This window comes from Lytechinus pictus, chromosome 3 (assembly GCF_037042905.1).
Source record: "Lytechinus pictus isolate F3 Inbred chromosome 3, Lp3.0, whole genome shotgun sequence".
NCBI lineage: Eukaryota > Metazoa > Echinodermata > Echinoidea > Temnopleuroida > Toxopneustidae > Lytechinus > Lytechinus pictus.
This window is the reverse complement of record NC_087247.1, coordinates 16911455-17144848: the sequence shown is the minus strand read 5'-3', so window position 1 is coordinate 17144848 and position 233394 is coordinate 16911455. Positions and strand designations below refer to the sequence as shown.

General features: G+C 35.4%; 5 protein-coding genes and 1 long non-coding RNA gene across 11 annotated transcripts; 3 read left to right on the top strand and 3 right to left on the bottom strand.

Annotated features, from left to right (window-relative positions):
* Nucleotides 1–5296: 5296 nt before the first annotated feature.
* On the top strand, nt 5297–15397 carry LOC135153543 (uncharacterized). Its single transcript, XR_010292966.1, has 3 exons — nt 5297–6171; nt 7853–7925; nt 11140–15397. It is a non-coding gene; the product is annotated as an uncharacterized LOC135153543 (long non-coding RNA).
* Nucleotides 15398–15648: 251 nt separating this feature from the next.
* Nucleotides 15649–52597, top strand: LOC129255835 (uncharacterized). 4 transcript variants are annotated; one of them, XM_064096518.1, is made up of 8 exons: nt 18205–18292; nt 22382–22445; nt 23059–23094; nt 27041–27071; nt 32100–32126; nt 39412–39491; nt 40594–40712; nt 44360–52597. In XM_064096518.1, the coding sequence occupies exons 7-8, from the start codon at nt 40675–40677 to the stop codon at nt 49908–49910; spliced, it is 5589 nt and encodes a 1862-aa protein (XP_063952588.1). In that variant the 5' UTR covers nt 18205–18292; nt 22382–22445; nt 23059–23094; nt 27041–27071; nt 32100–32126; nt 39412–39491; nt 40594–40674; the 3' UTR covers nt 49911–52597. The 4 variants fall into 4 exon arrangements, with proteins under 4 accessions (XP_063952590.1, XP_063952588.1, XP_063952589.1 ...); XM_064096520.1 differs by lacking the exons at nt 18205–18292; nt 32100–32126 and adding an exon at nt 15649–15839; XM_064096517.1 differs by lacking the exon at nt 18205–18292 and having other exon boundaries at nt 21786–22445.
* A 1456-nt stretch (nt 52598–54053) lies between these two features.
* LOC129257716 (transcription factor CP2-like) lies at nt 54054–81984 on the bottom strand. Its single transcript, XM_054896107.2, has 15 exons — nt 81700–81984; nt 72922–72966; nt 71544–71639; nt 71078–71219; nt 70242–70454; nt 68947–69096; nt 67479–67583; nt 65879–66057; nt 65008–65071; nt 64389–64482; nt 63592–63682; nt 62758–62807; nt 61677–61819; nt 59001–59052; nt 54054–57036 (listed from the first exon to the last, which is right to left on the bottom strand). Exons 1-15 carry the CDS (start codon nt 81810–81812, stop codon nt 56999–57001), a joined length of 1575 nt encoding a protein of 524 aa, XP_054752082.1. The 5' UTR covers nt 81813–81984; the 3' UTR covers nt 54054–56998.
* Nucleotides 81985–85542: 3558 nt separating this feature from the next.
* LOC129257717 (tropomodulin-1-like) lies at nt 85543–118683 on the bottom strand. Of its 2 annotated transcripts, none has more exons than XM_054896109.2 (10): nt 118447–118683; nt 112763–112946; nt 110053–110212; nt 104612–104737; nt 103952–104065; nt 103045–103175; nt 100197–100304; nt 96977–97120; nt 95478–95625; nt 85543–91819 (listed from the first exon to the last, which is right to left on the bottom strand). In XM_054896109.2, exons 2-10 carry the CDS (start codon nt 112874–112876, stop codon nt 91791–91793), a joined length of 1074 nt encoding a protein of 357 aa, XP_054752084.2. In that variant the 5' UTR covers nt 112877–112946; nt 118447–118683; the 3' UTR covers nt 85543–91790. The 2 variants fall into 2 exon arrangements, 1 of the variants encoding a protein (XP_054752084.2); XR_010292965.1 differs by lacking the exon at nt 85543–91819 and adding an exon at nt 93351–94280 and having other exon boundaries at nt 94739–95625; nt 118447–118659.
* A 3544-nt stretch (nt 118684–122227) lies between these two features.
* Nucleotides 122228–166019, bottom strand: LOC129257718 (dolichyl-diphosphooligosaccharide--protein glycosyltransferase subunit STT3B-like). Of its 2 annotated transcripts, none has more exons than XM_064096515.1 (18): nt 165451–166019; nt 163171–163279; nt 160586–160695; nt 150993–151081; nt 144574–144662; nt 144216–144281; nt 143100–143199; nt 142159–142257; nt 140612–140758; nt 138616–138664; nt 137176–137330; nt 136548–136768; nt 134933–135120; nt 131784–131955; nt 129815–129988; nt 129038–129151; nt 127334–127540; nt 122228–126765 (listed from the first exon to the last, which is right to left on the bottom strand). In XM_064096515.1, exons 1-18 carry the CDS (start codon nt 165753–165755, stop codon nt 126670–126672), a joined length of 2490 nt encoding a protein of 829 aa, XP_063952585.1. In that variant the 5' UTR covers nt 165756–166019; the 3' UTR covers nt 122228–126669. The 2 variants fall into 2 exon arrangements, with proteins under 2 accessions (XP_063952585.1, XP_063952586.1); XM_064096516.1 differs by lacking the exon at nt 165451–166019 and adding an exon at nt 165190–165271.
* A 17519-nt stretch (nt 166020–183538) lies between these two features.
* On the top strand, nt 183539–198320 carry LOC129257719 (uncharacterized). Its single transcript, XM_064097956.1, has 7 exons — nt 183539–184039; nt 188062–188189; nt 188977–189133; nt 189881–189982; nt 193517–193675; nt 194321–194416; nt 194784–198320. Exons 1-7 carry the CDS (start codon nt 183749–183751, stop codon nt 194886–194888), a joined length of 1038 nt encoding a protein of 345 aa, XP_063954026.1. The 5' UTR covers nt 183539–183748; the 3' UTR covers nt 194889–198320.
* Nucleotides 198321–233394: the final 35074 nt, after the last annotated feature.

The window sequence follows — 233394 nt, the reverse complement described above, 5'->3', positions numbered from 1 at the left end:
GTTAATTCCAAGGTCAGTGCAACCTAACAATCCAAGGATAGCTGAAACCTTGACATCTGTTACATAGAATGTCTATGTTGACCATTTTGGACTGTAACATTTTATGTCAAATTAGTGCACCTATACATTTAATTGGAATCTCACCATAAGCTTCAAGTTTTACTGGTGTTTGTTTCACTAATGATTCCCACTTTGAACTTTATATTTCCTTGGCGTACGGACTATGATAGTGTTAGTACTTGCACTTGAGTCAACTCTTAGGTAGAGCTTATGTTGACCGGCTCTGTGGGCATATGTAAATGTTAGCAAATGCTACTGTGCCTTCTGAATTTACAACTGTGTGTGGTCCATTGGTATGTACCATGTCAGATTATGCAAAGTTGGATAGACTGCCTTTAGACTGATAATGATCAGGATCTGTGATAGTATCGTGTGCTGTGTCCATTTCGCTGATTGGTTAGTTCTTTCGACGTTTTGATTTTAATCGTGATTTCTTTTGTTTTGGTAAACGACCATCACATACCATGTCAGATCTTCGGTCATCTGAACTACGTTATGGTTTTCAACTATGATCACTTTTTGACTGACGACAGAATTACCCCCAATGATTTTTACTGTGGAGAGCAAATTCCATTAATATTGACCCCCAAATGGTTCCTAGTTGTCTGAGAATGATATTTGAGGTTTTTTCCTTCATTATGAAAGCAAACGGAACAGAGTTGTAAACATAAGAGATATACAATAAACAGAATATTGGCTCTTCATAAATTAAGAAAAGAGTTAGAACGTGTTGGAAAATAAACCTGATTTTGGAATACAGGCCATAGATTCAAAATACAGATAAGGTGGGGGTAGCTTTGACATGTTCCTTTCAGTTGTATTGATATGTCAGAACTTCATCTCTATTACCTGCAGTGCTATCTTATAAATGTTTCCAAAAGACTTCAATAACTAAATTTCTTGATGATGTAACAGAAACACCTTTTTTCCCTTTACATCCTTCTGAATCAGATACATTTCTATTACCATGTACATTCTATACTGTACATTACGGTGTGTTAGTCATACCAACACGATCGATGCGAAAGGCTGATCAGAGCTATTGTATTATTTGAATGGCATACCATTCATCACTTTGCAATCGTTTTCATAGGTGTGACTGCCACACCGAGGTTGCTTTTTGGCCTCACTTTAGCGCAAAATCGCTTAATACATTCAGCATATTTTCCTTCTATCTGAAGCAAATGAAGATACTCATGGTGGCATGAAGCCTGCCAATATTCTCGTTGATAAATCATCTTTCATATCGAATGTTGAGATTGTGCATTTATTACTGATATTCATAATAAATCTGATCAATAACAGTGCATGTGCAATTTTTTTGACCAAAAACATACAAATTTTGGCCAAAAGTCTTAATTCTTTTAAAAACTATATCAACCGACTTGAAATCGAAGAATAAAGGGATTGTAGTAAATTCTACCAACAAAATAATAGATAATTTCGCATTTTATGAAGGCCTTTTTCCATTTTCTGGGTTGAAAATGTGACAATATACATTAATATATCCAAGTCTCCGATATGCAGTAAAAAAAAGCTAAATTTCTGAAAATTGAATTTTCAAGTTTGAGACATAATAAGTTTGTGACTAATAATGATATCAATTTGGAATTTCGTCCACTTAATAATTGTATATAAGGAAAATTTTCTAGAAATTTTCGAGGCGATTTCTTCATTTTCCTTAGATTTATGGTAAATCATGTATTTCACAAATTTTCAATTTTTTGGAAAAAAATCTCAAAATTGTACTTTTCTCATTAAAATCTCAGCCGAATTACCATTTCATCACCCATGAATAGTATCAACTTGTAGAAAATTTATTTATCTTTTATATGACACTAATTTTGTGGCAAGTGAATGTTTTTGTCGGAATCTATGTACGAAAATCCAAATCCCATGAAAATGGCGGCCATTTTGGACGCCATCTTGAATTTGAACCCCATGGGACAATATTTCGTTTTGGGAACATCAAAATTCATTCAGTAAACATCTTAAGGATTACAAAAATGTAGGTTAAAAAAATATATCATTCGGGTGCATGGGAACCCTACCTCCCTACCAGACTAATATGAGATTAGGAAATTAATTAAAGAGCATATTGACCATATATTTTGTCATGATGTTCAAGATAAAAATCATAAAAAAGAAAAGAAATACAACTACAAGGTACATCAGTAGTCATGTTGAAAAATGTATTTTTAAAGCCGTCAATGGTATGGTATGTACCATAAGGCTATAACTTGTTTTGAAGAAATAAAACTTTGTTTTGAAGGATTTTTTCGGGCAAGTGAAATCTATATTCGGCCAAGTATTTTCCAACTATTTGAAAATTTACTTGCCCAACTGTGCAAGTGCTTCAAAAAAGTTATTTAGCACCCTGCTATACAGTATAAAATTTTCGCTCGCGCTTTGCGCTTGCATTGCCTTCTAGTTGATTTATATATCTTGCTCAATATGGAGCTTAAATATCATATTTTGAAGTCAATATACAAAGCATATTTCAGCTTGGATATCGAACTTTCGTTATTTTGTTTGATTTACAAATTGATTTTTAAAAAGCGCTCCGTAAAAATTTGTTTTATCCTCTGAATATTAACATTTTCTGCTCGCGCTGCGTGCTCGCAAAATTTGATTTGTCAGGTACCAATTATTTTTCTGTATTTCATAAAGTTCTTAAATATCCCTATTCAGGTCAAATTGTCAAAACGTAACAGCTAGCGCTGCACGCTGGCATTTTGATTGGTGAGTTATGTATATCAATATTCTATAACAAACTACTTAAAATCCCCATTTCATGACATTTTATCAAAAATTTCGGCTTGCGATTTGCTCTCGCATTGATTGTTGAAAATATATTAACTCATGCATCTTCTTCATAATTACAAAAGTGCTTTAAATGTCCAGTTTTCAGGCCATAATAAATTAATATATTTGCACTCTCATTAGGCGTATTAGATAGATAAATAAAATATTGATTTAATAAACAAATTGTCCCTTTTTTCAGAATGAAATATCAACAAATTTCATCTCGTGCTTAAGGAAGAGAAATAGGAAGATAGTCAGCATTTTTATATGATAACATAATGTTTTTGAGAATCACCCTGTCCTATGTCAAACTCAAAGTAATCATAATGAAACATATCAGATCTTTTTTTAACTGATTCATATACACCTCACAATTTTCCTACAAATTGCTTGAAATACAGAGCTTAAATTGACCCTTTTTCAGATCGAAATATCAAATATTTTAAGCTCGCGCTGCGCGCTCGCTTTATTGATTTTCATGATGAACTAAGGTATTTAGAATGCCCAGATTCTCGGTCGAGAGCTTGTTCTCTATTTAAATCATTATGAGCCTATATGCAGTTTCAGATCGCAATATCAATTAATTGTGTGTTCGCGCTTTGGGCTCGCATTATTTATGTAGGAAGATTTCCAATTACTAATCCTTTTCATGATTTACAAAACAAGGATAAAGTGTTCCATTTTTAGGTGTAATTCTAAATTTTTTCCGCTCGCGCGAAATTGTTTAGTTATATACTTATCCTTTACACGATTACAAAGAGTGCTTAAAATTTCCATTCTTCAGGTAGAAATGTCAAAATTTTCAGTTCGCGCTCGCATTATTTGATTGTTGAAATATATAACCCATCTTCAAGGCCAACTGCAAGCAGCCGTTAACGGATCCTTGTTTGATCAGATCAAAACGTATATTAAAAATTTCTGCTCTCGCAGTAAGTATTTAGTTGGATACACATCTCGTTTACGATCACAATCGTTTCCCAGAATGTTAAAAATTTAAGGACAAAATAAATTAAATTAAAAAAAATAGCTCGCACTATTTAAATAAGGCTTATGAGATAATTCTATATTTATGTTGATTTATAAGAATAAAGCTTATAATTGACTATTAGGACTACCCCTTCAAAGAAAGAAACAAAAATCAACTTTGAGAGCCGATCGGGGAAAATGTGGCTGAAAAAAATCCTGGCTCCCCCCTCCTATTGGTGAAAGCTGGATCCGCCCCTGTGTCGTTGCAAAATGATATACGGAGTTTGAGATGTTTGTATTTTGAATATTAAACTTGTATTTATTAATGTACTGATCTTTGCTAAATGAGTCCCAATGCAATGTTGTATTTCTGGAATTTTGAAATGAAATGAAATAAAAATGAAATTTCAGTGAAAGAACTGATTTAGAAATCTATTCTAGGTTTAAAACCCTTTTTTTCATTTACAATTGACAAAAAGATTAGTAAAGACTTCAGTTTTTTTGTAAATCCCCCAAAATATGGCTATATCATTTCCAATCCATTACTAGATTATATGAATGTGTATGCCCTGAAACAGCTATGATGTGGAGGAATGAGGAAATGAAATGAAAATGTGTTTTACAGAATAAATTTGTAATTTTTTCATGAAAAAACTTTTTTTGATCGGATGGCAGATGAAAATAAAGATATAGGGCCAATTTGTGTTATTTTAAATTGATAATGATATTAAACCTTTTACGAAGCTTGGAGTGGGCTGAACATTTTAGGTAGCTCAATCCCAAAAGATACATGTAAATACTCAAAGAGTCCTTTTAAAGGAAAATAAAAATGTCACCTAGCAGGGAATAATTTTGCTTTCGATCATAAGAGAAAAGCTCTTAGCTAAGTAATGTACAGTCTTAAGTAAAAATATGCTATACAAAAGACTTTATTAGGGACAGTGATTTTCCGTTTCTAAAAATTGCCTTTTCCGTTTCAGAAAATCTCAAATTCCGTTTCAGCATGTCTGAAAACGGAAATTCCGTTTCCCCATAGACTTCGTGTACATGAAAGAGTGACTTTTCCGTTTACATAGAAAACCAATACGCAATGAATAGCGATGTCAAAATGCTAGCGCTGGTCAAAATTTACATCTACCAATGTACTAACATCGCTTTAAAATCCATTTTAATCGAAGAGATTCGAGCTAAAAAACTATTCAGAGAAACATAATCAACATTAATACATCCTCACCTTTCATATTAATAGCATTATTTTATGGTTACATGGGATTTTATTGCTGATTTGGGGACTTTTCGGACATCGTTTTGAGCAGTCGACGACTTCCGCCTATCCGCCATTTTGGATTTGTTGAATCACCGTGATCATTGTATTATGACCGAACGCAGAGGGCAGCAACACACGGCCGTATTCTGCCTTATATGCGGACGTCAGTGTAAACTAATTTAGATACGATCGAGTGATGGAGGGGCTCGAGTGTAGTTACGATGTGTTGTCATGATTGTTGTTGCAAAGTGAGATCGTGTTTTTTTCAGTTGATATTCGTATTTTGTTGAGGATTTGGGATTAATTTCTGTGGATATTTTGTGCATTTTGAGAAAAAACAAGTTTTCTGTGATTTTCCGTTTGAAAAGCCACTTTCCGTTTCAAAAGGCCGATTCCGTGAATTCCGTCCGTTTTCCGCGATCGCGGAAAATCACTGTCCCTACTTTATTCATAGCAGTCTTTTAAAAATGTGGAGCAAATTGCGATACGATACCAGGAAAATTATTCCCTGCCTAGAGAGGGTGCTAGATACATGTATGTTTGATTTAAATATTTAGATATTCACAGATAATCGGGGTTAGAAAAGATCAAACGACCATTACGAGCTTTTAATATTGGAATGTTAGATGATACTAAAGTATAATTACATAATATTGACTAGCCTTGAGGGGAACATAAAATAAATTGCCTGCAATAGAACCACTGACATACATGTAGAGTTGACTGGCTGGTGGCACCTCCAACCAAGGCTTAGTAAAGTTAGGATTGTCATTTTTTCTTTGCTTGCCTTGGGTTAGAATGATTTTTCTTCCAAAAATAACCTATGAAAGGATGGCACTTCATCTTACCACTGTAATTCTAGGGGCAGAATAATAATTCATTTGTAAAATACAGTTTAAAGAAGATAAATGAATGCTCAAACTCTTAGTATTTCCATTGAAATACATGTTACATCTTATTTTTCTATAAATGGGGTAATTTGTTTTTTCTTTACTGTATATTACAGGAATTAAACTGTCATGGCCAGCAGACTGCGTGAAAAGAAAAGCAGTTCATCCATACCTGTAACTAAGGTGAGAATTGTCAGTTTCTCTAGTACTAGGTTGTTAAAGGTTAAGACTACCTAAACTAAACGTTGATTTGTATTTGTCAAATAGAGAAAATTAAACAAGTAAAACATTTATTGAAATTTGCTGTAAAATTAGAAAGTTTGTGGGATTATAAAGTTTTACTTGCTTGCACAAGACAGTTATATGCACATCATGGGCAATCTGCCAATTAGGAACCCAATGATGTTACTAGTTTTTGTCTCACCTGCATAGCAGAGTGAGACTATAGGCGCCGCTTTTCCGACGGCGGCGGCGTCAACACCAAATCTTAACGGAAGGTTAAGTTTTTGAAATGACAGCATAACTTAGAAAGTATATGGACCTAGTTCATGAAACTTGGCCATAAGGTTAATCAAGTATTACTAAACATCCTGCCTGAGTTTCAGGTCACATGACCAAGGTCAAAAGTCATTTAGGGTCAATGAACTTAGACCATGATGGGGGAATCAACATCAAAATCTTGACCGAAGGTTAAGTTTTTGAATTGTCATCATAACTTAAAAAATATATGGACCTACATGTAGTTCATGAAACTTGGACATAAGGTTAATCAAGTATTACTGAACATCCTGCCTAAGTTTCGAGTCACATGACCAAGGTCAAAGGTCATTTAGGGTCAATGAACTTTGGCCAAATTGAATTACCATCACAACTTTAAAAAGTTTATGGATCTGATTCATAAAACTTGGACATAAGAGTAATCAGGTATCATCAAACATCTCATGCGAGTATCAGGTCACATGACCAAAGTCAAAGGTCATTCAAGGTCATTGAACTGTGGCCATTTTGGAGGTAATTATTAGATTGCTGTCATAACTTTCAAAATTTATAGATATAGTTTATAAAATATTGATATAGGGGTAATCGAGTATCACTGGCAAGTCTTAGGTCGTATGATCAAGGTCAAAAGTCATTTATTGTCAATGAACGTAGTATTGTATCATTATATGAATGGTGTTTTTTGTGAATAATTATTTTATAGTAGTTTTCAAAGTGAGCACTGCTGCTATATTGAATCTCGTGATGCAGGTGAGACTGCCAGAGGCGCTCCACTTGTTTTTGTTAGCCTAGTATTTAGATTCTTTCCTCCAATAATTTTAAACTTGGTTTGCTTTCATGGAAAATGTAGAAATATTATTTAGTATGATTCATTTGATAGCAAGTATATGGTCAAATTTAATTGGTCGATTAAAAATACATAGCATCTTTGTCACAACTACATGTATCTGCACATGATATTGTTACTTTAAATAAAAGTTAGACATAACTATCACTGCCCAAACGCTTAGTCTAATAAATTATGTTTTGTTTAGATGTATATATTACAGTCTTTCCAAATGAAGAGGGGTATGCAGGACAAGAAGAAATCAAGGGAAGGGGCATCATTATTGCTCAAACCTCAACAACATGTAAGAGGGCAAATTCTAAATTGAAATAAATGTGTAATTCATGTATAATAAGTACGGTAAATGATGACTTAGATTCTTACAATATCCAATCTGAGGTAAGGAAGATTCTGGGTCTTTAGGTATAGTTCTGCATCGTGTTCATGGAAATGTTAGCAGGGGCTCTTATTCTATTGTAACATGCAGTCGAGTTTGGTCAATAAGTAGACCTACTTAATTTTTTTTTCTTTCATTAACAGTCTGGAGATTCCTTGCTGAATAAGAATGAGGAAAGCAATCAGAAGAGTGACTCAGGAACAGAGCTTGTAAAAGGTAATACCACTTAAAAAAAGTTCGCCATGGTACACCTTTTATTGATTTTGATTCATATTCGGTTCTTTCCAGAGCAGCCTGAAGAATGTTCTTTTGAAGAAGGAGGAACCGTGATTCGGAGCTTTTCTGATGGAGATGGCAGTCGCATGTATTGAAATGTACTTGTACATCTCTAAATTCTAGTGATAAAATGTGGCAAGTGGAATTGTAACAGGACATACCTAGTGTTCAAAAGAGTAAAGTTCAGGAATGGAGACTACTGTACATAGGAACAGTAGTTTTAACTTAGAAAAAAATCTTATTAGCTAGCATTCAATTGAAAGATTATAATTTGTATCAGCATACTCGTTTTTATGTCAAGTAATTCCATTCAGGCAACTTTTTGGCTTTGCTTCTGGTATTTCTGTTGATACCATATGATGCATATTTAATAACGGAACACATTGTGAAAAGCGTACATTGCTTCTGGAATTTGAACCAATGAACCCTTTCCACAATTTGCCTGCTAGAAGTGGCATCTCGCAACGAGTGAAGAATAGGGAATGTGTTCTTGATACATGCCCTAAATTTGAGTAGAATAATGACCAAGATGCTGTGTCTTTCATAGGATCCTATTGTGAGGATGATGGGAGTTTGATCCAGGGTCAGTATTCATTTCAAAGATATATTAAGTCCTATTTCACACGTACGTCTGCTATACAGTGTGCCTTCTGTTCCAGCTTTTAAAGAAAATCTTTCTCATCTTTCACTGCCTGTATGCATGCTTATATTAAACCAAAGAATTTTCCTGGAGACCCTGTCACTTACTGCTGCCAGCATTGCCTTCTGCCCCAGTCAAACAACTTGTGTCTTTTTTTTTCGGGGGGGGGGGGGTGGGGTTATCAGCCATCATATGATTTATAAACCTGAACTGAATAAAATAAGAAATGAAAAGTTTAATAGCATGCCTTCCTTTTTTAAAGATGGTTTTGTTAGTTGGCAGTATGTGACCTGTGTATGATCTTACCTGGATCCTTAACATGTAGGTTGACTGTATGTTTAATGATTAGTAGTATTGCATGCTCTGTTCCCACTCTTCCTTGCAATTTATAACGATTAAATCAAGCATGTTCATATTGATGTTAGCCATTTATATTAATTTATAAGTGAGGGTTTGTAATTAAGGGCCGAGTCCACTCCAACAGCTATTTGATTTCAAGAAGGAGACAAAAATTAGACAAAGCACTGAAAATTTCATCAAATCAGAGGAACAAACAGTAAGTTATGGCCTTTAAAAATTTTGCTTATTTTCAGAAAATGGTAACATGGACACCCTCGTCATTATTATGCAATAAAGGTAGCCGATTAATAGCCACTATGAAATCCTATATTATTTGAGAAAGAATTATTTTTTTCAAAGAACTACATTTTAGATGCATGGCATCATTGGTTCCCTGATTTACTTTAGTGCTTTGTATAAATGATAAAAACCTAAAATTATATCTTTCTTATTTAACATCTTACTTTAATGATATTCTTTGTGTTTATTCAAATAAATCTCTTTTTTCCCCTTGTGGTGGACTTGGCCTTCAAAGATGGATATTTTCATATTAAACTTCTCTTGCAGGAGTTGGATAACCAAACCTTATACTCGGAAGTCGAAATGAAATATACATGTACATTGTCAACAAAAGAAATGATGCCGAATAGTGGCCAGTATTTTCACCAAATATAAGTGTGCATGACTTGGCTCAAGTGTTCTTGATATTTTATACATGTATTGTACTTGCTATCTAGACTCATTGCTGTGGTATTTTGCAATAATAGTTTTACCATTTTCAGAAATACCAAGTGTCCTGAAATTTAAACAGGGAGATCAGATTAATCATGGAGAATAAATGTCATAAACAGTTACAATGTATTCTAAGATTTGAGTCAATCTCTTTATTTTTTCAGGGTGCAGGTTGCATAAATTTCACAAAATTTTACAGAATTGAAAATAATATTGATTTAGGTCATGTAAGCAATAGTGAAATAAAAAACAAAGAAAAATAAAAGGTTGCTATCAAATGTCTGTATGCAGGGAATGATGGTCCGGACATCTTATGCAATGAACTACATGTACATGTAACAAGTAACCCATGGCATGATCTGCATGAAATATCTGCACAAGGCTTATTGAATGTGAGAAAAGAAATATATGTATCAGTGTATCACCAATGGTTTAGCTCTTCAAACTTTCATTGGAAGAATCATTTACTATTAAAATTGTGTTTTATACGGTAGTAATCAATGCAATGGAGTATAAAGCCTGGCTCACACTTTACGATCATTGCGATCCACATTTAAAAGAAATTGTGATAACATTTTATATGGACATTCCAACTAATAAATCTTATGGATCAGAGTTCAGAACAGTGGTAGGATTACTGAAATCGAAATTCAGTCCAGTTCGATCCTCCTTGAATAAAAAGAAATTCAATTCCAAATCGTAATTACGTCATCATTGGCTGTGACTTGAAGCCGATTTGGACTTTAATCGGACCACAGGGCTTGCAGCAAAGTAAAAATATGATTTTAGTATAAATTTCTAACGTCATGCCAAACTTTAAATAAAATAATTTAAGTACATGTACATGTACTTCTCGGAACTTTCATATTTAATGCAAAATGCGATTTCTTGAAAAATCGTATGGCATCGGATCGCACAGTGTGAGACGGGCTTTTTAAAGCAAATCATGGTATACATGTAGGACATCAAACTGTCAACAGGTGTAGAAAGGTATAAAGGGTGGAAAAGGGGTCGGGTATATTATGGCTACATGTCATGTACATGTGTGAGTTTGTGTAATTGTAGCCATTAATTACAAGTGCTCACTGGATAATGTTCAAGTCTGGTATCACACATTTGTCCATGCATTGGTTGAATTTATAAAATGTACAGTATATTTGTGAAGATTATCAATTGTGTACATGTACTACATGAACTTGATGCGATGTCTGATTATTCTTGCAACATCTGGAAGAATGTGTGTGTGTTTGGTGTTTGATTGATGATCATGTGAGTTGAGAAGCTCACTAAAGTACATGTATATGTGGGGTGTATTACAGTATTGTTTATATATATTTTTTATTTCTTTGTTATTTGTTTGGGAGGAAACTCAGGGAAGACAGGGAATTAATGTTCCTTGTCAATTTACCTGTCACCTTTTCATTTTCATTTTTGTGATTTCAGCAACACCAAGCAGTGCCACCAGGAATTCCTTTGCGTAATATTCTCAAGGTTGTCTGCCAATGTGTTACCCCCCAACTGTAGTGCGGGTGTTAGCTTTTTTTTGCTGTTTATTTATATTTTTGTTATGCTGTATGGCATTTTGCATTGTGCTTCTTTTATTGAATTGAACCATATTATTGGGTGTTACTGACTTTCAAGTTAAAACTGAAAATCATAGGAAGAAACTTTATCGCTGTCATTTCATTTTAAGCTTTTCATTCATCCACCCATTCTTTAAAAACACTCCTAGAACTAACCATGCATGCTTTTCCTGTTGATTATATTTGCAACAATTTTTTTTTAAATACAGTTCATTCCTGAATGTGTTGAGGTCTCTCAGAAATAAGAAAAATAACATCCACTTAAGTAGATTTATTGAGTATTGAATGCTTATGATGAGAGACAGTGATCTACATGTATGATGCATGCCTGAAAGAGATTCATCCCATAACAATCACCATCAACCTAACATTGTTATATTCCTTGGTCATTATTGTTTAAAAATTTGTGTTTGCACTACACTGAGATGTTCATGAAAAAAGTTAAAAACATATTTTGCATGAACTTTTTGGAGCTTGTCTTTGTATTCTAATTTGCATTGACACTGGAGGTTGTTCTTTAGATTCAGGCTTTTGAATAATTCATATAGGCATACATGTACCTATTACAGTTCTATTCCATTGTCATGTTTGTGAATTATATTTAATTTTCAGTCACTAATATGTTATAACTTGCAACATGTAGTAAGTTGGATTCTAATACTCCTACATGTAGGTATTACCTGTAATGATTCATTCATGAATTTTGCAATAATTTGATTTCTTGATCTCTTGGCTAATGTGCTACACTATTTTGGTACTAATGTGGCAGGTTTAGGTTTTTATGTGGCTTGGATTATATTTAACATGTAGTATAAACTTTTTTTCATGCTTTAGTTCTTGTCACACATTCAAAGATACAAATTAAGCTTTCATGCCTTTTCATTGACATTTTACCCAAGATTTAGCTACTAGACCTTTCACACTAAAATTCCTTGGTGATGCTATTACAATGTAAACAGAGTATTTGGATAATTTGCTTTTCGACAGAGCTGTTCAGTCAGAGATTGAAATCGGAATATTGGCAAAAATTTGGCACCTCACAAATACTGAACATGTACAATGTACAGTACACTGATATGTCCCTCATGTAGAGTATGTACTTTGCATTGTTCAATGAATACAACATATGCTTGAATTATAATCCCTGCATGTTAGTGTTGGCCAACAATGACATTACCACAATATTTCTATTGGCACATGATCGTGGTAACACTCTTCATTGTAAAATTCTTTGTGTTAATTTCATACCTGTAGCTCCATGCTGTTTTACAATGTAGGTTTCATTGTCATTGTAGATATTTCTAATATTCAACATACAAAATAACTGAATTAATTTAAGCCACAATAAGCAAGAACACTCTAGACTAGATGTAGCCACTGTAGATGTATTGGGTAATTCAGATTACTAATGATTTATAATTGGTAAGTTCATACACACAAATAATAATACCAGTCAAACTTTGACTGCTATTATGTAATCGCATTAATAACCATAATACATGTATATGGTTTATTTCCAATTGGTCTATTGCCAATTCGTCCAATACCAACTTATCTACTATCATTTGGTCTACCATCAGTTCGTCCACTATCCACATGGTCTAATTGCCATTTCGTCCACTGACCGTTGTGTCTAATAACCATTTGGTCCAATAGCCATTTAGTCCATATGCCATTTGGTCTAATTTGACTAAGTGTAAATTGGATGAAATGAATGAAAAGAAAACAAGTGTTAGACCAACTGGTTACGAGATGAAATGGTCATAGATGAACTGGTGACTAGACGAAGTAATTATTGGACTAAGTGGTTATTGGACCAATAGCTGTTAGATGAAATGTTGATGGACGGAATGGCATTAGACCAATGAAGGTAGACCATGTGATGAGTGGACAAGTTGGCAATAGACGAATCGGTAGTTTACCCATGTACGTGTGCACTGTATTTAATTCCATAAAATAACTGATTGAAATTTTCTGTACATGTTATATTGAAAAGGTATTATTTTTCCCTCTTCTTTTATGTTTTTTTTTCTTTCTGTTCTACATTGCTCATCATGAAATAGATATATCCAGTCATTAGAATATCTCTTGAATTTTGCAAATATTTCACACAATTTGAAATCTTGGTAAAATATTTTGATAAATATTCTGTGGCATGTATAATCATATTCAGGTGAATGGATTATAAAGAACTAGAATACAGAAGTTCTTGACTTCTTGAAGGAGTGATATTCAATACGAATACATTATATAGATCTCTCACTGGATATTGCTGTGGAAAATCTTGGAGGATATGCTTTGTATAACATGCATTCACTGAGGTAAAAAAAAAAATCTGGTACATGTAATTCTGGCCACTAATCCCCTTTTCATTTGAAGCAGTGGTGATGCTCTTCGGGTACATTTTCAAGTTCTTATAATGTATCTTTGCACTGTACCTGGTGTCTGAGAAAAAGAAAAACAGTGGATATTATGTAAACCTGTACTTTGCTTTCAAAAAATTGTTTTCCACCACCAAATTCAATCATATTGGTACATGTAGTTGATACAATGCTGAATGCATCATTCTCTTTAGAAGAATCTCTAAACTAAATGATGCAATCAAAAGCTCAACATTTTGATGACAAACTCAAAATACAATGTACACCATCATGCCTTTTCTGTCCCCTCTGTCCCCCACTCTGGTATCTTTTCCGGGTAGGAATCACAGTATAGAATTTGTGTGTGTGTGTTCATAGTACTGTACATCAAAGAGGAATTACAATGTGAAAGGGAATGTTTGTTTATAGTATATCTAATGAGGCAGATGCTGCACTTTGAAAAAAAATCATATATTTCTTTCTCTGCTATTTCTGTTAAGATTTACATGTATGACATGAACACATGTCCTGTACTCATTTTTCTTAAATTTGTTTCAGATTCATTTAGATCAGCTTACTAAACCTTATACTTGTTTCAACCTCTAATGTACCATTTATCAATTTTGATTTGATATTCTAATCTGAGCTGCTCTATTTTTATCTTCAAATTCCTATCACTAAATACATGGAGGTCTCCTTAACAATATGTCTAACACTACAGTGTAAAGAAAATGTAGGCATACTGTTGTTTTGATGGGGGGGGGGGGTAGATATATGGTCTTTGTCCTGGAAACCACTTACAGATGATTTAATAATGGAAAACATGAAATTACAAACTTAAAAAAATAGAAATCTTAATTTGTTATTTAAGAAAAAAATCTTAATATGCCTTTATGGCCCGTGCCACTGATTTATTCATAAATTATCCCATTCACTTCCTATTTTGATTTTCTCATCTACTACTGTATATTACACAATTATCAAGATTTCATTTCTGCTGCTGTCTCTCGTTGCTTGGATACCTTCTTTTCATCACAGTAATTCATTTTCAATGCCACATCACAATTGCATTTGCCTATTGTAGGGATACATCTACATGTACATGTATATCGGACTATAATACTGCATTGATTTGAAAGGCAATTTTTAGAATTAATTCATAATTAACTGTACTGCGTCAAATATGTGGCCTACAGTGTATATGGTCTCTGGTCTTTCCTGTATCAAAACTAAAACATTCATGTATACAGTATAGTACAATTTATTTCAATATTTAACCGATATTCCTGATAATAAAATAAGAAATGGACAAGGGATGTGTTTTGCACTAAAGTATATACCTGATAGGCCTCTATGTAAGTGATACAAGAAAAGTAATATATAGTTTTCTTTCTAACTTGAGTATTATGCACCTCTTTTATTTCCATTTTTAGATAATAAAATTGGATTGGTAAACGAGATACATCAGTTTTTATATTTTTAAAATTAAAGATTGTAAAATCATTCGAAGTCTCCATGAACGTGGAATGTGATATCATCTAGTCTCGCAGTATCATAATTTTCTGAAGCCCTTTGTATATCTGACACAAATCCAATCAATCTCTCCTCCTCCCTCTCTCTCTTCCTCTCTCCTTGTCTGAATTTAGCTCATAATCATTGTAGATTTTAAAAGTTAATTCAATTGATTTTATCTTTTTACATGATTATTTCTTTGTAATCACAATGATAATTTGTTAATCATTTGCAGTCTAGTCACACATATATCATGATTTCTTGTGGCGTGAATTTACGTACGGGTTTGTTTGATGGATACAGGAGTGTAGTACTTAGTATGTGCGTGTAATGGACATCTGTGTCTTGTGTGTATATGTACTGACAGTATACCATAGGCTTCATCCACCACGCGCTCTGACCTCATCTGCCTTTTCATTTGTTATGTGTGAACTGCATTCTCTGCACAGTACTCTCCCCACACTTCATTCTGACTTGATCCCAGCTGCATTGAGCTCAGAGATGAAATGATGACCTGAAAGTGAAATTGATGTATTGATTGCTAGCCAAGCTAAGCGCAGCTAAGAAATCGGCTGATGCTATCCAGTGCACGGTAGCATGCGAGTAGTGCCAGCTTCTCCCAAATATATTGCATCGCAAACCCTCGAGCTTGGGCTTTTCAAAAGGAAGTGATTGCAGCTAGATGAAGGTATGTGTACGATCTCTTGTGTTTGGGGAAATACATTGCATTACACATGTTCTTGTAGTTGAATCCTGCGATAGGTCTCGTCTGGAGTTATGCAGGGCAGACATTCTTTGTTCCCATTCCTTCAGCTTAGTTGCATTCCTTTGGTATCTAATATGAATGTGTGGAAAGCAATGGGTAGATGGTACATGTATTGCGCCAGGTGAACAGTATATCTGGTCAAAAAATTCCCAGTATCTATAGACTGCAATTGGATTTTGGATTATGGATTTTCATTTTTTCAATTGTGCTTTATTGCTTCAAGTAATGTAGGAAGAAAATGTGAGAGAAGAAGCCCCATATTTCCATTCAATTGGATGAAATTAATTAATATTCAGTTTATGTCAACTATGAAAATGCTTAGAGTTAAACATTCGTGTAAAGATTTATTGATCATCCCTTTTCTTATTACTCATAATGTTATTACCATATTTCCTTACTAATACTTGAAATGGCTATCATATGCTATTTATTTTGTACGGTGTGGACCATTCTAATATCTTTATTGTAAAATCCATCTTCTCTTGCTCCTCGATCTGCTCTCGCGCAAGGTTTCTAGATCTTCACTCATTAAGGTTGATGAGTAAAGAAATTGCCCAATACTGCATAAAAAAGCCATCATTGTACTCTTATGATTATTTGGTGCGTTAGTTGGTAGTCTCATGGATAGACGAAAAATCAATTAAATTTAACAAAATATATGATGTCCCAACCCCCCCTACCTTTGCTCCAAACATGGAGCAAAGGTCCAGGTCTCTTTTCTGTTTTTACTCATTTTTGAGTGAACATAAAAAGCAATGTTCCACAAGGCATTACTTGAGATTTTGCTGTCAAGGTGATTGCATCTTTTGGAAGCCGATGATACTTTTGATTTGTTTCCCTTTATTCAGATCGAGCAAAATTTGATCAACCTTTTGAGAATATGAAACCCAGTCTAAATTCTGTGTATGATCATTTGCCAGTCCATATTTATAAGAAATGTTATGAATGGTAAAGTGAGATATATGCTGAAACCAGAGTCACAGAGTGCAATTTGAATTGGCCCCCTTTCCATTAATTTGTCATATTTTCACCACCTTTCTCTTTTTGTTTCATCTAAACATTTTATTAATATCTAGGGCCTATAAACACTGCACCTTTTCTTTATCCTATATTTTTAAAATGATTTGTCACTTTCTGATAGCTCATGTGCTTGTGAATTTTTCACTTTTCTCCACTTTCCTCATTTATTTTCTGTGTACACCATTTTTATAGCAATATTAGCTCTATTTACTTCCAATGTATTGCATTGCATTTTACTATCAGGTACACCAGTTTTATGAGTGACTCAACACTTTTATTTTTATAACCCAGGAAATGGTAAAAAATGTAGCTACTTCTGGTTCTTACATATGTAGCAATTCACTCCATTTGGAATTCCATTTGGAGATATGCTCAGCAAAGTATTTTCTGCGTTTAGATCACCCAAACTTCCTTTTTTTAGCTCTAGTAATACATGTGTTTGTGTGGGGACAGTTCATCATTGTTTTTATTTGACCAAGAGAGTTCGGAGAGAGATTTTTAGGAAAGAGTGTTTCACTTTCATATCATATTCAAAGCATATTAGAAAAAAATCTTATTCCAAACTTCAAATTAATTTTGTGTTGCACCTGATAGCTTTCAGAAATTGGTTGTTGATCTATTCATATTGCATCCTGTGTGTTTCTTTTAGAACTCTATTTTGTGTGTATGTGTCAAGAGATTGTGTGTGTGTATGTATTTTTGTAATTTTTGGTCCACCTACTTCTCTGTTCCAAATTTACACTATACATCATTTATATCGAATAATATTAATTTCTTATTTCTGTCTTTATTAAATAATTATTGATTTCTTATTTCTGTCTTAATGAATTTATTGATATGATTTGGTTTATATTCTATCTATTTTTGTTTCATTTTGTTTTCTCTGTGTTCTTATGAGGGCAGGTGGTGGGGTTTTAAGTCAATTAAGAGAGATTAATTATCATAGCCATCTTTGCTATATGCAGTCTAAGTTAACCTACAATATATGTAGCCTCTTTAAAGTCTGAACTAGTAAAAGATTGCATTATTCATCAGTCGACTGAAGTAAAAGCATATTGAAATGCATCATGTGAAGATATTAAATGTACTCCTATGAAAATAATGATTCTTCAACATATCTAATGGCAATTTTGTGCGAATTGAATTCAAAACAAACGATGTGTATTACAGGAAAAATATAATCTTTTGTTTAAAAAAAAGTAACTATTATTATCCCAGCTTACTTACTTTATTCTCATTTTGTCTCCCCTTTCTGTTTTGTTCAAACAGGTTAATATTTCACCAGTTGATCACATATATCATTCACTAACAATATAATGCTCTAGGGAGTTTAAAATTTGTGTGCAACAAAAGAAGTTAGTGTGTGTACTAATTACTAATTTGAGTACGTGATTCATGAATTATTTATTACATCCATCATCATGGTTCATTGTTTGTACATTTTTTTTTGCATTTTGCCTTTCATACATGTAACCTCTTCCATCTTATGAAATTAAAATATTTCGGGAATTTCAGGCAGATTTCAGATACCTTTCAATTTTCAAATAAATCATTTCTTAAGTATACATGTCTTTCTGTTACGAATTCATGTTTCCTTCATATCTCTACATGCACATAATTCAGCAGAACTATAAATTATACATTAGTATGAGCAATGTTCATGAAAAGGCATGTTTTAATATAATAGGATTACACTTTTGGTAGTACATAAATGCAAATGTTATCAATGAGAAGATTTAGAAAAAAGGTAAATTTAATGTATGTTTATCAAAGAATGATACATAAAAAACTAATAAGCGTTTTTGCTATGTTGAACCAGCAGACAGAATAAGATCAAAATGAGAAGAAATGTGCTTTTGCACAATATATACTTAAAAAATACCAGGATTTTTAAACATTGGTCATACATGTACAGTGTAGGATATTACACAAATCAGATAAGTGTAAATAATTTAACTTTTTCAAATATTCCTCTTTATTATCCTGATTTTCTAGTTTTTAAAAATATTGTTCCCATTAAATGCAAATTGATAGGAAATCTGCCATTTGGATTACAAGTGTTCATACCCAAGCATGCATGTCACACTAGAATGTAATTTTGGTAAGAATTAGGGACACACACACATACAGTGTATGGTGTGCATTGTTCAGCAATTAAAAAAAATACTTTATTCAAATTCTGAAAATAGCAGTTTGATGATCAAATCAAAGACTTATCCACTATACACAATGCCTACAACACGAAGCAAGTACTAGTAGCAACTAGAGCAGCAGAATTATTGCACATTTGATTATAGGGGAATTAAAAATGTATTATCAGCTGTAGCTTTTTTTTCAAGTTTGTATAAATGGGATTTACTGCTCTATTACTTTGATTTTTCATTTTAACTTGTCTTTCATTTTCATGTTGATGGGGTTGGAGTATTTAGGGAGGGTAGGCTTTCTTCATCCTGTTTTCATGATTACAAAAATACCCATGGAGCATCGGTAGTTCATTTTGAATCCACCATAATTATTATAACTTATGTTGTTTGTGTTCTGAAAAAAGTTTCATAAACAAATGATCAGTAATAAGTCGCCCCCTCCCTTTATATAAACAGTAATGTCTGTCAATCAGTGTATTGCAGGTGACAGTTGACATTTACAATAGTTTATACATGTATGTACATTGTATGGAAACTTGTTATCTGAAATTGCATAGATTTACTGTTTGTTTGCACTATTTAATAATTGCATGTATCATTTTTACACATTTTCATGTATTGCGCAGCAAATCAAAAAAATAATGACATCGAGATGACAAAAAAAAAAAAGTCAAAAAAAAAAAAACAGTAACCAAAAATAAAAAATAAAAAAAGTTTCTAGGTTGCAAACATAATATGTGAAAATTTCTGATCGTGAGAGAAAAAGAACATGATGTAGTTTGTTTCATACTAAAATGTTTTTTTTTTTTTGGCACAGTTTTGTTGACTAAAATTTATTTGTATATTTGAATGCAGCCATACATGTACATGTAATCTTCTATTTATTTTCTAGAATATACTTTCTTTTCTCAATGGTGATTTCCTCTTTTCTTTTCATGTGCTGCTTGTCTTCATTTATGTATCATCATTAATTTCTGATTGTGTTCATGCCCAACAAATGTAACTTACATTAAGGTGTTACATACAGACATATCCATTCACAGTACATGTCAATCATATCAACCCCACTTCTAAGACGTAAACATGTTTATCCACTGCCTTTCTAACAGTACCCTAAAAAAAAACATAGATTGGAAAATGCCTTTTCATGACTGAGCATGAGGATAATGGGTGATAATGTGAATTACACCATTATCTAATATGACCAATCATTTGATTTTGGTTAAGTTTAAATGATATACATGTACAGTGCATTACAATGAATATTATGTATTAAATATGAAGTCCTCAAATTGCAAAAATTACCAAATATTCCTGACCTGCTGGGAGCTGAAACCAATTTCAGAATTAGAATTTTACTCTAGACAGCTGCATTAACTTGGACAAACTTTGAAAATGAGCATGCCTTGGAGGGACATTCAATACACAAAACTCAACTGAAACTTCTCTGATTCTTTACTCCTTTTTTTTGTGCTCTTGCTTGTATCTGTATCACTACTGCTTTGTTTTCCTGGTTCATATGGAGTATTTACAATACATTTGTTCTGTCTTTACATGGTTGTTTGATTATAACTCTTCATAAATCTGTAGCTTCACACAATAACCTTTGCAACGTTTTCTGCTTTCACTGTTCATTAACAGAAACAATATTGCCCCCCCCAAAAAAAAAAAAAAAAAACTGAATATAATGTTTTGATTGAGACTGCCTTCTAGTTTAGGGGGTATTATTTGGGATTATATTGTAGTATGACTTCCATGCCCAATACCTTAATTGGATATATTTATTTATAACTGCACTATCTTGTGTACCCTAAATTATGTGGGGGAAATGAAACAAACTGGTAGGTGGAACAAAATGAACATATTGTACCGCAGTCTCTGAACAGTGAAATAGTTAGTATAAAGAAAGGTTTACAGACTGCAAATTTTGCAACTATATTAGTCTTTACCTGTACAGAACATGTTGCCCATTTTAACCACTAATTTCTTGTAATCATTTACTTAACCAGGACAAACTTGATCAGAGTTTGATGTCGTTTCTAGAAAGTAAAATTTCCTGGAGGCAGTGTAAAAATATGGCTGCCATATATACCAGTGGGATGTTTTTTGGTTTAATTAAAGATAAAAAGCTTGGATTCCATCAGCACATCATTTCCTTTAAAGAATTTGAGTTACAAGCTCTCGTTATCTAAAGCCTGGTGCACACCACACAACCTATTGGGATCCGATAAAAAAAAAATGGGTTGCATTGTATTGTATACCGTGGCAGGTTTAAATGACAGACAGATTTTGCCTGGGCCGTGTTCCAAAAAAGTTAGTATTATGGTAATATTGCCATTCATGTCGTCACTTCCATGAAATACTTGATTTTAATTAGTTGTTGGCCTGGTAGTTACTACTTATACAACTCCCAAGAATGTTCTGTAATCTGATTGGTCCAAATCGGATCACATGATACTCAGCGAATTGCACTATTGCTTCCAAAATGCACTATCCTGCACTCTGACGTCATACCAAAAGTACTATCCTGGACTCTTACGTCAGAGTGCAGGATAGTGTAGGTCTGGAATGATCTAGAAATTTCTAGAATTTAGATCAAATATAGCATTCGGGGCAACTCAGTAACATGGGGAAAGAGGGGGTTGTATAAAACAAACAATGCACGCATTCTTGTGCATAGAGGACCTAAATAATGAACTCTGTGCTCGACTCGCCAAAGGGATATACCGCACTCTGTCCTGCGGACCTTGGTGCGGTATATCCATTGGCTCTTCTCGCACATCGTTCATTATTTGGCCCTGCATGCACGCGCTTACGTGCATTATTTGTATACTATTGAATGGCAAAATTACCATAAGAGTAACTTTATGCCACAAGGCCCAGGTTTCCATCTCCACGGCAGTTTCATGGTTGGGGGTAGTGGCGCTGGGGATGTTGAAATGTAGTTCTTGGGTCACCCAACATTCACCTCAAAATATATTCATCTATTTCTGGACAAATGTAATTTAATCATTCTGAGCCCTTGTGCTTGCCAATAACCAGAGAACTTTACCCTTTTCTACCAGGCTCTATTGGATACAAGCAGACAGGTTCATTTTGTTAACATATATGTCTAGAAGTAGACCCCTCCATGTATTTATCATTTGTATATTTAACATTTACTTTGCACTCTTGGAACTTGCATGCCTAATCATAGATCAGAAAAATTGTACATTTAACTTTATTGCTATTAACCAAGCACATGCAGAGCTTATTTTCCAGACCGTTTATACTCTAAGTTATGTATTCTTTTGATTTCAGAAGTCTTCCCTTCATATTAGGTGATGGATCCCACTTGTGAAATCTCAAGAATTAATTTTCACAGGTACAAAGAAAGTCAATACAATTAAACATCACATTTATATAACGCCATCCTGCACATAGATTTTAGATAATCCTCAAAATTTATGTAGCGTAATAAAGTAGAAGTTCGGCTATATCCATCACCTCTATCTACAGGACTTTTTTTTTTGGCTGTTGAAACTACATTGTAAAATCTATGATGCTTTTAAAACCAAAGTTGTACATTTATTTTCTTATGAATGTATTAAAGACCGTTCTATTCTCTAACCCCCTGGTCAAAATTGGTTACAGTGTCTAGTCTGAAATTAAATACTTGAAAACGAATGAAGGTGAGGAAAATACCATTTTAATGGGTTTATGGTTAGAAATTTGATTTTATATAGTTCAGTAGTCTGGAATTTACACCTTTGCGGGAATTTCTAGAGTAAGGTTAATTTTTTTTACATTAAAAACAGCAACAAAATAAAGTAGTTCTTAGCAGTACCATTGGACCAACCATACTGCATTTTATTCATTTTCTTTTGAATTACACAATGAAAGCTAGCAATGTATCTGTAACAAGGCATGTTTATTTCTTGCATATATGACTACTTCCTGATTATTTGTTCTGGAATGAACTGATTTTTGAATTGCAGATGGTGGAATGAGCTCCATTTTAATGGATACGAGAGGTAATCATTCATCTTGTGTCATGACTTGCTCCCTAGTTATATATATATTTTTTCTTTGCTATGGAGCAGGCCCGTGGCCAGGGTCTTCAATTAGGGGGTTCAATCCCTTCTCTTTTCTCTTCTCCATTCTTCCCATTTTTTCTTGCTTAAGAAAATTTTAGGGGGTTTGATTGAATCCCCGAACCCCCTGGCTACGGGCTTGTGAAGTTATCACTCAAATTCAATTCTCTCCTCATTGAACATTTGGATCTGTGGATATTGTTTAGATCTTGAGATGCCAAAAAGAGATATAGTTTTTTTTTAAACTATGGGATTGTCTTGTGAGATGGTTTTGGGGGTTTACTGACATAATCTTAGCACTACCGAACTGTGTTAGCATGTGCAAAATGAGTTTCAATGTTGTGTGTTTTGCATCCCCGTAGCTTCGGCATGTTTAAAAAAGAACTCATTCAGTATAGACAAGTCGTTTCTGCTATGGTGTGTGTACTACTAACTAACGTGTATGATGACAGATGTGAACTTATGCACGAATGCCTCTTAGTCTATCAATTAACCCCAAGGCCTCAAACTCAAGTGTAAGACACAAGCATTTGTCATATGACGCTTTACCTTGGTATAATGATCATGTTTCTATAGCACGTTGCGTTGCGTATGGCTCATGTACTTGCAACTGATGACGTGCTGACGCAAATGGTGCTTCACACCCATCCAATTACAAAAGTACCTGTAAATTAGAAGTATTTGTTCAGGCTATGAAATATCCAATAATAATGTGCATTCACACCTGCCTGAAAAGCTAAAGATGTGCATTCTTCTTGCCTTGCTTTTAAGTTTTAATACATCAATATTGTAAATTGCTTTCACACTGCAAGTAATCCCTACAAAACAGTCTTAGAATTTCAAAAGGTTCCAATTTGTTTATACTTTCAGGGAATTACTTTGACATTGGCTGAATAAGTGGTATCTTTTGATCAGGGTAGAATTCCAAATGAGAAAATACCAGGTATTTCTTATGAGATGGATGTGAAAGCACATATGACTCATTTACCATGCAAATGTCACTGTTCACAATATATCAAAGCTAACTAGTTATGACATCTTTTTTTAGGAGTCTTCTTTGCTATCATATTCAAAATGTTTGACCTTTATGTTTCAGTAACTTCTCACTTGTTATCATTGATGCTGTCAGATGGTATTATAGAGCATGCTATATAGTAAAACAAAGTGAAGTACAAGTTCACATGTGATTCATCTCAAGTTAAATGAAATATTCCACCTTGGGTAAAATCCAATTTACGTGGTGCTTACAATCATGCAGTGCATTCATTCATTGACAAGTTTAAGTACAGAGAAATACTTAGAATTCAACACATTCATTGATCCCTAGCTGGTAATTGGATAGTTGACCATCTTATTAATGCATATGTACAGTTTATGTACAAGATCATAGCCATCTATAGGTGAATTTCATAAAAATTTGATCTAGATATTGCACATTTAAAAAAATAGATAAAGAATAATTATTAGTCGCATGATATTCTAAAATCTAATTATGTAATTTCTGTTTTATAAAATATGCGTGTAGAGAATACAAAAGATCTTCTTACTTATTTCATACTCAATTTCTGTACATGTTTTCAATTAATTCCACCCCATTGCACTTGTGTGTCATTTCTATCTATTTTTTCTGAAAATTAGCTACCCTGTCCTTTCTGTGTATCAGTGTTGTGTAATTAATAAGCAATTAACTCCCAAGGGATCAAATATATATATATTTGCCTTTTCTGTAAATGTAGGTAGATCTGCAAACATTTAACATGATTAATGTACTCCTAATTTGGTTTCAAGTTTACATGGTTTGGGTAATTTCCATTTTTCTGTTTACATATAAAAAGGAATATTTTTTAATAATATATCATGTAAATTTCTCAGTTATTTTGTTTAAAAAGGAAAATTAAGAAGAAACTTGTAATTTGATTAAAGGTGTGAAAGTCCCCCTTTTTGCGTTATTTTGACCATTTCAACCTCTCAGCTATTAACTACACATATTGTGTCCCTTTGCTTTTGTGTAGCTGCATTATGTACTTTAATCATTGGCATCAAGACAATTTAATCACCTTTTTTTATTCCATGGACGTAGTATTATGAACACATATACCTTGATATGCTTTTTTCAAGTGCTTTGTAAACTGATATGGTTATAAGAACAAAGACATAGAAAAAAACATGACAAAGGTTTTAGAAATGTTGCCTTTAGTCCCTTCAGGAAGTAATTTGATCCACCTTTAAAAAAAAATCAGTTCTGCATACAAGTCATGTACATGAAAATTGGTCTGCAACTTCCTCATAATGTACACAGTATCAGTGAAGTACATCAATGACATGATAATAAGGTGGTTGTCCTGTATTTTCCTTCTTCTCAAGAGTCATTGATCTTAGCTCCATAACTAAAATATTTTTGAAAAAAGTACTAAATGGCAATGGCCAATCAAGATAATTGTTGCATGTGCCTTTTAAAAAGAAAAAATAAATAAACAGGAACTAATAGTAACTTTTATGCAACGGGGCCTAGTTGTGGATTTTTTTTTATACCAAGTGGAATTGTTGTGTTCTTCCTGTTTGTAAAACTTTGTTGATTTTTATATTTTCAGTTTTCCACGTATTTCATAAGTTTTCTTATTTTTATTCCTGCTCTGGGACTGTTTTTAATGGTTTCCTTTAATATCCTTGTTTTGTTTCTCCTGTCTTCATAAATTTCAAAACACTGGCAGTTTTCAGAGAAAAAAATAACAGTAATCTATGTATTTGTTTTTGTAAGGTATATTCTTGGAGCATTTTTTATTGTTGGCCCCTTAGAAGATGACAGCAGATTAAATCCATTATGTAATAATAATTGTCACATGCTATCTAATTGCTATATACAATCTTTTTTTTTTCTCTCTCTCTCTCTCTTGTCCAGTTCTTTCTCTATTTTGTTTTGATATAAATCATTCAGTTCTATTTTCCATCTCTTTTGTTTATTTATTTTTGTTCCTTGAGGGTAAACAAATTTGAACAAATTATTTTGGAAGGGAACAACTTTGCCATTTGATTGACAAGTAATTACACATGCATTTCCAATATTAAATTTCCTTGAATTAACTTCTCTACATAAGACTCTTGACTTTATCACTTCAAACAATAATTATCTTCTACTTACATGTGTGAGGGTGATGTCCATCATATTTATCACAAAGACCAATGCACACTTTACAAAGTATGACAATTATGGTTCAAACAACTTTATATTCTGTAATCAGTGTTTTCATATCACAAACTGCTTTCATTGCCGTATCTGTGTCAAGTAGTGTTTTTTCCCCCTAATATCAGCATTGAATTTTCTGTAGTGTACGCCTTTATGTATTCACTCTCACTTTCATTGTAATTTTACTAACAGATGCTAAAATAATGCACGATTTAAGTATTTTTTATGTAAGGTCCATGCATTATGTTACATCAAACTTTGCATGACATTATTTTTAACACAGAATAGTACATACTTAAAAACTGTAGTACATGATAAATTTTGATTCATGGTTTATTCAGAATCATGTTGAGGATATCAGTATTGTGTTCTTGGTTTAGGAACTGTCAAATGTGCTACCAGCCAACCATTTGAAGAAAACAAAAATCATCCCCATCCCAATAAAATTAAATCAGTGTGATATGAACTGGAGTTCGCTCAGTAGTTTGAAGAAAAAGAATAGAACTATTTTTGGCGCAGAAATATAACAAGCTTGAAGATTCATTGTTTAGTATTTTTTGGGTAAATTGTAAGCTTTATTTAAGTTTTTACTGGATCCTGTTCCCAGATTGATGGTTTTTGATAGGTTATGAAAGCCCCATCTTTTACTATGAACACAAGATACATTTGGTAATGTTTTTATATCCTTTTCTTTTCTATCAGTATGTTTAGCAACATGAAATCAAGCCAGCTTGTAAGTGTCCTTTCTCTTTACCTACTTGTTACAAGAATCTTTTTATTTAGACCTATTTGTTTTCAGGTTTTATTCTGTTCATTTTGGTGCTTTAATCCATTGTATGTCTGTTTGTTGAACTTGAGAGCATTTATATTAGTAGCAAAATAAGAAGGAAAAAAAAAACATCCAAAAGGGATGTTCAATACAAAATATAAAAAAACACCTAGAAAGAGTTTGTCTTAACTTGTTTGTGTTAAACCTGTATGTGCATGTTTTGTTTATGTCCATCTACCTGGCAGTTTGATATTTTCAAGGTCTAGTACCTCACATTGAAAAGTTGGGTGAAATAAATAGAGAAAATCAAGCAGGTATAGCACCGAAAATGGTCATAATCCAAGTTGGATGTAAAATAATTTAAGTTTTTTACTTATTTTCACACATTATTTGAATGCGCTGAGAACGAAACAAACTATATTTTTGAATTTTATGATCTTCATTTCAAGCATACCATTTTTCCCCGAATAATGTAAAATCTGGTGGAACATCGACCACTAAAGAGCTTCTATCAAAGTTACAAAATTTGAAATGTTTGATATCTCAAATAATGAGATTTAAAAAGAAATAGTGTGTGTGACATTATTCGATGTGCATAACTGTCTTGTGAAAATGAATGAAACTTAAACATGTCGTACGTATTTTTACATCCAATTTCAATTAATTTTCCAGTGCTTTGTTTGCTTGATATTTCTCTATTTATCCATTATCAACTTGTTGGGTTGGACTTGACCTTTAATTCTCACTCTTTGGGAGATGAATCTTGCATGTCAAAACATTTACATGAACATAAGCAATATATGCACAACTGATGTCTGTTTCACTTTCTGCTTGTTCATGCTTTATATTGCTTTGCATTTTCACCTAATTGCAGTATAAACTCAGTAATGGTAGGAGAGGGAGTTGAAAGGCCAAAATTGTGTAAAGGTCACTTGCAGCGAAATGTAATATTGTTCATTAGAGCAACTCCTTTTCATACCACCAGCAGATAGTTCATACATTCTGTTTGCATTGCATGTCAATAATTACAATACGTCCTTAAAAATTTATAGGCAATTAAATAAATCATATAAAGTGTTGATTATCAACATTCATTTCTAAAAATACATATCGAAAAAAAATAAATGAAAGTTTGCAAGTCAATGCACTGCGTTTATTTGAAGTTTGAAGAGTATAGGAATTGAAGTATTTCATTTCCACAAATGATCACCCCTGATGTGTCATAATGAGTTTGCCGAGTTGGTATAAAATATTTGGTTTACTAGTGCTTCGGCAGTGGGGTTGGTTCGAGGGTTGAAGGGAATACATGTAAGGTACATGTAGGTTTAGGTGCTTGGATGTATTTTCTCCCTTGTTATTTCCCTCCAAAATTATGTATTTATTGATTCATATTTGATTTATTTATTCTTTCATTTTGTTGTTGATTGGGTCATTGATTTAGTTGAATTACTTTAATGGATTTATGGTGCGTGGATGGTAGCTGGAATTTTTTTTTTTAGTTTGGATGTGTTAAGTATTCTTATTATTATGATTTATTTGTCTCGCCTGCAAAGCAGAGCGATACTCTAGGCGCCGCTTTACCGACGGCGGCGGCGTCAACATCAAATCTTAACCTTAGGTTAAGTTTCTTAAATGACATCACTTAGAAAGTATATATTGACCTAGCTCATGAAACTTAGACATAAGGGTAATCAAGTATTACTGAACATCCTGCCTTGGTGTCAGGTTACATGAGTAAGGTCAAAGGTCATTTAGGGTCAATGAACTTAGACCATTTTGGGGGAATCAATATCGAAATCTTAACCTAAGGTTGATTGTTTGAAATGTTATAACTTAGAAAGTATATGGACCTAGTTCATGAAACTTATACATCAGGGTAATGAAGTATTACTGAACATCCTGCCTGAGTTTCAGGTCACATTACCAAGGTCAAAGGTCATTTAGGGTCAATGAATTTTGGGCATGTTGGGGGTATTTGTTGAATTACCATCGTAACTTTCAAAGTTTATGGATCTAGTTCATAAAGTTAAACATAAGAGTAATCAAGTATCACTGAACATCCTGTGCGAGTTTCAGGTCACATGACCAAGGTCAAAGGTCCTTTACGGTCAATGAACTTTGGTCATGTTGGGGTTATTTGTTGAATCGGCATCACAACTTAAAAAGTTTGTTTATCTATTTCATGAAACATAGGGTAATCAAGTATAGATGATTGTTTTGCACACATCTTAGATCACATGATAATGGTCAAAAGTCATAATGGGTCATTATCATATGAATGTTTTCTTTTGAGAATGATTATTCAATAGATGTTTTCAAAGTCAGCACTGCTGCTATATCGAATTGCATAATGCAGGCGAGACTGCCAGAGGCTTTCCACTTGTTTTTTTATTTTTTATTATTTTTTTTTAATTATTATTTTTTTTTTTGGGGGGGGGGTTGGATTTTGAGGTGATACATTTTAAGGGTTGGTAATTGATTTAAGTATCAATACAGTACTATGTACAGTAGGTCGGTGTCATGCGAAGTATTGTTAATTATGTATGGATTTGTAAACTAACACTCAAACTGTAAGGGAGATGACACAACATTTGCTCTGGCGACAGTTGCTCCGGGCTTTATTTCGTTAAGATATAGGGTTAGGGCTACAGTACGGTTTTATGTTGGGTGTAGGGTTAGGTTTAGGATAAGGTATAGTATTAAATCCAGGGTTGAAGTTGGTCATTCCATTAATGTGCTGAATTTGAAGCGGAGCAAGTGTCATGGAACCGTCAGGGATCAACCAAGCAACTCATGTGACACAGAAGGTAGAGATCATGCTTGAGATTTGGGCACTTATTTTTATATCAAAGATGTCAATGCACCTAGATATGCTGAAGATATGAAAGGGTGTGAATAAAGTTATAGAAAAGGAGTGTGTAATGAACTTGACATTTTCATTTTGACCAGGGATTGAATGGGTGGGGGTGGTATCATTTGGTATTAAAAAGGGCCGTATATTTCTGCACTCAATTCCCATGCGCTTGTGGTTTCACTTTGTCACAAGCATGGGAACATTTTGTACTGGAAATAACGCACACTTCTTTACCTGAAATAATAACTTGTTAATGGTATCCAAACACCATTCTCAAATGTATTCAGCATATATACATAAAGGGCTCATATACACTAAGCTGGCTTTTTGTCAAGTGAAGATTTTGATTAATTAAAAAATTTATTCAGCAATTTCTGCTTTCTTGTATTGAAAATTCAAATTAGACAAATATTCTCTCTTTTATTACTGGTACATTGTTTTTATTTTTTTTCATTATGTAATTATGATAAAAAGATATGTATCATCTGTTCTAATAATATGGGCCTGGTAGTATGTATGTGCATGCATGCCATTTCCAAGTTAAGGCTGGGTTGTTAATAGCAAGCACCTACTACCAAGTTTTTCACTTCCATCTACATATATGTAACTGATGTTTCATAACAATAGAAATATATTCCTAATTGCCAATCATATAAAGATATAATCACATATAATTATGTTAGGACAGCATATCGGCACATATCTGCTTTTTATCTTTACACCTTAGTAGATTCTACTTAGTCTGTCCTAACTGATCTGTCTCTTGTTTGTGATTGAGTTTTGGGGCTCCTTGGCATGCTTTGAATGTTGCATGAAAATAAAACATCCCTCGGCTGAAACCCCCTATAAATATTCAACAGTTGCCATTATTGGAAGCTACTGCTGGGGACATGTTGTGGAGATGCCAACCAAACAACCTTTACCATCATGAAATCAGGTCTTATTCACCACCGACTTGTTGCACACATTTGCCTTTTCTAGCATGTTTGTCACATTTACTGTTCTTTCAATGTACCCTTATTAGTTACTTTACCACTTTTTCATTTTTTTTTGTTTTGTTGTTGAATGGGCTGGATACATACAACGGCTGTAGAATTCCTACATGTAAATGTTGACATAAAGTGATAAATTCCATGCAGTGGCACTGTGGCAGTGAATATCTTGGGGAACATGTATAAAGTAATGACTAATTTAAGTTTGATTAAAACTGTAAACATTGCAAAATGTGAAATAATTTGAAAAGATTATATAGTAATATATGCTACATAGGATTTAAGATTCATTTGTTACATTTCTATAATATTTAGGAAAGAGAAACTTGACACTTTGACATGTTATATCTAAACACTGGTGGGGTACACAGATGGATAAACAAAAGAGGATAAATCTTTATAGCCTTTAAAAAAATTTGTTTCAGCCATAAATTTTTGCAATTGCATCTGCTGAGATTTACTCCATTTTAAGCATTTTCATGTACATACCATCCTTTATAACAAGCATCTTTTCAAGATGCACATTGCCAAGTGCGATTGGTCACACATTTTCTGAATGTATTTCTTGTACTCAATTTTTACGGATGAAATATAGTATATACACTTGTTTTATGATGCAGAAAATAAACAAAAACCAGACCCAATGATTGAAAAAAAAAAACACTTGAACATACAAACAGGTGTCTATGAATTTATTACAATCACAACCAAAGCATTTGTTTCTCTTTAAAGCTTGGACGTTTAATGCGAGCTTTTATTGTTCATTCATTCACTTTATGTACGTGAATGATTTTTTTTTGTATGATCAGTAAGATTTTTATAAAATTCTATGTTAAGCCTCTCTTGCTTTTATTGGCAATGCATATTTGGCTTCCAAGTTGATCAAAAGTGGCTTGTGTAGATCATCATGTAATTCAAAAACTAACATAAATTAACCCATCACCATACATGTATAATTACACTAACAGCTTGTGGAATATGATATTCATACAATTGGTACTTGCTTGTTTCAATACTATTTATCTGTGAGTCATTATTTTGTGTGTGTGTGCATCATCCTTCAATTATAGGTATATTTCTATTGCAACAGGTATCGAGTTGAGTTCACTATTTTCCTCTTTGTATCACTTTTATTTTACTTCACAGCGAGATTGTGACGGATTTACCACCATGGTAACAACTCTACCAACCACTTTTCCTATTGCTTTCAAAATTTTGCATCATTGATATTCTTGATATACACGTTTCATGTAGTTTGGAATCTGAGTAGTATTATGATGCCTGGTGCTGTTTTGTTTATTTAAATGCTGATTGAGATGAATGGGATGTGATGAAGCTCCTGAAAGCTTGCATGTTGTCAACATTTTCCAGTTGGTCACTATTTATCGATCCACCTTTATATATATTTTTTTCACATGAATTTCCAAGTGAAATAACACTCCAATATTGCCAACAACATCATTTAAATATAATATGTATTTGTATGTTTGAGTGTGTTTTGACTTTATTCTTCATGGACAAGTGTCATATCTGTGGTTTACATTTGATTTGATGTCAGACAAGTGTTTTGATAGGTATTTCTAAAGTGCTAGTGAACTTGTATAGTATTCAAGTGCTACACTTGCAATTGTACAGGGGTGATTCTTGTGAAAATTTGAAAAATTGAAAAAAAAAATGTTCAATGATTCCAAGCGATGCTGTATAAGCCTATATTCTAGCAGATTAAAAAAAGGGGGTTTTGCCCTCACTCAGTTGATCTCTCCCAGGATTTTTAATTATATACAATGTATGGCGATGATGTCAAACTTTCAAAGTAGTGAAATAAAACCACAGTTAAGTTAAAGAAAATAGCACCATTGCAAACTGGCAAAAATAAAACCATGTAAATCTTGGCTCGTACACAAGTCGCTTGTAATTATTCAGTCTTCCGAACCCCCAAAGCCTAATTCCATTTTGCTATTTTCAAATCTGCATTTGTGTAGATCTCCAAGTCATTGAAGTAAAGTTAAGTGCATGTTTTTTGTGGGACATTGTTTTTGTTACATTTTGTTTTTGAGTTAAAAAGTCTTTTTTACTAGTCATTTGGGATTATTTGTCTATATTTACCTATATGTAGATTAATTTTTCCCAGTTTGTGATGGAATGAGTGAATGGTATAATGACTCTGGGCACTTTCAATCATTATCACTCCTCGTGATGGATATTGCTATCAATCACCAGTGGTGATAAAAAAGGTCATTTGCACATTATCTTCACTTACGAGAGGCAGCACATTCTATGCCCTTCATTAGCGACGTTGGGATTTGTGATGCATCACAATGCCCATTGCCCATGTATACTAGTGCTCAGTATTTATGGTCTAAGCTCCACCCATGGCACCCAGTTATAAATAACCAGTGATGGACTGGCGGTCATCAGTAACATGTCATTGCGAATGGAGATAGATTTTAACTGGTGATCTATCACCAATGTTGATTAATAGCAGTATCCATTGTGATTGGTGACAATGTCTGAAAGGGGAGTGTGAGTTTTCCATTTTATTGGTTCCTGTAGTGTGTCATGTTCTTGTGTGAGTGACTTATGTGAGAAAACATTTTTTTAACAAAATGCAGCCATAGTATACTAAAGCTAAATGGATTTTACAGGGGCTCTCTTATACTGGGTGCATGTGTAATAACCATTAATTAACAGACTAATTTTTTAAAATGTTACCAGGGTGTATTTTCTTCTTGAGCAATTGATAACCACGATATAAAAAAAGAGGAAAAGAAGAGGCAATTTTAGATTGTATTATTGACATTTGTTTAAATGTAAAAACAAAGAAAACCATCAAGGACTTAAAAATCTTCATGTACATAAATACATGCTTTATTATTATTTTTTATTGTCATTATTATTATTGTTTTATTGTTATTATTTATTTTGTTATTATTATTATTATTATTATTATAATTTTGTTACTATAGATGTAATAATGTGCTGTATTTGTCATGATTAGTAATTAGTATCATTTCATATGCTGCACTGTCCATTTCCACTAGATTCTGCATCCTGCTTAGTATTTCCAAATCAGAATGATGTGGATCTCCATGTCTGTATACACTTGGTTTGGTATATTGCAATATTCAGGAAATATTATTTATTTAAAGCCTAATTTTGTCTTGCTGTATTCAATTTCATTGTCATAGGCCAATAGTTTTTTTTTTGAAAAGTTTTATTGGCCTTTGGTTAAAAATGGTAATTTATCTATTGTGGAATGTATCTATCTACATACATGTAATCATTACATAATCATTTATCATCAATAATAAGTATATTTGAAATATGTCATTAAATTTGTCTATTAATTTTATTCACCAATATTTTGTTAGTCAACCTAGTATATCTGTGAAACTTATAGTCACATCAATTTTTTCTTCTTTTTTTGCTGACCAGTTGTATTTAAAAAAAATTGCTTTAACTCATATCAGTAAAACTACAGTCTATTTATAATGACAGGATAGAAAACAAGTTGAATGTGTCTCCATGACAACATATATTTTGTCACTAATCTATATTCTATTTTATTAATCTCTTCAGATTTGAAATTGTAAACCACTCCATTAAAATTAGTTTACTTTCATGTGACAATTTTGAAATAGTTATGCCGTGGCAACATAACTGATACAAGGTGGAAGGCTTCCGTATGAAAACAGTTGACCATCTTGACCTACAAGATTATCCACACTGTCGGTCTGCACTGGAAACTGCAAAAGCAAAAAGATTGGCAGTGTTGACGAAAAATTGCATGAATGCTTTTCCAAAACATAAATGCAGCCAAGTAGTTAATGAATGGTGCATTGCTTGGGTTTTTATTATTTTTTTTAATATAATTATCTCTATTAAATGGATTTTATTATTTTGAGGGCAATATTCTGGAAATAACTTTCTCCCAAGCTATGCACCATCTACATAATATACATGGTGGTGTGTGGTTGATTGATATAATTATAGTTCTGTTTTACTGGTTTTCCCCTCTTTGAAATTATTCTGAACTTCGACCATTTCATGTATTCTGTTATGCTTTTATTTTTGTGAACTCAACTTTTCCCATTTGTAAATGTGTTTGTCGTATTTCTGAGTTCTTCTTACAGTTAAGTAAATTCATGTATCTTTTATTGTTCTCTTTTGGTGTTTTATAGTAAGGAAAATGGTTAGCATAACAAGAATTGCATGGCTGACACATTTTATGCTTTTAATATTGAATTATTGTCATTTATTATGAAAGTAGTCAGCTTTAAGAATAATTAGATAACCTAACTACCTCCTTCCACTAAGCCTAAGGAATGACACTTCTTTTTTTCACTTGCTCTGTGTTAATCTAATGTTTTCTGAAATAAAAATGCAACCTTTTCCAGGGTTTGAGCTAGTCCAGTTTTTGCCCCTGTTAGAGAGAAGCAAGCTTTCCCATAGCCATAGATAATAATAAATTCCCCAATCAAGCACTAAACCACCCCTGCACCTTGCTGAAGGTGGTCAAAGTTAGCTTCCCTCTGACAGGGACAAAAGTCAACTAGGTTTGAGTTTAATATCCTCCTTTCTTTCAGTCATATTGGTCCATCACTTTTCTTTATTTTAGAACTCATGAAATTGGTCTAAAAGTGATAGAAAGTATTGAATGCAAGGCCACTGTTCTATAGGGTATTAAAAAAAAAATATTACACCACAAATTAAAAGGGCACCAAAAATATTCAAGGCCACCAGAAATAGTCTTCATGAGAACTAATCTTGAGTTTGTTCTGATCAAATTATACTGTGGATCAGAAATAATGGGATGATTTCTAGACTTTGGCTGATGTGGACGGATCTAATGAGACCCGGGGGGGGGGGGGGGGGGCGTTTGATCACTGCCATTGAAGAGTTGGTAGCATCCACAAGAATCGTCCTGAAAAAGAAACATTATAAACAGGGATTCAACGCAGGCTGCTAGGACACTCTAAACATGGATTTTGTGCAGATGTCCCGGATTTGCACAGGTACTGCAAACAAAGATATTTGTGAAGATGTCCTAGATTTGCAAATTACATACTCCAGTTGCATGTAGGCCATCGTGATATAGCAGGCTTTTTTCCTCATTTTTATTTTTGACACACTATTCGTGTTTCATGCCAACCTGCGAAAAACATCCCTTTTCCATTTTTTTCCTCATGGATGCTTTCCACTGTCCAATGGCATTGACAGACCTGCCAACCAGTACGTTTTAGGCGTATTTAGTACATTTTTGCAACCAAAATACGGCAGAACGTTTTTTCTTTAAAAAATATGTTTTTTGTAATTTTTTTTTTTTACAAAATCATAATTTATTGAGAAAAATCATCTCTATATGTCTCTATTTCATAAAACGTACACAAATATGATGATTAGATCAATGAAATTTCAGGTAACTTGTTTTTTATTCAATCATTTTGTTCAAACCAGGGTGAGATATACACATGTTTCAATGTTTTTTTTTTCATCTGCAAGAGCAGTGCGCATTTTAGCTTGCATGCAGCTTGAGCACTGCTATGAGTGAGTGCGCCAAGCATTTTATTATGAAATACCCTTTTTTGGGAAAAGTACAGGTTTTTTTTATCACAGAATACAGTTTTTCATTCCCAGAGGTTGGCAGGTCTGCATTGAGACCCAGTTGTAATGTGAAGTTTCAGTCAAAGAGAAGTGTGTTGAGTCTCATGTTATAAAGGTGTTTAAACACATTTTATTTGAACTGTGCACACATTCTCAGGACTTGTATCCTACTGACTGGGGAAAGATAATTACTGGCGGTCTTTGCATGGTGTACTTGGGTCATTTTCCATTGCCTTTTTCTAGTCTGTTGCTAATTTGCATGCAAGCAATATTTCTGTGACAGTAAAACCTTTCTTCCTTGTCTTGTCCATTGCTCACACTTTATATTCATTATTTTGTACATAAAATTATCATCATACTAAATTACTTATTCCTGTTAGTCCATAATCTCTCTATATATAGGCCCTATAGAATGACAGAATATCAGCAATTTAATTCTGATTCATATTTTCCTCAATTGACATCTTCTGTGATGTGTGGATTTGCTCCTGGAATTGATGGTATACAAATAATGATCATTGTCAATTTGTCATATTGTACAAGGAAGACAAATTATGATTGCCGATCACAATATACACACCTTTTTTTTGCACATTGAAGTGGTTGTCTGGGCTAGCAGTAGAATATGCAGTTGTAATGATCAGTGGGGTGGGGGTGGGATTTTAATACATTGGATTAGTTTATGTTGTTGAAAACTGGACTTGAATTTTCACATAAAAATGAGATAAAAATATATTAAAAGTGCAGCATTATTTTGGGGGGTTTATTTAATGTCTGCTTTGTACTTTTGTTGAGTAAAAACAAGAGGTCATGGTGTAATGGATATGTTTATATAATTTTCCTTTTTTTTATAGTTTTCATGTTTTTCATTTATTTCTACATTTACTCATCATTTTCATATCTGTTTTCATGTTTCATTTTAATTTGGTTTTAATAGGATTAGTAACTTGCATTTATATGTGACTGTTGACCTCTTGCCTTATGTACTCTATTTATTTTCAGGTCAAATGAAAATGTTTATTATTTTAAAAAGAAAAGAAATCTAACACAAATCAAATAAAACATGACAAGAATGGTGATTTCATGTAGGGGCTTTAGAACATTGCAAAAACAAGTTACAGTATTTCTAATGAATGACTTGGGATTGGGAATCTACAATTTATCAGTCAGGTATTGATATAATCCTGTAAATTCTGTAAATTATTTATGTCATCACAGTACAGCAATTTAAATAGCAGATAAAGAAGCTTGTCTATGATAATCTACTTTAAATGCTAAGCATTATTGCCCTATTTCTTGTTATTCATGTACAAATTAAGATGGTTCTCCAGTTTATTCAGTTTTGAGATTCTAGTCTGATCAGGCTATGAACAGTGTGATTCAAGAAGCCCCATCTCCATCAGCTGAGTGGATGAATCCATGCTTGAACATGAACTTTGGTCATGGAGCTTGCACTCTGGTATGAAAAATAATGATTGTATGGTAGCATGATTGAATTACATATATCATGAGCCAAAACAAAAGTCCATCTTCACTTTCATATTAGTTGGGGTATTTCCTATATACATATAGCATACTATTTCCCTCAAAAATATTGAAGCTGATTCCAAATTACTATCGCGATATCGGTCTGCCAGATCACAAAAGGGGTTTAACTCGCTAACTCACGTTGATGGAGATGGGCCTGTGCAGTAGCTAATCTAGTTTTGTTTATTTCTGTAACACTTTCCTAATTAGCACCCCAACCCTCTTGTACTGTATAGTTTCTGTTTTGTGAGTGCTGATGGTGAATGTAGATGAGATGAGATAAAAGCAGTTTGAGAATTATCTGGTTTTGATTTTCTTCAACTGAATGAATGGTGGTTTTATAGCACAGTATTAAACTGTATTGATTGTCAATTTGTCATTAATCAAACTTTTTTCTAACAAGTAAACAGGTGTAAATCTCCAGAGTAAGTATACGTTCAAAGAAAAAAGTATCCTGCTTGCTGACAGTTGCGTGTTTTCAGACATCGTCATTTCATCATGAATTGTTCATATGAATTTAGAATATTATATATATCACCATTGTATTTGAAAAAAAAAATCATTTAATAATTATGTCTGCATACTAATGTGTATTCTAATAACTGTATTTTCTGAATGTGTGCACACTGTAAAGGCAACATTGCTAACTATCAAAACAATTTACTTCCAGCATACGTAAGATTGATACAGAAATTCTATTTTAGAATATTTATTGAAAAAAAAGACAAAAGTGGAAAAATGGGGAATGGTCAAAAGTTCCCTTTTATCATTGACATAAAAAAGGAAGGAAAAAAGGAAGGGGGAAACGACGAAAATTATGATTTTATGTCTTGAAGCCATAGTTCTTGAAGGATGATGGAATTTTCATTGTGATAATGATAAAACCTTTCCATCCATTTTGATATTATGTGAGGCTGGTAACTATTAGATTTCCACAAGATAACACTTTTAATTTTCATTTTAAAGTAATATTAATCTTTGCTCTTATGTACTTATCATTACTTGTTCACATGGCATGTGATTAAACAGATTTGTTGTTGAATTATCTAAAAATGTGGATTTAAAATTTAAAGGTGTGGAATTTAGCTAGTTATGATGGAAAATTAAATTCCCATTTTATAAAGCAATAATTGTTTTCATATATACCATTAGAGCAGTTTTTTACTAACACCATCCTACATATTGCTCTTTTTACAAATTCCTTAGCATTTCAAAACAAAAAAGCTTGTAATGATCATGCTTCAACACTAATGAGACAAAATGACACTTTGTTTTTTATTTGTTTTTGGTATATAACGATCAGATTCTTTTTACTTTTCTGATACAGAGTCTCGAAAGAGGGCCGCAAGCCAGAAGCTTAGCAAAGAGGGCAGCAGTCAGGTGAAGCAAAAAGCTGTAGGACTTAAGGTAAGAATACTAGCAGTTCATTTCATTTATAGGAAGAAACTCAGTGGAGGATGTTTCCTGAGGCCGATAGGGTCCTGACTCCGGACTCCATCTAATCTAAAGTTTTCATTATTTGCTTTTGCGGAAGATCTTGTAATTTATAAGAGCACAAACTCTCTTTGGGATATTTTCTTTTAGGTATAGCACAAGTAATTTGCTTTCACACTGGTTAGATACATGTGTTCTGATCAGGAAATGCAAGGGATTTTCTATCATTGGGTGGGATTGAAAGCACTCATTTAAGACATTCACCCCTAACTCCTTCCTAATTGATCTCTCTGTGTCATTCAGTGTAACTCCTCTTATTCTCCATTGTATTCTCATCCTTATTGCTTCCAGTGCTTCCAGAATCTTCTTCATCCTACTCACTTTGCATGGCTCTGCTCTAAGTCTTAAATTATTCCTTCTTTTTTTTTGTCTCGCCTGAATGAAGTTTAGCAGAGACTTAGTAATCACTCTTCCTGTTGGTCCATTGGTCTGTTAAACCAGTCTATTACAAAAATGTTAAAGTTTTGTTCAACTTGCTCTCATTTCTTTATCTTTGAATCCATTAGAAGTCATAAGTGGTTTATTTTTCTCCGAGGGGGGGGGGGGGGGTTTCTTGAGCTTGTTAATGATTTCTCATGTTATTATTGACATATCTTTTGCTATGTCAGGGAGACTTCTAAAAAAAAAATTACCTGAAAAAATGTTTGTACAAAAATACAGTGTTTATCACTGAAATCAAAGTTTAGAGTTTAGTAGCTTCATGATGTTACATAATAGTGTTTAATTGAACTATGATTGAACATGCAAGACATTTTGGACATTTCAGTCTTGTGATCTCTGTAGATTTGCACTTGTTGCCATGGATGCGACCATGGTTTATGCAAAATAATTTTCCTAAACTTGCATAATTCGATGGATAAAAGTACATGAATGATAGTAAATGGCTCAGGATCAGGTGTCCTGTCTTTTTTTCCATTTCTTATGATTACAAAGGGGCATCTTTATTCATTGTAGTCATACATGTGAAAAATGATGCTAAGATAGCAGTTATTGATGAAGGATATTGATTTAATAGGCTCCTGAGACGAAGGTAAAGTCTGTGACAGGCAAGGGAGCAGAAGATGCAGGATTGCGGGAAAAAACCAAACCTTCATCAATGACAGAGAAAACAACTAGTGGATCCTCTGATAAAAAGTAAGACTTGTGATTCATTGATAATGTCTTTTAAATATTCTAACTATTAAGGGCTAGTATAGTATGTGCATTTACTTGTACTTTTGCATTTATATGTAGGAATGAATCTGCAGTTCCATTTGAATAAAACATTGCAGTATGTGTACTTCCAATGCTGCAGTGTATTTTATCACAAATCGTGTGAAGTAAATCATGTTAAAATGTCCTGATTTATAAGTCAAATTTAAAAATGTGCTTTTTTTATGATATAACTATATTTCCCTACATGTCCTTGGGTTTGAGGTAGATCCGACTACCCTACGTGTTGGTACTTAAACTTGATTTAAAAGCTTAATTACTATTTTTGCATGTTAAGTCTACCTTGCATAAATCTAATACTTGTCAAAGCCAAAGCTTGTGTACATGTACTATATATACAGTGTCTACAAGAATTATTTGTACATACAGCAATGCAAAATGAGAAGATAAACTATGAAGACATCCCAAAAATTCCTAAGTTGGCCATCATACAATATAATGAAATATATATCATATGAAAGAGGGAAGTATAGCAGATTATGAATTATGAAACACAATAATGCATATTTTCAGACCTTGCTGTGATTATTGAAGCGTAGGGCACAACGCTTCATTGATCATGACTTATTTCCTATTTTTCTGAGAGATGAGATGATATGCTTTCATTTGATATACATGTACAATTCTCAATATTTCAGTCGGTTTTATGGATTTCGTTAACGATTTTAAACAAATTTATGTCTGACTGCTGTTGCTTCATTGACTTTTGTAAATGGGTGTAATTGGATTGATTTTTCATATTTCATTTCCTGTCAAACTGAATATAAAAATGGAAACGAAAGCATGGCCTTTGTTTCGCAACTACTTCCAAATATTGATCAGTCATGCATGAATGATTATGAATTGTTATATGCAACAATGTATATTTTCAGACCTTGCTGTGATTATTGAAGCATTGCGTGCACGCTTCATTGATCATGACTTATTTCCTTTTTTCCCAGAGAAATGAGATGATAAGCTTTCATTTGATATACAGTTCTTAAAGGGATGGTCCAGGTTGAAATTATTTATAGCTTAATAAATAGAGTAGAATTCACTGAGCAAAATGCTGAAAATTTCATCAAAATCGGATAACAAATAACAAAGTTATTGAATTTTAAAGTTAAACAATATATTGTGAAAACAGTTGTCATGAATATTCATTAGGTGGGCTGATGATGTCACATCCCCACTTGTTCTTTTTTATTTTATTATATGAAATTAGGTTTATTCAAATTTTTTCCTCCAAGAACTAGAAAAATTAGATTGACAACTAATTCAGTGCATTAGATAATTATTGCTGCAACTTATTTCATTATAAGGGAGACATATTATTCACACAAGTATGAAATAATGAAAAAATTAGGATTTTATGTAATAACGTAAGAAAACGGAAAGTGGAGATGTGACATCATCAGCCCACCTAATGAATATTCATGATGACTGTTTTAAAAAAAATATTGCTAAACTTTAAACTTCAATAACTTTATTATTTGTTATCCGATTTTGATGAAATTTTGGGCATTTTGCTCTGTGAATTCTACTCTATGTATTAAGATATAAATATTTTCAGCCCGGACCATCCCTTTAATATTTCAGTTGGTATTACAGATTTCATAAACGGTTTTAAACGAATTGATGCCCGACTGCTGTTGGCCCATTGAATTTTGTACAGGCGTGTAATTTCATTTCCTGTCAAAATAAATAAAACAGCTGAAAAGGATCTGAATTTTATACCGTATGAAAGCATGTCATCTCATCTCTCAGAAAGTCATGATCATTGAAGCATTACGAGTTACATGTACGCTTCAATGATCACAAACATATGAAAATATGCATCATCACACTTAATGAATTATAATCATTCATGCGTGACCGATAACAATTTTCAACTATATGGAAAACAAAGACTATACTTTTCTCTTTCATATGGTATATTATACAAATATACTTTGCCTTGAGAGTTTCTGGTTAAAACTATGGGCAAGAGGTGACTCCAAAATAGTACTATTCACTGAGGGGCGCAGCCCCGAAGTGAATGGTACTATTGAAGGCACCGAGGCCCATAGTTTTAACCAGAAACTCGAAATTATGGCAGAGTATATTTGTTTCATATTTTGGATCAAAAATTTTAAACAAAAGGAAAAAACAGAATAATGGCTTTCCCTTTATCCTCTCTTGTCACTCGATGGTCTTGTGCTCTTTTCTTAAATAATATCCAAGTTTTAATAGTCAATGAAAATGTCTGAAAAAGTCAAAGCATAAACTGTAGTCTAAACATTTTTACACTATTTACATCCTTTCCTTTGTGTGTTTTGGCTAATTGTTGTATCATTGAAAAACGTAGCCGCGACGTCGCGAGATTCGCCCATGGTAAGCACTCGAGCTCACATATACCCCGCTGAATGTTGGTGATTTTGATATCAGGCGTATGGCGCCGTGACGTCATTTCCTCAAATAGTTTTACTATTTGGGGAAATGACGTCACAAAAATGAGGTAATTTTCCCAAATATGAGGTAATTTTCCCAAATAGTATGCCTAGCTGCCAACATTCCAAAATAGTTGAAAATACACATAATCACGTGAAGCTCTTTTAGCCAATGACCGGAGGATAAATTTTTGATCCAAAATATAATATTCATTAGAGTTTATGAAAGCCAGGTTACAAATTCTTTGCTTTTATCATAATCCATCCACTCTATTTTCAGTGTTTTAATGTACAGTGTACAAATAATTCTTGTAGACACTGTATATATATATATATATATATGCATATATATATTTCTCTACATCTGTGTTTAATGCAAATTTTTTTGTCTTTCAATGTTCGTAGTGCACCTTAACGCCCTCTACCTTCATCTTTACGTCTATATGTGTATTATGGCGGAATAAACCCATTCATAGACTTCGCCCTTACGTAGGATGTAGGCATATATATATATATATACCCCCTTCTAAGTCATATTTGTCTTACAGTAAGTCAAACAGAGTTCTATGATCCCCAAAGATTCGACTTAAGCAAAGTTACACGTAGTTACTGCTATAAAATGTCCAATACATTTTTTATTAGAAGTTTTTATGAAGCTCTCAACAATCATATTACCCTAGAATTAGCAGTGGTACTGTGAGGCTGTATTTCACAGAATTGTCGTCCCCATTTATTCCACCTTGTTCCAGTACAACATACTGTATAAATCAATATTGTGGTTTGATTCTAACTCATGACTCACTGATTGGAAGGCAAAAGTTAAAACTAGGCCTTAGTTGAACCGGGTGGTCCACCGGTACCTGCCTTAGGACTTTGGTTACAGGTGCAATTTCTGCCAGACAGGTGGATGGCTGAAATAAAGAAAAACAGAATTTCATTGTCACCAAAGACTATGAATAACCTTTTTTCAGGCCTTTATAGATTGCTTAGTTGAATTACTGTGTACTACCCTACAGTAACAAATGAATGAATAAAACTTGCCATCTTGCACTTCCTTGGCACCTTAGTACCAGCCCACCTTGGTACCAGCATGAAAACCAAATGCCATCAATCATCCATTATAGGATGTTTATATATCTAGTCTTTGTTGTTTCTTTTCAGGCCAAAAGAGCGGCCCTCGACTAGATCAGTGACTACTAGAAGTGCTGCATCATCACAAAACTTGAAACAACAAGCATCTCAGATGGAAAATGAGAGTGGAGGGAAGCAAAATACTATACCTGTAAACATCAGTAAGAAGTCGGTCATACGTATTACCAGGAATACTGAGACACAGATCAATGATAGTCTCAAAGGTACCAAAGGAAGCAAAATAAAAAATGAGAAGAAATCAGATGGTAGTGATCATGGACAGTCTAACCAAGAAAGTGGCATGAAGAATACATCTACTGTTGGTAAATCAAATGGCAAAACAAAAACTGATATTACTGGTGAGAGTGCTGCTAAAACAAAAAATGCCCCCAAAATTGCACTCCATACCATACCGGTCCCACCAATGAAACCCAGTACAGACCTCAAGACATCCTCTGCAGTACAAAGTACTGCTTCTAAAAGTGGTTCTAGCTCGGATAGTCAGTCAAATGTAAAACATTCTGAGAAGGGTGATATGGGGATCAGTAATGTTAATAAAGACTTCAGCTTGAGTATGGCTACTCTTTCAGCCAAAGATATTCCTTTGCCAGAAAATCCCTCTCCCAAGACCTCTATTGCCATTACTCCCAAGGCCACTGTTGCCATTACTCCCAAATCTGTCACAACTACTCCCAAAATCACAGTTCCCATTGTTGCCAAAACCTCTATTCCCAATCCTCTTAAAATTCCTGTTCCCACTGCCCCCAAAGCTACTACTCCCAATTCTCCTAGAGTTACTCTTGCAGTCACTCCAAAGACGTCTGTCTCGGTTGTTGCCAAAACCACTAATCCTCTTGCTCCAAAGATTTCAGCTCCTATTCCTAAGGCCACTCTTCCCAATGCACCTAAAATATCTGTTCCCTCTCTTCCTAAAGATGATTCCCTTCAGAAGGAACCTGCAGAAAAAGAAGAGAGTAAGACGGATCTTGCTTCCAGTGGAGCAGAGGTTGTAGAAGAGAGTATAGAAGAGTTTTACAAGAGACATGAAACTGAAAGTTTTGCTGCCTTAGAAAATGAATTGAAAGCTATTTCATTCCCTGTAAAACTTGGAGATGTTGAAGATGGTTATCTACCAATTCTTTCTAAAGATTTCAAGAGAACTTTGTCTTGGCCTACAGAAATGGTTTTGAAAACTCAGGTAACCCCATCACTTGCATATAGTGTGAATCCTTTAACTTATGATTTCAAAAGTGTACTGTGCAAAGGTAAACAAAAATCTAGTGAAAATACTTTGAGGAATGGAGAGCATAAATCAGATAAAGCAAAAAAGAGAAAGAGAAAGCGAAAGAAGAAGAAAAGATCAAAGAGTCGTCATCGTGCACATGGATCGGATTATGAATCAGATGCATCCGACAGTGGCAAGAAGCACAGAAGAAAGAAACACAGGAAAAAGAGACATCATACATCCAAAGATAGAGGACATAAAAGGAGCCATGAAAGTTCAGATGATCACTATAAATCTGGTCATTCTAAGAGGAGGAGAAGCCGTTATTCAGACAGTGAGGACAGTTGTGATGATGACAGGAGGCGAAGGAAAAGCTCCTACAGTGATGATGATTATCGGAAGTCCAGCAGCTCAAAGCGAAGACACCGATCTTCCAGTTATTCTTCTTACTCTGACAGAGATGATAGGTCCTCCAGAAGGCAGCGTAGCTACCATAGTGATAGCTACAGTGATGAAGGTAGAAGCAGAAGTAAAAGGTCCAGACATAGCCGAAGTTTGTCAAGATCTCCAAGACGCCATAGACGTAGCTACTCACGATCAAGGAGCAGGTCACCTAAAGTAGAAAGGGGAAAGGGGGTTGTTCAGGAAAAAATGAAGCAAGATATAAGTAAGATCAAAGCTACTGATCGTGCAGGTAGTTGCGGTGCTTTGAAGGAATGGGTAAGACAAGCGTTAAAAGAGAGCAAGGCTTCGGATCCTGCTCTGCAATCTGATCGACCATCTACATCAATATTAAGTAAAACAAAAGAAAAGATTTCAGACTTGATTCATACTCTCTCAAGTGTTGAAGATAAAACACATGTTCCAGAAGGCAAAGGACTTATTGTAAAGCAAAGCAAAACAGGTAAAACGCAAATCTCAGGTAAACCAATTCCTGATTCACCTCCCTTACAATCTGTAAAACAAGAAGGTCAGAAAACACAAAGTAGCTGCGCTTTCCAAAGTGATTCTGAAAATAGAGGAGGAAGTGAAGCAAATGAAGGGAAAGATGATGCATTCAAAGTTCCCAATGCACCCATTGTAAAGGAAGAAGAAGGAACCAAGGACAAGTCTGAAGATGGTGGTCCTGTATCAATTCCACCTGAAGAAATGGAAAAATACAAGCAATTAGAGCAGCAAGCTAGATTGCATGTACAACAAAAATTAATGCAGGCCCAAGGCCAAGGGTCAGGACAGTCTTCACAAACATCTGTGGCAGTGGAACAACAACAGCTACTTGCACAGGAAGCAGGATTGCAACAGCAAGTAGAAACAATTGTACAACCACAAGCTCTTGTCCCACAAGCAACTCTAGTTCCCCAGCCGACTCTAGTTCCCCAGCAGAATCTAGTTCCCCGACCAACTCTACTTCCTCAACAGGCACTCGTGCCCCAACCAACTCTTGTTCCTCGGCATGTGGTTGTCCATAGGCCTGCAGTACCTGTTCCCGGAATGCCACAGCTGATTCCTCAAGCTGTAGGTCTTCCTAGACCAGTGTTGATTCCTAGACAGGGATTTATTCCAGGTGCTAGATTTATAAGAACTCCAGTCCAGCAATTACAGGATGCCCACGCAGCACAGTTGCATGAAGCGCGATTGGAAGCACAAATGGAAGCACAAGTACAAGCTCTTCAAGATAGTAATGATACTACTGAAGAGGGTGAAGAACAAGATAGACCACCAGGATTCATTGGCCCCATACATCCTGGACTTCCCTTACAAGAAGTGCCTAGAGAACAGGAGCAGCAGGTCGAGTCAGATGTCAGACCTCCTTCTCGTTCTTCTTCACGGCAGTCGGGTCACCATGCAATGTCTCCTCATCCTACCATGTCTCCACATGTATTTTCGGGAGAAGTACAAAATCCCCAGTTGACACTTTTCCAAATGCCAGTAGTACGTCCCAATACTCCTGTTCCTATGTCAAGTCCAATGGGAGTACAGCTTGTTCGTGTTCAGACTCCACCAACCTCTTCTATATCTCCTATGCAACTAGTTCATGTTCCAGGTCAAGGAGTTGTTATGCAAGGCAGTATGCCTGTTCAAGGATTGCCCATGCAAGCAGGCGTAGCAGGTATACAAGGTTTGCAGGGTGTACGGGTAGTAAATCCAGCCGGCATATCTGCTTCTCAGGGCACTGTCAGAGCAATGACACCAACCGGTTTGCAGGGAGCTATGCCAGTTAGAGTTGTTACTCCTGAAATGCTTCAAGCAGGGACAGTAAACATGTCTGGTGTGAGACCAGGAATGTCACTATCAGAAGCTCTACATATGCAAGCTATAACATCAGCTGCAATACAAGCACAAGCCAGCTCTCAGATGGGTGTATTGCAACCAAGGATCGTTACGTCAATGGCACCTCGTGGAATAGTTCCTGGTGCTGCCCCACTAGAAGGAATGCAAGCAATGGTACCAGGGCCTATACCAGGTACACTCGTACCAGCAGGTGCCTTGTCTGGAGCTGTATTACCAGGTGGAGCAGTTCCAGCTGGTGCTATCCAAATTGGCGGAATACCTAGATCGGCTATTCCCACTGGTGCAATTGCAGGGGGAGTAATTCCCTCAGGAAGTCTTGCAGGAGCAGCTATTCAAGCAGGGGCAGCTATTCAAGCAGGGGCAGCAATCCAAGCAGGGGCAATCCCAGCAGGGGCAATTCCTACAGGGGCAATTCCTGCAGGAGCAATTCCGGCAGGGGCTTTTCCAGCTGGAGCATTTTCTGCAGGGGCAATTCCAGCAGGAGCTATTCGTGCAGGAGCAATTCCAGCAGGAGCGCTTCAAGCTGGGGCAATTCCAGCAGGAGCAGTTTCAGCGGGAGCTGTTGCTGGTGCATTTACTGGAGCTTCTTTACCTACAGAAGCATTAACAGGAGCTGCTCCATCAGCCTTGGTGCCAAGAGGAGCATTTCCTACTGCTGCTGCACTGCAAGGGGCACTACCAGGAATGCAAGTAGCCAGAATGCCTGGTGCTCTACCTGTTGGAGCAGTTCCAATTAGATCTGTTACACCTGGAATGGTTCCGCGTCCTGCTCCTGTTATGGTTAGATTCCCAGGACCACAATTACAGGGTATTCATGCTGGGCCTAGGTTGGTTGGACGTTTGGGTGCCCCAGTTGTACAACAGAGAGAGTCACCAGGGTCATCAGGTTTTCCTGGTCCAGTTATGCAGCAGAGGGAGTCACCTCAAATCTCTTTGCAGGAAGGGGTTAGGTTCTCCCCTTCACCTGTTTCAGTAACTGCAGCTGAGTCTTCACCTCAAGCAATTAGTCAGCCAGTACCTTGCATAACTGCTCAGACTAATGTTTCAGAAAGTCCTGCTATGTCACCTGTACCAGTACCCCAATCTAGCAATCGTCCAGAAACTCCAAATAATAATATAAGGTCACCAAGAACTACTCCAATATCTAGAAATCCAGAGTCTCAAAGTCCTAGACCTATGGTACCAATTTCAATAAGTATTGGAGGAGTACCGGTAAGTGTTGAAATACCAATGCCAGCTGATGGTGTTATTCATTCGTCATCACCTGATCCATCTCAAAGAAGTATTTCTCCTGCTCTTTCTGACACTGGATCAAATATGCTGTTGCATAGGACCCCGCGACCCCCCATGATGAGACCGCCAAGATTTCAAGGGCCAGGCATCCCTTTTGCCATGAGAGGTGCAATGGAACAGATGATTAGACCACCCATGAGACCTATGGCACCCGATGCAGTAATGAGGGCAGGTATGCAAAGTCATAGACCGGAAATGCCTGAAGTAGGGCCAATCCCTCTGCGAGCCCCTGGAATGCCATCAGGAATAAGGCTACCAATACCTGCTAGTATGCAAGAAGAGTTGCGAGGTGCACCTCGACTTCCTCCAGGTGCTGTCCGCTTCCCTCCTGGTGCAGTCCGCCTACCACCAGGTGCTGTTCCACCAGGAGCATTTCGTCCCCCACAAGGTCAAATTCCTCATCCACCAGGTGGTATCCCACCAGGTGCAGTCCGTCTGCCTCAGGGTGCCTTTCCACCAGGTGGAATTCGTCCTAGACCTGGCCAAGTTAATCTGGGTCCTGCTCCTCCTGGTGCAATACGTTTGCCTCCTAATGCAGTTCGCTTGCCTCCAGGTGCAATTCGTATGGTTCCAGGTGCAATGCGTCCCCCACCAGGTGCATTCCCCCCAAGAGCAATGCCTGGTGGTGCATTGCGTCTTCCACCTGGTGGTGCGTTGCGTCTTCCACCTGGTGGTGCGGGGTTTCCACCAGGTGGTCCTAGAATGCCACTCTCTGCTGCTGCTCTAATGGGAAAGCCTATAATCAAGCCAAATGACCCTAGATTCCCGTAGATGTTTGAACAAGTTAGTGATAAAATATGGCACTTAATGTGTGCTTGAGACTGATTTCAAGTGCTGCACTGTAAGTGCAAGTACTGGAATCTAAATTTGGTGTAGAAGTGTGATAATTTCCCTCCTAATAACATGGTACAGCATGCAAATAAAAGAAATTGATAAATGTCTTGTACAGTATGTAGTCCTGATTATCTGTTGTGGGTTTTAAATTTTAGGTTGGTTTTCGGAGAGGGTTTATTTGCAAAGGGATACATATTTTGATTTGTTTGATTGTATAATAGCGTTACTTCATTTTGCTATACATGTATGTACATAATAATAATTTGAAAGTGCAATGGTGTGTGAACAGCTGGGTTAAAGTAAGATAAACTATTATCGGGCTTGTGTGCAACGCAACCCAATTTTGTGTAAGTGCCATAATTAATTGATACTTTTTTCGTAGTTTACATATTTTATGACTTGTGTGACTTCTCTTTTATGGGAATGTTTTTTTTAAGTCAATAGGTATCCACTTTCACATACAATGGAAAATACTTCACGATGTTTATGCACCGAATGCTACTACTTTACTTCCCCCTCATCATTTTAACTAAATGCTTAACTCACAAGGTCATGCAGTAATAATCTGCACCACCTATAAAAGTAGCAGGTTTTCATTGAAGGAGTGCAGACATCTTAAAATTTCATGTTATCTGTTGAAAAGCATAAAAATCTTATTCTTCACAGAGGTAAGCCTCCTGTGCTATCATTATCAGTGAGGAGAGCACACTTGGCAGGACTCACACCTTGGAAAGTTAAAAAACAAAAACATTTTATTACAGAAGTGAAATTCAGAAGAGGCATAGAAGCTCCAAACATAATTTTGATATTGCACAATGTGATTGTTTATAGTAAAGAAAGATACCGGTAACGTTGAGAGTACTAGGAAGAAGGGAAACGTTAAAATCTAATTGTTTTTGCACAAGTCCAGATTATTTTTTTCACCTTATAAGTTATATTATAATTTTTTGCTCAGTGATGCAGAGGTTGTTAAGAGCTACATCCTCCATGTATGTAAAACCTTGCTATACACAGTTTATGCAACAATGCAGTCAAGGTGTGAGACAGTACAATTATGAAGAATTGATAGGTTGTTGCTCCCAATGCCTTTGCAGATTCCACGCCCATTCTAGTTTGCAAAACGGCCTAATAAACCCAATTTCTTCAGTTATCTTGAGATCTGCCACTATCTTGCAGAATTGCATGTAGTACACAAATCACTCCATTTCTTTGTATTTCAAAATAAAATTTCGGACAAGATTATTTTTTTTTCTAAATTCCTATGAATAATTGAATACCACTCCTGCAACTACATGGTGTTCATCACATAGATATATAGCTAGTGCAACATTTATGATGATAGTGCAGATGGACAGCTTGTCTACACTGCCATTTATCTATAAGAAACATTTAAAAGAGCTGGCTCTCACAATATGTCAGATATTCACAAATTTGCATTCAAATTATTGGCTTGGAGTTTTGAGCTAGCCTGTATTCTATTGAGCATGTCTGGACTGGTCACTGTATTGCACTACCTTTGAAAGAAAGTGTCCCGTTATAAAAAAGACCCTATCATGGTTTTAAGCAACTTTTCTTCCCCCTATCCTTGTGATCATATAATGTTTGGGGATATATAAGTCTGAGTGATAAGTTGTATGAAGAGATCAATATCGGGTTGAAGTAGCTTCTCAATTGAGTAAACCGATTAGCAGAAATAGCAAAACGCTCGACACAATACCCAATCAAAATGTATGAAATGAATTGGATGTTTTATATTTACAGCACTCGGGAGACAGTTGGATGTATTAAGTGCTATTTAAAAATGGATTATTATAAGTATGTTAATATACCAAAATCAGTTTTCTTATATTAGGGAGGAGGTACATGAATGTTTGATTTCTTTAACACTCTCTGTGTTAATAGTACAGAACATTATGTGACAGTACTAAAAGTAGCTCTGGATATTAGAAATACATATTGAGATCTTTATTTGTAGTTTGCAAAGTTGGTTTTATTATGAAACAGATGATTGTGAATTTTATTAAAACCTTCCATTCGGATGCGGGTGAATTCAACTTTCTGCTCATTGTTTTCTATTAGGAAATATATTTATTTGTAATCAAGATCATCACTATTTACTATGAGTGACATTGATTTCTGGTTCATGAATATGATTATTTTTATTTGCTATTATTGAATTAGTTTCTAATGTACTACATTATTTCCTGTTTAATAACTTTTGAAGATCTTGAATATTGTATTAACTTGGTGTTATTAATTATGTCAGTATGTTTGCGTGGATGTGATTTTGATTCGACAAAGTCACCGTTTATTTGTATCAAGTCAGAAGAATAGCTGCACATTTTTTTTCTATTGAATTGAAGCAAGCAAATTGGAATTTATTTCAAACACTGCATTGAAATTATTTTCCTTCCTTTATTTTTTAAGCTCGTTTCAGTCAAATGTGTAGAGTAAATTTTGAATGAAAGTTGTCTCCGCACTTGCTGGGTAACAGCCAAACCATTTTTTTCCCTCTTTCATCAAAAGCTAGAGTTAAGGATACAGATTTTAAGTTTGTATCAATGACTGTCAATAAAAATAAAAACTTATACAGCAATAAAGATGTTAGCCACTGGAGGAAAAGACTTGAATTGTGTGTTTGTATTACTAAGCTTTGATGCAGGTGTATAAAAAGGAAACTCAAATCTATTTATAAGAACAATATAAAAATGATGGAAACTCAGTTTAATGCATCTTTTATCCATAGTAAATTAATACAAATGTTGGATGAATTTTATGACAATTTGCTAAAAACCTTTAGGATTTCTTGTGGTGTAATAAAGCCATTCCAGCAGATTTATAAGTTATTATTATTTTTTTTTAGCAAACTTTCATTATAAAAGAAATCCAACATTCATATTAAAAGTCAAGTCCACCTCAGGAAAATGCTGACTTGAATAAATAGAGAAAAATCAAACTAGCATAGTGCTGAAAATTTTATCAAAATCGGATGTAAAATAAAGTTATGACATTTTAAAGTTTCGCTTATTTTTCACAAAACAGTGATATGCACAACTAGGTGACTCAGTTGATGATGTCCATCACTTACTATTTCTTTTGTTTTTATTGTTTGAATTATACAATATTTCATTTTTTTATAGATTTGACAATAAGGACCAACTTGACATGTTCAGTGAGGAATTATCATTGTATCACTTGACAATGAGAAAATTAAAATATTTCATATAATAAAATACAAAAGAAATAGTGAGTGGATGACGTCATAGTCTCATTTGCATACCAGCCAGGATGTGCATATAACTGTTTTGTGAAATTAAGCGAAACTAACTTTCTTATTTTACATCCGATTTTGATGAAATTTTCAGCGTTATGCTTGTTGGATTTTTCTCTTTTTATTCAAATCAACTTTTTGTTGAGGTGGACTTGTCCTTTAAGTTGATATAAAGGGGTACTACAGGCTGAAAATAATTTGAAGAGAAATATTTCATCAACATCTGACAAGGAATAAGAGTTATTAGATGTTAAAGATTGATGAAATAGTTCAATATAAACTGATGACATCCTTTATATCTTCCAAGAACTAAAAAAAAAAATGGATTGCCAACTGATAAAGTGCATTAGATATTCATTGCTGCAAATCTTATTTCAAGATAGACCAGTGTGGATGTGACATCATCCCACCTAGTGAGTATTCATGACGACATGCATATACAGTACCAGTCTCAATTCTTTGACTACCCCTTTACCTTGTTTCAACCAGAGAATAGATTTGGTGGTCCACTGAATGTATTGTTCTCTGATTGATACAGGTAGTCAAAAAATTGTGACACTGGTACTGTACATGTTCACAAAAATATTGATAAAACCGTAATTCAATATATTTGTTATCAGATCTGGATGATTTTTTTCAGCCCAGCCTGGGGTACCCCTTTAATTGTATTTTTTTTTCTTGGGGGGGGGGGGGACATTTCAGTACTATTTGTGTTGTGTATATTTTTCACTCATGATCCATCAAGACTCTATCCACACAAAAAATAGTTATGGGGAAACGAACACAAAACCACTTTGACACAGAATCAATTAAGCTTCTGTTTCTCTTTACCAGAATATCTTCAAAATCTATAGAATGTGATCAAACAAAATGATCTGTATCTTCTGTACAGGTTCTTAAAAATATGTACAAAGTTCTAAAACATTTCATTCATTCCAACATCCATGATCAATGCCTTTGCCCTTGGGTAGGGCAAACCTATTGTTGGGAAACGACACAATATTACATCAATAATGATAGACAAGTTCATAATACATCCAACAAGGGGAAAAACATATGAGATGTAACAGGCACATTTAGAGGAAATAAAAGGCAGATTGGTATGATAAAATGAGATAAAGTAAAAATCTGCTATATCTGAAAGTGGCAAAGCAAAGGATTAATCAACAAACCTTGCAGAGGTGTTACTCTGATAAAAATTTGAAATTTGAAACTGATGTATAAAATCGCTGATGAGCTTTGATTACAGTACCTTAGCTAGGTCCAATATAACATTAAGTGTGTCATGGTCAACTGAAGTTTCCTCGAGAGATGATGATTTATCTATTTCTGTAAAGTTATGCATGACTTCAGAATGTAAAACCATTGGAGTTTTTCTCACATTAGGCCAACATAAGTTGAACAAGTGGAATGCCTCTGGCCGTCTCACCTGCATCACGCGATTCAATATAGCAGCAGTGCTGATTTTGAAAACTACTATAACTCGCACAAGATGTTCAGTGATACTTGGTTACTCTTATTTCCACGTTTTATGAACTAGACCAATACACTTATAGAGATATGATGGCAATTCAACAAATACCCCCAACGTGGCCAAAGTTCTTTGACCTTGATCATGTGACCTGAAACTCGCACAGGATGTTCAGTGATACTTGATTACTATTATGTCAAAGTTTTATGAACTAGACCAACACACTTTCAAATTTATGGCTGTAATTCAACAAATACCCCAATTCGGCCAAAGTTCATTGACCCTAAATGACCTTTGACCTTGGTCATGTGACGTGAAACTCATGCAGGATGTTCAGTGATACTTGATTAACCTTATGTATAAGTTTCATGAACTAGGTCCATATACTTTCTAAGTTATGCTGTCATTTCAAAAACTTAACCTCAGGTTAAGATTTGGTGTTGACGCCGCCACCGCCGCCGTCGCCGTCGGAAAAGCGGCGCCTATAGTCTCACTCTGCTATGCAGGTGAGACAAAAATGCTCATTGAACTGAACAGTAAATAATGAAGAAAACGGTTTTGTACAGTGGTATCTTTTATGAGAAAACCATGAGGGAAATGACCGAGTACACATGCTCTAAAGTCATCAAAGCACTTCATCACCAGACAAGAATTTATGTCATTCGTAAAATAACCCTTGAAAATGTAAAGCGAAACTTTATAAAAGTTACTTATCTGCCTTCATTTTGACTACTCATCATCTCACTCAAAGCATTATTTCAGACCAGAATATGCAAAAAAAAAGAAAAGGCCCTCCCTCTCCCATAAATGTGTTGGATGTTATAAGTCAAACCATTTGTATATACCAGCAACACGGTATGGTTCCAAATGTTTTCTTTTATACATCTCAATTTCAAACTCAAACAGAGTTTACTAACTAAACTGCCAATCCACAGCCTGTTCATCCTATGTAAATACAAATTAAAATCATACTGAAGCACAAACATACACATGGTTTTTGACAAATGATCACTGTGATAATTATGCAGTGCGAATCTTTTCAGTGTAACCTGAGCAACAAGGTGATGCACTGTGTACCAAACTGGGAGTTGAAATTATGTGATTTTTAAGTATTTACTTGACTCCTCGTGAAATTAACAATTCACATAATCATGTTTAATTCTATCGTATACTACCACTGTACAGTGGAACCTTGTCACCAGAAACTCATGGGTAAACCACTAGGGTATCATTAATTCTAGGTGAATCCTGTCTCGTAAAAACTACACAGAAGAATTGGCACCCTGTTGCACAAGGTAGCAATCATTTCACCATGAAACAAAAACAGTTGTGTGGAAAAGGGCCCAAGAAAAAAAAAATTGATAGTAAAAGGAGTCTGCTATAACTGTATGTTTGCCACTGTATATTAAAGCTGTAATGATAATGTACGATCTGTCACAACTCCTTCCTTACATAGCATGTATGAAAAAGAAAATCAAAGTGCATGAACAATACGCTAAAAAGCATTTAATGAAACATGGTCACATGTAAAATATAATAAAAGCTCAAGATGATATTTGATATGGAGAACTGCACCTCTCCAGTAAAGGGGACGTTTAGCCGGACGATAAGTTTGGATTAATAAAAGCAGAAAAGTTAGAGATAACTATTGGTGAAAATTTGAATAACATCCATGAATAATTGAGTTATGGATTTTTAAACCGTTTTATTTTGTTGTCATATGCGAGCAGCTCCCCATGTAATAAATTCCATTGTTTTTAATGGAAGATGATGAATGAAAATATTTTTCTTTTAGTAGGGGATATGAAATGATGTGCCTGATGATATATCCACCCAACAATTATATAAAAAAAATCAATTTTTAAAGAAAGTGGCATCCTATGGAATTAACATTATATGAATGGAGGAGCTTCTTATCTTTGACATCACAAAATCAACATTTTAGAAATTCATATCTCCATTATTCTTCTACCAAAACATTCACCAATACTTTTCTCAAATTGTTCTGCTGTTATTACGTAAAACCAACTTATTGTCGGGGTGAATTTCCCCTTTAATTGTCCTCCTACTCAAACGCTGCTCAACAAACTTGAGAACATAGCATACATCAACCAATACACAGAGGAGGTGTTAATGACAAGTATCAATGCAAACTCGTTCCTCTTGTGCATCGTAGAAGTGCTGGATAGAGTCCAAGAAGATTACTGCCAAGGATTTCAGACTCCAGAATGAAGACTTTCGCTTTTGCTAGATAAGTTCATTTGTTATTCTTCAGAGATGTTTTCACTTCATCACTATTGTATATGTGTTTCCATCGGGATCTGTAAAAAAAAGAAGAAATGCCCAATTACTTTGTTAAACAAAGGTACTCAGATGAACGTAATTCAAAAGTATGCAATAGGAATGCGAACCCTTTGACACTGTTCTCATTATACTTTCTAAAACTAGTTTACTGGAAACCGATTCAGGATACCAGTTTGGAAGATCGCTTTGCTAGCGTTCCCATTTGATCACCCGAAAGTGGTTTTCAAACCCACTTCACGTAAAGTGGTCTTGTTGCTATGGGAATGCTCTCAGTGGGGTGACATGTTTTGTGCGAGATTTGAACCGCGGCGTAGACATTCTACACACAGTGTGTGGAGTAGCGCGCTCGAATTATGTGAAGATCGCTTCCCGAAGAACGGTTGTGTCCTTACACTAAAACCAGCTTAAGCCCCTATCACACTTATTCGGAATCAGCAGGAATCAAGCAGAAGCTGGAACTAAAGAAATATTCAAAAAATCTAGAAATTTTTGGGAGAAACTTATGAATTCACCAAACTGGAGTTGAAATTCAGTAACTTGACCAGGTGAATTATCATACACTTGTCAAAATGAACCGCAATGGAGTTAGATTGATAATTCGTGCTGCATTCTTGGACATTCTAGGCGCATTCTAAATATTCTGACTGCATTCTCAGTGCATTCGAAATATTTTTGTCATTTCTTTTGGCCGTCCCGAAGGTTTTTGGTCATGTTCGAAACATTCGAGGGGCATTTTTGAACGGTGTTCGAAGTAGATTTAAATGACCAATTGGTGGTCGAACAATAGTCCTTTCATTCCAGCCAATTCTGCTTGATTCGGTATAAGTGTGATGGGGCTTTAACAAGGCAAAGCGATCTTCAAAACTGTATTGCGAGATGATTTTCTGAACCGGTTTGGAAGATCGCTTCCAAGACCGCTTCGACCGTTCTCATTACACGTTAAACTAGTTTCCATTAAACTATCCAGTTTTAAGACGGTAGTGAGAACAGTGTCTATCTTGAAGTTAACATATACTTATGTTAATTTAGTAATCATAATAAACTATTTGAACAGAAATGGCTAAATTTAAGAGATGTACTTTTAGATTTGAGCAAGCAAGAGTACCATATGAAAACCAAAGTCCAATGTAGAATCAATAATAATGCCATATGTATATTTGCAGGGAAATTTATTTATGGCAGTCAGACAACTGGAGATAATGTTGGTCTCTTTCATGCCAAATCTCCTTTTGGTTAAAGGGTACTCCTGGCTGAAAATAATATGACTTTAAATCCGACAAGCAATGCAATGAACATTTCATCAAAATTAAACAAGGAATAACAAAGTTACAACATTTCGGTCAAATGCATGTCTTTATGAATATGCAATGACAAAGCTGATGATGTGATATCCCCCAAATTCTTTTGCATTTTATAATATGAAATATGATATTGCTCTCCCAAGAATGAAAAAAAAATGGATCGACCCATGATTTAATAAGTAATGATAATCACTACTCTCTAGGGTGATATTTCATACAATCATGTATGAAATATAAAAAAGAAAAAGGAAAGTAGATACATGACACCCACCTATTCATGATAGCATGCATGTAACTGTTTAAAAAAAAAAATTGCTAAACTTTAAAATTGTTATCAGATTTTGATGAAATTATCAACATTTTACTCTGGGAATATTTCTCTATTTATATACAAGTTGATCTGATTATTTTCAGCCAAAAGTACCCATTTCAGAACATTCATTGCATTTGAGATCGACCAATGAGCTGATGAAATAGGAGGATCATTTTCATCACTATTTTCTAGGTATCACACATTATGGGCACACAACAGAAATTACATTCAAGGCACATTACAAAAAAGCTGCAATCAATCTCAAAAAATCAATTGCAACATGACTTTCAGATCTGTGCATTTGAGATTTGCAAGGGGAGGGGGGGGGGTTGAGTTGTGAGTAGCAGGCCCTTCTAATTCTACATACCTTTCACTGCCTCTAGTGAAAAGTTGCTCTCATCTGTGATGTTTTGCACCATCTGAAAAATACAAAATGATGATCATAAAGTGTAACTTTCTGGAGTATGATTATAATAGAATTATTTGTTATTTGTGTAAAGAAAAACATAACAAATCCATTCATTTGAGAATAGTATACTCGATTTGTTGATCAAAGAAACATATCAATTCTTCAGGCCTGCCAACTACTCCTTTTTAACCCTAATACCATAGCCATAATAGCTATAATAGCCATAATACCCCCTGTCAAATTTTTGTCGCTACTTCCTAACGCCTCAATATTTCGAAACAAAATTTCATGACTTTTTTCTCTATTCCTTCCCGCACAGTTTGATACCAAATTTTTGGTGATCGGACCTACCGTGCGGGTGTCAGATTACGTTTACCGAACACATGTCAATGAAATTTCACTATTTCTCTATATGACTGTGTATAACCCTATGGACAAAATCAGAAGCTTTTCCAATTTATGTAAATACGGAAAAGTATTTACATAAAAGTATAATCATTATTTCGAATAGTGTAAATAATTACCACACACGCACACATCTAAAAACGCTTGACAAAAACAAATACATATAAAGAAAATTGAAAAAATAATAAAATACATACGAAATAATTACCACAACCTATTCTTTTTCTTTCAGGACTTGATGAAGGAGGTATTTAGAGAGAAAAACCAAAATCTATGATTTCTTGTCTAAATTAATCAATTTAAAGAAAAAAATATAGGGACTTTCGTAAATTTAGCTATACGACATTGGAGTTTACATAATTCTAGAACCTTGTGCAGAATTCTCAGGAAATCAGGCGACCCCTGGCCAAGATCTCAGGGGGGGGGTCATAATGGCCCCTCCCCTGTAATAACAAGCTTTAAAATACCCCTGGAGTATAAGGGTTAAAAGGAGTTGCTCCTTTTTTGGGAAATTTCTAGTATACATTACATCAAACAGGGAAAGAAAACTCCCTTTTTTGTCAAGATATTATGTACAGTCATTTATGGGAAATATGCTGTGACTCCTATTCTTTAAACGAATGAATCACTCTTGTTTTGTATGTTTACAGGTTGGGCTGATTCTTATCCAAACTCCAAAATAACTTTGACAAATTATCCTGCTATCACATTCATCCAATTTCAGTTAACCATTTCATCCATGACACTATTGACATAGCGACTTATAATTTTCATGTCCTTAAGAGACCAGAGATACTCCATCTCTTCTTGCTAGACAGAGAATAGTAGGGTTTGAACCATGCAATGAAATATGGTAGAAATTAAAATGTGGACCTACTTCATCAGTGTCACTGATCATTTTAAAAGTCCCTTTTCCATTAAATCTTAAGATAACATTTCAAAGTATATATGCACTATAAACATGAGACTTTGATTCAAATCTAATTAGCATAAATTACTTTTGTGTTGAAAACGCAGCCCACTAGCTTCACCTATTCATGCCAGCCGAAAAAAGGCTGACTTAAATAGATAATAAACAAGGCCAGCACACAGCATAAAGGTTAGCTTGGGGTTATGGTATGTTGTAGAGTCTTGTGTTGTGCATGTTTATTGTTATGTTGATGTAGTCAAATCATTATGTAATGACATCATCATCACATGACTAGTCACATATTCTGTTATTTGTGTCACTGTACACTGGCCTTGCTTGCTCACTGCCTCCAGCCTATAAACAAGCAAGGCCTTTCTTATATACCCCAGCAAATGCAAGAGCAAACTTTTTGATAGTTAGTGAAGAAATTTCCACGCCATGGTTTATTTTCCAAATTCTCATGCATATACATTTTGTTTGACAATAGACTTTAGTGATATAATCCAATAGGCAGAGAGGAGGTGGGTATCTTTTATCATGCATTCATAAAAAGGTCTCATTATATATCCATAAGTGTCATGTACATTTGAATGATCAGTTTACAAAAGGTATTCAAATGTTAAGCCTACAATGGCTAAAATGTTAGCAAGCTACCATCTGTTTTTTTCTTCATTTCAATCACCTTCAGGAATTTTCTTTAATAATGGTGAGATTCTAAACCTAAAATAATGCAGGATTCATGATTGTTGCTAGGTCATACCTTGACTTGTTAACTAAATAATCTCACATGTCATGCATACCTTCGAGTAAATGATGAATGCATGGCTCATGTTTGTTGCTAGGTTAGGTTAAAGTTGATACATGTAGGTTTGGTGAAGATATACCATTAACCCATTGAGCCAAGTGCCCAAGAAAATTTGACAGAAAAGAAAATGTACCATTGAGAAATTATTTAGCTATGTTTGTTCAGCCTTGGGATTTCATGACTATACCAAAAGGCAATTTCCATTGGCATTACATAACAACTGCTGGGGCCCGTTGCAGAAAGAGTTGCAATCAATCGCAACTCTAAAAATCATGCGCAACTTGATTTTCAACCAATCAACAGCGCGCATTTGGGACTTGCGATTGATTTTTTGACTTGCGTTTAAACGCAACTCTTTCTGCAACGGGCCCCTGGTCATTAATATTGTTCTTCTCTGGATAGTTTCTATACAAATGGTGTCAAATCCCCCATGTAAACACACAATAATCTGCCTTAGTAGACTCCATCCTAGAAAAAAATCTTTTTAATTTTGCCTTATCGGTGTCATACTGACCTCATCACTAACTAAAACTCTGATTCCTCCAACTCCTTGCTTGAGAATTCTTGAGATGTGTTCGCTATCAACATGATATAGTGCTGCTAATTTGGCTTTCAATTCTGATACCAACGGTCTCTCAAGGTACATGGCATGGTATACTGAAAAACAAATAGGGGAAAGAAATTAATGAATGAAACCGAAGCCAAAGGCAAATAGAGACAGAGAGCAATAGGGCAGCACGATATGACAATGATATTGAGACACTGAAACTTGATGATATATTGAAGTTTAGATGGGTTTCAGAACAGAAATCTGCCTTGAAATGTCATAAAATACAGACATCACTACAATACACCTTACCAGATTCACAGGAAAGTGTCATATAAATGTCTACCCAAACTAATATTTTCTTTTTTTTTCTGATAGTGATAGCTAAAAAGTGGGATGTGAAAGTTTTTGTTATACTGTTGTGTCTTTGTCTTTTACTTCTGGTGATAATCAAATAACAAATATGCAATATCCTGTAGCCTGAGAGAGCAATGATTTTGAGAGAAATTCTTTCAAATTAAAGTGGATTGTCATCATATCATCACATTTAGTCCTGGCATAGTTGCAGTGCAGCAAACGGCAACTGACAACTTGGAAATGCTGAGAGACCCAGAAAAGGGCAACATGAATAAGCGCATGTGTCATATTATATATTGGAGTAAAGAACCATCTAATAATTGACAGAATCATATCTATGATTTATAATTATCAATACAAACAAGAATTCCAAAGTCACATTCATTATTGGGACAATGCATGTTTGATTTCATATGACATTTTTATTTTTTGAAAGTGTTACCATTGTCTAGTAAATTCATTATCAAGATTTATACAATAAATACAAAATTATTAGGATTAAAGAGTTCTCATGATAGAACAGGCATACTTTCATATAATAAATTGTAAAACAGGAAGTCAACTAATACAAAACAGGCAAACAAACTCTCAAAATGTTGGTAATAATTATGTCTCTAGTGGAATCAGCCAAATACCACAAATATTGCCATTTGAATGAAAAATTCTGAATACATAAGTAAAAGTATGATACCTTGTTCTCTATCTTGACAGACGTACATTGTTAATCTTGGTCTGATATGTCTGTGGGACAAAAAAATAAAAACTTATTATCATCAAAGGAAACAAGCAGTTTAAGATTGATTTTCAGAATTAAAACCTGTCACAACAACAACAAAAAATCTTAATAAACATGTACTACCATCAAAATGTACTTCAAAAAGACTTCATGTTCCAGAATTTCAAATAATTAACAGATATTTTTAAAAATGAGTAAACAGGGTTGTCAAGACAGAACTTTCTCTTTCCTTTTTTTAAGAACTTGGGGCTGTTTCAAAAACCAAACTTAACATTATCCATTACCTTAGGATGACTGAAGCACATTCTTAGGTGATTAATCAGATTCTTATAAAATCCTTTGTGATATCACATTCACCTTGCTAATGGAAGAACAAGATGTGTTTACAATTCACATGTATGCACTACCAGTACAATGAGGAAAGACTTCAGTGATATGCATTACACTAATCATTCTTGTAGAGAAGTATAAATAATGGCTTCTTCCATTATAGTGGTTTCAGATGTGGAATATAAAGTACCTCTTAATTTAAGGTGACAAGGCAAACTATTATCTCTTTCACAAGCTGAATGATAATGCTCTCTTTCTGAAGCAAACATCCAGCTTACCTTGAAGGTAGTATTTTGCCCATTATCTTCACCAACCGCGATTATTTGCTTATTAAGAAAATTTATGAGTACGAGGCCAATGAAATGAGATCACTCATCAAAATCTGTCATATGACAATGAATAAACTAATTATGGAAAATCAGCTTTACTAGTCTATGGAAAATTAATTTTTTAAATGACCTTTCTTGTAAGGCATTGTTGAGTCGAATACCATCAGCTGGACCCAAGATACGAATTAAATCTTCCTTTGCTAGTCTCAGTAAATCAGCACCTTAAAAAAATACAAGAAAAAATTGAAAAAATTTACATATATTGGTATTCAATCTTAAATTCAATGAAACATATTCATACATTTACCATTCTCCATGTAGGAAACTATTTTGCCTTGTATGGTGGAAAAGTACTTCACATATTATATTAAGGTTACAACATACATGTAGATAATTATGCTACAGCATGACAGAAATCAGCATTACATAAGCAAATGTTTCCATTAAAATGGCTTTACTTTCCTTTTAATTGCAAAAGGTGAGAAAAGAATCACCCGAGTCTTATAGCTAATCTGTTGCATAATTGCAGCGATAGTGATGACAGTAGTCATTTAAGTCCCTATGGACCCTTAAGATAACACTGTAGGCTACAGATTGCGAAGCATGCAGTGCTAATTATGAAATAATTTTTCAAGGTTTCCTCTTGAAACAATATTGCATGTACTGACATCATGTACCATTTAGGGCACCACATTAAGGCTTTTTGGAAACCTCCACAATGTTACTAAATCCCTTTCTAGATTGAATTTTGACAAAAGAACAAGTGCATGCATACCAAAAATCCTCAGCTTAAGACAATTTTTTGTGCCCCTTCTCTAAAATTTCGAATATCTTGGAGAAAAAAATTTCCGGAGATAAAACAAACACCTAATCAAATTAGGTATTCCCTTACAGGTGCAACATCGAACAAAGTTATTCAGTGCTTACCTGAGAAATTCTGGAAGGGTTTACAATAATTATCAAATCTATGTTGCTTCAGCCATTCTTGTGTCTGAGCTGCTGTGTAGTGTGGATATAACGGCTATTTGATCAATCAAGCAGATAGGAACAAAAACATAAAAAAAGACAGTGTAATACATGATTAGATGTGTATCTAGTGGCACATTGCAAAGCCTAAATCCATTCTGCAATGGATGAACTGAATGATGTATGTGCATGGTGGTAAAGATAAAGCATAAGAGGCTTAAACATGTGGTTAGTCCTGAAAAGGATGACAGAATGAGGAGAAGTTAATGAGAAATAAAAATGGAAGATATTGAGTTGGAATTGACAGGAGAGATAGATGAGAGAAGAGCATCAGCGTTTGAAACGTTAGTATTATTCTTTGAATTTCTGCATCTATTTTCAGGATTACATATCAGAAATACCGGTAATTGTGAATCAACAAAAAATGTGTTGAAATGTTTAGTATTTACAAAATCAGAGCTCAAATCATCAGTGTAAGAGAATCAATTGGTTTCTTTTTTTTTCTGTAATAAATACATGAGGGCACAAACTCAATAGGATAATTACAGAGAAAATGATGATGCTAACAAGTTCTACTTACTGATGGTGATTCTGCATTTGATACTTCAGGTGAAAGAACATGGTTGTTTGATGGAGCAGGAGATCTAGTAGAAACAAAATAATAACAGATTTTTAAGTTAAAATAAAGTTGCAGCAAACAATGATTTCATTACAAATGAACGAGCCAAGTTTAATTGTAATCATCACATAATTGTAGCTCTAGATCTGGTACATTTGCATAAACCTTATTTTGTGAAATCATGAAATCTAAAGATGAAACTGAGAACCCGGAAGATCTCAAACATGCAGGACAGTGTATTACTATTGCTTGGAAAAAGACCCATGCAGCTAACTGCCTGAAACTCCATTCTTATTATTTTTGCTCACTTCTCAGCAATCACACATTTTGTACCAGAATCATTTGTCACATATTTAATTTATTAATTTTTATTTTTGATTAACCAAAATTTAATTCTGTTATCTAAAATAATGTAGAGATATGAATAGACCACTCTAAATGTCTCAATATAAAATATCTAGAGAAACACTGTCGAAGTGTGTAAATATGTCCCTCGGGGTGGATGTGAAATGGAGTAGAGTCACCAACTTTGCGCATTAAAGTACCCACTTCACTAGTCATACAAGAGCAGGGGGAAACCCCGGGGGAGTGGTCCACCTACAACCCCCCCTAAATCTGTTATATCGGGTGGAGAGACCTGCCGGTCATAGTGATTCAGTTCGCTATTCACCTACCAGGTACCGGTGACACCAAACAAACAATGATAATTACAATGTTCAAAATCAATAATGAAAATTCTAACAATCGCTGCTAATACCGGCAGTATTTTTTTTTCGTGGTAAGAATAGGTAGAGTTGCAACTCATAGTTACAGAAGTGTGAAAGCATCGCACCTGTTTGGAGTACTAGTTACAAAGCTCTGTTCTATGGATGAGTAGGTATTGTCCAACGGTGAGTAGCATTGTTCTAATGATGAGAAACTCCTCCTCCCACTCTCATTCTGATATGATAGACCAGGGCTTGGGTTCTGGATACCGGTTATATTGGAAGGCTGCGGTATAGACACCGGCGACTGGCAAATAAAATGGGGAATATGTTAGGCAGAACAGATGCTTATCTTGGCTTTGTAGTAAATGGATTACCAATATATAATCAAGAATGGAATTCTAAGATTAACATGAAAACTATGACTTTTCAATCAAAAGGATTACAATTTGTCATATCATTATTGGCCTGGTCATGGTTTGATAACATCAAATAAGTAGGGCTTGATGGTATTGGTGGAAGAATTTGTTGCTCTCTATGTCAATGCCACTATATTTTTTTATTTATAACTATGATTCTTCATCCTAGGCCACTGCCTTGAGGAAGCAATATTTCATTGGAGAGGAGCAAAGAACATGACAAGTGATGTAGAATTTCGGACCCATGAATTCAAGCAAGAAAATTGAGAACTCCTTCCATGACTAATTGTGCTATCCCCTCATATGCATGTCATCCCTCAGCACACACCCATACCAATGGACCCCCATTTGCCTTTGTCACCCGGTACACTACATCTTCCATACCCAAATCTGCATCAAGTCCCCCGTCATCTTCCTATGCATCAACTTCACACCAAGTATTGCTCATCATTGCTCTCTCTCTCTCTCTGTCCTCTTCAAAATCACCATCTCATGTTTACTCAAACACCATGTCTCACTCCTATGCAGCATCACCGATCTCACACAACTCTTATACACCATTCCTCTTGTCTTCAAAGGAAATCTAACTCTTCACATTCCCTAACCTCCACCCACCCAAACATTGCTCCTGGAGCTATCACAGCAGTCTCACATCCATGAACCACATACTATACCCTAGGCACAAAACCTCCTCTACAAATTCCACTTCTCCATCACATAACTTCTCTCATTCCTCCAACTCTTGTATGGCATCTTTCATGAAGAAATCTCTTGCCAAGCTTGTTGTCATCCTATCTATCTTATTGCATCTCTTACAAATTCACTTCCCAAATTCTTCACACCACACTGAATCTGCTTGTACCATCTTCCTACAAATGCAGATTTATCAAGTTCCATGCTTTAGACGCGAGACTCCCACCTTTTGGAGTCTAGCTCACCCCTCCCTCAATCTCTTTCTCACGCCTGTATCACAGCCTATCCCCATACAGAGTCATGGAAAATCTAATGCATCGCTGGACCTTGAACTTGGCATCTCTGCAAATGCCACTAAAACTTCCCCTCCATCCAACTCACCATCATGTTTGTCTTCACAAGACTTAGTCTCAGACCCTTGCTCTCAAATGTTTTTGTTTTTAATTTCCCAACTCTCTCCCTTAGTCCCTTTATTCTGTCACGCATCAAATCTGATTGAAATGAATTCCACCTTAGGTTAAGTTCATACTAATAATGACTTCAAAAAATTTTGGACAGAAAAATCAAGCACACATCCCAATTCTGTTACACAGGAGAGATATAAATGTCTACCCACCTCTGTAAGAACTGTGCAATCATAGGACGGCTGGTATTTGTGCTTGTCTGTTTTCTTTTCCATCTTCTCTCTGTCCGTTTTATGTTTCCGGTCTGCACCTTTTGGCTAAAATAATAAATAAGGAGAAATAAGAGAACATTTTATTAATAGGTGACAATTCCGTCTGTTACATAGAAAATAAATATGCATTGCTTTGATTAGCGATGTCACAATACTCGCGCTGGACAAAATTTGTATCTGCCACTGTACCAACAACGCCTTAAAATGTGCGTTCATCGAATTTTAACGAGTACATAACATATTGTAAAAAACATATTTAGCATTAATACATCCTCACGTTTCACGTTATAAGCATTATTTTAGGGTTGGATGAAATTTTATCGATGATTAGGGGGCTTTTTGGACATCGTTCTGAGCAGTCAATGACTATCATCTATCCCCCATTTTGGATTTTGTGTTGTTACACATTCAGAAACACAGGGCAGTGTTTTTAAGAAAAATATCTTTTCTGTGATTTTCCGTTTGAAAAGCCACTTTCTGTTTTAAAAGGCTGTTTCTGCAAATTCCGTCCATTTTCCGCGGTAGCGGAAAATCACTCATTACGCCAAACCCCCGTTTGGAGAAAGACCGCAGTTCAGATTGCAAACTGCGGTATTAGACCCCAATTTGTGTTTGAAATCTAAAAAATCATTTCCAAGCCCTGGGGGCCGTTTCATAAAGCTGTTCGTAAGTTAAGAGCGACTTTAAGAACGACTGGTGATCATCGCCAATAGTGTGTACCATTTACCGCAAGACAGGATCACCAGTCGCTCTTAACTTACAAACAGCTTTATGAAACACCCGCCCAATCAACCCCGCTTGGCCAGGTAATCCCCGCTGTCTCAATTTCACCTCCACAGGCCAGATTATGAGCGTTGAGCCAAGGACGAAATGATAAACAACAGCTGTGCTATTACGTAAGACTTCTCTGCCTGTAGAAGGACCTTCGGAATGAAATTATTGTATTCGATATTCAATCATGTTTTCAAAGGCATATTGTATTCAGAAATTCAATGTTAGTCCATTTTCAATTTCGAACGAAGAAAATCAACCTCGAAATAAGGAAAGTAAGTGAATAAAAAATGGCAGCATGCTTTGCAGAGACCGCGCTCGGGCTGTTGTGTTATCTTCGGACCGAGGTCAAGAAACAGGTGTTTTGATACTAACATTGCTTGCTTGGGGCAGTAGGGTTTGTCGTACTTGGAGAAGAGAATTGATTGAGAAAAACTGGGGTATAGTGTTCTCAAATGGAGGTTTTTCGTCATGCTGTCCCTGCATAGCGGGTATTATCGACAACGAGAGATAATCGCTAAGTGGCAAAAGATGTGATTATCGACAGGACTAGCGATAAAGAGGTTATTGAGATTAGTGCTAGAAACGATGCAATATAAATCAAAAATATACATATCATATTACAGATATAATGTACCTTGAAGACCTTGACTTGGCAGCTGGCAGCATGTAAAGGCTTCTCTGTACCATCATCATCAACATAATATGAATCAACCTGTATCCTAAATATAACTCCTTTCTCTCCCCCATGCTTCTTGGCTGTGAACTCAGAACTTATACAGTGAATCTGTGAAGGAATAATAATGCATCCAAGGAGTGTTTGATTAAACTGGTGACCTGTTCATGTGCTAAATAAGTCAGATAACCCAAGTTTAATCAGGAGTTATAACAAAGTGCCTCTTTATTTTTCCAACAACCTTCATCAACTCTTGACAAATGCATTCAGACTCTTGTAAACAGCATGTAATTAAATATAAAGTAAGGAGTAAGACTTTAGCTCATGGATATCAAAATGATTGGACATCAAAATGATTAGGAATCGAATGATTGAGATTCTGATTTAGGACCCATGAACATGTCCTAGTCATGTATAACTTACAAAGGGCTAAATGAAATACTTGACTTGATACCTAGGCGTAAGAAGAAGTAAGGCGAGAAGGCAACAGGCCTTTGTGTCATGTTTTGACAATGGAGCTCAAAGAGCCTTTACCAAAACCACCATCAAAAATTAAACATAGTAAAATAATTTGTAATGAATATGGGAATGATATTGTCACAATTCCTTTGAATATATGGAAAAATGAGGCAATGTCTGTGTTAAAAAAAAAAACAATAGAAAATTTAAGCAAATGACTGGCCTAAAATAATTTTTGTACATACATTTCATATTTTACACTGATATTTTTGGCTTTTTGGCTAATTTTATATCCAGATAAAGGGAATATATTAACACACTCAGTGCATCATTTCTTTTTTTCCATACTATATGATCTCGCATGAAAAATTCAACATTTGTTTGTGCTATATAAGTTGATGGCTTATGGAAGTTCTCCTAAATGATGGAATATTATAACTCCAATTCCAGGATTCCCTCAGAAATTTCAGGGTTTATTTTCATGACATTTTTCAATTTTCCTAAACCAAGCAACAGTTTGATACAGGCTGAAGTATTAAAGCGACACTGAGATACCTCTACCATCATCAGTCCCATCTAGGCCCAGGAACACAAACTGGTTGATCACAGGGCTCATTGTAAATTGCATTGAACATTGTGTACATTCAATCATATAAAACACTATACAAGATTGATAAGCTTTGTGTTGCGGGCTCCTGGAATGCCGAAACAACCCACACCTACAAACGTTTCCCCAGATCTCTCCTATTAAAAAAATAATCTAAATTTGTATGGGAAGTCTATTTACAGTTTCTAACCTGAAGGAAAACACCAACTGTTGATGAGGGATCCCAGAAAAACTCTACTTCATTGATGTTCTGTGAGGCAGTGTTGTATTTGACAATGTTGTATGAAAGCGGAAGATCTATTCTTAATATTCTCTCTCCAGGTCGGTTTGTCTTCCACCCATCAATCTGGGCATGTTCGGTGTACTGCAACCTCTTATCATGAAATAGTACTCGAACTACACTCTGCAAAAAAAGAATGAAAGGAAGAGATGCACAAGATCAATTAGAAGTTCTGTCTGTAACATTTTACCCATTCTGGTCGAAAATTGTCAGTGGCTCGCTTTTAAAGCTCTGGGGAGTGTTTCATCAACATTTTTCATCTGATAGGTTGTCAGATCTGACAACTTTCCTTGATTTTGATTGGCTGAGACACTCAGTTCCTATGTCAACTGTCAGATAAACAAGACTTGTCAGATGTTTTCCTTTCATGAAACACTACCCTGGTTTATTTTTTTCATTATTACATTATACATAAAAAAAAAAAATTTGTATTGAGACAACAAATTTTACTGGGAATTTTGGTGAATTTTACTGCCATTGCTACATGGACATGGTGTCCGAGTAGCATTGGGATATTTACATAGGTCCTACAAGTCTGATTATGGCAATTAACTTCAACAAAACTTGATGAAATACGAACATTCACTTCTTAAACCAGGTAGCTAAATACCACAGATTTCATGCAGTTTCATAGTTTCTATTTTAAAAAAAAATTACGAAATTGTATATATGGTAGCCTACTGGTGTCCACCAAACACACTTAGTATGCAGACCAAACTTGTGGAAAGACTTCACTGCATTCTTACCTTAAATAATTTGCCTTCAAAATCCTTAGCTCCTAGCCTTCTGATTTTAAGTTCATAGGACTGGCCTTGGTTGAGGTAAGTTAAGGTGTCTTCGTTCACTTTAGTGAAAGGTGATGTGGCTGCATTTAAAATAACCTGGAAACTGAAAAAATAGTTTAAAAAAATACTTTAAGGGTGTGAGGAGATTTCCCTCTATTAAGTACATTATATCTCTGTCCCTTTCAACCTCCCATTATTAGTAACTTAAATCAAAATGGAACACCAAGATACACAATAACAGACTGAAATTCTACTTTTGGGACGATGATTTTCTCTTACTGGAAATAAGCTCTTTCAAATGAAGGTACATTATTCCACTACTAATCTACCTCATACATGTGGTATATCATTATCATCATCATCATAACCATCACCATCATCATCACCATCATCATCATCATCATTATCATTATATTGCCAATCCTACCTTGACTGGTCCTCTTCTTCAGCAGCTGCTGCAGCATGGATGGAAGAGAAAGCACCAAATGCCTTCTCAAGAGTGGTAGGTAGATCTGTACCTCTTCTAATAATGACAACAACAAAAAGTAAAAAAAAAATTATCACAAGTCAAATCCATATATTAAAAAGGATATACACACATAATTATGATGCCAATATGGACAGGCATCTCGGTTGCCATTATGGGCGAGTGAGGGAAATCAAAGTGTGCAAAAGTTGGAAACCAAAATTACACCAGATGGGTGTTTACAATGGCTTGAGTATGAAAACTTACACTTCCATTCCTGATTGTGTGTGATATGATCTGGGACCAATTGGAGAAGAGTTGCTTTTGAATGCAAATAGAACCAAAAAATATAAAACACTACTTTTGAATGTGCCCTTCTGATTGGTTGAAAAAAAGTTGTGTTTGATTGTAACTACTTCTGAAAAAGGCGTGTGGACTTCATGTTCAGATAGTGCACACAACCATAGGTAATCCATGAAACTACGCATGAAATACCAAGGACGCCTGGGGTATAAATCATATCCCCAGGATTTGCTAATTTGTCCTAGAATCAGAAAAACCAAGATGCAGGCCTTACATTTTAAACTGAATCAATAAATCATGATTGTAACTCATTAATTGGTTATAAAACTTTCAAACTGTGAAAAACTACATGTATTGTTCATTAATTTTAATTTTCAAAGTACACTGATTTGAAGAAAAACTTTGGAACTGCAATATATAATATGAAATTTTAAAAAAATGCATTTATCTTAATCACCCATGTGCATCTTCATAATATAATTTTATTTTTTTTAAGAGAAGAGACAAAGTCAGTTTTTTATTATTTCCCAGAGGGTAACACATTTCATAAAACCTAATGTTACTAAGACAATGACCATAATTTAGCTACTAACAGTTATCAACATTTATATAATTTACCCAGAGCAGCCAGAATACCTGTTTGCATAGTAATATTGTGTTCAAAATTATTTTTTGTTCTTCAACAGAGCACTAAAAAACTGTAAATTTGAGTGAGACCCACTATTGGAAAGTAAAAGATGTAGCTCACAAAACTCTCTTTTTAATTCTAAAACAAAATCATAATAATTTACGGAATTAAATTAAGTTTTGGGGAAACTGGCCAAGGCATATTATAAATAACTAGTAGAAACTGTCTGTGCCGGAAAACCAAGCATTTATCCTCTTGATCAAGAGGAAAACATTGCTAACCCTTATTTCAGCTCACAGAGGTTACTATAAACTGAACAGGAGAACATTATATCGTAAACTTGTACATTGGATGAGAGGGTACTCAAGGGATTCTTTATAATAGTTTTCCCTCAATTCTACCACTTACCCTTCAATTTCTTCTTGCTTGAACATAGGCAGGGCCAACACTTCACTGGAGAAAGGAAGAAATAAGAATGTGATTACAACATCATAGGATAATACATGATTATGAGGCCAAAGTGTTAATACAAACACCCTGGGCCACATATTCCACTGTAGCCAGGAGGCATTGGAGGGTACTATCATTTGCTGGGCATTTTCACCACAGATGGACACAGAGGCAAAAAAATCAAGTTGATATTCATGTAAAATGCTTTATGTTTTTTAATAAAACAAGACCTGAAGTTTCTGAGACAAAATTTTTTTCCGACTCTGGCAGCCATTTTTATTTCAAAATGGCTGCCAAAGTATGGATGTGTTGAAAATAGTATATTGATACATATTTTGTTTTGACAGATTTTTAAAGAACAGGTTTGATCATGATGTTTTCGCCTGTGATTTAGCTTGCTTTTATAACACTTTTTAAAATCCCACAGAAAGAAACACCAGTAATTCATTCATCTGATAAAAAAACATTGATGAAGTATGTGATATGGTATGTAATGTCAGTTACCGAAAACATGAACTTTTTCCCTCATTTCCTGGAAAAGAGGATATATTATATGAAACTTGGTAGATTTCCTCTCTAGGTAACACCCCTCCCTTCTACACCAAAATTAAAGATTAACAATTAACAATGAAGCCATAGGGTACCATTAAATATATGTTATGTCAGTTACCATGTGGAAAATTTAATGTCAGTTACCGAGATGTACTGTCAGTTACCATGATAAAACGTTGGTTACCAATATTGAAATGCAAATATGTGGTAAATTTTATGGTGAAGAAATATTGTATATTTGTTATTTAAGTCTTTCACTTTAAAAGTCACACCAGAAGGAGCTTGCTATTGACTTTTAAAAGGTATAGTTCACAAGGAATACTATATGAAATTATGAAGGAAGTTGCATTCCCATCGTGCAAAAAAAAATTACTATGAAATTGTTTTGTACATGCACTTACCAAGTACCTAATTGTTTGTATCAGACAATTTTTTGTTTGGTTTTCGGGGGGGGGGGGGGGGGTAGGGGGTACTTTTCCCAACCTATTGCCTAAATCTGCAACATTTTTAAAGCTTAACATTGTGATGAAGGGGATTTCCAGGGTCCCTTTTTTAGTTTCTAGGATTCTTTTGACCATTGCCTCGCTAAAAGTAAATTCTTGGTTTTTATACCTGTTAGTAGTGTGGATGTGTGTTACAATTTTGTTTTTGGTTTACAAGTATAGATGAAAAGTGAAATTTGACAGTTCTGATCAATGTTGCATGGATCTACTAAAACTGTGGTGTTTTTTTCTAATTTACAAATAGTTCAGTTTCAGTTTAGAAGCTGGAGTTTATTTTTTGTTGACAGCTTATAAAAGAAATTAGCAAAGAAAATAATTAAACAAATTATGAAGAGAATTGAAATCCGACAGATATGAACAAGCATTGCTTGCACTGACCAGAATAGAAATCAATAAAACTACATGGCTGCATGAGATTCGGGGGAGGGGTACATGTAGCCTAGGGGAGAAGACCCTTATTCATTTTTGCCTTTTTTGAGAGGAGGGGGAGGTTGGAGAAGGAAAAGGTTTAAAAAGTCAATATAGAACTGATAAATATATTATGGGTGTATAGTCAGAAAAATCCATGTGTACAGTCAATGCAATATTAAATTACTATAGGAAAACATGTAGCTGCTATGACCCCACCCCCCCCCCCCCCGAGTAAGTTAAACATACATTTCTTATCTTTTGATAATTAAAAATGTGAAGTATTATGAAACTTTTATGATTTTAAAAAGCCTTACATATAAGTACCAAGAAAATTATGCCTTTGAAAATCATATAGCACTGGTAAATGTTAATGTGTATTGTCAGTTACCGACAAGTAATGATAAAAATGTTCAAATCAAAGAAAGGAATTAAGAAAAAGAAAAAAGTTTTTCATTGAAATGTTCCTAAAAACTCGAGTATACTTCCACATCAAGCTCACTTTCATGTGAAGCCCTGCACAGAAGATACAATGCAATGATTCCACACATTTGACTTCCATGTGTTATCTCTATGGCAAATTACCGGTAAGTGTAATGTCAGTTACCAGCATGGTTGTGGAAAAATTATCATAGTCCCCAAAAGACAAAAACGAATTTTTTAATATTTTGACACATCTTAACCTAGTAACAGAGGTATATTTACATATTCAAATTATTACTCTATCTAGTCAGGGACATGAGATATTTCAATTTTAATGAACACCCTGAAATTGCATGTCCTTTTGCGTAATGTCAGTTACCGTCACAATTTTGCTTGCTGATGCGTAAAAAAATGTGGTTACATAGGAAAACTTAGTATCAGAGTATACAGCAAGGTTCACTTTATTAACTCTATCAAAAGCAAACTCCCATAATTTGTTGTTTTAGAGATACACACAATGAAAGGTGTGAAAACATTGTGCCGTGTATTGTCAGTTACCGTGAAAATGCCCTGCTATGAACAAGATGTTACTCCGGTACTTCTTTGCATATCAATCACACCCCCCCCCAAAAAAAAAAAAAATGAAAAAAATATATAAATAAAACAATGAAATAAATAATAAATAAAAAATGAGAAAATAAATAAACAAAATAATAATAATAATAATAAATAAATGAATAAGTAAATAAATAAATTATGAATAAAAAATAACTGAATGCAGACAGTTTCTGCTGGCAAGATGATAAAATCAAACTTGGCAAAATAAATGATAACTGAACATTTTTACTTTTTTTGTACATTTTTAGGTAGGCCTACTGGGAGAAAAACTGAGATGGTATGCAATTATCTTTCTTAGCTTTTGTCATGGAAAATGATCATGCAAATCATTGGGCCCTATCACCAGCCAACCAACAATTAAAACCATGCAGTATTCTGATTATCTAGCTAAGTATCAGTCCATTGACAATTAACATCGTGCTTTTATATGCTCTGCCCCAGAGCAGGGAGTGAGCTAAATTTTTTATTGAACAATCGATGCAATAAACCAAAAGCTTCAGTTTCTGGGTGCTAATGCAGTTTCCACTGGCCAACTTAAAGCAAATTTTCCCATCAGTAACTGTTTGCAAATGTCATAGCAAGTCTCTCAGTCACATTTCAAGGTCAATATGACCACCGCTTTTCCCAATAGGAACAGCTGTATTTCGGCTTCGATCTTGGCATCATCATTCAAATTCTCAGTCAAACATCGCTTCGCTTTGATGTGCCGTAATTTTGATATAGACCACTTGTTCACTGCAACCACCTTGACTGTGGGGAATCTACATGTAGGTCTATGGCAGTATACAACACACATTTAAAATTCATTAAAATATCACTTTTATAAAACCAAAAATACTCATTTCCATACAGTTGTGACTTATTTTTCATTAGTAACTTGGGAATCATTTTTGTATTCACCAAAGCACCAAAAACTTGAATTTTGAGCATATTTTTGTGTAGGCCCTCTATTGGTGGAAGGTAAAATTGCAAGAAAATAGTCATTGAATAATCTCTATTTCTAATTCAGAAAAAAATAATAATTAAAACAATTTAATTCACTTAAGAGCCAAGTTACATGATGAATAGTTGTAATGGAAACTGACAGAGTAAAAAAATCAAGCATTTGGCCACAAGAACAAGAGAAAATAAGCCAAACATTGCCAACCTTATTTCACCACACAGGGAGTAGTAACAGAGGACATAACTTCGTTCACTGAATGAGTGATATAGACTGAAGTTAGTGACTAAATTCATGTGCACATGCAGTGAACAATCAGGAGAGCTGCCGTTTGGTCACTAACTTCATTCCATATCAAAACTATGGCAAAGCCAAGCAGGCCAAGCGAAGCGATGTCTAAATGAGAATTTCACAATGACCTTGATGATGTGGAGCCGAAATACAGCTGTTTGCTATATTCGGAAAAGGGGCGGGCATATTATTGACCTTGAAATGTGATTGAGAGACTTGCTATGACATTTGCAAACAGTTACTGATGGGAAAATTTGCTCAAAGTTGGCCGGCGCGAAATTGTATTAATTAGCGCCATTTCTGTTTCTCCGGTTGTTCTGCTGGACTGCATCTTGCTTCAGCCTTCACTATTCGAACTACTGCTCCACTGACTTCTTTCTCCCTATACAGGGAACCTACATCTAGAGTATATCCAAAATTTAATTCTTGATTCAAGTAATACAAAAATTTTCATAAAAATAAATGCCTAAGAATCATTGAAGTATTGAAAATAATTACAATATAGACTCTAATCTAGAAGTATCAAAATCAGTATCAAGATCAAAATCACCTAGCCCTAGGTAAAATTTTACAAAATAAGGATTAGAATCTATCAAACAAGTGGAATGCCTCTAGCGGTCTCACCTGCATCATGCGATTCAATATAGCAGCAGTGCTGACTTTGAGAACTACTATAACCCGCACAAGATGTTCAGTGATACTTGATTACTCTGATGTCCAAGTTTCATGAGTCAGATCCATAAACATTCAAAGTTATGATGGTAATTCAACAGATACCCCCATTATGGCCAAAGTTCATTGACCTTTGACCTTGGTCATGTGACCTGAAATGTGCACAGGATGTTCAGTGATACTTGATTACTCTTATGTCCAAGTTTTATGAACTAGATCAATATACTTTCAAAGTTATGATGGTAAATCAACAAATACCCCCAATTTGGCCAAAGTTCATTGATCCTAAATGAACTTTGACCTTAATCATGTGACCTGAAACTTGCACAGGATGTTTAGTGATACTTGATTACTATAATGTCCAAGTTTCATGAATCAGATCCATAAACTTTCAAAGTTATGATGGTAATTCAACAGATACCCCCATTCGGCCAAAGTTCATTGACCCTAAATGACCTTTGACCTTGGTCATGTGACGTGAAACTCATGCAGGATGTTCAGTGATACTTGATTAACCTTATGTCCAAGTTTCATGAACTAGGTCCATATATTTCTAAGTTATGCTGTCATTTCAAAAACTTAACCTTTGGTTAAGATTTGGTGTTGACGCCGCCGCCGTCGGAAAAGCGGCGCCTATAGTCTCACTCTGCTATGCAGGTGAGACAAAAATGAGAACCCTGAGTGACCCTGTTTTTAGGGGAATAATATCATACAATGCCTAGGGCGGCATAGGTGATAGGTCCCTCACACTGCACTATGTGTGAGATATCTAGCTATATGTGAATCTATTATGATGGATAAACCTAAAAAGCCCCCCCCCCCCCCATAAAAAATTATTTAAAAAACTTCTCTAAGAGTCCAAGCTCCAAATATGCAGACTAAAGACAAAGTCTTATTCTATTGCATGGAGTGATTTCAGAATGATAATTTTTCATTAAATATCATTGAAGTTTCTTTCATGTTACATTGTACTAAATCGGTACCTGGAATATACTTTAAATATAATTTACAAGATATACCAGGGGCATAACAGGGGTCGGTGGCCAGGGGGGTCAAGAGCCAAAAATTTCCCGGTCATATCATGGTATGAAAAAGAATTTATGATTGTGCCCGAGCATTAGGGCAAAGCTCAATGCGTGATAAGTACAAAAAGAGGGGGCACAGCATGGCGCGCGCAGCAAAAAGTTTGAGCTTGATTTTCACAAGGTATTCATAAAATAACATCTTATCTTACAACTCCCTTCCCTTCCCTTCCCTGCCCTTTCATCTTTTCTTTTTTGTTCTTGGTTGTAGAACGTTTGGGGGCCAATGCTACACAGATCGGGTCCGGGGCAGTGGATGCACCAGGATTTTTAACCTAGGGCAAGAAGCGTGAGCTATTTTTTTCAATGTAGGCACTACTGACTTGAAAAGGGAACTGTTAATGACTAGCTATTTGCATCATTTGGTCATGAAGATGATATCTCTAAAAATAAATAATGCGAGTGCGAAGCGCGAGCTGAAAATTTGATATCCTGAGATGATAACTGGACATTCTAGGCATATCTTGTTATCATGAACTGGATCTGGATGGCTATCTAACTAAACAATTGATGCAAGCGCGTAGTACGAGCTAAAAATGTTTGATTTATGAAAATTATGAATACGCAGGATGTGTATCTCGCTAAAACCAATAATGAAAACTCTAATTGCAAGAATCATATTGACTTGAACACTGCATTTTTAAGCCCCATGTGAACATATACTTTACTTATCTCAGTCAACAGTTACTGTGAGTGCATAGTGTGAGTGAAATTTTGAATTTTATATAGACCTAATGACCTGAAAGATTTATGTTGACAAAAATTGAAGGGAGCTAACAGTGAATGGATGAGAAAATTTTCAAAATTTAAAGAAAGAAAAGGCTGTTTTTGAGCACTTTGCAGAGCTCTTTAGTAGGATGGTTATGACAACATTTACAATACATTTGTTTTTATTTTTCAAAATTTCTGGGAGGGGGGGAACATGTGGGGAGGCCCCCCGTGCTTCTCCCTTGGTGCTGTCACCCTGTCACTGGTCCGGGGCGAAGCCCCTGGAACTGTCATTGCAGATGGCTCCTTTTTTTTATCAAACCGCGGGTACATACACAACACAACTTCAAAGCAGTTGCGCATAATAAACTAAATATTTTGAGGAAGCACAACATAGAAAATGAGGTAAAATTTGTAAAAAGTCACCAGCAAGCGAAACGAGCCAGAAAAAATTGGCCTTTTAAAGTGATTTTGAAATGAAATTCTAATTATGTGATAGAAGCTTTGGATATTTAGCCAAAGTAAACATTAAGAGGCTTTTTACGGTAAATCTAGCCATCATAAAGCTTTGCTTATACATGTAGGTTAGGACATAGGGGGATATAACTAGCCCTTGGCTAAGAATTTTTCTGTCGTGATTGCAATTCAGCAAGCTTATAATAGACGCCAACCACATTTCTTCCCGTTCTTTTCATTTTTCAATCCTCAGCAGCCCAGCCATCTTATTAAGTTCTTTTCTTTTTTGCTTGTCCCTTTTCTTCATATTCTGATTTTTCAATTCAGCTTTTGGCTGGCAGCCGTCTGTTTCGAGGAGTTTTTTTAAACATTTTAATTTTTTTAAAATTTATCCTCGTACACAGACGGCTCGCGATCATGCAGCCGCTATTAGGGGGTTAACAATGCAAAATCCCCCGACGGGGCTCATCGATTTTTGTCTATTTCATAAAAATATATAAAAAAACTCCTGGTTTATCCGAACTTATTAACGTATACAGGTATGGCCATTGAGTCCCTGTACAGATCGAATTAGAACTTCAGTCTCTGTAATTGGTGAGTGGAGCCAATGGAGTTCAGCGGAACAACCAATAACAGAGACCGGAGCCCAGTACTCGTCCGTGTAATACTAGTCAAACATATAATCTCCAAAATGGGGTAGAATGTGGTCGCAATATCACTCCAAATATAAGGGGAACAAATAAATTATGCACTTACCTTGATTATATGGATGAAGGTCTATCGTGACACAGAATTCCTGACATCGAGGCACAAACTGGACTCTCAAAAAAAGGAAAAGTTCTGTCTCGTTCGTTCTCCTTCTATCATAATTGAAAACAAAATGGCCGATCGATACCAAAACAAACGCGACATTGACGTCTAACTTTTCCTTTTTTTGAGGGTCCAGTTTGTGCCTCGATGTCAGGAATTCTGTCTCACGAAAGACCTTCATCCATATAATCGAGGTAAGTGCATAATTTATTTTTCCCCCTTTTATTTGGAGTGCTATTGCGACCACATTCTACCCCATTTTGGAGAGTATATGTTTGACTAGTATTACATGGACGAGTCCTGTCCCTGGGTTACAGAGACCGAAGCTTTTGGTCTACTTTTGGCTCTACCTTCATTTCCCGTTTCTTTTCGCCTCTTTCTCCAATTTTCCCGCCATTCTTGCCCGTGCCATTGAGTCATATCTTTCCATTTATCCCTCTCTTGCTACTATATTTCTGTACTTTCTCAGTCTTGTTCGTTTCTTCCTTTTCCTGCTTTCCTTCCATTTTCCCTAACTTAGGTCTATTTTCTTTCTGTCCTTTTCACTTTTTCCATTTCCCTTTCCTTTTTCCCCCTCCCTCTTTCTTTCTTCCTTCCTTCTTTTCTTTCTCTCTCTTTCTTTCTTTCCATTTCACTCTTCTTTCTTCCTTTTCTCTATTTTTCCCATTTCTTCCCCCGGTGAAATCCGCCTGGGGGCAGCTTGCACTCCCTGCCTGTAGTTACTCCACTAAATTGAGATAAACCCAGGCTAGGTAATCGTGCAGAGCGAGTTAAGGCCACCGCACACCTTATGACTGCTCGCGATCCGATTTTGGAACAAATCGCAATTTGCTCATTTTCTGAAAATTTTAATGGGACATATTATTTTATTTGAGCTTAATATTAATTGAAAGAATACTAATATAACCATTTTGAAAGATTGCAAGCCTTTATTTTTGAGTAAAGGCCAAATTAGTTTCAAATCGTAGCCAATCGTACGATTGCTATGTATGACGTCATTACGACTAGATATTAAATTCGCTTTTATTTTAAGACTAAGAGTAAGAAGGATGATAGCATAGTCACATATTTGAACATAGGTATTCGTACGATGATTTCGAACATTACACAGTAAGATATTCCAAGTCTCAATATTAGCATCAAATTCTATTACATTTTATTCTGAAATCGGGTCGCAGACCAATCGTAAGGTGTGCGGTCGCCTTAAGTTTATGGACGAAAGAGGCACTCGCTTGATTGCTTGCAACGGAAAACCAATGCAAAGTGCACCCACCTCATGTTGTATGCTCCAGTGCCGAGTTCAGTTCCCAAACCCGACAGATTCGATGCAAAATCTTCAGCAAGACCATCGTCTACGTGGAGAGCGCTGCTACTCCAAGCCATCATCAATTAAAATTATGGATTAACACAACCTGGATTAAATCTTCTTATGGCTTGTACTTTTGTAGTCACTTCCAGCCTTGAAATATAAGCATTTTACAACACGAAGTCCGTGAAATATTTGCTTCTTTTTTTCTCTCGAATGTACGTTGTTTTCATAGTACGGTGGCTCAAAAGTAGAAAATACATTTTGGTAAAATGCAAGTACCTAAAATAAGATTCTTAACCAATTCACCAAATATCAGTAATCAAATCTCCTCAATATCAGTAATTTATATAGAATACTTCAAACAATTTAATTGTAAGCATATAAAATTCTAAATATGATACAGGTTTGAAAATTTTGCATATAGGCCTATTCAACCCTTACGAAATTAACTGGACTGAATGTCTCCTTCGATTATTGTGAAATTATATTAACTTCTCCTTAGATTTATGTATAGTAATACTCCAACTCTGAAAAAAGGCACTTACAATTATAATTAAATTATTTGCAACATGAATCTGGTTAACATTCTAATGATGAGCTCTCACTCAATTTGCGACGCACGAGGTGTATGCAGTTCCGAAATTATTTGTAAGTGCAAGTCTGATCCAAAATTGAAAAAAAACAAAAAAAAAAAAACATGATTTCGTAAATATATATATAGGCCTACGAGTTAATGCAAGTTGTGTTTTCACCTCGCATGAATAATGGCTATGTAATACTTTTGCTGGTTTAAATTGATTTATTTATGACGTTTATGATTGCAAAAATATCCTCATATCATAAACATCATAAAATAAATGGAATCTGGGCATTTTTTCATCATGAAATCAATAATGCGAAGCGCGAGCTGAAAATATTTGATATTTAGATATGAAAAAGGGTCAATTTATGCATTATTTCAGGCACTGTGTAGGAAAATTGTGAAGTGGATAGGGATCGCACTTAATAAATGAAAATGATGACTATTCCTCTTCCTTAGCGCGAGGTGAAACTTGCCGATATTCCATTCTGAAAAAAGGGACACTTCAATTATTATAGGAATTCATAAAAATATTATCCTATTTATTAATCTAATAAGCCTAATAAGAGCACGAAATTTGTTGATATCAAGGCCTGAAAACTGGAAATTTTAAGAATGCACTTTTGTAATTATGAATAGGATGCATGAGTTGAAATATTTTTAACAATTGATGTGAGCCCAAATTACATGCCGAAATTTTTGATAAACTGTCATCAAAATGGGATTTTAAGAACTTTGCTATTATACAGAATTAAAGTAGAGGTATACATAACACAATCAAAATGATAGCGCGCAGCGCTACCTAGTACGTTTTGACAATCAGACCTGAAAAGGGATATTTTTAGAACTTTATGGAATGCACGAAGTAGATATGTAATGACAAAACAAATAATGCGAGCGCGCAGCGTGAGCTGTAATGGCTGATATTCAGACAACAAAACGGACATTTTACAAAGTACTTTTATTCAAATTAATTTGCAAATCAAACAAAATAATAAAAGATCGATGTCCGTGTTGAAAAATGATTTGTATATTGACTTCAAAACTTGATATTTTAAGCTGTAAATCAGGCTATTGAGCGAGATATATATGTATCATTCGAATATATAGGCAATATAGTGACATGAATTTTTTTATTTTCCAAGTCTTCCCCTGATCTTATTCTAATTTACCCGTCTTCCTCCTCTTATTTTTTTCTCTCTTTCCCCTTCCCCTTTTTTTTTTGCTCTGCCAAGGGGGGGGGGGGGTTGGGACCCCCTGGATCCGCCTATGTGTTAAGGGAGGGCTGAATATCCCTTTATATAGGTGTCGATTTCTTGTGATAATTGGGGTTAGTTGGTGTCCGAGTCCTGGCGAGGGAGCAAAGCGACCGAGCAGGGGGAGTATGTGGAAGGGGGGTATTCCCCCTCCCACGGTAGGGACTTTTAAAGAAATTGACATGGGAAAATTGTATTTTAGAGCAAACTAAAATCACTTTCTAGGCCATTATATTGGAGTCCGCTTTCAATATTAAAAAATGGATCCGCCTATGTGTTAAGGGAGGGCTGAATATCCCTTTATATAGGTGTCGATTTCTTGTGATAATTGGGGTTGATTGGTGTCCGAGTCCTGGCGAGGGAGCAAAGCGACCGAGCAGGGGGAGTATGTGGAAGGGGGGTATTCCCCCTCCCACGGTAGGGACTTTTAAAGAAATTGACATGGGAAAATTGTATTTTAGAGCAAACTAAAATCACTTTCTAGGCCATTTTATTGGAGTCCGCTTTCAATATTAAATTACAAAACATTGTAACACACAACAAGTTTCAAATTTAAAAGTATTAATTTTATTTCAAGAAGAAGAACAACTCAAAATATTGATAGAAAAATAAGGTAGGCCTACTTGAATACGGAAAATCATAAGTAACGCTTAAAACAACCAATAAGAACAGATTTGTTGATCATAAGGTAAAAGCATGAAAATACAGTTTGGTGTTAGGTCAAAATGTAACTTTTAGTTGAAAAGTGACATAAATTGCATTGCATTGATTTCATCGCAAAACCCTGCCATAATTGACTGATCTCACAACTATAGGATGGTGATCAAAGGGGAAAATTGTGTTATTCAAATATGATGAAGGTATATTCCCAACCTGTGTAACTTTTGCTAAGTTGATAAGAACATATAAAATGCATTTGTTGTTAATTAAGTTATATGCACCATTGAAATGAGAGAGGACCTAATTTTATTCATGGCTCATTAAATTACCCTATATTAGCAAGTTTACTTATCACATACAGATAGGCCTAAGTGCGTTAACTGTTTTCAAAACAGACTGGTCACTTTCAGAAAAAAAAAGGATTAATTGATTTGGGGAATGAATTTTTTTTTTCCTTCTGTGTTGTCAATTTATTTAATTGATTTTACGCATTTCAATAAAAAATTCGTTTTTATTAAATGCCCTCCAAATAATGGGGGGGGGGGGGCATGATTGTACAGGTACAGGTCAGGCCATCCCCCACCTGATTTTTTGGGGAATATATCCCCCATCGGCTGACCCCCAAAAAAGGAAAAGAAAAACGGGGGGGGGGGGGGGAAAGGAGAAAGAGAGGGAGATAGAAAAAGAAATGTAGGGGGGGGGGGGAAGAAGAAATTATCATATATCATATCATAACATGTTATATTATTTCATATATATTGTATTATATAGTGAATTGTGCGTGAAAACCATCGCAAGCATCTTACATTTTCATGTTTTTTATCATGTAAAATTGTAAACAGACAGAGATAACAAAATATTAATAGCCCCATACCCTTTGTTTATATCTATTTAAAACAGCTTTGTGGCTCTTTAAGTGAATAAAATATACTTACAAGCATGGTTAACAACCAGGGAGGGAAGTTTTAAATATTTTACACCAACTCTTAAATTCATCATCTTCCATTGTCTAATTAAAGTTATATTAACAGACCGATGTTATCTAAGTTATATAATTCTCTTAAATCTATTTGGTTTTAATGTTCATCTTAAATAAATCATAAAGTGATATGCAAGAGGAAAATATTGTGAAATATTAAATAGTAAGCAAACTGAAATTGAAACTGGTTAATGCCTACACAAAATGTATTCTATTTTAATATATTGTAATTCTTTATTAAGATTGTTTTAAACTATAGGTTTTATCCATAACTCCACCCAACCTTCAAGTGCTCATGTAGGAAAACACAATAAAGAAGAATCTAAACACACTTATCAATGGTCTAATCTACATTTAATACAGTAATTTAATCAAAGTTCATTACATATACAAACATGAATGAATCCGATGCACATTGAAAATCACTGGAAGTAATAAAGATCATACAACATTCTCACTCATGTTTTTATTTCACACTGATTTCAAATTGATTTTAAGTAATATTCTACAACTGCCAACTCTGTGGTTACACCGGTTCATTATGATAACCTCTAATTAATATTTTTACATTACTCTTTAACAGGAAATTAGGGAATACAATGCAGTAATTATGTGAAGAATAGATTCTATTACCTGGCAGCATAACATAGTTTGTGCACCTTCTTAGAATGAAATAAATTAGATTTCTACTACAATCTCCAAACAAACCGATCAAATGCTCATATAGAAAGGGTTTATTATGTACAGGTACTGGTAGTTCAAGATAGAGTCAAGCATTTTCAGAAAATGGGCAGAAAATGAAGTGCTGTCAACACAATTTTGTGAAATATAATTAAAAAAAACATAACAAAACAGGTCATACAATATAATTAAGACACATAGTAAAATCCAGAAGTACTATAGTGTGGTGTCATTCATTATTTTTCTTTGCAGGTCAGCATTTACATGACCATATATCAATAGCATATGATTAAAAACTTCTGCACACCAAATATGACCATTCAAATTGGTTCTGGGTATGACCAAATGAATACCTAATTAGTCCCAATGAAATCAGTGTAAATTGACCTGGCTCATAACTAGTTGAAACCCAACCACTTTACACCAATTTCAATACAGAATATTGGGTATTCATGTAGCCACATTTTAAGGGCCCTCATACACTGACTCCCACTAAATCTGGGCTGTTGGATGTGTTTTCTTCGAGCTCTAGTACCTTTCTCTGGCTGCTATTCTCTCGAGCATTTTGCTTACGATAGTTGGCCACTGCATTTTATTTTATATATCATTGTTTACTTGTATATCTATGTAAATTATTCTTCTATTATGTAATCGTCACAATTTGTAATTCCTTCATTTATTTTTGTATTTATTTATATTCATTATGATTACTGTGTTTCATATATTTTTAATTAATGCAGAAACACCTGCAAAAAAAAAAGACATGGTATCGAAAATGCTAAAATGCCCCACAATATATATTTTTTATGATGCCATTGCTTCAGTACTCCCCAACATCTGTGTTGCAACTATCAACAGACTTTCACGATTAAAGTGGGTTACAGCTGATAACTGCAAAGCCAACTATGTCTTTCCTTTACACATTTGCACATAGATGAATAAAGGTCAGAGCAAGTAGTCTGGGACATTCATAAAGCCGTGTACAAGTACATAGGATGTACAGAAAAGAAATATTTAGATGGCTTTGACTAATAGTTGCCAGCTTTAATCCCCTTTACGTAAACGAATCTGATCGAAGTCTCATATGTACATGTATGTGTATGTAGAAGTTGAAAATATGCTGATTGAGTATACTATATGAATGCAGCTCAGATGTTTGAAAAATGATTCCTGAAAGTATTAAAAACATGCTATTTCTGCAAATGCTTGAGTCTTCCCTAAAGTATACTGGCATTCATCAAATATCATGCCAGGAAAAACATTCCATCACCAGTAAACAATACACATACTTACAGATTGATTCAAATATTCATGTAAATCATTGACAACATGATCATATTAACATACATGATAATATTACCACACACGCATTACAAAGCACAGAAGCTCCCTTCTAGATTATGTCTTTTATGTAAGAAATAAGTATGAAAGTTATTCCCTTACTCTTGAGTAAGGTTCCTTAACAACCATATCTAGCACTTCAAACTGGGAGAACAATGTGTGGGGAGCTGGTGTCTTTGAATGTTTTACTGAATGGTGCTATACAAATGCTGTTCATCATCATCAAATTATAAATATTGACTAAGTATTATGCAAATGAACATTTTTGTTTTTACCCTTTTCGTCTTTTTGCTAGTAGATTGTGGCTCAACAAATAACATACTTGGCAGTATTTGCTGTGTGCCAAGTATTTGTTTAAAAGAATATCCCTTGGCTATTAATAAGCAATTATTTCTTGATGCCTCACTGATATAATAGAATGGAACAATATAGGCGATCTATGAGCTTGAATTTGAATTCAAGCATCATGTGCCAGCACTTTGATATCAATTTGAAGTTGCATAAAGTGAGGGTTATTCAAGGATACATGAATAAACAAGAATGCTCCCTTTTCCTGGTCATGTGAACAGCTATTCCAATATACCCACAACAAGCTTAGAAATTTCATGGTACTCTATGCAAGTGCAAGATGACTCGGAGAAGCAAAATGATATATTTATCACTTTTCACATATTCCATGTTATGACATTCTACCAAACCACCTCCCAAAAGATACTTCTATCGAATTGCACCTAAATAAAATGTTCATGCAAGGAGAGAATGTACCTAATCATAAAAACCTGAATATACCACATATAGTACTGATCTTACTACAATAAAATAATCCTACATTCTGCTAAATATGAAATAAGTAGTACATGCACACAAGATTTGAAGTCACTTGCAAATATATCATAAAACCTACTAAGGCATCAGACCGGATGATATTGGTCAATTAATTGCAAGCTTCCTTTCTCTTTTGAAAATTTCTATTGGCAACCTAGGGCAGAAGGCAGAGCTTTAAAAATCATGCAATTCATAAAGAGTTGAAAAGAGAATAATCTGATAGCTAAATGGCTAATCATAAATGAAATAATCTGACTTTGTACAAACAATTTACATGGAATATACAAAACATAAAACATTTTAATGGCACATTAACATGGTTAATTCATCAATGACATGGTTCTGCAAGATACTGTAATCATGTTCATTTCTGGCTTAGTTTACCCATTCTAGCATCAGCCAATAATATTTAATCCACAACGATGACGACTTATCTTTGCTATGATTCAATCCAAGAAGAGTCTGATATTTTGAATGATTCTATGGATTCCTGTATTAACAGAAAGGGTATTACTTCACACAATAGAAATTAATATTTTTATATAAATCTGTACCAGTGGTACATAAAAAAAACCCACATGTTTTGGGATATTCCATTGGTGCACTCACCACTAATAGCACAAGCTTTTTCTGTTATCACATCTATCACAAATAACAAACATAGTAGAAAATAAGACTAACAGCGAGTTGATAAGGTAACATTCCTACACAATTAATCTAAACAGATTGGCAGTTGCTTTCAAAGATGAATCATTTCAAAATGAAAGTTATTCGGCAAAAGAGCACACCTTCAACGTTATTTGCATAAAACCCATAAGAAGGATGTAATGAAAGCTCATGTAATTGTCTACGTAAGCACTCTCATACTCCAGACTCCAATGAACTTCTAAATATGGTCATCTCAATTATTTAATGAAGCACATTCATGGTGTTATCTCTAGATATTATTAGAGCAATTGCTCTAATAGGAGTGTTGCCTTTAAAAATGATTGTGACTACAGAATTATCCAATTCCTATTTGTTTTGTACAGTGACATAGGCTATGGGTAAAACTGTCAATGGAACTTGTACAATGCTGGTATATAATCACCAAGGAGCCAAAGGCGTGCTCTAAGATCCATCTTTTTAAACAAATACAATATTGATGAATGACAATTGTTTATTTACAATACCTTTCACTATACTTTGAACTAAATAAAAATAAAAATCTGATTGAAATGATTTTCATGTCATTTTGCATGATAGTATGCAAAATATGGACTTATGGGAAGTGCTAATATTTATAGTGCTACGCCACTCATTTCTACCTAAAATGCTGAATAAAATACAATAAATCACTCTACAAAATCTATATACCTAGTTCTTAAAGCCTCTCAATTGAATATCATCTAGTGTTAAATAATCACCATTTAATGAATATAATGAATACAGTTTGCAAGTTGAAGTAACTTTCCCTTTTTCATATACTGTTTTTACTTATCACGATGTCCAATATACCATGGCTTTTATAAGTAGTACAAAGTTTCTAAAATGGGTACATTGACACAAAGCAATAACAGAAGTATGCATTTCTGTTTTCTCTAATCTTTTTAAGTAGAGATAGATTCCCACAAGACACCTAGGTGGGATGAAGATTATAATGTAGATCTGATAAATACATGTATGATTATACTTGGATATCACATAATTTAAAATTGGGTTGGCACGGCAAGGATTAAAATAAAAAGCAAAATTGCCTCCTTCATTTCATTTTGCATGTTATAAAATCTGATCAAATAATTTGATTATGGGCAAATTTGTATAAAATGCTCTAATACGTTCTTCATATAATCATACTAGCATGGCAGCACCATACAAATCAGGGCCCCGTCTTACAAAGAGTTACAATTAATCTAATCAATCGCAACTCTATGGAAATCCATCAGTGTCATATTTTTTCTCAGGAAATTTGCAAAATGTCCTTTGTAAACAAATAATAACACACCAAATTGTCAAGAAATCAATGAATTTTATGGATATACATTCATATCTAGAAAAATTGTTGAACAAACATGCATTTTATATGTTGATTTTGCTGGCTTTCCATAGTTGTGATTGATCGCAACTCTTTGTGAGATGGGCCCCTGATCTCACTACATTAACATATTAACTTAAAGTGATAGTAAAGAACCACTGCTACTTTAAAAGTAATATTTCAGTAACTAAAAAAATATTGACCTACACTACATTATTTTTCATATCACATCCATTACTTGTCATATACGCAAGGGGCCCAATGATTTTTATAATTACGACAAATTAAAAACAGGCAATTATCAAGACCTGATTTGCGTATCGCTACTCAATAAAATAATTCCAGGATGAGGATGTACGAAATGGTGCAGATGCAACTCTCTTAATACTTTAGAATAACATAGCATCTTATATTAATTGCACTTTTATAAAAACAGCAAGCCTGGGGAAAACAAACTCAGTACTAGGTTACACAAAGCTTAGCGATTGATCTTAGGGCTGAGTTTTATGCCTGATTGCATTGATCATTATGTGCAATCAAACATATAAATCAATGGTAAGATCAAGCACTACACCTTTTGTTACAGGCACTAGGTGTACATGCATGTCCATGTATAGAGCAGTAACAAATATACTCTCAGTCAAGGATCAGGCCATGAACAAGCTCAAAATGACCTTCAAAGATTATTTGTCACATACATGTATTAATATTTCTGCTGCTAAAAAATATTGTCACAATGTCGCTGTTTGTATCACTTCTGATTCTTTTATTGTACAAATTAGTACTGCATGTACACTTGGTCTATTCCCTGGGCTTGCCTCATAACTACACACAAAAAAATCCATTTAAGATGCTTGATTGCTATATAAAAAAACACCTGCCATGTCCTTCCCTCATTAGTGCACCTTGAATTTGTAACCTTCCCTGGGAAAGATTCCACTTCGATAGGGGAAAATATCCCCAAAATGAAACATTATTGAATCTACAAGTACCTAATAAAGTTTTACATGAAGTGACTCTTGGTCAAGATATATGGGAATATTCTTGTTTGCAAGTGTTCCCTTTCAACATAAAACATATTTCACAGATGCTTATGATAGGAATTGTAAGAGTGTGTTTGTGTGTACTCTTACAATTAGATTTCATTAGACAATGAAATGATGGAAACACAATTTTACCATTACACTTAAAAACCAAATGATGGCTATTTTCATCAACTATCAAATTCTTTTGAATACAAACAAAATAACAATCAAATCAACAAAAATGCAATTTTAATTCCGAAATAAAAAGATACAGCAAACCTAACTCTGGATTTGAACAAAATAATTGAACATGACGTCTACTGGTAAATTTCAAACTGATAGCAAAAAAATACAAGTAAAGGAAGTATTAGAAATAATCAAACTTATCTTTTTTATTTTGCTGAAGCTAGAAAAAAATTGGAGATTCAGAATCATCACTTCAAGAATATTTCATAAACATGGGCACCTTAAAGAGTGTATTTACAGGTTTCCTTCATCTCCATTGGTTTCATAACAGACTAACTGCAGATATCCAGCAGATGTTGTCCAGCAGGAGAAAATCCCTCCACCCAACACACAAACACAAGTGAAAGGAACTGAGTTTTGAGTAAGAGTTCTATGAGATGAAGTCTACATTTATAGCAGAGGAAGTCACTTAGAGATTGTGACATGTTAACACATGTTATAACCAGTTTCACTTCTTCCCTGATTTCTGTGTACGCACTGCAAAAAGAAAGAGTAAAAAGAAAACAAAAATATAGATGTTAAATATAGGCCTTCAGTGTATGTATTAAACATTTAAGTCATGTTGATGGATAAGTTTGTCTCTACTAAAATAATCTGAAACAACAAAAATTGAATAAAATGTTAAATGCAAGTTAAAGATATTTTTTTCATTAAACAGCTATTAGAAGAATTCATAATGTTCAAATGTTATGTCTTATTCTTTAATATTCGCTTACATTTTAAAGTACTTCTCTTAGATGTTACAATATGCAACATATACCATAATCCATATCTTCATCCCGGGGGGCCACTTCCATTGACGAGTGGATACCATGCGCAACCATGGGGTCTCGAAAAGCACCCTAAACAAGTATTTTCCATATTCTGAAAATGCACCCCTTAACAAGTATTGGTGTGTGAAACCCTACCCATAACAAGTATTGGAAACAAAACAATATTCTGGGCAAGTATTTCCTGAATTAAACCCTAAACAAGTACAGTGATATGTTGATTGTTATGTCACGGACGCCGGCCCCACCTCCCACACCTCACGAAAATCATACTCTAAACACGTAACGTTAGCCTAATGTTGACTGTTGGGGCAAAAAGTACATCCTTTATAAATCATTTAATATGTTTTATACCCTCACGAATTTGACCCTTAACACGTAGCTTTCCTAGCGAAATAGATGGCCTTTTTTCATTATTTTAGTGTTTTTGACACCCTTATTACGTTACGTACGTAACGTGCCCTATCTTGAAAAAGACATCCTTTTTACGTGTTTTTTTGGTCGTGCATGGTATCCGCTCGTCAATGTAAGTGGCCCCCTGGGATCTTCATACAATTTGAAGAGAAATGGTTGAATATTTAACACAGCATATTTTATCAACATCTTTGTCAAGGCTCTGACAACTTTCCTTGATTTTGATTGGCTGGGAAGCACAGTTCCTATGGTAACTGTCGGATAAACCAAGTCTCGTCAGATAAAACGTTTGATGAAATGCTCCCAGCTGCTAAAAATCTTTTACTCCCTTTGGTGGGATGGTCAAAATGATGGTTCACTGTGCTTCATTCTAACTTCTTGAATTATTCTGGATTATTGATCCTTGTCAAATTATACCAATGTGATAATTAGCATTCCGGATTATAAACTTCTTCATTCCAAAGAAGTAACCACATTTTTGTATCTTCCTTCTTAAATCAGAGCATTTCTGTCAATATAAAATCCACTCTCTGAAGTGAAATCAAGGGTCTGACAAACAGAAGGACAGAACTCACTTATTGACCATTTTGAGCTTTGGGTACCAAAATAATCATTAAACAAAAATGTTGAAGGCTTGCTGGGAATTTAATAATGTTGTTACATCTTTTGACTTGTTTACTTAATCAGGAACACATCCAGATTATTTGAATTCTACTGCCTATTGCCTTCACTGTAAAATAACAATTCCCCACATTTAGTTTTCAATGGCAGATTTTTTTTTTTACAACATCACTTTTATCAAAATCACAGGCTGTTTTTTTTTTGTAGTTAAGACTTTTTCCAATTGTCAACCCCTTGATATTTGCCTACTCCTGGACAATGTTGACATTTTGTGAGCTGGGGCACACAAAGATACACTTTCTTTTCTGGATACAGTGACTACAAAAGGAAACACTCTGCTTGACACAAAGAAATGCACACTTTATATGTACACACCTGTGTACCCAATGATGCATACTTTCTCTGCCTCATATGACAAGTGCATGTACTGTAGCACGATTAACTTTGTGAAATAAGCAGAGAGAATGCTGATTTTACGTGGGTGTGTTTTTCATTTCTTTTCAAAGGAGTGGCACAGCAATAAATTGAAAATTACATCTGCATAAAAACGGAAGGAGGGTTCTCATGAATAGGACAAGAAAATTCACTTTGTGGGCTATCTTTTTCTCATCATGATTAATATAACAGAGGAAATGTAACAAAAAAAAAGAAAGATAATTGAATCTCAATATTTTGTCCTTTACAATCAACATGCTTCAACGACTAGTTTAAGTATTGGGACAATAAATGCAATACACATACAAAAACACATACATCCAAAGTGAAATGCACGATGATATGAAAAATGTGCATAATTTAAATTTCATAAATTTGAAAATCACTCAAAATAGTCCCTTGATTGGAATTCAAACTAAAGTGCATGATGATTTTATTCAACATCCAGTCTGCTCATTATAATCTTGATAATTTGAAAATGCCATGGTAATACAAGATACTGATTCCAGACACTTTTTTCACCTAGCATACTGCATGTACAGAGCTGATATCTACTTTCAACTTTAAATCCAATAGGCCTGAGAGAGCTGAACAGTGTGTTTTGTTTACCAACTATTACAGGTGTGTATTGTGTATAATGTCAACAATACAACAAAGGTGTTGACCTAGAAAAGATTCTGAATATCCCTTATGCAGACCTGCCAACCTCTGGGAATGAAAAACTGTATTCTGTGATAAAAAAAACGGTATTTTCCCCCAAAAAAGTGTATTTCATAATAAAATTCTTGGCGCACTCGCTCATCGCGGCGCTCAAGCTGCATGCAAGCTAAAATGCGCACTGCTCTTGCAGATGAAAAAAAAAACATTAAAACATGTGTATATCTTCACCCTGGTTTGAACAAAATGATTGAAAAAAAAACAAGTTACCTGAAATTACATTGATCTAATAACCATATTTGTGCACGTTTTATGAAATAGAGACATATAGAGATTATTTTTCTCAATAAATTACGATTAAGTTTTTTTTTTTTTTTTTTTTTTTTTTTTTTTAATACAAAAAACGTAATTTTCAAAGAAAAAACGTACTGCCGTATTTTGGTTGCAAAAACGTACTAAATACGGCTAAAACGTACTGGTTGGCAGGTCTGCTTATGACAACAGGAAGAGACTACACTTAACTTATCCTCTACCTGTGACTGACCTCATTTGTCAGTTCCTTCAATCATCATTTTTCATCTAGAGATGTGAGATTTCCTTTGGTGACGATTTCCGTCTTTCATTTCATCAAGGGATTGCTCAAACGTTATACAGTTAACCTATATTTAGGGTCAAGACTGATGCTAGGGGCACTTTAGGCATTTACCAAGGTAGTGTGAGACATTACCTCAAAGGGTTACCATCAACAGCTAATATAACCCAATTCTCCATAACAAAACATTTGCCTGAAATTATATTTCGGAAAGCATAAGAAGCTCGTCTGGCCATTCGAGCCGGATGAGCTAAAAATAAGTCAGCTTGGGAAAAAATTAATCCAAATTCTCAAATAAACTGTAAAACCAAATTATGTTTTTTTTTTTATTTCATAGAGAAGAACCTTAACCTTAAACTGTTTTTTTCTTTATTACTGTCTTTCTTTTTATTTTTACAAATACAAAGTGTCTCGTTCTTCTCCATCCATTGGTCTACTGGTGGGGATTTTCAAGGAATTGGACCCCCCCGCCAAGATGAAGCCACTTAAACTATTCATTTTACAGTATTAATTGTATTATTTTTTTTCAAGATAATATTCAATGAATTCCCTGCACTATTTGGCCAAAGCTCAGCACCCCAAGAATTTTGACCTGTCGTATACCTAATAACCCTTCTTTGAAATATTACTGTTCTCTTTATCTTACCTGCTTCATTGTTTCTCATGAGAGCATCTTGTGCCATTGACCTAGGTCCTGCATGCTCAAAGGCCAAACCCAGCTTTAGAAGAGTCTTGTTTTTCTTCTCCAACATGATGGCATATTCCTGTTCTCCTTTACTTCCCATCATTGATCTCTGAAAAATATCAATAAGATATAAATATATGAAGAAAATAAAACACAAATAAGATTTTGACTTCAATTGTGTTGAGTTGAAGTGACTGTGACTCGTTCACACATTCAATTAAAATTTGGCTGTAAATCTTTAAATAAAGCTCATAACTGCTAAATTTTGATCTTCACACTTTTCTGGCTCTTCAGCGTGCTTTAAAAAAGTGGCATAAGAAATGCATTTTCTTTGCTTTTTACTTGTATTTTTTTTAATTTGAGGGATGGACGATCAGCGAAACTATTCTAGTAAATCATAAACACAGAATTAATTGTTTTTAGGTAAGAGTAAAAACAAAGGTACACTTATGAATTTTTGAATAATCAGATTTAGTATTTGATTTGCACATGAAAATCACGTTCTTAGCTAGTTTAGGTCTGCTGTGTCACTTGGAACTGTGCAGCTGGTCATCACAAATTAGGTCTCAAAAGTTGTGTGAGACTAAAACAACTTTGGGATTGTTTTTGTTTTAAAATTTCTTTGCCCCCCCCCCCATCCAGGGCTATGAATGGTACATGACGATGTCACCCTTCAAAAGTAACATGTAGTGATCTTCTTTTTATATCAGCTAAAGCTATATATAATATATCTCCTAAATTTTTTCAATCAATAAAGTGACCAACATGACTTGAAAAACTATTTGGTATCAATTCTAAATCTTTTCAATTTGAGCATTCAGTTGACCTCACTCAAGGTAATATTGGTATCAATATGTCACGCTTCATGCAATTGATCTCACCAGACACAATGAATACTATGGAAATTCATTAGTGGCGAACGGAAATAACCTATTAAATGGATATGCTTATTTATTCTATTCTTCTTTACAAGGTTAACTGCATGGCAAATTCAAATAAATATGAATCAATGTAAATAGTCGAATATACAACTAATTGACATATAAATCTATAAACAATTGTTATACTGTCACAAATTCAGACATGACAGAAAAACTCAGATGAGTTTTGCACAAATTTGTTATTATATTGAAGGATACATTCCATAAAGAAATAATCTTTCCAATTGAAAATTATGAATTGTAGCCATTTTCTCATTTTCCCCTCATAGTTCTTGTTTGAAGTTCGGGATGACATCACAATAATCTGTATTCATAATCTCAAATAAATTTGATTCAGCTAATAAACGCAAATCATAATAATTACAACCCCACCAAGGAGGATTAAATAGCAATGGATTAATTATGTATTTGGATCTATAGACATGTAAAAAACCCAAATTGGAACAGTTTTTATCATCTGCTACAATGATAATCATATTTCTTGAGAACAATCTCACAACAACCCAATAGTCCTCCTACCTGATTTGCTACTCTGAATTCAGTCAATGATGTGTTGTTAGCCAGAGCTTTGCAGAGTATACTCATGCCTTCACTGGTGATGAAATTTGATTCCAGGTTCATTGACTTCAATGTTGAATTCTTCTTGATTACCTCAGCAGCCATCTGAGAATGGAAGGAAATCCATCTGTCATTAATCTCATGCTAACCACTGAATGAACTTTGATTGATGTTTTACTGTACACATGCACATGTACTGCACTTTAACAATTTCAGGATTTTTTTTTATATTCAAAAGTTATGTTCATGATTTTAGTTTTGTATTTTCATTTGCAGTAATGAACATCTATATAGAGTGGAAATATTAGCAATTCAGATCTCAAAATTTAGAAAAATAAAAAATTTGCAAAATTAAAACTTTTACAAAAAAATAAGCTTAAACTATATAAGCAGATTCTTGTTCTCTCTTGGGGGAGGGGGGTAAATAGGTTTGAAAGGTTGGCAGTAATTCAGATGTGACCTTATCCAGTGGACAAGATACTTAGAAATGGCAAAAATAATATACGAAGCTTTCATAATTATTAGAAAAACACCATGCAATAAACATAGGATCTTATACATGAAAGCATTTTTATAAAGCAAATTCTTCAATTCCTAAAGATTTTGGAAAAGTTCTTGGTTCTTGTAAAACATGGTAGGTAAAATCAACACTTGAAAACATACCAGTATTGGTTTTTTAACTAAATTTAAATTTAACAAAAGTTCAAAATTTTAGTGTGTCTGAGGGTGTGTTTATGCTTCCATTACAGAGACAGAATCAGCGTTTTCAAATGTTGTTTCAGAACGCTGATCGCAAACATGGTTCTGGGAGTGCTGTGTATGCTTCATTTTTCAGAGGCGAAATCATGATCTGCAGCTGGCTTCTCATCGTTATTTTCGTTGAGCAGGAAAGCAAGGTCAAATTGGACATGCCCTTTTTTTTCCAAGTGTTATGATTGACTAAAAAAAATTCTGATCTCTTAATATTATATAGAGATACTTGACATAGTCATAGAATTTTAATCAACCATGGTGAGGATAATAAATAGTAAGAGAATAAGTATACATAAGAAAATAACAAGACATCAATTTGTTTATGCTACTGGAACTTCTAGCTCATCAATGTCTCTTCATTATAACTCCAGGGACTCAATTTTAAGGCGCGCGAGAGCGATCGCGCGCTACATGCGCGCCTTAATCCATTTTAGGTAGCGCGATTAATAGCGCGCCTCGCGATCGCTGAGCTGCGCGGAAATCTGAATGTCGCCCCCGGAATTACTGCCGAGTGATAACAACTCAATGGCCCACTAGCGCCATATGCTTGAGCTCCGCTTGCCATTTAAGAATCATCCAAAATCCACACTCAAAATCATGAATAAGCCTTGAAAATAGCGAGGAGCGCAGTTTCAAATTTTGCGTCTTTTTTTCTGTACCACGTATTTCCATAAACATGGTACCAGGTATGGAAAAAAAATCAACGCAATGGTCGGGAAACAGTTGCATGTAAAGGGGTCCATTATGACTACCACCATGTGCAATTTCGAATGCACATGTTTCCCCTACAGATATCACAATTCTGTGATAAAAGAGGAAATAAATACCAGAGTCTAGTAACCTAGCATTGGTGAGTTGTCATTCGGCTTTGCTTTTCAAAACGGCCTATTAACATCCAAAATAAGTTACCTTATTGATGAATTATAATTAAAAAATCATTTGTTTTCTTTTTCTAGGGGATGAGGTAAATATCAGACAATAAATCATCAAACAAAGCTCCATCTATTTTACAAGGCCGGCGGCAGGCTCGCGCACGCATTGGCGTTTGTTCTAGCTAGCCAGTCAGAGCTCTGTCTCTCTGCCAGAGCTCTGGGGGACAATTCGCTCAGTAAAGGCCTCAATGATGGTGATTTTCTGTTTCAGACAGAGTTTATATTTCAGGTATATTATTCAAAACTGCCAATAAAGTTTGATGATTTCTTCATTGTCATGTATATTTAAGTTCTTAATGAATACATTCTCACCGAATTTAGACTCCCCCAGAGAGAAATGCAATTTTCATGGAGATCTGCGTTTTGAAAGAACTTCAGGAAAAGTTAGGGTATGTCACTCATCCTACGAACGAGGTTATGTGGGCCTTTATTACATGTACATGGCCGAGTACAGGGTATTGTACTGGAATAGACGGAGTAGAAATTAGATATTGAATTCATTTATATCCAAGTCCAACTCACAGTTACACACACACACCCACATCCAAGATTCTAAGCATGAAAAAATAACTTTAAAAATCATACAATATTAAACAAAAAGTAACATAATCCATTAATAAGTGAACAGGTATTCCTCAAAATACAAAAAGAGCATTTGAAAATAGCCCCCAAAATGCAAAAAGTAGCCCCCGAAATTTGACAAAAAATTTAAAATGGAGCCCCCGAAAAAAAAAAAATTGTCAGTGACTTAACCTTTAGCCAAAGTCAAAACCTCACTCAAACAGGTTTTATAACACACAATCTCATTACAATACATTGTAAAACAATTATATTTCAAGAATTACAATAACATGTTCAATGAGGTACAGCATAAATATTGCATATATTCGATTGTTTCCTTCCTTTGGTTGTTGATTGTAACTTGGTTCATATATTTCCTCCATCCGTTTTGTTAATGGGACAAAACGCTCCCCTTGTATGTTAAAGAAGAGCTTTTTGCAGTGCTCCTCTACCGCTCTCCTTAAAAGTTCTAGGAGAGCTTTTTATTGCTCCCCTCATAATTATTAAACTGAGTCCCTGTAACTCATGTTCCGTTTTTTTTTTAAATCCCTAAACATTCATCGTTGTGACAAATTAGGAGAGTAGTAACAGTGATAGTGCTTTCTGAAACGTCGTTTTAATGAAAGTAAGCATGGACGCAACCGTGTTTTGGACTAATCACTTATGAAAACGCTGATTCTGGCCTGAAAAGTGGAAGCATAAACACGCCGTAAGGTTAAAATCCCTAATAAAAAAAAAACCAAAAATGGTTTTGCAACAGTTTTCTCTATTGATGAAGATATAAGAAACCTGTACTTCATATCCTCTTTCAAGCTCAAGCCAAATACATTACTTTTCAATGAAAATAATTGTTACTTTATTTTCCATAACAATGTATTAATTTCACCTAGTTGGAGCAGTCATTTAAAAAAAATATTTCTAACAGATCAACTTACTGCTGCTGCTTTATCTGCTAAACCAGTGCTAGCCATGCTGAGGGATTCAAGTACTGTGTTGTCTCCTGCTGCAGCAAATACTTCCTTGATAACATCCAGTTTGATTTCCTGTTGGTAGAGATAACATGATGGTAAGACTCTCTGTTTCTATGTACAATTAACATTCTGAGAAACATGGATATTTTTCATCATATGTGGTCATGCAGTACATGTAGATACAATCAAGGGAAATGGACATCATCCGTGATCATTCAGGATATGTGCCTTTATGGTTCTTGCATTGTAACAGCTAGGACCAAACTTTATTATATTTACGGAAGTAGTATGATCATTGCAATACTGTGAAAACACTGCTCTTTCGATAATAATTTTGATCAACTTCATATGTGTTCATAATACCATATTCTATTTGTGAAGAATATAATCCTATTGATTTTTGAAATCTTACAATGACTATGAGAAATATTTACTGAGCAATAACTTTAGAAATACATGTAATTCAAACAAGACTGTACCATCCCTCTGATAACACATTGCAATCCAGAACTGTAAAGGCACATTTTCAAAGCATCTCTGTATATCTGTTTTGTCCATCAACCTACATTCAAATACTACACAAGTTCATGTACAAGGTGGAGGGGGGAAAAGTAGACTACTTCATCAGGTGCCTGATTATGACAATAATCTGTGGGATAATATATAATCAAGTAGGAAGTCTGAGATTACAAACTGTATTGACTCTTTTCCAAGTACATGCACACACATGTCACACAATTACTTTTTACATGTTTGTACATACATGTACACATGTATGTTTATCTAGACTTTCAAAGTGAATTTGAAGAGATGAGTTTGTCAAAAATGTCAATATTGAATGTAACCTCCTGAATTGAGAGCCAACGGAGATCATGGATAAAATTATCACAAAATTATAGTGGGTGCATCAATGCACGGTGCATGAATTGCAAATACAAAAGTTCAAAGAATGTTTGTGTTTAATACCACAAACAGAAAACCATATCCAAATGTTTATGGCTGGGAGAAATTAATTACAATGACAGCTTTGAGTTAAAGGAATGTTCAAAAACATAAATATGAACTTCGATTAATTACAATGTCAAACAGTTTTAAAAGATAGAGTGAAATGGGAGTGGGTGGGGGAGAAAGAGAAAGAGGAGGGGGCATGGGTAAGACAGCGTGTGTGAATGACTAAAGCAAGTTTAAAATAAACAACCATTCCATGTACATGTAGTCTGTAACATTCCTTGTATTTTGCTCTACAGCTCATAAAGGCCATCTGTAACAATAATTGCTTTGATGGATACATGTATTAAAAAAGAAAACATTGTCATTATATACCCACACTAAAATAACCCTAACATCAACCCCAGCCATTGTGCACTTGGAAAGAGCATATCAGGTAAGGGCACATTTCAATATTTCATCCATCGTATAAACTGTAATTGGACAAACATGTACAGGTAAACCCTAAATGAACTCCATGAGCCAAAATGAACAAAATAAAGCCAAAATGACAACAATCCCCACACTGGTTGGTGATTATATGCCATTTGCACTCATCAAGGATACAAAAGAGATACAAGTAATCTGCAATCATTATTAAAACCTTGCTTAATTCAGACAGAGTGCATTCATTCAAGAGTATCAATCATACATGTATTGTTCTCTCAAGGACAATGGTTTACAATAAACACAAAAAGAAAGTTCTAAACATGGATCCTACTTCTAAGGAGGTTGATCTCCAAAGCATTATTAATACATTTAACTTTTCAGGGCATTCACTCCAGTGACAGAAAGAATTAACTTTCTGGGCCTCATAACTCCATGTACTATATTGTTTGTACAGCATTGATAAGAACCTTAAAAATGCAGTTCCGGTAGTACTTGTACATGAAGGACTACTAGTATATGTACATAAAAGCAAGAACAGTTTAAATAATTACAATGTAGACCATCACAACTCCATTGAATCATATGACCTTTGAACTCACATGCAGGCTAATGTGGGTCTATCATTTAATAAAAAAACAAAACAAAATACACTGTAAACATGAGCAGTTTTACAAATGGGTGTTTGGTAGACAAAAAAGGAGGACTGAATGTAAAATATTTCAAGTATTTGTCCTGTCTGGAAGGGTCCTGACAGAATTAATGAGAGTCGGTGGGAAGGTCATTCACATCAATTAAGTAAAGGGTTACCATTTAAACTCAACAGACACCTGAGCTCTTTTCTAATCTATCATTAATTTACATTAATTTATAATTCTGAAGAGCGATTGAAACTGTCTTTGTACAGAGAACTATAGTCAACCATGTAGGCTGTAATTCCACTGATAATATCCTTGCTATAAACAAGATCATAACCTCAACATCTTCCTGTTTACAAGCCAATACATTCATTCAATCAGACTGCAACCTTATCTTGAACTCAACCCACATTGTTCACTTATCCATTATCATTTTGTTTACCAGAGAAAAAGACATTCAAGTTTATTGTGACCCCATGAGTGAACTCAACAAAACTAGTTTATAGAAACAACTATTGTACATACATGTGCCATCTTTGTTTAATGCAGGTATGTCTTTTATAGATCTCCCAAAATCTGAGAAATTCCAATTACTACAAAACAATGCCTGTAGCAATAGTGCTCAGCGTAAATTTGCACTACTGAATTTCTATATTACAACAAATGACTGTATAATAGCAATTCAATGTGAAGATAACAATCCATGTATATAATTCAACAATACACGTGTATGCATGATTACATAAAGTTGCTCTAATACAAGTCTGTTTTTAGCACTGATTGAGATTATGAAATCTTACCTTGATGTTATTGAGATTGAGATTTTTGAGTTCTTTATCGTTTGCCTTCAGCTTCTTGATTGAGCCTTCAACATCTGTAGTGTTAGGGGGTTCCATTGTAAAATCTTTGGGAAGGCTAGCTTTCGTGACAGCTGATCATTTGAAAAAGGGAAGAAAGAAAAATAACTTCAAATATCTTCACATAAGAGATAACTGTAAATAATACAAGTAATTTCATATAATTTGCTTAGTCCGACGGTCCCAGACCAGTAAAAATTGTCGTCGGGCCAGTAACTTTTCAGAAATAGCCAAATTTAATGGTCTGACATGACCAATGAAAAATATATCCGACTGATATAAATGATATTTTCTCCTCTTTAGTAAATAATAAAAATGGCTTTGGCATCTTAAAATAATAAGAAATGGCTTCCCAAAATTGAGAAATGGTTCTCATGAATTCTGTTGTGTGTTTTTTTTTTTTTTTTTTTTTTTTTTTTGGGGGGGGGGGGCAATAAAAGACAGCAAAATAAACAAGTCTTTATTATGTTTTCCTTTATTTTGGGGTACCAGTAAATTTTAGGTTCGGACCAGTAAAAAATGGAAAAACTGGGTATCTTCTGGTCCGACATGAACACGTTAGACCAGTAGAAAAAAGGGTTAATGTGGAGTCCTGCAATAGTGACAGGAATTGTAGAAGGGCCAATTTTCTGGTGTTGGAAGGATAGTAAATGAAAAACAAGAAGACAGAACTTCCAACTGACATTTCACTCCAGGACACATTCATGTTAAAACATTAAGTATAATAACACTCAGATCATCTTCTTCTCAGAGTCTTATTCTAATGATTAGGATTTTTTTGTGGGGGGGGAGGGGGGGGGTGGTGTCTGTATTCACAATGCATATTATAACTTGATAATGATTTACTTACCTGAAAATTTCATTCTTTCCCCATCAAGTCCTACAATTTTGTCATCGCCTAATACACTTCGTTGAGATGCTGCATATTGTTCTTGATCAAGCATACTGTGTAACCCCAGAATACCTGAAATTACCAAAACATAACAAATAAAAGCTTGTTCAGATATGATGTGACAGAGCTCAGCAATATTTCTGCATCTGGTTTCAATATCAAAGAACATCAAACTTTCAAGACATTTGAGTTTCTTTTTGAAATTCAGATCCCACCCTCGAGATACGTTTTAATAGCCTTTCCTCACATTTCAAATACATGTATACAGGTGTACTAATTGTGCCCTTATTGTAATGCTACTCCTTTGCATAATCCTGAGAGATTGGTCAACCCCAGTATAGTCAAGGTCAACACCATCAATTATTCAAGTTAAAAGACTTCAATTTTACTGGGAACTGACTTGTAGATCTACTGATATTCTTCTTTCCCCTTGGAATTCATCTTTCAGCCGAATATTTCTTTAATTTTTCAATTCTCACTTGTAAATTTGGGTGTGGCCTGTACTAGTTTGTGTGTCTTCGGGGGAAGAAAAAAATGGTCGATCTACAAGCCCCTAAAGATCATGAATGCTGATGGTGCACAAATTATTTTTTTTTCATATATGAAAGATGTTCTTACCTGCTAATTCCACAAGGTCTTCTTCTGTAGCACCCTCTAATTCATTCTCCCATTCTTCTTGTTTTCTGTTCCCATTGGTCTTTTCTTCATCTTTCTTTTTATCCTCCTTCTTCTCATACACTTTACCTTTAAATCAACAAGAGATATTAAAAGTTCAGTTTATGCTGTACAACTTTTACCAAAGAAACACTTGCACATCTGGGCCCCGTCTTACAAAGAGTTGTGATTGATCCGATCAATCGCAACTATGGAAAGCCAGCAACGTCAACATATAAATTGCATGTTTGTTCAAAAAAAATTCTAGATATAAATGTGTATTCATAAATTCATTGATTTCTTGACAATTTGGTGTGTTCCCTTAGTTTACAAAAGACATTATGCAAATTTTCGGTAGAAAAAATTATGTCACTGATGGATTTCCATAGAGTTACGATTGATTGGATCAATCGTAACTCTTAGTAAGATGGAGCCCTGGACTTTTTGGATACATATTGTGGTCAGGTCTTATGGTTCAGAAGTTACATCTTTCTGTGTGTTCAAATCAAAGCTATAGTGTGTTTTCCTTCAGCAAGAAATCTATCCACATCATGCTGCAATCAACCCAGGTTTTATGAATGGATTCTGGTAGAATTAATTTCATGAAATTGAATGTCACCTCAAGCAAAAGTGGGGATAATAACAGTTTAGTCACTGACACTACATATGTACATTGTATCCTCTGGTAAAAGTGCTATATAATTTTAAATCCATCTTTTATCATTGATTAGCACAAACTTTAATACATGTCTGTAAATTGTTTTCAAAATAGTTCCTCAAATTAAAAACAATGACATTCTCTCTTTTTTTTTACTATGATGAAATGTCTAAATAAAGACATCCATACACTTTTCCTATCATGGATCAAATTTGAGAAAATTGAATGAATTTATTACAAGTTTTTTTTTTTTTTAACATAGCATGTAGAATACAGAATAATCACAAAATTTCTAATATATATTCACCCTTTTGTGCTGAATTTACCACAATAACAACACACATCCAAAACAACCTGAGTAAAACACCTCACAGCACTTTCAAAACTGAACCCCCTCTGAACTCAGCAACAAGATTGTAGAACTGTTATGAAATGGCTATTAATCATAGAGAACCTGACTTACATGTACATGTAGAATGACAATTTTTGAATAAAGAGACAAACTAAAAAAAAAAAGTAGAAAAGTATTATGAATACCCCCAAATGTGGAAAACTAAATGTCAGTAAAATGTTTATTTATGGCAAGTTCCCCCAAGTCTGCGCAGTCCCCCTTGTCTGCGCACACGCGTATCTGCGCGATTCTAGTAAAAGAAGATACGCAACGAACACAAACTTCGCACATGCAATACATTGACAGATATTCATTAAAAATCTGACCCAAAATGGTAGGGCATTCCATGTGACGGTCTCAAAATGCAGCTTTTCTCATCAAAATCCCTGAATCGTGAGCAAAGTGAATGGGTGCGCAGACATGGGGAACCATTTTTTTTACAATCTGAAAATGAGTGCCCAAGGTTTTTTCCAAGAAAATCCGATATTTCTTTCAAATTTCAATGAGATATTTGGTATACCTACTCATAAAGGAACATTATTATCTGAAAGATTTTGTGAAATGAAAAGAAATTCATGTTAAATCTTAAAGTAGAAATATATTGAAAATCATAAAAATGAAGAATTATATACCAAATTAAAGGGGAAAATAAGAACACGATGGTGTACATCATTTATCATGGAGACCGATGAAACTCACTTAATTGATAGTTTAAAGTTTTCTCTCTGAATGCTTCAAACACGCACAATTACGTCCGCGAAATTGGTTTTTTTAATGACGTGTATGAGTGTACGAGAGACGTGATTGGCTCTCCCACGTCAAGCTCCACTTGCATGCAAAACCTGTTGCGAGGGTACGTTTTCTCCACACTGTCACTGAATACTTCGATCACAAAATGAAAGAAAACCCAGAAGTTTATCTATATTTTGGATTTTCAAATTGATGATTTTTAAGATGATCATGATGATGAAGTTTCTAGCTCTAGTGACGTGGATCGTGGTAAATTAGGGGAATTACGCCTATATGATGATGAGTTGAATTGTCCGACTCATCATCATATAGGCGTAATTCCGCTAATTTACCACGATCCACGTCACTAGAGCTAGAAACTTCATCATCATGATCATCTTCAAAATCATCAATTTGAAAATCCAAAATATAGATAAACTTCTGGGTTTTCTTTCATTTTGTGATCGAAGTATTCAGTGACAGTGTGGAGAAAACGTACCCTCGCAACAGGTTTTGCATGCAAGTGGAGCTTGACGTGGGAGAGCCAATCACATCTCTCGTACACTCATACACGTCATCAAATTCGAGTCAATTCAGAGACCGATGGGAGGCGTATTTCGGAGAGGCATTTTAGCGCTTTTTAATAGGGGATTTCCACCTTATGTATTACTTTCGTTATTTTTGAATGACCAAGTGATAATCCAGATCTACATCATTACCTTTCCACTGATATATAATAGGGCCATATTCATAATCAATATATTTCTCCTTTCACTCAAATCGTTAAGTGCGCAGAGTTGGGGACCTCCATCATACAATTACACTGTCTTGCCAAGAGATGACTACATAATTCATGTGTACATTCTCCTGAGGACGACAACGCACTTATCAAAATGTCGAGATTGGGTGGTCCTTTTCAGGACCAACACTTGCCCAAGAAACCTACTACACTGTGTACATCTAGTTATGTGCACATTGAACATGTACATGTATGTAGGCCTATGTACACAGATGGATAAGGATTTATTTCATTCCAGAGAACCTTGACATTATACAGATAATGAAAAATTCAGGGACTAATCATACATGTATCATAACAATAAAATGACTATTGAGGTGTACATAAATTAGTACCTGATGTACAATGACAGTCTCATTGATAACTGAATTGCAGTAGTACATATACATGTACCATTAATTCTATAGTTTATCAATTACTGTACATAACCAGGTGCTATTTTATCTTATAATCCAGATTGCCATTTTGTAAACACTGACATTCTCCATGCATCCATTCTGACATGATGACGTGAGCACAGACTACTGTACAGGTATGCAGTCATGACAATCATTCTCTGGCATGTATCTACACAAACACAAGAACCAGCATGAGTCAGATACATCTACCAGGGCAATGCATCTTCACAATAGGAATGATGTTGACCAGTAGATCTTGTGCAGTGTACTAGTACAGTTGTATGACACTCACAATTGATGACATTTGTCAAGTACATGTATGCAAATAAACATCACTAGTATTAACGGACTTGAGGGCTTGAAAGGCACAAAAACCTGGATATGATGTGGATCACTGTACATACATGTAGGTGTTTGTATTTTTCACAGATCACTTGTCAGTAACCTCTGAAATAATATGAGCTAAATTGTATCGATGTGGCCACTTGGCCCAGCAATGTCCATGCTACATGTATCTAATGACCTTTTACAACAGAATAAAATTTCACTTCCCAACTTTGAGTAGCATTTCTGGTTGTTAGAGAAAAGCTTTCAACCATTTTTTCTACATACTTGCACCTACATGTATGTTAAAGGTCAAGGCCACCACAGAAAAATGTTGATTTGAATCAATAGCGAAAAATCAGACAAGCACAATGCTGAAAATTTCATCAAAATCGGATGTAAAATAAGAAAGTTATGACATTTCAAAGTTTCGCTTATTTTTAACAAAATAGTTATATGAACGAGCCAGTTACATCCAAATGAGAGAGTCAATGATGTCACTCACTCACTATTTCTTTTGTTTTTTATTGTTTGAATTATACAATATTTCAATTTTTATGAATTTGACGATTAGGACCTCCTTGCCTGAAGCACAAAATGTTAAAATAATGGAATTCCACGTGTGCAGGGAGGAATGAAACGTCATTTCACATGACAATGACGAGAAAATAAAAATATTTCATATTTCATATAATAAAATACAAAAGAAATAGTGAGTGAGTGATGTCATCAGTTCCTCAATTGCAAACTGACCGAGATGTGCATATAACTGTTTTGTGAAATGAAGCGAAACTTTAAAATGCCATAACTTTCTTAATTTACATCCGATTTTGATGAAATTTTTAGTGTTATGCTTGTTGAATTTTTTCTCTTTTTATTCAAATCAACTTTTTGTTGGGGTGGACTTGTCCTTTAAATACTGCTACACAAAGAAAATTTTGTGTACATAGCAGTAACAACAAAAAGTGGAACAAATAGCAATGCTAATATTGTGTGCAAAAAATAATACATAAATAAATTTAAAAATCTCAACCAGACTGTTGTTCTGTAAAGGCTTCATTATGTACATACATTGTAAAGCGTACCCAAAATTGATAGGTTTGGCCAGTGACAATATGTACATGTAGGGCTATGTGTACACTGTGCATGAACATATACCGGTATTCATTTGAAGAAAAAAAAACCTGGTATTTCTCAGCTGTTTCCTTGCCCTTGACCTTCTGAACATAACTTTATACATTAATTTTACCAATTCAGTAGGCCCATACAAGAAGCCTGCAATACTATCTTTTCTAATAGCTCATTTCATTATTGCCCTTGGAACATTACACATTATGGAATATCAACTTACAGTAAACTCAATTATAAAGTGCTTTCATGCTTTCACAGGTAAATGTAATTGAAAATTTCCAGCACAGTATAAATGGGCCCTCTGCCTCAGCCCCTCAATACTTTAGATGATCACATATACATGTATGTACAGCAATGAAAACCAAGTACCCGGTATGCACATACATGTACAGTACATGTACACATGCATGTACAATATAAGTGATCAAATTCAAGTTCATAATATGAACATGTGCGTACACAGGTATAAATAAAATGTAGCTTAGGTAGGCACCTAAGCTTGGTCAGTCAAATTAGTTGACATCTTATATGTCAAAGAGCTAAGGTATTCTTAATCTTTAATGACCTCATAGCTACATGTACTTGGCAGTCTGGCACTGCATCAAATTTATAAATATCTTCCACGAAGCATCCCTATGATCAACAAAAGGGTCAGCTTTAATACATCTCTAATCAAATACAATTACTAATCATTTCCAAGACATGATGTACATGTATACATGGAAATGACATTACATTACATTGTACAATCACTCTCAACTCTCAAAACAAATCACTGTTCAAAAAGAAAATCAGATAATTTGGTTGACAAGTTGAAATGACGATTCAATTGTAGTATAAAATGGGGGGTTGCATTCCCACGTACTATATAGGTCTAACTAATAAAAACAAAAGGGAAAAAATATATTTAAAAAGAGTAAACAATTTTTAAACATGTAATTCAACATGAAACACAATAATAGAACAACAACCTACCTCTTTTCTGGCCTGGATTGTAGGGTACTTTCTCGTCCCAATCCTTTTCTTCCTTTGCTTTCTTTTCCAGAAAATCAAGAAGTTTTTGTCTACTAAAGTCTCCTGTGGGAGCTTTCTTAGTTTGAGGTCGCTGACGCTCTGATGCTGGTAGCATATTATTCTAAACATCAAAGAAAATACATAACGCATTAGTTTTCATACTATAATCGAAATATCAACATTGGGTAATTCCAGGCTTGGGTAATTCACAGAGCATTAAAGGTAAAAGCTAGAGTGTTTGGCTCTACAAGATGTTTCCGGTCAATTGCCATCCCATGCTATTACCATGGCAATGCACTATCCAAACACTTTTAAAAAGTGTCTCGCACATCTTCACTCCATAACCATTATGTGTGCTAGTCCATTTCAACTTTAATTCTGGGATTTCTGGGTCCTAGCAGTTTATAAAATGTATTTCAGACAAGAAATATGCCTTGAAATGGTATGAACTCACTTCTCTGGTATGTAAAACTATATTCCTTTTTTTACATAGAAGGTATAGGCCTACATGTCCCACATGTTGACTTCAGTAAGTACATGTAGACTATGTTCCTGAAACTGATGAGTCAAGAAATAAATTAGGGAGGCGCGATAGCTCAGTCGGTAGAGCGGGGATTCGTATTTCGGTGGCCCGGGTTCGATTCCCACTTGGTGCGCTAGTGCCCTTTGGTATCTATAGGCATTAATCCTCAGTACCAGGTCCTTCGGAGAGGACCTTAAGCCGTCGGTCCTCTGGTTGCTTGCTTACAAGCATTAATGCTTTCTTAGCAATCAGGTAAAAAATCACCACCAATTTCACCATATTGCTAAAAAGGAATATGGAATTTCAGCACCTTTCGGGAAATGCCCCCTCTCCCCCCCCCCCCCCAGTCAACCCTCTCACTGCTCGTTTGTAGTAAGTGTTTGATAGATGTTTTTCAAATAAATTCAATGAATCAGATCTACAATGTGTAATCATCTTCTTTAATTTGTCTCCTTTCACACAAGCTAACTTGTTCCAAGAGTTTATTCAACAACCAACTCCATTCTCTTAATCTATTATCGATATTTCAAAGCTGAAAACAAGTGGTATGCATCATTACTTGACAATGTTTGACATATTTGAGACAATACTGACAATATGTGTCTGCCATATCATAGTTTTCACAATCACAGCAGGTGATGAATGTATACCCAGATATGCAATATCGTTTTGCTGATATATTTATTTAAACTTTTTTTCACTGGACTATTACAATGTAGATATTACTTTGTCAAAATTATAAGTTGAACTGAACATTTGAAATTGAACTAACTGACCTGTAAAAAAAGGTTAAATTGTAAAGAGAGGAGTGAAGGGGTCAAAGGATAATGATACAAACAATGCACCTAAAACAGCATTGGTCAAATTCTGCATCATTCCTCCAAAATAACTGATGTGACCTTTGAAAACCATCAATTTGCCTTTAATATACATATCAAACAAAATTTAGTTTGTTGTCGACCAATTTACCCAATTATAAATGTTCAGATAAAATGCAAAATAATATTTATCATAATTTATTTTAGTACAGATAGCCCATGGGAGGATGCAAATAAAACTGTCAGAATGACTACATATAGGTGTACATTGTATTCAATTCCACGAACAGACACGCAATAATAAACAAAGGCATGACCATGCATTAAGACAGACTCGGATTGTTCATATAATGGATCTACCAATTGCAGGAATAGCACTATTTCTGAGGGGAGAACCCAGAAGAAATGAGTTACCTTGATCTCGGGAGGGGCAGGGGGGTCACTTTAAGTATGACTTGCTTAAACAGCAACCCAGTCTCACACATTATTCAATCCATGTAATATGATTGATGGATTTGTGATAAAAGGACATGATCTGATCAATGCGGTAATGCGAGAAATATATATCACAAGCACGGAAATTTAAATCACAATTCTTTTACATTTTCAAACATATGCCTGTATGACATGTCTCCCTTGTAACAAATAAGTTGCAGCAATGATTATCTTACGTATCAGTTGTCAATTTCTTTCATTCTTGGACAAAATTTGAATAAATATAATTTCGAAAGAATAAGTGAGGATATGCCACTATCAGCTGGCTCATTGCATATTCATGAAGACATGCATAGTCCTGCATGAGACATAAAAAACATCTTTTGTCTGAGTTTAATAAAAATGTTGTACTGTGTTTGTCTCATTGCACTGTTCAAATCATATTACTTTCAGCCTGGAGTACCCCTTTAAAGCTTTTAATGAGAAATTGTTCCACATAAAAAACCTTTTAAATATAAAACAGAAAACAAAACATTATCGAGCCAAATAAAATAATAACATAGGGTATTATAGTGCACATTCACCTAGTTTACAGACCTGTGCTCAAGGCACTCCTGGCTAAAGATTCTGGAGCTAACAGCTTTTTAAGGAATTTCTATCTGCTGGTATCCATTTATTTACCTGGGTTGATCGCCGGATCATATGAAATGGAAAATGATGAATTGAAATACAAGAAAAGTGACATTATCACTTTTGGTGCTACATTCTTTATATCAAAGCACATTTTTCTCTAGCATAATGACATCATTGACATGATAGCAAGACTCTTTCTGTTTACAATCATTTGAACAGGATTGCATACAAACTTATTTTTAAAAATTTAGCTGATACTTACATCTGGGTCTAATTCATATGCAAGCTCCTCCAGCTGTTCTTCTGTGAGATTCTTAAGAATCTCATCTTCATCAATGTCTGCATATTTGTTGTAATCGTTCTTTAAATCTGCCATCTTCGCAATTTTCTGTTATAATTCCTTGCAAATGTATCTTTTGTGCTCAGCTCCTTCGTAGGTGGAAAGACTTTGAAAGACAAGAAAGAGAGAGAAAAAAGGAGCTCTTACTCATCAGTTGCGTAATGTAATCTAATTAACTTCTCTCTCAAACGAGAGAAACAATGGACTAATTCACAGGTACAAGTAGAACACAGCAGTGAGCACATACATGTACATGCATGCTGTTCTTTCATCATGTGTATCAGCATAGTCACTATGAACACAACAAGATTAAACTTGACACCAGCATTTTCCACTCACACTTACAACTGACATGCTGGAGCCAATAAGTTTGCTCTCTGAAAAGACGTTACACGTAGTAAAGTAGTCTTATGTAGCATTATCATCGCAAAGCCCCTTGTCTGCTCACACGTTCCTGCGCAATTCTAATAAAAGGAGAATGTAGTGACCACTAACTCCACATCTGCCACAAATAGGCAGATATGTATTAGAAAATAAAGTATGGTGGGAAATATTGAATTTAAGCATTTTCATGCGTTTTATGTAAACGGCCAAAAATGCAGCCTTTCTCATCAAAATCCCTGAATCATGTGAAAAGTGAATGGGTGCGCAAACATTGGGCACCATTTCTTTGTTCAATCAGAAAATGACTTGTCGAGGTCTTTTCCAAGAAAATCATCACATCAACTCTCATTTTTTTATAATGAGGATTACTGGCACTCGGTCATAAGAATGTCAAGAACATCATAAACATAATTTTTTTTTGGAATTTAAAAGAAACTTATGTTCAATCTAGTTACCGTATATCAGTTGGTTGTAATACTGATTACTTTTCGTAAATTCATTCATATCAATCGTAATATTTTCTTAAAATTCATCAAACTTCCTCCATGAATACACAAACACTGCCTAAACATAAAGATGTAAATTTTTGCAGAGGTCAGTTTTATTTTTTGACGATATCAGCTTCCAATTTCAACCCTCTACCAATGTGAAATATTTTGGTCATTTGAAAATGGTATTGTGTTACAGAACGTTTTACTGTTGTGGGAAAGGTTGCAAAATTCACAAAATCACTGATCAGCTATTTTGACCACATTTTGTTGTTTTGAGAAAATAAAGATTTTGAAAATTTTGTTTTGTCCCTTTTTCATAACCTTTTCTATTCAAACTCTCTTTGTAATGCATGTTGAAAAGTTAAGCATATATTGTTATCATTTTCTGATATGTAAATGCGCATGTTTGTAATTAATACAAGGCCTGTCGCTGGTCGGTAGACTAATACTAATTCACTGTAATTTTTTTAATTCGCAAACATGCAATCATATATGAAGGGGGGGGGGGCATGTCTATGCACCTAAAAATAAACATGTACAGTATGTAGTATTTTTATTCCACAAAAAATTCACTTGATAATATTCTTTATAGGCCTACATGTAAAATACATGTAAGTGTGCTAAAAATCTCATGAAAATTTGAAAGAAATATATCATTTACTCGTAAAACATCTTGGCTGGTTATTTTCAGATTGAACAAAGAAATGGTACCCTATGTCTGTGCACTCATTAACTTTACGCACCATTCAGTCTTTAAGTTTCAGAGTAATCTAATAAAATAGGCTGCATTTTGGCCATCACATGAAATGCCTGAAAAAAGTGAAATGAAACATTTTTCAATTTTTTGTCAGATTTTTAAATGAATATCTGTTGATGTATTGCACGAGTAAAGCTTGTGGTTGTTGCGTATCTTCTCTTACTAGAATTGCGCAGATACACGTGTGCGCAGATAAGGGGGACTGCACAGACTGTCAAGTTTGGGGACCTACCATGATCATGTGACATTTGTCATGTTTTTTACATTGATTGGATTTAGATCTAGACTTTCGAAATATGTATTTCGGATCATTTCGTACTTTGAAATGATAAGTGACCTTGGCTTTTGAGTGATATTCAAGACCTTTCGTTTTTTGCGACAAGCCATGTGGACGTACGAGATTATGGAATTTTGGGAGCTCTGCGCATGCGCGAAGTAATCTGTGATCTCGTTCACTGCCAAAATCTGTGACTTGTATTTTTGATGTTCGATGTCATAGTGCTCAAATGAGCGCTAGTTCATACATGTACATGATGACGTCATCAAAGCTGAGGAAAAATGAATGAAGCTGCATCAACATTAGAGTTTCAGTGATTCAGCAGGGCTGGTAAACGGCAAGTTACTGCTTGTTACCTGCTTTTCCATTACATTTCGTGTGTCATGTTTTCAGCTACTACATATCCAGTAGGTAATTGATGTTCTATTTCCAAATAATTGTATTTTTTCGGCTTTTGCGCCACGTTTGCACACCTTCAGCTTGAGACAGCACTCAGCGGGCATGGCACGACTTCGAGTTCCGCTTTTCATGCACATCTCCTCAAAATACACATTTTTCAGTGCATTATCATAAAACTGTTAAAGTTGAGCGATCCATTCTCTTGATATCACTTTAAATTTTTGTCTACACTGTGGGATTCATATTGGTATATGTTCTCACATACGTAAAAACGTTTTTAAGCATTCGAAGAGCAAGAGTGCAATTGCTGCACCCTCAAATCACCCCACTGGTTCGTGGCGTGATATTACGCCTGATCCTCTGGCCGAGCATCGGCTCACGGCCTGCTCGCTATCACGCTGGTTTATGCTGTGGTCTGGTGTGGCAGGGAGTCCAAAGCATTGCGTGTGTCCATACTTCGCTGCCAGTCACTATCTAAAAATATAGCCAAAATCCTTAAAATCTGACATCATCAACGTGAAAAGCGACCCAAAATTTAACCTTTGGCATAGGTTTCTTTAGGATGAGTTCAGTATTCATGAAAATATTGACAAAAGATCGGCAAATTTGTCATTGTTAGTGCCCATTCCAAAGAAATCTGTATATTCTCAACAAGCATCACGATATCATTTTGCAAGCAGATGTCATCAAAATGTGAGTCCAATGTGGTATACTGAATTATTCTATAACATTTTGTTGTCAATCTGATATAAATTTTTCACCTTTTGAGCTCGAGTTTTTGTTTAAATCTGCACAAAAACTTTGGTCCCCAAATTTAGGTCACACTTTCTCAGAACGGTTTTCCCGCACAGCGCACATTCGTCGATCAGAATAGAATTTTGAGATCGCAATACTGGCGAAACCCCTTGTCAACCTACTTCACAGTTTCGTGAATAATTTTAAAGTTTACGATCTTGCCGTCAATGTGTAAACTATTTCTTGAATTGGTTTTGTATAAATTGTGAATATTTTGTGAACAAATTTAAGCCTGATGAATATTTTTGAAAAGTTTGGATACCCCATCATATCATATGAGTACGTTCACTGAAATTGAAACTGTTTTCATCAATGTACAAATGTGATACTGAAAGAGAGGTGTCACCACTTCCGGTCAACTTTTGCTACGACGTTGCAGTCGCAGAGAATCAAAAGCTCGGTATGGAGAGAACAAAACAACGATCAAAGTGTGAGGCAATCTGATCTTATTATGCTACATTGCTGACTGCTGTGTTTGCTAAAAAAGTTGTACAAGCTCAGTTCGATTATAAAAATCTCACACCTTGCTCATTTGCTCTCCCTTTGGCTTTGGCCTAAAAAATAAAATCAGGAAAGAGTTCCATATGCACCCCCCACAAAAATAACAAAAGATTGTTGAGACTTCCGGTTTGTTCACTTAAGATTTTTCAATCATTTTTCTACTGTTGCGTACCCCGGGGGGGGGGGGGGGGGCACTCAGTATATAATGCATAGTGGGCATGTGCCGCGGAGGGGACCCCCATTTTTACACTAAAATTTCCGTTCCAAGGCATAGCATTTTTGTCTTATTGAGAAAAAGAACAAAGAAAGCCGCTCCAAAGCATAGCATTTTCTTCTTATCGAGAAAAAAGATATCCGCTCTAAAGCTTCGCATATTTTCCGCAACGCCGTTCCGGTCGCATTGATCTGCTACGTTGAGCCGCAATTTTGGTGAAAAACGGCCGCAGAGCATTGTCCGACCATCGCCTCTGCGCTAGCGCACCCGGCGCCGGGCTAGCTGCATGCACGTATGCCCGTTCCATTGGGATGCACACGCAGGCGACCCGTTCCAACTTCCAAGGACCCCCGTTTTCACAAACATTTGTAGTTCCGAAGCCCGTTCCGAGGACCCTCCTTTTACAATAAGCCTGCTCCAAGGCCCCCTTTTTTGTGTCTCGCCCGCGGCACATATCTACTACTTTTTTGGTCGAGTACCCCCCCTGGGTGCTTACCTTAGTTGAGACTCGAACTCGCCTCGTTTTATCTCCAGTCAAGACCTCTTCCCGGCCCGCTATGCTAGCGAGAAGCGCTGATACCGGAAGGGGTTAATGATTATCAGCCGATATTTTGACTACCGTAGTCTTGACTCACAGACCCTGTACTGACTAAATAAACCAATGTCTATGGACAATTACACGAACTAGATCCTGCTCAAAATTTGACGGAATAAAGCCATATTTTGGTATGTATTTTCACTCCCCCAGGCATCATATACGGTATGTTCTATCTACATTAATTATGATTAGGGCTAGATTATTCTGAACCTTCTCCATGTTTTATTTTCAAATTTAGTAGGGTTGCATATAACTCTAACTTAGACAGGAATAACCGTCGTTTCTGGGGATTTATTTAACAATTTCTGACATTTTAAGTGAGCCAACGTAGTTCAGCGGAACAACCAAAATACAGAGACTGAAGCTTTTGGTCTAATGGAACTCTAGACAGCTGGCAGCCATCTGTTTCGAGGAGTTTTTTAACATTTTTATTTTTTAAAAAATATCTCCTTGTACACAGACGGCTCGCTATCGCGCAGCCACAGGCATTAGGGGGGTAACAAAAAAAACAATGCAAAATCCCCCCGACGGGGCTCATCGATTTTTGTCTGTATTTCATAAAAATATATAAAAAGAACTGTATCAAAATAAAATTATTATTCCGTTTTGGCCTGAAATGCACCAAAAGTAAAACAGGGAAAAATGAACCTAAGTAAAAGGGGAAAAAATAGTGACTTACTTCGGCTGTCGCGTAACTTCACTTCCCTGTTTTATCCGAACTTAATACATAAACATATGGCCATTGTTTGAGTCCCCTGTACAGATCGTGCTAGAATTTTGGCCCACTTCGGTCTCTGTATTTGGTGAGTGGAGCCAACGGAGTTCAGCGGAACAACCAACATAACACAGAGACCGAAGCTTTGTTTTGGTCTAATGCAATGGAACTCTTGCCTAAAATCGTGCAAAAGCATACTAGCACCCCAGGGACAGACATGCTAGAAAATTGGGTGTTCTACCTTAGTTTTGGCATGGCCTTGCTTAATTTTTAATTCATTCATTGGCTAACGTTAGATGGCTTCGGCCTCCATCCATGCATTGATCTTTGCATCGCGTCTTCTTCACCGGGGTCTTCTTTTTCGTTCATCACCATGTTCACACACTCAATTTTCAATATGATCATCATACACAACACATTTTAACCTGGCCATGGGTTTATAGCATTAATGGCATATCTAGTCACAATAACTTACTTTCATGTGTTGGTCTCCCTACTTTTGATAAGAGCTTGCGAACGGGTCCAAACCAGCGCCAGGGAAGTATACGGGTCGTTGGTTTGATTTCGGGGCACGGGTACGGTGCGGGCACAAGCGGGCCGTGATGCATGCAGCAGCAGATACCTCGATGCAGGAAAACGCCTATTGAGATTCGGCATTCACCGTGCAGAATGCAAAATGATGACACATACAATCACTGCGCACGCGCAGTAGAACAGTCTTCAACCATAAAGCCATCCATCCCAAATGCCCCCACCCCTTCCCCCAGGGACGTCTCCACGGTATAATTGAACAATTTTTAGCCCTATAATCATTCGTATTCATGCAAGAATTTATTGAAAGGCTGCATGGTCTCAGATATATTCCGAATATATTTACAATTGGAAATACTCAAAATTTAATAAAACGCTCAAAATTTGAAGCATATGTTAGAAGATATAATAGCTCTAAAATAATAATCACTACGATAACTTTAAAGGATCTTTTGGTGAAATGGCAGTTTGGCACACACTCTATAACTTGAAGAACATAAAAATTGTCTACAGAGTTAATATTAAAAATCTTTAAATAGACATTGGAGACCGTCCCCCACGCAACAGTGTTGATCTACATGTATTTTTTCCCCACAGATGATTATAAATCTGTGTTAAAGGTCAAGTCCAACCCAGAAAAATGTTGATTTGAATAAACAGATAAAAATCAAATTAACATAACGCTGAAAATTTCATCAAAATCGGATGTAAAAAGAAGGTTGACATTTTAAAGTTTCACTTATTTTTCACAAAACAGTGATATGCACAACTCAGTGACATGCAAATGAGTCAGTCGATGATGTTCATCTCTCGCTATTTCTTTTGTTTTTTATTGTGTGAATTATACAATATTTCATTTTTGTTACAGATTTGATAAGGACCAACTTGACTGAACCATATAGCATCAAGCCATGCTAATTCCACATGCAGGGAGGAAAAATTGTTTCACTTCAGTGATATTGAGGAGAAAATTAAAATATTTCATATTTCAGATAATAAAATACAAAAGAAATATAGTGGGTGACGTCATCAGTCTCCTCATTTGCATACCGACCAGGATGTGCATATAACTGTTTCGTGAAATTAAGCGAAACTTTAAAATGTCATAACTTTCTTATTTTACATCCGATTTTGATGAAATTTATGCTTGTTAGATATTTCTCTTTTAATTCATATCAACTCTTTTTGGGGGTGGACTTGTCCTTTAAGTAGGATGCATTACCCTGTTTATATATTCTGTGTTGAAACTGTGTTGACCACGAGAAGTGAAGAAAAAAAAAATTGTTCCATTGTACAGCAAATGATGATTACACGTGTACCACAAAAGTTCATTAAAAAATTATTTGTACCAAAAACAAGAAATTTCTCAGCACTTTTTGTAATCATGAATATGATGCTCATCGCCAGGTGCGGAGCCATTTTGGGGGCCATATTGTTTTTTAACAATACCCAGCTTCCCCAAAATATTGTATCTAACCCGGTTGGATCCGCGCCTGCATCTAACTGAACAACTAATGCGAGCACAAAGTGTGAGCTGAAATTTTGATATACTGACCTGAAAAGGGGGCAATTTAAGGAATTCGTGAAGAGGATACATATCTCACTAATTAAATAAAGTGAAGGCCCAATGCAAGCTGATTTTTTTTGTTATTCAGACCAGGAAACGGGATATTTTATTTTACTTTTTTTTTAATCACGAAACACTCAATGAAATAATGAAAGCTCAAAGCCCAAGACATGTTTATCTGTATATTGACTTGAAAAAAAAAGAGCTGATTTGCCATATAACCCCTTTGCATGTGAAAATGGACAATGTGAGAGCTGAATATTTTTTTTCATGTTGACCTGAAAAGTTTTATTTTCCAATTCTTCCCATCCCCTTATTTTATTTGAAGTTCTTCCTCCTCTTATCTTTCTCCCCGGGTTCTCCTTTCCTTTTTCTTTTCTTTCTCTCTTCCTCTTCTTTTTTTTTTTGGAGGGGGATGGGAAACCATGGCCCATTCTGCCCCTGCCTTATCTATTAGTTTATTTTACTTAAATATGTAACACTTAATAATTCAAATATTTATTACTGGTGCATATACATTACCTAAATTCACCAAAATGGGTTGGCCCCCATGGTAGAATTTTAGATGGATCCTATTCTAGGTGTTCTCTGTTTGACATAAACTTCATGTGTGGGAAATTAAAAATCTCTTTTTTGTCAAAGTAGTTGATTACAGGGGGGGGGGGGAGTTCTTTCTTTTTTTCTCTTTTTAGAATTTTTTTAATTCTAAACAAATCCGAAAATTAACTCCTGATGTTCTACTATTATGAAACTACTTTCCATTATTCATTTGGGTTATGTTAATAGCAAAAATGGCCCTATTGCTAATTGAAAAACAGGGCCCCATAGAGAGAATTTTAGATGTCTCTCGCATATATCTTACATGTGTGCTAAATTTGGTTCCATTTAAACATATTGCACAATTCAGGTATATTTTGTCAATATGCTGCTCAACTAAAATTAAATATGCCAGAACTTTCTTCCTTCAGGTTTTGATATTTTTAATGTCATTGTCAGGGAAGAATTTATTGAATCTAACTCATGTTCTGAGTTTATAAAGACAGCTCATGTGTTGTGAATATTTAAACCTAGGTAAAAATGTACATGTGTTAGGAATATCCATCACATCCCTATCAGGTGGATGACATATTTTGTAGAAGTGTTTTAAATAGTTATATATAGATTTGTGCAAGTGCACAGGAAGCGTCTTTTGTTATAAAGAATGTATTGCTTTATGCACTCATTTAATTAATTTATAGAAATTTTACAGTTAGTCCTAGTAACGGTAGGGTATATTAGGTTAATTTCAGTAATTCAGAGAGAACCACCTAAGCTAGAATAGACCACAGATGTTAGTATAGGCAGTCAAAGTTAAAATTGAGGGACTACGTCGGTGACGAGATAACGACCACAGCTGCCGCGGGTTCTCCGACATGATTCATCAAAATTCATGTCATCATTGGGGGCTCGATCTCATCCACTAACTCGTCGAAGCCACATCTCTCTGATCTGGGGGCTATTCATCAAGGGGCAACTGTCTGCGGAGGCAGAGTGGAAGAGACATCGCAAGCTGCGGAGGCCAGGAACTGGACCGACCATCAGGGCCGAGTGGGGCATGTCAGGCCAGAATAGATGATGGGGGCTTGAGTCAACAATTATTGTTAAGTTATATTTTGTTATCAATTTTCATGTACAATTATTGAAAAACAAATCAAAAGGAAACAACATAATGATTTAAGAGATTTGATTAGATCTTTTAATAACTGTATTAATCAGTTTTACGTATTCCTTATTTGGTGTCAAGCAGCAGTATAGGTAAATAAATAAAAAAAAGTCTCACGCACTTGACAGTCATGCCTGTTTGATTATTCAAATTCCCCATTTATTAAAATCAAATATTGAGGCAGACATGGTTCATTGCAAGAAAGTTCAGATCAAATTTAGGTCAAATCAATCACAAGCCTAGCAATTAATTGCAAAATTTGCACTTCTTTGCATGGTGATACCTCTCTCCATTGCAGAATAGCTGTGCAAAATTTTGAGGGACCAACATGCCTCAAGTCCTATTACATTGTACTCTAAACCATGTAATGAAATATATATGTACTACTCATATTCCACTTCCAATGTATTTATTACATGCTTAAATGTAGAGTAACAACAAAGTACGAATGATCAATTTTGTTTTCAAAGCAGGAACATTTATTCAAAATTTCCAGCACATATCCACAACAGTGTGAAAATAAATGTGATTTCTGTATAAAATGCGAAAACAGCATATTTCACATATTCCTACAATGGTTTACGTTAACCAGGGCCTCCTTACCTAAGAGTTGCTATCATGGTAACTTTGCCATCCAATGTCGACTGGTTTGAAGTCCTTGATTCTGATTAGCTGTTAAGCATCGTTACCATGGATGGCAAATTTACTGCAACAGGCCCTGTGTCTATAATCACTTGGTGTAAATTCAAGATGGGCTATCTTCATTCAGGTTACATCTTTTTGGTCCACATCACATTCCGCCTACCTAGCACTTAGTCTAATAGTCACAAGGACTGATGAGGACTTGGGCTAACTATCAATCGGTTGAAACACCATCTTGTTTTTAAACAGCTGAACTGAAAATTAACCCAAATACTTCAAAGTTCAGACGACACTAAATATGAGACAATTAGGCAAACTGGGAATTAGATGAAGTGGTACAAAGACCAAATGAAGAACGCCAAGTTGAGTTTGACAATGTCAAAGTTTCCAAATGGTTGGAGAGCAAGCAGGAGTGAACCCTTACCAAGACATATGTGTCGTACTAGAAGTAAATCACATCCATAAAATATTCAGAGACAATACCAAGATGACAATATCCCATTTGTTACTATCACAGATACATAAAAAATAGCCATCAACCACCATTCATTTCATCATAATTTTTTTTCTCACCCTGAGGGTGTAATATGAATAACGTCCATAATGATATCATTTCCAAAATGTGAAGAAAGAAAAAAAAACAAGGGTAACAAAGTAGAAATCTCATAATCATTACAATGATTTCAGATACAAGAAGTAATAAAATAGAAATGAAAATCGATACAAAACTGATTACAGATTACTCTGCTACCAGTACAAATAATCAACAAACATAATTACACTGTTGTAGTATCAAGATTATCAAACAATTGTTGATGTCTAGCAGTGAAAGTGCTTATAGACTTTTAAAGAAAAGTCTGGGAAGAATTTTAAGAAAAAAATATTTGACTGCCACATGTCAAAATGAATTGTAACCAGGAAGAGATTGTCAGACTGTCACGTTAATAAAAAGTCAACAAAGAAGACATTCATTACAACGTAGTTGTATACCTAAATTTTGTTAATGACTAGAATTGCAAGATTTTTTTAAATAATAATAATGATAATAATAAACAGTTCTTGTATAGCGCATATCACGATTATGAATAATGTCTCTATGCGCTTCCAAAGGACTTGGATATTATTACCCCAGCTGTAGCTTGGCAGCCGTAATTACTAAGATTACAGCGCACACGCATTTCAAGGAATAAATTCCTGCCAGGTACCCATTCACCTCACCTGGGTTGAGTGCAGCACAATGTGGATAAATTTCTTGCCGAAGGAAATTACGCCATGGCTGGGATTCGAACCCACGACCCTCTGTTTCAAAGTCCGGAGACTAATCCACTGGGCCACAACGCTCCACGTTAAAGTCTTTTTAGACTTGAAGAAAAAGTCTGAAAATATGTTTTGTGGTGTGATTATCACATCATTTATGAATTGACATCAGCAACAGATTTTAAAAGTGTTAAATATGAATGATGTCCTGGTGACATCTTGGATTATTCATATATCCATCATCCTAACTTATGAACAGTGCAACAAAAACAAAAATAAAAACAGAGAATGAATGTGATATTAAAAAAACAAAAGATGGCAACAATTGCACTCTACTATGGCTACAGTAGTTGGAGACAGCTAATCACACCATATTAGACTCAACAAATAATAAAGCTCTTATTTTCATAACTCACTAAAATTTGAGTTCAAAATATACAGATACTCATCTTTAATCATCAATTTTTTTTTTTAATTCTTAACTTCTGGACATAGATTTCGACACCCAACAGTGCAGTACATGTCTAATATGACAGTGCAATTAACGTTATGTAGTAAAATTTTCAATTAAGCTGGAGCTACTTCTACATTTTTAAAATGATGAACTGATTTCCAAGTCACTTAACAAAATACTCTGGACCTGATTAGTATACATCGGCATTCTATGGAAAAGACCAGGGGGTGTTTCACAAGATTTAAGTATGACAGAGTCTAAATTAAATGCATAGTTGCATGTGTTTTAAAAGGCATGAATGCATTGGTCAGATTAGGCAAAGAAAACGCACTTTATTGCGTATTGATCAATAATATTGCGTGTTGCATATCATGTAAGCATCGCCATTGAAGTGCGACTATAAGTCATACTTAAATCTTTGTGAAACACTCCCTGGTGGGTGTTTCATATAGCTGTTTGTAAGTAACATTACAATTGTCAGTATATCTGGTGAAATGTGTAACTACAGAATTGTCATTGCATGTTTTTCAAAAGGTGAAAAAACAAACAAACAAAACAAAACAAAGGTTCCTTGCAAACAGTAAATTGATTTTAGAAACCATGTAAAACATAACATAACATAACAACACATTGCAATACAAAAAGAGTGGTTTACTTTCTCTCTTGATATTATGAAATCTTTTAGATTCTTTAAGATGATAGTGTGAAATCATGAAACCCGTGACGAAGCTTAGATCTATATTGAAGTAGAGATGATCAGGCAAATGAGGTGGGATGTCATTGTTATTCTGAACCTTTCAGCAGCCTTTTTCACGCTCTCAATACCAACACCAACAGTGTACTTGAAATCACCCTTTGACTTAGAATAAAAATCATAACATAAATTGTTAACAATTTATGTTAAATGCTCATCTGGTTGGTTCATGTCTTCAGAACTAGCCAAATTTAATCTAGAATATTTAGTATAGTCAGCAGATCTCACAACAAACTACTTCTAAGATTGTCTTGACAAGCTGGAAGCTTGCTCGAGCCTTTCTTGGTTTAACACAGTCTTGCCCTAGCCCATCTTGCATTAACAAAAGTCAATACATGTTTTTCATTGAAGGAATATGTCAAGCCGATACAGGGAGGTATACTTATCTTCCCAATAGAATCAATACATGAAAATCAAATGAGTGTACTAAAAAACAGCATTCCATCTCATTAATTCATGATCCATTAGTAAAATGGAGACAATTTTAACAATATGGTCACATTTAACAGGGGCATCATACAATAACTATGACTAATGCATGATTTCTGAGGCTTCACGGATGATTCGGTCAACAACACATGTGTTCACATTATTTGCGGATGTTATATGATTTCTTTCAAGGGGGTGGGCTGTACAGATGCCGAGCAGAAATCGTATAGCACTTGTGCATTTGCACTGTGGTCTCCTCAGCCTCTACGATTTCCATGCAACGACTTGTACAGAGATCATAATCATACAGTGGCCTTACAATCTCTGTATGATTTGTTTTAACTCTCTCCCACATGTCTAACAAAAACGGCAGTCACTTCACTATATATGATCACCTAAGCCATCACCAGGGTCCCTGCAATACTTGTTTATAAAACACCATCTACAAAAAGTCTCCAGTTTACAGACATAACAAAACTGTACAGGCCATGATGCCTGCAGTGAGCATCTGAAATCATGAAGTCAGAGCCTGCCTTCATATGCTCAATGCTGGCAATACAGGAATGTGTAAAATGCAATGAGTTTACAGATTCTGTAGGGTCATAATACATCTAATGTGACCTAAGTATTAATTGCAAAATACCAAGAAACGTAACATATATTTGCTTACCTTTCATTCAAATCATTCGGTTTTAATTTTCATGTTGTATCAGTAATTTTCTACCTATATGATTGGTTTCATAAAACTTCAAAACATTTTGTTTGAAATATATAAATACATGTGTAATTTTATTACTGTTTAAAGAACATAGAGTGTCTTGTTTATTACGTGCTTCATAAATCATTTTCTATTAATACAATTATGGATTAAATCTGACATCTTCAAGCGAAATAATAAAAATTATGTTGGTTTTACAAAGGGTCTGGAGCTCTGTAATAGTACTTGGTTTGTCAAGTAAGGTATTAAATATGAATATTCAAATTCTTTTTAAAGAACCCTCTTTTTGTAAAAAACATAAATACTGAGAAATCATGCATAATTAGTCAGACTCATATTTAAGTTAGTCATATTTACAGAATTGGCTTGGGTTGCATTAATTTTCAGAAAGCTTGGATAATACAGCAACGGACAAAAATCCTGAAAGAAAAAATATGATGATTTGGTTTTCCAACAAGACATAACACACAAAGACATAACAAGAAGTACTACTAATTTTTGGTGTGATACTCCCGTTGAATCACTTATCTTACTATTCCACCCATATCTAACCCATAACTACTTAATTCTAGAAGGCCATTTCACCCAAAATGTATTGAAAATTCATCAAATGTTCTTGGAGTATCATGGCAAGGTGAATGGATTCATATTCTCTTATTATTTTTGCCACTTCCTCTTGTCCGCTTGCCTCGTTTCACTACTGGTTTATTCTTGATGGATCCACGCCTTTTCTTACCTGTCTGTATATAGAACAAAAAAGAATAAAAGTATCAAGTTTTAGACAAAAAAGATCAAGAGGAGTTTAGAAACAATGTAAAGTTCAAGTAACAGATATTTTCAACATTTAACACATAAATTCACCTCAATATGTGTAGATTAAAGTATAAGCTCCATGAAATCACAGTCATTTACAGGGTACTCCAGGCTGAAAAATAATATGATTTTATCAATTATATTAGAATTAAAACAAGCTCAGCACTTTATTTCATAACCTAATGCAAAATATGGATGCTATCGAATTCCTAATTTTTGCGCTATTTCAGTGAAACTGTCCCATGCATTTCATCATGAATATGCAATGAGCGAGCTGATTATAATAATAATGTCCCCAATTTTGCAAAGAACCATCACAGGAGCTTATGACCTCCTCAGGCAAAAGTTCAGGAAAAGTAACATCTGCAAGATTTGCAACAGACCGACAGACAGCCCGTCTGACAAACCGCCAAACCATACACTAATTCAAACACAGTTTAACTCCTTCAAACTTTGTGTGGGGTGGGTATAAAAAAAATTGCAGTCTCTTCTTACCTTTTTAGATACATATTTCTTCTTTCCTGCCTTTGTTTTAAGAGGTTTCTCATTGGGAACACGATTACTGAGTGGTTTAACCTTGTAGATACGAACAAGCCAGTGTTCTGTGGTGTATGCCTCTTCTAGATGTTCAAAGGAAATATCTTTCTTCCCAATCTCTACTCCTCTTGTCCGATCAAAGCCTGCCGGTGACCGAAAATCAAGCTGAAGTACAACAAAAGGGACAAAGGTAAGAGCAATACAGATATCAGAACTCGTTGCAAGATTTCTGATAGGTCTGATGAGCATAGTTAAGATCTATTTTTTTCCATGATATCCGTTAATACAATATACGTAAATACAAGGACCATTCCTTTTTACTCACTTACAGCTGCACATAGGGTTGTAAACAGACTATCTTGACAAGAATGTAAAGTGTTATCTGCATTACTTTGTATCTCAAAATCCTGTTATATGTTCACTAAACTCAATACAAGCATAAACAGTCTTTCCTTCAGTTGTAATTATTCAGATGTTATTGTCTTTAATTTGCATTATCAATGGAAGTTACTTGTAATAACAAGTGGAACGCCTCTGGCAGTCTCGCCTGCATTACGCGATTTAATATAGCAGCAGTGCTAACTTTGAAAACTACTATAAAATAATCATTCACAAAAACACCATTCATATAATGACATAATACCACGTTCATTGACCATAAATGACATTTGAACAGTGACTTAAGACTTGTCAACTACACCCATGTCCACATTTCATTCACTCTATTCATAAACTTTCAAAGTTATGATGGCAATTCAACAATTAACCCAACATGGCCAAAGTTTATTGACCTTTGACCATGGTCATGTGACCTGACACTCGTACAGGATGTTCAGTGATACTTGATTACTCTTATGTCCAAGTTTTATGAACTAGATCCATAAACTTTCAGAGTTAGGATGGTAATTTTACGAATACCCCCAACACGGCCAAAGTTTATTGTCCTTAAATGACCATTGACCATGGTCATGTGACCTGAAACTCGCAAAGGATATTCAGTGGTACTTGATTAACCTAATGTTCAAGTTTCATGAACTAGATCCATAAATTTTCACAAAGTTATGATGGTAATTCAACAAATACCCCCAACTTGGCCAAGATTCATTGACCCTAAATGACCTTTGACCTTGGTCATGTGACGTGAAACTCAGGCAGGATGTTCACTAATACTTGATTAACCTTATGTCCAAGTTTCATGAACTAGATCCATAAATTTTCAAAGTTATGATAGTAATTCAACAAATACCCGCAAATTGACCAAAGTTCATTGACCCTACATGACCTTTGACCTTGGTCACGTGACCTGAAACTCAAGCAGGATGTTCACTAATACTTGATTAACCTTATGCCTAAGTTTCATGAACTAGGTCCATATACTTTCTAAGTTATGATGTCATTTCAAAAACTTAACCTTAGGTTAAGATTTGATGTTGACGCCGTCGGAAAAGCGGCGCCTAAAGTCTCGCTCTGCTATGCAGGCGAGACAAAAAGTATGCAGGGCAGTTCCATTACCAATGTTCTTATTTATTACATGATTCTTTTCTTTCAAGGATTTGGGCAGTTAGAACAATTAATGTGAATGATTTTACTGAATATATGATGTGAATTGATAATTTTTCTCATGAGGAATGGCAAAAAATGCAATTTGAGTAACATACTGACCTGCAATTCCCCAAAGCGATAGTAACACATTTTATACATTAAGCAGTTGTGTAGGGTAGGTGATCCTGCTTTGTCCACCCTGAACTCCCCATTGGGTGTGAAGTAGTTACTTTCCTGTAAAAAAACACAATGGACACATGTTCTGTTAAATCAAAACTTAAGCAATTGCAGTGAGCAATACTTTAGATAGAAAGGCTTAAAAGTCATTGCAGAGTGTTACCATTCCATCATATATATCTACAGATCTGTTCTGACATTGTTAGTGCTTCAAAAAAGTCACATCCATCCGGAAATGCCATGCTTATTTTCACACATTAGTCAGCAAATACTCATTTATGCACATATTATTTTGTTTATACATACAAATAATTGTAGTACATTGTGATTTTCTAAGGTTCTTTTTTTTTGTTCATTTTACAATTTTTATACCAACTGGAATTGATATTCAATCTACCTTAGATGGTCTGAAATTAAATGAAAACCCAGCTGAAATATTTGGGCAAAAAAATTGTGCGTAGTCTAGTCCATACCTACATTTCTGTAGGTAGTGCATGTGACTTTTAGCAGAATTTAGAAATTTCTTATCATTCCGGTGATTTCCAAATCTCAGATCAAACGTTTGTTCTCAGAGCCATTATAAATCATATGTCAATCACTCTTAGAAAAGTATTTCAATCTCACTTCAATCTCATGACAGAATTAAACTTTATATTTGATATCATCCTATTTTTTAAAGAAATGTTAATATCATTTTGTAATTAACTTCCATGGCATTACCTTTATATCTCTTGGATGTTCTCCCTCTGCTATCCTAACCATCCACAAGAATTTGTTGATGTCATCACCAGAATATCCTATCACACCACCAAATATCACAAGGACGTAGTCAACATTCAATTCTCTCATTATCTTATACGCTGCTGTCTCATTCGAAGACATGGCCTTTCCAACCTGATAGGAAAATCAAAATGCATTTTGTTAAGAGTGAGAAATCAATTCAGAAGTAACGTAACATAACCTCAATACCACACACTCCCTCTTTCATCATAAAACAACTTCTGTGACAAGGACTGCTTCTAATAGAAAAATCATGTTATTTAATTCAATTTCCCCAGCATGAGACTTTATAGAATCTTTACCGTTGGCGTAACTACAGAAGTAATTCCCCTAATTAAGAAAAGAGAGGAAGAAATAGAAGTACCTTGCTTCTCTACTTGTAAATATCTTACTACATCTACTTCTTTGATAAATTGATTTGGATATACTATTAACAATTAAAAAGGGCTGTCACATTTCCTAAAGATACACATTCTAAAAAAGAGGGAATGAGAATGAAGTTGGTCATAATCAAATTCTTTGAAGTCCTATGGGATAAACATAAATATATCTCAATCATGTTTGTTTATTTGAAATTCCAAACAGTATCTTCTCTGGACTTCAAGGGATCTGTCTCAAACAAGACAAATCATTGATAACCCCCTTTAATACAGATCCACTATGAATACCAAAGACAAGATAAACTGAACTCTAATAGAAAAATACCACAGCATGAGAATTTATAGAATCTTTACCATTGATGTAACTACAGTAGTAATTCCCCTAATTAAGAAAAGTGTGGAAAAAATAGAAGTACCTTGCTTCTCTACGTGTAAATATCTTACTACATCTACTTCTTTGATAAATTGATGTTATACTATTAACAATTAAAACGGGCTGTCACATTTCCTAAAGATACACATTCTAAAAAAGAGGGAATGAGAATTAAGTTGGTCATAACCAAATTCTTTGAAGTCCTATGGGATAAACATGAATTTATCTCAATCATGTTAGTTTATCTGCAATTCCAAGCAGGATCTTCTCTGGATCTTTTTTTTTAAATCAAGGGATCTGTCTCAAACAAGACAAATTATTGATAACCCCCTTTAACCCTATCTACTATCTAGGCCGGGGGGGGCCATCGGAGCCCCCCCTCAACGAATCGCGTGATATTTTCGCCACGCAAAATTTTTTGACTGCGCCGCTCACTGACTTTTTACTTTCAAGTCTTGCGCAACTTTTGAGACCAATTTTGTGTCACCCGGGTACGTGGTTCCGAAATTACACAACATTATGTAAGTGCATGTCAGACCAAAAATTGCTCAAAGACGTGGTTTTGTGTACAAAGTCAATGTAAATTGTGTTTTCAACCAAAATTCATAAATGTATGATTATTTTTAGTTTTGCTGGTCTAAATGTATTTATTTTATGCTTTTTTTGATCTCAGAAGAGTCCCACAAAAATTCCATTGAAAAAACAATGAAAAACAAAAGGTAAAAAACAAAGAAATACATAAGAAATTGCAAAAAACAATATAATACATAAGAAAATGATTTGATATTGCAATTTTTTCATGTACACTTGCTAAGAACACCACAAAGAGTTTCTATACCAAATATTAAAACATTCGGAGCTTTATTTAGGGAGTTAGAGGAAAAAGTATGATTTCGCATACTAATTACACATAAATTAGCATAATCACTTAATAGTGATTCGCATGAAATAAATTACTATACAATTTTGTAGATTATGTCCTAGGCAACCCGCGTGCAAATTTTTGGTGCGATCGCGCGGTCGATGGCCGAGATCTCAAGGGGGGGCCTGGGAGCCCCCCCCCCCCCCCCCCATATGAACTCCCAAAATACCCCGGCCTAGATAGGGTTAATACAGATCCACTATAAATACCAAAGACAAGATAAACTGCACTTACTAATGCTATATGGCTGTTATTCCAGGTGTTATTATCTACTAGTGTTGTTTTGTTTCCCATGCCAGCAATCTGATAGCCATAATCCCACCATGACATCACACGGGCATGATCATCAGTGTTCTTACGTAACCAATAGTACGCCTCACGGAAGTCATCAAGAATGACACGAGACCTGGTGGAGAGAAACACAATCATGTCACTAATTATATTTCCATATCTATACTCATAGATCAGTAAATGAGAATTAGAAAATGTTTATATTTCATATCTTAGGACTAGTTTAGAATTTTCTTGGAAGAGAGATCTCAATATTGCTAATTCAAGTGTACTTCAATTCTGTATTTCATTATATCATACTTGTGCTTATGTGACTTAGCATGGGTAATATATCTTTAAACAGGGCTCGACACTAGCGCCGGTCCGACGGTCCCAGACCGGTAAAAATCACTGTCGGGCCAGTCGATTTTCAGAAATAGCAAGATTTACTGGTCCGACATGACCAGTAAAAAATATCAATGTCGGGCCAGTAATTTTTAAAAAAATAGCAAGCTTTATGGATCCGACATAAACAGTAATGAAAACCATTGTTGGGCCAGTAATTACTTTTCCAGAAATGGTCAAATTCGCTAGTCCAACATAAACATAAAAAATATTCTATGACTAAAAATTCCAAACGAACGAAGCTTGGCTAACCTCTGGCAGAAATCTCTCACAGAACTGTCAAAATTCACATTCACACTAGTGAAGAGCTCTTATAATGTCCATATTTCCTAAAAATTGGGGTAACTCTGTCATTTGTAAGCAGTAAAAGGAGAAATTTTCACTTCTGTTTTAGTTCAAAGAGATCGGGTTTCGAGTGATATCGTCTGAATACATGATAGCCCAACATATGCATTTGTGTGTGTGTTGATACACTTGGTTTCTTTCGTAGCTATATCTTAATTGAGCCAAAAAGAAACTGATAATTTATTTATGATAGATTTAGCTTTCTTTCTTTGTTTTCTTTCAATCTTTCTTTCCTTCTTTCTTTTCAATCTTTCTTTGTTTCTCCTCTCTCTTCTTTAATTTTTTGTTACTGTCTTTCTTTTTTAATTTTCCCTTTTTCTTTGTCTTTCGTTCTTTCATTCTTTCTGTCCTTTTAATATTTTTCTCTATTTCTAATGCTCTTTCTTTTTCTTTCTTTTTTGATTTCCTTCTTTCTTTAATTCTTGAGTCCATCCATCCTATATTCATCTCTTCTTTCTTCCTTCCTTTCCTTCTTTCTTTTTCCCTTTCTTTCCTTCATTCTTTGTTACTTTCTTTGTTTCTTTCTTCATTCCATCCATCCTTTCTTTATACCCTTTGTTTTTATTTCTTCCTTTTTTCAGCCCTTTCTCTCTTTCATTCCTTCCTTTCTTCTTTCTGTCTTTTGCTCTTTCTTTTTCCCCTTTGTTCCATCTATCCTTTTACCCTTTTTTTTTTTTTTTTTTTACTGCTTGCTTCCTTTCCTTTCTTCTTTCGTTCTTTCTTTCTTTAAAATTCGGTCTTTCTTTTTGTTCTTCCTTTCATCTATTCTTTTACATTTTCTTTTTTTTATTGCTTCCTTCTTTCCTTCATTCCTTTTTCCTTTTATCATTTTCCCTTTTCTTGATTTCTTCCTTCTTTCAATTCTTTCTTTCTGTTTTCCTTCTTTCCATCTCTCCTTTTACCCTTTCTGTCTATTTTTATTGCTTCTTTCCTTCTTTCTTTCATTACTTTGTTCTTTCTTTCTATATTGTTTGCTTAATTTCTTTCCTTCATTCCTTTTTTTCTTTTGTTCCTTCTTTCCTTCCTTTCCTTCTTTAGTTTTTTTCCTTCCTTCACATATTTTCTTTACCTTTTTCTTCCTTTGTTTCTTTTATTCTCTTTCTTTTTTCCTTCTTTCCATCTCTCCTTTTACCCTTTCTTTCTTGTTTTATTGCTTCTTTCCTTTCCTTTTTTCATTACTTTCTGTCTTTTGTTTTTTCTTTCTTTATTGCTTGCTTCATTTCTTTCCTTCTTTTTTTTTCTTTCTTTCTTTCCTTCCTTTTTTTTTCTTTTGTTCTATCTTTCTTATTTTTGTTCTTTCTTTCCTTCCTTTCCTTCTTTAGTTCTTTCTTTTTTTCCTTCCTTTACATCTATCATTTCTTTACCTTTGCTTTTTTCTTCCTTCCTTTCTTTTATTCTTTCTTCCTTTCTTTCTTTTTGTCTTTCATTCCTTCATTTTTTTTTTTTTGGGGGGGGGGGGGGGTAACAAGAAAGGACAGCAAAATAAACTCACGCATTTTTTTAAATGTTTTCTTTATTTTTGGGGACCAGTAGATTTTAGGTTCGGACCAGTAAAAAATTGAAAAACTGGGTATCTACTGGTCCGACATAAATAGGTTGGACCAGTAGAAAAAAAGGGTTAGTGTGGAGCCCTGCTTTAAAGGTCAAGTCCATCCCATAAAAAAGTTGATTTGAATCAATAGAGCAAAATCAAAGAAGCAAAATGATGAAAATTTCATCAAAATCGGATGTAAAATAAGAAAGTTATGACATGTTAAAGTTTTGCTTATTTTTCACAAAATAGTTATATGCAGAACTCAGTGACATACAAATGAGAGAGTTGATGATGTCTCTCACTCACTATTTCTTTTGTTTTTTGTTTGAATTATACAATATTTTAATTTTTACAAATTTGACAAAAAGGGCCAACTTGACTGAACCATAAAATGTTAAAACAATGATAATTCCACTTATTCAGGGGAATATGAAACTTTTTTAACATTAACATAAAAGAAAATTAGAATATTCATATAATAAAATACAAAAGAAATAGTGAGTGGATGACGTCATCAGTCCCTTCATTTAGGATGTGCATATAACTATTTTGGGAAATTAAGCGAAAATAAAAAAATGTCATAACTTTCTTATTTTACAACCGACTTTGATGAAATTTTCAGTGTTTTGCTTGTTGGATCAACGTTTTATTGGGGTGGACTGGTCCTTTAATCAGTTCTTGGTTTTCCCATTACATCCACACTGAATATTCTTAACATAATTTCCATGTATCCAGATTTGCCAGGTCAACTGTATTTTCAAGATTCACATCAGCATTTTTCCTCAGCCCTGTGAACACAAACAAAAAATGAGCACACAAACATACTTACCCATCTTGATTGTGGGAAGCAAGCACTATACTAGGGCTGGAGTAGGCATTACTGGTAACCCATGTACAATGAACAGAGAATAACATGAGTGTCATGATGACAGCAACCACAACGAATCCTTTTAGGTTACCTCCCATACCCTCATCATCTTTGCCCTTGTCTGTCTTGATTCGTCGCACTTTACCAGCCTATAGGAGTCAAGAAGAAATAATAACAACAATGCAGACACAAATAGAAATATGATTATCTACAATTAATCGTTTAGATTTTTTTGTACTTGAGTAGCCATAGACTAACAAATATGTATACATGTATTATATGTAAATAGTTTTGTTGTTCTGCTCTGAAGCGCCTTGAGCACCTGATCAATGTGGAAAGTGCGCTATACAAATCTCATGTATTATATAATATTGTACAACGCCTACTTAGCTTGCTGTACGCGAGCAAATGGGAGGCTGAATGTCAAACATTTGTACCGTTGCACAAAAGACGTACCATCCAAAATGTACCGTTGCACGGCTTTAGGAGGTGACGTCACAATACGATTCAATTCATTGCGCTCAGTAAAAATGCAGGTGCAATACGCGTATAGTCTGCTGGCTAAATGCGCAATGCTGCCCAAGGTGTTCGCTTGTGGGATTTTGCTTTTCGCTTTTCATATTTTTGCTCCCTTTTCATAGATTACTGCAGGAAAAACTCTTTGTTTTTTCATAAATTCGCTAAACTCCGAGGCGTTGTACAACACAAATAGCGAATATTCTTATTCGTGCAATGGTGCAAGATTTCGCATTCGGTGAAAGAAAGAAACACTCTATTCAACTCGGCTAACGCCTCGTTGAATAGAGCATCTTTCTTTCACCTCATGCGAAATCTCGCACCATCGCACTCATGCCTATTCGCTATTTGTATACCATTGACTGCACCTTTATATTACAGCACCCACGTTATCTATCAGTTGTGAACTTCCACTGAACATACGAGACTCGCATGTTTTGTGGCACAGATGTTTTGACACTATCATTTTGAATTTTGATGCATTCCTGATGTCCATAAGGCATCTCATAAAAAGTGACAGGAGGCCCTTTCATAAAGCTGTTCGTAAGTTAAGAGCGACTTGATGAACCTTTCTTATGTGCTAAATAATCACCAATGAACATAAAATAGAGAATATCATTTACCACATGAAGGGATCACCAGTCATTCTTAAAGTCACTCTTAACTTACAAATAGCCTTATGAAATGACCCCTGGTCTTTTAGTAGGAATCCCAGTATTAAAAAGGTATAATGTGTACATATTTCCCATTCTTTTGTCCATGATAATGGTGATGATTGATATGCAATAAGAAACTGGTTGTGCGATTCTTGCTTGAAAGATGCTGCTGTGACTTTAGGCAAGGTGACAAAGGCTAAGCTCATCAAACTGATTTCTTTTGATAAATGAGGGAAAACGGACTGCATCTGAACCTGCTTATTTGCATTAAATAAGGGAATACTACACAAAACTTGTGGTTTAACTAAACTGAACAGCCATTCTGAAGCAATTATCAAGGGGGTTGATTCAAACGCAAATTTTGTGCAACATGCCCAGATCCATCCACTGTATCCATACTCTACCTTATCATAATATTTCCTGTTCTTGCGATCAGCATCCTCTTCATCTTCCTCATCTTCTTCATCCCCTGACATGGATTTCTTGGGGAGTTCATCCACCAAGTATTCATTGAGAGTCTTGCTGATTGCTATAGCAGCGAGGATGCATACCACTGGAGTCAGAGTAAGCATCAAACGGACCATCACACCAGCAAAATATACCGCACTCAAGGCATACAAGGCAACTGAAATACAAAACAATAACAAAACGAAAATAACCTGCCTTCCTCCTAATGTCATAAGGGTGTAATGAACATTAATAAGACCGATTGGTATGAGAATAATACACTGATGAAGCATTCAAATTTTTTTCTTTGGAAATGAGAAGTAACACACTGAATATATTTCAGCATCATTTTCCTTTATGTTCAGACATGGTGAGAAAAATTGACATACTTTGGGAAACAAATGGGATCACATGCTTCAGACAAATAATTCATACTATCTTTTGATGGGTCTGCAATTTCCACTCTTTGCAACATATTTTGATGCCTCGTATAAACTTTGTAACTAAAAATGTTGCTGAACTTGCAACAAGATGTCTGAATGGGAATTCTAATCTGTTTTAATTCTAATTTTCAAAGATACTTACTGAAGACTCTCTCATCATTGATATCCTTAATGACAAACCAGAGTCCAGCTGGGAATGTACAGACCAAGATATGAAGGTCAAAGAAGAAGGACACCCATGTTGTTGGCTGATGCTCAGATACTGAGGCAATAATTGGAATGTGAATCTTTGCATAGCTGAAAAATAAACAAAACATTCATAACATTATAGAATGTTCATGAATTTTATGATAGAAATATAATTGATAAAATGAATTTCTAGAAAAACAAATTTAAAAACATTTTTAGTTTACCCTTTTTTGAGAAATGAAAAGAAAATTATCATCAAAGATAAGGAATTATATGATAAGGACCCTTAACCCCCAATTTCATATTCATGAAAAAGAAAATTGTATCAAAGGAGTAAGGACCCATATGAATTCATGAAATGAGTACTTTTTTTAGGATAGTTTGAAATTAGGGACAGTGTCCCTGACAAATAAAGAAATTACAACCAAATAATCATAATGAAATAAGCGTATGGCAAGTAAAATTTTTTTATGGGGCTCAGCAGCCAATCAAAATAAATGTATCCATGGTATTACCCAAATGGCAAAGTTACCAGAATCATCACTCTTCACAATATGGGACCCTGAACTATGGATTTTTCCACCAAAAAATGCACCTTTCAGTCACTACATAAAATATTTGTGATGAGTTACACGATATCTGTGTGTTTCTAGAAAATTCATTGCAGTATGTAGGTTATACTGCTATTCAATAAGTTGAATCAACTCCTTGGCAACAGAAAATTAGGGAAAGGATGTGATTTGAACCATAGGGAAAGGTGAAGTGCGGACTGGTGATGATCCCTTGAATGAAGCTGATCAGGCTAACAATGTTTATCCTAATTATTCCATGTTGTCATCATTTTGAACAGAATTGACCAAGAGGTGAGACTGTGAAATATGGGGACCAAAGACTTTGTGGTTAGGTCATATGAAGAGTGATGTGAAGTTATAAAAGCCATTACACCATGAAAATGCTTGTAATGGGTAACCAGTTGTCTGTATAATTTTGAATCTTTTTATAGCTACTAAACCCTCATTATCTTTAATACAGACTACTCTTTCAAATACATTTAAAATGTAATCAATATCATCTCACTCTGTGAAAATTAATCTACACTTCACATCAGCATCCTTACTTCTACAATAGAATTGATTTTGACTTGAGAGTAAACTTGGTGTAAAATACCTACTTAATCAAAGCTTGAAGTACATGTACCACTCTATATCTTCAACATAAAAATATGTTAAATGCTTATTATCATATAATAAAAAGTAATTAATCAAATACCCAGTATCAGACAGTAACTCTTAACTTAGGAGTTATCTTCAACACTACATAAGAAGTAAGATCCTTACTGTAATAGAATACAGTACAAAAACTGATGAATATAATTCATTTTCAAAACACATACCCAGTATCATACAGTGAATAGAATCTACCACTCCAGGGTGCAACATAACCTGAAAACCAAACATGAATACTAGGTTACCAAGAGATGTCATATGAATACAATGAAAATGACAAACAAGAAATTAAAAAAATATTTAAAGATATGTGCCATTTATACAAAGAGCAGACAAAACCACTAAACATTTAATAGAAATACTGGTTTTAAAAACAACTAGATTTTATTTAAGATAACCAACATCCATGAAAATGAAGAACAATTTGTTAGGCACTCGACGACACCTTAGATTTCTAGCCCCCTGTATACGCTAAATTTCATTGATCTACAAATACTATGCAAAATGATGTCCAGTGAAATATCTAAGATCAAAGATAACAGAATAAAGAAGAAATAATCACTATTTTTGTCTTCTCTGTTGTGTGAACAACTTCATATTTTGAATACTTATTTTTTTCAATACTGTTAAGAAATGAAAAGAAAGCAAAAAAGTCAATTAAAAACATGAGAGTGCTGCTCTGATGTACACACAGCTTGCCAATATAAACTTATTAAGGAAAATGCAGTGTTCAATTTTTTTCATTGAAAATGACATCAAAATTGTAACATCGGGTTCAATTGTTATGAAAACACTGTGATAGCATTTATAGCTAATTGTCACAGAACCAGTTTGCATTGGGAGGCTGAGTTTATACATTCAGATTATATTCTGGTAAAACTATAAAAACAAAATAAAAAACAGGCGGTCCAAAAAAAAAAAAAAAATATATCTTTGTGCACTAATTTACTAACAAGGCTGGGATCTCATTGCCTATACAGTACATGTTTAAATGCTACCAAGATTTACCTTTCAGTGATAGGGGGAGGTTGGTCTACACTGAGTTGTCTGCTAAAAATTGTCTAAACATTAACCCTATATAGACTGGGCTATTTCGACACCTAAGAAGACTGGAGGGGGGGGGGGGGGGCTGATTCAGCCCCCCCCCCTTATGATCTCGGCCGTCGATCGCGCGATCGCGACGAAAATTGGCATACGCATTACCCATGGCATTATCTACAAAACTATAATATCAAATTCTGCGAAAAATCTCATTGCTCATTAATTATGCTAATTTATGCATATCATAAGTTTGCTCTAATTAATAAAATAATGCCCCTAAAATGCTAAATTTTGTTTCACATACCGTACTCTAGATAGGCATCTGATCAAATTCATTTTTCAAAAATTTCAAAAAAACATTTATTTTCCTATGTATTCTAATGTTTTCTAAATTTCTTATGTATTTCTCAGTTTTTCGACTATTTGTTTTTTATTGTTTTTTCAATGGAAATTGTCGGGGACAAGATAAAATTAATTGATTTTAAGCAGTAAAAGGAAAAATAATGATACATTTATGAATTTTGGCTAAAAACACTATTTGCATTGGATTTTTACACAAATTCAAATTTTTTAGTAATTTTGGGTCTGCATGCACTTACGAAATGTTGCGTAATTTCGGAACCGCGTATCCGAGGGTCACATTTTGGTCTCAAAAGTTGCGCGAGACTTGAAAGTAAAAAGTCAGCGAGCGAAGCGGTCAAAACATTTCGAGCGGCGGATTTATCACGGAAAATGTCGGGTTAAATTTGAATTACTCTTTGTCAATGACACACAAATTGTCATAGAAGGCAAGAAAAATCCAGCAAACATGAGAATCAAGAAATAAAACATTCAGTTAAAAATAAAAATAGCTGGATAGAATTTTCTAACATAAAAGGGGTATTGCAACAAACTTACAACCAACTGCAAATATGTAAGGTCCCTAAATCAATTAAAAAACCCCCACATATTTGCAATTCCTTGCTGGTTTGCTTCTGCCTGGAAAACCAGTTACAGAAGTTATCCCTCAGTAGCAATTTTGCAGTTGATAATTGCAACTGATAACTAATAAGTTCTGAGCAACACCCTTACCTCTATGGAGATACCACACAAACATCTCAATTTCTTTAAAATTTTACTCACCTGCATAAGTTAAGAATACTACCCCCAAGAAAGTGATTCCTGCTGTACCGAGCACCCCAAAGAAGAACAGAGAGCGAAATTCCTGCTTGGTCAAGAAATCTTGAATATATCTCAGGAAGGCAAAGGCTTGTAGCAGAACAAAGGTACCTGGTGAAAGACGGCAAAAGAACAAACTCAACAGATGAGTTGATGACAGTGCCTTAATTAATCAATAGCCATGGATACCCTATTGATTAGCCTCAATGCCCCTTCACTGACTTTGAATATTTCTGTTCCCTTTTAACTTGTTCCCATTTGTGCTGTTATATAAAAATGTGCCATTTTGAAAAGAGCTTTTGCCCTATATGGAAATTTAAGGCCAGTGAGAAGAATCCTCAATCAATTTTCTCATACTAGAATCAGACACACATAAATCACGAATCAAAATGCAATCACAAAGCATTGTTAGTGCAGGATAGTGTACAAATAATTCTTGAAGGACGTTCCACAGTTAAAATGAAATCCATGTCATTTTCATCAAATTTTGCAGAGTTACTATAGATCCTGAATATTTCAAATATTAAAAAAATAACATGGGTTCATGTGCTTGATTTTTTGCTATTGATTTTTTAAGTTCATCTGATTTGAAGTTCTTCAGAAATGCACATTTAAAAGGTTTGGACATTTCTAGACCCCCCCCCCCCCAAGATTACTACGTTGAGTTTAAACATCTATTACTTAGTTAAAATCCATGTAAATTTCATCAAATTACTTAAGAGGTGTAAACATTAAAATATAGGAGTTCATGTGCTTGTTTTTAAACTATCAACACTTTTGTAGGAGGAAATGAGCTTTTTAAATCACCCAAATTGCCAAAATGCTTTGTATCTATGTGAGGGAATATATATCAAACTGTTCTACCATTTATTTGACCTAGAGGTCATATTTGTCATGCTTTGCAGTAATGCTAAGTACAGTCTTCTGAAATTGGAGAGGTATTTAAAAAACGGTTCCATGGATTATTTTCAGCTAATTAGCTTCATAATATGCCGTTAGAAGATCAAGGGGAAAATCCACTGATACCTATAGCTTTTATTAATCACTTATTCATCCTTTATGACGCCAAAGCGCATAGCGTAAAATATGCGCAGATCATGATGCACACAAACTTAAATGTGGAATGTCCTTAATTCAGAAGAAGCTAATTCTCCTCCATCTCACACTTACATGTATTCACCATACATCATACTGAACATGATTCCAAATGCATGCAATGCATGTTACATATCAAAGACCTATCTCCCATGTGCTTTTTTCAAAAATGAAATTTCAATATAAACTGATTCCCCAGAATTACCTTTCAAAACACACCATTTTAAACATTTGTATGTGTTCTGCAAGACGTTTACTTCTATGACAGAAAAAAAATAATTGAAAGCAACCTTTGTCTGAATAGTTAATTGAATAACCAGCATTCCATCTGCTCCTTGCACAAACTTAATTATAACCAATTCCAATGAAGATTTGCAATACTGAAACGTAGAGCATATATTGTACATGGACTTTACCTGCAGCCGCCATATGTTCACTGGTTCGTACAGGCTGAAAGCCTACAAATGGCACCTGCATAGACATCAGTGTTCCCAAAATGTAAAATGTACAGAATGCTGAAAGACAATCAGTAAATATGCATGAATTAGTACAATTGTTTATTAAGAGATAAAATCACAAATCATATCATCTTACTTTTGGGCCTGGGATGAATACCCTTTTCGCCATTTGATTGTTCACCAATCAAATACTTCCAACAATCAACGCTCCAGATTATCAGACATCACAAAAAAATTGACCTCTTTATATGACCTAGAAGTGGTCATATATAATAAGCAAGCCGACTCAGTGGGGTGTCCCAGTACAGCGCCTATGACATGCACATGAACATAACTGAAAGGTGCAGTCAGCGGTGTGGCCGCCATTGTCACGTATTCAGAGTTACAATGTTTGGAATTCATTAAATTCAGCATAGATTTCATTTGATATCTTGCACTTTGTTCTCAAATACCAAAGATTACAGCATGTACTTTTGATAACTGAATGTCTCAAATTGGTAATCAAACTCTGGCAAACCTTTGATTAGTGTAAAACGTAGTATTCGGTTGCCGATTATTGGAAAATTGATCAAATGTATTGATTGTACAAGTTTGTACAAGTATGGTGCGTTCATATCGCGCTTATTACCAGTATAGCCTAATAAGCTTTGCTAGTGTCAAAATACTTTAAAAGTATGTAAAATAATATTTATCAAAATTTCTTTTGCAGTATTATGCAGACAATGCAATATGGCAAAACCCCTCCTAGCCCCCCCCCCCAAAAAAAAAAAGATAATCCGGCATAAATGTTTTAATGACAGGAAAAATTCAAAGAACAAGAACTTAGGATCTGTTTTAAAAATATTCAGCAATGGCTCATGATCAGAGAATGAAAAATACCATGTAAAAAAATGACTCACCAACATAGATACGATTTGAGAAACGTCCCATTAGCAATAGGACACATACATGGAGGGGGATGAGGTTGATAATGAATACATAACCTCCCCATGCTGATACCTGCAACAAATCAAAATCAGAACATTATTTCAGGTGAATATAGTTATGTTATCTTGTTTCTTTACAAGACACAATAACAATATTGATGAAGAAATTCTTTGTCTTGTACATTGCATAACAGCCCTTGGCCACATGATACATAGATGTATTAGATCAATTAAAATTTTAAATTCCAATTCTGATTGGTTGATACTTGATTGTGTACTCTGAACATTATGAACATTGAAACAATTTCCTTGATTGGTCATCACCATTTTGCAATTGATTGCAAATGTTTGTATACTTTGTACGCTATGAACATTGCAACAATTACCTTGATTGGTCATCACCATTCTGCGATTGATTGCAAATCTTTGTATACTTTGTAGGCTATGAACATTGACACAATTACCTTGATTGGTCATCACCATTCTGCGATTGATTGCAAATCTTTGTATACTTTGTACGCTATGAACATTGAAACAATTACCTTGATTGGTCATCACCATTCTGCGATTGATTGCAAATCTTTGTATACTTTGTACGCTATGAACATTGAAACAATTACCTTGATTGGTCATCACCATTCTGCGGTTGATTGCAAATCTTTGTATACTTTGTAGGCTATGAACATTGCAACAATTACCTTGATTGGTCATCACCATTCTGCGATTGATTGCAAATCTTTGTATACTTTGTAGGCTATGAACATTGCAACAATTACCTTGATTGGTCATCACCATTCTGCGATTGATTGCAAATCTTTGTATACTTTGTAGGCTATGAACATTGAAACAATTACCTTGATTGGTCATCACCATTTTGCAATCGATTGCAAATGTTTGTATACTCTGAACACTATAAACATTGCAACAATTCCCTTTATTGGACATCAACATTCTGCGATTAATTGAAAATATTTGCATACTCTGAACACTATAATCATTTCAACAATTCCCTTGAAATTTTCATCTGAGAAACAAGTTTCCTTTTTTTCTTAAAAAGATGCACTGTATAATACTGATTGATTTACTAACCATATAGAAGTATGAAAGCGCTGTAGCAGAAGCCCAAGCTACAGAACCCGTCTTTACTGCCTTCAACTGTAAACAAAACATATTATGTCAAAATGATCAACACATTTTTAGAGTTCATGCATGAGAGATAATAAAGCATGAAGCATGATTCAAATATGTAGAAAAAAAAACAGACATAACAATCAATTTTTTTAAATAATTTTCTATCAAATCTTCTATCCTTCAAGCTGTTTAATATAATCAAACTTGTAAAAATGTATTTTTCAGTGATTTTTTTGGTCCATATGTTAATATGTCATATGGCAAATCTAAAAAAAACAACATTTCTTTAAAACTTTGTATGAGGTTCTGCACTTACCCATAGATAGTAGGTGAAAAGCAGAGCAAATATGGCAATTCCTTCATTGTCATATGACCCAGCAACTGATCGAGATATGTAACCCGGAACTGAGGACAAAAGTAATGATTGCATATCAATATAAAAAGGAGTAAAAATATATATATTGCAGGTACACAGTGATAAACTAAAAACATAGATTGTAAAATGTCTTCTCTAACATTTTGTGTGCCATTTTTTAATCATTATACACTGTCTATTTTTAGAATACTTTGGTTATCAAAATCACTATTTACAGTACATTTTAACCCTAAATCTCCCGGGGTATTTTTATTCCTGTCATTCCGGGGGGGGGGGGGGCGGGGCGGGCCATTGTTAAGATCTCAGCCGCGGATTGCGCGATCACAACAAAAATTTGCATGATGGTAGAGAATGACGTAATCTACGCAGTTGCATTGGTAAATTTCACTGAATTCATATATTTTTATTTTATATGAATTAATTATGCTAATTTATTCATGAAATCATACTTTTTGCTCTGATTCACTAAATAAAGCTCCTAGAATGCTATTTTTGGTGAAAATATTCTTTATAGCATTCCTAACAATTGTGAATGAAAAAAATTATGGTACCAAGACCGATTTCTTATGTATTTTATTGTTTTTTTAATTTCTTATGTATTTCCTTGTTTTTTACTTTTTGTTTTTTTATTGTTTTTTCGATGGAAATCGTTCCAGACTTAATTCTGATCATAAACAAGGCAAAATTAATTAAGTTTAATCAGTAAAAGTAGAAATAATGATATATTTATGAATTTTGGCTAAATACACAATTTGCATTGGATTTGTACATGAAATCAAGTTTATGAGCAATTTTGGGTCTGACATGCACTTACATAATGTTGCGTAATGTCGTAACCGCGTACCCGGGTGTCACAAATTTGGTCTCAAAATTTGTGCGGAACTTGAAAGTAAAAAGTCAGTGAGCGGCGAGGTCAAAAAAATTTGCGCAGCAGATATATCACGAAAATTGTTGAGGGGGGGCCATTATGGCCCCCCGGGAGAATTAGGGTTAAGAAGTGACTCTTTTACAAAGGATTATCATATTTTAGAACAAAAGTAGTACGAGCTTTATAAATACCTGTATATTGACATGTGCATCAGGTATCAATCATCTGTTAAAAAGTGTCTACTAAAATATTTGGGAATTCTGAGTTCTGACACAAGAATACCCATGCCTTTCAATACAAATTAGCAGACTCCTATGAGGCGCCGAATGTACCAATATTATATAGAACAATTATTTGTTATATAATCATTATTTATTAAATAATAACTATTATTTATATATAATTTACATTTTATTTGTAAATAACTACTATTATATAAAATATCATTTCTAATTATTTATATATAATTCCAAGTAATACTTCATTATTTGTAAATAATAATAGTTCGACATTCCATTATTTATAAATAATGATTATTTGTTTTTCATTATTTATAAATAATGATTATTTGTTTTTCATTATTTATAAATAATGATTATTTGTTTTTCATTATTTATAAATAATGATTATTTGTTTTTCATTATTTACAAATAATGATTATTTGTTTTTCATTATTTATAAATAATGATTATTTGTTTTTCATTATTTATAAATAATGATTATTTGTTTTTCATTATTTATAAATAATTTGTTGAGTTTTCCATTATTTATAAATAATGATTATTTGTTAAATAATGAAAACGTCTACTTCATTATTTATAAATAATCATTACTTATATACAAATAACCATTATTTATTAAATAATGCCATTATTTATTATATAATGCCATTATTTATTATATAATGCCATTATTTATTATATAATGCCATTATTTATTAAATAATGGAAAACTCGCTATAACATGCAAATGTGGGACCGCCCATGATATGAATATTCATGATGCGATTTCCTTTTTCGTGATTTTTCTTCACAAATTTTTGTCCATTTCCTCTTCATAATGACATTTCTTGAAGCAATTTTCTAGGGATATGGTCTGATTGTAATATTCTTTATTTTCTATATAACTTCGTCTTCGTAGAAATATCAAAAAGTGTAATTTTATACGATTTTTCCTACAGTTCACAATCCCCATAGGCGCGCGTGTATCGTAGGGACAACCGGTGAATCGACGGAGTGCTCTTCATCGAAATACTACGTTGGTTGGTCCCCGGCAGTGGCGGGCGGAATTTAGCCTGAATCCTCGATGGAAGTCGATCAAGTGCATATGAGCTGAGAGAGTGAAATATCAGTGTACTTGTACAGGCCCTTCTACTTTTTATAAATATTTCTTGTTGCTTTTTTTGTTAAGTTAATTTTTCCTGGTGTAGAGATAAGTTTCAGTTCTAATAATGCACTTCAAATACATTTTGGAGTGTCTGTTTGAGGCGTTTGGGGCGATTTCACCCTGGCCCCAAAATGCTCGCAACGACAATACGGGGGCATGATGACCCCTAAATTTTTTAAAACTTATTTTTCTATTGAAAATTATCACAAAATTCACCAAAAGTGTGCACGAAAGCCTTCGTATTTCACTTTTAAAACTCCAAAAAGTGCCCAAATGACAAGCTTGGTCGCTTCGCTGTGTCGCTTTCAACTTGAGAACGTTTACGCGTCTGCTTCCCCCCCCCCCCCCCCCTCCTCCGAAAGAAATTCTGTATACGGCCATGCTCTAAAGAGCCTGGCACATTGATTTATGTATACTTTCATTTTCATTATTTTTATCTCATTATCAACATGGCCTTACGCAGAATTTTTTCCAGGGGGGCCGGGGCCGGAGCATGACGCGCGTAAACTTTCTCAAAAAAATCTTGAAAGCGAGACAGCCACGGGACCAAGCCCAAATGACAAGCTTGGTCGCTTCGCTGTCTCGCTTTCAACTTGAGAACGTTTACGCGCGTCTGCCCGGCCCACCCCCCGAAAGAAATTCTGTGAACGGCCATGCTCAAAAGAGCATATATGGCACATTGATTTATATGTACTTTTCATTTTCATTATTTTTATCACATTATCATCATGGCCTTACACAGAATTTTTCCCGGGGGGGGGGGGGGGGGGGGGGGGGGAGCAGCTAGGACGCGCGTAAAGTTTCTCAAAAAAATCTTGAAAGCGAAACAGCGACGCGACCAAGCTCAAATGATAAGCTTGGTCGCTTCGCTTTTTCAAGATTTTTATGAGAAAGTTTACGCGTCTGCTTCCCCCCCCCCCCCCCTCCTCCGAAAGAAATTCTGTATACGGCCATGCTCTAAAGAGCCTGGCACATTGATTTATGTATACTTCATTTTCATTATTTTTATCTCATTATCATCATGGCCTTACGCAGAATTTTTTCCGGGGGGGGGGGGGTGGGGGGAGCAGGACGCGCGTAAACTTTCTCATAAAAATCTTGAAAAAGCGAAGCGACCAAGCTTATCATTTGAGCTTGGTCGCGTCGCTGTTTCGCTTTCAAGATTTTTTTGAGAAACTTTACGCGCGTCCTAGCTGCTCCCCCCCCCCCCCCCCCCGGTAAAAATTCTGTGTAAGGCCATGATGATAATGTGATAAAAATAATGAAAATGAAAAGTACATATAAATCAATGTGCCATATATGCTCTTTTGAGCATGGCCGTTCACAGAATTTCTTTCGGGGGGTGGGCCGGGCAGACGCGCGTAAACGTTCTCAAGTTGAAAGCGAGACAGCGAAGCGACCAAGCTTGTCATTTGGGCTTGGTCCCGTGGCTGTCTCGCTTTCAAGATTTTTTTGAGAAAGTTTACGCGCGTCATGCTCCGGCCCCGGCCCCCCTGGAAAAAATTCTGCGTAAGGCCATGTTGATAATGAGATAAAAATAATGAAAATGAAAGTATACATAAATCAATGTGCCAGGCTCTTTAGAGCATGGCCGTATACAGAATTTCTTTCGGAGGAGGGGGGGGGGGGGGGGGAAGCAGACGCGTAAACGTTCTCAAGTTGAAAGCGACACAGCGAAGCGACCAAGCTTGTCATTTGGGCACTTTTTGGAGTTTTAAAAGTGAAATACGAAGGCTTTCGTGCACACTTTTGGTGAATTTTGTGATAATTTTCAATAGAAAAATAAGTTTTAAAAAATTTAGGGGTCATCATGCCCCCGTATTGTCGTTGCGAGCATTTTGGGGCCAGGGTGAAATCGCCCCAAACGCCTCAAACAGACACTCCAAAATGTATTTGAAGTGCATTATTAGAACTGAAACTTATCTCTACACCAGGAAAAATTAACTTAACAAAAAAAGCAACAAGAAATATTTATAAAAAGTAGAAGGGCCTGTACAAGTACACTGATATTTCACTCTCTCAGCTCATATGCACTTGATCGACTTCCATCGAGGATTCAGGCTAAATTCCGCCCGCCACTGCCGGGGACCAACCAACGTAGTATTTCGATGAAGAGCACTCCGTCGATTCACCGGTTGTCCCTACGATACACGCGCGCCTATGGGGATTGTGAACTGTAGGAAAAATCGTATAAAATTACACTTTTTGATATTTCTACGAAGACGAAGTTATATAGAAAATAAAGAATATTACAATCAGACCATATCCCTAGAAAATTGCTTCAAGAAATGTCATTATGAAGAGGAAATGGACAAAAATTTGTGAAGAAAAATCACGAAAAAGGAAATCGCATCATGAATATTCATATCATGGGCGGTCCCACATTTGCATGTTATAGCGAGTTTTCCATTATTTAATAAATAATGGCATTATATAATAAATAATGGCATTATATAATAAATAATGGCATTATATAATAAATAATGGCATTATTTAATAAATAATGGTTATTTGTATATAAGTAATGATTATTTATAAATAATGAAGTAGACGTTTTCATTATTTAACAAATAATCATTATTTATAAATAATGGAAAACTCAACAAATTATTTATAAATAATGAAAAACAAATAATCATTATTTATAAATAATGAAAAACAAATAATCATTATTTATAAATAATGAAAAACAAATAATCATTATTTGTAAATAATGAAAAACAAATAATCATTATTTATAAATAATGAAAAACAAATAATCATTATTTATAAATAATGAAAAACAAATAATCATTATTTATAAATAATGAAAAACAAATAATCATTATTTATAAATAATGGAATGTCGAACTATTATTATTTACAAATAATGAAGTATTACTTGGAATTATATATAAATAATTAGAAATGATATTTTATATAATAGTAGTTATTTACAAATAAAATGTAAATTATATATAAATAATAGTTATTATTTAATAAATAATGATTATATAACAAATAATTGTTCTATATAATATTGGTACATTCGGCGCCTCATAGACTCCACCCATTCGTACATAGATGCAAAATGTATGTTTGTACATATTTACAGTATTAACTTACATTCTTTTCAGACAAACCAGTGCAGGGAATAATCTTATTTCTCAAATTTGATTAGCAGTTTGTTGAGAAAATGTTTTTAACAAATTCTGTACAGTCCTATGGTAACAATTTGCAACACAAAAGAAATTTTGTGTAGCAGCCCAGCACAAAAGCCTAGCAAATTGCAATGCGATACCAACAAATTTATTTTCTGCAGTAACAGAAACTACTCACTGATCGTTAAACTCACTCGTATATCACATCTATCTATTTCCTCTGGTCCCCATTTTTTTTTTACTACCAATTGAAGTTTGAAACAAAGATAGTTTTACAGGCCATAATGCATACCAGCTTACCCTACTCAAATCCAACTATTAATTTCTGACCGGTGCTTTGATGAAAATAAATGTAATGAAAAGATGATAATTGCTATGTTATCGTAAGTAATTAGACAAAAAAATGCAAATTCTACATGTACTTGGGATCACTTTTTAGTAAAAATGACCTCAGCTATATCAAGTGGTTATTGCAAAGACTTTGAACTTGAATTGATTAAGATTTTTAACTGGGTTATTTCAGACAAGGATATGGGGGGATCCTTTTCCTTTTTCTTATGTTATTACATGAAATCATAATTGTTTTATTTTTTCATAAAAGTGTAAATGATGTGTCCCCATTATAGTGAAATAAGTTACAGCAAGAAATAACTAATGCACTTAATCAGTTGTCAATCCAATTGTTTAGTTCTTGGTAGAAAAATTTTGAATAAACATAATTTCAATAAAATACAAAAGAACAAGTGGGGATATGACATCATCAGTCCACCTAATGAATATTCATGAAGTCATGCCTACAATGTAGAACTGTTTCACCGGAATAATGCAAATTAAAAAAATTCAATAACGTTATTATTTGTTATTCGATTTTTATCAAATTTTCAGCATTTTGCTCTGTGAATTTTACTTTATTTATGGAGATTAAACATTTTCAGCCCTGAGAATCCCTTTAAATGTAAACTTACCAATAGCAATGAAGCATGCTGCCAATAAACCAGCACTTGTATCCCAAAGCTCAGATGTTAAGCCATATGCTGCTAGTGCTGTAAGCCCACTGCAATATACAAGGAAACAAAACCAACAGTACAAAAACCACATTTATTATCAGGCCTGAGCTTTCAAATTACTAGTGACTATCACTGAAGCCATGCTGGGATATCTGCAATATGCTACATGTACACAGCATACATGATGTGATTATGTGAAATGCACTGCCATGTACAAGATGAGGTTTTGCATGCATTATTGGTAATACACTGTACCTCAGTCACATTTGCTCTACGGTGGCTGTACGGCGAGTACAAAACAGCAATTTTACTATTTTTATTCATATGCAGGTAATGCAGCTATTACAAAAATGTTAAAACGGCTGTTTTCGACTCGCCGTATGGCCAAGGGATTATAGTACTATGAATAATTGAAATTGAAAATACTGAAATTTCTTCTTGTAACTGGCATTTTGAATTCTTGAAGCAACAATCATACTCGAAGATTTTGATTTTAATATGAATTCAACAAGTGAATCAAGGTTCATTCATAAATGGAATTTGTAGACAAAATTGTATGATATGATTTTAACAAATTTCCCTCAAAATGTAAAACAAAGTGACGTTTCTCTTGGTCTGAGTGACCACAATCTTGTATACATTGTTCGTAAATTGTATAAAAACACTGTAGGCCTACAACCCAAATACATATAGGTTGTTTAAGAATTTTGATGAGCAGGTATTCCTGCGAGATTTAGGTGAGACTGATTTGCCGAGCTGTCTCATCAGAGATGACATTTCGGAGGCGTGGTCTATTTGGAGATTGAAATTTAATGAAGTTTGTGATAAACACACTCCACTCGTAAGTCGTAACACAGAGTCCGGGGCTATAAAACAAAGTGGGTGACAAGAAAGTACCGTATGTCGCCCTCACTCAATTACGAGATAGACTAAAATGCAAAGCTGACAAAAGTAAATTACAAGGTCGAAAATATTAAAGGGGGGTACGAAATCACATCAATAACGATAGAACTATGCTGAAAAAGAAATATTATGTAACTGGTGTATAAGAAAACAAGAGAAACCCTCGGAAACTTTGGAAACTTTATTCCACTATTCAAGGGTGGTGAGAGATTAGACTTGAATAATTATAGGCCCATCTCCATAATACCTGTTGTTATGAAGCTTATGGAAAGGGCAGTCACGGTCAGTTACAAGAATACTTTACAGAAAATAATATTCTCTCCCCAAACCAATCAGGCTTTCGTAAAGGTCATAGTACCCACACTGTTTTAACTTATTTCTCTGATTTTATTTATAAACAAATGTACAAGGGTCAAGTGACAGGCGCAGTCTTTATAGACCTGCGCAAGGCATTCCATTCAGTAGATCATAAAATTCTGATAGAAAAACTAGTAAACTACGTAAATACGGTATACTTGGAAAAGAAAGACATTGGTTTATGCAATACCTAACTGATCGGAAACAAAAAGTGGTATTAGGAAATTATGGATCTGATTGGGGAACCAGTGTCAGGTGTACCACAAGGCGCCAATTTGGGCCTGTTATTGTTCACTATTATGGTAAATGACCTTCCTAATGTGGTATTCGAATGCCAATGAAGGTCTAGCGTCCTTTGGCAAGGCGTTAATCCACACTTTGCCACTCTCGACCCAGGTGCTAAATGGGTACCCGGTAGGATGCGAAAGATATTGTATGTTTGATTTTGCCAGCGCCATAATGAGGCTGCGATGAATGCAAGGAATGCTCCCCAGGGAGTGGAAATTGTGCACTTTTCGTGCGGGATTGAAATGAATCCAATGACCGGGGTAATTATATGCTGTAACGCGCTTTAAGCCATTCTAGGAAAAGCGCTTTATAAAAATTGGCTATTATTATACGCAGACGATGCTGTTCTGTTTTTTAGTAGTCAAAGCAGTGATGAAATTGAATCAGCCTTGAATTTTGATTTAAAACAAGTATACGAATGGGTAAGAGAGAACAATCTCACATTGAATGCAAAGAAATCTGAATTTATGTTATTTGGTTCAAAAATGAAATTGGCTAAACTTGAGAAAATATTTGCATTAGACTTGAACAACAGCAAATTTAACAGGTCTACATTTACAGATACTTAGGAGTTTGGTTAGATCCAACATTAAATTGGAAAGAACATGTGACAAAAACAAGTAAAAAATAGGATCGAGGATAGCATTACTTGGTCGTTCGAGAAGATACTAACCTCTGTTTTGTGTATGTGTATTCTAACTCTAATACACACTTGAACTCATACTCGGTCTCGATCTCTACTCAATAACTAGGCATGTCTGCTTGGCTTGGAGTTACATTCACAAGTTCACAACTCACTTTATTCTTTATACTAAACTACAATATAATTCACTGTACATAGTTACATAATATCTGAGGAAGGCAAAGTGATAAGGCAGTCAGGGCTCCACACTAACCCATTTTTTCTACTGGTCCAACCTATTCGTGTCGGACCAGTAGATACCCAGTTTTTCAATTTTTTACTGGTCCGAACCTAAAATCTACTGGTCCCAAAAAATATAGAAAAACATTAAAAAAAGGCACAAGTTTATTTTTTTATCCTTTCGTTACCCCCCCCCCCATAAAATGAAGGAATGGAGGACAAAAAGAAAGCAAGACAGAAACGAAGAAAGAAAGAAAGAAAAAAAAAAGAAAGATAGAAAGAAAGAAAGGAAAGAAAGAATAAAACAAAGGAAGGAAAGAAGAAAGGAAGGAAGAAAAAGAAAAGGTAAAGAAAGGATAGATGTGAAGGAAGGAAAAGAAAAGAAAGAAGGAAAGGAAGGAAGGAATAAGGAAAGAACAAAAATAAGAAAGAAAGAACAAAAAAAAGAAATAAAGGAATGAAGGAAAGAAATGAAGCAAGCAATAAAGAAAGAAAGAACAAAAGACAGAAAGTAGTGAAGGAAAGAAAGAAGAAGCAATAAAAAGGAAAGGGTAAAAGGAGCCGATGGAAAGAAGGAAAAAAGAAAGAAAGAAAAGAAGGAAGGATTGAAAGAAGGAAGAAAGGAAAGGTAAAATGATAGATAGAAGGAAAGAAATGAATAAAGAAGGAAGGGAAGGAAGGAAGCAAGCAAGCAATATAAAAAAAGACAAGGTAAAAGAATAGATAAAAGGAAGAAAAAAAAGAAAGACTGAGAGACAAAGAAAGGAAGGAATGTAAGAAGAAAGAGAAAGGAAGCAAGCAGTCAAAAAAAGGAAAGAAAGAAAAGGCAGGAAAAGGTAAAAGGATATAGATTGAACAAAGGGAAAAAGGAAAGAACAAGACAGATAGAAGAAAGGAAGGAATGAATGAAAGAGAGAAAGGGCTGAAAGAAGGAATGAATAAAAAAAATAAATAATAAGGTTAGAGAAATGATGGATGGAAGGAAGAAAGAAACAAAGAAAGTAATAGAATGAAGGAAAGAAACGGGTAAAAAGAAGGAAGGAAAGAAAGAAAGAAGAGAAGAGATAAATATAGGATGGATGGACTCAAGAATTAAAGAAAGAAAGAAATAAAAAAAAAGGAAGAAAGAAAGAGAAAAAAGAAATAGAGAAAAAATATTTTTTTAAAGGATAGAAAGAATGAAAGATCGAATTAAAGAAAAAAAAAGGAAATTTAAAAAGAAAGACAGTAACAAAAAAATGAAAGAAGAGAGGGAAGAAACAAAGAAAGATTGAAAAGAAAGAAGGAAAGAAAGATAGGAAGAAGACAGAGGAAGAAAGTTAAAATTATCATCATAAAAAAATTATCAGTTTCGTTTTGGCTCAATTAAAATAGCTACGAAAGAAAGTCAGAAACCAAGTGTATCAACACACACATAAATGCATATGTGGGGCTATCATGTATTCAGACGATATCACTCGAAACCCGATCTGTTAGAACTAAAACAGAAGTGAAAATTTCTCCTTTTACTGCTTACAAATGACAGAGTTACTCCAATTTTTAGGAAATATGGACATTATAAGAGCCTTTCATGAGTGTAAACCGTGAATTTTGACAGTTCTGTGAGAGATTTCTGCCAGAGTTTAGCCAAGCTTCGTTCGTGCAGCCAGTAGAGAATTTACCACGTGGGTTGTGTGGCTGGCTATACGTACAGTGTATGGTACTCTAGTAACACTTACGTGCGATTCGTTCTGTGTGTATTCTGTGTGTGAATGTCAGAATTTAACGGGGGTAAATGGTTTGCAGTGAATTTGACCATTTCTGGAAAAGTTATTGGCCTAACAATGGTTTTTATTACTGGTCATGTCGGACCCATAAATCTTGCTATTTTTGGAAAAATTACTGGCCCGACAATGATATTTTTTACTGGTCATGTCGGACCAGTAAATATTCCTATTTCTGAAAATCTCCTGGCCCGACAGCGATTTTTACCGGTCGGGGACCGTCGGACCGGCGCTAGTGTCGAGCCCTGGATAAGGAAAGTATAAACAGATGGAGTTGAACAAGGGGTTGTTCATGGTGGGGGCAGTCAGACCGCAGGTCCCTATGCTAATGAGCAAAAAGGCCAGATTCATCCAAATCATCTCGTGGCTGAATCCTCCTCCTTGCAAAATCTCGTGATTCGTGAGATTTTCTTTCTCTAAGAATATACCTGTTTTAACCTCAAGTTAAATGAAATATTATTGCACCATCAGATAGAGTAAATGTTACTCTTTCATATTGGTCATTTATTTTGTATACAATATTTCGTTAAAAAAGTAAATATCTGGCCTGAAAATGTGCCTCAAAACTGAATTTTCTTCCTCTGTTTTCTTTTGCAAATTGTGCAAAACTTTTTATTTTGAGCCTCAATGATATCTATATCACCATAAAGCTGAACTTCTGTACTTTCTCACAATGCCACTCTTGATATGCGGCACCTTTTAATCGGGTCAAGATCACACTTTTCCCACCAAGGTACAAGACGAGATTTCTGAAATTTTGTACTTGCATGAAATCCAGAGTTCTGATTGGCTGGATAAGGTTCACAGAACAACAGGTGCGGGGTATTTGAGGAGATTACCATATGGGAAGTGTGACCTTCCCATGAACACAGGCACTGGAACCGTTGGAATTTGCCACTGTGTGGTCTCTTTGACCAATCAGAGTGCAGTATTCTTGTTTTCAAGCTGCTTTATGTACTTGGCAAATGAAAAGTGTGATCTTGACCCGATTAAACCAATTCTTATTTTGAAACCTATATCATTTTAAAGCATACATATTCAGCTTTATCATGATATAAAAATCATTTGGGCTCAAACAAAAATAAAGTGTGAAAATAGCAGCTTTTGTCAGGTGAAAATAATTATTTTGTAGCATATTTTAGATCAAAATTTTAACCTATATTACAAAATCTTTGAATAAATTCAAACACATGACCTAAAAGAATGATTCTTCTTCTTTACAATGACACCAAATTCATGAAATTCGATGCACAATTAGAGCAGCAATGACCGAATGAAAAGAGGTGTTTTGGTCCGCATCAGGCTCATTAAATATGCAAAACATCTCAAGTCATGAATATCACTTGGATGAAAGAAGCCACTTTCTTGGGACCTGCCGTCTGACTGGGGGTAATACAGCATGGTCAATATTTACGCAACTGGTATGGGGTGGAAACATGGTGATAGTGAGCTTGTGAACGGAGATGGAAACAGTAGTTGAGATAATGAGGCATGAATTAATAGCATGATAGAATGACAGAATGAGAGGATGGTTTGATGAAGAATGAATTGTGTGTATGAACACAATACTCTGGAAGGATTAAAACTCCTTCCTATTGCATTAATTTTACCTTTGTTTGAATACTGTAGTAATGCATGGTCAAGCTGTGCTCAGAACACAAAAGATGTCATGATCAAACAACACAAAAAATGGCCAGAGTAACTTTGGGAGCTAATCTAAGAACTCCTACCCAAATTAATTTCAAACTGAAATGGGTTCCCAGTTCCTTAGCACAGATTTTGAGCATAGAGAACATCTCACAGCCCAGTGCACATGGCCAGGAGGAGCACAAACACAGCAGCACCTCAAAATCAAAATTTTGAAATCAGCATTGGCACTTTAAAGAGGGGAGTACCGGTATTGTACCTACCCAGTAATGTGTACTTTTGTGTAGGTATTACTGTGCATGCCAGAAATGTATTGAATTTCACCACTTTCCCTTTTTTTCTGACCGGATGCCTATGAATTCTACATGTCCGATGGGGCAAATGAGGCCAACCGGATTAATACATGTACCTACATGTAATCAAAAGTCTATGGTAACATCTGTTAAAACTTTAAAATGCAATGTACACATCACCACACTTGATTGTATATGTATGTGTCCATTACCAATGAAACATGTAGATACACAATAATATAACTGTGACAGTAGAAATCACAATCTGACATTTTTTTTCCATAAAATTGGATTAGATAAATAAATTAATCCTAAAATGGGGGTGTTTTGGTAAATAACTAAATATTAATAATATGCTTGTTACTAGTAAATGTTTAGTGATTTTATCACACCAACTGAACTAATTTTTTACTTTGAATAGGCCTACAGCAATATAAAATAGGTTTTAATCAGGCGGCCTCATTTGCCCCAATTTGGTGCCCAGGGCAAATAAGGCCATTAATATGCAAATTAGGTTAATTACTTTTTACATTTCTAATGGATGATGTTGGTCTTCTCTAGATCTAGTAATAGACAACTACCGGGGTAATCATGTTTCTACTGCTTCAGATCAAAAAGATACAATTTGAATTATAAAAAGGATGCCTTATTTACCCCACTCTCCCCTACATGTGTATATGTCTAAACAATTTTAATCATAATTGAACATGGTAATGTTTCATGTCTCTTGATTCTGCTGTATGGAAAATTTTTATTTTTATTTCCCTATAAATGCAGGAAGTCATGCTAAAAATAGCAGGAAAGCATATGCGTGTAGTAATAATAATACCAGGCATTTGTTTCATGGAAGATTAAGACTTTCAGATACTACATTTTTAACAGTTATATTGTTGGCATTTTAAAAGATGAATGAAATTGCGGTAAACACAGATTTCCTGAGAAAGTCTGTAAAACTGAAGTTGATTGTCACCAGAATTAAAATTCTTTTTTTTTCTAGGGAGCCATTTTGATTTTTTTTGAGATTTTACTAGTCATTTTCAGTTTTCCAAAGACATTCTTTCTTTTCAGGATTCAGCACATTTTTGGCATTGCAATTTGTCCTACATGTACTTGCTAATAAATTAATTTAACATAAATTTGCTATGTATTGTAATTTTTGTTTATTTGATTTATTGAAACTGTTCATTTTTAACGTCTGTTGTACGTGTATAAATTATTTCATGATCATGTACATGTACCAATGTATATCAAGGGGGCACTTCAGATTCACAATCCTAAATGAGAAGGTTTGCGTTCAAGTAGAGATCTTTATCGACTAAGCTATAGATCAGGTAACCTGAAGCAGGGCTGGCGAACGTACTTTTACAGTACTTAGCAAGAGAATGGAACAAGCTTCCCATTACTTTAGATTCAAAACTTCTCTTGATAGATTAAAGAAACGGTTGAAAACTTACTTGTATCCAGTATAGATGTAGCCTTAAAGTGTCGTCAATTGATCTACAGTGTAAATGCTATGATATAGTATAATAATAATCCGCTTTTTTAATATAGCGCTTAATACATTGGAACGATGTGTCTAAGTGATTTACAGATATATTACAGATAACGCTATACTATGTATAGCGTTCCTAAATTCCTTATTTATTATCAATATAATTATTATCATTGTTTATATCTCACGAAACTTAAGTGTTTGACAGCCATATTAATTTGATAAAATTTGAAAAGAATCGGCAGCAAATTTTTAAGACCATACTAAATGATTCTAAAGAAAAGAAAGGAAATAAAATCATACAGTACATGATACTTTATTTGGAGGGAAAACTCATGAAATGTTTTGCTATGGTAACCATATACAATATTTCACAAATTTTGTATTTTTAAAAGGATGTGCAATTGAGTGATAAAGATGTGAATTTGTATATAGGCTTGTAATTATACTAATGAAATTGCCCATATTCTCAGCATTATGTAGACACCAAATGATCCAAATCACAAAATACAATTGATCCAAACTGGAGTTATGATATTGCCAAGCGAAAAAAGGACTCAGAAATTGGAAATATCTATTTTGGGGCAGGGCAGATCAACAAATAAGTAGTACCATCAATTACTCTTATAATTGGAATTGTTTTTAATTATATCCATAATAGTTACCATGGTAACACACTCAACATGTATACAATAGGACATTTATACTGCACAGCTTAATGTGTATATGTTATGTGTACATTATTACGCCATTTTTACCTAAAAAATTACTGGTTTTCATAAACACTGATTAATATAAAATGAGACATCTAGGGACCTTACAAGTGGTCAATAACTATATTAGAATAAATATTTGATGTGGAAATCAAAACATAAAACACTTTAAACATGTATGAACACCCAAGAGGAAATAAAAGGCTATTTCATTCCCCATGTGTGGGTAAGTAAGTCCTTTGAGTTGGGACCATTATTTTGTGACATACCAGAACTACAAAATAAATGTGTCTCATTTAAACTGGGCAAATATCTTCCAACTATTACTTAAGCAAAAACTAATTAAACATGTATTAGAACATCAGACCAGACAATCTATTGCCAATGATGTACAATTGTGATGTCCATTATTAAACTTTAAAAAATCCATAAATATTCAAGATAAAACATGAATTACTATCAGGCAAAAAATTTTTTTTTTTTTGGGGGGGAATTGCCCTGAGCCCCCGTGTACTTTTTTCTTGATTACTATGGTACAAGACCTTCCTCACACTGACACATTAAATTGAGCCACATCTAAATTGATCTTCATTGTGAAATGGAATAGTGAATTGTGCTGTGCAACCCGATTTACTGGAAAATTATCCTGTCTACGTTCTTTCAGTGATTTGAGTAAGATATTTTCATTAAAAAATAATGTCTTGTAATCCAAGTGAGTTTGCGTAGGAATTTTGATTTTAGATTGAAATCTAATTTCCCCACGTACTAAATTTAAAAAAATAACATCTTGGCAAGTGTGCGTCTGGATAATAGAAAGTTCCGGATAAGGGGAGGCCGGATAAGAGAGGTCGGACTGTAATGATAAGCGATATTTCTATAGCTCTTAATATCAAGGTCTCTAAGCGCTGCATACTATTACCCCGGCTTTAGCACGGCTATCCTGATCGGACGCTTGAGCATTCAAGGAATTCCTTCCTACAGGGAACCCATTTACTACACCTGAGTGGAGAGTAGCAAATGTAGATGAATGCCTTGGCAAAGGATGCAACGGCTGCGCTGGGATTTGAGCCTCGGTCCTTGTGTATCGAAGTCCGGACACATATCAACTTAGCCACAACACCTCTTGATCATTCTGTTTGTTGATATTATTAATAAATATGTAAGTTAAGTTTTATCCTAAATGTATCTCATGGAAACTGGAAAGAGAAAAAAGGGGCAGCTGTAGCTGGTTACCTGAAAAGTGGTGCTAGAAACACACAGACATCTCTAATATGTACTGGTATGTTGAGGGCATGAAGAATATTATGAATAGTTCCTGATGTCACCATTAAGCCAGGGTACACCTAAAAAACAAAGAGAAATTAAGGTTCATCAAAAGAAGTAACAAGACAGCAAATTTAATGCACCCTAAATAGAGTTTATCTCAGGACTTTTTTTCTAAACGTAGAAGAAAGAATAATATAAGGGACTGAATAAACATCAGAGTGAGAGAAAAATTCTGATGTATTGATGGGAAACCGTAATCACTTTTATCTTTTCTTGGTGTATAATAGACAAAACTTGAGAACTTTAAACAAAAGAGAAGTCTAAAAATGGGACAAACAATTGAGGTTCAATGTACATCTATGCCTAAATACTGCACATAAATTTAGTTCCACATGTAGACTTTCATGTAGATAGATATATGTGACATCCACTGAAAACGATCCTTTACAGTTCAGAGTCAAGAAAGAGGGGAATATTCTTCATTTTCTTGATAGTTTCCAACTAAAGACAATTTCAAGGAAATCAGGAAAATAAATGGGCATTTCATGGATGTCAAGATGGGAAGCGTGAATTCTCCGCAACTTTAAGGGATTAAAAAAAATATATATATTTTTTTTTTACTTCTGATGATTAACCCGAACCTACAGTTAATGACTTAGGCATAATATGTACATTATCTGTTGCACAGCCTCGTAATGGATGAGGTGAAATATGTTATGTAATTCATAATTTGCAAACTGATATAAAAAGATTCAACATAATAAGGCGGTGTGTATTGAAACTTGCCCAGCAATAAGGTGACCTTGAACTCTTTTTTTTTACTCCTGATGATTAAACCGAACCTACAGTTAATGACTTAGGCATAGTATGTACATTATCTGTCGCACAGCCTCGTAATGGATGAGGTGAAATATGTTATGTAATTCATAATTTGCAAACTGATATTAAAAGGTTCAACATAATAAGACTGTGTGTTTTGAACTTGCCTAGCAATAAGGTGACCTTGAACTTTTTTTTACTCCTGATGATTAACCCGAACCTACAGTTAATGACTTAGGCATAATATGTACATTATCTGTTGCACAGCCTCGTAATGGATGAGGTGAAATATGTTATGTAATTCATAATTTGCAAACTGATATTAAAAGATTCAACATAATAAGGCGGTGTGTATTGAAACTTGCCCAGCAATAAGGTGACCTTGAACTCTTTTTTTACTCCTGATGATTAAACCGAACCTACAGTTAATGACTTAGGCATAGTATGTACATTATCTGTCGCACAGCCTCGTAATGGATGAGGTGAATATGTTATGTAATTCATAATTTGCAAACTGATATTAAAAGGTTCAACATAATAAGACTGTGTGTTTTGAACTTGCCTAGCAATAAGGTGACCTTGAACTTTTTTTTACTCCTGATGATTAACCCGAACCTACAGTTAATGACTTAGGCATAATATGTACATTATCTGTTGCACAGCCTCGTAATGGATGAGGTGAAATATGTTATGTAATTCATAATTTGCAAACTGATATAAAAAGATTCAACATAATAAGGCGGTGTGTATTGAAACTTGCCCAGCAATAAGGTGACCTTGAACTCTTTTTTTACTCCTGATGATTAAACCGAACCTACAGTTAATGACTTAGGCATAGTATGTACATTATCTGTCGCACAGCCTCGTAATGGATGAGGTGAAATATGTTATGTAATTCATAATTTGCAAACTGATATTAAAAGGTTCAACATAATAAGACTGTGTGTTTTGAACTTGCCCAGCAATAAGGTGACCTTGATAAAATCTCCCTTTATAGCTCTCCAGTTATGAGCACATCTGGCACTCGATTACTACGGTCTTCAGAAGATAACCATAAACATTTCCCCCATTCTTAAAGCAGAAAAAAACACAATACAATACACAAGGAAAAAGTTTCAAATTTGGGGATTAATTGAACCAGATATTAGATTGCCGTCTAGTACCCTTTTCTCCAAGCCAAATTGCCTCATACCTGTAATACAGGTATAAATGGCAAGGTAGCGCCACCTTTAGTCTTGGGTTGAGCTTAGTCTACTTTCTGCTCTCACAAGATTCATACCTAGTATGCTGACCCCACCAATAGTATGGGACTCTCTGGCCCTGCAAAATAGCAAGGTTAGCCATGCAATTCCGGTGTTTATAGAAAGTCTGGGGTAAAGAGTCATCACAAGGACAGGGAACTTGAACAAGCCAAGGTTAGCGTTCCATGAATGTTATAGGCATAACAGAGGCACAACACACTCTCTTGTCCAATCGAATGTAAGCACTCATGAGCCACTGGTCCGGAGTTACTGAATGCAGGTACGTGAGAACAGCTAGTATTTTCTAAGCCAGGGTTAGGTAGAAAACTTGGCCAATAGTGAACAATAATATTGTATGAACATTCTTTTTAAGTTCCTAGTGTGAGACACAGCCTAAGCAATGGAGGATTGGGCTCAACATTGTTAGAGCATCCCTACTGACAAAGGATAATCATCCATGGCCAGGTCTCTACTGTAATGATAAATACTTACTGTGCCCCCAACAATTCTTCCAAGAGGAGACCATGCTCTTTCATCAAACCAGTTCAAGAAGTTATAGAAGCCATGTGTTACCAAATAATGTGTTGAGCGGTAATTGAACCTAAGTAAAGACAAAAGCAATATTAGTGGTGAATGACCCAATGAAATTACTTTACAGGGTGGCTGCTCACCAGACATTCCCAGAAAACTCACACAGGAGTGACCAACCCCATCCAGCCCTTCCTAGAATAACAGATAGGCCTACATGAACTGTACCATGAACTTCAAATGTTTAAATGGTCGCATGTCATAAGGTGGTCCAATTTTGCGAACAGGGTAAAATGGTCAAAAAAGTTATTTTCTTATATGTTATAATACCATTCTTCTAATAATGAAGGAGGATTTTATCCTAAAATACCTTTATTTTTTCTTAAAATGACAAATTTATATCTAATTAGTACACTGACGTCAATGTAAATTTGAATTTTCAAATGCGTTTTTCTCATATTGGACCTTCTGCACATAAAATGGTGTAAAAAATTAATGCTACATTGGAATTTGGATCATACTATGACATAATAGAATATATTATGCCATAATAATACATGTTAATTTACCTGCATGCCTTTATCTTTTTATATGAATATACATCAACTTAAAAAAGTGATGCCCATAATCTTTAAATAATTCTAAAGATAATTTGAAATAAGACCATATCTATATTGATATTAAAAGGAATTAGGAAAAAAAAATGTTGTTGAATATGTATATATTGGCTAACTTTTTCCTACTTAATCAAGTATATTAATTAGGCAGATCATTAATAATTTAACTGTATAGGGACATTGAAATAGTTCCAAAAGTTTGTTTTTGACAATAAATGAACTTTATTTTTAGTGAAATTTAACTCAACAAATGCTTTACATACATACATGAACAAAAATCACGAGTTAAGCATCACATTTCAACATATTATCATTCACCGCATCTACCGGCTCCGCCACCCCTGTAACTTAATGTGCTGTAGTTTTTGTTGCTGATATTGTATTGATCTAATTTGTAGTAATATATTTAGCCTATAGTTCTAGCTTCAAAATGAGACCTTACACAACAAATTTGGTCATGGGGCTGTGATGAAGCTACAATTTATCCACAGCACTGCATGGAAATTTGTTCATCCGCCACCCTTTTCGCATACCCTTACGAACTTAAGAAATGCGACCAAATCAAAGTCAAATTAAAATTTAATTAAAGGAGAATGAAACTCTTGGAGCTTTCGTAAAAGCAGAAAAATCAAAGAATAAGATCAACAAAAGTTTGAGTAAAATACATGTAGGACTAGCAATAGAAGAGTTATGAGCATTTGAATGTCGAGATCACTAATGCTATGGAGATCCTCCCATTGGCAATGCGACTTAGGGCTAGATATTTTAGAAGGAAAGTAGAAATCTCGGGGGCGAAAGTTCCATTTTTTTTCTCGCGGTACATGCACAAGAATGGGACGCGATGATCGCAATCCCTGGCTCCGTGGAGAGTTAGACAGCTGGCAGCCGTCTGTTTCGAGGAGTTTTTTTACATTTTAATTTTTTTTTTATTCTCCTCGTACACAGACGGCTCGCTAGCGTGCAGCCACCATTAGGGGACTTGCAATGCGAAATCCCCCCGTCAGGGCTCTTCAATTTTTGTCTTTAATGAATAAAAATTTTGAAAATTAACGCGACCAAAATGCAAAATTAATATTCCCTCTTGGCATTAATTGCCCAAAAACGGAGAAAAATCAAGTTAAAAGGAACAAAAACAGTGACTTACCTCGGCTGTCGCGCAAATTCACTTCCCCCTTTTATCCGATCTTAAGTACATAAACATATGGCCATTGAGTCCCCTGTACAGATCGCGCTAGAACTTCGGTCTCTGTATTTGGTGAGTGAAGCCAACGGAGTTCAGCTGAACAACCAACATAATTAACAGAGACCAAAGCTTTTGGTCTACGTGGAGAGTAAGCATACGAATTACGATTCTTATGATTTTTACTCTCTAGGAGCCTCCTGGCTAGGAAAGACCCTTTCGTGCAATCGCCCCTGGCCTGAAGTGGCAAGGCCCAGGTTTAGACTAGGCCTACATCATGATTGGGTTGTGAAGCCAGAGCTAGCCAAAGTAACTAAGAAGAGTCAGACAAAAAAGACAAAGGGGCCTGGCTGGCTGGCTTTCTTACTTTCTTACTCAATCATGCAAGCAATGAATTGGCCCCTGGCCTGGACTCTGGAGCTATGTGCCTGTGATGTGATAGCTTACCATGGATCAAACTCGTGGATGATGCTTTCGAAGCGGATAACAGCAAACAGACGTGAAGAAAAGGCTGCTAAACAGGCAAGAAAGAGAATAACGACAGCAAGCAGACCCTTCACAGCTCCCACATGAATGGGTGGTTTAGCCTTCGCCGACTGTTGACGAGAAGGACCCATTTGTTGGCCTCTGATCGCATACATCGCATCTGAATTTTTTGCTCTTCCTCCTGGGAACATGATTGCCGATTCCTCAGATGCATTTTCATCCCCAGCTGTCGCATCGTACTGACCTTGTTGCCCAGCAGACGCCATGTTCCTATTTTGTAGGCCTACTGAAATTGCGGGATGGAGATCGCATGCATGAGCAGCTAGCGCAGTTAAGTTAACATACAGGTCACGTACGTACGAGCGCTCAGGGTCGATCGCAAGCTAGCGCGCACCGGCGCCGGAGCTTCGGGCGGGAGGTTTAGCGAGATCCTGTGCTGCCAGACACCAACCACGCTCATACACGTTACAGGCTCACATGGACACCCAATTTCGAAAACCACCAGAGTTCGTGAATATTTTTGTTTGAACGTCGGGCGCGGGGCCGGGGGATGGCCGATGGGAAATTGAATAAAGGGGCGGGGGGGGGGGGGGGGGGGGGGGAGTTCGCTGGCCCCAAAGTTCCATGATCCCCCCCCCCAAAATGAAGAAATTTAACGAAAAATAGAAGTTATATTCATAATCTTTAGAATCTATCGAAAAATAAGAGTAAAATTTTTTCGCTCGATCACACATACTTTTTTTTTCAGTTTTAGAAATAGTGGCTTAATTGCATGTTCCGCTCGTTTGTTTTTTTAGTTTGTTCAAAAATCTAAACGCGTCTCGCCCCCACCCATGTCCATCTCGGAGTTGGAGGATGGGTGATACATCTCCCCAATATTTCAGATAGGGTGCCGATGGCCAGTGTAATCACCCCCCCAATAATTTGAGGTCGAAATTTATATTCATTAAAATTTTATAATCATTATCATTATCATTATTGTCATTATTATCATTACTGTCATTATTGTCACTATTGTTATTATTATGATGATTATCATGATGTTAGTGATGGTTATCTTGTTTACGCATATTATAGAGCTATGCTCATTTTCTACCTCCATGCCCGCCGGGGGGCGAAATTATTTTTCCCACTGAGTTCTGGACCAACATATGAATATACATGACTTGCGTCTTCGGATTAAGAGTACGCATGCGCGTGGACTTTGCCTCGACCAGTGCCGGTCGTAAGCATTCACGTTCAGTTGCTCAGAATGAATTAGCATCGTCAAATTACCGGTACCTTTACATAGTTACATATAGGCCTTACAGGCTTAGATCTATACATATACATATATATATCCAATTCTTAAACACTTATTAAACTAGCTGCCATTAATGGCAATCAGACATGTGCTAGGCTAGGGCTCGCTTAGGCTAGCGCATTAACTTTACCTCAAATCTGGACATGCACTCTTAAAACAGATCAGTCAAATTGACTAGACCAGTAGTCAGCTGGGAGCAACTGATATGGCAATCACTGATAGTCACATTTCTGACATATATTCTAGTCAGAAATAACTCTATTCTAGTAAAATATGACTAGAAAATAGTCAAATATGACTAGAATAACAGTTGCTCCCAGCTGACCCTATTAACCAGTCATTTTTGACTGATTTGTTTTTAGAGTGTGTTTAATGCCTAGTACTAATCAGTGTTGTAGTGCCTTGATGCTCGGCCAAATTAATAATGAACGTGAAGATTTTTTTTTTTTTGGGGGGGGGGCTTGTCACATTTTTTCGCGGAAGAAATATCCTCGAAAATTTGCCCCCCTTTTGAAAAATCCTAGGTACGCCAGTGCATCAGTGGCGTAGCTACGGGGGGGGGGGGCCTGGGGGGCACGTGCCCCCCCCCCTGAGATTTGATGTGCCCCCCCCCCCAGAAAAGAAAAAGGAAAAGAAAAATAAAGACAGAAGAAAAAAAAAGAAGAGGAAAATAAGGGGAGGAAGGCGAGTGAATGAAATAATGTGAGGGGAAGACTTGAAAAGAAAATCTTTCATGTTAGTACTATATAAAATTTTTGCTTGCGCTTCGCGCCAGAATTGCCTGTTCGATGAGATTCATATCTTGCTCAATAGGCTGATATGGAGCAAGTCAATATACAAAACATAATTTAGCTCGGACTTCGTTCGAGTTTTCATTATTTTTTTTTTCATTTACAAATTTAAGTGCTCTGTAAAATGTCCGTTTTATGGTCTAACATATCAGCATTTTAAGCTCACGCTGCGTGGTCACATTGTTTGATTTGCCAGGTTCATAATGTCTACGTGTATTCCATAATGTTCCATTAAACAAATGTATTTAGAATGCCCAGATTCTAGGTCTATTATCTAAAACATGCGCGATAGCCTGCATGTTCTTTATTTAAAATGTACTTAAATTATCCAGTTTCACATCAGAATATCAATAATTGTCTGCTCACGCTTCACGATTGCATTATTAATGATATCCAATTAACTATATCCTATTTATGATTACAAAAATGAATAGAGTGTCCTGCTTTTAGGTCTAAAATCTCAATTTTCTTCCTCTCGCGCTCCGCGCTCGCATTAATTGTTTAGTTACATACCTATCCCATTTATTAATACAAAAAGTGCTTAGAATGACAATTTTTTTAGGTCGGAATGTCAAAAATTGCTCGCGCTTCGCGCTCGCATTATTGAAATATATACCGTCTTCGTGGGTAACTGAAAGCAGTCCTTAACAGGTCCCTTTTCGATAATGCTAGAACAGTTAATACAAATTTCTGCTCGTGCTTGGCGTTTGCAGTAACCATCTAGTTACATACGAATCTTGTTCAGGATCACACATACCATTGCCCATAATATTTTTTAAAAAATCGCTCGCGCTTCGCGCTCACACTTTTTATAAGGCTAATGAGATTATTTCATGTTTATGTTGTTTTATAAGAATAAAACTAAGAAGTGACTGATCGGGGAAAACATAGGTGAAAATAATTTCGGGCCCCGTCCCCTATTGGCGAAAGTCCGATCCGCTCTTGTGACACATACACACACACCGGAAAAAAATGGCCGGTGCCCCCCCCCCCTGAAAAAGCAAGGACCCCCCAGTGCCCCCCCCCCAGGGAAAAAAATCCTAGCTACGCCACTGCAGTGCATGGAACGTATTCTAACGTCAGGCACAAACTAACGTCAGTGATCTTGATCCCCGTCTTCACCCCAAATTAAGGATTTCTTAGCTGAAAAAATTTTGACAAGCAAAAAAAAAGATCTTCACGTTCAAAAGAGGGCACATAAGTCTTTTTTGGTTGCATTTTGACATTACAAATTATTAATTTGGCTTCTCAACGGGGGGGGGGGGGCCTGTCCCCTGGATCAGTTGTAAATCGTCAGGGGGCAGTCTGCCCCCCCCCCTTGGCACACTAGTTGTTCCATGCTGATACAGCGTAGATCAGAGTCTAGATCTAGAGACTAGACTAGAACTAAGATATTTTTTTTTTTTAGAGCTAGGACTGGTTCTGTATACGGACTAGACATATTAAACCATGGTAAATAAAATCAAACGTAAATTTCGGAATTTAACGGTCCGAAGTTAACCATGGCATTAGTCGGCTATTACTATTAGTATTAGGCATTAGACAGGTCCAGATTTGAGGTAAAGTTAATGCGCTAGCCTAAGCTAGCCCTAGCCTAGCACATGTCTTGCCATTAATGGCAGCTAGATTGATAAGTGTTTAAGAATTGGATATATATATATATAGATCTAAGCCTGTAAGGCCTATGTAACTATGTAAGGGTACCGGTAAGTTGACGATGCTAATTCATTCTGAGCAACTGAACGTGAATGCTTACGACCGGCACTGGTCGAGGCAAAGTCCACGCGCATGCGTACTCTTAATCCGAAGACGCAAGTCATGAATATTCATATGTTGGTCCAGAACTCGGTGGGAAAAATAATTTCGCCGCCGGCGGGCCACTTCCATTGACGAGTGGATACCATGCGCGACCACGGGGTTTTGAAAAGCACCCTAAACACGTATTTTCCATATTCTGAAAATGCACCCCTTAACAAGTATTGGCGTGTGAAACCCTACCCTTAACAATTTGGAAACAAATACTATTGGCAAGAATTCCCAGAATTGAGCCCCTAAACAAGTACAGCGATGTATTTTCCATATTCTGAAAATGCACCCCTGAACAAGTATTGGAAAAAAAACGATACTTTCGGCAAGTATTCCCTGAAATGAACCCCTAAACAAGTACAGCGATATTTTATTGTTATGTCACGGGTCCGTTGGTCGTCGGTTGTACCTTTACACACCATTATTTTGGTTTAGTACGACCCCACCTTCCACACCTCGCGCAAATCGGACTCTAAACACGTAGTGTTGGGGAAAAAAGGACATCCTTTATAAAACATTTTGATTTTGTTTTATCATCCCCGCATATTTGACCCTAAACACGTATATTTTTCCTAGCAAAAAAGATACCCTTTTAAAAATATTTTTGTGTTTTTGACACCCTTATCACGTTACGTACGTAACGTGCCCTATCTTGAAAAAGACATCCTTTTTACGTGTTTTGTTGGTCGCGCATGGTATCCACTCGTCAATGTAAGTGCCCCCCCCCCCCCCCCGGGCCTCCATGCTCATAAACATATTTCACGATTTTTTTTTCTCGGAAACTGTTACAAATAGATGGATGGAGAAAGAAAAAAAAACCTCTAGGATACCAATAGAAAGAATAACATTTTCATGCATGGTTAAATGATTTTAGGCATGACATTATCTTTTTGAAATTTACTTATTCCCGCAACCAAGGATCTACTACAATGATGCATGCCGCAAACAAGCGCATGCATGCCTCTTTCATTTCACCACCATTAAAAATTTCACTCTATTTTTGTTAGTTTTCCTTATTCAAGTTAATTATGTAAAAAAAGGAGAATTTAAATTTAAAAGATTGTATAAAAGAGGTATAACCATGGAAACCGATAAGAGTCCTGAAAATTGTCAATTTTTTCAGGTCTATTTAAATTTAAAAAAATTCAGCTCGCAAATTGCGCTCGCATTATTGATATAGTCCTTGTAAAACCTAGTCTTGAAGAAAAAAAGCTAACAGCTTACATTTGAAAAATAACTGTAAGAATGAAAAAGAAATGAGAATTAACATTTTAAAAAGTTTATAAAACGGATAAGAGTACTCAAAATGGCTCATTTTCAGGTAATTTTCTGGAAATTTTTTCAGCTCGCTTCGCGCTTGCATTATTGATATAGTCCTTAAAAGTACCTCGTTTTGTAGAAATAAAGTTGTCGATCATAAAATTTGGTCTTAAAAGGGGTTGGGAGGCCATGGACACACAAAAAGTTTCATTGAAAAGAAAGGAGAAAAGAAAGAAATGAAAGTAAAAAGGGTGATATGAGATATATATTTCAAAATATGTCAAAATCTATTTAAAAAAATAGATTTTGTGTTAAAGTGGTCAATTTTTTGCTCGCTCGCTTTCTCGTAGCTCTCTTTGAAGGGATGCTCCGGGTGAATTTATTAATGTCTAAATAAATAGAGTAAAATTCACAAAGTATGATGCTGAAAATTTGATCCAAATCGGAATAACGAAGTTATTGAATTATTATTCCGGTGAACAAATGGCAGATTTATAGGCATGTCTTCGTGAGGTGGGCTGATGATGTCATAATTATATCCCCACTTCATTTGTTCTTTTGTATTTTGTTGAATGGAATTAGGTTTATTCAGAATTTTTCTACCAAGAACTAAAACAATTGGATTGACAACTGATTAAGTGCATTAGTTATTTCTTGCTGCAACTTATTTCATCATAATGGTGACACATTATTTACACATGAAAAAATAGTGACACGACATAATGCTCCTGCGACTATAGCTCCGGTCTTAACATCTCAAAAAGGCATAAGATTAGAGTTAGGATTGTAATTTTTGGTTCAGAATGATATAAAGATTAAGATTAGGGTTTACTTAGTTTTGGAGGTTAGGTTTTTTTGTTATGATTTCATGTACATGTGATAACATATAAGAAAAAGGAAAGTGGGTATGTGACATCATCAGCCAACTTAATGAATTTTCAGGAAGACATGCCTAGAAATTGCTGTTTCACCTGAATAATGCAAATCTTAAATTTCAATAACTTCGTTATTTTTTATCCGATTTGATGAAATATTCAGCATTTTGCTTTGTGAATTTTACTCTTTTTATAAATATCTTCAGCTCGGAGTATCCCTTTACAACCGCGTAGCCAGGATTTCATTTTGGAGGGGGCGGTAAATGCACGCGAAGCGTGCCAACACTTACAGAGCGCGCGAAGCGCGCTCCCTAGGGGGTGGGTGCAGGGAGGGGGAGTTTCCCCCTCCCTCGCGAAGTGCGAAGCTTTCGGTGTTTCATAAATTAAAATAAAAAGGAGCCGCCTCCCTTGTCTCTAGTATCTATATCAGCTCCAATTCATTTGAATATATTGTGATTTTGAACCTTGTTTTCAAAAGTGATTGTAAAACGAACAAAAAAGGGATAAAATGGAGGAAATTAAAATAATATTAATAATTTTTTTTTGCAAAGGAAATGGTCCCGAGAAAAGGTTATTTTCAAGTTATATTGAATACTTCCCTTGGAAAGATCAGATTTGATTACAAACAATTTAGCGACAGTGCATATCCTAACTCGCAAAACAGAGGAGAAGGATATATGCCGGGAGGAAGATATTCCTCCCCGCGCAGAGCAATGAAACTCTGAAATTTCAAAGGGCAGACGTTTCATCAAATGCAGATATCTCTAATACCCCCATCAGCTCTAATTCAATTAATTTTCTAAGATTATTGAACTTCATTACAAGGAAAATAGTGCGCAAAAAGTTGAAACTTCTGTGATTATTGAAAGTATATAAAACAGGATGATGTATAATTTCTTTCACTTATCCCGATGCGCTTCACTTTGAATGATAAAGAAACGTGTCATTCAAAATTTCAAACTGAGGGCGCAAAACGGGACAGGAGATGAATGTGCAGGGAAATGACATGAAGTTGAATAGAATTGGATAAAAAAACATTGTACTTTTTTTTTATTTAATACGACACGAATTTTATACCTTCCTCTTTTTAAATTAGGAACCTGTTTGCCCCCAAATTATGGTTGTGTAGTAATGAGCTGAAAAAGCTGGATAAGTTGCCTATATGGAGGTGACGGCAGAAAATGAGATAAAGATTTTACCCGCCCGGAGCCGACCCGATCAGAAGTTGCGCGATCAATTAAAAAAAAAGATAAATTCATATACTTCGGCCTAACCTTACTCTAATTCCATGCCCTAATGTATACATTTGAACTTTAACTGGCAAGAAACACATTATAGCTGAGGTGAAAAAACAGGGTTAGAGAAAGGGGAGGGAAACAAAGGAGAACTGCAACATTGTCATTTAACCGCGCGCAGCGCGGAAGCAAAATTCATATATATAAATTTAGAGCAAGAGTCACGGAGTTTCTTTTTTTGAGAAAAAAAATAAAGAATAAAAAGAAAAACCCACAAAGCTATACCTTTCCTCCCTTCGCTTTTCCTTTTCTCCTCTCCCTTTTCCCTTATTTTTTTTCTTTTTGGGGACGTTTTTTTTTTTTGGGGGGGGGGGGCGACCGCCCCCCCTGGCTACGCGCCTGTCCCTTTAATATAACCTAGGTCAAATCATGTATCAGTTATACAATACTAATTTATGTTACCATTTTCTTCATTTTACAAAAACGAAACTCACATATTATATCCCACAAGTCAAACCATAGAGCTATCTCTTAATAGCTCCATGGTCAAACTGATAAGTTTCATCGTCCACTATATACCCCGGACCATCCTTCCAAAATCAATTTTTACTTTTGAACTTTTGAAGGCCCTAGACTCTGGGGAACATTTAACAATAACACCAAAGAATATCCAAGCCTAAACTGGTTAAAATTTAAGTTTAAAAAGTTTCTCCAAGACAATCACTGATTTGAATACTTTGTAATCTAACATGAATACCATTATACTTACACTTCTTCATCTATTTCGTTCTCCTGTTGATCAGCGAGGTCCATTTGTGAGTACCGGGGCTAGATTCTCTCTCTCTTCCTGATTTCCTTTTCTATTTTCATCTTCCCCCTATTTCTTAAGGGGTTTATGCTTAAGTTTTTGTTATAATTTTCATATACTATATATGTATCTTCAAGGATGTTTTTATTATAGTCCAGTCAATCTAGCCAGAATAGGGGGGTAACCCACCACTAATTGCAACACGAGATATTCCACTGAAATGCTTTCCAGGAAGGTCCCCTAAACAACATACTAAAAGTCCCAAGAAATCCAAGCAGTGGAAATTTATTACATTTGCATATTATGCAAATTAGCCATGAAAAATTAGAAAAAGAAGGGAAATAATCCAAAGATTACAAATTAAATGTCCAAAATAATTTGATTTGAATGGAAATTCATGATAAATAACTGAATTCAATGTTTTCAATCAAAAGTGCAAAAATTTCTACCTCATTTGCATATTATGCAAATAAGCATCCTTATATGGAAAAAAATGTCAAGATATTGTGATTTTTCTCATATAGACTGCTTGAAAACATTTCATTAATGTTGACATTAATATGCTAATATATCACTAAGCATGATAATTCATCCCAATGCCTGAAAATTAATTTGCATATTATGCAAATTAGCCATTTAAAAAAATAGAAAATGAGGAAATTAATCCAAAGATTACAAATTAAATGTCCACAGCAAGTAATTTTGAACATGATGAATAAATAAGTTCAATGCCTTTATTTAAAAAAGCTAGCAAATCTGCCTCATTTGCATATTATGCAAATAAGTATCCTTATATGGAAAATGTCAAGAAATTTAGATTTTTATCACATTGACTGCAGTGAAAACATTTCAGTTTTTCAAATTAATATGCTGCTATCACTAAGCATTCAAATCTATCCTTATATGATTTATATTCAAGGAAAAATACTGGAAATATGTTTTTCGCTTCCTAAGCATTAGTCTGACAAGATGATGGGATTGGCAAGAACAAAACACAGTATTTGAATTGGTGTGTAGTTTGTTAGAGTTGACAACCCTTTCTTATATGGATGGGAACGACTTAGACTTTCTTGAAATTTCACCGCATAAACATGATAAAGGGAGGCCAGGAAAAGCAAACTTATGGCAGGTAAGATCTGATGAGTAGTCTCATTAAGAAGTGCAGCAGAGATTCTGTCTGGCCAAGTAGCTTCATGCAGGTTGTTTTCTTTAACAATTTCTTCAGTAGTCTGGCTACACCTGCTTGACTAAACAATATGTTATCTGGCCATATCTGGGTCAGGAATGGGTCCCAGGACTTCAGCATCATCATCATCATGATCAGTGGTGAATACTAAGACTAAAAATCTTTGCCTTCCTTTAATAATGATATTCCAATGTAGTCATAGCTATTGATATTAAGGGCTCCCAACATGCTAATTGTTACAGCCTGGATCATTGTCAATCCGGTCAACAAATTATGTATTATAGGCTTGTCTACAAACCGTCTTATGGTCCTCTTTAATGCATTGTAGCAATTCTGAGCTTTACCTTACTGATGCTTTTGGAGCTCTAAAATGTGCAAGCCTTCCTAGCCTTTCTCTAAAACTCTTGACATCTTCCGACACAACTTATGTCCATTCTCTCATTGAGGCAACTTGTGTCGGAAGAAGCATGGTTAACGGTGTGTTCTTGTTAAAGTCCTCTTGATTGGCATTCAGTCTCCTATGCTCGACTTGTCGGATTTCAGTACAGAGAGTTGTATGATTGTCCAAAGTACATCTGCATGACACTATTAAAGTCAGCATTCCTCCAGAAGAACATCCTTAGTCGTACCATAAAATGTTTATTCCTCTGGATAACCTCACAGTATACCAATGAGTAGCACATTGTGGCAAATAAATCATGGAAGTGGTACACACTGTCTAATCAATGTTGGATGGTATTTGATGGTGATGTTAAGGGTGTTCCATTATGTTGTGTCCTCTTGTTGGAAAGGCAATAATCTGGCTTAGTTCTCCATCTGGTTTGTTCATTGTCTCACTGAGAAATTTCTGTTTACCATAAATATCAGGAAATTAATATTATTATTTGCATACGACTTACTTAGAAACTATAGCTTTAATATTTGGAGATGGTTGCCATAGGAGATTTATCAAAGAGGAAAGAACAGAAAATGGATGCTTCATCATGAAGCAGCAACTAGATTCAGCAAGAACGTCTAATCATGATTCCAGTATCTGAGAAAGATGCCTATAATGCACTTTAAGCCTTCATCATGAATTCATGAATGGCTTTCATGTCGCTCGTATAGGCAAATGCCCATTGTTACTCTTATTAAGCATGCCCAGAGATCTTGTGATCCAAGCAAGTACTCATATTCACCACCAAGACAAGTGATGATGATGATGATGATGATGGGTTCTTGTAAAGCGTCGGTATCCGCCTCAGCTGGGCGCTCATGGCGCTTGCTCAAAAAATAGGAAATATCTCACAAATTTCAATGTCTTCAAACAGTGCTTAGGATCATCATTCAGTTCAAATACTGTCCTAGTAATGCTACAATTGAGTTATTCTTGTCTTGGGATAATGTTGGAGTGGGGAACAGAAAGGTCTTCAGGTAAGACTCAAAAGTTGATTGGGTCTCTGCTCTCCTGATAAATTGGGGAAGGCTATTCCACAGCTTTGGTCCAGAGATGTAGAAGGCTCTGTCACCCCAGGTTGTGTGGCTGAGAGATTCCCTAAGCAATGCTTGAGCTGCTGATAAGAGCTCTGAGATGTAGGGTGGAGATTTATCGTTAAGCGCTTTAAATACAAGGACCCCAAGTTTATAAGCTAATTGGTGTGCTACAAGGACCAAATATTCGAAGCTAATGGGCTTTTATTTGTACGGGTGTGACATCTTGTGCTGATCACTTGGCAATCCAGGAGTTGCTAGCGTGGACTATATATACTCGCGAGAAACGCAAAGTCTCTATACAAAGTCAAGAAGAGAGCAAGACTTGGATGGAAATAATGAAACATTCAAGCAGTGGGATCCATGTAGAATGGACTCATCGTTGTACAATATGAGTGGGGTAACTGCTCGTTTACAAAACTCAATATCAACCAAGCAAGAAGTGTAGGGAAGGTCATCATGGTTAATACACAACAATCTACATGGAATTTTAGAGGAAAGTATCACTTATGTGTTTCCTTGAATATTTATAACTTGTCGGATGCTTATTTGCATAATATGTAAATTACACTTCAGATATTAAGCTGATTATTAATGTATTTGCCATTCTTAGTGATCACATCATATTGATCTAGACTGAAATGTTTTCATAACTGTTTTTGTGAGAAAAATTAAAATTTCTTGATTTTTTTCCATATAAAGATGCTCAAATATATATGCGAATGAGATAGATTTATTTACAATTTTTTACTTAAAACATAAATAAATTTGTAAAACTTATTATGGGCTTCAGTTCAATTCGTATTGATTGCACTTGATTTCCAATATTTGGATTAGTTTCCTTATTTGTAATTTATTATGGCTAATTTGCATAAAATGCAAATTCTGTGATTTTCCTATATGCTTGTATATTTAAGGACTTTTAATATGGTGTTTAGGAAACCTTCCTGTAAGGTATTGCCATATTCCAATTTCAATAGATAATCTACTTGCAATTTTGAGGGATGTATCACCAGTGTGTTTTCTTGTATATTTATAACATGTTAGATACTTTTATTTGCATAATACGCAAATTACACTACAGACACTAAGCTGAATACAAATGTATTCAACGTCCTTAGTGATAGCAGCATGTAAATTCCAACATTAATGAAATTTTCAAGCAGATAATGAGAGAAAAATCACAATACCTTGACATTTTTCCATATAAGAATGCTTATTTTCATATTATGCAAATGAGGTAGATTTTTTTGCACTTTTGACAAAAAACATTGAATACCGTTACTTATCATGAATTTTCGCTCAAATTGAATTGTTTTGGACACTAAATTTGTAATCTTTGGGCTATTTTCCTTATTTTTCTAACTTTTTATGGCTAATTTACATAATATGCAAATTTCATAAATTTCTACTGCTTGGATTTCTTGGGACTTTTAGTATGTTGTTTAGGGGACCTTCCTTGAAAGCATTGCAGTGGAATATCTCGTGTTGCAATTAGTGGTGGGTCAAAACCTATATTGACTGGACTATTAGGAGTCTGCACTCTACAAGCTCCGCTTTTTAGCAGCCTCCTCCATTTCCAACCTGTTCATGTAATAATCTTGAGTATAATATTTGTACATGGAGATTTAAAATGTGTTTTTCTTGTTTCTTTGTATGTCAAAAAATTAATGTACAAGACAAATTGATATTATTGGAGATGGAAATAAAAGAAATGAAATGGAATAATAAATGGTGCCCTTTATGCAATGCCTGGCCCCCTAAAAATGTTAGACCCGTAATGCCACTGACCCCCCCTCCCCACTCCTCCCCCTTCAAACTTAAAGAAAGAGATTAAAAAAAAACTCATAGAGAACAATATTTGCGTCAGTCATCCCCCCACCATGAACACCGATCGACATCCATGCCCCCACATCCCCTCCCCCCGAAAAAATTGGGTCCACCCGCTAGTCATAAGGACCACTGGTCATAATACCCGCTAGCCATAAAAGTCATAAAGGTCGCTATTCATAAGGGTCTATGTTCATAGAGGTCGCTAGTCATAATCAAGGAAGAGAGTCGCTAGTCATTAGGAGGAAAGGGGGTTGTTGATCATAAGGTTCGTCAGTTATAATAGTAGATGAGGGTCGCCAGTCATAATAGTGGAAGGGATTTGCCAGTCATAATAGTAGATGAAGGTCGCTAGTCAAAATAGAAGAAGAGGGTCGCTAGTCATAATAGTAGAAGGGGTTCGCCAGTCATAATAGTAGATGAAGGTCGCTAGTCATAATAGTAGAAGAGGGTCGCTAGTCATAATAGTAGAAGGGGCTCGACAGTCATAATAGTAGAAGAGGGTCGCAGTCATAATAGTAGAAGGGGTTCGCAAGTCATAATAGTAGCATGATAAAAGACCCTTATAACCCAAATTTGGTGGAAATCGGTCCATGGGGCCCCAAGATATGGCCTCTTGAATACATTAGCCCCATTGATGTATACTATTGGCCTAATACATTGACTTCCCACCAAATTTGGGTTATAAGGGTTTTTCCGTGATCTGCCAGAATAGGTATAAAAATGCTGAAATGCAAAAAATGAAAATTGATGACGTCACACTTCTGTACTCTATTTCTGCCAAAAAAAATCATAGGTGCAGGCTCATCCAATTAAGGTAATTATTAGACAACTGCTGAAATAAGATTTCAGATTCAATTTTTTTCAATATTTTTGTTTTTCCAGTCTTTTCACTGCCATTCGTTACATTTCCTATAACATTACATAATGAAAGGTAATAAACAAATTCCCGAAATGAACATAGCCCTGGGAAGCGTGGGTGTAGAGTCACATAATGGTTAGTCGCGTGCATTTTGAGTGTCCGAAAGTCCACACACACAGCTTCAACACAGGGAACAGTGGTTTTCATGAACATAATATTGCAGAAATCCGGGTATATCTTTATAACTATCAATAATCTCACCCCAGATTGATAATAGTGTGAAAATAATATCCAATTCCATTAATTTGATGTAAATATTATTACAATTAATTCAATATTTACATCTTGCTGTTCATTTGAAAGTGTCCATGTTGCTACTCTTGCTATGGCAAACGGTATGAAAGCACCCATATTTTCGAGACCCTGGCACCTTTCTTTTCCCACTGGAATATCCCTAAGGGTAAAAAAGGTCGAGATTGATTGTCATCTTAATGCTAAATAGATTACCTACAGTTTGATGTATAATACCTTATGACTGGTATAATGGTTACATCTCATTTTTCTCCCAAACTTTGAGATCGAGCAGGCAGAACATGGCATAATTATCTCTGTGTACAACGTCACGTGACTAACGTATGATAGTTTCCGTTCCTACACCCTTTTCATTTGAAACAATTAATAAAGTCCAAACAAAGTTAATTGACGCATTTAATGTTGAAAGTAACAATGTTCTTGCACTATAAAGCTTTGCCTACTGATATTTATAATATAGCTACAGTTTGAGGAAGCAAACTTTATTTTGATTTGCAATAGGGTCTGCGTAAGTACACTATATACGAGCAGGCTAGCATCGTCTGCTACGTAAACCAAAATTGAGCGAACATGACCGAAACTAACCATTATGCGCCAAGATGTTTATTGAAATTGGGTTCTAATTATATAATGGAGAGATGTGACCTAAATCTCCTTCATTTTGGTGCAAAAACTTCTTTTATTGCTTGTCAATTTTTTTTCTGAACAAAATTGCAAAGGCGAGCGAGTTAAATTTGTATATTTTCCATAGTTCTAACTGTCATTTCCCGCTATTCTATAAGGTTTATACAAGCGCAACGTGCGAGTTCTAATGTTTTGAAATAGGTTTTATCTATGACTAGCAACCCTCTTCTACTATTATGACTGACGAACCCCTTTTACTATTATGACGGCGACCCTCATCTACTATTATGACTGGTGACCTTATTTTACTATTATGACCAGCGAACCTCTTCCCCTATTATGACTGGCGACCCTTATGATTAATGTACCCTTTTACTATTTATGACTATAGCGACCTTCATCTTATGAATACCGACTCTCATTGGTGATTATGAATAGCGATCCATTATGGTCAATTACCCTTATGGTCAATAGTGAATAACGACCCTCATCTTTCATTATGAATATCGGACCTTGTGACTCATGGTCCTTATGACCCTATGGCTAGTGACGCATTTTCCCTATTATGGCCTACGAACTGTCGGGTGTAGGATTTTACACGTTATGACTAGTGGTCCTTATGACTAGTTGGTATTATGACTTGTGGTCCTTTTAAACGACTGAATCAACTTTTAAAGGCTCGCTTACTGCGCTCACCGCCGCAATTTCTCCTAGAATTACACTTTCTTGACGATTTGGTAATCATTCCGCCTTCCAACTACGGAAAATTTGCTCGCTCGCTCGCATTTGGATGCTACCTGTAATTCAGTAGCTTACGTCACAACAAATCCATTACAATATAGCCATAAAAATCCATCCCAGTTATTATACCCCTGAACATGACTGTATAGCCCGTGATGTGATGATTACACACCACGTGAAAAAGGTTTTTGGGCAACATTATTTAATTCCACCAACTGAAAATTCCCCGCTCGCTATGCTCACTCGCCGCACTATCCAACAATCACACCTCAAGAAATACGATTTTGGTCATCAAGTCTTCCAAATACTAAAAATTTGCTTGCTCGCATTTGGATATTAACTGTAGTTCAGTAGTTTATAACAGAACAAATTCATTACATTTATAAACATTGAAAAAAAAATCGTGAGATGCCTTCTTACTGAAAGATGAAAAGGATTATGTGCACGATTATATACCCCAGTATACATAGCCCTAGGTGTGGGGGTGTCCTCGAATTTTTTCATTTTCAGGTCAATATATTGCTTTCACCCCCCCCCCCCCCCCACTGCTCGGACCGGATTTACGCCAGTGCTTGTAAAATAATAGGGACCTTTCGCAGTCCTCACGGACGCTAATATTAGGGTCCCCTAACACAAAAGTTAACGCTTAATCATACACTTGATTTTTAAGATTGATTGTGCATTATAGTCAATAGAATCAAACGTAGAAAACTGCTCTACAATCAATGCTAAGCTTTGTGTTGCAGGGGGGTTACAGGCCCTACAGATCTGCTTTTCGTGTGCAAAATCCTTTTCCGCGACACCCACCATACATGCATGTATATTACGACTGATGGCTGGAGATATTCGAAATGCAGGACCTAAAATAGATTATGACATGGATAAGAAAGTGGTTTTTCAAACAAATTGAGTACATATTGAGTGAGGAAAAACTTACTGAATGAAGGCTTAGATATAGATCATTACAGTCCATCGAATCGATATTACATTTAATGTGGATTATTGGTGGATCACTGGCAATTGATTTCATGGGTCAGATCAACCTCTCCAGCCGAAAATTTCGCACGCGTTGATATGTGCACAGCATACGCAATACGTTTGAACTCGTTTCTTTTGTTTCTTTGTTTCTTTTGTTTCTTTTGTTTACTCCTTCTACACAAACGATATGCCTCTCGCACACGATGTAATGGGCATTATGTTTTACTTTCCCCAGAAATGGGGGATTAGATTCAAATTCCGGGGGGACCACTTCCATTGATGAGTGGATACCAGGCACGACCATGAGGTTTCGAAAAGTACCCTAAACAAGGGAAGCAATTCTTTTCCAGATTATGAAAATGCATCTCTTAACAAGTATTTGGCTTGTGAAACCCTACAAGTATTGGATATATATCCCTTTTTTTTCAGCATTTTAAACATCGTTTTGACACCCTTATTACGTTACATAGGCCTATAAGTAACGTACCTGCCCACTCTGTCCCCTTTAACGCGTGTTCGCTCCTGGTATCCACTAATCAATGGAAGTGGGTCCCCCGGGCGGCCTCTCGAGCTCTAGGAGGAGTCAAATGTGGCTTTGGAAAGTCGTCCTCAATCGGATATATCGCTGTTACCATAGTAGCAACCAGAATTTTGCACACGAAACGCATATTGAATGTTTCCGTCGCAGATGCGAAACGAAAAAAATTATCTCGTGTCACACAATTTGCATTGCAGGACAGAGTTTTACGACCATGATGACGGGCCCAAAAAGTCTCTTCCAAAATCAACTACCGTCGTAAATAAGCGTGCGCGTCCTCAAACGAAAGGTCGGGAATGATTCTAAACCACGACGACTTTCTTTACATCTAGAAAATGTTTGTAAAGGTGACTGTTTTTTTTTTCTATGAATGTAAGAAATTCCATTATTATTTTCTGGCTTAGCAGGCAATGTGGAGCTCTTGGAGAGTTGGAAACCCCTGGAATATTAGAAATAGTTTCACATCAACTGGAGACATCACACTAAATTGGCCTGCATTATAGGGTTTTCAAACAATGATTCAACTCTATTATTTTGTTTCCACAAATACGTTTTATATCAAGCTCTAAATTCAGCTTTATTTCGTAAGCGGGAAGTGAATTCGTGCAGAGAACGGAAGAAACTCATGTTGAATCTTATTGCTATCGACAGAATTGAGCATATGAATATGATCTTTAGTTGTGGTGTTAATCACGAAATGAAATCTATGAAAATGATTACCAAAATTTGTTATTATGAAAGAATATAATGTTAACATGATCCTAGTATATAATATATAAACGAATACTAGCTCAATCCAAAAAAAATACAAAACACTTGCCTTAGTTTGGAAGAATAGAACAAACAATTCGAGCATGTCGACAGCTATATTGCTTGTTAAGTTTTACCACCCTTTTGACTATCACTTCATTTTGGTTAATATTCTTTATGCAGGTTAAAGAAGTAAAGAAAATGGAGAGGATATAAAAAAGAGAAATAAAATCATGAAGAGGGTATAAGGGAAAGAATCAGGAAACCCGAAAAGAGTACCTATCAAATTTCCACTTTCAAGTAAGTATATAAATATTGCAGCTTACGTTAAACTTTCTCGCTCTCATTATTGATCTAGTCCTTGTAGTCTTGTTGTAAAAGTAAAGCTATCAAAACTTCAGTATTCAGTATTATGGGCTAACGTCTACACATTATAAACTAGAAAAACAGTTTTCAGATATTTAAGCAGCCACTGAACTCTTAAGCAAGCTTAGGATACGCTTTAACTTCCATTCAAGAGCGAATGACATTATTCTTAATCTGTTCTTTATGCAATTATCCAGAAGGCCATGGGGGTGCGTTTTAACATGTCTATTATAACGTCAGAGATTTACTCAGAAAAATCACTGATCTGAATAGCCCGAGGAAAGACATGTGGTTTAACTAAAGACGACAAATAATCCCAATTCAAGGCGATCGATTTTACCAAGCTGCAAAAAGAAAAGGTGGAAGGATCTCGTTGTCAATATTGCTTCATCAACGGATGTTTACAGCTGGAGAGCATTTTAGAACTTGACATGGAACTTATAAGTTGATCAGGAAAACATAAGGAAGGACCTGTCTCGGAACTGTTTTGGGGAAGTACAAACTCACCGTTGCTTGATTGTCTCATGATGGGAGTTTCAGGAAGCAAGAAAAACCAATCGAACCTGGCTAACAGGAACCAAAGGAATACATACCACCGATATGTAGACCCCATTTATCAAAACACCAAGTTACATTTCAACGCTGATGATGGCACTGACTTTGGAGAAGTTCTCATCACTCAACCAAAGAAAGCAGCTTTTCACCCTCTAGAAGTTGAAAACATTGAAGATTTGGACGATGTTGAATTTCCATATGAAAACATTGTTTTTGAAGGTGGAGGTTGTCAAGGGAAAGCTTACATAGGAGCAGTAAAGGTAAGATTATCACTCTGACAGACATTCCAATGTACGATGACTTGCTTCTGGTGATTATATTTTAATATGTGACCTGAATCGTCCATCCGACATTAAATATGAGCAGAATAATCAAGACATTTTATCAATGATTTAATTGCCGTTCTCCTTTTTTAAGAACAGTCCTCAACGTCTCGTAGGGAACCTAACGTTGAATATTATTAGGAGTTCTTTCACATTGAAAATATTTACACCATTATCAATGTAGAGAGTTATTTATGCCTGCTTGCCATTCAAGCAACTAGGCCCATCAATCATCAAACTTTTAAGCCATAATGCCTGCAGTACTTTAAGTAATCATAATCGGCAAGAACCTTCAAAAAAATATTTTAGTGAACAAGGTTGAAGAAACCGAAGAAGAAGAAAAATTTTAAATTCTGTTACTGTCCAGGTTCGGCATAAACAATTTTATCTTATTTTATTTTTTAAGAATATAATCATGATATGTAATTAGTAAAAAATTATCTACAATGTTCATGATTGTAATGTGCGTATATTATAATGATCAATTATGATAATATTCCATGATTGTGTTAATTGAATGAAAATAAATGCCTTTAACACAAAAGGCCAAAACATAAACCATTGCTTTATTGTTTTAACACGTTTAGGTTCCACGAGCCTAATTACATCAGGAGGGCTAAAGATATTCGTTCGACCCAACCCATTCGAATTTTTGTCAATTTGATATTGCTGATTGACAAAAATGTATGAATGTGATTCAAAATCTAACACTGATTCTAGAAATGGTAACTAATGAACTTACTTCGCCCAAATTGGGAAGATAAATAAGTGACTTGGAACTATTTTTTGACTGGCGGAATAATTAGGGCTATTTTACTGTTTCAGTTGATGAATTCGATCGATTCATAGTTATCTTCATAAATGGCGATTTATTTTTAAAATGAGCTGGCTACGGTACCCTTTCCTGGTCAGATTTGGAATGTCAGATATATATCCTATCCATTGGTAGTAAACATTCCACCCTCTAATTTCACATTTATTTTTTATGAATTTTTCAAAAGTGCCATTTTAACACACAAGTCTATGGGGAATGTTTTATGCGCGTGACACCTGTAAGTAATATGAGAAATCCCTAGTAGTGGATGGAATACCTGGCCAAACTCTTCAGTAGCAAACAATTTCTCACTGATATCAATATGTTTAGTCATCTAGTGGTGCAAAAAATGGATTTAATGGCTAGCAGAGCTACATCAGGTAAAGTTAGTAGGTCTGTGTAGCCTAGGAATGTATGTAGATTGGTCAATGTATAGAGTCAATGCCTCTTTATGTTCTGATTTATCATTGTTTTGTGTTAGTGTACATCACCTACTTAGCATAAGAAAGACCTTTAGAAATTGCTCATGTTAAAATTGTTCTTAGGAAGGGGGTAGGTAGAGAGGAGATAGAACTTTAAAAACTTTACTGAAGAGAACTAGAGTGGTACCTTCAAGAAGGTATTTAGAAAAGGGCACAGAGTAAGGTAAGGTATCTAATAGTGCTCAGCTAAGGAGGGAGGGGGGGGGCTGCTGTGTGCTGCAATCTTAGTATAGCCCCCCCCCCCTCTTTATTAAACCATGTCATTTATAAAATTATCTTTCTTTCTCTCTCTCTCTCTCTCTCTCTATTTATGTATATATTATCCTTCTTACATTTGAGAGGCAACAGCCCTAGGAAGATTTTGAATAGGTCAAATGCAAATATAATAAAGTAGTATCTCATTCTTTTATTGTTTCCTCATCCAGTCTCATGTATATTTGGTAATTATGTTTGGGGCAGTTCTGGTATCCTGATATCTACACAGAATTTACATACACCTTTATATTACAATTGATAGGGACCTATATTGTCATTGCATTCACTGTTGGGCTCTATGCAGGTAGGATTTGTATACATCCATATATAGTGAAAATAACATGTATGGGTAACACATTAAAATGGGTCATTGCATAGAAAATAGGCATTTTCAATGCATTTCTTTGTGCTAGTGTGAGTGTACAGATATAAAAGAATAACAAAGTAGCTATTCAAAAAAATAAAATACATATGTCATATAATATAGGTTCCACGAGCCTAATTACATCAGGAGGGCTAAAGATATTCGTTCGACCCAACCCATTCGAATTTTTGTCAATTTGATATTGCTGATTGACAAAAATGTATGAATGTGATTCAAAATCTAACACTGATTCTAGAAATGGTAACTAATGAACTTACTTCGCCCAAATTGGGAAGATAAATAAGTGACTTGGAACTATTTTTTGACTGGCGGAATAATTAGGGCTATTTTACTGTTTCAGTTGATGAATTCGATCGATTCATAGTTATCTTCATAAATGGCGATTTATTTTTAAAATGAGCTGGCTACGGTACCCTTTCCTGGTCAGATTTGGAATGTCAGATATATATCCTATCCATTGGTAGTAAACATTCCACCCTCTATAATTTCACATTTATTTTTTATGAATTTTTCAAAAGTGCCATTTTAACACACAAGTCTATGGGGAATGTTTTATGCGCGTGACACCTGTAACCCTATCTAGGCCGGGAGGGGGGGGGGGCCTCGGAGGCCCCCCTCAACGAATCGCGCAATATTTTCGCTGCGCGAAATTTTTTGACCGCGCCGCTCGCTGACTTTTTACTTTTAAGTCTTGCGCAACTTTTTAGACCAATTTTGCGTCACCCGGGTACGTGGTTCCGAAATTACGCAACATTATGTAAGTGCATGTCTGACCAAAAATAGCTCAAAAACGTGATTTTGTGTACAAAGTCAATGCAAATTTTTTTCTCAACGAAAAATCATAAACGTATAATTATTTTTAGTTTTGCTGGACTAAATGTATTTATTTTATGCTTTTTATGATCTCAGAAGAGTCGCCAACAAATTTAATTGAAAAAACAAAGAAATACATAAAAAATTGCAAAAAACAATATATAAGAAAATGATTTGATATCGCAATTTTGTTTATGTACACTTGCTAAGAACACCACAAAGAGTTTCTATACCAAAAATTAGAACATTTGGAGCTTTATTTAGGGAGTTAGGGGAAAAGTATGATTTTGCATACTAATTACGCATACATTAGCATAATCACTTAATAGCACTTCGCATAAATAAATTGCTATACAATTTTGTAGATTATGTCCAAGATAGCCCGCGTGCAAATTTTCGGCGCGATCACACGGTCGACGGCCGAGATCTCAAGGGGGGGGGGGGGGTGCTCCCAGGCCATATGAACTCCCAAAATAGATAGGGTTAAGTTCATTTTAGATTGTGTATAGTAAGATACTGAATTTGAAATTAAAAATATATTGAAAGCTGTTGTGATTTTCGGGAAGATGTCGACTTGTCTTTAAGTTAAAAATCACGAGAAACTTCTACCATGTCTACTGCGTTCTCAATTTCATTTTTTTTCACATTGAAAGAAGTGAATAGTTATCGATTTTTGGGAGGGACAATCTTATGAGCCAGTATTCTGAACTCGGGTTTTATTTAAACTCCGGTCTAATATTTACCTTGATTTACCTTGATGTTGGGCATAAGGTATAGAAGATTTATTTGTCCCTCTGCAACTTCTTTGAACTTGTCCTCAGTTGAACTCAACAATTTTACTAAGTATGTGTGGGTTTGGACGAGTTATGAGAATTCTGTGTCGGGGTCGAAACGATTAAACTTGGTTTTCCAGGCCTTCTCTAGATTTGATTTGAATACATTTATATACTGTTACTATTTACAACCTCAGTAGGCAAATCATTCCATAGGTTGATTACTCGTTGCGAGAAGTCCCCTTGACTGAGTGTTGAGTGTGCTCTTAACTTGATTAGTTTTCGAGAATAACCTCTTGTCCAAGGTTGAGGTCAAGTTTTAAGAAGTTTGTACAGTCCAAATCATCTATGCCCTGAATAACGTTTGGATCATATCAGCTCTATTTCTCCTGTAGGATAACGTTGGTAGATTTGATTTATTCAGTTGTTCCATGTAGCTCAAGTTCTTTAGATTAGGAATCAGCTTGGTTGCTCTACATAGGATCTTTTCCAGTTTTATGATGTCGTTCTTAAGGGGTGCCATACACTACTGCAGTATTCCAAAGATGGTCGTAATAATTGACTTGTAAAGTTGAACCAGACCTTTTTCATCCAAGTTTGAGAAAGGTATTTTGATAAGTCCTAACAGGCGATTAACTTTGGCACAAACTTTGATCACATGTTTAGAAAATTGCAAGTTGTTAACAAAAGTTACTCCCAAATCGTTTTCCTCTGTCACTTTTGGAACTTGTGATGTGTCATCTGGCACTAATAGCTAGCTCATACCTGCATTTTTTTTTTCCAATGGACATTACTTTGCATTTCTTCTGGTTGAATGTTAACTGCCAGTCTCCTGCCCATGACGAAAGATTGAACAAATTTTCTTGTATAGGCTTACGTTATCATTTTCGTCTGCAAATAATTTGACTACAGAGTTCTTAGAAATCACATCTAGAAGATCATTTATGAAGATGATAAAGAGAGCAGGGCCGATAACACTACCTTGATGAATTCCAGCAAATATTTAGAGGCTGTTCTCACTACGTTCCTAAAACTAGTTTACTGGAAACTAGAGGCTGTTCTCACTACGTTCCTAAAACTAGTTTACTGGATTCCAGTAAACTAGTTTTAGGAACGTAGTGAGAACAGCCTCTAGTTCTCACTACGTTCCTAAAACTAGCGAGGCAAAGCGATCTTGAAAACTACATCGCGATGTGGTTTTCCAAACCTGGCAAGCCAAAGAAACATGCATATCATTAAGAGATAAAGTGAGGTACAGGGCCATTTTGGGCAAGAAAATGGAGCGGTATGCCTTCATCCTGCATGTGCGGAACTACGCCTAATAATATTTCTAACCATTATCTTATACTTAGGGAATACAAGAAAGTGATCAGCAAGCGAGAACACGATGTCCAACGACACACGGTGGTAACAGAAGCGATGTCCAAGTTTCTTAAAGTTCTCAATGATTACAACTTAGACGGCAATGATACAATCAACAGGAGTGAATTTGAGCAAGCTCTTACAAAAGTAGGTACATGACAATGGTGACGATTTTGTATCAAAACTTCGCATCAAGGTTGTTAACATAATGCCCTTCTCTTATGAATATATAATTACTTATGATAGGTCCTATTTTCGGAATGATTGTTATACTTTCCCTCCGCCTCACTGGCTTATTCAAAGTTCACCCATGCATAGATATTTTAATTGCCAGATTTTTCTTAGATAAAAAGCTGAAGTGTTTGCCTTACATTGCAACAAGTGCTGTATCCAATGCCATTCATCAACACGATATGAATTGTTTGAAAATAATGATGTGATGAACAACCAAATAACTCACAGGCGCCAAAATGTGACTGAAAAGGACTTTAGCGCTTGTCCAATAAGAAGTCGATTTCACACCACCTCTGTCTCCATGGCAAAGAAACGTGTAATGAATGTTAAATCGGTCTACAAGAAGAGCTAGCCGCGCCAAGACATTGAATTTTTATGTTGTTTACAAAATGTATGACATGATTTTGACAAAGTGCATTTCTACCCTTCCTTTTGTACCGAAATGACAACCATATTTGGACGGTTCAGAACCAAATCCTCAATAACAAAGAAGGTTCATTTACCAAAATTTAACGAATCGTGTAAATGTTTATTTTGATACTAATTCATATTTGATAATACATTTCATGATACTCAAAGTGTTTATACAAGTGTATTATTTTGTACGAGAGTAACAACTAAGAAAATAAGGACTGTTTTGTTGTGTTACGTGTTTTGCAGACGGATGAGTTCACCACGGCCCACCGCAGAGCTTTGTTTGGAAGTCATCTATCATCATCAAGTGAAATATTCTCTGCTTTGGATATCAGCGGTGATGGAGAGGTAAAATAAAATATAAAAGTAGATATGCATCATCATCGCCATCATCATCATCATCCTCATCATCATCATCATCACAATAATACTCCTCCTCCACCTCCTCATCATCATGATCATCATCACATTCATTGTCACTTATATCATTGTTATCGTTGTCATCGTTGTCGTCATCACCGCCAACATTACCATCATCGTCACCACAACCATTATCTTTAACTTAATCATGATCGTTACTTAATGATAATCGTTACTTCTGTCAAAATAATCAACACCACAGGCAACATAATCTTTATCATCATCATCATCATCACCATCATCGTCGTCCTCATCATGATAAACGTCACCGTCGTCATTGTCATCGCAATCATCATATTCACAATCATCGTTCTCCTTGTCTCTATCATAATCACATGTGTCGACAACAATACCATCAACACCACAACCACCACCACTACCAACATCATCATCATCACCATCATCATCATCATCATCATCATCACCCCAAGCATCCCAATCATTTTTTCAACTCACACCATTATAAACCGCGTTTTCGTCTTTGTTATCTTTATATTAGGAGTAAATGGTTATGAGGCGAAACGACGAGTGCATGGACGATATCGGTCAATAGATAATATAAATATTAGACAAGTTTATCCTTTACTATCAAATGTATGGATTGTGTGTGTGTGTGGAGGGGGGGGGGGGGTCTCCTTTACGACCAACTTACGAGCAACTTTGAGAAACACATGTGGCTGAGGCTACTTTCGTTCCAGAAGGCTATTACAATTGATTTAAAGAACGGACGCGTTGCACAAAGGGATGCAATCAAACGCGTACCATAGCAACTTGAGGGCAACTTGACTTTCATTCGAGACTTGCGCTTGATCTGACTGTTTAACCGCACTTGTGTTTAACCGCAACGGGTCCGAGAGCATGTTCCTGCGATCATCCCCTATTTTCCAAGGCGTTTTGACTAGTGGAACCAAACATCCAACAACCTTTATATGAAATTTCAGGGTTTTTTTTTTTTGGGGGGGGGGGGGGTGTCAACAACAAAAGTTTCAATTATAACTCGAGATGATGCAATAATAATGATTGCGAATCTGATTTAGCAACCAAAAACATGCTATCCCCTTTGGTCCGTTTCATAAGACTTGTTATATTAACAAATTTGCAATAACAGTTAAAAGCTACTGAAATCCTTCAATATGATTGGCTGATGGTAAATTTGCTACAGAAACTGTGCATTTGCTACTCTAAGAAGTCTTTACGAAACGGGGCCCTGGTTCCAGTTGTTTGTAAAGTTATATGCGCAGATTGAAGAATAGAAGCGGCCCACGTGCTTACTATACGACAATAAAGGTATACAAAGAGGCTGTTTTAATTTTTCTCCTGTCACAGAAAAGTTTGTATTAGATGAATTATCCAAGTTGAAAATATCAAAAAGTACCGGACTTGACTTGGTTCCTGCTAGATTTTTAAAGGATGGTGCAAAAAACGTCTTTATACCTTTAACTTACATTATTAACCTATCTATTTCAACTTGTACCTTCCCTGATGAAATGAAAATCGCTAAAGTCACACCACTACACAAAAAGAAAGACAAAACTCACGTTGGCAATTATAGACCTATTAGTGTGTTAAGCATAGTGTCGAAAATTTTGGAGAAATGCGTGTATTCTCAAATTGAGAAATACTTTAAAGAATACAAAATCATCTATGAATTTCAGTCTGGTTTTAGGAATGGTTATTCTACTGAAACATGTTTAATTCACTTGTTGGATTTTGTTAGGAATGAAATTTCCGAAGGCCGTTATGTTGGCATGGTTCTTCTTGACTTACAAAAAGCATTCGATACGGTTAATCATGAAATACTCTTAAAGAAATTAGAAGTGATGGGTTTGAATTCAGCATGCTTGAATTGGTTTAGGTCTTACTTGACCAATCGCCGTCAAGTGGTATCCATGCAAAATGTACTTTCATATTCTATGCCTATAAAGTGTGGAGTTCCACAGGGGAGCATATTAGGTCCCATTCTTTTTATGTGCTATATCAATGATATGTGTATTTGTGTTAATGAAAGTAAATTACTTTTATATGCAGACGACAGTGTTTTACTCTATTCTGATACAAGTCCTAAGCTGATCGGTGAAAAACTTAGCTTAGAATTATCAAATTGTGTTAAATGGATGATAGATAACAAGCTTAGCTTACATTTTGGTAAGACTGAAAGTATTTTGTTTTGTTCGCGGGGTAAGTCTAAGCATACAGATGATTTCAATATATACTATAACAATCAATTAATTAAGAGACAGAATTCCGTGAAGTATTTAGGCCTGATATTAAATAGTGATCTCTCATGTACATCCATGGTTGACTCTATTGTCAAAAAAGCTAATGCTCGCTTGAAATTTCTATACCGGTACCAAAATTGCATGAATACGAAATCCAGACGCATTTTAAGCTTTTCATTAATACAGTGTTTATTTGATTATGCTAATGCAGCATGGTACTGCAGTCTTGGAAAGGTTGATCAAAAAAAGTTTATAATTATTCAAAATAAGATTGTTAGATTTATTACTTGCTTACACCCAAGAACACATGTTGGGAAGAATGAAATCGAAAAAGTTGGCCTTCTTGGCATAGACTTGAGGTCGCAACAACTTATACTTCACCATGTTCATGAAATTTTCTATTCAAACGAATATCATTACATATCAAAACATTTTACACGGTCATCTAATATTCACGGGCATGAAACAAGAAATAGTCTGTTAACTTTGTTGTACCTATGAGAAAAGGTCAAATTGGTAACACATTTTATTATAAAGGTATACATTTTTGGAATTCCCTCCCTAATCATGTTAAATCGGTTAAGACTTTTTCACAATTTAAAAGAGTATTGAAACAACACTTAAAAAATGTCCCCACTCTGTAATGTTAAATATTGTAGTCTTATATATAACTATTTAGATATGATTTTTTTAATCAACTTGTTTTACATTGTTTCATCATCTTTTGTTGTTTGCGTGAAAGTTTGATGTCAAACTTATTTGTACTTTTTCATATCTTAGGTTTTATGATTCATGAATCTTGTATTAGTTACGATGCATTTACCGCTACCTAAAATTTGATTATTAGTATAATTCTCATAGGTAACTTAGAAGTAATGATCGTTTTAATACTCAACCTGTTTTACAATTATTTTAATCATATTTTGTTGACTGCGTGTTTTTCATGGCAAACTTATTTGCTTTTGTCTTTTTATATATTAAGTTTTACAATTCATCGTGTTAATTTAGTGGTCTAGACTTAATTGATGTAGTTTGTAGATTTCTATAGGTGTTTTTTCATAGATGTACATTGTCTTCAATTACTGATGTAAGGACCCCATTGGAAATAAGCCATCTCGGCTTTCATGGGTTATCCTGTCAAGGTATATACACTTCTGTTCATATTTTCTTGTACTTGTTCATAGTTACCTGACAAATAAAATCAATCAATCAATCAATCATGCCGAATTTTCTCTTTCTTTAGATTGACTTCCACGAGATGATGATGATAGCTGAAAGTCGTGGTGCTGGTATAGAAAGTCAAATCATTGGAGCAGGTTGGACCAAAATCAGCAAGGCATCAAACATTGTCGATTGTGTGTTCCGGACACTCCTAATGAATGTGAAAAGAGCATTTTTGGAGGTATCATTACAATACTTGTATGTATATGTATGTATATATATATATATATATATATATGCTTAAAATTTTTAGTAGTATTTGTGTCAAACTGATTTTGAGATATTTACTATTGTGTTTTCATTGCTTTGATTTGAAGGTAAATACAAATTACAAATTAAAGCAAACTTACAACAGCATCTATCTTCCAGATTAAGATTTCTTTTAATGGAATGTTATGTAACGTGTATTAATATTTGAGATCTCATAATCCATAAGCATGTCTTGTTTATTTTGTCAATTTCTTTTCATGACTTTTATTTGACAATTTTTTACTTTGTTACTTTTTCTATAAATCAGCTTATACTTGTTCATACATTACAAGTCTTTATCAACAGTTCTCATTACGCCATTACAAACGTTGCAACTTATAAAACACCGTCCATCTTTTGAAAATAATTGGTGTTTTCTTGTCTTGACTGCGTTTTCAAAATGTTATTATTTGGCATATATTTCTTTTTAAAATATTAGAGCTTCTTTACTTTTTTATCTCGCCCCCCCCCCTTTCCTGTTTCCTTGTAATAATGTTTTGTTTGTCAATTTTACCGCATAATTTGTTACAATAAATAGATATATTTCCTGATTAGATTAATTATATTTATTTTATAGGGTGATGACAATGAGCGAACAGTGATGATTAATACAGCATATATCAAGTCAACGGACTTTGATATTACACAGGAAGATACCGACTTTTTGATTGAGGTACGATTTTTTTAGTTAGAACTAATTGATGAAATTATCAACCAAATTATATAGTATATGACTTACAGCTTCTATGTCTTCCCAGAAAAAAAAAGTTTTCCTTGAAGATATTTGTAAACATTTTTTAATAGCCCCACCCCTCATTTTCATATTCGAACATGGTGTGAAATATAGAATCATGTATCATCCCCTTCCTCCCACTTTCATTTTCTTTGTTCATTTTACACCTTTGTCGTGGAGCTTTTTTTGTGGGGGGGGGGGGGGCGGATCCAAAAGGTCCCTTATCTATACCTAGTGCATGTTGTAGTAAACGAGATATGTGATGAAACGTAACTTCATCAGACATATCATTTTATTTTATCGACAGCAAGGACGACAGGGTATCCGATCATTCCTAAGGTACCAGAAGAAGAAGAAGCAGCAAAAGGTTGAGAGAATAAACGTTGAGGAATCAAACATCCAGACCATGTAGCAAAATCTTCGAGACCCAACTCTACCGAAGGTCAATGCAGCTGGATCAAATCAATATACTCTTTGAAAGCTATCGACCAAGGTCAAAGTGGGCTTCAAAATATGGCCCCGTTACAATGATCAGTCTTGATTCGGATCAGATTGTATTGATTTTGTATACTCAAGAAAGTAGAAGAAGAGGAATCAAAAAGGGAATGGAATGACCGTTGCGGAATCAATCCTGTAACAACCAGAAATGCCACCGACGCCCTGTGTGACTGAGTGCAGCTGTCAGTGTCACGTAAGTGGAATCTCGGGTCAGCTCGTCCCATTGCTGATACCAACGATTATTATTATTTTTTTTTATCATTATTTATTTGGCCATAAAAACATACAAAAATTGTTCAATGTAATTACATAAATACAATTTGAAATTGAATGATTAAATATAGATAAGGTAGAAATGAAAGAGAAAAAGAAAAGAGTAAGAAAACGGTTTTTCCATGGGCCAGGGCTCGCAAAATTAAAATTCAGTACTATTGCCCAGAGGCATGCGAGCCCTCATGGAAAAACCGTTGAGAGAATATTGCACATTCAATATACAAAATTGCACATTATTAAAATTCAAATAAAACACATTGACAAACATTATTTTAAAAAGTATGTACGTAACGCCAGGCAAGATACAGTAAAAGAAATAAAGACGGGTATTGGGAAGAATTCGAATACCCATGCCGGACTGATAACATAGCACAAAGATAACTTAGATTTGTGTGAGGTACTAGAGCCTGAAAAGCAACAATGAAATGAAATAAGGAGGAATGCCCTAGACAACAGCAAGAGCATGCCTCCACATTCCTATTAATGACATGTGTACTCGCCAGGCTCCAGCACCTAATACATAACAATCATTGAGACAACAAATAGTAAAATTACAGGAAACTCGCCTCCTTTGATGAAGAAAAAGAAGAGAAATTAAGAACTACATAGTAATTAATAATATTAATAATAATTGAAAAAATATAGAAATGATATTGAGATTTTTATGTTTGTTTGTTTGCTTGCATTTATTTCTGCGTTCAAAAACACAATACAAAAATATTTACAATAATATACAAAATAATTCACAATATAAACAATGTAGTCATATTACATGATAAATACAAATAAGAGTGTGAGTATAAATTAATCTTTTATAAATGTAAACATATATATATAATGTAATAAATGAACGCAGGAGACCACCATCGTGAGCGGTTAGGCTTGAATTGATGGCGGCCTCATAAAAAGATTCGTGACTTAGATTGATATTTACTGGTCAAGTGGGTGCATTGCAGGTGCAGGTGCTGTATAGCAGTTGAGTAAAATCAGAATGTTAAATAGCGAATGTGGATATTTGAGTGAATGTTTTAATTTGGAGCGAGGGGTTGATAAGATTGAATGATAGTTTTCTTTAGAGTGGCTTTTAATGAGTATATGGTTGAACAAGTTTTAATATTGTTTGGAAGATCATTCCAAATGTCTGGACCATGATGTCGAATTGATTTAGAGGCAATTAACAGTCTGGGGTTAGAGAGATGAAAGTTTCCGGATATGCGCGTTGGGTAAGTATGGACAGAACTATTAAATTTAAACATGTTATCAAAAGACAAAGGGAGCAGATTGTTAATATATTTAAACATAATTATAGCTATTTGAATAGTATATAAGTCGGCAATTTTTAATATCTTTTGTTTAAAAAATAAAGGATCGGTGTGAGCCAAATAATGCGATCCTGTACAAATGCGAATTGCTCTTTTTTGTAATTTAGAAATAGAAGTAAGTTTTGTGGAACCACAATTAGCCCAAACAACGTTACAATATGTTATATACGGGAGTATTAACGAATTATACAATAGAAGTAAAGTTTTATGAGGTAAGATAAATTTCAACTTCGAAATTATTCCAATATTTCTCGAGATACATATAATGATATGGTGCAGATGTTCATTCCAAGACAAAGCTTGATCTATGATGACGCCTAAAAATCTAGAGTGAGTCTTCCGCTCTAATGGTGTACCGTCAATCTGTAAGTGAATTGGAGTATCGGTAATATAAGAATGTTTAAAATGGATGAAGTGGGTCTTTTTTTAGTTCAAGGATAGTTCGTTTGTTTTAAACCACTGTGAAACTTTAATCAATTCAAGATTTAATATGTTGTTTAGGGAAGTTATATTTTTATGAGAAAAAAAAGATATTTGTGTCGTCAGCAAATAATACAAATGATAAAATGGAAGATGTGTTGATAATATCATTGACATATAATAAAAATAAAAGCGGGCCTAGAATGGAGCCTTCAGGGACACCACATTGAACTGAAAGTGAACTAGAACCGTTGCCATTAAATGTGACATATTGTTTTCGATTTATTAAATAATCTTTAAACCAAAGGAGTGATTGACCTCGTATACCATAATAATTAAGTTTTGAAAGTAAAATATTATGATTAAGTGTATCGAACGCCTTACTGAGTTCACAAAATATACCAATGACATGCTCTTTGTTAGCTATGGCGTTTGTTATTTTATCGTAAATTTGAATTAAAGCCAAGTTTGTTGAATAATTTTTTCTGAAGCCATATTGATTAGAAATTAATAAATTGTGTTTGTTGATAAATTCATAAAGTCTATTATATACTATTTTCTCGAGGATTTTGGATATACTAGGGAGTAGAGATATAGGGCGATAATTGCTTATTTCATGAGGATTGTCTTTTTTTTTAATTGGATTGACTTTGGCGATTTTGAATAAGTCAGGAAATGTACCTTGTGATAGAGATTTATTAAAAACATGACTAAGAGGGTTTGCAAGCGGGTGAATTATTTCTTTTAAAAGAGACATACTAATTTTATCAAGCCCATGAGATTTTGAGCTATTAAGAGACCTTGTAATGTTGAGAATTTCTGTGGGGTTCGTAGGGTTCAAGAAAAATGAATGTGGATTAGGTTCGGGGAGATAATCCGTGAAATGCGCATTTTGGCTATTGATCTTGCTTGCAAGTTCGGGTCCGATATTTGTGAAAAATGAATTGAATGAGTTTGCATGAAGGGAAGAGTCAACTTTGGAACCATTTAAAGTGATATTATCGGTAGGTGGGGGATCTGCATTAGTTCCCATTACTTCTTTGATGATTTTCCAGGTAGTATAAGTATTTGAACTGGCATCTTTTATTCTATTAGTATTGTGACGTACAACCCCTGACACCATCGACGACAGAACTAGTCAAGTCCATGTAAAGTACCGTGCAACTGTGCAGGTTCAGTCTGCAATTTAATATAAACAATAAACACTTGTTAAGTCAACATGTCTTGTAACAGATACATTTTCTCACATGTATCATGAATAGTTTCTTTTCCCTTTATATGCAATTAAATATCATCATGCAAATAAATATCTATCTTGCTTGAAATACTAATATCTTGTTTATCAAGTGTCATTCTTTCAATATAGCCTACGCTTACATCAGCTGTATTCTCACAACCTTCTTCGATTAAATCAAACCTCTACTCAAGGCATTCTCATGAGCCTCTACCAGCTTTGAAATATCTCAACTTTGTCTAACATTGCCCTTTTTTGTCTCACATGAACTACACTAATTATCATAAATGTACTCCAAATTTATACAGGCCTTTGTTTTAGTCATAGCCCTCAATACATGTATATTAACTGTAAACAAAGAACTCATAGTCATATTTTCTTGTAATTAAAAAACCCTACAAGTATTTGGTGTCGACAAACAATAAGGAATAGCGCACTCTACGACAAATTAACGAAAGTGCCCACGTACCCGATTCACTATCCATTATGTAACACACATAGCGTGCACTTTCACATGCACTTTCATTCACAAATTGAAACTCATGATACAGTAATTTGGCACTTCAAATAATCATGCTTAAATCCCTTGAAATTACAATTGAATCAGTTGTATAGATAATTAAACTATTTAACTTCAAGATTAAATGCTCGTGTACTCACATCATTGGGCTTGTATGCAATTTTAAACCAAAATCAATGGCATCGTCGGGCAACAAAACAACTCCAAACTCAGAATTTTTAGCAGCACGCTTTGACAACGCCCTCACTGGCCAAACTTGTATTTCGCTTCGAAATCATCGCTTATGACGTCAGTCTCGACATTTCATACCCGACAAGTATAATACATTTTACGTGATAAACGAATTAATTTTGTTAACTTGTTGCGATATACTTTGTATTTTTTTGAATTGGCTTCAGTAGGATTGCGTAAATGTGACTTGTAAAGGCAATTACATGTCTGTATAGATTTTAATAAACCTTTTGTTATCCAGGGTTGTTTGGGTGTTTTTCGATTATTTTTTACCTTTCCTATGGGAATATTCTTTTCATAATAATGTTGTAATTTATTATTTAGGAGATTATACGATGTGTTTGCGTCAGTTTCATTATAGACATCCTCCCACCCCTCAAGTAATAAGTCTTGCTTCATTAATTCAATATTACGTTTAGATTCTTTTCGATATGAGCGTTGGTTAAATTATTTGGGGCACGAGTTAAAAATATTGGTAGGTGGTCTGAAACTTCAGAGCATAGAATTCCTCCTATCATTTTGTTATTCATGTTGCTATGTACGTTGGAAAAAATATTGTCGATTTGAGTAGATGAATTTGGGTTGATTCTAGTGGATTTATTGATGAATGAATTGAAGCCGAATGAGTACATTAGTTTCATAAAATTGATTGAGTGATTATTGTCGACTGAGGGTAGGAAATTGATATTAAAATCACCAAGAATAAAAGTATGTTTATTTTTATTACCTATTGCATATAAATATTGCTCTAGTTCCAGAGCAGTCAATATCAATGTAAATTACATGTACAAAAAGAACAAGACCCATCTTGGTCAGCAAAAACATATCATTGGAAGAGAAGAGCAGAGCTCAACCACCCAAGTACATTTAAGATTTGAAATCATTACACACAAAAAAAATATATATATATAAGCGGTCACATGAAAATGAATTAAGAGTATACCCAGAAATATGCCTTAAGGTGATGTGAGGGATATTTAATACAAAAGTTAGGTACAAGTCTAGCGAACGATTGAAAAAAAAAATATCATATTGTATCAATCAATTTTAAATAGCAGATTCATGCCCAGGGTAGGCCTATCGAATAATCACTTTACTCCTGCTTTGGCGAGCATATATTCGTGATAGTCATGCATGTCGGAGTTGCCACGCCTTTTCTGAACAGACACGGGGCTGAACATGTGCTAATTAATAATACACATGGATATCGGGCTGATTTGGAAATAATTAAATGTATTAAAGCCGGGTGTAAAGCCCACATCAGTCAGTATTCAAATACCTGACCCGTTGGGCGTTTGAGTGAATTAAAAGCAAAAATAGGTGTGCCTTAATCATGCATGAAATAGCCCGCCTTCTCTGATCAGACAACGCATGTACAAGATATCTGGAGATACACTAAATTAACATATTTAACATGGCAATGTTATCGGTAAGGCATATTGAAATTAACACATGCATATAATAGCGAACATATTAGTTGAATAGATGGACGTTTGTTCATGCATGTATATAGATAAATAAATAAATAAATAAATAGCCACACCTTCTCTGGCAAGGTTGCATGCGTGTTTTCGATCATAAAGCGAATCTGAGCATGATAGGTCCATGATCTGAGACACACGTTTATAGGCATGGTGGGTGTATCTTCATGTTCAATAATGGATAGCCACGCCCCCTATAATCAAACAGCGTTTGTATTGATATGTGTCCCCAACAGTTTTGCTAAAGAGGAATAAAAAAAAAATTAACTGTACCAAATGGATATAACAGATCATACAGCCTGTACTACTTGAGCATTATTCTGAAATATTAATTGAAAAAAAAGAAAAGATTTAATTATATACTAAATCCTTACTGACAAATAATTGAATCAAATTACAATAAAGGAAACACATTTGTTGGATGCACATCATAGAATGAAATATGCAAAGTACATGTAATTATTTAGGTGATATGGCAAGCATATCAAATTACAGGAAAAGTGTAATGGCAAAAATTAATTTAGTATAACTGTTCTGGAGGTAATAAAGTTCCAACTAAATAGAGGAGAAAAGAGGGGGAAGAGATATATGCACTGTATAATACAACAGACAAAAATAATTATTAAAGAAATGTCATTGTTGGAATCATAGCACGAATAATGAGGTGGTGAAAAGAAAGCAAATAAAAAAGAAATGGAAAGAAAATGGAGTTATTTATGAGTTGGACAAGAGTGCTCCCTTTAAAGAAGAAAGAAATGAAGAGAGGGAAGTTGAAACAGCAATATATCTTACACTTAGAGGAAGAGTGTCCCAAAGTCTTGGAAGGCGCCTAGAGGGTGAAAAGAAAAAAGACTGAGTTCTGGAGGGCAGATGACGGAAAGAAAGTGTTTCAGGATGGCGGGGGTTGATATAGATATTTGCACTGAGCTGTTCACAGTTACAAATTCCACGAAGACACTTAATTGCAAAGGAACATAGGAGATAATCTCGTCGGGAGGCAAGTGAAGACCAGTCGAGAAGTTTGAGCCTATCTTCGTAGGACATCTCACCACGACGCTGTTTTAGGGCAAGTCGAGTGTCTGTCCTCTGAACACGCTCAAGCTTATCCACCTGTTTTGAGGTTGTGGGATGCCATGCAGGCACACCATACTCTAAGATCGGTAATGCTATTGACTTGTATAAGCAGAATATAGAGGATGCAGAAGCACCACGTGCCACCAGTTTTATGAATCCCAATAGACGATTAGCACGTGATACAACAGAGTCAATGTGGGTTTTCCAGGAGAGATCGGAAGAGAGGATCAGTCCCTGGTATCTAATGGAAGAATCAGAACTTAGAGCATGTTTGTTTAAGTTATAGGTAGGTGGGTTAACTTGTCTACTTCTTGTGATATGCATCACCTTTCAAGTTCAGAAGAGCAACCATACGGAAGCTTATAAAAAAGGAATCAGATGACGGCTGAAGGAAGAGAAATATATTTTTTAAAAAGGAGTCGATGACAAGAATATCATACTGTTGGTCATAGATGTTGTTATGACCCAGTATTTGCTGTGAAAAAGCATTAAGTCATTTAAGCAATACGTGTCGATTTCAAAACGTTAAATCTATGGAAACCTAATCTTACTTCAAAGATGAATAAGAAAACTTATGAAATTCCTTAGAAAATCTATGGAAACCTAATCTTACTTCAAAGATGAATAAGAAAACTTATGAAATTCCTTAGAAAATCAACATTTAAATATATTTTAAACATAGATTCCGAAAAATCACATTCAGGTTAAAATTTTCATTAAAGTTTTAATATGAGGCTATAAATTTTATTGTCACAATTGGTTTAAAGAATAAATTCTAATGCATAATCTTTTTAATCTTGTGATCTTTTGGATCATAATTATACTTACTTGCCTTACAACCAATCCAATAGTTACTTAGAGTTAGAATAAGTCTTTACTCAATCTATTTTATCCGCGAATAAACTGGCCATGATCCACACGTATGCTATGTAAACTTTCTTCTATAACTATTGACTGATAGGTTACATTATACAAAATTCTGTGGATTACCTAATTGTGTTACATTTTAACTCGTGAACATTAGCGCTTCGTACGACATATCGTTATATTTTTGCAGATAGGTGTATCATATTTAACTTTACTGGAAATGTACAAAATTGAAATAAAATTGAAATTCAAATCACTTTGCTTTATTATTTTATTCAAGGCCATTCTCTCTTAAAGTGCAATGACTTTAATTTTATTCAACTTATAAAATTATACTTTTTGTAATGATTGAATTATTTTTAAATTGATATCACAATTATTGATTTTCTTATCGCTACCTTATATTCTTACGATTTTAGATATGTATATATCTCATGTTTATTCAATTCAATTCATATATGTGATACATTTCTAATAAAAAAAATACATTTTGTATACATCTATGCCTCTAACTTATTTAAGAAACTTATTCACCATGTTGATGAAAAATGATGTTCGACACTGAAATATATTTGTGCATGGAGTAATGAGTCCGCCAATATCAGCGAGAGAGAGAGAGAGAGAGAGAGAGAGAGAGCGAGAGAGAGAGAGAGAGAGAGAGACATATTCAATCAGATAGATATAAATGAATTTGAGACAGAGAGATAGATATATAGATATGTCATGTAGGTAGATAGATAGACAGACAGATAGATAGATAACATAGACAGCGGATAGATAGACGGATATGATTAGATAGATTTAATATAAAAAAAAGTAATTATAATCTGTTTTATTTTGAAATATTTTTGCTATTACTTATTAGAATTCTTATAATTGATCGTGCGCAAGTAAAAAAAAACAATCATGTTCACCCACGGACTCGAACCCCTGCCCGCATGATTGAATGAGATGCAAGTGAGATAGAATGAGAGAGAGAGGGAGACACATTCAAACAGAGAGATATATATTAGACTGAGAGATAGATATGTTATGTAGGTAGATAGATAGACAGACAGATAGATAGAAAGATAGATAGATTTATAACATAGATAGCAGATAGATAGACGGATATGATTAGATAAATATAATATGAAACCAGATTTTTATTCGTCATACCATTGAATTAGGTGGTCTGTCGTATAGAACGATAAACAGAAAAAAATATTTAAACAAATATTAGATTGAAAGATAGATAGAGAAACAGACATACATATTCAAACAGATACATATAAGATAGATAATTATATATATTGATGGATGGAGTGATGGATGGAGAGATACATGATAGTTGGTTATATTAATAAAACATAGATAGACAGATATATAGATAGATAGATAGATATATACGCAGACAGACATACAGATAGATAGATAGATAGATAGATAGATAGATAGATAGATAGATAGATAGATAGATAGATAGATAGATAGATGGAGACAGGCAGATAGATGGATAGGTAGATAGACATATTTAAACAGATATATATATTAGACAGAGAGAGAGATCGATAGATATATAGATAGATATACTGTACAATGTAGGTAGATAGACAGACAGACATATGGATAGATAGATAGAGTGAGAGAGAGAGAGAGAGAGAGAGAGAGAGACATATTCAAACAGATAGATATACATGAATTTGAGACAGAGAGATAGATATATAGATATGTCATGTAGGTAGATATATATACAGACAGATAGATAGAAAGATAGATAGATAACATAGACAGCGGATAGATAGACGGATATGATTAGATAGATTTAATATAAAAAAAAGTAATTATAATCTGTTTTATTTTGCAATATTTTAGCTATTACTTATTAGAATTCTTATAATTGATCGTGCGCAAGTAAAAAAAAAACAATCATGTTCACCCACGGACTCGAACCCCTGCCCGCATGATTGAATGAGATGCAAGTGAGATAGAATGAGAGAGAGAGGGAGACATATTCAAACAGATGGATATATATTAGACTGAGAGATAGATATGTTATGTAGGTAGATAGATAGACAGACAGATAGATAGAAAGATAGATAGATTTATAACATAGATAGCAGATAGATAGACGGATATGATTAGATAAATATAATATGAAACCAGATTTTTATTCGTCATACCATTGAATTAGGTGGTCTGTCGTATAGAACGATAAACAGAAAAAAATATTTAAACAAATATTAGATTGAAAGATAGATAGAGAAACAGACATACATATTCAAACAGATACATATAAGATAGATAATTATATATATTGATGGATGGAGTGATGGATGGAGAGATACATGATAGTTGGTTATATTAATAAAACATAGATAGACAGATATATAGATAGATAGATAGATAGATAGATACGCAGACAGACATACAGATAGATAGATAGATAGATAGATAGATAGATAGATAGATAGATAGATAGATGGAGACAGGCAGATAGATGGATAGGTAGATAGACATATTTAAACAGATATATATATTAGACAGAGAGAGAGATCGATAGATATATAGATAGATATACTATACAATGTAGGTAGATAGACAGACAGACATATGGATAGATAGATAGAGTGAGAGAGAGAGAGAGAGAGAGAGAGAGAGAGACATATTCAAACAGATAGATATACATGAATTTGAGACAGAGAGATAGATATATAGATATGTCATGTAGGTAGATAGATAGACAGACAGATAGATAGAAAGATAGATAGATAACATAGACAGCGGATAGATAGACGGATATGATTAGATAGATTTAATATAAAAAAAAGTAATTATAATCTGTTTTATTTTGCAATATTTTAGCTATTACTTATTAGAATTCTTATAATTGATCGTGCGCAAGCAAAAAAAAAAAATCATGTTCACCCACGGACTCGAACCCCTGCCTGCAGGATTGAATGAGATGCAAGTGAGATAGAATGAGAGAGAGAGGGAGACATATTCAAACAGATGGATATATATTAGACTGAGAGATAGATATGTTATGTAGGTAGATAGATAGACAGACAGATAGATAGAAAGATAGATAGATTTATAACATAGATAGCAGATAGATAGACGGATATGATTAGATAAATATAATATGAAACCAGATTTTTATTCGTCATACCATTGAATTAGGTGGTCTGTCGTATAGAACGATAAACAGAAAAAAATATTTAAACAAATATTAGATTGAAAGATAGATAGAGAAACAGACATACATATTCAAACAGATACATATAAGATAGATAATTATATATATTGATGGATGGAGCGATGGATGGAGAGATACATGATAGTTGGTTATATTAATAAAACATAGATAGACAGATATATAGATAGATAGATAGATAGATACGCAGACAGACATACAGATATCTAGATAGATAGATAGATAGATAGATAGATAGATAGATAGATAGATGGAGACAGACAGATAGATGGATAGGTAGATAGACATATTTAAACAGATATATATATTAGACAGAGAGAGAGATCGATAGATATATAGATAGATATACTGTACAATGTAGGTAGATAGACAGACAGACAGACATATGGATAGATAGATAGAGTGAGAGAGAGAGAGAGAGAGAGAGAGAGAGAGAGAGAGACATATTCAAACAGATAGATATACATGAATTTGAGACAGAGAGATAGATATATAGATATGTCATGTAGGTAGATAGATAGACAGACAGATAGATAGAAAGATAGATAGATAACATAGACAGCGGATAGATAGACGGATATGATTAGATAGATTTAATATAAAAAAAAGTAATTATAATCTGTTTTATTTTGCAATATTTTAGCTATTACTTATTAGAATTCTTATAATTGATCGTGCGCAAGTAAAAAAAAAAAAAAATCATGTTCACCCACGGACTCCGAACCCCTGCCTGCATGATTGAATGAGATGCAAGTGAGATAGAATGAGAGAGAGAGGGAGACATATTCAATCAGATAGATATAAATGAATTTGAGACAGAGAGATAGATATATAGATATGTCATGTAGGTAGATAGATAGACAGACAGATAGATAGATAACATAGACAGCGGATAGATAGACGGATATGATTAGATAGATTTAATATAAAAAAAGTAATTATAATCTGTTTTATTTTGCAATATTTTTGCTATTACTTATTAGAATTCTTATAATTGATCGTGCGCAAGTAAAAAAAAACAATCATGTTCACCCACGGACTCGAACCCCTGCCCGCATGATTGAATGAGATGCAAGTGAGATAGTACGGAGCCCGAGAGGGGACATGCATTAACCTTTTTTTTTAGTAAGTCGTTCCCACCACTTATAAGTCGTTCCCACCACTTATAAGTCGTTACCACCACTTATAAGTCGTTACCACCACTTATAAGTCGTTCCCACCACTTATAAGTCGTTCCCACCACTTATAAGTCGTTCCCACCACTTATAAGTCGTTACCACCACTTATAAGTCGTTCCCACCACTTACAAGTCGTTCCCATTTCCAGTTGGAAGTCATTTCCAGTTACCCAACTGGTTCTAGTTAGGATTTCCAGTTACCGAACTGGTTCCAGTTAGGATTTCCAGTTACCCAACTGGTTCCAGTTAGAAATCATTTCCAGTTGGAAGTCATTTCCAGTTACCCATGCAACTGGTTTCAGTTAGGATTTCCAGTTACCCAACTGGTTCCAGTAAGAAATCATTTCCAGTTGGAAGTCATTTCCAGTTACCCAACTGGTTCCAGTTAGGATTTCCAGTTACCCAACTGGTTCCAGTTATAGAAATCATTTCCAGTTGGAAGTCATTTCCAGTTACCCAACTGGTTCCAGTTAGGATTTCCAGTTGCCCAACGGTTTCCAGTTAGGATTTCCAGTTACCCAACTGGTTCCAGTAAGGATTTCCAGTTACTCAACTGGTTCCAGTTAGAAATCATTTCCAGTTGGAAGTCATTTCCAGTTACCCAACTGGTTCTAGTTAGGATTTCCAGTTACCGAACTGGTTCCAGTTAGGATTTCCAGTTACCCAACTGGTTCCAGTTAGAAATCATTTCCAGTTGGAAGTCATTTCCAGTTACCCATGCAACTGGTTTCAGTTAGGATTTCCAGTTACCCAACTGGTTCCAGTAAGAAATCATTTCCAGTTGGAAGTCATTTCCAGTTACCCAACTGGTTCCAGTTAGGATTTCCAGTTACCCAACTGGTTCCAGTTATAGAAATCATTTCCAGTTGGAAGTCATTTCCAGTTACCCAACTGGTTCCAGTTAGGATTTGATCCAGTTGCCCAACGGTTTCCAGTTAGGATTTCCAGTTGCCCAACTGCATGGTTTCAACTGGAAATTGTTATATTCCAGTTAAAACCAATTGAAACCAGTTGAAACCAATTGAAACCAGTTGGAAATCCAACTGGTTTCAATTGGATTTTGGTCCTGGGCACCCCCCCCCCCCCAGACATATACTTACCATGCTTTTCTCTACCCCCCCCCCCTCCTTCTTGAATCCACCACTATTCAGTCAAATTCTAAAGTTCTCTGTTCTCCATCCCTTTCCCATGAACCAATTTCACAATTGCAATTGATCAAAGCCTATCTCATGTTTAGTATCCTGTAATGGGTGCTATACACGAATACAGCAGTGCTCGTTGGTATACAATAATACACGAAAACAAGCAACGCAGAGCTCATTAGCCTACACAGCTTAGGTATACAAACACAGATGATAGCGTTATTAGTATATATCTCTATGTGATCTACTAATCACAATTTGTTACCTGATATACCCCCTCTGTAGCCTTGAACATAACCATTAAGTTCAGTTTTGGACCTCTTGATGGCTGAAACATGCATACAGCCACTGCGAGTGCGAAGCGCGAACAGAATTTTGAATTGTTTATGACCTGAAAGATGTTTGTTAGGGACTAAAATTGTTGGGAGCTATAACAGTGCATGGCATGATGACAAAGTTTCAAAATTTGAAGAGTGAAACATGTTGCTTTAGAGCTCTTTATAACTTGAGTAGGGTGTTTATGATAGCACTTAAGTACTTAACTTCCTTCAGCCTTTTCAAAATTTCTGGGGGGGGGGGCCGGGGGGTCTTGACTAGGAGACAAATGCCCCTTCCCCCGTTGCATGCCCCCCTTGGTGCCGCCACTGATTGTTCCACTGATAAAGTGGTTGGTTATATCCAGACCTGTTGTACCAAAATTTCCAAATGTTGATATTCCCATTAAAGGATTTAATTAACTGGATTTTCCCAAATAGGGTTAAATTTTAAATCCCGTTGTTTCCACCATCCTAACATTCAATAAAGTTTTTTGCTCATGTTGTTGCTCTTATATACTTAGCGTTTTCAATCTATTTCTTTTAGTTATTTACATCTGCTGCCCTGCATATCATTTATTACTTCGTGATGCGTGCTTCATCTAATAAAGTGTTTATCAAATAAATGCATATTTCGAATACATTATATATTATTTAGCAAGGATGATATAATAATTACGGAGCCCGAGAGGGGACATGCATGAACATTTTTTTTTAATAAGTCGTTCCCACCACTTATAAGTCGTTCCCACCACTTATAAGTCGTTCCCACCACTTATAAGTCGTTCCCACCACTTATAAGTCGTTCCCACCACTTATAAGTCGTTCCCACCACTTATAAGTCGTTCCCACCACTTATAAGTCGTTCCCACCACTTATAAGTCGTTACCACCACTTATAAGTCGTTCCCACCACTTATAAGTCGTTCCCACCACTTATAAGTCGTTCCCACCACTTATAAGTCGTTCCCACCACTTATAAGTCGTTACCACCACTTATAAGTCGTTCCCACCACTTATAAGTCGTTCCCACCACTTATTTATAACTACCACGTGATGGCATATAATTATGAAGAAGGGAGCAGTACGCCGCGCCCGCTAACTCCAGGAAGCTCCGACGCCGACGCCGAAGCTCTCAAACCAAGCCTGGCGAAAATCATCGAAATCGATGGATATAGCGCCAATGTCAACAGACCCGGGTACCCAACATTATAACAACAACAAGAAGAAGACCGGCAGGAAGTTGGTTGGATATTCGATATTCGATATTCAAACTGTGAAGTTGGTTTGATATTCAGGTTCGATATTCAAACGCGTGTGAAGTTGGACCAATATTCGATATTCGATATTAAAAAATTAGGGGTCTTGAAAGCTAACTAGGGGGTTAAACAGGTGCAGCACGTCTCGGGCAACCATAACAACACTGTCACTGGCCTGCCCTAGTAAGAGGACATTCAGGGGACAAACGTCAGTGAATGAAAGGGCAGAAAATTGTAATTTTTTTTATTTTTCTTTTCGAGGGGCCCCCACATCCCGACGGCCTACCCAGGGCAACCATGTATCCTATCTTGTAGAACTGGACTCGGGCAACCAGATAAACACTAGCTTGACCCGGCGCATGCACAATTTTCTGGCTTGCTTCGCTCGCTGGCTACTTTTTCAAAATTAATTATTCCACATTTGCTTTGGTGTGCTGCCTCAACATATTTTCTTTATTATCCGCAACTGCGTTGAACTTAATATAATATGTGGTGTATGTACCCGCGATTTGATAAAAAATGGCCATCTGCAATGTTTAAAAATATCACGAGGATCCGGGGGCTCCGCCCCAGACCAGTGCATGGCGCCACCGAATGGGGAGGCCCCATTGAGCCCCCCCCCTCCCCCGAAATTTGAAGGAAAAAAATGTATATAATTCTCCAAAAATGTTTTTAGTTCTTTAAATTTTAACAATTTTCTCATCCATTCACCGTCACAGCATTTAGCTCCCAACAATTTTAGTCACTAACATAAATCTTTCAGGCCATTATATAAAATTCAAAATGTAGCTCGCGCTACGCGCTCGCAGTTATTAATGATTATCTTTTCACATGGGGCTTAAAAATCCAATATTATTAGAGTTTTCATTATTCGTTTTAGCAAGATACATTATCCTGCGAATTCATAATTTTCATAAATGATATATTTTCAGCGAATTAGATAGCCATTCAGTTCATAATTTAAAAAAAAGCTTAGAACGGCCAGGTATCATCCCGGATATCAAAAATTTTCGGCTCGCGCTTCGCGCTCGCACTATTTATTTGGTGAGATATCATCTTCATAACCCAATTAATGGAAACAGCTGATCCTTAACAGGTCCCTTTTTCATTCAGTAGGGACTGCATATAAAATAAAATTAACTCGCAACTCTCGCTCGATTTTTTTAAAAATGTGTGTCATCCCCCCGGCCCCAAAATGTTTGTTTGCCTCATCCTAGGTTAAAAACCCTGGTGCCGTCATTGCCCCGGACCCGAACCGCATAGCACTGCCCCCCCCCCCAAAAAAAAGTTCTACAACCGAGAACAAAAAAGAAATAATAAAACGAAAGAAAGAAAAGGAAGATGAAAGATATGATGTCAATCTCAAAATTACAGGTGATTTTTTTTCGTTCACTTCGCTCGCTCGAGACTTATTATTAAGCAAGTATTTGCTGCGTGCGCCATGGTGTGCCCCATCTTTTTTGTTCTAATCTCGCATTGAGCTTCGCCCTAATGTTCAGGGCATAATCATAAAATATCCTGGTCATACAATATTATGACCCCTCCATTCTCTTTCCCTCCCTTTCCCCCTCCTTTTCTTTCCTATCTCTCCCTTTCGCTTCTCTCTCTTTTATTTTTGTCTTCTCTCTTTCTTTGTTGTTTTTTACTCTACCCATTGGCGGCAACCCTAACGGATGGGGGGACCGTGGTTCCCCATGCTTGAAATAGCCCGTATTCCTTGTTAATTTACCCCCCCCCCCAAATGTGCATGCGCTGGGTCAAGCTAGTGTGTATCTGGTTGCCCGAGTCCAGTTCTAAATGTTAGGATACGTGGTAACCCTGGCTAGGCCGTCGGGATATCCCTCGGGGCTTCTTGAAAAAATAGTTTATTTTAATTGAAAAAATGCGATAAATAGCCCTTTATTCCCTTTAATTTTGTTAATTTGAGCCCCCTAAATGTGCATACACCGGGTCAAGTTAGTGCTTATAGTGTTGCCCAAGTCCTGTTCTAGAAGATAGGATACGTGGTTACCCTTGCTAGGCCGTCGGGATATCCCTGGAGGCCCCTTGAAAAAAAAAAATTATTGAAAAAATGCGATAAATAGCCCTTTATTCCCCTTAATTTTGTTAATTTGAGCCCCCTAAATGTGCATGCACCGGGTCAAGTTAGTGCTTATATTGTTGCCCAAGTCCTGTTCTAGAAGATAGGATACGTGGTTACCCTTGCTAGGCCGTCGGGATATCCCTGGAGGCCCCTTGAAAAAAAAAATTATTGAAAAAATGCGATAAATAGCCCTTTATTCCCCTTAATTTTGTTAATTTGAGCCCCCTAAATGTGCATGCGCCGGGTCAAGCTAGTGCTTATCTTATTGCCCGAGTCGATTTCTACAAGATAGGATACATGGTTGCCCTGGGTAGGCCGTCGGGATGTGGGGGCCCCTCGAAAAGAAAAATAAAAAAATAACAATTTTCTGCCCTTTTATTCACTGACGTTTGTCCCCTGAATGTCCTCTTACTAGGGCAGGCCAGTGACAGTGTTGTTATGGTTGCCCGAGACGTGCTGCACCTGTTTAACCCCCTAGTTAGCTTTCAAGACCCCTAATTTTTTAATATCGAATATCGAATATTGGTCCAACTTCACACGCGTTTGAATATCGAACCTGAATATCAAACCAACTTCACAGTTTGAATATCGAATATCCAACCAACCAACTTCCTGCCGGTCTTCTTCTTGTTGTTGTTATAATGTTGGGTACCCGGGTCTGTTGACATTGGCGCTATATCCATCGATTTCGATGATTTTCGCCAGGCTTGGTTTGAGAGCTTCGGCGTCGGCGTCGGAGCTTCCTGGAGTTAGCGGGCGCGGCGTACTGCTCCCTTCTTCATAATTATATGCCATCACGTGGTAGTTATAAATAAGTGGTGGGAACGACTTATAAGTGGTGGGAACGACTTATAAGTGGTGGGAACGACTTATAAGTGGTGGTAACGACTTATAAGTGGTGGAAAACGACTTATAAGTGGTGGTAACGACTTATAAGTGGTGGGAACGACTTATTAAAAAAAAAATGTTCATGCATGTCCCCTCTCGGGCTCCGTAGAAGCACGCATCACGAAGTAATAAATGATATGCAGGGCAGCAGATGTAAATAACTAAAAGAAATAGATTGAAAACGCTAAGTATATAAGAGCAACAACATGAACAAAAAACTTTATTGAATGTTAGGATGGTGGAAACAACGGGATTTAAAATTTAACCCTATTTGGGAAAATCCAGTTAATTAAATCCTTTTATGGGAATATCAACATTTGGAAATTTTGGTACAACAGGTCTGGATATAACCAACCACTTTATCAGTGGAACAATCAGTGGCGGCACCAAGGGGGGCATGCAACGGGGGAAGGGGCATTTGTCTCCTAGTCAAGACCCCCCGGCCCCCCCCCCCCCAGAAATTTTGAAAAGGCTGAAGGAAGTTAAGTACTTAAGTGCTATCATAAACACCCTACTCAAGTTATAAAGAGCTCTAAAGCAACATGTTTCACTCTTCAAATTTTGAAACTTTGTCATCATGCCATGCACTGTTATAGCTCCCAACAATTTTAGTCCCTAACAAACATCTTTCAGGTCATAAACAATTCAAAATTCTGTTCGCGCTTCGCACTCGCAGTGGCTGTATGCATGTTTCAGCCATCAAGAGGTCCAAAACTGAACTTAATGGTTATGTTCAAGGCTACAGAGGGGGTATATCAGGTAACAAATTGTGATTAGTAGATCACATAGAGATATATACTAATAACGCTATCATCTGTGTTTGTATACCTAAGCTGTGTAGGCTAATGAGCTCTGCGTTGCATGTTTTCGTGTATTATTGTATACCAACGAGCACTGCTGTATTCGTGTATAGCACCCATTACAGGATACTAAACATGAGATAGGCTTTGATCAATTGCAATTGTGAAATTGGTTCATGGGAAAGGGATGGAGAACAGAGAACTTTAGAATTTGACTGAATAGTGGTGGATTCAAGAAGGAGGGGGGGGGGGGGGTAGAGAAAAGCATGGTAAGTATATGTCTGGGGGGGGGGGTGCCCAGGACCAAAATCCAATTAAAACCAGTTGGATTTCCAACTGGTTTCAATTGGTTTCAACTGGTTTCAATTGGTTTTAACTGGAATATAACAATTTCCAGTTGAAACCATGCAGTTGGGCAACTGGAAATCCTAACTGGAAACCGTTGGGCAACTGGAAATCCTAACTGGAACCAGTTGGGTAACTGGAAATGACTTCCAACTGGAAATGATTTCTATAACTGGAACCAGTTGGGTAACTGGAAATCCTAACTGGAACCAGTTGGGTAACTGGAAATGACTTCCAACTGGAAATGATTTCTTACTGGAACCAGTTGGGTAACTGGAAATCCTAACTGAAACCAGTTGCATGGGTAACTGGAAATGACTTCCAACTGGAAATGATTTCTAACTGGAACCAGTTGGGTAACTGGAAATCCTAACTGGAACCAGTTCGGTAACTGGAAATCCTAACTAGAACCAGTTGGGTAACTGGAAATGACTTCCAACTGGAAATGATTTCTAACTGGAACCAGTTGGGTAACTGGAAATCCTAACTGGAAACCGTTGGGCAACTGGAAATCCTAACTGGAACCAGTTGGGTAACTGGAAATGACTTCCAACTGGAAATGATTTATATAACTGGAACCAGTTGGGTAACTGGAAATCCTAACTGGAACCAGTTGGGTAACTGGAAATGACTTCCAACTGGAAATGATTTTTTACTGGAACCAGTTGGGTAACTGGAAATCCTAACTGAAACCAGTTGCATGGGTAACTGGAAATGACTTCCAACTGGAAATGATTTCTAACTGGAACCAGTTGGGTAACTGGAAATCCTAACTGGAACCAGTTCGGTAACTGGAAATCCTAACTAGAACCAGTTGGGTAACTGGAAATGACTTCCAACTGGAAATGGGAACGACTTATAAGTGGTGGGAACGACTTATAAGTGGTGGTAACGACTTATAAGTGGTGGGAACGACTTATAAGTGGTGGGAACGACTTATAAGTGGTGGGAACGACTTATAAGTGGTGGTAACGACTTATAAGTGGTGGTAACGACTTATAAGTGGTGGGAACGACTTATAAGTGGTGGGAACGACTTACTAAAAAAAAAGGTTAATGCATGTCCCCTCTCGGGCTCCGTACCATCCCAATCGTTCTCAAGTTTCGATTTCTCTCTTCCCCTCTCTCTGTCTTAGCACACCAACCTCTCTGTTTCTTTATGAATCATGAATGAATTGACTAGCGTAATGTCCTTGTCACCCCCCCCCCCTCCATCCAAATATCGGTGGTTCTTTCTCTATAAGGGCAAAGTTCTCTTTCCCCCCCCCCCCTGTAGGGCATACAATCCCCCCTCCATCTCAATATCTGTTCCTTTCTTTAGTTTCTCTTTCCCCCTTACTCTTTCTTGCACTCTCTGTTTATTTATGAAACATGAATGAACGGACTCGCATAATGTCCTGACTACCCCCCCCCCCTCGATCTCAATCTCTTTTCCTTTCTCTCTATAATTCACTCTATTTCGTGCTATGAACGCCTATAGCTTAGCCGGGTAATATAGGAGCGCGTTGAGCCCCTAACAAGGTGGATATGTGCGCAATATAAATACTCTATATTATTATTATTATATCATCCTTGCTAAATAATATATAATGTATTCGAAATATGCATTTATTTGATAAACACTTTATTAGATGAAGCACGCATCACGAAGTAATAAATGATATGCAGGGCAGCAGATGTAAATAACTAAAAGAAATAGATTGAAAACGCTAAGTATATAAGAGCAACAACATGAACAAAAAACTTTATTGAATGTTAGGATGGTGGAAACAACGGGATTTAAAATTTAACCCTATTTGGGAAAATCCAGTTAATTAAATCCTTTTATGGGAATATCAACATTTGGAAATTTTGGTACAACAGGTCTGGATATAACCAACCACTTTATCAGTGGAACAATCAGTGGCGGCACCAAGGGGGGCATGCAACGGGGGAAGGGGCATTTGTCTCCTAGTCAAGACCCCCCGGCCCCCCCCCCCCAGAAATTTTGAAAAGGCTGAAGGAAGTTAAGTACTTAAGTGCTATCATAAACACCCTACTCAAGTTATAAAGAGCTCTAAAGCAACATGTTTCACTCTTCAAATTTTGAAACTTTGTCATCATGCCATGCACTGTTATAGCTCCCAACAATTTTAGTCCCTAACAAACATCTTTCAGGTCATAAACAATTCAAAATTCTGTTCGCGCTTCGCACTCGCAGTGGCTGTATGCATGTTTCAGCCATCAAGAGGTCCAAAACTGAACTTAATGGTTATGTTCAAGGCTACAGAGGGGGTATATCAGGTAACAAATTGTGATTAGTAGATCACATAGAGATATATACTAATAACGCTATCATCTGTGTTTGTATACCTAAGCTGTGTAGGCTAATGAGCTCTGCGTTGCATGTTTTCGTGTATTATTGTATACCAACGAGCACTGCTGTATTCGTGTATAGCACCCATTACAGGATACTAAACATGAGATAGGCTTTGATCAATTGCAATTGTGAAATTGGTTCATGGGAAAGGGATGGAGAACAGAGAACTTTAGAATTTGACTGAATAGTGGTGGATTCAAGAAGGAGGGGGGGGGGGGGTAGAGAAAAGCATGGTAAGTATATGTCTGGGGGGGGGGGGTGCCCAGGACCAAAATCCAATTGAAACCAGTTGGATTTCCAACTGGTTTCAATTGGTTTCAACTGGTTTCAATTGGTTTTAACTGGAATATAACAATTTCCAGTTGAAACCATGCAGTTGGGCAACTGGAAATCCTAACTGGAAACCGTTGGGCAACTGGAAATCCTAACTGGAACCAGTTGGGTAACTGGAAATGACTTCCAACTGGAAATGATTTCTATAACTGGAACCAGTTGGGTAACTGGAAATCCTAACTGGAACCAGTTGGGTAACTGGAAATGACTTCCAACTGGAAATGATTTCTTACTGGAACCAGTTGGGTAACTGGAAATCCTAACTGAAACCAGTTGCATGGGTAACTGGAAATGACTTCCAACTGGAAATGATTTCTAACTGGAACCAGTTGGGTAACTGGAAATCCTAACTGGAACCAGTTCGGTAACTGGAAATCCTAACTAGAACCAGTTGGGTAACTGGAAATGACTTCCAACTGGAAATGATTTCTAACTGGAACCAGTTGAGTAACTGGAAATCCTTACTGGAACCAGTTGGGTAACTGGAAATCCTAACTGGAAACCGTTGGGCAACTGGAAATCCTAACTGGAACCAGTTGGGTAACTGGAAATGACTTCCAACTGGAAATGATTTCTATAACTGGAACCAGTTGGGTAACTGGAAATCCTAACTGGAACCAGTTGGGTAACTGGAAATGACTTCCAACTGGAAATGATTTTTTACTGGAACCAGTTGGGTAACTGGAAATCCTAACTGAAACCAGTTGCATGGGTAACTGGAAATGACTTCCAACTGGAAATGATTTCTAACTGGAACCAGTTGGGTAACTGGAAATCCTAACTGGAACCAGTTCGGTAACTGGAAATCCTAACTAGAACCAGTTGGGTAACTGGAAATGACTTCCAACTGGAAATGGGAACGACTTATAAGTGGTGGGAACGACTTATAAGTGGTGGTAACGACTTATAAGTGGTGGGAACGACTTATAAGTGGTGGGAACGACTTATAAGTGGTGGGAACGACTTATAAGTGGTGGTAACGACTTATAAGTGGTGGTAACGACTTATAAGTGGTGGGAACGACTTATAAGTGGTGGGAACGACTTACTAAAAAAAAAGGTTAATGCATGTCCCCTCTCGGGCTCCGTACCATCCCAATCGTTCTCAAGTTTCGATTTCTCTCTTCCCCTCTCTCTGTCTTAGCACACCAACCTCTCTGTTTCTTTATGAATCATGAATGAATTGACTAGCGTAATGTCCTTGTCACCCCCCCCCCCTCCATCCAAATATCGGTGGTTCTTTCTCTATAAGGGCAAAGTTCTCTTTCCCCCCCCCCCCTGTAGGGCATACAATCCCCCCTCCATCTCAATATCTGTTCCTTTCTTTAGTTTCTCTTTCCCCCTTACTCTTTCTTGCACTCTCTGTTTATTTATGAAACATGAATGAACGGACTCGCATAATGTCCTGACTACCCCCCCCCCCCCTCGATCTCAATCTCTTTTCCTTTCTCTCTATAATTCACTCTATTTCGTGCTATGAACGCCTATAGCTTAGCCGGGTAATATAGGAGCGCGTTGAGCCCCTAACAAGGTGGATATGTGCGCAATATAAATACTCTATATTATTATTATTATATCATCCTTGCTAAATAATATATAATGTATTCGAAATATGCATTTATTTGATAAACACTTTATTAGATGAAGCACGCATCACGAAGTAATAAATGATATGCAGGGCAGCAGATGTAAATAACTAAAAGAAATAGATTGAAAACGCTAAGTATATAAGAGCAACAACATGAACAAAAAACTTTATTGAATGTTAGGATGGTGGAAACAACGGGATTTAAAATTTAACCCTATTTGGGAAAATCCAGTTAATTAAATCCTTTTATGGGAATATCAACATTTGGAAATTTTGGTACAACAGGTCTGGATATAACCAACCACTTTAACAGTGGAACAATCAGTGGCGGCACCAAGGGGGGCATGCAACGGGGGAAGGGGCATTTGTCTCCTAGTCAAGACCCCCCGGCCCCCCCCCCCAGAAATTTTGAAAAGGCTGAAGGAAGTTAAGTACTTAAGTGCTATCATAAACACCCTACTCAAGTTATAAAGAGCTCTAAAGCAACATGTTTCACTCTTCAAATTTTGAAACTTTGTCATCATGCCATGCACTGTTATAGCTCCCAACAATTTTAGTCCCTAACAAACATCTTTCAGGTCATAAACAATTCAAAATTCTGTTCGCGCTTCGCACTCGCAGTGGCTGTATGCATGTTTCAGCCATCAAGAGGTCCAAAACTGAACTTAATGGTTATGTTCAAGGCTACAGACTACAGAGGGGGTATATCAGGTAACAAATTGTGATTAGTAGATCACATAGAGATATATACTAATAACGCTATCATCTGTGTTTGTATACCTAGGCTGTGTAGGCTAATGAGCTCTGCGTTGCATGTTTTCGTGTATTATTGTATACCAACGAGCACTGCTGTATTCGTGTATAGCACCCATTACAGGATACTAAACATGAGATAGGCTTTGATCAATTGCAATTGTGAAATTGGTTCATGGGAAAGGGATGGAGAACAGAGAACTTTAGAATTTGACTGAATAGTGGTGGATTCAAGAAGGAGGGGGGGGGGGTAGAGAAAAGCATGGTAAGTATATGTCTGGGGGGGGGGGGGGTGCCCAGGACCAAAATCCAATTGAAACCAGTTGGATTTCCAACTGGTTTCAATTGGTTTCAACTGGTTTCAATTGGTTTTAACTGGAATATAACAATTTCCAGTTGAAACCATGCAGTTGGGCAACTGGAAATCCTAACTGGAAACCGTTGGGCAACTGGAAATCCTAACTGGAACCAGTTGGGTAACTGGAAATGACTTCCAACTGGAAATGATTTCTATAACTGGAACCAGTTGGGTAACTGGAAATCCTAACTGGAACCAGTTGGGTAACTGGAAATGACTTCCAACTGGAAATGATTTCTTACTGGAACCAGTTGGGTAACTGGAAATCCTAACTGAAACCAGTTGCATGGGTAACTGGAAATGACTTTCAACTGGAAATGATTTCTAACTGGAACCAGTTGGGTAACTGGAAATCCTAACTGGAACCAGTTCGGTAACTGGAAATCCTAACTAGAACCAGTTGGGTAACTGGAAATGACTTCCAACTGGAAATGATTTCTAACTGGAACCAGTTGAGTAACTGGAAATCCTTACTGGAACCAGTTGGGTAACTGGAAATCCTAACTGGAACCAGTTGGGTAACTGGAAATCCCAACTGGAACCAGTTGGGTAACTGGAAATGACTTCCAACTGGAAATGATTTCTAACTGGAACCAGTTGGGTAACTGGAAATCCTAACTGGAACAAGTTGGGTAACTGGAAATCCTAACTGGAACCAGTTGGGTAACTGGAAATGACTTCCAATTGGTTTCCAATTGGAAAATTTCCAATTGGAAACCAATTGGAAGTAATTTCCAGTTACCCAACTGGTTCCAATTGAAACCAGTTAATTTGCATATTATCTGCCAGTGTGCACAGATTAATGTTTTATGTGATTCATCATCATTTAAAATGTATCTATTTAATTCTTTTCTATTTCAAGTACCATACTTGTTTCAGATAAGTGTTTAGAATGCTTAGCAGTGAAAACCATGTTCATAAATGTTATAGATTACAATTAAAACAGATTATAAGATAATTAGTTGCAAAAAGAAGCTGCTGAAAACTGCTTATCTAATAAAAGAGAGCCAATGGAGTAAATTATAAAGTCAAAAGATAATTAGTTCACCACTAACTGTTACCAAATTACATCAAATACAAATACATATATTTGAAGATCTTTCATGTAAATATATACACATTATGAAAGTCTATTTTATCAATGCACATTACAATGGTATTATAGACATAGCACTGCTTCTTTGTTGGCATGAGCATTAGTTAGTGCATCTAATTAATTTGTAACTAATTAAGTCATTCCAACTGGAAGTTCCAATTGGATCCAGTTGGAAACCAATTAGTTTCAACTGGTTCCAGTTGAAACCAGTTGCCTCCAATTGGTTTCAACTGGAACCAATTGAAACCAGTTACCTCCAATTGGATTCAACTGGTTTTAATAGGGAAATTGGAACAACTGAAACTGGTTGCTTAATTGGTTTCAACTGGAACCAATTGAAACCGATTGCCAACTGGTTCCAGTTGCCCAATTGGTTTTAACTGGAACCAGTTGGCAACTGGTTTCAATTGGTTCCAGTTGTTCCAATTTCCCTATTGAAACCAGTTGGCCAACTGGTTTCAATTGGTTTTGCTCGAATTGGTTTCAACTGGATTTTGGTCCTGGGTGGTGGCTGAGAATGAGTGCTACTGCTATCTTGTTCTATAAACTTACTTATTTCTAGCCAGACAAGCCCCCATTCATTTGGCTTTAGAATACAAGCCATCTATACCCCCTCTCTCTCCCTATCTCTCTCTTACACCCCTTAATTGTCATAGGAAGATGTGAATGTATAGTACGCTTGTATGTTAATTCTCATTTCTTTTTATTGTTATTAGAAAGTAAAAAAGGGGCCTAAGCTTTCGATCCTAGCAGAATCTTCGTCGGAGGTCATTTTGCCTCCGACGAAGATTCTGCTAGGATCGAAAGCTTAGGCCCCTTTTTTACTTTCTAATTTACTCCATTGGCTCTCTTTTATTAGATATACAGTTTTCAGCAGCTTCTTTTTCCATTTTTATTGTTATCTCATTTAACTCGTGTGAATCTGGTATTTATGATTGTGGGCAGTCCTTGCATCCAGATATGCACACTAAGCATATCTACAATTTTGCATTATAGGATGTTGGGCCCTACATTGCATCCATTGTCGAGCTACATATAGGCAGGTAGGATGTGTGTAAATCCATAAGGCACTACACTATAGGAGTAACATTAAAATTGCTCATTACATAACACATCTGTAGTGTACATTTCATGCATTTCTTTGTGATAAAGTGAGTGTACAGATGTTAAAAGATAAGCCAGGAAGGTAGATTAAAAAGAAACCTTCATGTGCCATATAATACAACCAAGACTATATAGGCCTATTCAGTCAGACCGCAGGTCCCTATGCTAATGAGCAAAAAGGCCAGATTCATCCAAATCATCTCGTGGCTGAATCCCCCTCCTTGCAAAATCTCGTGATTCGTGAGATTTTTTTTCTCTAAGAATTTACCTGTTATAACCTCAAGTTAAATGAAATATTTTTGCACCATCAGATAGAGTAAAAGTTACTCTTTCATATTGGTCATTTATTTTGTATACAATATTTTGTTAAATAAGTGAATTTCTGGCCTGAAAATGTGCCTCAAAACTGAATTTTCTTCCTCTGTTTTCTTTTGCAAATTGTGCAAAACTTTTTATTTTGAGCCTCAATGATATCTATATCACCATAAAGCTGAACTTCTGTACTTTCTCACAATGCCACTCTTGATATGCGGCACCTTTTAATCGGGTCAAGATCACACTTTTCCCCCAAAGGTACAAGACGAGATTTCTGAAATTTTGTACTTGCATGAAATCCAGAGTTCTGATTGGCTGGATAAGGTTCACAGAACAACAGGCGCGGGGTATTTGAGGAGATTACCACATGGGAAGCGTGACCTTCCCACGAACCCAGGCACTGGAACCATTGGAATTTGCCATTGTGTGGTCTTTTTGACCAATCAGAGTGCAGTATTCTTGTTTTCAAGCTGCTTCATGTACTTGGCAAATGAAAAGTGTGATCTTGACCCGATTAAACCAATTCTTATTTTGAAACCTATATCATTTCAAAGCATACATATTCAGCTTTATCATGATATAAAAATCATTTGGGCTCAAACAAAAATAAAGTATGAAAATAGCAGCTTTTGTCAGGTGAAAATATTTATTTTGTAGCATATTTCAGATCAAAATTTTAACCTATATTACAAAATCTTTGAATAAATCCAAACACATGACCTGAAAGAATGATTCTTCTTCTTTACACAATGGTACCAAATTCATGAAATTCGATGCACAATTAGAGCAGCAATGACCGAATGAAAAGAGGTGTCTTGGTCCGCATCAAGCTCATTAAATATGCAAAACATCTCAAGTCATGAATATCACTTGGATGAAAGAAGCCACTTTCTTGGGACCTGCAGTCTGACTGTATTACAAGGGGAATTCCCTAGTGGATGAAACACCTGCCCAAACTCTTCAGTAGCAAATTATTTTCACTAACTGCATGTTTCAGCCATCAAGAGGTCCAAAAACTGAACTTAATGGTTATGTTCAAGGCTACAGAGGGGGTATATCAGGTAACAAATTGTGATTAGTAGATCACATAGAGATATATACTAATAACGCTATCATCTGTGTTTGTATACCTAGGCTGTGTAGGCTAATGATACCTCTGCGTTGCATGTTTTCGTGTGTTATTGTATACCAACGAGCACTGCTGTATTCGTGTATAGCACCCATCCCTTATAAAAAAAAAACCATGGTTTTACAACCGTAATCATGGTATAACCATGGTTAGGGGCGGTTTTACAATGGATCGATGGTAGTCCATAGTTTTAAATTCATAACCAAGGTAAATGTGTGGCGGAAGTGTGGTAATACCATTGTTAAAATACCATAGTTATAATAACATGATAAAAATGTCATTTTATGACGATTTTAAAACCATGGTTATAAAAACCATCATTATACCACAGTTTTAAGAAAGTTAAAAACAATAGTTATAAAACCATGACAAAATCATCGTTCTACTTTGGTGAAAAAACCATAATAATTTAACCATGGTTGTAACCATGGTTTCACAGTAGTATAAAAACAATGGTTAGGAAACCTTGGTTTAACTCCCGTTCTACTAAGGTTGGAAATCAATGTTATAAAACCATGATTTAAACCATGGTTTTATGATAGCATAAAAACAGTATTTATAATACCATGGTTAAAATTCCGTTTTACCAAGGTTGAAAACGACGGTTATACACCATGATTTTAACCATGGTTTTAAGATAGTTTGAAAATGATGGTTATATAACCATGGTTTTAACCGTGGTTTAATGAGAGTGTAAAAACAGTGGTTACAAAACCATGGTTAAATTTCCGTTTCACCAAGGTTGAAAACGACGGTTATACACCATGATTTTAACCATGGTTTTAAGATAGTTTGAAAATGATGGTTATATAACCATGGTTTTAACTGTGGTTTAATGAAAGTGTAAAAACAGTGGTTACAATACCATGGTTAAATTTCTGTTTTACCATGGTTGAAAACGACGGTTATACACCATGATTTTAACCATGGTTTTATGATAGTTTGAAAATGATGGTTATATAACCATGGTTTTAACCGTGGTTTAATGAAAGTGTAAAAACAGTGGTTACAATACCATGGTTAAATTTCCGTTTTACCATGGTTGAAAACGACGGTTATACACCATGATTTTAACCATGGTTTTATGATAGTTTGAAAATGATGGTTATATAACCATGGTTTTAACCGTGGTTTAATGAAAGTGTAAAAACAGTGGTTACAAGACCATGGTTAAACATTCGTCTTAGCAAGGTTGAAAACAACGGTTATAAACCAAGATTTTAACCATGGTTTTAAGATAGTTTGAAAACGATGGTTATATAACCATGGTTTTAACCGTGGTTTAATGAAAGTGTAAAAACAGTGGTTACAATACCATGGTTAAATTTCCGTTTTACCATGGTTGAAAACGATGGTTATACACCATGATTTTAACCATGGTTTTATGATAGTTTGAAAATGATTGTTATATAACCATGGTTTTATCCGTGGTTCAATGAAAGTGTAAAAACAGTGGTTACAATACCATGGTTAAATTTCCGTTTTACCATGGTTGAAAACGATGGTTATACACCATGATTTTAACCATGGTTTTATAATAGTTTGAAAAGTATGGTTATATATAACCATGGTTTTAACCGTGGTTTTATGAAAGTGTAAAAACAGTGGTTACAATACCATGGTTAAATTTCCGTTTTACCATGGTTGAAAACGACGGTTATACACCATGATTTTAACCATGGTTTTATGATAGTTTGAAAATGATGGTTATATAACCATGGTTTTAACCGTGGTTTAATGAAAGTGTCAAAACAGTGGTTACAAAACCATGGTTAAACATTCGTCTTAGCAAGGTTGAAAACGACGGTTATACACCATGATTTTAACCATGGTTTTATAATAGTTTGAAAATGATGATGGTTATATAACCATGGTTTTAACCGTGGTTTAATGAAAGTGTAAAAACAGTGGTTACAAAACCATGGTTAAATTTGCGTTTTACCAAGGTTGAAAACGACGGTTATACACCATGATTTTAACCATGTTTTTATGATAGTTTGAAAATGATTGTTATATAACCATGGTTTTAACCGTGGTTTAATGAAAGTGTAAAAACATTGGTTACAAAACCATGATTAAATTCCCATTTTACCAAGGTACTAACTTTGTTAGTCTGGGCCTATAAAGCTTGTCACGACTAACTCAGCTGTGGACTATAACGAAGGTTTTTCATTACTCGTATTTGGTAAAAAGACAGGCTTGACTAACACCATTTGTGGTTTCTGACTAAATGAGGCATACGTGCACCTCATAATGTTGTACGACTAACTTTCTGCCATCCAAAGGCATGACTAAAATTATAAAGGCCTGCGACCTGAATTACTAACTAAGCAGGGCCGTTGTTGTTGATCTTGAAGGTAGTCGGGCCGGGGGTGGCCGCTGGTGTTTTTTTTTTTTTTTTTAATAGGACTATATATTATCTTTTTGTATAATTTCAAAATATGTCTGCCCAGTCACTAAACATTGTCTGTCTATACGTACATATATATCATTTGTAATTTTGAACCTGTCTACTTTATAATTGTGTTCAACACGAATTTCGCGCATTCCCCGCCTGCCCCCCCCCCCCACCCCTCCCGCTCATTTTCGCGCCTTTTTTTTATGCGCGTCGATGTACTAGTACCATGTATTACAGGATACTAAACATGAGATAGGCTTTGATCAATTGCAATTGTGAAATTGGTTCATGGGAAAGGGATGGAGAACAGAGAACTTTAGAATTTGACTGAATAGTGGTGGATTCAAGAAGGAGGGGGGGGGGTAGAGAAAAGCATGGTAAGTATGTCCGGGGGGGTGGTGGCTGAGAATGAGCGCTACTGCTATCTTGTTCTATAAACTTTTACTTATTTCTAGCCAGACAAGCCCCCATTCATTTGGCTTTAGAATACAAGCCATCTACCCCCTCTCTCTCCCTATCTCTCTCTTACACCCCTTAATTGTCATAGGAAGATGTGAATGTATAGTACGCTTGTATGTTAATTCTCATTTCTTTTTATTGTTATTAGAAAGTCAAAAAGGGGCCTAAGCTTTCGATCCTAGCAGAATCTTCGTCGGAGGTCATTTTGCCTCCGACGAAGATTCTGCTAGGATCGAAAGCTTAGGCCCCTTTTTTACTTTCTAATTTACTCCAATGGCTCTCTTTTATTAGATTAGCAGTTTTCAGCAGCTTCTTTTGCCATTTTTATTGTTATCTCATTTAACTCGTGTGAATCTGGTATTTATGGTTGTGGGCAGTCCTTGCATCCAGATATGCACACTATGCATATCTACAATTTTGCATTATAGGATGTTGGGCCCTACATTGCATCCATTGTCGAGCTACATATAGGCAGGTAAGATGTGTGTAAATCCATAGGGCACTACACTATAGGAGTAACATTAAAATTGGTCGTTTCATAACACATCTGTATATTTCATGCATTTCTTTGTGGTAAAGTGAGTGTACAGATGTTAAAGAAAAGCCAGGAAGGTAAATTAAAAAGAAACCTTCATGTGCCATATAATACAACCAAGACTATATGCCTATTACAAGGGGAATTCCCTAGTGGATGAAACACCAGCCCAAACTCTTCAGTAGCAAATTATTTTCACTAACTGCATGTTTCAGCCATCAAGAGGTCCAAAAACTGAACTTAATGATTATGTTCAAGGCTACAGAGGGGGTATATCAGGTAACAAATTGTGATTAGTAGATCATCTGTGTTTGTATACCGAGGCTAGGCTAGGCTGTGTAGGCTAATGATACCTCTGCGTTGCATGTTTTCGTGTGTTATTGTATACCAACGAGCACTGCTGTATTCGTGTATAGCACCCATCACAGGATACCAAACATTATATAGGCTTTGATCAATTGCAATTGTGAAATTGGTTCATGGGAAAGGGATGGAGAACAGAGAACTTTAGAATTTGACTGAATAGTGGTGGATTCAAGAAGGAGGGGGGGGGGTAGAGAAAAGCATGGTAAGTATGTCTGGGGGGGGGGTGGCTGAGAATGAGTGTTACTGCTATCTTGTTCTAACTTTTACTTATTTCTAGCCAGACAAGCCTCCATTCCTTTGGCTTTAGAATACAAGCCATCTAACCCCCCTCTCTCCCTATCTCTCTCTTACACCCCTTAATTGTCATAGGAAGATGTGAATGTATAGTACGCTTGTATGTTAATTCTCATTTCTTTTTATTGTTATCTCATTTAACTCATGTGTATCTGGTACAGGTATTTATAATTGTGGGCAGTCCTTGCATCCAGATATGCACACTATGCATATCTACAATTTTGCATTATAGGATGTTCAATTGTTGGGCCCTACATTGCATCCATTGGCGAGCTACATATGAAGAGCTCACTTGCAAAAGGGGTTAGGTCCATTTTTCATCAAATTTGATTTTTTGGTCTCAATGTATAGCTTTCTAGTAGCTCTATAAGATGATACCAAAGAAAAGTTGAAATTCCTATTTAAAAGTGATCGAAAATGGCAAAGAAAAATCCCTTTTTTTTTCAAAAGGGATTAGGTCCATTTCAGTTTAGTTGCAAAAGGGATTAGGTCCACACCAAATTTTTTTGGAAAAGAATATTAAAAAAATATGAATAAAGGAAGATTTCTTTTATACCCAATTTTATGTTGTCATGGTAGGGAATCTTGAAAATTTAGTTTCGCATAAGAATATGCAATATATGAGAATTAAAAAAAAAAAGATTTTCTTGGAGTGGACCTTACCCCTTTTGTAAACAAACTCTTCTGAAGAGCTCATTTGTCAAAAGGGGTTAGTCCATTGTCCTTAAATTTTATTGTTTTCTGTCTCAAAACATCTAAATTTTTAGTCACTTTGATGAAAACAAAGAAAATTTGAAATTTACATGAAAACGTGAAAAAAGTGGCAAAGAAAAATCACTTTTTTAGTCAAAATAGATTGGATTCATTTCAGTTTACTTGCAAAAGGGCTTATAGGTCCACAATGATAATTTTTAAAAGAATTTATAGAAAAAAATTGAAGACAGGTAGATTTCTTTTATACCCAATTTTATGTTCACATGATAGGGTAGTACATCATGACAATTTAGTTTCTCATAAGAATACTGCAGTAAGTGAGAATAAAAAACATGGTTTTTCTCAGAATGGTCCAAAGTGGACCCAAGCCCTTTTGCAACTAAACTCTTCATATAGGCAGGTAGGATGTGTGTAAATCCATAGGGCACTAGACTATAGGAGTAACATTAAAATTGGTCATTACATAACACATCTGTATATTTCATGCATTTCTTTGTGATAAAGTGATTGTACAGATGTTAAAGAAAAGCCAGGAAGGTAAATTAAAAGAAACCTTCTTGTGCCATATAATACACAGGTTGCACGGGCCTAATCACAACTGGCAGGCCGTAGATATTCATTCGAGCCAACCCATTGCTCAATTGTTAAATTTGATATTGCTGATTGACAAAAATGAATGAATATGACTGACAATCTAACACTGGTTTTAGGGAGCGTACCTACTGAACTTACTTTTTCAAAATGGGAAAGATATATCACCACTCTGGAACTATATTTTTACTGGCGGAAGAATTAGGGTCATTTTACTCTCTCAAGTGATGAATTTGGTCCCGTCAGGTGTAGTCTTCATAAATGCTGATTTATTTTTCAAATGAGCCGGTCGAGGTACCCTTTTCTGGTCAGATATGGAATGTGAGACATTCATCCTATCCACTGGTAGTAAACATTCAACCCTCGAATTTCCTCCTTATTTTTTATGAATTCTTTATAAGTGCCACTTTAACACACAAGTCTATGGGAAATGAATTAGGCCTGTGAGCCCAATAAGCAAACAGAGAGACGAACCGGAAGTATACTCTGATTAGTCAGATCTTTCATGGTGCCCACGTTAGCCCACTTTAGAATATTTTCTGCTTCTGTGATAAACTCTTAGGTTCAAACCTCCGGCAATTTAAAACATTACAACATGTTTGGTGATTCTTGACATTTCCAACACGTGACACCCTATACAGTGCGTTTAAAAAAAACCGGGACAGTTTTGAAAAGTCTATACAAAAATTTGTTTCAAATTATGACATCTATATTTTGATGTTAATAGATGCTCTGAAATCTTATCTTTGAAATGCAATTTTAAAAAAATGAATTTTTTTCATGCTTGAGCGAACACGGGACGCTTTTGTCGGGGTTTTAAAAAGAGGCTTGCGCCAGAATGCCGGAATAAGAGTAATATAATGATCAGACTTTTTGCTAATCACCAGACTTCCTCTCAACCTTTTTACCTTTGAATTTTCCTTCCTAAGTAAGAAAAGAAGACTTTTTGTCAACCCAAGCAAGAATTGCATTATTAAATGGGTTATTCAAATCCTTTTATTATGTGAAACAAGTTATGTTATGGTACCTTTAAAAGACATGAATCCATTTTTCAAGGGGTTATTGATTCCTTGACCAAGTTTAATTATATGCTTGACAGGACAAACAGGAAGGGATTCATGTCTTTCCATGGCAATTTTGAAGGAGCTAGATATGGCAGATCGGGTAAAGTGTTTTAAAAAGTTGTGAGCGAGCGAAGCGAGCACGCAAATATTCACACTTTTTTATATCAAATTTTGTGATAGATTTTGACATAATATTCAGATAATAAATATCATATTTTATACTTTATATCTTTCCTTTCCACTTTTTTTTCTTGGTCATGGTTTTTTCTTTTAAATTGAGGGGGGAGCATCCCCGAGCCCCCCCAAAATACACGTTCTCCCATACTTCGGTTGAAAAAAAGGCTTTTGCTTGAAGAAGGAATATTCAAAGCGAAAGGAGAACATATTAAAAATAAAAACAACAGAACAATTCAAGCAAATAAATAGATTTGAAAATGAATTTTGACCGCATAATTTGAAAATTATGGCAAAGATAATGAAAAGGTTATGAGCAAGTCTGCTGATTAGCAACAAGTCCGATAATCATATTTATCATTTTATGCCATTTTGGCGTAAGCCTCCTTTTTAACCCCAGGGGTGGATACAGCCTTCGCCAATGTGGGGGGGGGGGGCGGAATTTTTTTCACCAATATTTTCCCCGATCGGCCGCTCCGGCGGAGATGATTTTGGGTTTCTTTGAATGGGTAGTCACTTAGCTTTATTCTTATGAATAAACATAAATATATAATGTCATAATCCTTGTTTATATCATGCGAGCGCGAAGCGCGAGCTAATTTTTTTTGGAAATCTTGTGTATTTTTTCCTAAAATTTTAAAATTCTGGGCAATGTTTGTTATCCTGAAAAAGATGTGTATGCAAATGTCTACCACGAACGTGAAGCCCGAGCAGAAATGAACTAATGGAAAAGGTAACTGTTAAAGATTGCTTGCCATTAGCCATGAAGACGTTACATATTTTGAAAATCAAATAATGCGAGCGCGAAGCGCGAGCTGAAATTTTTTGACATTTTTACCTTAGGAATGGAAATTCTAAGCACTTTTGTAACTTAAACAGAATAGGTAGGGGAAGGCGGGGCAAGTTGTGACACTTTTTGCATTTTGCATGCTAGAATTGATATGACTAATAATATTGTAGAAATAAGTACTTAGCCTTTAGATTTGATTCTTGGGAGATATTTTTCACCTATGTATAACTTTCTACCCCGACATTGAAAGTCATTGTGACCTTTGTAAAAAAACAATGTCAAATGGCTCAACTTGCCCCATCTATGGGGTAAAATGGGCCACCTTCTGGGGTAAGTTGAGCCACAAAACCTATGTACAAAATGTATGCGGGAAGAGCCATCATGTCAATTTTTTATTTTAAGTCTTTTCACTTGTTAGTTCTCTATAAATACTAACATCCTCTAAAAGTAAAAGAATTGTCATGTGATATTGCTCTTTTCTGCCTGCATATCAATGGCTTTTCAAGGTTTTTTTTTATTATTATTAAATATTACCGTAAGAATTAGTATGGCTCAACTTGCCCATGTTGGATGGCTCAAATTACCCCAGTCCGAACTTAATGCGATATTTTCACATCCACACGTTTCTTATGCATCCATCATCTAAAAGACTATGACAAGAATGAGAATCCATACCTGGACTAACAATATTGTTCTTATTTCTTTATTATATTCAATGATGTGTGCGGGTAAAAAGCACTTATCTATTTCACACCCTTTTTTTTTTCTTTTTTTGCTGAAATTTGTATTTTTCCCTCTAAAAAATAACTTTTTGTTTCAAAGTTGAAAACAATGTGGTGGGGTTAAGGGTTATGTAATGGGTCATCAATACATTACACCACCACAATGTCTGACTCATTCATTATTGGCCTAGGGGTGTTGGCTCAACTTGCCCCTATGCTCAATTTACCCCGCCTTCCCCTATATAACTAAACAATTGATGCGAGCGCGAAATTTCGAGATTTAGACCTGCTAAATGAGACACTCTATTCAAGGTTTGTAAATCATAAAAAGGATGAGTAAGTGGGGATCTTCCTTACATTAAAATAATGCGAGCGCAGAGCGCGAGCAGAAAGTTTTATATACGCTATTTGAACTCATTGAAAAGGTACCTGTTAAGGACTGCTATTGCATTTTGTCATGAAGACGTTACATATTTCAACAATCAAATAATGCGAGCGCGAACCGAGAGCTGAAATTTTTTCTCATTTCTACATAAAGAATGTAAAATTTTGATCAATTTTTGTAATCGTGAACAGGATAGGTATATAACCAAACAATTAATTGATGCGAAGCGCGAGCGGAAAAAAATCGAGATTTAGCTCTAACAAGTGGAACGCCTCTGGCAGTCTCGCCTGCATTACGCAATTTAATATAGCAGCAGTGCTAACTTTGAAAACTACTATAAAATAATCATTCACAAAAACATCATTCATATAATGACATAATACCACGTTCATTGACCATAAATGACATTTGAACGGAGACTTAAGACTGTCAACTACACCCATGTCCATATTCACTCTATCCATATGGAAAACTAGCGGACAGAAGGTCCTCGCTGCACGCGCGCACCCTTATAACACGCAGAATTCCCTTGCATTATACCCTTTTTTCACAAACAAATGTGTATCAAGGACAAGCGTTGATTCAGATAGAATTTCCGCCCCCCTGAAATGAATGGTAACAACTTCTTCTATCAGATGACCATAATTTTTTTTACATTCAATTGGTGGGAAATATGGCACTTTATTACATTAAAATCACTCAAAACCATCCATAGTCAGGAATATGTATTGGGATAATGGGTTTGGGGGACATTTTTATAGTACCCGGGTGGATTATATCCGTCGTCACATCGGTGGGTGGTGGTATCATGAATTTCCGCCCAGATTACAATAAAGGGCACATTGTAAGGCAAATACTCATGAAAGAACCATGGAGATTGGTTAATAAGGAAATAGGGCACTTTTATCATCAAATCAGAGGAGATTTTCTTTGTGATAGTGATGTCCGAAGAGCAAACCTACACTCGTGACGGGTCCATTATGTATACGAGGGGTGCATCCTAGCTTACCATTGCATAGCTAAGTCTGAAAATTAAGTTTTGCTTATTTCTTTCATTTTATAATGATGTTTAAATGTTCAAACAACGATTATTCATGAAAATTGACTCAAAATATTGCGAATCAACGCTGAAACATTATCTGTGTATACATTTTATCCCTCTGTAATGCTATTTCCCCCATAAAGCCGCAATGGAACATTCCGCACCACTAGTCATACGATGATCGCGATGTCTGCAAACGTCGTCTGCTATGTTTTTACATGTCCGGTACACTGCATACAAGTTTTCGATATGCATAAACTTTCAAAGTTATGATGGCACTTCAACAATTACCCCAACATGGCCTCAGCTTATTGACCATAACTGACCTTGGACTTGGTTTTGTGACCTGAAACTCATAGGGGATGCTCAGTGATGCTTGATTACTCTTATATCCCAAGTTTTATGAACTAGATCCATAAACTTTCACAGTTAGGATGGTAATTCAACAAATACCCCCAACACGGCCAAAGTTCATTGACCTTTAATGACCTTTGACCATGGTCATGTGACCTTAAACTCGCACAGGATGTTCAGTGATACTTGATTACTCTTATGTCCAAGTTTTATGAACTAGATCCATAAACTTTCAGAGCTAGGATGGTAATTTAACATATACCCCCAACACGGCCAAAGTTCATTGACCTTAAATGACCATTGACCATGGTCATGTGACCTGAAACTTGCACAGGATATTCAGTGGTACTTGATTAACCTAATGTCCAAGTTTCATGAACTAAATCCATAAATTTTCAAAGTTATGATGGTAATTCAACAAATACCCCCAACTTGGCCAAAGTTCATTGACCCTAAATGACCTTTGACCTTGGTCATGTGACCTGAAACTCAGGCAGGATGTTCAGTAATACTTGATTAACCTTATGTCCAAGTTTCATGGACTAGATCCATAAATTTTCAAAGTTATGATAGTAATTCAACAAATACCCCCAACTTGACCAAAGTTCATTGACCCTAAATGACCTTTGACCTTGGTCACGTGACCTGAAACTCGGGCAGGATGTTCACTAATACTTGATTAACCTTATGCCCAAGTTTCATGAACTAGGTCCATATACTTTCTAAGTTATGATGTCATTTCAAAAACTTAACCTTCGGTTAAGATTTTGAAAATAATTTTCCCAACATGGTCTAAGTTCATTGACCCTAAATGACCTTTGACCTTGGTCATGTGACCTGAAACTCAGGCAGGATATTCAGTAATACTTGATTA

Excerpts from the sequence above, each read along its gene's own strand:
- LOC129255835 (XM_064096520.1), top strand. The coding sequence starts at position 40,675 with ATGACAGAGAAAACAACTAGTGGATCCTCTGATAAAAA. Across the intron at positions 40,713-44,359 it reads AGTGGATCCTCTGATAAAAA|GCCAAAAGAGCGGCCCTCGA; the intron begins GTAAGACTTGTG and ends GTTTCTTTTCAG.
- LOC129257716 (XM_054896107.2), bottom strand. The coding sequence starts at position 81,812 with ATGATGGCTTGGAGTAGCAGCGCTCTCCACGTAGACGATGGTCTTGCT. Across the intron at positions 72,967-81,699 it reads ACTGGAGCATACAACATGAG|TGAAGTGTTGGCCCTGCCTA; the intron begins GTGGGTGCACTT and ends TCCTTTCTCCAG. Across the intron at positions 70,455-71,077 it reads TTGAAGGCAAATTATTTAAG|AGTGTAGTTCGAGTACTATT; the intron begins GTAAGAATGCAG and ends CTTTTTTTGCAG.
- LOC129257719 (XM_064097956.1), top strand. The coding sequence starts at position 183,749 with ATGATGGGAGTTTCAGGAAGCAAGAAAAACCAATCGAACCTGGCTAAC. Across the intron at positions 188,190-188,976 it reads ATGGTCGTAATAATTGACTT|GGAATACAAGAAAGTGATCA; the intron begins GTAAAGTTGAAC and ends TCTTATACTTAG. Across the intron at positions 193,676-194,320 it reads TGAAAAGAGCATTTTTGGAG|GGTGATGACAATGAGCGAAC; the intron begins GTATCATTACAA and ends TTTATTTTATAG.
- LOC129257717 (XM_054896109.2), bottom strand. The coding sequence starts at position 112,876 with ATGGCAGATTTAAAGAACGATTACAACAAATATGCAGACATTGATGAA. Across the intron at positions 110,213-112,762 it reads CATATGAATTAGACCCAGAT|AATAATATGCTACCAGCATC; the intron begins GTAAGTATCAGC and ends TTTGATGTTTAG. Across the intron at positions 104,066-104,611 it reads AGACCTTGTGGAATTAGCAG|GTATTCTGGGGTTACACAGT; the intron begins GTAAGAACATCT and ends TGGTAATTTCAG.
- LOC129257718 (XM_064096515.1), bottom strand. The coding sequence starts at position 165,755 with ATGGCGTCTGCTGGGCAACAAGGTCAGTACGATGCGACAGCTGGGGAT. Across the intron at positions 137,331-138,615 it reads TATTCACTGTATGATACTGG|CTATGCAAAGATTCACATTC; the intron begins GTATGTGTTTTG and ends TTTATTTTTCAG. Across the intron at positions 131,956-134,932 it reads GCTTCCCACAATCAAGATGG|GTCTCGTGTCATTCTTGATG; the intron begins GTAAGTATGTTT and ends TCTCTCCACCAG.